Source organism: Coregonus clupeaformis, unplaced genomic scaffold, assembly GCF_020615455.1.
Source record: "Coregonus clupeaformis isolate EN_2021a unplaced genomic scaffold, ASM2061545v1 scaf0035, whole genome shotgun sequence".
Lineage (NCBI taxonomy): Eukaryota > Metazoa > Chordata > Actinopteri > Salmoniformes > Salmonidae > Coregonus > Coregonus clupeaformis.
The window spans coordinates 813,914-1,102,271 of record NW_025533490.1 but is presented as its reverse complement, the minus strand read 5'-3'; the positions used below and the strand labels follow the sequence as shown (position 1 = coordinate 1,102,271).

The 288,358-nt window shown below is 44.1% G+C and overlaps 5 protein-coding genes and 1 long non-coding RNA gene across 10 annotated transcripts; 3 read left to right on the top strand and 3 right to left on the bottom strand.

Annotated features, from left to right (window-relative positions):
- Positions 1-24,963: 24,963 nt before the first annotated feature.
- On the top strand, positions 24,964-40,716 carry LOC121567138 (P2X purinoceptor 5). Its single transcript, XM_045212647.1, is given in 14 exon segments — positions 24,964-24,980; positions 25,223-25,394; positions 25,652-25,802; positions 30,694-30,765; positions 30,901-30,976; positions 31,082-31,178; positions 32,048-32,064; positions 38,328-38,391; positions 38,571-38,712; positions 38,908-39,038; positions 39,144-39,237; positions 39,345-39,410; positions 39,760-39,845; positions 39,959-40,716. Coding segments are annotated over 13 exon segments (1,254 nt in total). The 5' UTR covers positions 24,964-24,980; positions 25,223-25,245; the 3' UTR covers positions 40,068-40,716.
- Positions 40,717-46,182: 5,466 nt separating this feature from the next.
- LOC121567139 lies at positions 46,183-48,495 on the top strand. The gene is made up of 3 exons (XR_006001054.1): positions 46,183-46,596; positions 47,934-48,046; positions 48,244-48,495. It is a non-coding gene; the product is annotated as an uncharacterized LOC121567139 (long non-coding RNA).
- Positions 48,496-53,846: 5,351 nt separating this feature from the next.
- Positions 53,847-57,314, bottom strand: LOC121557568 (protein FAM222B-like). Its single transcript, XM_041871158.1, has 3 exons — positions 57,299-57,314; positions 57,031-57,055; positions 53,847-55,988 (listed from the first exon to the last, which is right to left on the bottom strand). Exons 1-3 carry the CDS (start codon positions 57,312-57,314, stop codon positions 54,071-54,073), a joined length of 1,959 nt encoding a protein of 652 aa, XP_041727092.1. The 3' UTR covers positions 53,847-54,070.
- Positions 57,315-61,174: 3,860 nt separating this feature from the next.
- On the bottom strand, positions 61,175-82,607 carry LOC121567140 (flotillin-2). Its single transcript, XM_041877079.2, has 12 exons — positions 82,511-82,607; positions 81,970-82,100; positions 71,878-71,959; positions 70,488-70,578; positions 69,941-70,064; positions 68,168-68,286; positions 67,599-67,712; positions 67,123-67,242; positions 66,288-66,502; positions 65,720-65,903; positions 61,665-61,814; positions 61,175-61,348 (listed from the first exon to the last, which is right to left on the bottom strand). Exons 2-12 carry the CDS (start codon positions 82,016-82,018, stop codon positions 61,310-61,312), a joined length of 1,287 nt encoding a protein of 428 aa, XP_041733013.1. The 5' UTR covers positions 82,019-82,100; positions 82,511-82,607; the 3' UTR covers positions 61,175-61,309.
- A 16,891-nt stretch (positions 82,608-99,498) lies between these two features.
- LOC121565991 (polypeptide N-acetylgalactosaminyltransferase 17) lies at positions 99,499-117,677 on the top strand. Of its 4 annotated transcripts, none has more exons than XM_041876279.2 (12): positions 99,499-100,179; positions 100,549-100,769; positions 102,655-102,838; positions 107,421-107,587; positions 109,417-109,624; positions 111,775-111,972; positions 112,179-112,296; positions 112,654-112,839; positions 114,846-114,983; positions 115,128-115,223; positions 116,510-116,671; positions 117,254-117,677. In XM_041876279.2, exons 2-12 carry the CDS (start codon positions 100,598-100,600, stop codon positions 117,386-117,388), a joined length of 1,764 nt encoding a protein of 587 aa, XP_041732213.1. In that variant the 5' UTR covers positions 99,499-100,179; positions 100,549-100,597; the 3' UTR covers positions 117,389-117,677. The 4 variants fall into 4 exon arrangements, with proteins under 4 accessions (XP_041732213.1, XP_041732207.1, XP_041732211.1 ...); XM_041876273.2 differs by having other exon boundaries at positions 100,360-100,769; XM_041876277.2 differs by having other exon boundaries at positions 99,499-100,769; positions 109,450-109,624.
- A 467-nt stretch (positions 117,678-118,144) lies between these two features.
- On the bottom strand, positions 118,145-239,219 carry LOC121566020 (calcium-binding protein 8). Of its 2 annotated transcripts, none has more exons than XM_041876281.2 (6): positions 238,542-239,219; positions 226,215-226,339; positions 218,548-218,691; positions 209,424-209,536; positions 123,883-124,039; positions 118,145-121,169 (listed from the first exon to the last, which is right to left on the bottom strand). In XM_041876281.2, the coding sequence occupies exons 2-6, from the start codon at positions 226,330-226,332 to the stop codon at positions 121,042-121,044; spliced, it is 660 nt and encodes a 219-aa protein (XP_041732215.1). In that variant the 5' UTR covers positions 226,333-226,339; positions 238,542-239,219; the 3' UTR covers positions 118,145-121,041. The 2 variants fall into 2 exon arrangements, with proteins under 2 accessions (XP_041732215.1, XP_041732214.1); XM_041876280.2 differs by lacking the exon at positions 238,542-239,219 and adding an exon at positions 237,049-237,483.
- Positions 239,220-288,358: the final 49,139 nt, after the last annotated feature.

Sequence of the window (288,358 nt, the reverse complement as noted above, 5' to 3'; positions counted from 1 at the left end):
CGGTCCTCACGATTCTATGCCATGACATCATAACAATCCACTCTTTTTTTTCCTCTTCTGTGGTAAGTGACATGACTTAACCCCCAACAATTCACATATAACTTCAATATTTCCAATCAGTAGTACATATATATCTCTGACCAGATCCTAAACTATGCTAGATAACTGAGAATTCACCCCCTTCCACCTTTTATACCTGAATCCAACCTGATTCTCCATATATTTAATCAACAAAGGTATAAATTCTCAGTTATCTATCTTATGCGATATCAAACCTCTCAAACCTCTATAAACTCAGTCTGAGTAAAAGATAAGCACATAATTAACTACTATATATTCATGCTAATAATCTATGTAGTCAAAACCTTATTTTTCTATACAATGAAAAATCCCACATTTTAAAATGACCTTTTTCTATACATCATTTTCAAATATATCCATTTCTTAGACATGCTACCAAGAAAACATTCATCAAAATAAATTGTAACCATCATGACATCATCCCCACAAATACAAAGATCCATGACACTTTGTAAGTTACATGGATATTACAATCTGTACACATTAATATAAAATAACAAAAACGTCCATCTTCATCATCCATGCGCCTTCAGTTGAACCCCAAGCTTTTCACTGGTCACAAGGGCGCTATCTGATCTACTGAGATAGTCATCTGTCCACATGTCGAACCTGTAAGCCTTAAATTCAATTTTATACATTTCCAACCTAACATTCCCATTCCTCAATCAACATTATCAATGGACTCTAAACTGTAATAACATATAGATGAATAATTTATCCTTACTCTCCTTGCATTTATATTGACTGATACATCTCTATTCATACTCATAATACCTTCCTATATGTCTCTAATATTTCCCATAGCTTTATTTAAATTACCAATACCTTCTTAATCTTACTGTCCAACATATATCCCCCTTATAATCACATATATTCCCTCTTTATCTACTATAATAGCATCCAATACTATGTGATTATCACTTGCATATTCTAATGAATAACATCTCAGACCCAATTGCTGAAAAACCCATGATTGTTAAAAGATACAATGTTCAACTCCGACTTTGTTCTCCTACTATTCCTGAGATAGATACACATTATAACACTCTATTTTCACTCCCTGTTAAATCTTTACATCCCTAAACTATTCATGCTTTAATAATTCAACCAAATTCAGATCATATGAAATGATCATAACCCCATAATAACAACTAATTAAGTACTTGCCTATCAACATAGATATTTATCACTCTAAACATCCATATCAATATCACCCAATACTTCAAATGTATATAATAACTAATATGCTAATACATTAACCCAATTAATCAACATATGCATGATTTCATTCACAATCCTCACCTTAACTTCCATGTTTAAAACAGTATGATTCAACAATGTCTACTCAAAATAAATCATATAAATGTATCCTAAGACATTACCATAATGTATCACTTTTAACCCATAATATCTATATAAAACATTTCTCAATTGAACAATCAATATCCTTCATTTTGAAAATAATTATACTAATACATACTAATGATTTAATTAAATCACCCATTAATCTTATAAATTATAACCAACCAAATGGCTTAACTCAACCAAATTTAAAATGACAATCCTTATTGATTCACTTTATCCTGATCAATGAAAATTAAAACCCTCAACTTTAGCACCCATTACAACTGTCCGAATGTACACTTATATTATCATACATTATAAACATCCATAATTCAATTATGACTTTCCTCATCCTGAAAATAAATACAGATCATTATCTCAAATCATTCTTAATACTATTAATTTAGCAGTGTAGACACCTAATACCCAAATTATCAAATGTAGATGAACCCATTTTCTCTCGGCACTTAAATCTTCTTGCGTATCTTCATTACGTTCTTCAGACATCTTCATATTTCAAAATGACTTGCCCATAACAATGTCACAACTACAATGTTTCATTCGAGTCACAACCAACTCCACAACCTCATTGTCTTTTCCTTTTGCCAACCATTATGCCCACATCATTAAAATGTTGCATTTGAACATATCTTTCTCCATTCTCACTCAATGGTGGACTCCTTTCCCACTTCTTCGGTATAAAAACATGAGAAAATCCTTTGATATCTTCGATTGGTTGTTGTACACCAGTTGCATCTATAAGTGGTATTTTACAAAAACGTCTTCAGCGCCTCTGATATTCATCTTCAGCCGGTTCATAGTTTGTTCGTTTTATTTATTTAAGTTCACACTATGCTAGGCCAAATTATCCCTACTATGCATCAAGACAGCATCTGTATTTATCTCACTAGAAGACAAAACATAACAGTTTAATTGATTTCATTTCTAAACCAATAAATCCATATAAACTCTTGAATCTCTTGAAATTCTTGGAGGTCTATAGCTCTGTGCCTCCACTGAGGTAATCAGCCATAACCCACAGCTCATGAGTATCATTCCTCTGACATCGTCTTCCATCACCTGATAATTGTCATCAACAGTATCCTCATCTCTAGATCGTCAGTTTCCTCGTAGCCATCTGTTGCAGTGGTTGACATGATACCTGTCCAATCTCCCCTCTATCTATACCTCCGTTGGTGTAGACTGTGTGACGATGCATGAACCTTCTTCCTTCACTAGTTCTATGATCATACATAGTCCTTCTCCATTTATCACCATCTCTCTGTGGAGTGTGTCCTTCCATCAGCGTACCAATGGTCCCTGCTGCAAAAACACACAGACAAAACAAAACAATTCCCAGCCGAAGCGGTACCATCTTCCTCCTCTGCGTTAGAAAAGTCCTACAATGGTACATATAGATCTAGTAATCTGTCTCTCTTACTTGCCCCTCCGGGGCGGCAGGTGGCTCAGTGGTTAAGAGCGTTGTGCCAGTAACCGAAAGGTCGCTGGTTCTAATCCCCGAGCCGACTAGGTGAAAAATCTGTCGATGTGCCCTTGAGCAAGGCACTTAACCCTAATTGCTCCTGTAAGTCGCTCTGGATAAGAGCGTCTGCTAAATGACTAAAAATGTAAAAAAATGTAAATCCATCAAGGTAGCCATCAACACCTATTACTAACCTTCCCACTTGGGTTTTTCCATCTCTGACTTCATTAATCCTTTACCACCACATAGTCTCCAAGTCGCAGAAAATGTCCAAATTCTCCTGGTAGGTCTGGCAGACAAGCCTTCACCTTTTTGAAAGAAAGTCTGCATAACATTGTTAGTTGAAACACAGCATGCTACTTCATCCTTTCTTATTATCAGTCCTGATAAGCCTTTTAGATTAGGAAGTGCACATTCTTGCAACTTGTTGCAGTCCACTCATGTCATAGAAAGGCCTCCTCTAAATACTACCTTATACTACAAATACATTTTCCCCTAAAACATTTAATCTAACCCATAACACATTACTTACTACTGCTCATATTCTTAATATAATTTGCATATTTATCAATAATTCTCATTCGAATAGTACTTTCCCCCATTGGACACGAGTCACAACTTGATACATGCTTTCAAAAACAAAACACCAACATTGTTTATTAAACCCTAATGAAATTAAAATGACAACCTTTATAATACCTTAACTTACTTCTATCCCGTAAAGTAATCCAAGATTAGTACACTTAACTAGCAACAGGTATCCCTCATTCAGGATATCCTGCCATCAACTAAGATTATAGTCACAGCTCATCTTAAAACAACACTCCTCCATTATCAGAATATAGCAGATGTAGGTAACTATCCTTTCTACGTAGGCTACAAGTAACACCAAACCAAATACTTTGTATTATCCGCTCAAGCATCAGTTGAATTACACTCATAAATACAGATTTTAGTCAGTACCATGGAACCGATGCCTTTTGAAAAGACAATAAGTCCCACAAATAGTCCAACTACAATGGTTTGTAGTCTTAACCTCTGGTACATAATAATGACACAATTACAAGAAAATAGCCTTAAAAAAGTATTTCAAGTGATTCTTTGCAAATCTCTCATGTACTCAAAATGAATAAATTAGTAGTCAACGAGTCAAATCCACATTCATTGATTTGGAAATAGATCTGGCGATTTTAATAAAACTGATTATGTTTCCCTTGCGACATAATGAAATTCCTTTATTACATCGTATTCGCTCCATAATGAGTTTTATTTTGATGGAAACCCTAAATTGGCTTTGTACAATATTATAACTTACGTCTTTAACCACTTTACTCACGGTCAGTTTATTCCGTAAATCTTATCTCGATCACATTATCCAACTACGGTACAAACTTAGAAAACCCCTATTAATTACTTTTCCACCCACGATGTACGTCTACGTTTGGGTGAGCAAGTTAATATATAATTATTATTCAAATTATTATTTTATGAAATCTCTAATAATCACCTACCCATACGTAAAATGGATCATATTTTCACATTTGTCACAAACTCCATATAGACCGTTAGAAACTTCTAGGTACTCACATCAAAGAATACTTTAGTTAGTTTAACAATCCTCACTCAACCCAAATCAGCCTCTCATTCATTCTCCCAGCGGAACCAAACAAATACTGTAATTTCCAAGGACACTGCCATTCCTGTCCCAGAAAACACAGACTTTCCACTACTCTCTAAAATAACATCAAGCTCTATTTACCACTCCTTGATATTCTATGACCTTATTATGTCATATATCGTAACTTCTTATCCAAACTTATATCAAATGATTATACCCATTTTTAGAACTTATTTTGCACCCTTCAGATTCAAATTACCTTCTGCTCTTTGCTCATAAGATAGCCAATTTTGTCCCATTCAATTACTTAATATTACATTACTTTTACAAAATACTTATTCTAACCATGGATTTCCCTGTAATAATTTCGTCACTTCCTGTCTATCTCTTCAAGTTAAATGAAGCTCCGATTTACTCTTAATGGTGACTTAAAAAAAAATATATATATATATATATATACCGGTCTACTAAGCTGGCCCTTCATTACTGTTATTAGTACATGCAATTATTAATAATTAAATACTTATATTAAAATCTCCATCCTGATATGTATTAAAATGTAGTTTTTTGGTGCTATGATTCAATATGTTACATTTCGTCGGCCCCCTCTCCTGCCCGTTTTGAGTATTTCACCATCTATTTCATTTTATGATGTCCTCCCACATCAAATCAAATCTGATCAAATTTTATTGGTCACATGCGCCGAATACAACAGGTGCAGACATTACAGTGAAATGCTTACTTACAGCCCTTAACCAACAGTGCATTTATTTTTAACAAAAAAATAAAAAATAAAACAACTACAAAAAAAGTGTTGAGAAAAAAAAGAGCAGAAGTAAAATAAAGTGACAGTAGGGAGGCTATATATACAGGGGGGTACCGTTGCAGAGTCAATGTGCGGGGGCACCGGCTAGTTGAGGTAGTTGAGGTAATATGTACATGTGGGTAGAGTTAAAGTGACTATGCATAAATAATTAACAGAGTAGCAGCAGCGTAAAAAGGATGGGGTGGGGGGGCAGTGCAAATAGTCCGGGTAGCCATGATTAGCTGTTCAGGAGTCTTATGGCTTGGGGGTAGAAGCTGTTGAGAAGTCTTTTGGACCTAGACTTGGCACTCCGGTACCGCTTGCCGAGCGGTAGCAGAGAGAACAGTCTATGACTAGGGTGGCTGGAGTCTTTGACAATTTTGAGGGCCTTCCTCTGACACCGCCTGGTATAGAGGTCCTGGATGGCAGGAAGCTTGGCCCCAGTGATGTACTGGGCCGTACGCACTACCCTCTGTAGTGCCTTGCGGTCGGAGGCCAAGCAGTTGCCATACCAGGCGGTGATGCAACCAGTCAGGATGCTCTCGATGGTGCAGCTGTAGAATTTTTTGAGGATCTGAGGACCCATGCCAAATCTTTTCAGTCTCCTGAGGGGGAATAGGCTTTGTCGTGCCCTCTTCACGACTGTCTATGTGTGTTTGGACCATGATAGTTCGTTGGTGATGTGGACACCAAGGAACTTGAAGCTCTCAACCTGTTCCACTACAGCCCCGTCGATGAGAATGGGGGCGTGCTCAGTCCTCTTTTTTTTCCTGTAGTCCACAATCATCTCCTTTGTCTTGGTCACATTGAGGGAGAGGTTGTTGTCCTGGCACCACACGGCCAGGTCTCTGACCTCCTCCCTATAGGCTGTCTCATCGTTGTCGGTGATCAGGCCTACCACTGTTGTGTCATCGGCAAACTTAATGATGGTGTTGGAGTCATGCCTGGCCATGCAGTCATGGGTGAACAGAGAGTACAGGAGGGGACTGAGCACGCACCCCTGAGGGGCCCCCGTGTTGAGGATCAGTGTGGCAGATGTGTTGTTACCTACCCTTACCACCTGGGGGCGGCCCGTCAGGAAGTCAAAGGATCCAGTTGCAGAGGGAGGTGTTTAGTCCCAGGATCCTTAGCTTAGTGATGAGCTTAGAGGGCACTATGGTGTTGAATGCTGAGCTGTAGTCAATGAATAGCATTCTCACGTAGGTGTTCCTCTTGTCCAGGTGGGAAAGGGCAGTGTGGAGTACAATAGAGATTGCATCATCTGTGGATCTGTTGGGGCGGTATGCAAATTGGAGTGGGTCTAGGGTTTCTGGGATAATGCTGTTGATGTGAGCCATGACCAGCCTTTCAAAGCACTTCATGGCTACAGACGTCAGTGCTACGGGTCGGTAGTCATTTAGGCAGGTTATCTTAGAGTCCTTGGGCACAGGGACTATGGTGGTCTGCTTGAAACATGTTGGTATTACAGACTCAGTCAGGGACATGTTGAAAATGTCAGTGAAGACACTTGCCAGTTGGTCAGCACATGCTCGGAGTACACGTCCTGGTAATCCGTCTGGCCCTGCGGCCTTGTGAATGTTGACCTGCTTAAAAGTCTTACTCACATCGGCTACGGAGAGCGTGATCACATAGTCATCCGGAACAGCTGGTGCTCTCATGCATGCTTCAGTGTTGCTTGCCTCGAAGCGAGCATAGAAGTGGTTTAGCTCGTCTGGTAGGCTTGTGTCACTGGGCAGCTCGCGGCTGTGCTTCCCTTTGTAGTCTGTAATAGTTTTCAAGCCCTGCCACATCCGACGAGCGTCAGAGCCAGTGTAGTACAATTCAATCTTAGTCCTGTATTGACTCTTTGCCTGTTTGATGGTTCGTCGGAGGTCATAGCGGGATTTCTTATAAGCGTCCGGGTTAGAGTCCCGTTCCTTGAAAGCGGCAGCTCTACCCTTTAGCTCAGTGCGGATGTTTCCTGTAATCCATGGCTTCTGGTTGGGGTATGTACGTACGGTCACTGTGGGGACGACATCATCGATGCACTTATTGATGAAGCCAGTGACTGATGTGGTGTACTCCTCAATGCTGTCTGAAGAATCCCGGAACATGTTCCAGTCTGTGCTAGCAAAACAGTCCTGTAGCTTAGCATCTGCGTCATCTGACCACTTTTTTATTAACCGAAGTCACTGGTGCTTCCTGCTTTAGTTTTTGCTTATAAGCAGGAATCAGGAGGATAGAGTTATGGTCAGATTTGCCAAATGGAGGGCGAGGGAGAGCTTTGTATGCGTCTCTGTGTGTGGAGTAAAGGTGGTCTAGAGTTTTTTTCCTCTGGTTGCACATTTAACATACTGGTAGAAATTAGGTAGAACGGATTTAAGTTTCCCTGCATTAAAGTCCCCGGCCACTAGGAGCGCTGCATCTGGATGAGCGTTTTCCTGTTGATTTATGGCCTTGTACAACTCATTCAGTGCAATCTTAATGCCAGCATTGGTTTGTGGTGGTAAATAGACAGCTATGAAAAATATAGATGAAAACTCTCTTGGTAAATAGTGTGGTCTACAGCTTATAATAAGATACTCTACCTCAGGCGAGCAAAACCTTGAGACTTCCTTAGTATTTGATTTTGTGCACCAGCTGTTGTTTACAAATATACACAGACCGCCACCCCTTGTCTTACCGGAGTCAGCCGTTCTATCCTGCCGATGTAGCGTATAGCCCGCTAGCTGTATGAAATCCATGTCGTCGTTCAGCCACGACTCGGTGAAACATAAGATATTACAGTTTTTAATGTCCCGTTGGTAGGATAACCGTAATCTTAAGTCATCCAATTTATTTTCAAATGATTGAACGTTGGCTAATAGGATTGATGGAAGAGGCAGTTTACTCGCTCGCCGTCGGATCCTTACAAGGTACCCCGATCTACGTCCACGATATCTCCGTCTCTTCCTCACGCGAATGACGGGGATTTGGGCCTTGTCGGGTGTCTGTATGATATCCTTCGCGGCCGCCTCGTTGAAGAAAAAATATTTGTCCAATACGTCCGTAACCTATTTCTCTCTTTACCGATTTACTCCTATGATGATACAACACATCAGAGCTTCATCTATTTTACTCCTATGATGATACAACACATCAGAGCATTATAACTCCCATGATGGTCCAACACATCAGAGCTTCACAACAACACATCATAAATCCATAACCTATTTCTCTTTCTTTACAATGAATTATCATTAAAGGTGTACTACGCCTAATCTCTCTTTATAATGAATAACATCATTAAAGGTGCACTGCGCCTAATCTCTCTCTACTCTGTTGCTTTTACTCCTTACTTCGAACACACCCTATTTTGAATCATAGCACCATGTCATTGTCTAATTTGATATTCCTCCTTACATCCCTTTACATAATTCAAGACCACTCATCGTCCCCCTTTAAAAATATTGAATTTTAAAGGTCCGTTACAGCTAAGCCTTACCACAGATAAGCAGAATTTGACATAATCCAAAAAATGAAAGTCTGCTTACCTGTTAGTCTGGCTGTGAACTGCATCCTGTTCGTTTAGACGCCAATCTGTTATGATGAGTTTCTGGTATTGAGAAGTTCAAGATGCAAGAATTTACTTAGACATTCTGTGGAGATTTTATACCAAGTATTTATTGGATCACGAGCTCGTGGGTTCATCTAACAAATGGACATAGCTCTGCCCTTTGTCCATTGAGTTGAACTGCCCACACACACAAATCTCACAGCTTTTATACTCTTGGTTATCCTTCCTTTCACATACATCTGGCAACCATCATAGGCACTCCCTTTCTCTGTTGTTATTACCCTTTGCCCCAAGTCATTATATCCTGTCCATCAATCATACTACCCTAAATATCAGTAATCTCCTTTGACATAAGGAATGTAGACTCCATGGCCCCAAACCAATTATCTCGTAACTCTACCTCGGTCCTCACGATTCTATGCCCTGACATCATAACATGAATGTCTACCTTTTTTAAATTTAAGTTGTAGATCAAATGGAAAGAAACATCACCAGCAATGGCAACAATCACAACAACAACAACAACAACAACAATTACAACCAAAACAACAACAACAACAGTGATGAGGATGATGAGAAGGATGGTGGGGCTACATTTATGACAAATACAGGGAAGTTACTGTATGTGCGTGGTGTTATTTTTTTTATGTACAATTTTGCTGTTTTGTTTCTAGATCCTGGGACTGAGATTGCAATTGTACTTGACGGATCTGGTAGTATTGAAAAGGCTGACTTTGAATGGGCAAAAAAATGTATCTCAACTGTGATGAAAAATGTTTGGGAAAAATGTTTCAATGCAAGTATTGATCAACATTAATGTACACTTCAACAAAATATTTGGCCATACAACTGTGCTTTCTCTAGTATTGGCTTAAAAAAATAAAATATGATCATATTTTATTGTGATAACAAAATAAATATGTTTTTTATTTTTATAGTGTGATTTTGCTATTGTTCAGTATGGATCGAAAATCAGAACTGAACTGTCACTGAATGAGAAAGACTGGCCAACAGCTTTAGAAATGGTCAATAACATTAAACAGATCGAAAACGTATGTAAGTACCATACTATAGGCCCATATTTTTACATCATTTAGATAGAAAATATCATTACATTGTTGAGATTTGTTTAAATTTGTATTTTCAGTGAAAACGTTTTTGTTCCTGAGAATGGGTCCAAAGAGGACTCCAAGAAAATCATGATAGTGGTGTCAGATGGAGCAATATCCCATTGGGATAAGACACATTTGTCAAAAGCAATGAACTTGCTTGAAACAAAAAATATCACCAGATTTGCTATTGGGGTGAGTGTTGTCTTTTGTGAACATTTTATTCATCTTCCTGACTAAAGTAACAGGTTTAATTGATTCAATTAAAAAGTTAACTTATATTCTGGTATATCAAGACATAGATTTTCTCTGTACATTTATGAATCACAGGTTGGTAATGAAACCAAAATAGACGAAATGAAGATGATTAGCGCCAGTGAGAGTAACCTGTTCTTGGTTGGTGACTATAAAGCCTTGGAGGGCATCCTCTCCCAGCTAGAGACCAGTATCATCAAAGGAATCGAAGGTAACACTAAAAGGCTGTAATCGTCAGTGTAACCTTTACATTGTGTCCCATTATCGTCATATACTGTATGTGTGCAATTTAATGTAGGAGGTCGAGGGTAGCGTAACACTGACAGGTTGTAAGGTGCATTTTACATCCTACCCCATTAGAAATCTTATTTCTGAATCACTTTATAACAATATGTTTGTGTCACTCTGATTTATAAACCAGGAATCAAGCAGGGGGATGGCTTTCAATTTCAACTCGCCGAGGCTGGATTCAGCAATCACATTGCACTTGATGTAAGTTGTTTGTTTTTCAACTTTGTTTTTTACACACTGGTTTTCTAGTTGGTCTGCAGTCTGGGGTGCCATGATCCAACTTGTAATCTTCCTATTAGCTGGAGACCGTGACCATATCTGAGGTGCAGTTTGAGGATCATAATAGTATCTCTATCCACTTGCCTCAGATTTGTCTCTATTCTTTTATTGGCTTCTGGCTAGTAACATCCATTCCCTCCTCTTCCTGGGGGTCCCTACTGTTTGGTGCTGTGGGGGCCAATGACTGGAGTGGAGGAGTGATCTTAAAACACCCCAAGGAGAATAAGGTTACCTTCTTAAAATGGGTCATCCTCAGAGCCAAGGTTCTCCTACTTAGGTAAACTATGGGACATGTAATCTCGGTTATCCAGAAGTTAAATTCTCGCAGTGTTTAATCTGTTTCAAGAGAGATTATGGGACATGCAGTTTCACACACAGACAACGTTTTCGATGGTTTTTGTTTTGTATTGCTCATCCTCATCACGACGCCATAACTGAAGGTCAGAGCTGCCAACTCTCACGCATTGGCCATGAGACACACGCATTTGCCCCTCTTCTCATGGCACACCTCTTATATCTCACGCATAGAAAAGTACTGCTTTTATTTTTCTAATTAGTCAATTATATAGTCAGCGTGTTAAGTTTTTAACTGTGCTCCAAATCGTTTAGAAATCGGAGCATCTGCGCCTGTAATTTAACATCACGAGCAGAACCTCTATCATTGTCCTGTCTTGCCACAGCACTGTGAACCGCCGCACATTGAAGCATATGATTGGTCTAGTTATGTAAGGGATCAGGGGGATTGGATGAATGTTTTAAAGAAAGGTTAGAGTGGAGCTGAATGGAGAGAGAGGACATTCTCCGCTGAGTTTATAAAACTGTAAAATGTGCAGCACGGTAGCGCTGTTTTATGTATAATGTTGTCAACAAAATTAGGTTGCTGTTACTCCCGTCCCTATTGCAGACTTAATCCCCACTTGCATTAGTCCCCTTGTTTGGTGATTGGCCTTTAGGCTGTGACAATGAAAAGGCAGCAGACCAACCTACAGTATGTTTTAGCAGGGAAGTTTGGTAGGGTGACATGATTTGCAGCTATGAAAATCACTTTGACAAACAGATTTTGAACCCAAAAGTGTAAGTTTGATTCTACACTAAAAAGAAAAGGTTCCTGGAGTATCCTTTAGGGGTTCTTCAAATTGGAACTGTGGGGGATCCCCTATAAATTCTTCAAAGAACCCTTTAAAATGTTTGAACTACCCCCCCCTCCCCTATTATTATGTACACTCTAAAAATGTATGTACATCCCTAATTATTTTGTGTACATAATAATTTGGTTAGAGTATTGGGGCAGATTTATGTAATCTTGTCTTCAAGAGATTTTATTATCTATTTACTTTATTTAGTCTGATCAGTGGAACAATTCTCATTCTTAACAATGGGCTAAAATATAGGGTAATTACTGTGCTTGTCAGCAAGAACACTACTGATATTCCCCACACTTATTTTATTATTCCACTTCTTCCCAATTTTGCCAGTGTAATCACATATTTGAAATCTGATATGCCTACTTGTGTCTTTTGAAATTGTGTTATATGAGGCTATGTATTTTTGCAGCCATTCATGGACAGTTTTGAATAAGCATTGGATATTGAATGCTCCAGGAATCAAATATAATTTATGACATTTTAGTATTGTGCACATGCTAGGCAGAAATGGTAGGGGGACTCTCAACTCATAATAGCATACTTTTTTGTCTACGTAAGATGATGGCAAGGATGTTCAACTAGTAGGCATAAACTACTTGAATATTGATATTCATTAGATTTTTCTGGAAGGTTGCGTGATTTTGCGAAATTAGCCCAATTTTAAAGAAAGAGTTCACCCAAATGACAAAATACAAAATGTTTGTGTCCTTACCTTGAAAGCAGTCTATGGACAAGGAGACTGCAATCTATGATTTAGTTACCCACTGCCATCAACCATTAATATTAAAATGTCCTGTGCAGAGCCTTGGTGTAGTGGTAACACTCCCCAGCACCTTAAATGACATTTTGGGAAAAAAGGCAAACTCAGCTCCATCATTCATTGAATCAGATGGCCCATTCATCACATTTACATTACATTTATGTAATTTAGCAGACGCTCTTATCCAGAGCGACTTACAAATTGGTGCATTCACCTTATAGCCAGTGGGATAACCACTTTACAATATTTTTTCTTTTTATTTTTTTTCTTTGGGGTGGGGTAAGGGGGGGTAGAAGGATTACTTTATCCTATCCCAGGTATTCCTTAAAGAGGTGGGGTTTCAAATGTCTCCGGAAGGTGGTGAGTGACTCCGCTGTCCTGGCGTCGTGAGGGAGCTTGTTCCACCATTGGGGTGCCAGAGCAGCGAACAGTTTTGACTGGGCTGAGCAGGAACTGTGCTTCTGCAGAGGTAGGGGGGCCAGCAGGCCAGAGGTGGATGAACGCAATGCCCTCGTTTGGGTGTAGGGACTGATCAGAGCCTGAAGGTACGGAGGTGCCGTTCCCCTCACAGCTCCGTAGGCAAGCACCATGGTCTTGTAGCAGATGTGAGCTTCAACTGGAAGCCAGTGGAGTGTGCGGAGGAGCGGGGTGACGTGAGAGAACTTGGGAACTTAATATTTTTTTCATTGGCAAACTTAGGCATGACATGCCAGCAACAATTGCTGACACTACACATCCAAGTATATCTGACCAAATTATGAAAGACAAGCATTGTAATTTTGAATTCCGTAAAGTGAGTGTGGAAGAGGTGAAATAATTATTGTTGTCTATTAACAATGACAAGCCAACGGGTCTGACAACTTGGATGGAAAAGTACTGAGGATAATAGCGGTTGATATTGCCACTCCTATTTGCCATATTTTCAATTTAAGCCTACTAGAATGTCTGTGCCCCAAGGCTTGGAGAGAAGCAAAAGTCATTCCGCTACCTAAGAATAGTAAAGCCACCTTTACTGGCTGAAATAGATGACCAATTAGCCTGTTACCAACCCTCAGTAAACTATTGGAAAAAATTGTGTTTGACCAGATACAATGCTATTTTACAGTAAACAAATTGACAACAAACTTTCAGCATGCTTATAGAGAAGGACATTCAACAAGCACAGCACTTACACAAATTACTGATGATTGGCTGAGAGAAATTGATAAAAAGATTGTGGGGGCTGTTTTGTTAGACTTCAGTGTGGCTTTTGACATTATCGATCATAGTCTGCTGCTGGAAAAACGTATGTGTTATGGCTTTACACCCCTTGCTATAATGTGGATAAAGAGTTACTTGTCTAACAGAACACAGAGGGTGTTCTTTAATGGAAGCCTCTCAAACTTAATCCAGGTAGAATCAGGAATTCCCCAGGGCAGCTGTTTAGGCCCCTTACTTTTTTCCATCTTTACTAACGATATGCCATTGGCTTTGAGTAAAGCCAGTATGTCTATGTATGTGGATGACTCAACACTATACACGTCAGCTGCTGCAGCAACTGAAATAACTGCAACACTTAACAAAGAGTTGCAGTTAGTTTCAGAATGGGTGGCAAGGAATAAGTTAGTCCTAAATATTTCCAAAACTAAAAGCATTGTATTTGGGTCAAATCATTCAATAAACCCTAAACCTCAACTACATCTCATAATGAATAATGTGGAAATTGAGCAAGTTGAGGTGACTAAACTGCTTGGAGTAACCCTGGATTGTAAACTGTCTTGGTCAAAACATATTGATACAACAGTAGCTAAGATGGGGAGAAATATGTCCATAATTAAGCACTGCTCTGCCTTCTTAACAACACTATCAACAAGGCAGGTCCTACAGGCCCTAGTTTTGTTGCACATAGACTACTGTTCAGTAGTGTGGTCAGCTGCCACAAGGAGGGACTTGGGAAAATTGCAGTTGGCTCAGAACATGGCAGCACGGCTGGCCCTTAAAAGTACACGGAGAGCTAACATTAATGACATGCATGTTAGTCTCTCCTGGCTTAGAGTGGAAGAGAGATTGACTTCATCACTGCTTGTTTTTTTAAGAGGTGTTGACAAGCTGAATGTACCGAGCTGTCTGTTTGGAATGCTTGGACACCCATGCATACCCCACGAAACATGCCACCAGAGGTCTCTTCACAGTCCCCAAGTCCAGATCAGACTACGGGAAACGCACAGTACTACATAGAGCCATGACTACATGGAACTCTATTCCACATCATGTAACTCAGTCAAGCAGTAAAATCAGATTTAAAAAACAGATAAAACTCCACTTTATGGAACAGCGCGGACTGTGAAGAGACACACAGGCACACACACAGCATTCACAAATACATGCTAACACACGCACTCTACACACACACATCTTAATATTGTTATTTTGCTGTATTATTGATTTTGTATTGTAAATATGTTATGGTAGAGTAGTGTGTAATAATATGTTGTGTTATGTATTATTCTATTTTATGTCAATTGTGATTGGACCCCAGGAAAAGTAGCTGCTGCCTTGGCAGCCGCTAATGGGGATCCGTAATAAATACAAATACAATACAATACCTGTCGCATACAACTTTCCACCTGAGAACAGGAATCAGTCCCTGCTTCCAACCTTTCCACTGTTTCTAGCAATTGCCTATCTCCCTATCTCATTTCATTACTGTCTGAATATAGTGTCAAACCACCTAAAATATATTAGAATATTTTAAATGTAATCCCCCCAAGATTTCAATGTAACAAAGTCGTCGAATTTTGAGTGTTCATTTAATGTTCAAAGCATCCTGAATACACCTGACCTGTGGTTTATATATTTTAATTTTCTACCATGGTCATAGGCCTAAGCCATGTCAAAATTCATAGAATTGCAGGAAATTATCTTTAAAACCGTCGGGGGGGGGGAGGTTCAAGTCTTCAATGCAACTTCACACAAATTGCAGGAAATACTACCGGGTGACCAGGTAGGTCTATGTGTATAACCAATATATTGTGATATCCATCTAAGAAATAAACTTGGACAGGTACTGTATCCATCTTTGGTTCCACTGATAGAGTACAGAACCTGATGCTTACTGCCATCTTGTGGAGGTTACAAATAATATCCCAAATCTCCACTCTGCAGGGGCTCTTATTTTGGATCTGTGCTGTGTGCTCTGGACTTTAACGGGGACACTAAGACAGACTATCTGCTTGTAGGAGTACCGTACTTCCACCAGAGAGGAGAGGAGGGCAGAGTGATCATCTTCAAGCTAAACCAGATCAGTAGAGATGCACTCATAAAATTGCATTTCAGTACTCATAACTGTACTTTTCTGATGGTTGTGAGGGTTCTGTCCCAGGGTAAGTTTGATAAGGTGTCATGGGAGTGGCAGGGGCTGGACAGCTACGTATTTGCCAGATTTGGTTCGGCCATCTCTTCTTTTGGGGACCTGGATGGGAACGGATACAACGACGTGGCAGTTGGAGCTCCTCTGGAGGAAGATGAGATATGTGGCTGTTCTGGAAGCATCTATATCTATAACGGAATCCAAGAAGGACTTGCTGACATAGAGCCTCTTGCAATTATCCTAATGCCTGTAGTGAAAGGACTTTATACAGAACCCAAATATAACATCACACATAGTGTTTTCATGAATTAACATGCGGTTATTGATTATGACAAGTGTTCATGACTTGTTCTTACTTCTAGAGAATTAAAGCTGCAGAATTTGAGATGAAACTCCGCCCCTTTGGCCAGTCTGTGAGTGCCTTCTCTGACAAAAAAAGGTGCTGACAGGAAGAGACAGCTTTACATCAGTGTCGGGAGCCAAGGCACTGTCACTGTCCTGAAGTGAGTATAGACAGCAGGAATGTATGTACAGGAAGCCCTGTACTGTATATGTCCACCACATATGTGTTTACTGTTCCATTTAGTAGAATGCTCTTAGAAAAAAAGGTGCTACCTAGAACCTGCAAAGGGTTCCTCGGCTGTCCCTGTATGAATCGCTTTACGGTTCTAGGTAGCAGCTTGTTTAAAGAGTGTATGCACTGTCCATTTACTGAATAATCTCAAAACTCTGAATTTCTACCAGAACAATACCTGTCATCGTGTTTAAACCCAAGCTGACCATGAAGCCCAACACCATCCCCACATCCGCGCAGACAAACACAAAAACCAAGATGGAGCAGGTCACCCTGGCCATCTGCTTCCAAACACAAAAGGGGGGAGTATTTCTGTCTGTAATAAAACCCTTTTGTGGGGAAAAACTCATTCTGATTGGCTGGGCCTGGCTCCCCAGTGGGTCGGCCTGGCTCCCAAGTGGGTGGACCTATGCCCTCCCAGGCCCACCCATGGCTGCACCCCTGCCCAGTCATGTGAAATCCATAGATTAGGGCCTAATGCATTTTTCAATTGATTGGTTTCCTTATATGAACTGTAACTCAGCAAAATCTTTGAAATTGTTGCATGTTGCGTTTATATATTTGTTCAGTATACAAACACTTATTTTTAACAAGGTGGAAATACTTAGTCATTGATTTCATACCCAAACAGATTATTTATTGTCCTTTTTATCCTGTCATTTGCAAGGATATGGTCATAATCGGATCGAGACAGAACTTGATGATTGACTTCAATCTGACCAACATTGGGGATAGTGCCTACATGACAACACTTGTTCTGGCATACCCCAACATGCTTCTTTTTAACAAGTTCACAATGGTAATTTATCCTGAGTGAAACAAAAATATATTTGTTGAGTCCTGAGAACAAGATATGAGGTTGGAAATATTAGGTCAGCTTTGTTGCATTGACTGACAAAGGAGTCAGCAACTGACTGACTATTGTTCTGTTCATCATTCACAGAAAATGGAAAGGTCTGTTTGTGAGAACAAAGTTAAAGAGAATATTTCTTATTTGAAGTGTCGTCTCTTACATCCAGTCTCCAAGAAAAATACCCAGGTACAGATACCCACCATGACTTAAATAATACAGCCTAGTGGCATTACTCAAGCCAAATGTCTCCCATCAAAATTGAAATGTCCTTTTTCTCAGACCTGTCAACATGTTTCTTTTTTGTTTTGATACCTGATATTACGTCTTTTATACAGGATTAGTTCATGTTTGAAATATTGTGAGCTGCATAGTATTTGGAGGATGAGGACATTCCATATATTTATTTCTGTCACTGGTGGGTGCCAGAAGGTATGCGTGCCAAGATAGCTGGGGGGCCACTGGTGCTAATCTTAGGAGGAGTACGTGATGGAATATCCTGACTAGGGTGCAACACGATACCATATAGGGTGATCATATTCTGGTGAGGAGTGACACTCAATAATGGTTGACAACTGTTGGATGGAATTAGCTCGGAAAGCATTATATAAACTAAGAGATTTCCTTTGTTCAGTGAGTTCAGATAGCAATGGGCCACCCACGTGCCGTTTGCTATGTGAACCCGGTACTGCAATATTAAATACTTTGAATCAACTCTCCATGTAAGTGTTTAAGTATCTTCTTGCGTACTTAATTACTTGATGCCAGAGAAACTCATCATTACAATACCCTAGGTCAATTTCTCCATCTCCTGGCAGCTTGTGAACAATAAATCAGAGATGCTGAGATCACAGCAAACCTAACATGGTTTGATTCCATACTTCTTAAAAGATCTTCGGTTGAGTAAAAATGTATCATTTTACTATTTTATTTTAATGAAGTTGTCAAAATGTATCCTTCCTATCGTTGTTTTTAGTGAGAATGATGGCACCCAGGTTTTGGATTTTAAGACGTACCACTTTGGAATAAATAATGCTTTAAAGGTCCAACTGACTGGGTAAATTAAGACTGAAATATAGTAAGAGAGGGATGATTTCAAGGCAGAGAATATCTTTGTAGAGCCTACTTAATGCTGTTTTCAATTCCATTCAATCCAATTCAATCCAACTTTATTTTCTGCTACCTTATTGTTTACAGGGAGGTTTGCATCTTTCTACAAATCTTTTCTTCCTTTCAGCTTCACGGTGAGAACAAACACAACGCAACTATATACGTTAAAGTTACTATAACAGTACAGGCGCATCACACCAAAATGACAATCAAGAGTACTACACCTAAGGTATGTTAAAAACATCCAAACATTTCTATTTTTGTAATATTTGGTACCCAGTGTTCGGTCCCTGACATAATAATTTGGTTTGGATTACAGGAGAGATGTGTGGTCCCTGCAAATGCAGAAGTAAAAGTGAGTTCCATCCTTTCTCATTACACCTATAATATGAAATTATTCATGAAATCAACATATTATATAACATATTTGTCTTAATATTTCAGCAAAAATTACATTTAAGAAATATATTAGCCAAAGAAATGTATACTATATATACAAATGTATGTGGACACCCCTTCACATTCAGCTATTTTAGCCACACCTGTTTCTGACAGGTGCTTAAAATCGAGCACACAGCCATGCAATCTCCATAGACAAACATTGGCAGTAAAATGGCCTTAATGAAGAGCTCAGTGACTTTCAATGTGGCACTGTCATAGGATGCCACCTTTCCAACAAGTCAGTTCATCACATTTCTGCCCTGCTAGAGCTGCCTCGGTCAACTGTAAGTGCTGTTATTGTGAAGTGGAAACATCTAGAACAACAAAGGCTCAGCCACAAAGTGGTAGGCCACACAAGCTCACAGAACGAGACCTCCGAGTGCCGAAGTGCGTAGCGCGTAAAAATAGTTTGTCCTCGGTTGCAACGCTCACTACCGAGTTCCAAACTGCCTCTGGAAGCAACGTCAGCACAACAACTGTTCGTCAGGAGCTTCATGAAATGAGTTTCCATGGCTGAGCAGTCGCACACAAGCCTAAGATCACCATGAGCAATGCCAAGCGTCGGCTGGAGTGATGTAAAAATCTACGCCATTGGACTCTGGAGCAGTGGAAACGCATTCTCTGGAGTGATGAATCACGCTTCACCATCTGGTAGTCCGACGGATTAATCTGGATTTGGCGGATGCCAGGAGAACGCTACCTGCCCCAATGCATAGTGCCAACTGTAAAGTTTGGTGGAAGACGAATAACGGTCTGGGGCTGTTTTCATGGTTCGGGCTAGGCCTCTTAGTTCCAGTGAAGGGAAATCTTAATGCTACAGCATACAATGACATTCTAGACGATTCTGTGCTTCCAACTTTGTGGCAACAGTTTGTGGAAGGTCCTTTCCTATTTCAGCATGACAATTCCCCCGTGCACAAAACGAGGTCCATACAGAAATGGTTTGTCGAGATCGGTGTGGAAGAACTTGACTGGCCTGCTCAGAACCCTGACCTCAACCCCATCCAACACCTTTGGGTTGAATTCGAACGCCGACTGCGAGCCAGGCCTAATCGCCCAACATCAGTGCCTGACCTCCCTAATGCTCGTGGCTGAATGGAAGCAAGTCCCCGCAGCAATGTTCCAACATCTAGTGGAAAGCCTTCCCAGAAGAGTGGAGGCTGTTAGAGCAGCAAAGGGGGGACCAACTCCATATTAATGCCCATGATTCTGGAATGAGATGTTCGACAAGCAGGTGTCCACATACTTTTGGTAATGTATTGTATATCTACAATGGTTAAATGTAATTATTTTGACATAATGAGAGCATGTTGCCTTTTGAGTAGTAAATATGTGTTATTCCTCTAGGCCTTCGGAGAGTATCTCATTCAGTGTGCAGTCATAGATGTACAGGAAATCACAGTTGAGGCTGAAGCTTCAATCAGAGAAGTTCAGGTTGGTAGATACACTTTTATTGACTTCCTCTGTAATATAGAAGTGAAGATCCTTGCCCATTTTATGATTTTTATGTCCCAAAATGCTTTGTTGTGACCATCCATCATCAATCATTACAGGGTAAATCTGAGAAGATTACAGCTAAAGCCACTCGTGGATTTGATGAAGACAGATTCGAAGCACTGGAATTGAGATGGATGGAATTGGTGGGTTAAACGTTCAATAATAGAGATGTCCGATTTAAATAATAGAATAGATAGTTCCAAAAATTATATTTATTCATTTACCTACATTATTGGAAAAGTTTAACTATCTTGCTCTGTCTGCTCTGTTTGTGGTTCTGCTTCTTAGGTGGAGGTGATGATAATCAAATTGTCAGTGGAGAAATCATTGCCCGCCATCATCGGAGGCGCCATTGGAGGCTTTCTTTTCCTAGCCATAATCATTGTCATACTCGTTAAGGTAATAATGAGTGTTTTGGATATTTTTGTACATCAAACACATTCGCAACTACTTTACCTGGGCTTGATTGAGCTTGCATGTGGCAATGGAACCAATAGAATAGTCGTAGAAGTGCCAACCCTGCCAATCTGGCACTCAAGACAGGCTAAATCAAACACAATAAATATTTGAAAGATTTCAAGTTCTGACTGCAATGTGTGTACAGTACATTAATTTGGTTAAAGTATCAAGGCATCACTGTTCTAATTTTTCCTTTTTGAATTTGCAGTGTGGCTTTTTCAAACAATTCCATCAAGAGGATAACACCTCTTAGTTGCTGAGTGATGCTCTGTCACTGGTAAGATTAGTGCTAAATGCTAAATTAGCCTTTTGAAAGCTGGAGCCTTGTGTAATTTGGGGGGATTTTACCATAAATTAACATTTCAACTGCAAGCTGGATCTGCATGGTGTTCCACTGAACTTTAGCCATAGCAGCCAAAATGCCCTTAAGGAATTAGCATTTTTGACTGATTTAATGAGAACTTTGAAATATGAAAAAGCTATGTGATCCAAGAGATGCTTTGTTTTTAGTATTTTTTTCAATATTCTTTTGTATTTTTTTTTTGTATTGTACATTTCTACATATTCAAGATAATTGACTTATAGATTACTGTGATGACTGTGTTTAAAAATATTTTATATTGTAAGGTTTCATAAAATATTACTCATTTAAAATATAGCACACTTTTTAAATTTTAAGAAAAAATAAGAAACCTGCACGCTGCTCTTGCTAGTATCACTGCTGTAAAATCACAATGAGGACATCGACCTGGTTTTCATAAATAATTGGGTATAGTGCAAGAAAAAACGTCAGAGTAATCTGAAGTGGTGGCATTAATTAATGTTCACATTTACAACAAAAAATGCATGGGCATTTCATCATTAAGACCTTTTGGGGATAATGTCTGGAGTATTATTTATATCATCTCCCCTGTCTGATATCTTGACTTTCTCTATGCCACAAAATCTAAAGGTAGAAATGTCATGTTTTTGGTCATTATAATGTATTGCAACTGGATAATCCCTGTCGTTTCTCCTGATTGAACTTTTATGTTCACTAATTCTCTGTTTGAGAGAACGAGATGTTTTACCTACATGCCCACATGGACATTTAATCATATAGATAACATGGGTGGTAGAGCACGTAATAATGTCATTGATTTGGAACCGTTTTCCTGTATGTGGGTGGCAGAAATATTCACACTTCATCATATTGTTGCACTTAGCGCAATTTCTGCATACCATTCGGAAGAGAGCCTGGCTCATTTTATTTTGTGGATGGCAGTTGGCATGGACCAATTTGTCGCGTAAATTGCGATCTCTCTCCTATATACAATAAGTGGTGGTTTCTTACATTAAACTGGCATAGCTGGGTCCGATTATAAAACATGCCAGTGTTTCTTGACAGCATCTCCCACTTTGCGCAAATTCATAGTGTATGTGATAGTGAACATTGCAGTGTTCGTTAGCTCTAGTGGGTCTTTTTTTGTAGGAGTTCATCTCGTGTTTTCCCTAATGCCAAATTAGGAGCTTCATCCACACATTGTGGAGAGTAGCCTCTTCTTAGAAACCTATTGCGCATCTCCGCTGCTTTTTCTAGATAGTCCTCTGTGGAGTGGCATATACGGCGCAGTCTAAACAAATAGCTTCTTGGATGTCCTCTTTTTAATAATAATAATATGCCATTTAGCAGACGCTTTTATCCAAAGCGACTTACAGTCATGCGTGCATACATTTTTTTTGTGTATGGGTGGTCCCGGGGATCGAACCGACTACCTTAGCGTTACAAGCGCCGTGCTCTACCAGCTGAGCTACAGAGTTCAGGGTGGAAGCTGTCCCCCTGTAATATAGTATTTATGTTCGTTTCTTTTCTGTACAGAGTTGTAAACAGGGTTCAATTTGATTTCTCAATCCACATATCGAGGTAATGAACACGTTTAATGTCACATTCAATACTGAATTTGAGATTGGGGTCAATGTCATTGTGTAACGCAATAAAGTCTGACAGCTCTCCTCCCGTTCCTCCCCATATGCAAAATAATTCGTCAATATATCGATACCACTTCAGGATTTTATTCAAAAATTGATTTTTATTTTCATTGTTAACAAAACGTTCTTAAAAATGACCCACATAAAGGTTAGCATAGCTTGGAGCGAATGTGGAGCCCATCGATATTCCATTCGTTTGGAGGTAGTATTCATCATTAAACCTGAAATAGTTATACGTCAAAACATATTCAGCCAGCTCTAGAATAAAGTTTGACGGTGGGTATTTGTTAGTGTCTCGGTCTCTCAAATAGTGAATTAGTGAACATAAAAGTTAAATCAGGAGAAACGACAGGGATTATTCAGTCGCAGTACATTTTAATGACCAAAAACATGACATTTTTACCTTTAGATTTTGTGGCATAGAGAAAGTCAAGATATCAGACAGGGGAGGTGATATAAATAATACTCTGAGCAAAAGAGAATGTTTTTGGATTTTCACCCTCCAGACATTATTCCCAAAAGGTTTTAATGATGAAATGCACATGCATGTTATGTTGTAAATGTAAACATTAATTAATGCCACCACTTCAGATAACTCTGACGTTTTTTCTTGCACTGTACCCAATGATTTATGAAAACTTACTTGATAGGTCGATGTCCTCATTGTGGTTTTACAGACTTGTTTTATGTACACACTTTATTAGAATACTTATGAAATGCACATTGTTATATTTGGAACACTTGCTTATTTCCACTCGACTCCAACCCCATTCGATCCATTGAACGGATGTGTGTGGAGCAATGTCTATATAAGGGGCAAATTATAAACACTCACAAAAGCGATGACGACGGCCTTGAGGCCAATACGTAATATCTTAATAAAGAGACACGATACTAGCAAAAGCAGTGTGCGGGTTTCTTCTTTTTTCTAATCTTATTCAACTGTTACCATGCACCTGCAACAAAGATAGCTCAGATGTGCAAGTGTCTTTTGAATTTTGTATTATTAGAACTTTGAAATATGACAAAGCCACGTGATTCATGAGCCACTTTGTTTAGAATTGGTTAATTATTTTGTTACTTATTGTATATTTCTACATATGGAGATAATTGACTTACGCTGTAAGGTTTACTATAAAATATTACTCATATGTCTACTGTACATTTATGTTGACATAGGTGTGAATTGCCTCAGCGTTTTTATTTTAAAATGTTTGCTCCAAAGATCTAAATACAGATTCAATTTTTTAAAATAATCTGGAAAGTGAAACATGATTTTCCTCTTATAAATCTCAACATGCTTTGTAAAAATGTTAAATAAAGTCTGATCTGCTGCTAAAGTGTATTTTTTCTTTTGAGACTGATAAGTGAGAACATAGAGGGTGGTTAGTTAGAGCAAGCCTTTTCTTCAATATATTCAAAACGGAAATAACCTACCGGACATGAGACCTGTGACCTTGTGGTGAAGTGAAGTGAAGTGAAATACTTACTTCAAACTTTTGACACCTTGCAAACTGTTGGTTGACAGCTTTGACATATTTGCCTCAGATTGAAAACCACACATAGGCCTACTGTTCTGACACATATTTCCCCTCCATGTCATCCTAAAACCAACAACAAAAGCATCCATGCATTTCAGAACGTTGGTCTCATGCAAAAGCGGAAATCATTTACATTCCAGTGTGTACTGGTGTTTTGTACAGAACATCATAGGCTGTGGAAAAATGTTGCAACAACTTGCACCTGTGAACCTCTACATCATGTGACTTCTTCTAAGTCTGCCACGCATTTCTTGTAAATCACGCTGCTCTACAACTGGTTGTCAACGGAATGCTTTTTTTTTGTTTCTATGTGCACAAGCTGTCTCTTCAGAAGATTTAAAAGCCATGCCCCTTGAAACTCATTTGCTGAATTGATATATGACCTAAGGAAATGATGTCATCATTACGTTGTTTTTAATATAAAAGCTGATGGGTAGAGACAAGATTTGAATTTGATTCCAGATTTCAATAATCTCATAGACCAGGGTAAGAAACTAAACTATGATCTCATTTTATGATATTTTTTTTACGTGAGTTTTAATGTATATTTGGAATATAATGAGTGTTACACTAGCCCACTGAAATTACGCTGAAATCAACATCAAAACATTTCCCAAAGTAGTTTATTTTGCTCTGGTCATTTTGGCCCCCATGTAGAAGTGCTGAACTGTGATGGCTTCTGTGGGTTCAAGGGTTGCAGTGGCTGTATAACCGACTGTTGTCTTCAGATTTACAGTATCACCGCCGGGGAATGGCTTCCAATAGCTGGAAAAGCAACGTTATTTTGAATGTTCTTTCCTTCCTTGACTACAAGACAGGAAAATTCATCATTGCAGAAAGCAAGAGAGTCGGCACTTTGTACAGAGTTATACAATTATCCATCATTGGATACCTTGTTGGGTAAGGGACTCAACAAATTAATTTTAACATTTTCAAGATGTATGCCCTTATAACGATCTAAGGGCATATGAAATGTTATTAATACAATACAATCTAGTACAGATATTTGTTAGTTCACAAACTTAACATGCAAAAATATATTCCAATCGATATTTTAAACCCCTATCAGACAGTAACCTCCACATTTTCTAAGCTGAAGCAGATATTTTTTTAAAATCCCAATTGAGATAGCTATATTGTCCTCCTGGTCTACACAGGTATGTATTCCTGAGCAAGAAGTCCTACCAGGCCAAAGAGGAATCTATCCAGAGTGCTGTGATTACCAAACTGAAGGGAGTGGCAGTCACCAACACCTCAGAGTCCGGACGGATGGTTTGGGGGCCTGTGGACTATGTCATTCCACCCCAGGTCAGACTAACCAATATAATATCTATGCGTCAATATCCTGTATGTGGAGGTGGGAGAGAGGAGATAGAGGTGGAGGTGTATATGCATTAAGTAGATTTGTTGGTGCTGTCATCTTCAGGACAGGAATACCGGCTTACTTAACGGAGGAATAAACACACATGTTCATCGTTGGTGTTTCAACCAGAACGCGGGAAAATGCCCTTTCTTTATTTTCGCACATGCGCAGTTGTACATCTCTCATAGGGCATAACTGTACCAGTGTAAGAACACAATTTATAACATATTAGTCTATATGTTAACACCCCCACTTGCTCTTATACTGTACAAGTCGTATTCAACCTAACTATCAACACATTTAGCTTACAGTTATACATCTCACAAATGTCAGTTTACATTCCAAACATATAACCCAAGAATATTTCATTTTTGAACTTCGTTACAGGTTTAGTCAAAACATCTGCAACCATGTCTGCCGTTGGACAATATTCAATACTTATTTTGCCATCACTGAGTGCAGATCGAATGAAATGATATCTGATGTCAACATGTTTACATCTCTGACGACATACTGGGTTCTTTGACAGAGCAATTGCACCTTGGTTATCTTCAAAGATTGTTACTGGTGCATATTGGCACTCACTATCCATCTGGCCCAATAACTGTACAAGGTACAAACTTTCTTGTGTAGTAGCAGCCAGTGCCATGTACTCTGCTTCACATGTAGATAAAGCTACTGTTGGCTGCTTCTTAGACCTCCATGAAATAACAGGTCCACATTTAGTTAAACTAAAACAATACCCTGTTATGCTTCGTCTGTCACTTTGATCTGCTGCCCAATCAGCATCACTATATGCTACGAGGTTGAGTTTTTCCACCCCCCTTTTTGTAACACAACTCCTGATTCATTGTCCCCTTCAAGTACCTCAACACATGTTTAGCTGTTATCCAGTGTTGCTCTTTTGGTTCTGATAGGTATTGTGACAGCTTGCTGACAATCCAGCTGATATCTGGTCTTGTACATGTCATAACATATATCAAGCTGCCTATCACTTCACGATACCTTTTTGAATCAATAGGTTCACCATCACCATCAAAGTTTGTTTTTTGTTCACATGGTGTTGACCTTGTTTTACAGTCTGACATACCAAACCTTTCCAGTATCTTGGTTATGTACCTTGTTTGGCTCATCTTTATTTTCCCTTCACTTTGTGTAAAATCAATGCCTAGGAAATGTCTAAGCCTCCCAAGATCTTTCATCTTAAATGTTTCACTTAACATTTCTTTTACACTTGTGAGTGAGTCACTATCACTAGCAGCGATAATTAGATCATCGACCCAAATTATCAAAATTATCCTTTCTGTTGCAGTTTGTTTGTTGTAAACACAGTGATCAGCTGGGTTCTGTGTAAAACCATTTTCACTAAGGTGATCATGCAACATTTTGTTCCAGTTCCTTCCTGACTGTTTCAGGCCGTACAGTGACTTGTTCAGTTTGCAGACTAGTTGCTCACCTGTATCTGACCTGACTTCAAAACCCTCTGGTTGCTCCATGTACACTTCACAGTCAATAGGAGCATGTAGATATGCTGTTTTGACATCCATCTGATGTAACTCTAAGTCATACTGAGCTGCTAGCTGCATCAAACAACGTACTGATGTCATATTTGCAGTTGGAGAAAAAGTCTCCTTATAGTCTATTCCTGCCACTTGACTATATCCCTTTGCAACATATCTTGCCTTGTATGTCTCAGTCTCATCTGAATTGTTTTTGACCGCATAGACCCACCTGCCCCCCACTGCATTTTTACCCTCTGGCAGTGTGGTCAATGTGAATGTATCATTTTCCCTAAGGGAATCCATCTCCTCCTTCATAGCAGTAGCCCAAATCTCTGATTTTGGTGAAATCATTGCTTCTTTGAAGGTTTGTGGTGCATTGCACATTACTCTGTAGCAGAAGTCAACACTAGGTGGTATCTGGTCATCACACTTCACTTTACACTCATAGTCTTTTAAGTACTGAGGCTTCATCCTCTCTCTGTCTGGATAGCGTGGACTCTGACTATCTGAAGTCTCGATTTGCACATCTTGTGTCTCTTCGGAATTTTGATCTGCCATCTTGGCTTTTGGCATGGGGGATTGAAATCTCTCCCCATGAAGATCATCACTCATTTCCAAATCTGTCTGAGTTTGGCGTTCGACTACACCTTTTGTAACGAACTTGACTAATCTGTTTTTAAGAACTTTTCCAGTGTCTGGGTAGTAGACTAGGTATGCTGGACTATTTTTATCATACCCGACAAAAATACCCTTTTCACATCTTGAGTCCAACTTTTTCTTGTTCTGTCTGTATGCATAGCAAACAGATCCAAATTCTTTCATCTTTGAAAGATCAGGCTTTCTCCCAGTAAACATGTAGTGTGGAGTCTGTCCTACACGCTTATTGTAACACCTATTGCGAATTACTGCAGCAGTCATTACAGCATATGTCCACAATTTCTTTGGTAGGTTGCTCTCAAGTAGCATGCATCTTGCCATTTCAAACAGTGTTCTCCAATTTCTCTCAGCGGTCCCATTTTGATGGGGTGAGTAAGGGGCTGAAGTTTCATGTCTTATGGCATTCTTACTGAGCAGTGACTGGAACTCTGGCTGTGTACTCTGTGCCATTATCTGACCTGACACACTTTATTTTCCCATAAGGGGCCACATCAGCAATAAACTTCTCAGTAGCTTTTACAGTATCACTTTTTGCTTTTAGGAAATACACAAAAACTGCCCCTGAATAATCATCCGTAAATGCTAGAGTATATCTGAACCCATCTTTCGCCTCTGGCTCAATAGGGCCAGCCAAATCAGTGTGCACAAGCTCAAGAGCTGCTTTTGCCTTTTCATCAGGCTCTCTGTTTCTGCTCTGAACAAATTTTCCCTGTGTGCAGATTTCACAGTTGGGGGTAGATTTGTCAATCTTACCTGTGATTTTCATTCCCTCTGTCACATTTTCTAACTTTGACACATCCTCAAAATTACAGTGGCCAAGAATTTTGTGCCATGTGTGAATATCATAGCACCCATGACATCCATCATCATTTTCATCACTTACAGTGTTAAGATAGTAAAGTCTATCGTACTCCTCGATGTCAAAAGTGGTACCGTTCTTGTGGATGAGCTTGTTACACCCCTGTCGAAAGTTGACTGAAGCTCCGTTGGCTGTCGCTGCTTTAACAGAGAAAATGTCCTGTGGAAACGAAGGCACGTACAGCGCCTTCGTCAGCGTTGTTTTCACCCGACGACCCGTGTTGTCTCTCAGGTAAACCTCCGCTGCACCTCTCCTCTCCGCGACACCATTCGTTCTTGTTCCGTCAGCCAGCTCCACGGAATGTTTTTCCGGTTTGAAAGTCTCGTCAAACTCCTTAAACTTCCCGATGTCCGTGACTATATGTGACGTTGCTCCCGTATCAACCATCAGCCCTTTATGTTTCAGTCCACGAACCTGACAGTCACTTATTTTGAATGCAAATGTGTGGCCTTCAGCATCTGTTGCTTGTTTCACATTGTCTCTTCTTTTTCGTCTGCAATTTGCGTCAGTATGAGTGGAGCGCTTGCAAAAACTACACCACTGTCTCCGTTCTCTGTGCTCTCCAGTAACGGTACATTCCCGGGCCTTGTGCTCTTTCTGGCCACAGTTGAAGCAGGTTATCTCGGTCCCTTTATCTCTTCCTCTTGGCCAGCTAACTTTAATGTTACTTGCCTTCATCACGTTGTCGTCAGTGGAAATGGCGCTAAACTTCTCGGTGCTTTCATAGCTCCTCAACTTGGTTTTGAACTTGCCATAAGTTGTCGGCTCGTCACTCTGCGTTATGTGGATGGCAAACGGCTTAAATGATTCGGGCAAACCTTTCAGAATCATTGCAATCAACAGCCCGTCACTTAAAGTCTCTTCAGCATTCCTCAGTGCTGTAATAGCCGTCTCAGCACGAATGATATAATCCGTAACACTTTCGTCACTGGCTTTCTGAAGAGAAGTTAGCTCAGTGTAGAGGCTAATCACACGTGGCTTCCCTTTACCTGCATAATGTTCCCTCAATATCTTCAACGCTTTTCTCCCATCATCTGCTGCTTCTCTCATTATCAGGGAAAGACTTTTATCATCCAAAACCTGTATCAATTCGGCGTAGGCTTCTTCATTTTTCTCTCCGTCTTCTTCATCTTCATCCACGCTCAATATGGTGGCCTTTAGCCCTAGCAAACGCAAGTGTCCCAAAAACTTCGTCTCCCATAACTCGTAGTTTTTTTCATCTCCGTCGAAACATAATCTATTCCATCGGCTTCCATGTTCCCTCCTGGGCCCATAACCTGTTGGTGCTGTCATCTTCAGGACAGGAATACCGGCTTACTTAACGGAGGAATAAACACACGTTCATCGTTGGTGTTTCAACCAGAACGCGGGAAAATGCCCTTTCTTTATTTTCGCACATGCGCAGTTGTACATCTCTCATAGGGCATAACTGTACCAGTGTAAGAACACAATTTATAACATATTAGTCTATATGTTAACAAGATTGATGAACAGATAAGTCAATACATTGCATTCAAGGCCAGAAAGTTGGTGATAAAGCTGCAATGGGTAAATTGATGAAAGACTCGGACAGACAGACAGACAGGCAGGCAGTCTTTCACCAATTTACCTATTGCAGCTTTATCACCATCTTTTTTGCCTTGAATGCAATGTATTGATTAATGCATCAAAGCCTTGACGCATATCTTTTCGCATTAAATACAATGTATTGACTTATGTGTCGCGTCTCGGGACCATATTCTTCTGCAAATGTGTGCCACACTGACGCTTATCAGTTGATACCAGGCTGGTTTAACACCCCTTTATTTTTTCCTATAGGGGGAAGCAGTTTTTTTCATTGTTACCAATTTTATAGAGACACCAAACCAGAAGTTGGGCAACTGTGCTGAGGTAAGGAAATTCCCTTTCATTGCTTTGTGTTGTCACCTTTAATCACCCTTTAAAAAAGGCAATATACTCTGTATTTGATCCGTATTTGGTCTGTATTTGTTAAACCATACCAGTTTGTGTGGTATTGTTTCACAGAGCCCAGGTGTGCTGGATGGCTTCTGTAAGATAGATGAAGACTGTGCAGAGGGAGAGTCGGTGAAAGCTGGCCATGGTAGCAATCTTTGAAGACTCAAATTGAATTGAAACAAATTGAAACAAGAAATTATATATTCTGCCTCATTTACTCTTCACAAACATAAAATATAATTTTCTGTAGGAGTTAGGACAGGCCGCTGCTTGAGAGACAATGGGAAATCCAGTGGTACATGTGAGATATATAGCTGGTGCCCCGTTGAGAGTTGCCACAAACCACAGTAAGTATGTCATGATTGACAAAATCGAATGAAAATGTTTTGCATTCTACCAGGAAATGGCTTGCTCTCACTCATTTTCATGAGCGTATTTTGTGTGATTTCACTTACGTTTTGTTGTGTCACTGAGTGGATTCATAGGAGCATTGCCGATAATCACTGGAGTGTAACAAAGGGAGAAAACCGGAGCAACTCGAGTCTGATTGGCACCCCCCCTCGAGAGAATGCAAGTAAAGTAATTTAAATGTATTCCCATTGGTTCACAGCAGATTGAAGCCTGTAGTTAAAGCCTTGCAGAAGCAGCATGGAGGCAGAAAAATCGAAAAGCATTAACAGAGACACAACCAACAATTTCATACCTGTGTTGAAGTCCCAAGACCAACTCATAGAAGATAACAAAGCAAAAGCAATACTATTCAGAAACCACCTACAAAATGTCCACTCTTGCCCCAATAACCCTCTCTTTGATCAAGAATGGAAAAACATTGTCGATAGAGAAATACAGAAAACAATATTTACCTCACACTTACCTCTCTCTCTCAACACCAGTAGACTAGTAGGCTTGATCCTAGGCCCCAAGCCCTTCACAATTTACATCAACAACATAGCTCAGGCAGTAGGATGCTCTCTCATCCATTTATATGCAGATTATACAGTCTTATACTCAGCTGGCCCCTCCCCGGATTTTGTGTTAAACGCTCTACAACAAAGCTTTCTTAGTGTAAAGTTAACAGCCGTACAGAAAGATTCACGTGAAGGCGAAATTACAGAGGAGGAACTTCTGGATGCAATTAAAGACTTTAAGTCCGGGAAAACTCCAGGCTGGATGGCATAACAGTTGAGATATACCAAACCTTTTTTTGTTTACTCAGAGGACCGTTATTAGCATGTTTTAACCACTTCTATGTACAGTTGAAGTCGGAAGTTTACATCCACCTTAGCCAAATATATTTAAACTCAGATTTTCACAATTCCTGACATTTAATCATAGTAAAAATTCCCTGTTTTAGGTCAGTTAGGATCACCACTTTATTTTAAGAATGTGAAATGTCAGAATAATAGTAGAGAGAATGATTTATTTCAGCTTTGATTTATTTCATTACATTCCCAGTTGGTCAGAAGTTTACATACACTCAATTAGTATTTGTTAGCATTGTCTTTAAATTGTTTAACTTGGGTCAAACGTTTCAGGTAGCCTTCCACAAGCTTCCCACAATAAGTTGGGTGAATTGTGGCCCATTCCTCCCGACAGAGCTGGTGTAACTGGGTCAGGTTTGTAGACCTCCTTGCTCGCACATGCTTTTTCAGTTCTGCCCACACATTTTCTATAGGATTAAGGTCAGGGCTTTGTGATGGCCACTCCAATACCTTGAGTTTGTTGTCCTTAAGCCATTTTGCCACAACTTTGGAGGTATGCTTGGGGTCATTGTCCATTTGGAAGACCCATTTGCGAACAAGCTTTAACTTCCTGACTGATGTCTTGAGATGTTGCTTCAATATATCCACATAATTTTCCTTCCTCATGATGCCATCTATTTTGTGAAGTGCACCAGTCCCTCCTGCAACAAAGCACACCCACAGCATGATGCTGGCACCCCCGTGCTTCACGGTTGGGATGGTGTTCTTCGGCTGGCAAGTTACCTCCTTTTTCCTCCAAACATAACAATGGACATTATGGCCAAACAGTTCTATTTTTGTTTAATCAGACCAGAGGACTTTTCTCCAAAAAGTACGATCTCTGTCCCCATGTGCAGTTGCAAACCGTAGTCTGGCTTTTTTAAGGCGGTTTTGAAGCAGTGGCTTCTTCCTTGCTGATTGGCCTTTCAGGTTATGTCGATATAGGACTCGTTTTACTGTGGATATAGATACTTTTGTACCTATTTCCTCCAGCATCTTCACAAGGTCCTTTGCTGTTGTTCTGGGATTGATTTGCACTTTTCGCACCAAAGTACATTCATCTCTAGGAGACAGAACGCGTCTCCTTCCTGAGCGGTATGACAGCTACATAGTCCCATGGTGTTTATAGTTGCGTACTATTGTTTGTACAGATGAACGTGGTACCTTCAGGCATTTGGAAATTACTCCCAAGGATGAACCAGACTTGTGGAGGTCTACAATTTTTCTTCTGAGATCTTGGCTGATTTCTTTTGATTTTACCATGATGTCAAGCAAAGAGGCACTGAGTTTGATGGTAGGCCTTGAAATACATCCCCAGGTACACCTCCAATTAACTCAAATAATGTCAATTAGCCTATCAGAAGCTTCTAAAGCCATGACATCCATTTCTGGAATTTTCCAAGCTGTTTAAAGGCACAGCCAACTTAGTGTATGTAAACTTCTGACCCACTGGAATTGTGATACAGTGAATTATAAGTGGAAAAAAAATAATAATAACAAAAATAATAATAATAATAATCTGTCTGTAAACAATTGTTGGAAAAATTACTTGTGTCATGCACAAAGTAGATGTCCTAACTGACTTGCCAAAACTATACAGTGAGGGAAAAAAGTATTTGATCCCCTGCTGATTTTGTACGTTTGCCCACTGAAAAAGACATGTTCAGTCTATAATTTTAATGGTAGGTTTATTTGAACAGTGAGAGACAGAATAACAACAACAAAAAAACAGAAAAACGCATGTCAAAAATGTTATACATTGATTTGCATTTTAATGAGGGAATTAAGTATTTGACCCCCTCTCAATCAGAAAGATTTCTGGCTCCCAGTTGTCTTTTATACAGGTAACGAGCTGAGATTAGGAGCACACTCTTAAAGGGAGTGCTCCTAATCTCAGTTTGTTACCTGTATAAAAGACACCTGTCCACAGAAGCAATCAATCAATCAGATTCCAAACTCTCCACCATGGCCAAGACCAAAGAGCTCTCCAAGGATGTCAGGGAAAAGATTGTAGACCTACACAAGGCTGGAATGGGCTACAAGACCATCGCCAAGCAGCTTGGTTAGAAGGTGACAACAGTTGGTGCGATTATTCACAAATGGAAGAAACACAAAAGAACTGTCAATCTCCCTCGGCCTGGGGCTCCATGCAAGATCTCACCTGGTGGAGTTGCAATGATCATGAGAACGGTGAGGAATCAGCCCAGAACTACACGGGAGGATCTTGTCAATGATCTCAAGGAAGCTGGGACCATAGTCACCAAGAAAACAATTGGTAACACACTACGCTGTGAAGGACTGAAATCCTGCAGCGCCCGCAAGGTCCCCCTGCTCAAGAAAGCACATACACATGCCCGTCTGAAGTTTGCCAATGAACATCTGAATGATTCAGAGGAGAACTGGGTGAAAGTGTTGTGGTCAGATGAGACCAAAATCGAGCTCTTTGGCATCAACTCAACTCGCCGTGTTTGGAGGAGGAGGAATGCTGCCTATGACCCCAAGAACACCATCCCCACCATCAAACATGGAGGTGGAAACATTATGCTTTGGGGGTGTTTTTCTGCTAAGGGGACAGGACAACTTCACTGCATCAAAGGGACGATGGACGGGGCCATGTACCGTCAAATCTTGGGTGAGAACCTCCTTCCCTCAGCCAGGGCATTGAAATGGGTCGTGGATGTGTATTCCACAATGACAATGACCCAAAACACATGGCCAAGGCAACAAAGGAGTGGCTCAAGAAGAAGCACAATAAGGTCCTGGAGTGGCCTAGCCAGTCTCCAGACCTTAATCCCATAGAAAATATGTGGGGAGAGCTGAAGGTTTGAGTTGCCAAACGTCAGCCTCAAAACCTTAATGACTTGGAGAAGATCTGCAAAGAGGAGTGGGACAAAATCCCTCCTGAGATGTGTGCAAACCTGGTGGCCAACTACAAGAGACATCTGACCTCTGTGATTGCCAACAATGGTTTTGCCACCAAGTAATTTCCCGAGTGGCGCAGTGGTCTAAGGCACTGCATCGCAGTGCTAGCTGTGCCACTAGAGATCCTGGTTCCAATCCAGGCTCTGTCGTAGCTGGCCGCGACCGGGAGACCCATGGGGCGGTGCACAATTGGCCCAGGGTAGGGGAGGGAATGGCCGGCAGGGATGTAGCTCAGTTGGTAGAGCATGGCGTTTGCAACGCCAAGGTTGTGGGTTCGATTCCCACGGGGGGCCAGTATGAAAAATAAAAAATAATGTATGCACTCACTAATTGTAAGTCACTCTGGATAAGAGCGTCTGCTAAATGACGTAAATGTATTAAGTCATGTTTTACAGAGGGGTCAAATACTTATTTCCCTCATTAAAATGCAATTGAATTTATAAAAAAATTTACATGCATTTTTCCAGATTTTTTTGTTGTTATTCTGTCTCTCAGTGTTAAAATAAACCTACCATTAAAATTATAGGCTGATCATGTCTTTGTCAGTGGGCAAACGTACAAAATCAGCAGGGGATCAAATACTTTTTTCCCTCACTGTAGTTTGTTAACAAGAAATGTGTGGAGTGGTTGGAAAACGAGTTTTAATGACTCCAACCTAAGTGTTTGTAAACTTCTGAGTATATCCACATCACCATCAGACCATTTTATTGGTCAACTACATGGTAATGTAAAAATTGTATTTATTAGTGATCCAATATGTAATATAGTCCATTTATCATAATTTGGTTGTAATCCAGAGAGGTTAGAATATGTATCTAGATCCTATATGAGGCTGTGGATTTTCAAGTTATGGATTTAAAATAAAACATGAATCATCAGTGTACAATGACACCTTTGTTTTTAAGCCCTGGATTTCTAATCACTTGATATTATTATTGGATCTGATTTTAATAGCTAACATTTCGATGGCCATAATAAATAGGTATGCCGATAGTGGACAACCTTGTTTCACTCCTCTTGACAGTTTAAAACTTTCTGAGAAATAGCCATTATGTACTATTTTACACCTAGGGTTACTCTACATGATTTTAAACCATTTTATAAGAGATTCTCCAAAATTGAAATGCTCCAGGCATTTATATATAAACTCCAGTCGTACTCTATCAATTGCCTTTTCAAAGTCTGCTATGAATAGCATGCCTGGTTTCCCAGGTTTTTCATAGTGTTCTATTGTTTCCAGTACTTGCCTTATATTATCTCCAATGTATCGTCCATGTAAAAAACCTGTGTGATTAGAATGAATAATGTCCTACAATACCTTTTTAATTCTATGCGCTATACATTTTTCTAGAATTTTTGCATCACATCACTGAAGTGTAAGGGGCCTCCAATTTTTTAAATGGACTGGATCTTTATATTTCCCACTTGTATCCTGTTTCAGGAACATTGAAATCAGACCTTCCTCTTGAGTGTCTGATAATCTACCATTTACATAGGAGTGGTTAAAACATGCTAATAACGGTCCTCTGAGTATATCAAAAAAGGTTTGGTAAACCTCAACTGGTATGCCATCCAACCCTGGAGTTTTCCCGGACTTAAAGTCTTTATTTGCATCCAGAAGTTCCTCCTCTGTAATTTCACCTTCACATGAGTATTTCTGTATGGCTGTTAATTTTACATTATCAATAGAAAAAAAATCCCTACAATTAGCTTCAGTTAGAGGAGATGGAGGCGACTGAAATGAAAACATATGCTTAAAGTACTTTGCTTCGTTCCTTCAAAATAACATTTGGTGAATCATGGGTGATCCGTCATTTGTAACCAGTTCCAGTAAATTATTTTTGGTAGCATTTCTATGTTGAAGATTAAAAAATAATTTGGTGCATTTTCCCCCATATTCCATCCAGTTTGCTTTATTTTTATAATATATTTCTCAATTTATTTTTGTTTTCCTCTAATTTATTCTGAGCCTCTATGTTCGTTTTTATTGCTATCTATCTGTTTTTCTTTATTTTTACTATTTTCTACATTGTATAATCATAGTGAAGACATCAAAACTATGAAATAACACACATGGAATCATGTAGTAACCATAAAAGTGTTAAACAAATCATAAAATATTTTTTATTTGAGATTCTTCAAATAGCCACCCTTTGCCTTGATGACAGCTTTGCACACTCTTGGCATTCTCTCAACAATCTTCATGAGCTATACACCTGGAATGCATTTCAATCAACAGGTGTGCCTTCTTAAAAGTTCATTTGTGGAATTTCTTTCCTTCTTAATGCGTTTGAGCCAATGAGTTGTGTTGTGACAAGGTAGGGGGGATAGACAGAAGATAGCCCAATTTGGTAGAAGACCAAGTCCATATTATGGCAAGAACAGCTCAAATAAGCAAAGAGAAACGACAGTCCATCGTTACTTTAAGACATGAAGGTCAGTCAACCTGTAAAATTTCAAGAACTTTTAAAGTTTCTTCAAGTGCAGTTGCAAAAACCATCAAGCGCTATGATGAAACTGGCTCTCATGAGGACCGCCACAGGAATGGAAGACCCAGAGTTACCTCTGCTGCAGAGGATAAGTTATTTAGAGTTACCAGCCTCAGAAATTGCAGCGCAAATTAATGCTTCACAGAACTCAAGTAACAGACACATCTCAACATCAACTGTTCAGAGGAGACTGTGTGAATCAGGCCTTCATGGTCGAATTGCTGCAAAGAAACCACTACTAAAGGACACCAATAAGAAGATGAGACTTGCTTGGGCCAAGAAACACGAGCAATGGACATTAGATCGGTGGAAATGTGGCCTAGCCAGTCTCCAGATCTCAACCCCATAGAAAATCTTTGGAGGGAGTTGAAAGTCTGTGTTGCCCAGCGACAGCCCCAAAACATCACTGCTCTAGAGGAGATCTGCATGGAGGAATGGGCCAAAATACCAGCAACAGTGTGTGAAAACCTTGTGAAGACTTACAGAAAACGTTTGACCTGTGTCATTGCCAACAAAGGGTATATAACAAAGTATTGAGAAATGTTTGTTATTGACCAAATACTTATTTTCCACCATAATTTGCAAATAAATTCATTAAAAATCCTACAATGTGATTTTCAGGATTTTTTTTTCTCATTTTGTTTGTCATAGTTGACGTGTACCTATGATGAAAATTACAGGCCTCTCTCATCTTTTTAAGTGGGAGAACATGCACAATTGGTGGCTGACTAAATACTTTTTTCCCCACTGTACATACACACACATGAGCATGTGTATGCAGTAGTAATCTTCCTTCCCTTTCATTCCTTCAGGGATGGACATGAACGCATGTCTATGTTAAGAGAAGCTGAAAACTTCACCATCTACATAAAAAATTTCATCCGATTTCCCAAATTCAGTTTCTCAAAGTAAGTTATCTATGTTAAAACCACATACAAAATAGACAGATGGTTTTCTTCCAGAGCTTCCTTTAAATGTTTAAGTGTATAAACTAGAGCTGGAGTCTTTTAAATCGGTTAATATGAAGTATTTCAGAGAGTGTTTGCTGTCTGCATTTTGATATAAAAACATTTAACCCAATTATCAGGGCCAACATTCAGGACACAGATGACAAATTCCATCTGAAGAAATGTCACTACGATGAGCTCCTTGAACCCTACTGCCCCATATTTCGTCTGGGAGACATTGTTAACCAAACTGGACACAGCTTTCAGGACATGGCTTTGAAGGTCAGTTTTCACAATCGGAAAGTGTATTTGTTGTTGTTATTGATGTCGATGTTCATGAGGTTGATTTTTTCAATTACATTAAGCAGTTAAATGCACACTCTGTAAGATGTGCATACCATCAAAGAGCAAGCCACCAACAAAATACATAAATAATGTAAATAATAGAGCATTTTGCTATCAATACTCTCTCTCCAGGGTGGTTCAATTGGAATTCTGATTGGGTGGAATTGTGATCTTGACAGAGATCACTCAGAATGTCAGCCACGGTACACCTTTACTCGCATTGACGTTAATGGGTCCAGCGAGTCCTCAGGATTCAACTTCAGGTGACGCGCGCTCACACACACACACACACACACAAGAAGTTAACACATAATACTTAATTTGAACTCATACTTTAATCTTCCACATTTTTGGTACTCTCATAACAGACATGCTCGCCGTTACAAAAGTGATTCTGGACAAATCTACCGAACACAATTCAAAGTGTATGGCATACGCATCAACATCATAGTGCATGGAATGGTATGAGAAATATGTCTAATTCTATGGCTTTTCAGGATGAATGCATCTATTTTGTTTCCTGATGTTTTGATTCCCTTATTGTTACTTTCTTCTATTTTCTACTACAGGCTGGAAAGTTCTGTATCATCCCCACTGTTATCAATATAGGCTCAGGACTAGCTTGTATTGGTGGTGTAAGTATTATTCATCAGACCTGTACATACCTGTACAGTCAAAACAACACTTTCAGACCAACTTGTTTCTTTGAAAAGATGACATTTCGTATAGACTATACTTATGAATACAACAGAGGAGGCTGGTGGGAGGAGCTGTAGGAGGACAGGCTCATTGGAATGGCTGTAATGGAATAAATGGAATGGTATCTGTTCCATTCATTCCATTACAGCCATTCCAATGAGTCCGTCCTCCTATAGCTCCTCCCACCAGCCTCCTCTTCAATACAGGTATATAGTATATTCTGTATATTTTATTATATAAGATTATATTATATTAAATATGTTCATGGACCTCATTTTGTTGCAGGGGGCCTGGTTCTGTGACTGGATTCTTCTCTACCTGATGAAAAAGAGGGAGTTCTATAAGCACTGGAAGTTTGAAAGCGTGAAGAAGTATGGCATTTACAATAAATATTTGTCTGAGGTACAAATATTTTTTCCTGGTAACGGAGATTAAGATACTCTTGTTATAAAATGTAATGTTCTTTCGCCCTCTCCCCTTACAGGAAAGACAGCAACTCCCCTAACATCACAGAACACCATAACAGTCCTACAGAGGATACAAAACAAACCCCAGAAGAGCAGCAGCTCACTGACCTATCAACTGAGTTTTAACACCATGGCAGCAGGGTTTTCAACTGAGTTTTAACACCATGGCAGCAGCTCACTGACCTATCACCAGAGGTTTAATCATGGCAGCCGGTCACTGACCTATCACCAGTGGTTTAATCATGACAGAAGCTCACTTAGCCGTACCTAAAGAAGCCGGCGTAAAAGAAACACCTGAGCGGGATGCCACACATTCTGGTCATGAGGAGAGAGAGAAAAGCTGTCAGAGAGGTTCTCATCTGCACTGTTCAACCAATCCACACTCTTTGGATCTAGGTAGAACCCTTTTGGGTTCCATGTAGAACAAAAAAGGGTTCTAAAATGGTTCCCTTTTAGGTTTTAGATTGCACCTTTTTTTCTAAGAGTGCAGTAAATGTGGAGGAGGAATAAAAATAAAGTGTCGCCTTGTTAATATTCCGGATGAAAAGAAATTCAGAGAGCAAGCAAGCACGTGCCGTAGCTAGCTGCTAACCAGATATTAGCTAGCGTTATCTAGCGATAATGGAATCTCCGACAAAGTTGACACCAACAAAATTGATATGTGGTCTCTGTCGACTTTGTGGCAAGAACTTAATCTCAAGGAAAGACAGGCACTATAGTCTATAGGCATCTGCTATACAGTGGGGGAAAAAAGTATTTAGTCAGCCACCAATTGTGCAAGTTCTCCCACTTCAAAAAGATGAGAGAGGCCTGTAATTTTCATCATAGGTACACGTCAACTATGACAGACAAAATGAGAAAAAAAATCCAGAAAATCACATTGTAGGATTTTTTATGAATTTATTTGCAAATTATGGTGGAAAATAAGTATTTGGTCAATAACAAAAGTTTCTCAATACTTTGTTATATACCCTTTGTTGGCAATGACACAGGTCAAACATTTTCTGTTTATTCTTCACAAGGTTTTCACACACTGTTGCTGGTATTTTGGCACATTCCTCCATGCAGATCTCCTCTAGAGCAGTGATGTTTTGGGGCTGTCGCTGGGCAACACGGACATTCAACTCCCTCCAAAGATTTTCTATGGGGTTGAGATCTGGAGACTGGCTAGGCCACTCCAGGACCTTGAAATGCTTCTTACGAAGCCACTCCTTCGTTGCCCGGGCGGTGTGTTTGGGATCATTGTCATGCTGAAAGACCCAGCCACGTTTCATCTTCAATGCCCTTGCTGATGGAAGGAGGTTTCACTCAAAATCTCACGATACATGGCCCCATTCATTCTTTCCTTTACACGGATCAGTCGTCCTGGTCCCTTTGCAGAAAAAACAGCCCCAAAGCATGATGTTTCCACCCCCATGATTCACAGTAGGTATGGTGTTCTTTGGATGCAACTCAGCATTCTTTGTCCTCCAAACACGACGAGTTAAGTTTTTACCAAAAAGTTATATTTTGATTTCATCTGACCATATGACATTCTCCCAATCCTCTTCTGGATCATCCAAATGCACTCTAGCAAACATCAGACGGGCCTGGACATGTATTGGCTTAAGCAGGGGGACACGTCTTGTACTGCAGGATTTGAGTCCCTGGTGGCGTAGTGTGTTACTGATGGTAGGCTTTGTTACTTTGGTCCCAGCTCTCTGCAGGTCATTCACTAGGTCCCCCTGTGTGGTTCTGGGATTTTTGCTCACCGTTCTTGTGATCATTTTGACCCCACGGGGTGAGATCTTGCGTGGAGCCCCAGATCGAGGGAGATTATCAGTGGTCTTGTATGTCTTCCATTTCCTAATAATTGCTCCCACAGTTGATTTCTTCAAACCAAGCTGCTTACCTATTGCAGATTCAGTCTTCCCAGCCTGGTGCAGGTCTACAATTTTGTTTCTGGTGTCCTTTGACAGCTCTTTGGTCTTGGCCATAGTGGAGTTTGGAGTGTGACTGTTTGAGGTTGTGGACAGGTGTCTTTTATACTGATAACAAGTTCAAACAGGTGCCATTAATACAGGTAACGAGTGGAGGACAGAGGAGCCTCTTAAAGAAGAAGTTACAGGTTTGTGAGAGCCAGAAATCGTGCTTGTTTGTAGGTGACCAAATACTTATTTTCCACCATAATTTGCAAATAAATTCATTAAAAATCCTACAATGTGATTTTCTGGATTTTTTTTCGCTCAATTTGTCTGTCATAGTTGACGTGTACCTATGATGAAAATTACAGGCCTCTCTCATCTTTTTAAGTGGAAGAACTTGCACAATTGGTGGCTGACTAAATACTTTTTTTCCCCACTGTATGTTTCACCGGGGACTGTAAATAGCGAGGCGCATGTCCAAAAGCGGGCTCTCTTCCGTTTCCCCTGAAAACTGGATGTTTCCGGGTTCCTTCAACCCCGCTGAGAGTGCTGATAGCCTTGGTGCCAGTCTGTTTCTGCTCTCTTGCCAACTCCTTATGGAATTAAACTCGACCTCATGCGAGACAGCATATAGGGTTCCTCTGTGGAACTATTCTTATGCTATTCACTGCTGGATAGTTTGTTTTATCACTTTTGTTTTAACATTGTTTGTTTGTTTTATCACTGTATTTAGCATACATAGTTTGCTATTTTTAGTAATTACTGTTAACCTCTATTATAATCTACAGTACGTTGATTGAATGTTTTACTTTTGTCGTACTTTCAAGTTACAACTTTAGTGTTCATGACCATGTATGATTTCATTTCAAAATTGTTCACTTATTGTTTGAATATTTCATAATTTTTTACTTATAAAAGTATTTGTTTCATTTCAGCACATGTAATACTCTTAAATGTTTCTTAATTGATCATTGTGGGTTTGCATTGTGGGACTAATGACAAAGACCACATTCACTGCCATTGGCAGGCATACAGGTCTACATGGCACAGCAAAAAGTGAAGAGACCTATCTTTTCCACCAGACTAAAGGTTACCGTTACAGACCGCAAAGAAAATGTTGTTGTGAATCGGGCAAATGTATGGTTCTGGGGACAGATCAGTTGGTCATACCAGAGTTGGTTAGGGCAATAGAAGGGTTTAGTAGGGTAACTATGGCAACACATACATACAAAGGTACAGTATAGAACACCATAAAGTATCATTTGCTAATTAACTTGACAGTTTTGCCATGCATGCTTACTCTATCTATCTAGAATCAAGACTAGACAAGAAATGAGTGAATGAGCAAACTGGTATTTTATACTGTCTTGTCTGGTCACTGATCACTTGTGAGTTAACACCTTATGACATACTTTCTGGGTGAGTTCAAATCTCAGTTATCATTGTTTTAGCTGAATTAGTGAAAGAAGATGGCATACCAATATACTACATATGAAGATAGTGTTAGATTAAGATATTCAAGTAACATGTCAGGTATCAATATTAAACAATTTAAATTAGGATAGGATGAACTTTAATGTCCCCGAGGGGGAAATTGTATTTGGCACACAGTACTGCTTTATACAAAATAGACACTGTACATTACACACTCAAAATAATACATAATATACAAATGAAATGCTCCGGGTATCATTCTGTACTAATGACCTAAGCTTTTTCTTTTCATCATGAAAAGTATGAAAACAAATAGACATCATAGACATTCTAGAACAACAACAAAGCCACCCCTCTTGTCTAGTGAGTGAGTGGGAGGAGCAGGACAGACAACATCTTCCTTCCATTCAGTATGGCCCTCCCCTTTGCTTTATCTAACTCCAAGCCTAACAACAGTGTGCCACACCCAAAGGATTGGACCCCAATGGACACCCCAAATGAACTGGACCAACCACTTATCAGCGAGACAAGTCCTGATAAGAAGTCTATCACGTAAATTGATGCGCCCTCTTGAATAGAGGTGCTACATTTTGGTACTAATTTCTTACAGACTCACGCACAAGAGCAATGTGACAATGTTGTGATAAAGTCAGTGGAAGTTAGGCGCTTAAATGGCAGGTAATCCAAAAAGAAGACAAAAAGGTTGCCAGTTGGATACAAAAACACACTGTAAAAAATATTGGGCTAGTTCCACTTATAACATGTGGCAATTATTTGCATCATCTTTTTGAGTATTTCCAACATGATGTATTTTTACGTATAATATACTTAATATATTACTGTTTGTGAAACACTACAAGTTAAGTCCAGCATAAAAATGGCTAAGATCCAACTTAATTTTATCAAATCCAGAACTATTATTGTACATTAGATCTACTTAATCTTCCTGTTTAGTTACTTAAATTGATCAGGTCTTAGTGTTAAACATGGCTTTATGTACAGTATCTATCAAAAGCTTGGACACACCTACTCATTCCAGGGTTTTTCTTTATTTTTACTATTTTCTACATTGTAGAATAATAGTGAAGACATCAGAACTATAAAAGAACACATATGGAATCGTGTAACCAAAAAAGTGTCAATCAAAATATATTTTATATTTGAGATTCTTCAAATAGCCACCCTTTGCCTTGATGACAGCTTTGCACACTCTCTGCTTTCTTTGCGTTTGAGCCAATCAGTTGTGTTGTTACAAGGTAGAGGGGGTATACAGAAGATAGACCTATTTGGTAAAAGACCAAGTCCATATTAGTGCAAGAAAAGCTCAAATAAGCAAAGAGAAAAGACAATCCATCATTACTTTAAGACATGAAGGTCAGTCAATACGGAACATTTCAAGAACTTTGAAAGTTTCTTCATGTGCAGTCGCAAAAGCCATCAAGCGCTATGATGAAACTGGATCTCATGAGGACCGCCACAGGAATGGAAGACCCAGAGTTACCTCTGCTGCAGAGGATAAGTTCATTAGAGTTACCAGCCTCAGAAATTGCAGCCCAAATAAATGCTTCACAGAGTTCAAGTAACAGACACATCTCAACATCAACTGTTCAGAGGAGACTGTGTGAATCAGGCCTTCATGGTCGAATTGCTGCAAAGAAACCATTACTAAAGGACACCAATAAGAAGATGAGACTTGCTTGGGCCAAGAAACAGGAGCAATGGACATTAGACCAGTGGAAATGTGTCCTTTGGACTGAGATTTTTGGTCCCAACCGCCGTGTCTTTGTGAGACGCGGTGTGGGTGGACGGATGATCTCCGCATGTGTATTTCCCACTGTAAAGCATGGAGGAGGAGGTGTTATGGTGTGGTGGTGCTTTGATGGTGACACTGTCTGTGATTTATTTAGAATTCAAGGCATACTTAACCAGCATGGCTACTACAGCATTCTGTAGCGATACGCCATCCCATCTGGTTTGGGCTTAGTGGGACTATCATGTTTTTGAACAGGACAATGACCCAACACACCTCCAGGCTGTGTAAGGGCTATTTTACCAAGGAGAGTGATGGAGTGCTGCATCAGATGACCTAGCCTCCACAATCCCCTGACCTCAACCCAATTGAGATGGTTTGGGATGAGTCGGACCGCAGAGTGAAGAAAAAGCAGCCAACAAGTGCTCAGCATATGTGTGAACTCCTTCAAGACTGTTGGAAAAGCATTCCAGGTGAAGCTGGTTGAGAGAATGCCAAGAGTGTGCAAAGCGATCATCAAGGCAAAGGGTGGCTATTTGAAAAATCGCAAATATAAAATATATTTTTATTTGTTTAATACGTTTTTGGTTACTACATGATTCCATATGTGGTATTTCATAGTGTTGATGTCTTCACTATTATTCTACAATGTAAAATCAATTGACATGCTTGTCCACTTTAGCAGGAATTGTTGCGCGCAGTGTTCATTCCACAAGCACTAACTGGAGGTAAAGCTGCAAGCATTGTAGCTTGATGTATTTGACTCTGTCAAGAGTGGCACGCAGGAGCTAACTAATGATGAAAATGGGTGGTCTCATCATTGAACATGAATTTGCCAGATTGTTTTGATATCAGTTCATCATGATCCATTGCACCTCATAGCATAACAAACTGTTTCATACTACAGGTAAACAAACCCACTGACGAGTCAGTCGGAAAGTGATTCTAAAAAGAAAAAGGCTGACAATAATGAGTTTATAAGAGGACATTACATTTATGTGTTTTGTAGTGTCTAAAGGTCTATTGATTTTGCTGAGATTTGCAAATGGTGTAATAGATTAACTTTACTCTGCTTTGCTGAAGCATTTGGAAAAGCATTGCTACATAGGCTTCTTGGAATAGAGGACATTTGGAGATATGTGGAGGCCAGGGATTGGTTTATCTAAAACCACCCATCTTATGTTACATAGGATAAATACCATGTTTGAACAAAGGACGGGGAGAAACAACATATTAACAGATTGGGCCGTTGTTCTCCAGATATCTGCAGATGTCTGTAAATTGATACTGTGATCTTTGATACAATAAACCTTTATAATCAAAGTACAGCGTCAGCGGAATTCTTATCATCACAGCATAATTAGCATAGTTTTCTCGACACCACAGTTTGTGTGTAAGCATGTGACTTGCTTAGAAGTCTGGATTGGGTGTGTGTGTGTCCACAGAGTGCCTGTATTATCCTGGACCTGGAGAGGTACCTGCCCATGTGTCTGAAAGAGAAACTGAGCTCAGGAGAGGTGCAGACGATGGGACCGTCGGCTGGAGATGAAAGTCACATGTTTTTCAGGTAAACCATCTTGGGCTGGTTTCTTGGCCAGAATTTAAGCCTAGTCCTGGACTAAAAAGCAATTTCAATGGAGATTCTTCATTAAGCATGATTTTTACTCTAAGACATAATCTTTGTCCGGGAAACCGGTCCCTTGAGTACCTTCCTATAGTAGGACAAAGGATAGCCTCGTGAGAATACGGCATCTGGTTATGTATGTGAGATTATACAACGGGTGGGTCTAATCCTGAATGCTGATTGGGTAAAACCGCATTCCAGCCGGTGTCTATTCCACAAGTTACGACAGGCTAAATCTATGACGTTAAAATGCCTATTTACTCTGTTCCATCTGACTGCGCAATTCACTGTCTCACCAGCCCAGCAATTTATGAACTTGATCTCCACTATAAAAAGCATCGACATTATCTCAATTTCTTTTAGACTAACATTTAGTTTTCAACAGGGGAGATTTGTATAAAGCTTGCTGTCCGTCTCTCCAACATTTGCAACATTGTTTCAATATTCAAATTAGATCTCCATCTGTCTCATAGTAATGAATATGTCGGGAGTCGGGACGAGAGACAGGCAGGCATCATTTTTATGGATATATACAAAGAAATGTAAATTGAAAAAGGTCAAACGAAACGAAGTGCAGCTAGTTTGCAGTCTTTCCAGCTTCAGTTTGAAGTGATTGTGTTAGCTGTGTGGTTGGCTAGCTCCTATGAACAACAGTGACCTGACGAGTGAGTACATTTTCTACGCCAGGCGAAATCATGCCTCATTTGCTCATTGTTATGGATGTATCCAAATAAATGTATCTAGAAAACAGCATCAACAAATGCAAATGCAGCTACTTTACTGTTATTCTGGCTGCATTTTTTGACGTGACTAAGTTAGCCATAGTTGGCTAGTTAGCGAGCAAGAGATAAGAACGTTGCCAGCCAGTATGGCAATGGAACATTTAGAACGAACGACTGGGTCGCGTCCATAGATACAGAACAAAAAGACTGAACGACTGAACTGATAGAACGAACGACCAGCCGGCTTGGGTAGCAACCCTAGATTTGTGGAAGGATGAAATAGTATGAATAAATTAATCAAAATAAAAGTTAATGAAAATATGTCAATCGTTATTTGAATATGTTGGTTACCCGTTGTATAAAAGTGATAATGCCCTCGAAGCTGGTGTTTGGAGGACTTCATCTCAGGCCTAACAACACCCGTGCCAATATATCCTCCAAACACCGGCTTCTCTGGCATTATCACCTAATTAGGCAATGGCTACAGTTGTGCTATTGTTGCTGGTGTGACCTTTACATTTTTTGTGTGTTATAACAAGTATTTTTATACATTTTTAGAGTTGAACAAGTACATTGGGAAAAATGGCACACAGACCTGGGTATTGTCAAGGAGGATCCTGGTAACATAATCAGACCACGCCCTCATGTGCCATCAGACCACACCCTCACAGGTATAGTGACAAACAGATCTGTGGAGCTAACACTATATTTGTATTGGCCTTTCATTATATATTCAATACATTAATATACATATAGAGAGGTGGCGTCTTGAGCAATCTAGAAACCCAGTATGCTACAGAATGTGCCAGTATGAGGCAACAATGATTAGCAGAACCCTATTCACTCATGCTGACATTTGTATTTGTAGGGAGATGGCGAGCTGGTCCTATCCTGAAAAGGTTTCGCTTGTCCACTCGCCGCAGCTCCAAATCCATGAGCTCTGAAGTCATCCTACCTAACCTCACACCCTAGACGGTGTTCTCTGACGTGTGTGCATTGGTGTCTGTCAAATCTTAGTTAGCACACCAACCATATACGACTCATGGATATTATTTCTAGACTGTCAACAAATTGAATTTGTTGATCGGGACAAGTCTCTGAATGTCCTTGAGTGGCCCAGCCAGAGCCCGGACTTGAACCCGATCGAACATCTCTGGAGAGACCTGGAAATAGCTGTGCAGCAATGCTCCCCATCCAACCTGACAGAGCTTGAGAGGATCTGCAGAGAAGAATGGGAGAAACTCCCCAAATACAGGTGTGCCAAGCTTGTAGCGTCATACCCAAGAAGACTCAAGGCTGTAATCACTGCCAAAGGTTCTTCAACAATGTACTGAGTAAAAAGTCTGAATAGTTATGTAAATGTTTTCAGTTTTTTATAAATTAGCAGACATTTCTAAAAACCTGTTTTTGCTTTGTCATTATGGGGTATTGTGTGTAGATTGATGAGGGAAAAAAACGATTTAATCAATTTTAGAATAAGGCTGTAACCTAACAAAATGTGGAAAAAGTCAAGGGGTCTGAATAATTTCCGAAGGCACTGTACATGCAGATACATGTGTAGAATTACTATTAGAATTGTTTTTATATACTTTTAAAATTCCCTGTTTCATACACATCTCCTCAAGCCTTGCTGTTACAAATAAAATAAACGGGAAATAAAAGGTATCGGTTTTGCAAACGTAAACTTTATTTTGGTTAGGGGGGAATGTTTGTGCAAAGCATAGTTCATGAAGGATTGGCAAACTGGAATAACACAATTCTACAAAGTAGAGAAACGTGAGCTCCCCCAACCACTGCCATTCATGTCATATTTCCACTTACGTGGAGCAAAAACATTCTCTCACAATCACAATTAATACATCACAGTCCCACATGCTGTCTAGAGGGCAGCAGACCACTTTTTCGTCACCACCTTAAAATAGCATGAGTCTTTAAAATTAATACAAACCAACATGGCTAAAGAATGTTAGCGTCCATTTCGGATAGGGTGCCATTTCGGAAACAGCCTGTATCTAGGCTTTGGGCCATGGTGGTTATGATTGAGAGGACTTGGTGACTATGGTCAGTGATTCAACAGCAACCGTTCAGACTCCCAACAGTGTCTGGAATCATTGTGGTACGTAAGCGCAGACTTCTGTCCAGTATCAGTAGTTAGTTAGAAGCTTGGTCCCCCCAACAATGGATAGAAGTGCACCACTGTGTAGTGTACACACGTGTGTGCGCAAGTATCTAGGCTATGCTTCACACCCTTTCTCTCGCACACACGCACTCATAAACACACATTATATTATATATGAAGTGCCCCCGCTGGGCTTAATATGGAAAGTAACTGTAAACCTGACTTTCTCGGGCAGTAATATGGCGGTACAACATTATAGAACAGGTAAATCGGGTCAAATGAAACAACAGGTACATTGCTTGGTTTACTGCAGCAACAGTTGGTCCATTTCCACTACAAAGATTTACCATCTCACATTTCAAAAATCCATGACAACACAGTATAAATAGGAACCTTTATTCCAATAGTACAACCCATACATCATTACTATACACACACACACACACACACAAACTATTGTGTGTTCAGACTGGAATTCAATAGCAGCTTCAAGGGCCAGGCACATCAGGAACACAACAGTAGTATGAGCCAAACAACAGAATCTAGCTACTGCCCTCTTAAGTCGCTCTGGATAAGAGCGTCTGCTAAATAACTAAAATGGAAATGTAATTGAAGAAAGCTCAAACCTAACATTAAAAGGTGCTACTCATAGAATTTCTCCCCTATGTGGAAGCTAGGTGAATTGCAACAGCACTGGGCTGCACTCAAAACAAAATCTACCATCTCCCCCAGCATACCATTTCCCTATAACATGGAGACTCACGCTTGAGCATTTTACTTTCGGTTTTGGTCCACCAGCTTCAAACAGCTGTAAAAACGTTATATTTTTTGTTATTAAAAATATATTTCATAGCGATTTAGATGGTGCAATGATTCCCTACACTATTCGGTGCTTGTTTTCTCACAAACTGAAATTGAGCGAACCGTGTAGAATTTTAGCAACCAGGACACAAGAGCAATTTTTACATTGGCCGCTTGACCCGATTTCCACACAGCCAAAGTCAAAACAGCTTTCCCATTTCGACAACAGATGCTGCTCCGGCGGGAGAAATCAATAGGTGAATATCACAGCTAATCACAACACTGGCGGGCGGGTAAGTAATACTGTGAAACACTATCATTCCACTAGTACTGCAGATATATTATGGCCATTTTCTGAAATGACAATGCAAAAATTCTTTACAAATCCTATGTGTAGCACCTTTAAGGCTACATAACCCATATAAATAAAATGACTTCTATGACAACCTTTCCATCTCTTACTAAATGCAGCTAGTTGTGAGACGTCAGTTTGTATTGTTTTGTGTCTGATGATATGCGTTACCTATGGCACCTATGAGGAAAAACCTATGGCTTCAGGATGCAGTAATCAAATAAATAAATTAGCTAAGAACTAAATTAGCGTAGGGTATTTGTCACGTAGAAACAACTAAAGAAACGTAGTCTGAAGACCATAGTTACAGCCCAGTGCCACACACACCTATAAAACTCTGCTAAATACTAATCATACTTATCCTTAAAGGAGGATTTTTACTTAGCAATTTAACAGTGGCCTTAAATGAAAACATATGCAGAAACAATTGCTAGTATCATAACTATTTTCGATATAGGATCCTACACCATGCACTGTTTGAGGAAATCCGGCATGGTGTAGAAAGTCATACAACATTTATGGTATAGAGGGTAACTAATAACATTTAAGGCTTTTTTTCAAGAGTTATCAGGGAGGAGGAATGAGGGGGCATCACAAGAGTAAGCCGTTACCCAAGTTAAACTGAGGAGGAAAAACACAGCATGCTAGACCCATAGAAATATAATTACTTAGAAGTAATTATATTTCTATGGTTAGATCCATCTACTAGCATGAGGTGGTAACCTGCATTTAAAATAACTGGACTGAACCTCAGTTCTCCTTTCTAGGTAGTACAGAGACAATACACAGGGTTAGGCTAGCAAGTGAAGGAAGAGGGGTATCCTACGAAGCAAGCTAGATCTACTCAGTTTTCTAAAGTGAACCAGCTTCCGTTAGCGTCACATTCCAGCTCAGGCTTTATCTGTACTACGACGGTGGATATTGCTCGTCCACCTGCCGCTATCTCTAGCAGGCTTGTAACTGCACGTGCATGTCGCACATGGCTAGTTGAATGCAACCTTTTCGTTAAGACTCAGTTGACCAAAGTTACCTCGCTAACTTTTCAAACCTCTTCGTAGGATACCCCTCAGCTTACCACAACCCCCACAGACAGGCAAAGATCCACAAGGAATCGATTCACTTGTTTACAGTAGTATAGTGGTGAAACAAATAAAGAAAGAACATTTTTACCCTCTGGTATGTTCGGTTGTACTTGCAAGTGATCAATTTGGTCTTTGCACACAAAGACAATTTCTTTCAAGATCAGGGGATTGATCCTACCGGGTTCACATTATTCAAAGACAATTAATGTTTTCCCCAAAGTGATGTTTTGTTCCATTTGTAAATGTTTAGCATAACATTTTGATTCTCCAATCCTCATACTGAAAACATCACTGGTCAAATTCAAGTAGAGACAATTAAATTAAAGTAACAGAACAAAGTAGGGTTAAACTAAAACAATTAAAAAGCGACTTCAAAAGTACTCCATCTTAAGGTCTTACCACACACACACACACACACACACACACACACAAGAGGACAGGACACAATGGCTGTAGCATTACCTTACTGTATATGGGGAGAGATTGAAGTAAGAATATACTCAGACATTAACCTGATTCATATTAGCATACAAAGATACCCCTTCAGCAAATCAACAGTCTCATTGGGTGCATTAACAAGCATGTATCCTCCATCATGTCTATGTAATTTTTATAGATGCATAATTGTAAATGTAAACATAGGACAGGAAAGAAGACCACATTTTTCAGCTGCTGCATTGGCAGCTTTAAGGCCACTAATGTTGTAAAAGGGAGTGGTTGGTTGCATGACAACCTGGGCATAACTATGGTGCTTATTATGTGGACAGGAAGTAGCCCTACTAGGTTCTCTACCTAGCACTAGATAACAATAGTGTATGCCAGAAAATACTACAAGCAGCAGATGTCCATGTTGTGGTATGAGAAAGTATTCCTCATCATTGGAATAACCCTTAATCTGACACTAAGGATTAACAGATACAGAAGGGAAAAAAAGTATTTAGTCAGCCACCAATTGTGCAAGTTCTCCCACTTAAAAAGATGAGAGAGGCCTGTAATTTTCATCATAGGTACACGTCAACTATGACAGACAAAATTAGATTTTTTCCCCCAGAAAATCACATTGTAGAATTTTTAATGAATTTATTTGCAAATTATGGTGGAAAATAAGTATTTGGTCAATAACTATTTAAGTCGCTCTGGATAAGAGCGTCTGCTAAATGACGTAAATGTAAATTTAAAATAACAAAAGTTTCTCAATACTTTGTTATATACCCTTTGTTGGCAATGACACAGGTCAAACGTTTTCTGTAAGTCTTCACAAGGTTTTCACACACTGTTGCTGGTATTTTGGCCCATTCCTCCATGCAGATCTCCTCTAGAGCAGTGATGTTTTGGGGCTGTCGCTGGGCAACATGGACTTTCAACTCCCTCCAAAGATGTTCTATGGGGTTGAGATCTGGAGACTGGCTAGGCCACTCCAGGACCTTGAAATGCTTCTTACGAAGCCATTCCTTCGCTGCTCGGGCGGTGTGTTTGGGATCATTGTCATGCTGAAAGACCCAGCCACGTTTCATCTTCAATGCCCTTGCTGATGGAAGGAGGTTTTCACTCAAAATCTCACGATACATGGCCGCATTCATTCTTTCCTTTACACGGATCAGTCGTCCTGGTCCCTTTGCAGAAAAACAGCCCCAAAGCATGATGTTTCCACCCCCATGCTTCACAGTAGGTATGGTGTTCTTTGGATGCAACTCAGCATTCTTTGTCCTCCAAACACGACGAGTTGAGTTTTTACTAGTTTTTTCTGGTGTCCTTTGACAGCTCTTTGGTCTTGGCCATAGTGGAGTTTGGAGTGTGACTGTTTGAGGTTGTGGACAGGTGTCTTTTACACTGATAACAAGTTCAAACATGTGCCATTAATACAGGTGACGAGTGGAGGACAGAGGAGCCTCTTAAAGAAGAAGTTACAGGTCTGTGAGAGCCAGAAATCTTGCTTGTTTGTAGGTGACCAAATACTTATTTTCCACCATAATTTGCAAATAAATTCATAAAAAATCCTACAATGTGATTTTCTGGAATTTTTTCTCTCAATTTGTCTGTCATAGTTGACGTGTACCTATGATGAAAATTACAGGCCTCTCATCTTTTTAAGTGGGAGAACTCGCACAATTGGTGGCTGACTAAATACTTTTTTTCCCCACTGTACCTTTTTAAGGGCTGAGGACCTACTTTTAAAACACAGATAAGTCAGCGATTGAACATTGAGAGCAGGAGCAACCGACTAGGGAGAACATTCAATTGATCACTTGCAAGATCTCTACAACATGTGGACACCTGATTGTAACATTGAATCATTCACCAACCATAACACACAACTGGTGAGGTGAAGACTGCTATATATCTATCTATAGCCTGGGTGGTGAGCGTGGATATTTCTACCGTTGCCTAGCTCTGGGCCCTGGGCTGGAGCTCTACCCATGGGGGGCCTGTGCATCTTCCCCATGGCTTCTGGGTTCTGCTGGAACGCCTGGAACTCCCCAGCCAGGTAATCAGACACGTTCTGCTGCATCAACTTGGTCTGACCCGGACCTGGGACCCCGGGTCTGGCTCCTGGTCGGTACTGTGATCCTGGTGTGCTGCAGTCTATGGAGGCCCCTGATGGACCCCCCTGGAAGGCCATTGGCAAATCCTGAGGGCCTAGACCGTCACTTTTGGCTGCTTGTAGGATGCTGCCCCATGGACCCTGCAAGTAGCGCCCGTTGGTGTAGCTGTGCATGGTGCCACCCGGTAGGCCGGTTACGGAGGGCATGGGGGATGTCTTGTCTGATGCGTGTTTAAGGGCCCAGAGGAGGCCAGGCCCAGAGGGGGCTTCTCTCCTGGGGTTCTTGCAGGGGTTGGTTCCCTCAGGCAGGTGCTGCATGTGAGCCAGCTGGTGCTGGTTCCAGGAGTGCTGCTGTTGGAATTGATGCTGTTGGAGTTGCTGCTGTAACTGATGCTGTTGTTGTTGCTGGTGAACCTGTTGTAACTGCTGTAATTGCTGCTGCTGTAACTGCTGCTTCATGTCAGTGTGGAAAGTAGGTGGCATCCTGTTCATGACGGCCATGTTGGGCTGTAGGCCAACAGCAGGGCCTTGGGACCCTCCAGGGGCCTTCTCTGTGGGGCCCAGCAGGCAGGAGGGAAGGAGGCCCAGGTTGTGGGGTGTGTTGACCCTGGAGCTGTCATTGATGAGGTGGTTACGGCTGATGGGGCTGTGGTTGGCGATCTGGCCCTCGCACACCGAGGTGGCGCCCATTCCGGCCCGAGCCTGGCAGAACTGGTTTATCTGTATGTCGGCATCTGGCACCTTCCTGCGGCCGTAGGGGGGGCCTGGCTGGGGCTGCAGGGCATTGGAAGCAGAGGAAGGGCCAGGGCCGGCACCGGAGGCCTGGGGGAGTGTCTGAGATGCGGGGAGGCCCTGGGAATGTTGCAGACTGGGTGGCTGGGCCTGGGCCACATCAGGCAGGTGTCGGAGGCCCTGGGGGAGAGGTTGTGACAGGGGCAGGCTCTGGGGGTGCTGCAGACTAGGTGGATGCTGGGCCTGGGCTACATCAGGCAGGTGCCGGAGACCTTGAGCCTGAGCCACAGCCTGCTGTAGTAAAGCTTGTTGGTGAGAAAGAGTCTGGTGCTGCAGCGTCTGAGGATGAGGAAGATGCTGCTGTTGTTGCTGCTGCTGCAAGGTTTGTGGCCGAGACTGATTTAGCTGCTGCTGCTGTTGTAAAGTCTGCGTGTGAGGCAAACTCTGCTGCCGCTGGATATTCTGCGGTTGCGCCATATTCTGCTGTTGCTGCTGTACAGTTTGCAACTTGGACAAGCTTTGTTGCCGCTGTAAAGTTTGAGGGTGGGCCATATTCTGTTGCTGTAAAGTTTGAGGGTGAGGTTGAGGCATATTCTGTGGCTGTGAAGTCATGGAGTGAGCCATGTTGTGCTGCTGCTGCTGTAGAGCATGCTGTGGATGTGGGAGGCCCGGTTTCTGGGCCAATGCCTGGGGATGGGTTTGAGACATGCTCTGGATGTGGGGGACAGGCTGGGGGAGGTTTAAAGTGCTCTGAGCGACGTACGGCCCAATGTGGAGGTTCATGGCTGCTTTGGGAAGCAGACGGGCTCGGCTGCCGTCCGTGTCTTTGAGGACGCCTTTGCTGGTCGAAGTGCGGAGGACGGCCAGGAGGCCCGCTCTGGTGCTGCTGACCTGAGACGGGTAGGGGCTGTGGCGCTGGCTGGAGCTGGACGTGTCCAACCCGTTCACCGTGCGGCGGATGTGCTTCCTCTGAGGTACTTTGACACTGTTGGGGAAGATCTTTATGGTCAGAGGCTTGTTGGCAACTTTCTTAGCAAAGGCATCTAATTCTGCTGGGGTTGGATAGTTTGCAGATCTCATCTTCTGTGAAGTGTCCCCTAGGATGGGAACAAGGACACTCACTACTAAGTTGCTCTAGATAAGAGCGTCTGCTAAATTACTAAAATGTAAATACTTCACAATACTAAGAGATGCAGAACAGCTTTGTGTTAAGTATGTAATGGTGCTTTGATGTAACCCAGAACCCGTTTCAGTTCTGGAACAAAGCTAAATGTGTCAGACTCCAGAAGTCCAAATGACTCAAGCATGCTAGGTCTTACACTGTAGCTGGTTAGTGTGTCCAGTTGACCAGTTCTTGAAAATGATGGAGCTACTAGTTACAATAAATATACTCAGACAGTCTGATATCAATAACAGTCATTTAACGTGGCTCTGGCCTGGGTAGGGCTTCTCTGATCTAGAATGCCAGGACATTAATCTAACTAGTTATGGACAAAGATAATTCTTAAATACTAACTAGTTGGTGTCATCGTTGAGCAGCATTGTAGTCAATAGACCACTTAAAATGTAAATTAGCTACTGACAATTTTAGCGTGCCAAAAAGTATATATTTTTTATAACATACTGTATAACACTGGCATTGTAGTTCGAATCAGTAACGTTACTTAGGCTACTGTCACACGAGAAGGAAACTAGCTAAGTTAGTCGGTTAATAAAGAAGCAAGCCATGTAGTTAGCGATGATGAATGCTAACAAGCTAGTGTTAAATACCTCGCATCATAGCACCACAATGCATTGAACTCTTCTTTGTGCTGCTAGCGATCAGCTAGGCTGACTAGCTAACGTTCGCCAGCTATCATAACCGGCATCTGATAACTAACGTTACTGAAGTAAACATATTGCAAATGGAAACGCTGAAAACACATAATACGCACAATACTTTCTCCCAGCGAAATCAAGAGAAAGGCATTTGCGAAAACATCATTTTAGCGTGATGATCGAACATCGATATTATTGTGTTAGCTCACCGATGCTTTTTCTGCTGCTTGCTTTCTGCAACAGAAACTTTGAGAACGCATGCGCAGTAGGCACTCAGTTCTAGGACCTTTATTCCGCATATTTTAGGTGTGCACACCCAATGCCTGACTAACGTTCCTTGGCGATAACTATGAGAGATGGAAGTGCTGAGATTCTTCCTGCAAGATGTTTTAAAAACGATTTATGATAAGGATTGATTTAATGAATGAGTGACAGGCCTTGGCTCGAGTTAAAGTATTGCATTCTAGCAAGACTTACTGGTTTTACATGCCATGAATGTTGCAGCTAGCTTTGATCATCCTGTCCACCCCAGACCATATATCAATATCTATGCTGTACACCCACCGTGTTGTCTATTGAATTATAAAATTGCCATTAGAAAAAGAGCACAACTATCTGTTGTCATTTTATTAGTGACAGATGAAGACAAATATGGTAATATTATATAATGTTACAGATGGATAACATTCACAAATAATATGTAGGATCACTTGTGTCCTGTTGAGAAAAAAACAAACATCTGCATTAACACAACTGGTGGCATGAGCGCATGCACTGTGCATGATTATCTCTATATTTGACACATAACAGTAAAGTGATGATTATTTTCACACAAAAATGACAAAACACATTTCCGAAGGACCTCTGTATCAAACATACTGTATCTTTAGTGGTTTGTCTATACATTGTATGCTTAGCCAGAACAATGCATTTGGTCGTGAAGCCACAACGTAACTACAAAATCTAAATTAGAGCTGCTACACAACAAACATTTTCACAGTATTAGCAAAATTACTTAGCTTACAATGAAGTGGAGTCAAATCAATGAGGGCAGCAAAAAATACACAACAGTTTAACAGTCCTTCATAGTAGTCGTTTTCATTTTACTTATTACAAAGAACATTACGATATGTCTGGGAGGTGGAAAGGACGATTAAACATTTTTCCAATTCAAACATTATTTGAGTCCTGATATTCTTTACAAAAAAGCACTGAGCAAATTATAATCTGTCCACTTACATGATAGCTGGACTTTTCCCATCTTGGTTTGCCATTTCCCATGATCTTATGTTGAATAGTGCAAGTCACAAAATTAGTGATGATGGCATCCACATATATATGAAAAATTAACAAGAAGATTTGCCATTTCCCTATCCTTGTACAAAGGGCTACTCTCCACCTTGGTTAAGATTACAACGTAAATAGTGATACTAAACAACAAGCAGAAAGTTAGTATTCTACCTCTACTATGACTAACCACAATAAAACAAAAAGCCAATATAATCCGATTGTAAATATCCGTCTTGGAATGAGCTCAACAAACAGATCATAAATATGGAGGTAATGTGGAATGACAATAGTGTAGTGTAATAGCACATATACCCATTTTCACAATTATATATCATTAAAAGCTAGATAAATTACTAAATACATTGAACAGCATTGTCTGAACAGGAGTGATATCTTTCTCTGACACAAGTGTATGATATACAGAGTTATCTTTAGCAAAGATTACATTGTGGACAGAACCTGAAGGGCTGTCTTACATGGCTTAGAATTGACTTATATTACTATATAAAACTACAATCATAAAAAAAAGTGTCTGTCAATGTTATAATCAAGTCATACTAATCAAATGAAACATGACATTAAGAAAACAGAATGAACAAAATCACTTCTTAAACATATCCCAGCTCATATTTATTTAAAATATTAATTCCTGTATAATAAAAATTATAAGGTGCAATGACTAGTGTTTGGCTATGAGTTACGACATTTTACTTCTTCTTGGACTCAAAAACCCTTCAATATTTCACATACTAAACTTTCTCCAGGACAAATTACCCTGCATCATAGCATCCCACAAAGTTCATAATCTCTCCCTCAAACTTACTTTAAGCCAATTCAGAAAGATGCATCGTAGCCAAAGAAATAAAGGTCTGACAATCAGGTTTCTGTGATTAGTAAAAAAGGCCATTATTGTTGCTATAAATGAAAGTATGTTTGGAATAATATACTAAACATAATGTTTACAACATAAAACTAAATGAAAACACATGATTTCTTGTTGAGTAGAAGCGTAAATAAATTTGAGGATAGTAGGCAGTGAGCACCTTGTTTCATGTAGCACTTGATACAACTTGTCACCTGATTGTGAAAACCTATAACTCATCATAAAGGACACAAATGAAATCAGTTAAATAAAAGGTTATATACATTAGAGCACAGGACCTTCCATAACCTATACAATAGTCACATGATAGCAAGAATAGATCATTACTGAGTAATCATTAAGTGTATAATAGGCAAGGTAGAGGTGAGTACAACTTTGGAAGAAAATCACTGAGGTTGCTCTTCTTGACAGCTAACTGTTCACTGACATTAAATGGTAAGGTAGACTAGAGAGGTATATGAGTAAAACAAAAAAAGGCTCAGTTCATGCTAAATAATAACAATGCATCCCATGTGATCTACTTATTATAAAAAGCTTCCATGATTCAAAAAGTAGTGAACTCAAAGATACATAGAGTATATAAAGGAGCAGCAGTACATGCAGATATTCTGGTCCTGTAGAAATTAAGGCACCAGAGGTTTAAAAAAATCCACTTGTTCATATAAAAAAGAAAATATACAGTACCAGTCAAAAGTCTGGACACACCTATTCATTCGTGTTTTTCTTTATTTTTTACTATTTTATACATTGTAGAATAATAGTGAAGACATCAAAACTATGAAATAACACATATGGAATCATGTAGTAACCCAAAAAGTGTTAAACAAATAAACATATATTTTATATTTGAGATTCTTCAAATAACCACCCTTTGCCTTGATGACAGCTTTGCACACTCTTTGCATTCTCTCAACGAGCTTCACCTGGAATGTTTTTCCAACAGTCTTGAAGGAGTTCCCACATCTGCTGAGCATTTGTTGAATGCTTTTCCTTCACTCTGCCGTCCGACTCATCCCAAACCATCTCAATTGGGTTGAGGTCGGGGGATTGTGGAGGCCAGGTCATCTGATGCAGCACTCCATCTCTCTCTTTCTTGGTAAAATAGCACTTACACAGCCTGGAGGTGTGTTGGGTCATTGTCCTGTTGAAAAACAAATGATAGTCCCACTAAGCCCAAACCAGATGGGATGGTGTATCGCTGCAGAATGCTGTGGTAGCCATGCTGGCTAAGTGTGCCTTGAATTCTAAATAAATCAGAGTGTCACCAGCAAAGCACCCCCACACCATAACACCTCCTCCTCCATGCTTTATGGTGGGAACTACACATGCGGAGATCATCCGTTCACCTACACCGCGTCTCACAAAGACACGGAGGTTGGAACTAAAAATCTCCAATTTGGACTCAAGACCAAAAGGACAAATTTCCACCGGTCTAATGTCCATTGCTCGTGTTTCTTGCCCCAAGCAAGTCTCTTCTTCTAATTGGTGTCCATTAGTAGTGGTTTCTTTGCAGCAATTCAACCATGAAGGCCTGATTCACACAGTCTCCTCTGAACAGTTGATGTTGAGATGTGTATTTTACTTGAACTCTGTGAAGCAGTTATTTGGGCTGCAATTTCTGAGGCTGGTAACTCTAATGAACTTATCCTCTGCAGCAGAGGTAACTCTGGGTCTTCCATTCTTGTGGCAGTCCTCATGAGAGCCAGTTTCATTATAGCGCTTGATGTTTTTTGCGACTGCACGTTTTTGACATTTTCCGGATTGACTGACCTTCACGTCTTAAAGTAATGATGGACTGTCGTTTCTCTTTGCTTATTTGAGCTTTTCTTGCCATAATATGGACTTGGTCTTTTACCAAATAGGTATATCTTCTGTATACCCCCCCTCCCTTGTCCCAATACAACTGATTGGCTCAAAACCATTAAGAAGTTAACTTTTAAGAAGGCACACCTGTTAATTGAAATGCATTCCAGGTGACTACTTCATGAAGCTGGTTGAGAGAATGCCACTAGTGTGCAAAGCTGTCATCAAGGCAAAGGGTGGCTATTTGAAGAATCTCAAACATAAAATGTATTTTGATTTGTTTAACACTTTTTTGGTTACTACATGATTCCATGTGTTATTTCATAGTTTTGAACTCTTCACTATTATTATACAATGTAAAAAATAGTAAAAATAAAGAAAAACCCTTGAATGAGTAGGTGTGTCCAAACTTTTGACTGGTAGTGTAAATATAATAATAATTTCAAGTGTATTGAAGGCAGTCTATGAGAGTGCATAAAACAGATATCGGAAGTAGAAGGGAGAGATTGTTTTCAGGCCTGAGCATAGGTCATCTTCTGCAGTAGTGGGATCTGTTGAATAGGAAACAAAAACAATTCAATTTAAGCTAGAAAGAGATATTGTATGCTAAGGTTTCATTTCACTATTTCTGAAAAATGTCATGTAGGTTGTTAAATTCCAGCAGCACCAATAGGATTCTATGCAACATATTGGCTAATTCATAGAATTAGAATTACTAGAACAGACATTACCACTCTACTCAAGTCAACGTTCCATGATGGGTGGCCCATCTGGCAGCAATATTGAGTGTAATTCCATTTCTATGGACACACTAATCTATGTTTTACCTACCATACCATTTTCACCAAAGACCATGCCCCTAATTACCTTTGATAGGTCAATTCCAGTGAGGGCGTTGACGGACACAGGAAGTTCAGCCAGGAGGCGATTCACTTCCCCAGTCACACGGTTACCCTCCCCGCTCAGTATGACTATCTCATTGGTCCTGGCCAGCGGCGCCGCCACCTTGGCTGCAATCTAGGAAGACACGGGCACATTGAGATGTTTTTTAAAAAATTGTGCTCACATCACAAGACACGTTTATGGTATATGATGTCATATTACATCAACTGATGTAAACCTCCGGTTGAACAAATCATCTGACTTGTGAGTCACTTTAAGATGGTGTAATCTGCCACTTGTACATGTACAGTGAGGGAAAAAAGTATTTGATCCCCTGCTGATTTTGTACGTTTGCCCACTGACAAAGACATGATCAGTCTATAATTTTAATGGTAGGTTTATTTGAACAGTGAGAGACAGAATAACAACAAAAAAATCCAGAAAAACACATGTCAAAAACATTATAAATTGATTTGCATTTTAATTAGGGAAATAAGTATTTGACCCCTCTGCAAAACATGACTTAGTACTTGGTGGCAAAACCCTTGTTGGCAATCACAGAGGTCAGACGTTTCTTGTAGTTGGCCACAAGGTTTGCACACATCTCAGGAGGGATTTTGTTCTACTCCTCTTTGCAGATCTTCTCCAAGTCATTAAGGTTTCGAGGCTGACGTTTGGCAACTCGAACATGCAGCTCCCTCCACAGCTTTTCTATGGGATTAAGGTCTGGAGACTGGCTAGGCCACTCCAGGACCTTAATGTGCTTCTTCTTGAGCCACTCCTTTGTTGCCTTGGCCGTGTGTTTTGGGTCATTGTCATGCTGGAATACCCATCCACGACCCATTTTCAATGCCCTGGCTGAGGGAAGGAGGTTCTCACCCAAGATTTGACGGTACATGGCCCTGTCCATCGTCCCTTTGATGCGGTGAAGTTCTCATGTCCCCTTAGCAGAAAAACACCCCCAAAGCATAATGTTTCCACCTCCATGTTTGACGGTGGGGATGGTGTTCTTGGGGTCATAGGCAGCATTCCTCCTCCTCCAAACACGGCGAGTTGAGTTGATGCCAAAGAGCTCGATTTTGGTCTCATCTGACCACAACACTTTCACCCAGTTCTCCTCTGAATCATTCAGATGTTCATTGGCAAACTTCAGACGGCCCTGTATATGTGCTTTCTTGAGCAGGGGGACCTTGCGGGCGCTGCAGGATTTCAGTCCTTCACGGCGTAGTGTGTTACCAATTGTTACCAATTTGTAAGTCGCTCTGGATAAAAGTGTCTGCTAAATGATGTAAATGTACATGTTTTCTTGGTGACTATGGTCCCAGCTGCCTTGAGATCATTGACAAGATCCTCCCGTGATGTTCTGGGCTGATTCCTCACCGTTCTCATGATCATTCCCAGGCCGAGGGAGATTGACAGTTATTTTGCGTTTCTTCCATTTGCGAATAATCGCACCAACTGTTGTCACCTTCTCACCAAGCTGCTTGGCGATGGTCTTGTAGCCCAATCCAGCCTTGTGTAGGTCTACGATCTTGTCACTTACATCCTTGGAGAACTCTTTGGTCTTGGCCATGGTGGAGAGTTTGGAATCTGATTGATTGATTGCTTCTGTGGACAGGTGTCTTTCATACAGGTAACAAGCTGAGATTAGGAGCACTCCCTTTAAGAGTGTGCTCCTAACCTCAGCTCGTTACCTGTATAAAAGACACCTGGGAGCCAGAAATCTTTCTGATTGAGAGGGCGTCAAATACTTATTTCCCTCATTAAAATGCAAATCAATTTATAACATGTATTTTTCTGGATTTTTTTGTTGTTATTCTGTCTCTCACTGTTCAAATAAACCTACCATTAAAATTATAGACTGATCATTTCTTTGTCAGTGGGCAAACGTACAAAATCAGCAGGGGATCAAATACTTTTTTCCCTCACTGTAGGCTACCAACTCTAACACTGGCTGACAAAGATACTGTAGATAACTAGTGGTGTGTTATGACTGATACTACTGTACTTTGTCCAGTCAAAAAGAAAGAAACAAATGAATGTCAAACACTGGCTTGTCATTATTACTGTGACTAGATTAACTGTTTATTACTATCAATGTGACTAGGTTTATCTGGGGGCATGTTAATGAGTGTGTCAACCAGTGTTGGTTCGAGACCACCTAAAGCGAGACTGACAAGACTGAGTCAAGACTGAGACCGGGAGACCGAGACCAGAAAAATGTGAGTCCAATTCAAGACCATGATTGTAATTTTGTCAAATCACCACCATAAGAGTTCAAACTGTCCAGTATTTCCGTGTTCATATTTCAGAACAACATATGGATTCTTTAGACATTCAGAATAGTGAAAAAATGCATGCTAGGGGAAAATAGAGCCACTCTAGAAATGATTACTAACCCAAACACAGTGGGGAACAATGGGCCTCTGGCACACTCAGACGAGAGTGCTCTGAAATCGGAGTAGATAGCCAGAGTGAATTTCCCAACGCAAGAGATATGCTAACTGGATAACAGTCGTTCAAGTTTTTGCTAGCTAACCAAATTACACCTGCATCTCTAGCAGTGTATAGCCACCAAAAAACGATGAGGGGAAAAAGTCAGTCACTCCCACTCCTCCAATGGCATGACATCCTCCTTGCAGCTAGCTAACTAACATTAGGCTCTGTGTTTTTAGCTTGCTACATAGATATGCTAGCCTATTTGCCACATTATGACTGACTTGTGATCATTGCCCTTGCTAGTTTGATTATATTTACATTCCCAGCCTTAGTTACACTCGTCTGTTGTTGTCCAGAATATTGAGTCATTGAAACTGAAACAGTGCATCCCGAATGGAGGCAGCAAACAATGTACCAGGCCAACTGTGATTTACAACCTGAGAACAATATTTTTTGGACTACCAAGACATGTATTGGTGAATTATATTAAATCATGCACTGAACTTCATCCATCTATTATGCCAACAATGCCTTAGTGTACGTCATGGAATGTTGAGTAGAATATAACCTTTTGGACTAATATTATGATTGTCTGTTTCATATCTGCAAAGTAGTTAAAACACTGTCAGTTCTGCTTTAAACTTTAGGTCACTGGTTACTTTGTGTGCTAAATGTGAAATGTTTTTTGCAATGGGAAGTAATAGTTGTACATTTCGATTGGGAAATGCTTAATGGTTGTTTTTGTATTCTTATGATTGGGACCTGCTGGCTTGTGTCTGAGTTTATGGACTGCTTATGCTTTAACATCATGCTGTGTGTGACTGCTGTCTTTCCATCGGCCCTATGCAGTGGTGTATTGGTGCCTGGAGAAGTGGGTATACTCTAATTTTGCCAAGAAGTTCGCAACCGGCCCGCCCAGCGAAGGAAAGGCACCCTGTGTGAAAAATCCTATGTTTTCCTATGTTTTTTCCTATAGATTATTCAGATGTTCACTCTCAAAATCAAACTTTTTTTTTTATAGAAAAAGGACAAAAATGTGATGGTCTAAGTCCACAACAATGCTTAAACCACATTAAGCTGATTGGGTGGGCCTGTCAGGGCCTGTCTCCCCAGTTGGTGGGCCTCTGTCCACCCAGGCCCATACATGTCTACGCCCCTGATGCAAACAGTGCACGATGACAATGCGCATCACAAATAGCCTACTAACCAACACTTCGGACTAAACTTTTGGCCAGGCGAAGCGGTTTTATGTGCTGACTGAATGGAAGCTGATAATTATGAGTTTTTACTCTGCTGGTCTCGGGAAGTCCTCATTGTCCAAGACCGAGTCAAGACCGAGTACAAATCTATCTGACACTGAGACAAGACCGAGACACTCAATATATGGTCTTGAGACCGGTCTCGAGTACTACAACACTGGTGTCTACAGTAAATCTACACATTACTACCTCAATATGAACACATCTGTATGAAGGGCTCGTCAATGCAGTAGTGATTTAATTTTATCAAATCTAAACAATTCAAACACACGTGTGGATACACTGCATTTAAAAACTATAAACACAATATGACTTATGTGACTTAATTCCATAGTGTGTTACCTTTGGCAGGGCCTCCAGGACCAGAGCAGTCTTGGCTGCCTCTCCATACTGCTGGTAGGCCTCAGCCTTCAGCCTCATCTTCTCAGCCTCAGCCTTCCCTATAGCCTCTATCGAGCCGGCCTCTGCCTCGCCTATCCTCCGGATCTTCTCTGCCTCCGCCTGGGCCGTCAGAACCTTCTTCATCCTGAAAGACAAAACACACTCGTATCAGAACAAATGGCAAACAAGATTGATTTCCGAAAGAAACAAGAAGTATCCGCTCATTTCCAAAAGAAACAAACAACAATTTTTATGTAATTAATATGCTATTATTGTGTAATTACCATTTTACCTGATCACTTCTTAGTAAATACCGGGTCATTTCTGCACTTTTATATGAAGTGCTACCAATCTACATTTGTTGAAGCATTCCAGACTCATAAGAAAATGTTTTTGTGATAAAAGACAATGCACAAAAGTTGAGTGGAATCACTTGTGAACAACATAGTTTGTATGTTACAGCTAGGTAAGCATATAATGGGAAATGGACTGTGGATATGTTCTGTTATGATATAAAAGGTGTCACTACTTCTGTCCCTCAGCCAGCTGCTGCATCTTGTATGCCTCTGCCTCGGCAGGCCTCTTCACCATGGCGATGAGCTCCTTCTCTGTGCGGACAATCTCCTTCTCCTCAATGGTGATCTGTTTCTTCCTTTGAACCACCTCAATCTCTATCTCCTCCAGCCTGATCTTCTGCTGTTCTTTAGCTGCCTGCAGCTCATAGGCCAGTTGGGCTTCCGCTTTCTGGAGACAGAGAGAGAGAGACATGACCATGACGTCCATGTTGAAGCACACAGACAGAGAGACAGGATCATGACTTGGCCGTCTACTGTATGTTGATAGAGGAGTTTTAATGTTAAGGTTGGCTGGAGGGAGCGTTTGGATGATAGGGGCTATATTCAATGTTCATTCTGGGCTCTCTGATCACATAAGATGTCCCATTTACATTTAAGTCATTTAGCAGACGCTCTTATCCAGAGCGACTTACAGTTAGTGAGTGCATACATTCATTTTTTATTTTTTTATACTGGCCCCCGTGGGAATCGAACCCACAACCCTGGCGTTGCAAACGCCATGCTCTACCAACTGAGCTACATCCCTGCCAGCCATTCCCTCCCCTACCCTGGATGACACTGGGCCAATTGTGCGCCGCCACATGGGTCTCCCGGTCGCGGCCGGCTACGACAGAGTCTGGATGCAGTGCCTCAGACCACTGCGCCACTCGGGAGGTTACTAAATTACTAACGACTAATGATAATTTAGACACCGATGGACCAAAAACACCATAGAATAATTTTGTAGACTGGAATTTCTACCGCACATTTAACTGGCATTCAAGAGTGGAGTATGGAGTTCATGCAGACCTTGGTGTTGACTTCTTGGTTGAAAGCAGCCTTCTGCAGTTCAAGTTCTCGTTTGGAGTCGGCCATCTTGGTGTCCGCCAGGAACTTGACATCCATCATCTCCTTCTTGCACTCCGCTTCCTGGCGAGAGAGAGAAAGACAACGAGAGAGAGATAGACAGAGACAGGGAGAGAAAGAGAGAGATAGACAGAGAGAGACAGAGAGAGACAGATGGATTGAGAGAGATAGAGAGAGGGTACATGAGAGAGAGAAGAGCGTACGAGAGAGAGAGAGAGAGAGAGAGAGAGAGAAAGGGACAGAGATTATAACGTACATGAGAGAGAGGGTGAAAGGATGAGGAGAGAGGAAAAGGGGAAATTCCTAAAATTAGCTTACAAACCTCTAAAATGAAACGTACGTACATTAATACAGACAAACAGAGCCCCAGAAATAATTGCCCCTCTGGAATTAATAAAGTTTATTGAATTGAATCTTACTCTTATCCCAGCATCCCTTTCTGCCTCTGCCACACCGATGTCTGCATCCCTCTGGACTGCTGCTGTCTGAGTCTTCCCCAGGGAGCTCAGGTAGTCCAGTTTATCATAGACATCCTACAACACACACACACAAAAAGTAGCTAAGATTACCATACATAACCTGAGACACAGGGAACAAAAACATCAATAAATGTCTAACATCAACATGTGATAACATCTAATTGATTGTAGCACTTGCAGTGAAGAGCTGATAATTAAAAGTGGATCTCATTGACAGGGACTGTGACAGTCTAGGCTAATTCACAATTATTAGAACTACTACCAATCCACATTAATCAATCTTAATCAACAACGGTGAAGACTAGTTAAGTGGAGTCGCCTCCCAATCAACAGGTTTACACATCATCCGTTAAATTCCATAGGAAAACAAATGGCAATACACATGATGCAGAAGACAAAATGCAGAGGACAAAAAAATATATTAAAATGCCACAGGATAACAAACACAGCAAAGGCAAAAAACAACAACATTTACCCTCCACACTTCATGGCACTCCCAACAAACTCACCTTGATAGTGAAGCTGAGGATCTCGATGCCCATCCTGCCCACATCGGGAGCTGCCACCTCCCTCACCAGCTGGGCAAACTTGTCCCTGTCCTGGTAGATTTGCTCCACTGTCAGTGTGCCTGTAGAGAGGGGAGAGCAGCAGAGCCTGTCAGTCTCTCTACAACACTGGATATAGACCTACTTCACTTACTGACTTTACTTTATTAAGGCTATCCCACATGGTAGTCAAATAATCACTGAAATTCATGGGTATTTACAAAGAAAAAATGCATTGTTAAAAACACATAGATCTATAAAGTCGTCATCATCATCTAGTAAAACATGATAAAAGCTCATAATACAGAACATATAACGTTTACTTTTCAATAGTGCAGTCTGTATATTCTTGGATTTCATGTTTGTTGTTTTAGAAGTTACCCTTTCACACATTCAGGATTTCATTACATTGACTGTCATTTCTACATTTTTCTAAATAATTTTAATTTAGACATGCTATATTTAGTACAAAGCTTGAACAGACTGTTTGAAAAACTACCCATCAGCAAAAAGCATGTGTGTGTGTGAGACGCTTAAGTGATAATGCCAGAGAAGCCGGTGTTTGGAGGATATATTCATCGAGGGCCAGCAAACCGTGCCAATATATCCTCCAAACACCGGCTTCCAACATATTCAAATAATGATTGACATATTTTTATTAAAAACCTTATTTTGATGAATTTATTCATACTATTTCATCCTTCCGCAAGATATAGTCCGACACATATCTAAGGTTGCTACCCAAGCCGGCTGGTCGTTTGTTCTATCAGTTCAGCTGCCAGAGCTGCGACCCAGTTGTTAAGCCTTTTTGTTCTGTATCTATGGACGCGACCCAGTCGTTCGTTCGAAATGTTCCATTGCCATACTGGCTGGCAACATTCTTATCCCTTGCTTGCTAGCTAGCCAACTATGGCTCACTTACAGTCACGTCAAACAGTGCAGCCAGAATAACAGTAAGGTAGCTGCAGTTGCGTTTAAGCTGTTTTCTAGTGACATTTCTTTGGATACATCCATAACAATGAGCTAATGATGTTCGATTTCGCCTGGCATAGAAAATGTGCTCTTTCGTCAGGACACTGTTGTTCAGAGGAGCTAGCCAACAACACATAACAAAATCACTTCAAATTGAAGCTGGAAAGAGCAAACTAGCTGCATTTCTTTTTCGTTTTACCTGTTTTCTATTGACATTTCTTTGTATACCTCTATATTAATAAAAATGATGGCAGCTGATTCATGATTTCCACTGGCTGAGAAAAGCTGCCTGCCTTTCTCGTCCTGACACGTGCATTACTATGGGACAGCTGGAGATCGAATTTCAATATTGAAACAATGTTGCAAATGTCGGAGAGACAGACGGCAAGGTTTATACAAATCTCTGCTGTTGAAAGAATATACTAGTCTAAAAGAAATTGGAGATAATATCTAGATGCTTTTTATAGTAGAGATCAAGTTTATAAATTGCCTGGCTGGGCTGATGAGACAGTGGATTGCACAGTGAGATGGAACAGAGTAAATTTCAACGTCATAGCTTTAGCTGGTGGTAACTTGTGGAATAGACACCGGCTGGAATGGGTTTTAACCAATCAGCATCCAGGATTAGACCCACCCGCTGTATAATGAGGTTTAGCCACTGATTTACATCAGCTAACAGAGAACAAAGCTGAGAACAGCCAACTGAAATCAACAGATGACCATAATAGACTAATATAATTTTCACTTCGGAGACATTCTCCTCACCTAGAATTGAGCGTAAATGTCCTTCCAAGGTTTGCAAAACCACTCCTTTGATTTCGGGGACTGATTTGCCCAAAAACTGCTCGCAAGCAATTGCCAAAAGATCATGATCTGTCATCACTTTGATCTGGAGAAGAGATGAAGGAGAGGGTTAGAAACACAGAGTGTGGCCTGGTTGCATACGCACATACGAATCACTGTGCTTTAACTTGATCTATGGCTTTAAGTCAGTTTACACAAGGAGTTGGTCCTTGGTTTACATGAATGTATTTTGCATACTCAGAACAGAATCTGTCCTGTGACACAGAAAGAGCTTACAGTACATGGAGTAGCTACAGCAGCAGTTGTAAACTGGTCTGCCACAATGAGATATTAAATCAATAACAGTTAAAGTTATAAATAGTTAAGACATATTTTCCAATTCAATGGTGTCCGTTTCATACTTTCGCACTGTTTTCACTGACAACGCATTTTGTAAGACAAACGATGGAGGTATGTCATGGTGGTGACTAGTCTCTTTCCAGCAGGTTATTTTATATTTTATTTTTACCTGTGCCACCCCAGTGACAGTGATGGCGACCCCCTCTGCAGTCTCAACATCCTCACACTTGGGTTGGAGTGTCATAATCTCCAGTGTAATCCTATATGAGGAAAAAAAGTATATTAGATAATGCAGACCTTAAAGGGGCAACCTGCAGTTGAAACAATAACAACATGTTCTCTTCCCACTGTTTCAGTAAAAAGCTAAGGGATGGGGCTGTAGAAATGCAACCACTCAAATTCATAGAGCTATGGATGCAAGGACTGACCATCCATGATATCAAGATGATAGTTTTAACCATGTTGAGGCTATACAGTGTTTGTGTACATTCACTTTGTTTACAAACATTGGAGTAAAACAAGCTTATATTTGGGGTTCTGATGGGGTACGACTGTTGAACTAAGCTCATGAGGCATTTATAAGTGATATTCTACAAGAATCAATGGGTATATATAATTTATGTATAAGTCCAAAAATGGATGTAGCAACTGCAGATTGTCCCTTTAACAGGCAAAGGAGAAAAAAGCTCTGATATGATATAATATGATATGATGATATGCCATTTAGCAGACGCTTTTATCCAAAGCGACTTACAGTCATGTGTGCATAAATTTTTACGTATGGAAGGTCCCGGGGATCGAACCCACTACCCTGGCGTTACAAGCGCCATGCTCTACCACTTGAGCTCCAGAGGACCACTCTGCATCAATACCTCTATTGCCACACACTTCCTTGACACACGGCCCAAACGACTAGTGACTAGTTAATGGCTATTGAGCAAAGCTGCCAAATATAACCTGAAGAAATCCTAAACAAAACATTGCATGCTTTCATGTAAACCCAGGGGATAATGCCTTACAGTCAGTTAATAAACAGAGGACAGCACCTAACCTACTGTGAAAAAGGGTAAGAATTGTGCCAAGTGACACACGGGAAAGAAGGCAGAAGAGTGAATGTGTACTGTAGTTTAAGAAGGTGGGGCAATGTGTCCCTTGCCATGTTTCCATTTGAAACATCCAGAACTCATTAACACAATGTAGGTCAGTCAGGAAAGTGTGGCACAGAATAAAATAATAGTATTTCACGCACGCACCTCCTGGCTGATTGTCAGGCCGCAGATGATTGGTGTGTTTAGCGAATTATAGGCTATCATTGTGGAAATCTAAGATGTTGGAGAACCTGTTGGAGCTGTGTCCATAAATAATTGTCGGTTTCTAAACATTTGCCAGCCCTTTTACCTAATTTAGTATTTGTATGGAAACGTGTGGGATTATTTATCCATTGAAGAAATAAAACAAGCCTCATCCAGACCATTTGCAAAACAACCCATAATTGCTGATAGACTGATAGATTAAGACAATTCTATAGCATGCCATGACATCATCATCAATGGTCTCACCTTTGAACGTCAGTGATGAGCCACCAGGCCCAGGCCCAGCCCCCCACCATGTAGGTCTTCTCATCTGAGCCACAACAGGCACCTGAGAAATGAAACAGACAAGGCGTGAGTCAGGGGCACAAGATTTCAATTGGGGAAAGACTCCATCATTCACCAGCATTCATTATTGATGCTCAGTTGACACCCTTGTCTGAAACCTTCTTAGTTGTTACCACAGTTTCTTTGTCTTGCTGCCATGCACTAGTTAGGTTTCTACAGGGCCAAATGTAAAACATGTAGGTATAGGCTACTCATAGAGGGTAGCCTACATGATTACATAGCCTTGTTTATAATTCCCCTGCAAGCTCAGAAATCCCTTGGCCTTGCACTTGGTAGCTAAGTGAGGATCCTAGTACAGTGTACATGGCTAGGGATGTAGTAACTAAACCAATCGAAACATGGAAGTGTCGGTATTATTTAGCTTAGGGCTGACCCCAATTAGTCGACTGGTCGATTGTTTGGTCGTTAGGCTGTTGGTCGACCGAGATTGTTTTAGTTGAGCAGTAACACACACACACAGTGCTATGAAAAAGTATTTGCCCCCTTTCTAATTTTCTCTACTTTTGCATATTTGTGATACTGAATGTTATCAGATCTTCAACCAAAACCTAATATTAGATAAAGGGAACATTAGTGAACAAATAACACAACAATTACATATTTATTTCATAAACAAAGTTGCGCAACACCCAATTCCCCTGTGTGAAAAAGTAATTGCCCCCTTACACTCAATAACTGGTTGTGCCACCTTTAGCTGCAATGACTCCAACCAAATGCTTCCTGTAGTTGTTGATCAGTCTCTCACGTCACTGTGGAGGAATTTTGGCCCACTCTTCTATGCAGAAATGCTTTAACTCAGTGACGTGTGGGTCTGGACTTTGACTAGGCCATTCCAAAACTTCCAATTTGTTGCTTTTTAGCAATTTTCATGTAGACTTGATTGTGTGTTTTGGATCATTGTCTTGCTGCATGACCCAGCGGTGCTTCAGCTTCAGCTCACAGACGGATGGTCTGACATTCTCCTGTATAATTCTCTGATACAGAGCAGAATTCATGGTTCCTTCTATTAAGGCAAGTCGTCCAGGTCCTGAGGCAGCAAAGCATCCCCAAACCATCACACCACCACCACCACCATGCTTGACCTTTGGTATGATGTTCTTACTGTGGAATGCAGTGTTTGGTTTTCGCAAGGCATAATGGGACCCATCTCGTCCAAAAAGTTGACTCAAGTTTGCCAAAAAGCACCTGGATGATCATCAAGACTCCTGGAAGAACGTTCTATGGACAGATGATTCAAAAGTATAACTTTTTGGACGACATGGTTCCAGTAATGCCTGGCGAAAACCAAACACTGCATTCCACAGTAAGAACATCATACCAAAGGTCAAGCATGGTGGTGGTGGTGTGATGGTTTGGGGATGCTTTGCTGCCTCAGGACCTGGACGACTTGCCTTAATAGAAGGAACCATGAATTCTGCTCTGTATCAGAGAATTATACAGGAGAATGTCAGACCATCCGTCTGTGAGCAGAAGCTGAAGCGCAGCTGGGTCATGCAGCAAGAAAATGATCCAAAACACACAATCAATTCTACATGAAAATTGCTAAAAAGCAACAAATTGGAAGTTTTGGAATGGCCTAGTCAAAGTCCAGACCTAATGCCTATTGAGATGTTGTGGCAGGACTTGAAACGAGCAGATCATGCTTGAAAACCCACACGTCACTGAGTTAAAGCAGGTCTGCATGGAAGAGCGGGCCAAAATTCCACCACAGCGACGTGAGAGACTGATCAACAACTACAGGAAGCATTTGGTTGGAGTCATTGCAGCTAAAGGTGGCACAACCAGTTATTGAGTGTAAGGGGGCAATTACTTTTTCACACAGGGGAATTGGGTGTTGCGTAACTTTGTTTATGGAATAAATGAAATAAATATGTAATTGTTGTTTTATTTGTTCACTTATGTTCCCTTTATCTAATATTAGGCTTTGGTTGAAGATCTGATAACATTCAGTATCACAAATATGCAAAAGTAGAGAAAATTAGAAAGGAGGCAAATACTTTTTCATAGCACTGTATATACAGTTGAAGTCGGAAGTTTACATACATGTTCTTCGGCTTGCAAGCTATCCCTTTTTTCCACCAAACATAACGATGGTCATTATGGCCAAACAGTTCTATTTTTGTTTCATCAGACCAGTGGACATTTCTCCCAAAAATAAGATCTTTGTCCCCATGTGCAGTTGCAAACCGTAGTCTGGCTTTTTTATGGCGGTTTTGGAGCAGTGTCATCTTCCTTGCTGAGCGGCCTTTCAGGTTACATCAATATAGAACTTGTTTTACTGTGGATATAGATACTTTTGTACCTTGGAAAATTCCAGAAAATGATGTCATGGCTTTAGAAGCTTCTGATAGGCTAATTGACATCATTTGAGTCAATTGGCGGTGTACCTGTGGATGTATTTCAAGGCCTACCTTCAAACTCAGTGCCTCTTTGCTTGACATCATGGGAAAATCAAAAGAAATCAGCCAAGACCTCAGAAGAAAAATTATAGACCACCACAAGTCTGGTTTATCCTTGGGAGCAATTTCCAAACGCCTGAAGGTACCATGTTCATCTGTACAAACAATAGTATGCAAGTATAAACACCATGGGACCACACAGCCGTCATACCGCTTAGGAAGGAGACGTGTTCTGTCTCCTAGAGATTAACGTACTTTGGTCATAAAAGTGCAAATCAATCCCAGAACAACAGCAAAGGACCTTGTGAAAATGCTGGAGGAAACAGGTACAAAAGTATCTATAGCCACAGTAAAACAAGTCCTACATCGACATAACCTGAAAGGCCGCTCAGCAAGGAAGAAGCCACTGCTTCAAAACCACCATAAAAAAGCAAGACTACAGTTTGCAACTGCACATGGGGACAAAGATCGTACTTTTTGGAGAAATGTCCTCTGGTCTGATGAAACAAAAATAGAACTGTTTGGCCATAATGACCATCGTTATGTTTGGAGGAAAAAGGTGGAGGCTTGCAAGGCGAAGAACACCATCCCAACCGTGAAGCACGGGGGTGGCAGCATCATGCTGTGGGGGTGCTTTGCTGCAGGAGGGACTGGTGCACTTCACAAAATAGATGGCATCGTGAGGAAGGAAAATTATGTGGATATATTGAAGCAACATGTCAAGACATCAGTAAGGAAGTTAAAGCTTGGTCGCAAATGGGTCTTCCAAATGGACAAGGACCCCAAGCATACTTCCAAAGTTGGCATTCTCTCAACCAGCTTAATGAGGTAGTCACCTGGAATGCATTGCAATTAACAGGTGTGCCTTCTTAAAAGTTAATTTGTGGAATTTATTTTCTTCTTAATGCGTTTGAGCCAATCAGTTGTGTTGTGACAAGGTAGAGGGGGTATACAGAAGATAGACCTATTTGGTAAAAGACCATGTCCATATTATGGCAACAACAGCTCAAATAAGCAAAGAGAAACGACAGTCCATCATTACTTTAAGACATGAAGGTCAGTCAATTCGGAACATTTCAAGAACTTTGAAAGTTTCTTCAAGTGCAGTCGCAAAAGCCATCAAGCACTATGATGAAACTGGCTCTCATGAGGACCGCCACAGGAATGGAAGACCCAGAGTTACCTCTGCTGCAGAGGATAAGTTCATTAGAGTTACCAGCCTCAGAAATTGCAGCCCAAATAAATGCTTCACAGAGTTCAAGTCACAGACACATATCAACATCAACTGTTCAGAGGGGACTGTGTGAATCAGGCCTTCATGGTCAAACTGCTGCAAAGAAACCACTACTAAAGGTCTCCAATAATAAGAAGAGACCTGCTTGGGCCAAGAAACACAAGCAATGGACATTAGACCGGTGGAAATGTGTCCTTTGCTCTAGAGTCCAAATTTGAGATTTTTGGTTCCAACCTCCGTGTCTTTGTGAGACGCAATGTGGGTGAACGGATGATCTCCGCATGTGTAGTTCCCACCATAAAGCATGGAGTAGGAGGTGTTATGGTTTGGGGGTGCTTTGCTGGTGACACTCTCTGTGATTTATTTAGAATTCAAGGCACACTTAACCAGCATGGCTACCACAGCATTCTGCAGCGATACGCCATCCCATCTGGTTTGGGCTTAATTGGGAATATCATTTGTTTTTCAACAGGACAATGACCCAACACACCTCCAGGCTGTGTAAGGGCTATTTTACCAAGAAGGAGAGTGATGGAGTGCTGCATCAGATGACCTGGCCTCCACAATCCCCCGACCTCAACCCAATTGAGATGGTTTGGGATGAGTCAGACAGCAGATTGAAGGAAAAGCAGCCAACAAGTGCTCAGCATATGTGGGAACTCCTTCAAGACTGTTGGAAAAGCATTTCAGGTGAAGCTGGTTGAGAGAACGCCAAGAGTGTGAAAAGCGGTCATCAAGGCAAAGGGTGGGTATTTGAAGAATCTCAATTATAAAATGTATTTGGATTTGTTTAACACTTTTTTGGTTATTACATGATTCCATGTGTGTTATTTCATAGTTTTGATGTCTTTACTATTATTCTACAATGTAGAAAATAGCAAAAATAAAGAAAAACCCTTGAATTAGTAGGTGTGTCCAAACATTTGACTGGTACTGTGTATATAAATATATATATATATATACACACAGTGGGGAGAACAAGTATTTGATACACTGCCAATTTTGCAGGTTTTCCTACTTACAAAGCATGTAGAGGTCTGTCATTTTTATCATAGGTACACTTCAACTGTGAGAGACGGAATCTAAAACAAAAATCCAGAAAATCACATTGTATGATTTTTAAGTAATTAATTTGCATTTTATTGCATGACATAAGTATTTGATACATCAGAAAAGCAGAAATTAATATTTGGTACAGAAACTCTTGTTTGCAATTACAGAGTTCATACGTTTCCTGTAGGTCTTGACCAGGTTTGCACACACTGCAGCAGGGATTTTGGCCCACTCTTCCACACAGACCTTCTCCAGATCCTTCAGGTTTCGGGGCTGTCGCTGGGCAATACGGACTTTCAGCTCCCTCCAAAGATGTTCTATTGGGTTCAGGTCTGGAGACTGGCTAGGCCACTCCAGGACCTTGAGATGCTTCTTACGGAGCCACTCCTTAGGTTGCCCTGGCTGTGTGTTTCGGGTCATTGTCATGCTGGAAGACACAGCCACGACCCATCTTCAATGCTCTTACTGAGGGAAGGAGGTTGTTGGCCAAGATCTCGCGATACATGGCCCCATCCATCCTCCCCTCAATACGGTGCAGTCGTCCTGTTCCCTTTGCAGAAAAGCATCCCCAAAGAATGATGTTTCCACCTCCATGCTTCACGGTTGGGATGGTGTGCTTGGGGTTGTACTCATCCTTCTTCTTCCTCCAAACACGGCGAGTGGAGTTTAGACCAACAAGCTCTATTTTTGTCTCGTCAGACCACATGACCTTCTCCCATTCCTCCTCTGGATCATCCAGATGGTCATTCGCAAACTTCAGACGGGCCTGGACATGCGCTGGCTTGAGCAGGGGGACCTTGTGTGCGCTGCAGGATTTTAATCCATGACGGCGTAGTGTGTTACTAATGGTTTTCTTTGAGACTGTGGTCCCAGCTCTCTTCAGGTCATTGACCAGGTCCTGCCGTGTAGTTCTGGGCTGATCACTCACCTTCCTCATGCCCCACGAGGTGAGATCTTGCATGGAGCCCCAGACTGAGGGTGATTGACCGTTATCTTGAACTTCTTCCATTTTCTAATAATTGCGCCAACAGTTATTGCCTTCTCACCAAGCTGCTTGCCTATTGTCCTGTAGCCCATCCCAGCCTTGTGCAGGTCTACAATTTTATTCCTGATGTCCTTACACAGCTCTCTGGTCTTGGCCATTGTGGAGAGGTTGGAGTCTGTTTGATTGAGTGTGTGGACAGGTGTATTTTATACAGGTAACGAGTTCAAACAGGTGCAGTTAATACAGGTAATGAGTGGAGAACAGGAGGGCTTCTTAAAGAAAAATTAACAGGTCTGTGAGAGCCGGAATTCGTACTGGTTGGTAGGTGATCAAATACTTATGTCATGCAATAAAATGCAAATGAATTTTCTGGATTTTTGTTTTAGATTCAGTCTCTCACAGTTGAAGTGTACCTATGATAAAAATGACAGACCTCTACATGCTTTGTAAGTAGGAAAACCTGCAACATCGGCAGTGTATCAAATACTTGTTCTCCCCACTGTATATACACTGCTCAAAAAAATAAAGGGAACACTTAAACAACACAATGTAACTCCAAGTCAATCACATTTCTGTGAAATCAAACTGTCCACTTAGGAAGCAACACTGATTGACAATACATTTCACATGCTGTTGTGCAAATGGAATAGACAACAGGTGGAAATTATAGGCAATTAGCAAGACACCCCCAATAAAGGACTGGTGGTGACCACAGACCACTTCTCAGTTCCTATGCTTCCTGGCTGATGTTTTGGTCACTTTTGAATGCTGGCGGTGCTTTCACTCTAGTGGTAGCATGAGACGGAGTCTACAACCCACACAAGTGGCTCAGGTAGTGCAGCTCATCCAGGATGGCACATCAATGCGAGCTGTGGCAAGAAGGTTTGCTGTGTCTGTCAGCGTAGTGTCCAGAGCATGGAGGCGCTACCAGGAGACAGGCCAGTACATCAGGAGACGTGGAGGAGGCCGTAGGAGGGCAACAACCCAGTAGCAGGACTGCTACCTCCGCCTTTGTGCAAGGAGGAGCAGGAGGAGCACTGCCAGAGCCCTGCAAATTGACCTCCAGCAGGCCACAAATGTGCATGTGTCTGCTGAAACGGTCAGAAACAGACTCCATGAGGGTGGTATGAGGGCCCGACGTCCACAGGTGGGGGTTGTGCTTACAGCCCAACACCGTGCAGGACGTTTGGCATTTGCCAGAGAACACCAAGATTGGCAAATTCGCCACTGGCGCCCTGTGCTCTTCACAGATGAAAGCAGGTTCACACTGAGCACAGTGACAGACGTGACAGAGTCTGGAGACGCCGTGGAGAACGTTCTGCTGCCTGCAACATCCTCCAGCATGACCGGTTTGGCGGTGGGTCAGTCATGGTGTGGGGTGGCATTTCTTTGGGGGGCCGCACAGCCCTCCATGTGCTCGCCAGAGGTAGCCTGACTGCCATTAGGTACCGAGATGAGATCCTCAGACCCATTGTGAGACCATATGCTGGTGCGGTTGGCCCTGGGTTCCTCCTAATGCAAGACAATGCTAGACCTCATGTGGCTGGAGTGTATCAGCAGTTCCTGCAAGAGGAAGGCATTGATGCTATGGACTGGCCCGCCCGTTCCCCAGACCTGAATCCAATTGAGCACATCTGGGACATCATGTCTCGCTCCATCCACCAACGCCACGTTGCACCACAGACTGTCCAGGAGTTGGCGGATGCTTTAGTCCAGGTCGGGGAGGAGATCCCTCAGGAGACCATCCGCCACCTCATCAGGAGCATGCCCAGGCGTTGTAGGGAGGTCATACAGGCACGTGGAGGCCACACACACTACTGAGCCTCATTTTGACTTGTTTTAAGGACATCACATCAAAGTTGAATCAGCCTGTAGTGTGGTTTTCCACTTTAATTTTGAGGGTGACTCCAAATCCAGACCTCTATGGGTTGATACATTTGATTTCCATTGATAATTTTTGGGTGATTTTGTTGTCAGCACATTCAACTATGTAAAGAAAAAAGTATTTAATAAGATTATTTCATTCATTCAGATCTAGGATGTGTTATTTTAGTGTTCCCTTTATTTTTTTGAGCAGTATATATATATATATATATATGCGACCATCTCAGTGAACTAATCTATTACGGAAAAAGCCAATTAATGCTTGATCCGAAAATGTGGTCCGAGGCTCAAAATGGAGGGTCTGACGCAATTGCGGAGCGTCCAGAGGCCAAATCGAGCTCTGTACAGATGCGCCTCCCAAATTTTGTAACAATGCGGAGGGCTCTGTATAGCTCCGCATTGACATGATTGGTGGGGGCGGTACATCCTGTATAAACACAAACTCACTTCCTTGACAACAGCTCTGCACTGCTCCGTGAAGTGAAAGAAGTATGAATGCCCTGACTTCTGCTGAGGCCATATCACCGTAAATGATGCATGGCCAATGCAGACGTTGAATTGACCATGCACCCAGATGCACAATGCACTTCTCTCTCCAGAATACGCTCTCTCCCACCAATTTGTGCACATTCATTGTTTCATATCTTCATTGTGTGAATTGTTTGCATTTGATTGTTAGTATATATCAATTCCCCATTACATATATCATCAGTAGTACATTTACCGTTCATTCCTATAATTTCTAATCTACAATGTTTGTTACTTTGGTCACGGTAAATATTTTAATGCATTCAATATTATTATTCCAGTCATCCCGTTCTCATTGTCTGAGTGGACACATTGTTTGCAGAGTGCACAACCTACGCTACATTCGTGAGAAACAAGTTTTGGTTTATTTTATTCCATTTACGAGTTTTGTCAATATAGTCATTGTTTTTTGTTTGGAGCGCTCCTGTCAATGTTGAGTAAGGACGCGCACGCATAGAAGTAGGCCTATAGGCTACCTGAAAAATCTTACCAGCTCTCTCCCGTTTCGATAATCACTCAGCGTGAAAGCGAAAAATGTCATGCTCTGATCCAGTGGAAACGTCATAAAATAGGCCTACCTGATTACTTCTTATCAGTGCTTGACTTGGACTTAAATAGGTTCCGGTACTCATTTTGGGTGCTGGTACTGTTTATATTTAGGTGCAGGAGCTCCACAATACTTTTGAGCTAATATGCTTTAAGAGGAACAGGAGCTCAATCTTTATACACTATGAGGTTGGAATAATACTGTGAAATTGAGAAAATTATGATAATGCCTTCTTAGTTGAGCTGTTTTAAAAGACTGCTTGAAATTTCTGCCAGTTTTGGTGGGATGGCGTTTTGACCTGCCTGGTGGCTAATCCTTATTGTAGCGAGTTTCACATAGGTGGGTCCGACCACCATTATAAATTAGGGGAATTTTAGATGATGACACCTAGCTAGATAGTTAACTATAGCTACTGAAACAGATTGTCGTTTTGCTATGTTTTAGGCGAAGAACATTGTTCGCATCCATCAACTAGCTTTTTTTATGACCAGCACTTTCCAGAGCTTAGGGAACGGCAGGTGCGAGAGACAACTTTACCAGCATCATAGCATACGTATCGATGAGTCGTTGTGACATATGAAATACGAGTGATCGTGTAATCAATGTGTAATAACTACGTAACAAATGTATGAACGTGTTAAATTGTTATGTGGTCCTGATTGGTCAACAAGCTTATTTGACACGTCAAATAGTGTTATTTGACGTGTATCTTTTTTGACACGCAAAGACCCAAACGGCGTTCCATATCTGGCGGCCTTCTTTGGTTACACAAAGCAGGTGTTCGGAGCATGCTAGCTAATTTAGTACAGGTGGTCCCTCTGTCTTCCATAAACATAAACACGTGCTGTAACATGGAGATATGGCTGTGTGGGAACACTAACCCTATAAAAAGTTGTGTATCAATTTAACATTTTGTTTTTTGAAAATGGTTTCTCAGATATGAAAGATAAGGTCCTTATGCTTCCAAAATCATACCGCAAGCAATGCGTGTTAATGTTCAGACTGAGCGTTACTCTTAACAAAACTCCCCATACAGAAAAAAAAAAAACTTGCAGATAACAAAACTCTCCCACAGAAGACGCCTTCGTCCAATGACAACGTTAACGTAATAGAACTGAGAGACATGATCAAGGGCTAGTAACAACCTAGCTAACGTTAGTGAAGCGATATGATTTGTTATGTTGTTTATCCATCGAGAAAAACCAATGCAATGACCGTTTAATTAACTAGATAGCTATACATTAACTGAAAACCGTTGGTAAACGAATAGGTTAACAAAATAACCATATATTAACAATTAAGCTTGTTGGCTAGCAAGCTAGCTACTTTAGCTTCCTAGCTAGCATGCACGGGGGATACCTACCAGAGACAACCACGGCTTCATTTGGTCCAACTGTAAGGCAGCTACCCATCTTCTTCCGGTGATATATCCTCACAAATATGCGTGAAACCCTTATGTATTGTAATATTCTTTGGTTATGTGGTTAAATCGCTCTGAAATCGATTAAAAACAGTAAACATTCACAGCGTCTCTGCCACCTTCCTATTAGCATTAAATATCCTGCAAGCCCCCGCCCCAAATCAAGATGGTGTCGTAGCCTATCTAGTAGCTCCCTTCCTTCCCATGTAGTGTATACTAGTAGTAGCTTCTAAACTGTACTGTCTTTGTTAGTAGCCAATGGTAGTAGCGAGCATCTACTGTCTATTATCTGACTGACGTTTCTCCCTGCCTGTCTGTATCGTCGGTGCACGCTTATGGAGCCAGATACCTGCCGAAAGGTTGAAAGCACGTATCGTTAGGATCGTAAGAAAATACATACATAAATTGTTAGGATCATAAGAAAAGAGATGCGTGAAAGATGCAACGTAAATGTTAAAATAGATCTGTTCATTTCTTACTTTACCTCACCCTTTACTCGGTTACATATCTTTTTTATGCATACAAACTTTTGTCAGTAATGTGGCATCTGCAAAGGATATGAACCGAACGTAGCTAGTCGAAGTTAGTTAGTCAATCAAGCAACTCTTGCCCAGACGTTAGAGTTGCTATGCAGCTTCCGGTTTCATTTCCAAAATAAAAGTCTAGAGCTTGTTTTAGAACTGCATTCAATAACGACTTTATACCAGTAGATGACGTAGTATATTATTATTAATTTATTTTAGCAGACGCTCTTATCCAGAGCAACTTACAGTTAGTGAGTGCATACATTATTTTTTTTATTTTTCACACTGGCCCCCTGTGGGAATCAAACCCACAACCCTGGCGTTGCAAACGCCATGCTCTACCAACTGAGCTACATCCCTTCCGGCCATTCCCTCCCCTCCCCTGGATGACACTGGGCCAATTGTGCACTGCCCCCTGGGTCTCCCGTTAGCGGCCGGCTACAACAGAGCCTGGATTCAAACCAATATCTCTAGTGGCACAGCTAGCACTGCAATGCAGTGCCTTAAACCACTGCGCCACTCGGGAGGCTTGGGCCTTCAGCAAATTAACTTGTGTGAGAATGAGAAAGACACAGAAGAGCCTTGTCTAGAATAACCGCCTGAGCTGCAAAATAGAAAGTAAATATGATTTAGGCCAGGCCTATTTCGCTATCTAAATATGCCATGCTGTTGTGTTATTTAATGGCCATATAATTGCATAATGAATTGTGGTGATGAATCACACTTTTTCCAGTATTTGGGAGCCTTTATATTAGGCATTTTGACTGTTGTATTAGTGAATTCCACTCTGAATGTAGGCTTGTATTAGCCATTTGCGGTGCACAACCCCATCACGCAGAGGCTATATCCATATCAATAAATGAGACAAAACAAAATATTGATTAAGTCTTGGCTATAACCTGTCCTGAGCAAAATAGCCAAGGGGTCCCAAATGGACAAGACTATCTATAGCCTATTCGTATTGCCAGATCTGTTTTCCCTATCAGCCACTGCACATGCTTCTTCAACTATTTTGTTAAACATTTATTTAGAGGCTATGTTTAGAGGCCTGTGAGCTAGGGCCTCATTTTAAGGGGAGCCCTATAATAAAAACAGTTATAAAACATAAATAAAGTTCTAAAATTATTCCACAAGACACCAGTACCCAAAATGATAGCCTAAATTGCAATGCCTACAAGTTGAAGGCCTGTTTTTTTGTTGCCTAAATTAAACATTGAATTATTAAAGTGATAGGCTAAAGAACTTTGGAGAATTTAGATAATTTTGAATACACATGGATTTCAATAAACAAATGCATAAGACTGTTCTATTCTCTTTGATTTAATTTAATTCCTATTGCAACTCAGACAAATGACTGAATGGATGACATACTGACCGAACTGAATGAAGGATGAATTAAATGTTCGCATCATGCATGCTCTGCACTTTATTTGGCTAGTAGGCAAATAGGCCTACATTAAGGTATAATGACTCTATGACTGCATGCCTCCAGAAGGGCATCTTTTGAGGCTGAGGGGTGCTTTTCCGAAGACGCATGGTGCTGTGGTGCTGCATGGAGATCACAAGCTCTTCAACTGGGCAGCAGTGTCGCGATGGAGGGAATAGCCTATACGGACACTACCTAAGACCACTGCAACAGAGTTATTGTAAAGAGTGGGAATAAGCTTATGCCAGACTTAGCCTACGTTTAACCTCTCCCTTGTTCATTTCAGAGTCGATATGTTCATGACCCTATTCATATAAATCATGTCAAATTATTTAAAATTCATATTAAACCCTCCTACAGAATATGCTTTGGCAAGATTTTGAGTGATGAAAGAAATATTTTCAGTGGCAAAGACTCCAGTGGTCATACATAATATGCCATTTACCAGACGCTTTTATCCAAAGCGACTTACAGTCATGCGTGCATACATTCTTACGTGTGGGTGGTCCCGGGGATCGAACCCACTACCCTAGCGTTACAAGCGCCATGCTCTACCAATTGAGCTACAGAGGACCACTACATAATTCATAGATTCACTAAACATCTATTATTATTCTAGGTTTCATTATTCCTGGTATATACTACTGGTTAGCACTTTGTGACATCTGCTGATGTAAAAAGGGCTTTATAAATACATTTGTGTGATTGATTATGATTGCAGACAGAGCCCAGAGAATGGGATGGTGCAATATTGAATTAGTCATATTTTGATAAGGTTCCCAGTTCCGAGTTCCCAGTTCCCAGTTGTTTTGAACGTGTCAATAGAACAAGGCAGCAGTAAACATGTCATCCCTCACAAATGATGCAGGGCCCCCCTTCGGCCAATCAGTGTATCAAAATGGTGTCTGAGATATTACGTGTGACTAACGTATGTACAGTTGATTACTAATTTTGTAAATGCCGGATCTCTATGGCAAGACGCATCATTCACCCAAGTTTAGTCAAAATCGGGCCAGTGGTGTCTTAGATATCATGTGGGTTAGTTAGGGATCCCTAATAAATAAAAAATATCCCTGATATCTGTGCCAAATTCCATCACTCTGAGTCAAACAGATCAAGAGATATAAACATGTGCCCATTATAGCGCCACCGTGAGGTCGATATGAATGTTCTTGCATATGTTGAGTCTTGACAGTGTTTGCAACATGTGTACCAAATTTTGTTACAATACGAATATCCTTGACTGATTTATATGCATTTATGTGCCAGACCACGCCCACGTGAATGTTTATTGGTCAATGTTTTAGGTACTAGTGTTGAAAGACCTTTGTCCATAGATGCCATCTATCAAGTTTCATGCAGATCGGTCATTTGGTTCCAGAAGAGTAGCGTTGTAAGTGTTTTTCACAAAATTCTAAATGGTGAAAAATCCATCATGGCAGACCTTATGGGTTACTGAGGCAAATTTGTTCCTTGTAAGGAGAGGGACCTATGTACAGAATTTCGTGATTTTTGGTCAAACGGGGTGAGGGGCGTGACCTTTCAAAGTTTGCATTTTCAATCTCTTGTTATAGCGCTACCATCTGGCCAATCGGTGTAATTGAATACGCTTAATAAAAAAAATATATATATATATACAGTGCATTCGGAAAGTATTCAGACCCCTTGACTTTTTCCACATTTTGTTACGTTACAGCCTTATTCTAAAATTGATTAAATAGTTTTTTCCCCTCATCAATCTACACACAATACCCCATAATGACAAAGCAAAAACAGGTTTTTAGAAAGTTTTGCAAATGTATAAAAAATTAAAAAACATAAATATTACATTTACATAATGTGACAGCAATTACAGCCTCGAGTCTTCTTGGGTATGACGCTACAAGCTCAGTTGGTAGAGCATGGCGCTTGCAACGCCAGGGTTGTGGGTTCGTTTCCCACGGGGGGCCAGTATAAAAAATTTATGCACTCACTAACTGTAAGTCGCTCTGGATAAGAGCTTCTGCTAAAATGACTAAAAATGTTTTTTAAATGTATTTGGGGAGTTTCTCCCATTCTTCTCTGCAGATCCTCTCAAGCTCTGTCAGGTTGGATGGGGAGCGTTGCTTTACAGCTATTTTCATGAAGGATCTCTCTGTACTTTGCTCCGTTCATCTTTGCCTCGATCCTGACTAGTCTCCCAGTCCCTGCCGCTGAAAAACATCCCCACAGCATGATGCTGCCACCACCATGCTTCACCGTAGGGATGGTGCAAGGTTTCCTCCAGATGTGACGCTTGGCATTCAGGCCACAGAGTTCAATCTTGGTTTCATCAGACCAGAGAATCTTGTTTCTCATGGTCTGAGAGTCTTTAGGTGCCTTTTGTCAAACTCCAAGCAGGCTGTCATGTGCCTTTTACTGAGGAGGGGCTTCCGTCTGGCCACTCTACCATAAAAGCCTGATTGGTGGAGTGCTGCAGAGATGGGAGAACCTTCCAGAAGGACAACCATCTCCTCAGAGGAACTCTAGAGCTCTGTCAGAGTGACCATCAGGTTCTTGGTCACCTCCCTGACCAAGGCCCTTCTCCCCCGATTGCGCAGTTTGGCCGGGCGGCCAGCTCTAGGAAGAGTCTTGGTGGTTCCAAACTTTTTCCATTTAATAATGATGGAGGCCACTGTGTTCTTGGGGACCTTCAATGCTGCAGAAATGTTTTGTTACCCTTCCCCAGATCTGTGCCTCGACACAATCCTAGTCTCTGAGCTCTACGGACAATTCCTTCGACCTCATGGCTTGGGTTTTGCTCCGACATGCACTGTCAACTGTGGGACATTATATAGACAGGTGTGTGCCTTTCCAAATCATGTCCAGTCAATAGAATTTACCACAGGTGGACTCCAATCAAGTTGAAGAAACATCTCAAGGATGATCGATGGAAACAGGATGCACCTGAGCTCAATTTCGAGTCTCATAGCAAAGGGTCTGAATACTTATGTAACCTGTTTTCACTTTGTAATTATGGGGTATTGTGTTTAGATTGCTGGAAAAAAAAATCAATTTTAGAATAAGGCTGTAACGTAACAAAATGTGGAAAAAGTCAAGGGGTCTGAATACTTTCCGAATGCACTGTATCTGAGTTGTGCCTGTTGTTCAAACGCGTATCTGCCCTCTCATTGGCTAGAATGGTCCCACCTGATCTTGCCTCCTCCCGACTGCCTTCTAGTCTGAGTACCAGTCCCTTTAGCTAACATTACACTCCTTGCCACTCCTTGTCATTGCCAAAGAGTGTTTGGCACATGACATGGAGAACAGGGAGTGGATTAGCTAAAGAGACTGGTACCCAGGCTAACTGCCTTCCATTTTGAAGACATTTATTTTCATTGTTAGAGCGGCCTTTGTAAATTATTTTACATTCTGCAATAAATAGTTCACCCAACTAAAGTCTGGAAAGGCAATTCTATGTGGACGCGTCATGAACTGCTCTCAACCGGTGCCAGTGACCTTTATATCGGGAATCAGCAGTACCATATAATAGACATTTTCAAACACATCCTGCTCTGATAATGGGGCTTTTGGGTGCCTAGTAGTATTAATGTATAATGTCAGCTCTAGGCCTAGTGAAGTTGAGCTGAGTCTGCTGAGTGCCATACCATATCATATTGTTTGTGTGCCACCCTGTGGTCAAAATCTATAACAGCTCTTTATTGACAGTGTTTCATGGAATAAATACTGTGCCACATAGTTTTTCATAGACAGGTGTAGGCAATCATCATTATCATCAGCATCATCATCATTCTAGCACCTAATGGATAATTACAATGAGCTCATCTTATACTTTCTGGTAGTAGTAGTAGTGTGCTATTTCAATACCCCTTTCACACTTCTAAACCGAGCAGACCCGAGCCAAGCTGTACTGGGATGGCCTAGAAACGCATTCACTATCGTAGACTATTGTCGCCAACTGTAGGCTACTTTGCTGGCTCTGATATCTCCTTTTCTCACTGGTGCCATGCATATTCTGATCCACCCAATCCACTGGCTGGCAGATTAACTATTGAGGGGGATTAGGTGGGGAAAATGACAAGCATTTAGACTTAATTAGTCAGGATATTTCACATTATTTTCACACTATCGTAGACTGCTGTTGCCAACTGTAGTCTACTTTGCTGGCTCTGATATCTCCGTTTGGACCTGTGCTGAAAAGGAGATATCAGAGCCAGCAAAGTAGCCTACAGTTGGCAACAGCAGTCTACGATAGTGTGAAAATAATGTAAAATATTCTGGCTAATTAAGTCTAAATGCTTGTCATTTTCCCCACCTAATCCCCCTCAATAGTTAATCTGCCAGCCAGTGGAGTGGGTGGATCAGAATATGCATGGCACCAGCGACAGCCTGCCTGTCTGCTCCACATTAATCACAAACTTATCCTCTCCCTTTGAACATATGTCCTCCAGGCGAGGCATTAAAAGAATCCGAGTGCTCTTGCGAGAGGAGAGAAGAAGCAGAACCTGATCTGGCTTTTTTCTCCTGTTTGTTAAAGCCCACAACCCTGCGTCTGCGACTCATCTAATGTACGGCGTTGGCAGTTGGTTTGGTTGCCTTGCCTGCCTTCTCTCACAGAGACAGAGAGAGGAGCAGGAGTTCTCGGATAAAGATTCACCGTAATTACTTGAACTCCACCACAACTGAGAGAAAAAGAGAGAGAGAGGGAGAGATGGCAGCCAATGTTGCATTAACGACCAGTTGTGCAGTGGCAGCAATTATCAAGTGCAACACTGCAATTATGGGCCTGTCTGCCATCATCAGGATTACACAGGCACTTGTATTTCCAGGAGGGAGGGAGAATGGCGTCTGTCGCTGTGGAAAATAACCTTTTAGAGATGTCAATATTTATTTATTTGCAGTACACAGTCTGAGAGCTGTGGGATTGATTCATGGGATTTGCGTTGTAAATCGGCTCATTTAGAGACACTGAAATAGTTGTGTTGATGCAACTTCTAACTCTTGTTCCCACTGTTTGAATGTCCTAGCTTGTAATACAAACTGAAATGTTCACACACACACACACATTCTAAAACACCTGACACACATAATACAGTTACCACCCGTACAACCACAGTAAATGTCCAGTCTGTTGTCCTCAATGCTGCAGTTTATAATCCACTCACAGACTAATGCATCTAGTAAAATAGTACCCCAACATGGCCCATAGATATCTTTCCTCTCTAATACTCAGGCTACTCCAGACTGCTGCATGGGAACAGACTTCTAAGAGCATCATTGGCTCTCATTACCTTGAAGCCTTCAGGCATGGCAGTAACTAGGGCAGGCTAAATGAGTGAAGAAAGTACATCTGTAGCCCCACACACACACAGGCCCAACAGAACCCCCTGCTGTTTCCTCCATTTGTCTTTGAAAGTCAATCTAAACAAGATCTCTGCCCGCTGAACCATTAAAATGCATAGAATATCATATGAAAGGACACAGGAATTAGTGGGCCACTGCCACTATACAGTCTTAGAAAAAGGGTTCCAAAAGGGCTCTTCGGCTGTCCTCATAGGATAACCTTTTTTGGTTCCAGGTACAACCGTTTTTGGTTCCAGGTAGGACTCTTTTGGATTCCATGTAGAACCCTCTGTGTAAAGGTTTCTACATAGAAGTCAAAAGGGTTCTACCTGGAACCAAAAGGGTTTTTACCTGGAACCTAAAAGGGTTCTTCAAAGGGTTCTCCTATGGGGACAGCCAAAGAGCCCTTTTAGGTTCTAGATAGCACATTTTCTTCTAAGTGTATGTCTATGTGATGGTTTGTGTACAGCATGTGACTATACTGACATCAGGTGGAGTTGACATCTTGCAGAGTTTCAACCTAGCCAGCCAATGGGAGCATGGGAGCAGAGTGGTGCACACACACACTCCAGGCCCTGACAGCACTTGAATGGGGAAGTGGGTGACTTAGCATCTGCTCAGAGTGACAGTGACAGGATGGGGACATGACTGGCTGACCCACAACTTAAAAGGAGATGCTGTGCTGCATTAAGCTGCAGACCGGTGTGTGTGTGCGCGTGTCCATGTGTGCGTGTTTGCGTGTGTATTTTGGTGGGAGAATGAGATCCTACAGTAATGACCCTCTTTCCAAAATCATTCAATTTAATTACCTGAATCTGTAGTATAGGTCTTCTTTGAACTCTGTAAGGAATTAATTAACCATGACTGGGAGGCATAAGAAGCAGGCTGAGTATTGACTGCTTCTCTGGACTGCCAAACAAAACTACAGTGTTTCTGGCTCTGAGCTCCACAGAGAAGCACTGAGGTCCTCCGAAGGCCCATTCACTGTCTGTACGTACAACACACCCACCCAGATCACTGGGGAAAAGATTTAGCTCAATCCAACGTGAAGGTCAATTTGTCTCTATATCCGCCAAAGCCAACCAAACCTCACTGAATTGTGTGTTTGGATCAGTGCTTAGAGACATACCCTCCCATGGGACTGATACATTTATCACTGCATAAATGAGCAGGCAATTGGTAAGAGATGGAACTGGACTTTTGGATTAGACCTCTACCGTAGAATACACAGATACCCTTCCAATTCCAATTAAGGTTATGGTTGACCAAAATGCCACTATGTGTTTCCAGTGTATGTTTAACATGGAGAAAGAGTTGCGACATTTGTTCTTATGCAGTGACTCCAAATCCAACCCATTCACTCACTGAGATCCACCCAGAGACAGTATGGCATCATACACTGAACATTCTGCGGATTGGGGAGAATAGAGTATGTCGAGGACCAACTCTACAATACTGCAGTGTTATCACTAGTGTGCCAGACTTGTAGACTTGGGTGATGATGAGTCAACAAAGTTTCTGATTTCTACACTAATTATTGGATAATCTCATGCAATTCCTCCCAGCCATGGAGCTAGCCTCCCTCCAGCCTCCTCCTCACACTTCTGATTATCTCCAAGACTTTGTACTTTACTTTCACTGCAGTTCCCTGAGCGCTTGTGTGTGTGTGTGTGTGTGTGTGTGTGTGTAATCCACTTTCACTGCGTTTCAGTTCCCTGCCCAATAATGGCTCTTCCTGTTTTATAATTTAGAAGCTTGTTGTTCAGGCAGGTCACCCATGATACAAGTCAGTATTCGATGTCCAGCCATGTCCGAGGATTTTTGGGAGATGATGTGGAAACTGCCACTAGGGGCAACAGTGAGAGCTGTTACCTTCAAGTAGGTTTCAGTTTTGCTAGGGAGTTGTGGATTTTTGTTTGAAGTCTATCCCAAACCTTAACCCTTACCTTAACCATTCAGAGTTAATGCCTAACCTTAAGAATTCGGAGTTAATGCCTAAACTTAACCCTAACCTTAAATATTTGTAGTTAATACCTAAACTTAACCTTAAACACCACGAAATGTGAAGTTTAGAACAACTTCGACATTTGAAGTTTGAGCAAAATGGTAGAACGTCTAATTCTGACGTGAGACTGTGAGAGTTTGTAGCGTTGTTTGGCTTTTGGGCGTTGGTGATAGCAAAATCATCCTGTTCTCATGTCCTGTCTGTGAGATCATTGTGTATTGTATACATGGTCAGATTTGTTTGCATTTAAACTAAAGTAAACCAGTTGGCATTTTATACCCTTGACAAAGGCTTCAGGCTGAAAAGTGGCTACTAATGCATGGAGTGATAATAAAATAATATTTAATGTGTAAATATGTACATGTATACCTATACGTTTAGACATATTTACTTTACACAACCCTCTGTGTGTCTTTATACAACATTGACTCTGTTTGGATTTTGCATCAAGAACCTTTTAGTGGATGTTCTATAATGGTCAACAAATCTGTCATCAGAGGATACGTAGTGCCTTTAGATCTCTAACAACCGACAAAACGTTATCTCTTGCTGAAAGATGAGGTAGAATAGATTATCAAGGGGCTTTGATTCATCAAGCACAAAGATAACCTCAGCCTGAACTGTAATGACCAGCAAAGGGCCTGAAGTCAGGAAGAGCACAGATAAAATAGATTGTATCCAGAGGATAAGAGAATAACAAGTCATTGTGATCTTTAAACCCACTTGAATTAAAGTAGGCATACTGTAGTTGTAACAGAATATCGGTCCATTCTTGTAGTATTATTAAAATTCAACAAACTGCTCAAAACCAGCCTCAGGAGGCATATGATGATGTCATTGCTCAAAATGACATTCAGCCTTACTTCCTTCTGACTTTTTAATGTCAGACAATAAATAATTCTCCAGTATCTTGGGTTGACAGGGTGTGACGAGTGCTTGAGATTATGTTACATCAACCCACTCAGTAAATATCCAGTAGTCTCTCTCATTCTCCTGTTCTCCCTCAATCTATGCTGCCCCTTTCTTTCTGTTGCGTTCTTCTGTGTGCTTCAGGATCTCTTCTCTCTCTCTCTCTCTCAGACCCTTCTCTCTGCACCTCCTCTCTTATCTCTCTCTGCCCTTTTTACATTTCTATCCTCTCTTTCTTTCCATTCTCCTGTCACTGTCCCTCAGACTCTCTTCCCCCTCCCTCTCTCTCCCTCCCACATCTCCCCCAGTCTCTCTCCCTCCTGCTCTACCCCCCCTCCCTTTTCTCTCTCTCCTATAACCGGTCTATCTCTCTCCCCCCTCCTTCTCTCTCCCTTTCTCCCTCTCGCTCACTCTTCTCTGAGCGCCTGCGTAGATCAGAGATGGCATGTCTCTCAGTTAGCTGCTCAGTTACCAGATTCCTTGATTCCTCCCAGCTATCTGGGTGACCTATTTCTGCTCATACTCATGGATTTGAATGCTGTGATATTAAGTAAAGCATATTTCAACAGTAGCTCAACCATCCACAGTCTAGAGGGGGAGTATAGCTCCCACACTATCTTTGAAGTCTTGTTCCTCAGTCAAGTTGATGTCTTTTTATGGAGTGGCTGCGGATCCGACTTTTCTTGACCCCTCTTCCCGACAGCTATAGGTCCCGAAGCTTCTGCTCATGCAGGATTCTCTACTTTATGCATAGTCTTTGCTCTACTCATAGAGAACATGCTACTCTGGCGAAGGGTGCTTGTTTAATAAAGTTAGATCAAAGCTGAATCAATGTCTGCAAAAACACAATGATAGTATTCTACATAACAGAACTGAATATAATAGCATAGTATAAGACAAAAAACACCACCTAATTCCTTATGAGATTTTAGGATTGTGTGAATGGTCACATCTTTCTCTCATGTGGCCAGAATTCAACAGTAAGTGCCACTAGGCTATGTGCTTTGATTGAAACTAAACACAGGTAGGCTATGCTACAGTTTGTTAACACCATCTGCACAAAAATTCATTCACTGTTTATAATTCAAAATAGAGGTCTGCGCGGAACTGATTTCTTCATACTGCTCCCGCCTGCTCCCTGGCGCTCCAGCTGGCTATTTGGCAGACTCCCACCTGCTCCCGCAAGAACTGGTCCCGAACCAAACCGCAGTCCCCCAAATGTTGGTGTCCAGGGATGAGCCTGGAGAGGGGAATGAAGTGAGCCATTTTGGAAAATCTGTCAATAATGGTGAGGATGACTGAGTTACCGTTAGATGGGGGAAGGCCAGTGACGAAGTCCAGAGCTATGTGTGACCAGGAGCGACTGGGTATGGGAAGAGGGCGGAGCAGACCGGAAGTGGGTTTAGTGGAGGTTTAGCTCCGGGCACAAACGGAACAGGCTGAGACAAACTCCCGGACATCTCTCTCCATGGTGGGCAACCAAAAGCGCTGACACAGGACGGCGAGGGTCCAACTCATACCAGGGTGACAGGTGAGATGGGTAGAATGGCCCCACTGAAGAACATCAGAACGAACACATATCTGGGACAAACGGAGCATTACTAGCACCGTTACCCGGATCAGGCTGGTTCTGCTGAGCCTGGCGGATACGGGACTCAATCTCCCAGGTGACGGCGGCAAAGATGCAGGTGGATGGCACAATGGCTTCTGGCTCTGTACCCGTGTTGTTGGTGGTGAACTGGCAAGAGAGGGCTTCAGGCTTGGTATTCTTCGAACCAGGGCGATAAGTGAGTGTGAAATTGAATCTACCGAAGAACAAGGCCCACCTGGCTTGCCGGAAGTTCAGACGTTTGGCGGTCTGGATGTAGGACAGGTTTTTATGGTCAGTCCACACAATGAAGGGGGTTACAGAGCCCTCCAGCCAGTGAAGACATTCCTCCAGAGCCAGCTTAACTGCCAGGAGTTCCCGGTTTCCGATGTCAAAATTCCTCTCTGCATGTGAGAGCTTACGGGAAAAGAATGCACATGGGTGGACCTTCTGAACAGAGGGGGAGCGTTGAGACAGAACAGCACCTACCCCGGTGTCAGAGGCGTCCACCTCCACGATGGACTGGTTCTGGGTCGGGCTGAGTAAGGACCGGAGCGGAGGTGAAGCAACGCTTGAGTTCCAGGAATGCTGCCTCTGCCTCTGAGTCCAGTGGAACGGAGTGGAGGTGAGAGTGGTGAGAGGTGCTGCCAGACGGCTGTAGTTGCGGATGAAACATTTGTAAAAATTAGCAAACCCCAGGGAACGCTGTTTCTGCTTCAGGTTGGAGGGCGCAGGCCACTCTGTGACTGCCATGACCTTGGCGGGGTCCATACGTAACTGTCCCTGTGCAATAATATAACCCAGGAAAGACACTGTGGCAGCATTGAACTCACATTTTCAGCTTTAACATAAAGCTTATTCTCCAACAGCCGTTGAAGAACTTGGCGAACATGTTGCTGGTGAGCCTCAGGGTCCTTGGAAAAAAATAATGAAAGAAAAATCAGGATGTCATCTAAATAGACAAAAACGAAGCGTCCAATCCCATCCCTCAGCACATCATTGGCTAGGTTCTGGAAAACAGCAGGGGCGTTAGTAAGACCAAAAGGCATGACCAAATACTCAAAGTGACCAAGTGGTGTGTTGAATGCAGTCTTCCACTCGTCCCCCTCTCTTATGCGGACAAGGTGGTAGGCATTCCGGAGGTCGAGTTTGGTAAACACCGTGGCACCATAGAGGGGGACAAAAGCAGAGCTGATGAGTGGCAAGGGGTACTTGTTCTTAACAGTGATATTATTCAGACCACGGAAGTCTATGCACGGCCTCAGTGACCCATCCTTCTTCTTAACAAAGAAAAACCCAGCACCCACCAGGGAGGAAGATGGCTTGATAAGTCCTGCAGCCAGAGAATCCTGGATGTACCTCTCCATTGCCTCTTGCTCGGGACGAGAGAGGTTAAACAACCGGCTACTGGGGAGAGGAGCTCCAGGCTGGAGGTCAATGGTGCAGTCGTACGACCGATGAGGCGGAAGCGACAGGGCGTGGTGCTTGCTGAACACAGGAGCTAGATCGTGATACTCGGGAGGAACTGATGACAGGTCCGGAGGTTCTGGAATGAACTGGGACACAGACAAGGCAGGGGGAAGGGCAGAATGTAAACAATTAGAGTGACAAAATGAACTCCAAGTGGTTACCTTTCTGGCGGTCCAGTCAATCTGTGGGTTGTGTAGCTTTAACCATGGATGTCCAAGAACCAGGGGAGAGTAAGGACAGTCTATTATGTGGAAACTGATCTTTTCCTGGTGATTTCCAGAGAGACACAGGATGAGAGGGATGGTTCTCTCACAGACACGGGTGAGAAGCTGTCCATTGAGAGCGTTGGCATCGAGGGGTGAATCGAGTGGGACAGTGTCCAGACCCAACTGGGTAACGACACCTCAGTCCAGGAAGCTCCCGAATCGATGAGAGCAGACAGAGGAAACGCCCCCACTACTGCCGAGCCCCCTCTTTTGTTGGACGCACGGAACAAGTGGAGATAAAGTGACCAACCTGGCCACGGTATAGGCAGGTCCTAGCGCCAATTCGTTGTTGCCTCTCCTCTGGAGAGAGACGGGCCCGGCCGAGCTGCATGGGTTCAGGATCTGGACGAGCCTGGGGATGGGATGCAGTCGGAGAAGGAGGACAAGGCACTGAAGCCGATGTTATGGGACATGCAACCCTACCTACCCTCTCCCTCTGACGCTCACAGAGACGGTTGTCGATGCGGATAGCGAGAGAGATGAGTTCATCAAGTCCATCAGGCTCATCCCTGGACACCAACTCGTCCTTGAGGGTCTCAGCGAGTGCATTCCGGAATTCTCCCTGAAGGGCCTCCTCATACCAGCCACTCAGCGGTGAGGGTGCGGAACTCACATGCCATCTCAGCAACACTATGGGGGCCTTGACGGAGGGACAGGAGTCGTTTAGCGGCAACCTTACCGCAGACCGGGTGGTCGAAGACTTTCTTCATCTCCTCCGTGAATCTCTCCTACACCGCCGTGGCCCAGGAAAGCGCTGCTCCACGGAGGCAGCCAATCAGAAAGGAAATCTTGGCCCGTTCGCTATCATAAGAGTAGGGCTGTTGCTCAAAATACTAGTGAACATTGTACCAAAAAGGCTCTGCAAGCTCCGAGGTTGCCATCGTAATGTTCTGGAGTCGGAACAAACGGCTCCCGGAGCGGGGAAGAATGACTTGGAACTGGTTGTGAGCTCTGGGCGAGGGGTCGGCCCTGTAGGTCAGACAGGCTCTGTGAACATTTCTTGATTTGCTCCAGAAGGGTCTTCAGGGCTTGGTCATGTTGCTTGAGCAGGGCGCCTTGGCCAACGAGGGTTTGGTGGAGAGTAGCAGAGTCTGCTGGGTTCATCTCTTTGGCCAGATCGTACTGTTACGCGGAGTGGAACAGGGGAACCCAAGAGCAGACTCAGATGAGGAGACTGGGATGAAGTAACCAAGGTATTTATTGAAACACATGGGGAAGATGGAGTGCAGGTCAGGAGAAACTGCTAGAAACCAGGTGCGGTGGCTGAGGCTGGAGAGAGGGGGGTTGAGACAGGGTGAGCAGGTCCGGAGGGGAACCCAAGGGAGTAGTAGAGTGGGGAATCCAGGACAGAGTAGCAGGATGACGAGATGTGGAATTGGAGATGGGGACCAAAGTCGGAGCGGGAAGAACTGTAGCGGAGAGGAAAACAGCATCAGGCAAGGAAAACAGGCACAACAGGATAACAGGCTCTGAATAGTAACAAACGGCTAGAACCGTAGACTGACTGAGCAGAGATTACGATCTGGCAGTGTGGAAGTGGCAGGACTGAGTATTTGTAGAGGTCTTGATTATGGAATAGGTTGCAGCTGGTGGGGATCTGCTCTGACTCCAGCACACCTGTCTCCGCCCACACAATCACACACACACAGAGAGAGAGAGAGAGAGGGAGAGGGAGAGGGAGAGGGAGAGGGAGAGGGAGAGAGTACTGGGGGAGTGGCGGCCGGTCAAGGAGACACAGGATGAGCAGTAGAGGGCGTTGCATGAGCAGATGTGACAATTGTAGGCATATGTGACGCAGCTCGCTTGGCAGCCATGGTCACAGCAATTTTGCGCCTTATAGGCAATGTCAAAATGTGCAAAAATAACCTAAGAAATAGCTTAAATTACCAGAGATTTTCACGTGGCCTATTATATTAAGCTAATGTAACAGTATTGCTGGGCTATATTAGCCAATAAGCTAGGCATAGTTTGAAGAGAGCAGAGTTGGAGCGAGAGCGGACACTTGCACTTTCTATCTTGAGCTACGTTTTGCGTATAGCCTACCTTTTTAGGAGTGTGTCACGATCGTTTACAGACGGGACGGACCAAGGCACAGCGTGATATGCATACATGTTTATTAACGAATAAACACAACGACAAAACAATAAACAAACGATACGTGAAGTCCAATGATTATTGTAGGCTACTGGGCGGCAGGTAGCTTAGTGGTTAAGAGCGTTGTGCCAGTAACCGAAAGGTCACTGGTTCTAATCCCCGAGCCGACTAGGTGAAAAAATCTGTCGATGTGCCCCTTGAGCAAGGCACTTAACCCTAATTGCTCCTGTAAGTCGCTCTGGATAAGAGCGTCTGCTAAATGACCAATTATTTATTATTATTTATTTTCTTTATTCCTGTCTGTGCGATGAACTGAGAACCCAGCTGGCTGTATGGACAGTATATCCCAAGAGAGCCATGATTCCGTGAAACAGAGTATGTTACAGTCCCTGATGTCTATCTGGAAGAAGATCCTCGCCCTGAGCTCGTCTACTTTATTGTCCAGAGATTGAACATTAGCGAGTAATATACTCCGAAGCAGTGGATGGTGTGCCCGCCTCCTGAGTCGGACTAGAAGTTCACTCCGAATACCGCTTCTCCACCGGCGGCGTCTTGGAGCAGCCTCTGGGATAAGTTAAATTGCCCTTGGGCGTACGAACAAAGGATCCAATTTGGGAAAGTCGTATTCCTGGTCGTAATGCTGGTGAGTTACCGCTCTGATATCCAAAAGTTATTTCCAGCTGTATGGAATAACACAAAAAAACATTCTGGGCAAATAATGTAAGAAATAACAACAACAACAAAAAATACTGCAAAGTTGCTTAGGAGCTAGAAGCAGAGCTGCCATGTCTGTCGGCACCATCTTGCCATTTCAACTATAGCCTAATCATATTTAAGTTAATTTCTTTGGAAAGATAACTGCCACGTGATTCTTCGCCTATGCATAGGCTATAGCCTATAGAAAAGGAGAGGTAGGTTAGAACTTGAAGCAGTGAATGCTGAGAGTGTGTGAATAATGTGACAAAGATGTGTTTTTAATACAATAGGTAGACTAATGCATACAAAGCAGAAAGACGACTGTTTCCAAATAATCTGCGGAAGAACAAAAAAATGTATCCCAAAATGGTCTGTCTGACAGCCCGCTCCCATCTGCAGAATGAAAAATGCCAACCATGCCGCAATGATCTCTGTCGGCCGCAGACTGCAGCCCTAATTCAAAACAACACTGTAGGCTACTTCGAAACATATAACTCAAGAAGATCTAAATGCGTCCCCATTAAACTGAGATAAAATGGTTGGTATGCAGGTTGGATGCTGCATGGACCTTTCACCTGTAAAACTTAAAGAATTATCATTCACGATTGAGAGTGGAAATGTGAATTGAGGTTCTCTACAAGTAGAGCAGAGACTGTGTTGTAAAGTTGACAATCCTACACATGCACAGAAGCTTCGGGAACTTTAGCTGTTGAGAAAAGGGGTCCAGGCTAGAGGGGTCCAGAAAAGTCAGATCTGCAGCCTCTGCTGTCTTTTTAAGCATGCAATAATTACATTTAAATAGCAGAATAAAAACGATGTCAGTATTCTGAAAAGCTTTATAATTGTAAAATAGGTAGGCCTATGTCTTCATTGAAAGTCTTTGGAAGATAGAAGTGGGGGAAATTATGTTCATTATATCACAGTTTTATGTTATTTCAAACACATTATTTCACTTGGGATATAGGCTTACAGTAGCCTACAATAATCATGGGAGGAAAGTTTCAGACAAAATATGATTTGAATGCACTATAATTGCAGGTCATTGGTGTGAGTCAACTCAACCCACCCACCCGCATCAACGAACTGCTTTATTCACTGCTACACTCACCAGGCACGCTCAAAACGAATCTCTTCCTAGGAATTCCATTCCGTGTTTTCCTGTGCGCCATTATTAAGCGCTATCTAGCGCATAGGAAGAATTATGCTAAATTAAATAACAGGACATAATAACAAAACGACGAGAATAAGGGTACAGGGGAAAAACGTTTAGCATTATTTATGAATAGTCAGAATGTGAGAAGACACCTCGGCTGGAATTATTTCAGCTGCATTTCTGTGCTGCATTTGAGGTGTCTTCCATTGGCGATACTGCGTCTGCGGACCTTTATATTTTAGGCTGGCTGGCTGTGTAGCAGTCTATTCGTGCAATGCACCGCTCAAAACATCTCACAATTATTTGTCCTACACATGGAGGATCAAAGCTGCACAGAGAATGCTTAAACATGGGATAGGCCTATGCGTTTTATGTGGTCAGTATTTATCTGCTATGATTTTAAAGACCGCGGTCAGAGACAGACAGCGGCTCAATACGCAGTACTCCTCAATCGCGTCATAGCCCACTTCTGCTGGATGCAAAGAAAGACAGACTTGAGATAGCCTTCTGACTCTTTAAATATTTCAGACTATGGACTCTTCAAAACTGAAAATATGCTAGTCTCTTTGTCTAACATCTTCTATGCATGATCTTCTAACAATACATTTTAAACAGAGAAGTCACGGATGAGAGCCCATGACCAGGCTCCAAAATTACTCTGCACGAGGACGCAGCCTAAAAATTGCTCCAATGCGAAATGGTAGGTGGTTAAAGCTTATTAGTGAAATGTTGTAATTAGTCTACGTTATGTTAAAATATGAGCAATCGAAATCTGAAATAGAGCCTATGTTTCAGTTTTGTTTCTCTGTCCAGCAGATAGTAGCCTAGCCTATCAATGCGCACACTGAGTTCATAGCAATTATCTACTGTTGATTTGCAGCACCAGCTTCTCCAGGTGGAATGTCGCCTAATGTATATATATTTAAAAAATGCCTTCATCAACACAAATCTACATTGAACCTTATTGCGCATCGCAACGAGGAGGACTCTTGAATTTGTCCTGAATCATTCCAAAAACACTGCTATTTGGATCCCGGACATCAACAACTTTAATGGCTTTTGTGTTCAGAAGATGGAGAGTGTTATTGGTGTTGAACGTGATTGCGGTTGCGGGGTTCATGACACTTTGGACCAAGTGCACCCACACCCGAGTGACAAAAACCATCGGTCAGGACGATGTGAAAAGACAATCACGCTCTAACGGCACGGCTCAAGGTTTGAGCATCAGTCATGAAGTATTACTAAAGAGACTCGGGTCATTGGAGGACGTGGTCTACAGACAGCTTAATGGTAGGCTATGACTCTAGCACTCTAGCCTACCCACTTAAAAACAATGACTATGGCTCATTGGTTACTTTTTATTTGCTGTCACTCAAAATCTACCATGATTGCTGTTATTTACATAGGCTGAGGCTTAGGATCCATCCCAAATGGCACTCTATAATTAGTGTACTACTACTTTTGACCAGGGCCCACGGGGTAGTGCACTATATAGGGGATAGGGTGCCATTTGGGACATAGAGTGAGGGAAAAAAGTATTTGATCCCCTGCTGATTTTGTACGTTTGCCCACTGACAAAGAAATTATCAGTCTATAATTTTAATGGTAGATTTATTTGAACAGTGAGAGACAGAATAACAAACAAAAAATGCAGAAAAACGCATGTCAAAAAAGTTAGGAATTGATTTGCATTTTAATGAGGGAAATAAGTATTTGACCCCTCTGCAAAACATGACTTAGTACTTGGTGGCAAAACCCTTGTTAGCAATCACAGAGGTCAGACGTTTATTGTAGTTGGCCACCAGGTTTGCACACATCTCAAGAGGGATTTTGTCCCACTCCTCTTTGCAGATCTTCTCCAAGTCATTAAGGTTTCGAGGCTGACATTTGGCAACTCGAACCTTCAGCTTCCTCCACAGATTTTCTATGGGATTAAGGTCTGGAGACTGGCTAGGCCACTCCAGGACCTTAATGTGCTTCTTCTTGAGCCATTGTCATGTTGGAATACCCATCCACGACCCATTTTCAATGCCCTGGCTGAGGGAAGGAGGTTCTCACCCAAGATTTGACGGTACATGGCCCCGTCCATCGTCCCTTTGATGCGGTGAAGTTGTCCTGTCCCCTTAGCAGAAAAACACCCACAAAGCATAATGTTTCCACCTCCATGTTTGACGGTGGAGATGGTGTTCTTGGGGTCATAGGCAGCATTCCTTCTCCTCCAAACACAGCGAGTTGTGTTGAGGCCAAAGAGCTCGATTTTGGTCTCATCTGACCACAACACTTTCACCCAGTTCTCCTCTGAATCATTCAGATGTTCATTGGCAAACTTCAGACGGGCATGTATATATGCTTTCTTGAGCAGGGGGATCTTGCGGGCGCTGCAGGATTTCAGTCCTTCATGGCGTAGTGTGTTACCAATTGTTTTCTTGGAGACTATGGTCCCAGCTGCCTTGAGATCATTGACAAGATCCTCCCGTGTAGTTATGGGCTGATTCCTCACCGCTCTCATGATCATTGCAACTCCACAAGGTGAGATCTTGCATGGAGCCCCAGGCCGAGGGAGATTGACAGGTCTTTTGTGTTTTTTCCATTTGCGAATAATCACACCAACTGTTGTCACCTTCTCACCAAACTGCTTGGCGATGGTCTTGTAGCCCATTCCAGCCTTGTGTAGGTCTACAATCTTGTCCCTGACAACCTTGGAGAGCTCTTTGGTCTTGGCCATGGTGGAGAGTTTGGAATCTGATTGATTGATTGCTTCTGTGTACAGGTGTCTTTTATACAGGTAACAAACTGAGATTAGGAGCACTCCCTTTAAGAGTGTGCTCCTAATCTCAGCTCGTTACCTGTATAAAATACACCTGGAAGCCAGACATCTTTCTGATTGAGAGGGGGTCAAATACTTATTTCCCTCATTAAAATGCAAATCAATTTATAACATTTTTGACATGCGTTTTTCTGGATTTTTTTGTTGTTATTCTGTCTCTCACTGTTCAAATATACCTACCATTAAAATTATAGACTGATAATTTCTTTGTCAGTGGGCAAACGTACAAAATCAGCAGGGGATCAAATACTTTTTTCCCTCACTGTAGGTTTAGTATACAGCTACCTCCTTTGTTAAAAGTAAATGTGTTATAGCATAGTTACCTTTTCTTGACTGTGTGAACTCCAGGTCTGTCCAAGTCCCTGGGGCTGATCGAGGGTTTCGGGGGGCGAGGTAAAGGGGGTCTCCCCGCCACCCTAGCCCCAAAAGAAGAGGCCGACGCCAAAGTACTGAGGGAGAAGTATGGATACAATGCTTACCTCAGCCAAAAGATATCACTGGATCGGTCCATACCAGACTACCGGCCCAGCAAGTAAGTTTTAGGCACCCTATAGTGCACTCTTTTTGGCCCGTAATGGCATTCTATTCCTTATAAAGTGCAGCATTACTTTTGACCAGGGCCACTCTTACTGTAGCTCAGATGACGACCATTTTTCAGGACAATAGACCCGCTACAATTTTCATGTGCTTTTATCTTTTTCCAAAGACCAATCCAGGCTTTGACATAGGATTGTGTCAAAACATCACGTTTGGGTTTGTAAGCTGCAAGTTGCAAGCATTAGTCTGTGTGTGTGTGTGTGGGTGCACTTTGTATTAGTTGATACCCATATCAGGATCTCAGCCAAATCTTGGGTTCATGCTCTAATCAGAAGTCATAAACATGGTAGTGTATACTTTGCGTTGTTAGTTGTTTCGCTGCTACTGGGTTGTTGCCATGGTCGGAGAGACTAATGATTAAAGCTATGACAGCAGATGTTATTGTTTTGGGCACCACTTAGCTTTGTGGTTAAAAATACAATATTCTTAAAACCATCTAGTAATATCTCTGTAGCCTAATCCCGCTTTCTTTGTTGTTCTTTTTTTAGTGTTATTTATTGATGAAGTTGCAGTCTAATGCGGCAATTGACACGTGCACGCACGCTAGATGCACACACACACACACACACACACACACACACACACACACACACACACACACACACACACACACACACACACACACAGTCTTGTACAACTAACCTTGTGGGGACACACAATTCAGTCCCATTCAAAATCCTATTAACCCTAAACCTAACCCTTACCCTTACCCTAACCCTAAACGTATCCCAATAATCTAACCTTAACCCTAACCCTAAACCTAACCCTAGCTCCTAACCCAAACCCTAAAACTAACCCTAGCTCCTAACCCTAACCGTTAACGTAATTCTAACACTAATTCTAACCTTAACCCTAAACCCCCTAGAAATAGCATTTGACCTCGTGGGGACCAACAAAATGTCCCCAGTTGGTCAAATTTTTGTTCGTTTACTATTCTTGTTTGGACTTCTGGTCCCCACAAGAATAGTTAAACACGTCCACACACACACACACCCATACACACACACACACACACACACACACACACATACACACACACAGTGGTGGAAAAAGTACCCAATTGTCATACTTGAGTAAAAGTAAAGATACCTTAATAGAAAATTACTCAAGTAAAAGTGAAAGTCACCCAGTAAAATACTACTTGAGTAAAAGTCTAAAAGTATTGGGTTTTAAATATACTTAAGTGTCAAAAGTAAATATAATTTCTAAAATATACCTAAGTATCAAAAGTAAACATAAAAGTATAAATAATTTCAAATTTCTTATATTAGGCAAACCAGATGGCACCATTTTATTTTTGATTTTTGATTTACAGTGCCTTGCAAAAGTATTCATCCCCCTTGGCATTTTTCCTATTTTGTTGCTGTCACGCCCTGACCTTAGAGATCACCTGTATTCTCTGTTTGGTTAGGTCAGGGTGTGATTTGGATAGAATCTAGTTTATTCTATTTCTATGTTGGCCGGGTGTGGTTCCCAATCAGAGGCAGCTGTCGATCGTTGTCTCTGATTGGGGATCATACTTAGGCAGCCATTTTGCCTACCTTTAGTTGTGGGATCTTGTTTTTGATTCGGTTTCTGTTTAGGCTTGTTGCTGTTAGCGTTTAGAACTTCACGTTCAGTTGCTTTTGTTATTTTGTCAAGTGTTTATTTAAATAATTAAACATGTACGCATACCACGCTGCACCTTGGTCCGATCCTTTATACAACGAACGTGACAGTTGCATTACAACTTGTAATTTAAATAGATTTTTATTTGGATTTCATGTAATGGACATACACAAAATAGTCCAAATTGGTCAAGTGAAATTAAAATAATAACTTGTTAAAATAAATTATACAAAATAAATAACAGAAAAGTGGTGCGTGCATATGTATTCATCCCCTTTGCTATGAAGCCCCTAAATAAGATCTGGTGCAACCAATTACCTTCAGAAGTCACATAATTAGTTAGATTGCACACAGGTGGACTTTATTTAAGTGTCACATGATCTCAGTATATATACACCCGTTCTGAAAGGCCCCAGAGTCTGCAACACCACTAAGCAAGGGGCACCACCAAGCAAGCGGCACCATGAAGACCAAGGAGCTCTCCAAACAGTTAAGGGACAAAGTTGTGGAGAAGTACAGATCAGGGTTGGTTTATAAAAAAATATCCGAAACTTTGAACATCCCACGGAGCACCATTAAATCCATTATTAAAAAATGGAAAGAATATGGCACCACAACAAATCTGTCAAGAGAGGGCCGCCCACCAAAACTCACGCACCAGGCAAGGAGGACATTAATCAGAGAGACAACAAAGAGGCCAAAGATAACCCTGAAGGAGCTGCAGAGCTCCACAGCGGAGATTGGAGTATCTGTCCATAGGACCACTTTAAGCTGTACACTCCACAGAGCTGGGCTTTACGGAAGAGTGGCCAGAAAAAAGCCATTGCTTAAAGAAAAAAAGAAGCAAACACGTTTGGTGTTCGCCAAAAGGCACGTGGGAGACTCCCCAAACATATGGAAGAAGGTACTCTGGTCAGATGAGACTAAAATTGATATTTTTGGCCATCAAGAAAAACGCTATGTCTGGCGCAAACCCAACACCTCTCATCACCCCGAGAACACCATCCCCACAATGAAGCATGGTGGTGGCAGCATCATGCTGTGGGGATGTTTTTCATCAGCAGGGACTGGGAAACTGGTCAGAATTGAAAGAATTATGGATGGCGCTAAATACAAGGAAATTCTTGAGGGAAACCTGTTTCAGTCTTCCAGAGATTTGAGACTGGGATGGAGCTTCACCTTCCAGCAGGACAATGACCCTAAGTATACTGCTAAAGCAACACTCGAGTGGTTTAAGGGGAAACATTTAAATGTCTTGGAATGGCCTAGTCAAAGCCCAAACCTCAATCCAATTGAGAATCTGTGGTATGACTTAAAGATTGCTGTACACCAGCGGAACCCATCCAACTTGAAGGAGCTGGAGCAGTTTTGCCTTGAAGAATGGGCAAAAATCCCAGTGGCTAGATGTGCCAAGCTTATAAAGACATACCCCAAGAGACTTGCAGCTGTAATTGCTGCAAAAGGTGTCTCTACAAAGTATTGACTTTGGGGGGGTGAATAGTTATGCACGCTCATGTTTTCTGTTTTTTTGTCTTATTTCTTGTTTGTTTCAACAACAAAACATTTTTGTGCATCTTCAAAGTGATAGGCATGTTGTACAAACCCCCAACAAATCCAGATTGTAAGGCAACAGAATAGGAAAAATGCCAAGGGGGGTTAGAAATGAAGCATTTCTGTTTAGTGAGTCCGCTAGATCAGAGGCAGTAGGGATGACCAGGGATGTTCTCTTGATAACTGTGTGAATTGGACCCTTGTCCTGTACTGCTAAGCATTCAAAATGTAACGAGTACTTTTGAGTGTCACGGAAAATGTTTGAAGTAAAAGGTACATTATTTTCTTTAGGAATGTAGTGAAGTAAAAGTAAAAGTGATCAAAAATATAAATAGTACAATACAGATACACAAAAGAACTACTTAAGTAGTATTTAAAATTATTTTTACTTAAGTACTTTACACCACTGCACACACACGCGCGCACACACACACACACACACACACACACACACACACATTATGCTTGTGCGTGTACACCACCCATCAGCACACAGAAAATGTTTGATTGAGTTGACTAAAATCACCCAATCCTTTCCTTACTTACCGGGATGTACTGTATCACAATTCTTCGGGTGTATCTCAGTCGAAAGTGACTGCTGACTGGCTCACGCTTGTTGACTTGCTCTCACCTGTCCATTTCTTTAAAACCAGTGCAGATGAGGGAAAGGCGATAAGGGGAAGGATAGATACCTATACACAGTCAAAGAGTAAAAACTCCAAAACAAAAGCCTCTTTGAACTATTAGGACATAGCCAGCCACAGATTCCTCACTTCCTCTCATTAAGGCTGGCTCTCGTTATAACAAAAGCTACAATAAAAATAGGCCTCTTATCTCCGTCTCCCACAGTGCACTTACTGTGAGCCTAGGGAGAGGGGGTGTGTGCATGCGTGTTTTGAAAAATGTGATTGTGGGGAACAGAAAGAGGCACATGGTTCTCATTTTCATTTGCAAACAAAAATGTGTGAGCTCATCAACAGGGATCATAATGTACAGAAGAGACTTGGAGAAGAAGCATCTTGCGTGGTGTTAATAAACTTGGAAACCTACATTAGAATGTTGGGTAGTACTTTATATGAGCCCTCCGCCATAAGGGTGGGCTACATTATATTATATGCATATTATTATATAGGGCTACTTAATACATTAGCTTTATATAGGAGGGTTCAAGTACCATGTTACTGAACATTGAATGATGGACTCACCGTTTGCGTTTAATTATAATATACAAGGATGTATTAGTGTTTGATGTCATTAGTGATGATAGCTAATGATGTGTGTGAATGTCTCTCTCTCTGTGTGTGTGTGTGTGTGTGTCTGCATATGTCTTTGTACGTGAGTGTGTGTGTGGTCTCCAGGTGTAAAAAGGCCAGCTTCCCCAGGGAACTTCCAAACATCTCCCTTATCTTTATCTTTGTCAACGAGGCGTTGTCAGTAATCCTCCGCTCAGTCCACTCAGCTGTCAATCACACACCGGCTCACCTCCTCAAAGAGATCATCTTGGTGGACGACTACAGCGATGACGGTGAGGAGAAATACACATGCACACACACACACACACTGCCACACACGCCGACACATAGACACACACACACACTCACACTCATATCTGGAAGTGCATTTTGGTGAAGAAATGGTATGAGAACACACACACACATCCAATATACATTGATGCATATTCATATGATATTTAATTGAATTATATTCTATTCTATGCTTTATAAAGACATCCTTGTCCAACATGCTGTTTTGCTGCACGGACAGGACAGTCAGATCAAGGCAAGACAAAATCCATCCAAGGAGAGGGACAGGAAGGGAGGAGAGGGAGAGTTGTGAAGAGATTAAGCAGTGGGCAGAGAGAGGTGGTTAGAGAGAGGAAGACAGAGACAATGAAAGGTGCATATAGAAATGAAGGGAGAGATGTGGGTAGAAGGAGAGAGTGAAAGGGTGGAAGTGAGTTTAGTAGAGGTGAGGGGCAGAGAGGGAAAGAGAACAAGGAGAGAGAGGCGGTTCAATTTCCCCTATGTTCCTGGCACGGCAGGACGGCAGAGGGCAGCAATCCATCATGGAGGGGGAAAAATAAGCTATTGCAGTGGTTGAGGTGGAGATGCATGCAAACAAATAACACACACCCTCTAACTCTTCTCCTGTCAGCCACACATGCACTGCACATCCGCCAGCACATTTAGAAGGGTGCAATTCGGGCAATTCCTGCATTTGGGCATTCCTGCATCTGCAGGAACCCCTTTTTATACTTCTATTTGTAAGTGTTTAAGGCGGGGGTGACACTGTGTGCTAGCTAACTAGCAAGATAGCACGCAGTGTCACTAACTCACAAGCTAGCTAGTTAGCTAGCATGCGGTCCCCCCCATCCTCCCACCTTCTGTGCTAGCGGTAGGCGGGGGGAGACTCCGGTAGACAGTGTCCTTGGCCCCCGCCTGTCAGGCACGGTTTTCTCAGCAGGCGGGAGGCTGGGCCGACACCGTGTGCTAGCTAACTAACAAGCTAGCTCACGGTGTCGCTCACAAGTTAGCTAGTTAGCTAGCGCATGGTGTCGTCCCAGCCTCCTGCCTGTTGTGGGAGGCAGGGGCGACCGGTAGGACCCCCGGGTGTCAGGCACTGTTTTCCCGCAGTTCTGTTAATGACAGTGAGGGCATGTGTTCGGCAGGCGGTATCGTAGGACACTGTCTACCGGTGTCGCTCCTGCTAACTAGCAAGGAGGACTCCGGGAGGCGTGGGTGAAAACTCAGATAATACTTTTATTTCCCTTTTGACCCATATTCAAAAGTGTCACAAGCATGAAGATGTCGTGCTGGTTCATGCAGGATCCAATGGGCTGCAGTTGCACACTATTGAGCACATCCGCCAGTGTGTGTTTGTGTGAGGGAAGTGGGGGTTTTGAGAGCATGTCCAGGGGGACAAAGCTGATCAGTTGAGCGAGAGATCAAAGGTAGAGCAGAAGCCATAGCTCAGGAAGCACCCAACTCCCCCTGGTGTTGTTGTGAGACTGTTAGAAAGCACTGGAGCGCATGAAAATAGATTCATCTTCTCTCTCTCTCTCTCTCTCTCTCTCTCTCTCTCTCTCTCTCTCTCTCTCTCTCTCTCTCTCTCTCTCTCTCTCTCTCTCTCTCTCTCTCTGTCTGTGTCTGTGTCTGTGTCTGTGTCTGTGTCTGTGTCTGTGTGTGTGTGTCTGTGTGTGTATGTCTCTGTGTATGCGTGTGTGCATGTGTGTGTGTGCGTACATGCATGCTGGTGTGTGTGTGTGTGCTCACATGCACTTGAGTGTTTTTCTGAAAGTGTTTGTGGGTGTGCCTCTGTGTGTGTCTGCATGCATATGTTTGTCTGTGTGTGTAGTTTTGCTTAGTTGTATTTGGTTGTGTGTCCTAGAGCAACTGAAAGGGCCGTTGGAGGATTATGTAAACAAGCGTTACCCAGGCCTGGTGAAAGTTGTGAGGAACCAGAAGCGTGAGGGACTGATCCGTGCCCGCATTGAGGGCTGGAAGGCAGCCAGTGGCGAGGTGACAGGCTTCTTCGATGCCCACGTTGAGTTCACACCCTCCTGGTGAGTGTATGTGTGGGTTTCAAGTTGAACTTTGAGTTGTTGGGATCGATGGTTTAACAAACTTTGACTTAAAGGGGGGATCAGAAGGAATACTTGAATTCAGCAGTTGGTCAAGCAGCAGTGTGAGATTTTCCAGCTGAAGGAATTTCATACTACTACTAACCATCTAGCCATCTAGCATACTGTATTGCATGACCATATTTGTAATGATAATCTAAAGAAGTGAATTGCCATAAGCTTTTATCAACTGACAGTATTAAAAGTAGGCCTAGTATTCAAGTACAGTCATGGTTGGTATGTTCCTTATGTACAGTGGCTTGCGAAAGTATTCACCCCCCTTGGCATTTTTCCTATTTTGTTGCCTTACAACCTGGAATTAAAATTGATTTTTTGGGGGTTTGTATCATTTGATTTACACAACATGCCTACCACTTTGAAGATGCAAAATATTTTTTCTTGTGAAACAAACAAGAAATAAGACAAAAAAAACAGAAAAAACTTGAGCGTGCATAACTATTCACCCCCCCAACGTCAATACTTTGTAGAGCCACCTTTTGCAGCAAGTACAGCTGCAAGTCTCTTGGGGTATGTCTCTATAAGCTTGGCACATCTAGCCACCGGGATTTTTGAAGGCAAAACTGTTCCAGCTCCTTCAAGTTGGATGGGTTCCGCTGGTGTACAGCAATCTTTAAGTCATACCACAGATTCTCAATTGGATTGAGGTCTGGGCTTTGACTAGACCATTCCAAGACATTTAAATGTTTCCCCTTAAACCACTCAAGTGTTGCTTTAGCAGTATGCTTAGGGTCATTGTCCTGCTGGAAGGTGAACCTCCGTCCCAGTCTCAAATCTCTGGAAGACAGAAACAGGATTCCCTCAAGAATGTCCCTGTATTTAGTGCCATCCATCATTCCTTCAATTCTGACCAGTTTCCCAGTCCCTGCCGATGAAAAACATCACCACAGCATGATGCTGCCACCACCATGCTCCACTGTAGGGATGGTGTTCTCAGGGTGATGAGAGGTGTTGGGTTTGCGCCAGACATAGCGTTTTCCTTGATGGCCAAAAAGCTCAATTTTAGTCTTATCTGACCAGAGCACCTTCTTCCATATGTTTGGGGAGTCTCCCACATGGCTTTTGGTGAACACCAAACGTGTTTGCTTCTTTTTTTCTTTAAGCAATGGCTTTTTTCTGGCCACTCTTCCGTAAAGCCCAGCTCTGTGGAGTGTACGGCTTAAAGTGGTCCTATGGACAGATACTCCAATCTCCGCTGTGGAGCTTTGCAGCTCCTTCAGGGTTATCTTTGGTCTCTTTGTTGCCTCTCTGATTAATGCCCTCCTTGCCTGGTGCGTGAGTTTTGGTGGGCGGCCCTCTCTTGGCAGGTTTGTTGTGGTGCCATATTCTTTCAATTTTTTTATAATGGATTTAATGGTGCTCCGTGGGATGTTCAAAGTTTCTGATATTGTTTTATAACCCAACCCTGATCTGTACTTCTCCTTGGTCTTCATGGTGCCGCTTGCTTGGTGGTGCCCCTTGCTTAGTGGTGTTGCAGACTCTGGGGCCTTTCAGAAAAGGTATATATATACTGAGATCATGTGACAGATCATGTGACACTTAGATTGCACACAGGTGGACTTTATTTAACTAATTATGTGACTTCTGAAGGTAATTGGTTGCACCAGATCTTACTTAGGGGCTTCATAGCAAAGTGGTTGAATACATATGCATGCACCACTTTTCCGTTATTCATTTTTTAGAATTCTTTGAAACAAGTTATTTTTTTCATTTCACCAATTTGGACTATTTTGTGTATGTCCATTACATGAAATCCAAATAAAAATCCATTTAAATTACAGGTTGTAATGCAACAAAATAGGAAAAAACGCCAAGGGGGATGAATACTTTTGCAAGGCACTGTATACACTAGAGTTGACCAGGGCCCACGGATACACAGAAGAACTACCCACTACACAGGGAACTGCTTCTCCCTATGGAGTTGTAACCCTTTGAGCCGACTCAAAAAGAATAACTTATAAATCCAACTCAGAAGAACTAGGGGGACTGACTTGGAGGCGTAGGGAGGAAGAGAGAGAAGGAGAGAGGAGATCTTAAGAAACCTCCGGCCCCATCTGTCTGTCTCTCTATGTCAGGGCTGAGCCGGTTCTGACCAGAATCAAAGAGGACCACAAGAGGATCATCCTGCCCTCCATCGACAACATCAAGCACGAGACGTTTGAGCTGGAGCGCTACGAGAACTCTGGCCATGGCTACAACTGGGAGCTGTGGTGCATGTACATCAACCCCCCCAAACAGTGGTGGGATGACGGGGACACCTCTGCACCCATTAGGTAGGCTACACACAAACAGGCACGCATATGCACACACGCACAGGCACGCGTACACACACACACGGGCACGCATACGCACACACACGGGCACACACACACACGGGCACACACCTGCACGCGCACACACACAACTAAATAAACACTTGAATTTAGAGAACCCCATCGCCAAAATAAGAAAAACAGAATCCCCCTCTTTCCCCCCTCAGAACTCCTGCAATGATTGGTTGCTCCTTTGTGGTGAACCGGGACTACTTTGGGCACCTGGGGCTCCTGGACTCTGGCATGGATGTCTACGGAGGAGAGAACATCGAACTGGGGATCAAGGTTTGTGTGGCACCCATTCTTCTGTGAAGGCTGAGCATAATTGGGCCCTGGTCACAAGTAGTGCACTATAAAGGGAATAGGGTACCATTTGGGACGCAGTAACTGTATGTTAGGGTGGTGAGAGGCAGGGTGACTAGTGTGTGAATAGTGTATTCTGTATCCTGTATTTGATGTGTGTCTTGTCGTATTTCAGCAAGTACGTAATTGTGGTTCTATGAGTAGAACTAAGCATTGGGTTATGTTTGTTTGTGTGTTTGTCTACTTGCCTTCTTAATTATTTGTGTTAATCCTGCAGAACATTTGTTGTGTGTGAAGGTATATGTTCTGTTCTCATACTATTTCTCCACCAACTACCAGGTGTGGCTGTGTGGGGGCAGTATGGAGGTGCTGCCCTGCTCCAGAGTGGCTCACATCGCCAGGATGAAGAAGCCCTACCACAGCAACATAGCCTCCAGCACGCGGCGTAATGCCCTGCGTGTGGCCGAGGTCTGGATGGACCAGTTTAAGTCCCATGTCTACCTGGCCTGGAACATCCCAATGGAAGTGAGTTGCTCCAACATACTGATTTAAAAAACATACTGTTTTTTTTGGCATATGAAAATGTATGTTCAGATTGAGCTCCAGGTCAGGGAGTTCCCGCTATACACTGATCTATGATCAGTTTTGCGTACATATGTTCAGATAAAACGCCTATTCCCCTACCTAGATTTTCACTAGTCTATTTCAGTTTATCTATTCATTATCCTAACTACATTATACAGTATATGTACACCATACATTTAATTGCTAATGTTATATATTTGTAATTGTGTATGCGTCTCAAATGGCACCCCATTCCCCATATAGTGCACTATACAGTGGGGAAAAAAAGTATTTAGTCAGCCACCAATTGTGCAAGTTCTCCCACTTAAAAAGATGAGAGAGGCCTGTAATTTTCATCATAGGTACACGTCAACTATGACAGACAAAATGAGAAAAGAAAATCCAGAAAATCACATTGTAGGATTTTTAATGAATTTATTAGCAAATTATGGTGGAAAATAAGTATTTGGTCAATAACAAAAGTTTCTCAATACTTTGTTATATACCCTTTGTTGGCAATGACACAGGTCAAACGTTTTCTGTAAGTCTTCACAAGGTTTTCACACACTGTTGCTGGTATTTTGGCCCATTCCTCCATGCAGATCTCCTCTAGAGCAGTGATGTTTTGGGGCTGTCGCTGGGCAACACAGACTTTCAACTCCCTCCAAAGATTTTCTATGGGGTTGAGATCTGGAGACTGGCTAGGCCACTCCAGGACCTTGAAATGCTTCTTACGAAGCCACTCCTTCGTTGCCCGGGCGGTGTGTTTGGGATCATTGTCATGCTGAAAGACCCAGCCACGTTTCATCTTCAATGCCCTTGCTGATGGAAGGAGGTTTTCACTAAAAATCTCACGATACATGGCCCCATTCATTCTTTCCTTTACACGGATCAGTCGTCCTGGTCCCTTTGCAGAAAAAACAGCCCCAAAGCATGATGTTTCCACCCCCATGCTTCACAGTAGGTATGGTGTTCTTTGGATGCAACTCAGCATTCTTTGTCCTCCAAACACGACGAGTTGAGTTTTTACCAAAAAGTTCTATTTTGGTTTCATCTGACCATATGACATTCTCCCAATCCTCTTCTGGATCATCCAAATGCACTCTAGCAAACTTCAGACGGGCCTGGACATATACTGGCTTAAGCAGGGGGACACGTCTGGCACTGCAGGATTTGAGTCCCTGGCGGCGTAGTGTGTTACTGATGGTAGGCTTTGTTACTTTGGTCCCAGCTCTCTGCAGGTCATTCACTAGGTCCCCCCGTGTGGTTCTGGGATTTTTGCTCACCGTTCTTGTGATCATTTTGACCCCACGGGGTGAGATCTTGCATGGAGCCCCCAGATCGAGGGAGATTATCAGTGGTCTTGTATGTCTTCCATTTCCTAATAATTGCTCCCACAGTTGATTTCTTCAAACCAAGCTGCTTACCTATTGCAGATTCAGTCTTCCCAGCCTGGTGCAGGTCTACAATTTTGTTTCTGGTGTCCTTTGACAGCTCTTTGGTCTTGGCCATAGTGGAGTTTGGAGTGTGACTGTTTGAGGTTGTGGACAGGTGTCTTTTATACTGATAACAAGTTCAAACAGGTGCCATTAATACAGGTAACGAGTGGAGGACAGAGGAGCCTCTTAAAGAAGAAGTTACAGGTCTGTGAGAGCCAGAAATCTTGCTTGTTTGTAGGTGACCAAATACTTATACTAATGTGATTTTCTGGAATTTCTTTTCTCATTTTGTCTGTCATAGTTGACGTGTACCTATGATAAAAATTATAACTTGCACAATTGCTGGCTGACTAAATACTTTTTTCCCCCACTGTATTTGACCAGAGCCTTATGGGGTTAGCCTCGTGAGCCACCCGGAATTCTGTGCAGCTAACCATTATTGTAAGGTCGTGAGAATAGGATGGCTCGCGAGGCTACTTTGGGGTGCCATTTGGGACACAATCTGTAATCAACCACTCCCTGTTCCAGAACCATGGGATAGACTATGGGGACATCTCTCAGAGGGTTGCATTGAGGAAGTCTCTGCAATGTAAGAACTTTGAGTGGTACCTGGACAACGTCTATCCAGAGATGAGGAGGTACAACAACACTCTCTTTTACGGGGAGGTGAGTCTGACTGGCGACAGGGCCTACACACAAAGTTTTACTAAACACTCATCAAATATGCTTTTAGCAGCCAAGTAGCTTTTTCCCCTCATAAAAAGTTTCCCACCCGTTCTCTCTTTACTCTCTCTCTCTCTCTCCCTGTAGATTCATAGTAGCAAAGCGACCCATCTGTGTATGGACCAGGGAGAGAAGGTGAACCACACGGCCACCCTGCACCCATGTCACGGAATGGGACCTCAGGTAACCTATTATACATTTACATTTTAGTCATTTAGCAGACGCTCTTATCCAGAGCGACTTACAGGAGCAATTAGGGTTAAGTGCCTTGCTTAAGGGCACATCGACAGATTTTTCACCTAGTCGGCTCGGGGATTAGAACCAGCGACCTTTCGGTTACTGGCACAACGCTCTTACCCACTAAGCTACCTGCCGCCCTAGACATACTAGGTATATGTCCCAAAAGTAGTGCACTATAGGAAATAGGGTGCTATTTGGGACACATTCTAGGTTCACCAGAGAGGTACTGTGCCTGCAAGCTGTGAGAGCAAAATCTGCAGGGAAATGTTTTTATACCAGAATGTGTTTTTATTCCAAATTAAATGTACATTTACATTACATTTACGTCATTTAGCAGACGCTCTTATCCAGAGTGACTTACAAATTGGTGCATTCACCTTATGATAGCCAGTGGGACAACCACTTTACAATTTTTATTTTTTTATTTTACACATTTTTTTATTCTTAATTTTTCGAGTATATTTAGAATTTTCATTTGTATTATATATATAATTTTTGTATTTTTAAAAATATTTTTCATTAAATTGTTTATTTATTTGTACCTTTTTCTTTAGTAATTTTTTTGTACCTTTTCTATCTTTTATTATAAAAAAAATTGTTTGTGTATTTTGTATTTTTGTATATTTTTGTATTTTAATTTTTTTATGTGGTTCATACACAAACATGGACAAAACGTCAGCAAAACTACCAGAATGTAGCCCTTTGCCCCTGTGACATACAAATGTAGCAGATATCATGACTGGTTTTACAGTCAAAACAAAATGTCTCAAAATCATATTATGTTAATGCTTTTGAGTTTTTTTAAAAGATCCACTTTGAATGAGAGCGGATGTGATATCATATCACAAATCATTTCAAAGAATAGAAACAGAAACAACTTGCTCTCCAGGAAACGTAATACAACAGACTTCACTGTCAAAAAAGAATGTGTTAGCATTCTTGGGAAATACAAATATTTGATCACTTTTTATCATTTAGCCATGTACTACTGTAACCTATCTCTGTGTGTTCCTCCCAGTTGAGGAGGACACACCTAGTTGTTGTTGATAGCCCTTTACCATCCACCGCTTACTTCATTTTGTCTCCCTGTGTCTCTCTCCTACCATTTGGAACACCAAAGAGGGCCAGTTCTTCCTGGGTGCTCTGGCCAGTACAGGGGAGAACACATATAGTTGTTGTTGATAGCCCTTGAACAGCCATTCACAGTAGAGTATCCCTGTCCCTTCCAGTTGGGTCGGTACACCAAGGAGGGCCAGTTTTTCCTGGGTGCTCTGGGCAGTACAGGGGAGGAAACACGCTGTCTGATGGACGACCAGGTCTCCAATTTCCCTCAGCTCCTCAACTGTGACAAAGTCTCCAACACCAGGCTGACCACATGGCACTTCTCTCAGGTCAGACTCATTTTTACATCGTTTTTAATTTTTAACAATGGCTCATTCTTTCAATTTAAGTTGCTCTTATACCGTGTTACTTGCTTACTTATTTATTTACTTACTCCTCTTCGTTCCCTGTAGAGCATAGGGCCGCAACAAGCCCCTGCCATGCCATACCTATGTAGGCTAACCCTGTGTAGTAACACTGTAATAACACCACATTGTAAGGTTCTATGTAGGCTAACCCTGTGTAGTAACACTGTAATAACACCACATTGTAAGGTTCTGTGTAGGGTAATCCTGTGTAGTAACACTGTAATATAACCACATTGTAAGGACCTGTGAAGCGGAAATAAAAAATGATAGAAGCTGCCTGGAGGTGACTGTTGCCGACAGTGATCAGGGCCCGTATTCATAAAGCATCTCAGGGTAGGAGTGCTGATCTAGGATCAGATCCCCCTTGTCCATTCATTATAATGTAAAAGGCTAAACTGATCCAAGATCAGCACTTTTAGTCTGAGACTCTTTATGAATACTATGAGGACACATGAAGGTAGTAGCCTACTCAATTGAGAACATTCGATTTCATCTGTCCTTCAGAACGAGTCGATCATCAACAGAGCCACGGGCCGCTGTCTGGAGGTGATACATGCTAACGTTTACTTCGGACACTTGCTGGTGCTTCAGACCTGCTCCGGACAGAGGTGGAACATCAAAAACACAATGAAGCAGTAGCCACAGCATGATGCAGAATTCTTCTTTGACCAAGATAGTGTTATTGTACTGAATTGTATCAGATGTCATACTGTATTATTAAAACAAAAAAACATTTGTGGATGCAAATAACTATTACACCATATGGGGTGAATAAGTTGATACCATATTAACACATCATGCAGCCTTTATTGCAACAGATTTATTCAACTTCAATGATGGGATTTCTTGAAAGGGTTTTAGCACTTCCTTTTCACCAACCCATTAAGATCATAACAAATTGAAAATAAACAAATATGAAAACCCCTAAGCGAATTAAGACTCTAAACAGTTTTTTGACTGATTCAGGATTCAGCACAACTATCTCTGACATGCCGTGCTTTGTACTCATTAGTTAGTCCTCTACTTACTTGTCTTTCATTTTGAGTGAAAAACTGTGAAGGAGGGCATCCCAAAACATTTTTTTAGAGCGATTTCAAAGGACTGTCAGCTGGCTAACCCAGCTGGCTAGCATCAGCGGAGGGTACTTCTAGCAGAGCCATGAGAATGCGGCATGTGTATGAATAGAACAATCACATTCACTATGCGGTGTGTCTGTGAGGGAGTAAAGGAGGAGGCAGCCATTAAAAACATGAGATGCTTTGTAAAAATGGGCCCTGATCTATAACTTACAACCAGGCTTACAGCAAAGAAATGTACTGGCTTATACATCCATCTTGTGGTCTTCTCCTACACAACACTAGTCCTATCTGATGAAAGACAATGAGAAAAACAATCTTTACCAAAAAGGAGATGTTTTATTGCATAAATGCTTTCCATTTACTTTTGTACAGATTTTAATATTTACAGAGACAATATTCAGGCTATTCTTAATATTACAACTTAAATCTGGACTAAAAAGCACTTTCAATTGAGATTTTCCATTGATCTTGCTTTTTAGTCCAGCACAAGGCTTAATCTGTGTCCGGGAAACTGCCCCTACATGTTTTAATGGTGTGCATGCACAGTTTACATGTGTACGTGTATGTACTGTATATATATGTATTTTATGTACAGTGTCCATACAGCACATATATGTGCAATTCAACCACCATGCTACTGAAGTGAGACTGTGTTAGTTTTCCAGCCTAATTCACCATCAGTTTTAATGATCAAGACATGCACTGATTCTGTGAGGGTAGGTACAGCTCCACCCCCTGTAACTGTATAGTATACCCAGGCCAGAGCCTTTTATGTGGGCTAACATGTATTTATTTATTCATAAACATAAGGCTCTGACTATACCCTGGTATTACAGTGTATCGTGGGATTAGGGTGGGCTGTGTCCCAAATGACACACTATTCCCTCTATAGTGCACTACTTTGACCAGAGCCCCATGGGCCCTGGTCAATAGTAGTGCACTACATATGTATTAGGGTGCCATTAATGAAGCAGACAAGGGTGATGGCACAAAACAGCTAAATAAGGAACAAACTCCACTTTGACAGAGTACATTAGATAATGAATGAGGTGAGAATTTGCCACCTATTAGGCTTAAATTGGTGGTCTCAACAATATTAAATCCAGTGTAGCCTACTGTATTTGCAAGATGATATTGCACACAAATCAGTGCTTTTACTTTGACATCATAAAACAAATATGAAAACTTAACAGAGGAGCCATCCATCCAAACATTATGTTAAAATTAATGGGGACGTTCATTGATCATACTTTAATGCAAGCCTCTTCAAGGTGATTAGAAAGGAGATTTTCTGCCATGGGCAAGACATAGAATTCCAATAAATAGACTACTATGTATGTTCCACAAACAGTGCAGTTAATCGAACCAACAATTATTTAGGTAGAACATTCATCATTTCATAAAACCTTCTATACAGATAAGATAGATAAGAATCATAATATTATATTCCAACATTTCATGTTCTGATGATTAGACATCTGAATACAAGGGATGGATTATTTGCCCTGGACTAGAGCTAGGAGAGCACATGAATTGTGTTGCAAAGAATATCAGAATTCTGGAGCCAAGCTCTAGATGGGGCTCTTTTACCAGTCTGTGATTCTTCTCTCCGTTCTGCTCATTGGGATAGATGGAAATTATTATACAGTGCAAAAGGCAGGGTGAAGGAACCCAACAACATACACAAATGATGGACTGTTCCTACCAAAAATTCACATTTGTAACAGAAAACAACAACCATTTAGTGTTCTTCAATCAGTACATCTCTATTGAGTTCTATGGCTTTGGCCAGAGGGTGAGGGGAACATAGAGAGAGAGAGAGCTGTGTCTCTGTCTGTCTACCTGCCTGTGTATTGTGATGTGGAAGGCAGCAGCTTCTGGTTTCACAGTGCTCTCTCCTTCCCTCCACCTCTAAATCTGCTAAAGCAGACTGTACCAACAATCATGCACATACAGAGTAGAACACCGTCACCCAATACACTTAGACAACAACAACATGGGTTACATACATATTTACATATCAACGTTGACTTGATCGCATGCAGTACTGTAGGTGTTACAAGCAGTCCTCAGCAAAACTGAAGGTGGTTTAAATATTACCATGAGAGTCAATACAATACAGGAGTTCAGACCTACCTACCTCAAGAGGAATTAGATCATAGGTACAGTACAGCCCATACTTTTCACAGCTATGGTCTTTCAAACACTGTTCTGTTTAGCACTGGCAATGTACACAGAGAAAGTAACAGTGACACATTTTTCCATTTTACATATAGGGAAATATTGGGCACAGGAATACCCACTGATTTCACTCCTGAACTCTGGATGAAAGCTTCTAGAACAGCTTAAACACCAGCCCTACAGCAGATGGCACCATCATGCCTGAAGCATCCCAAGCCTTACTAAATGCTCCAGTGGTGAGCTGGGTTCCACCTCCCCTCAGGAAACTAGAATAACAGGCCAATTATTTCAGTGTGTGTTTGTTTGTTTGTTTGTTTGTGTGTGTGTGTATGTGTGTGTGTATATGTGTGTGTGTGTGTGTGTGTGTGTGTGTGTGTGTGTGTGTGTGTGTGTGTGTGTGTGTGTGTGTGTGTGTGTGTGCGTAGCCAGACTGCAGCGGTGCGCCCCGTAGCTCATCAAGCTCTCTGCAGTGCAGGAGGCACAGCTCCAATCTCTCTCACACAGATACAATTGAGGGTATGTCTCAATCCACAAGGATGCTGCCTTATACAGATACACTGAGGGCCTGTCTCAATCCACCATGATTCTGCCTTCTGAGGCAAGAAGTTAAAATTGTCTTCTAAAATACCTTCATATGAAGACTGGGTAGGGAAGAGAAGAGAAGAGAAGAGAAGAAGAGTACTGAACTCCTGTACTTGTGTTTTTATTGCATTAGGGAACAGTGACAGCAGAGTAAGCAAAAGTCAGCCCTTGAATGTCCCTGCCAGAGTAAAGGAGTTATGAGGGGTCTCGCTGGACTCCTCATGCTGGCTTCTCAGTGTCGTTGGACATCGGACTGTCATCCACTCAGAAAAATCATACAAATCTGGTGGTTTATCAGTCAGTGTTTTTCGTTTTTATGTCACCATCAGTGAGGCATTGTTGAAGTTTTTTTTTCTTTTTTTCTAAAGAAACAGGAAATTACCTCACCCACTGTCATCATGCACATGCAGGTTTGTTTTTCCCGCTCACAGTGGGTGTGGCCGGGTGTGGCTACTCCAGGCCGTTCCGCAGCATCTGATTGGCCGCGATGAGCATGACGCTGATGATGAAGGCCATGGCGAAGGCGCAGATCAGACTCTTCCTCACGCACGTCTGCCGGTTCTTATTTTTAGAATGGACTAATAGAAGAGAGAAAGGGGGGAAGGGAGAAAGAGAGAAAGGGGGGAAGGGAGAAAGAGAGAAAGGGGGGGAGGGAGAAAGAGAGAAAGGGGGGAAGGGAGAAAGAGAGAAAGGGGGGAGGGAGAAAGAGAGAAAGGGGGGAAGGGAGAAAGAGAGAAAGGGGGGAAGGGAGAAAGAGAGAAAGCAAGAGAAAGTAAGAAAGAGAAAGACGCATAGGTTTATTACCAAATCCATTTCAAGCTGGCACATCACATTTCTGCCATTCTCTGTTGTAAGAAAAGGAGAAAGAGAAAGCCAAGTCATTTTCAGCAGTGTTGATGGGGAGAAATGACTATTGAACAAACTGCACCATGCTTTCTTCTCAATCATATAGTTGGACCTGATTTAGTTGGGAGACATTAGTTATTTGTGTCGGAAAGTGAGTAAGTGAATGAGGGAGGGATGGAAGAAAGGAAAGGAGGGAGTGAGTGGCAAGGAGAGTGTGACTCTGGCAGAGAGAAAGCAGAGGTGAGATCAATCCTATGCTTCAGCTGAGGCACTGCTCTCTGTCACATGATGTGTTTGTGTCCGCAGCACAGTGGGACCTGGGATGAAAATATAACTGACACAAATATACAGTACATCTGGACAGATATGCACACACACACACACGCACACGCACACGCACACACACACACACACACACACACACACACACACACACACACACACACACACACACACACACACACACACACACACACACAGCTTGAAAGCCAACTTCAGGCCATGATATCCTTATCCGTTTCAGTCTACCTCCGGCATGGAATGGTAAGTCAGCAAGTCTCCCTCCACCTGGCCAGTCAGTGATCTGGAAACAGCGGAGTTGGTTTACTGACACAAAAGTCAACTTTAACAGTTTTTTGCCATAAAATGCATAATCAAAATGAGCTAAAATGTATAGATTTGTCATATCTGTATCATGAAGCATTTTACTATAACACAATCATTGTGCCCTACAGTGACATCAAGTATTTATTTCTATAGGTCAGAACACATTCAAGTGTTCGTCAATAGCGGGTACTGTTCATTTAGACCTTGGGGCCTGATATTCTCTTCCCCTATGAGATTTAGCCCGTAGTGGTGCTAACTGTAACTCCCAGTCACAAACCCAGTTGAAACATCCCATCCGCACAGAGGACACATTGTAATCTCTCAGTCTCACCCTCCGGTTATAATACTCTGATAAAGCACCTTACTATCCATGTTCAGCCCTGCTGTCTGTTGCCACTCTTACAGCAGTAAATATTTTGGCTCTAACCTGAAAGGATACAGAACCAACAGCTTACTGGGGAAGGTGTGAGTAGTTGTACTCAAAGGATCTCAGGGGAAATGCAAATTATTTTGTTTTGGTACTATTCACCTGAACGCTGGTCTCCTGCTCCTGACATTCAACTGTTGTATCATCTTCACTACAGACATAATAGGGTCGTTCCAACAATTCGGTGCCTTTTGAGAAGTGTAACTTGGTCAAAGAATACTTTTGATTTCACCTAATTTTAACATTCTGTCAAAAAGAGGACATGTTCAACTTCATAAAAAAATTTTTTTTTCCCATCTCAAGAGGTTAAATAAAAAACTGTAACCGTAAACAGGGTTGACCGTAACAGGTTGACGATTTCATCTTAAATCAGCCATAAATCCCCTCGTGAATGGGAGAATGCAACAGTTAGTGGTAATTGAATGCAAGCTGCACCAAAACAATTAAATGACTAAAACATTTATGGGTAACAGGGTTGACGTGTTATACTCAACCAGCTCAGTTTCCCATCACAAAACACCAGAAACTGGCCAAAAAGAGTAGAACCAGCTCACCTGCTTTTACACTATGATTTGACTATTAGATGTTCAATGTTTCTTTTGAAAAAAACGTTTTAAAGGAATAGTTTCACCATATTAAAACAAGAGTGTAGTTCACTTAACAAGGTTGACCTTAAAAATGAAGGGCAGACGTAAACGAATCATTAGCAACAACAAAGCAACAAAAATAACTAGGGCTTTCCAACGATGGTGAAACTTGGAGACATTTTTAGATTAAGTGGTTTGAAATCTTCCTAGAAGTGACACAGGGTTGACGGAGGGACATGTCAAAATGGTGCATTTTGGCACTTTAGCAAGACTTTATTCATATAAAAAATTTGATTTATTGAATTCTCCATGTGGTCTATATTAAAGGGCACTTCAATTAATATAGCAGGCTTTTAAAATTCTATATTGGTGCAACATTTCTACTGGAAATATCAAAGGGACGCAAAAGGCACTCTTTTTGTGGAACGACCAAATAACAAACAAAAAATAAAGATTATTATCAACCTAAACACCCTTCTCTGCTGCTGCGGTATTCATAACTCCCTGATGACATATTTTTGCAGAACCAGGTGATGCCTCATCATAGCCCAGGTGACCATATGACTTCCTACACCATAAACACCTTCAATTAAAAAATCAGCAGGTGGAGTCTTTGACGGTTAGGGATCCTGGTAGGTGGAGTTAGATCCAGCCTGACGGGAGGACGGGCGTGCAGCGCTCTCTGCCCCACCGATGACAGCTAGCAGACTATCTCTCTCTCTCTCTCTCTCTCTCTCTCTCTCTCTCTCTCTCTCTCTCTCTCTCTCTCTCTCTCTCACCCACCCTCCATCTCTCTCCACAGACTACAGAATCTACTCAACTCACTTCCTTCAAAGTCTGCCTGACAGTGTCCCGAGTTCTCGTTGAGGCTCTCCTCCTCGTTGATGATGATGTTCTCTATGTCCTTCATGGTCAGGTGGTCTCTGAAGGCGTGGAACAGGATGTGTTTCAGCTCCTCAAGAGTGATATGCTGCATGTCAAACTGCAGGGGGGAGGAAAAGGGAGGAAAAGAGTAGTGAGGGAAAACTTTTGAAGAGAGGGAAAGTAAACAACAAACTTTCCTTTGCTACATAGACACAGGGGGACTGGAATGTACAGTACCAGTCAAACGTTTGGACACACCTACTCATTCAAGGGTAATTCTTTATTTTTACTATGTTCTACATTGTAAAATAATAGTGAAGACATCAAAGCTATGAAATAACACGTATGGAATCATATATTAACCAAAAAAGTGTTAAACAAATCAAAATATATTTCAAAGTAGCCACCATTTGCCTTGATGACAGCTTTGCACACTCTTGGCATTCTCTCAACCAGCTTTTAACAAGGCACACCTCTTAATTGAGAGAATGCCAAGTGTGCAAAGCTGTCATCAAGGCAAAGGGTGGCTATATTTTGATTTGTTAACACTTTTTTGGTTACTACATGATTCCATATGTGTTATTTCATAGTTTGATATCTTCACTATTATTCTACAATGTAGAAAATAGTAAAAATAAAGAAAAACCCTTGAATGAGTAGGTGTGTCCAAACTTTTGACTGGTACTGTAGGTTCCCAAATCAATTGTACATTTCTTATTATTACTTTTAGATTTTACAAAATGATAATTTTTTGTTGTTGTAAAATATTCATGATTACTCTACATACAGTTGAAGTCGGAAGTTTACATACACTTAGGTTGGAGTCATTAAAACTTGTTTTTCAACCACTCCGCAAATATCTTGTTAACAAACTATAGTTTTGGCAAGTCGGTTAGGACATCTACTTTGTGCATGACACAAGTAACTTTTCAAAAAATTGTTTAAAGACAGATTATTTCACTTATAATTCAGTGTTTCACAAATCCAGTGGGTCAGAAGTTTACATACACTAAGTTGACTGTGCCTTTAAACAGCTTGGAAAATTCCAGAAAATGATATAATTGCTTTAGAAGCTTCTGATAGGTTAATTGACATAATTTTAGTCAATTGGAGGTGTACCTGTGGATGTATTTCAAGGCCTACCTTCAAACTCAGTGCCTCTTTGCTTGACATCATGGGAAAATCAAAATAAATCAGCCAAGACCTCCGAAAAAGAATTTCCAAACGCCTGAAGGTACCACATTCATCTGTACAAACAATAGTACGCAAGTATAAACACCATGTGACCACACAGCCGTCATACCGCTCAGGAAGGAGACGCGTTCTGTCTCCTAGAGATGAACATACTTTGGTGCGAAAAGTGCAAATCAATCCCAGAACAACAGTAAAGGACCTTGTGAAGATGCTGGAGGAAACAGGTACAAAAGTATCTATATCCACAGTAAAACGAGTCCTATATCGACATAACCTGAAAGGCCGCTCAGCAAGGAAGAAGCCTCTGCTCCAAAACCGCCATAAAAAAGCCAGACTACGTTTTGCAACTGCACATGGGGACAAAGATCGTACTTTTTGGAGAAATGTCCTCTGGTCTGATTGGCCATAATGACCATTGTTATGTTTGGAGGAAAAAGGGGGTAGCTTGCAAGCCGGAGAACACCATCCCAACCGTGAAGCACGGGGGTGGCAGCATCATGCTGTGGGGGTGCTTTGCTGCAGGAGGGACTGGTGCACTTCACAAAATAGATGGCATCATGAGGAAGGAAAATTATGTGGATATATTGAAGCAACATCTCAAGACATCATTCAGGAAGTTAAAGCTTGGTCGCAAATGGGTCTTCCAAATGGACAACGACCCCAAGCATACTTCCAAAGTTGTGCAAAAATGGCTTAAGTACAACAAAGTCAAGGTATTAGAGTGGCCAAAACAAAGCCCTGACCTCAATCCTATAGAACATTTGTGGGCAGAACTGAAAAAGCGTGTGCGAGCAAGGAGGCCTACAAACCTGACTCAGTTACACCAGCTCTGTCAGGAGGAATGGGCCAAAATTCACCCAACTTATTGTGGGAAGCTTGTGGAAGGCTACCTGAAACGTTTGACCCAAGTTAAACAATTTAAAGGCAATGCTAACAAATACTAATTGAGTGTATGTAAACTTCTGACCAACTGGGAATGTAATGAAATAAATAAAAGCTGAAAGAAATCATTCTCTCTACTATTATTCTGACATTTCACATTCTTAAAATAAAGTGGTGATCCTAACTGACCTAAGACAGAGGGAATTTTTACTAGGATGAAATGTCAGGAATTGTGAAAAACTGAGTTTAAATGTATTTGGCTAAGGTGTATGTAAACTTCCGTCTTCAACTGTAGGTAACTTTTGTCTGATGGATGCAAATCATGCAACTATTTCTGTACCATACTTCAATACAGGAAATCCAGACTAGTGGCGCTAAAATATGTGTGCTCAAAAGAAAGAAACTCAAATTGATGCTATTTCAAAGTCTGATTGAATAAGGCCCAAGCAATAAGAATACAACGCTTGCATTTTAGCTCCTTGTGTTTTCTAGTTCATTCCGCATTCACTCTAATTTACATTTACATTTTCGTCATTTAGCAGACGCTCTTATCCAGAGCGACTTACAAATTGGTGCATTCACCTTATGATAGCCAGTGGGACAACCACTTTACAATTATTATTATACATTTTTTAGGGTCGGGTAAGGGGGGGTAGAAGGATTACTTTATCCTATCCCAGGTATTCCTTAAAGAGGTGGGGTTTCAAGTGTCTCCGGAAGGTGGTGAGTGACTCCGCTGTCCTGGCATCGTGAGGGAGCTTGTTCCACCATTGGGGTGAGCAGCGAACTGTTTTGACTGGGCTGAGCGGGAACTGTGCTTCCGCAGAGGTAGGGGGGCCAGCAGTCCAGAGGTGGATGAACACAATGCCCTCGTTTGGGTGTAGGGACTGATCAGAGCCTGAAGGTACGGAGGTGCCGTTCCCCTCACAGCTTCGTAGGCAAGCACCATGGTCTTGTAGCAGATGCAAGCTTCAACTGGAAGCCACTGGAGTGTGCGGAGGAGCGGGGTGACGTGAGAGAACTTGGGAAGGTTGAACACAAGACGGGCTGCGGTATTCTGGATGAGTTGTAGGGGTTTAATGGCACAGGCAGGGAGCCCAGCCAACAGCGAGTTGCAGTAATCCAGACGGGAGATGACAAGTGCCTGGATTAGGACCTGTGCCGCTTCCTGTGTAAGGCAGGGTCGTACTCTGCGAATGTTGTAGAGCATGAACCTACAGGATCGGGTCACCGCCTTGATGTTAGCGGAGAACGACAGGGTGTTGTCCAGGGTCACGCCAAGGCTCTTTGCACTCTGGGAGGAGGACACAACGGAGTTGTCAACCGTGATGGCGAGATTATGGAACAGGCAGTCCTTCCCCGGGAGGAAGAGCAGCTCCGTCTTGCCGAGGTTCAGCTTGAGGTGGTGATACGTCATCCACACTGATATGTCTGCCAGACATGCAGAGATGCGATTCGCCACCTGGTTATCAGAAGGGGGAAAGGAGAAGACTAATTGTGTGTCGTCTGCGTAGCAATGATAGGAGAGGCCATGTGAGGATATGACAGAGCAAAGTGACTTGGTGTATAGCGAGAATAGGAGAGGGCCTAGAACTGAGCCCTGGGGGACACCAGTGGTGAGAGCACGTGGTGCGGAGACAGATTCTCGCCACGCCACCTGGTAGGAGCGACCTGTCAAGTAGGACGCAATCCAAGAGTGAGCCGCGCCGGAGATGCCCAACTCGGAGAGGGTGGAGAGGAGGATCTGATGGTTCACAGTATCAAAGGCAGCAGATAGGTCTAGAAGGACGAGAGCAGAGGAGAGAGAGTTAGCTTTAGTAGTGCGGAGAGCCTCCGTGACACAGAGAAGAGCAGTCTCAGTTGAATGACCAGTCTTGAAACCTGACTGGTTTGGATCAAGAAGGTCATTCTGAGAGAGATAGCAAGAGAGTTGGCTAAAGACGGCACGCTCAAGAGTTTTGGAGAGAAAAGAAAGAAGGGATACTGGTCTGTAGTTGTTGACATCGGAGGGATCGAGTGTAGGTTTTTTGAGAAGGGGTGCAACTCTCGCTCTCTTGAAGACGGAAGGGACATAGCCAGCGGTCAAGGATGAGTTGATGAGCGAGGTGAGGTAAGGGAGAAGGTCTCCGGAAATGGTCTGGCGAAGAGAGGAGGGGATAGGGTCAAGCGGGCAGGTTGTTGGGCGGCCGGCCGTCACAAGTCGCAAGATTTCATCTGGAGAGAGAGGGGAGAAAGAAGTCAAAGCATAGGGTAGGGCAGTGTGAGCAGGACCAGCGGTGTCATTTGACTTAACAAATGAGGATCGGATGTCGTCAACCTTCTTTTCAAAATGGTTGATGAAGTCATCCACAGAGAGGGAGGAGGGGGGGAGGGGGAGGAGGATTCAGTAGGGAGGAGAAGGTGGCAAAGAGCTTCCTAGGGTTAGAGGCAGATGCTTGGAGTTTAGAGTGGTAGGAAGTGGCTTTAGCAGCAGAAACAGAGGAAGAAAATGTAGAGAGGAGTGAGTGAAAAGATGCCAGGTCCGCAGGGAGTCTAGTTTTCCTCCATTTCCGCTCGGCTGCCCGGAGCCATGTTCTGTGAGCTCGCAATGAGTCGTCAAGCCACGGAGCAAGAGGGGAGGACCGAGCCAGCCGGGAGGATAGGGGACATAGAGAGTCAAAGGTTGCAGAAAGGGAGGAGAGGAGGGTTGAGGAGGCAGAATCAGGAGATTGGAGGGAGAAGGATTGAGCAGAGGGAAGAGATAGGATGGAAGAGGAGAGAGTAGCGAAAGAGAGAGAGCGAAGGTTGCGACGGCGCATTACCATCTGAGTAGGGGCAGAGTGAGTAGTGTTGGAGGAGAGCGAGAGAGAAAAGGATACAAAGTAGTGGTTGGAGACTTGGAGGGGAGTTGCAGTGAGATTAGTAGAAGAACAGCATCTAGTAAAGATGAGGTCAAGCGTATTGCCTGCCTTGTGAGTAGGGGGGGACGGTGAGAGGGTGAGGTCAAACGAGGAGAGGAGTGGAAAGAAGGTGGCAGAGAGAAATGAGTCAAAGGTAGACGTAGGGAGGTTAAAGTCACCCAGAACTGTGAGGGGTGAGCCATCCTCAGGAAAGGAACTTATCAAGGCGTCAAGCTCATTGATGAACTCTCCAAGGGAACCTGGAGGGCGATAAATGATAAGGATGTTAAGCTTGAATGGGCTAGTGACTGTGACAGCATGGAATTCAAATGAGGAGATAGACAGATGGGTCAGGGGAGAAAGAGAGAATGTCCACTTGGGAGAGATGAGGATTCCTGTGCTACCACCCCGCTGACCAGATGCTCTCGGGTTGTGCGAGAACACATGGTCAGACGAGGAGAGAGCAGTAGAAGTAGCAGTGTTTTCTGTGGTAATCCATGTTTCCGTCAGCGCCAAGAAGTCGAGGGACTGGAGGGTAGCATAGGCTGAGATTAACTCTGCCTTGTTGACCGCAGAACGGCAGTTCCAGAGGCTGCCGTAGACCTGGATCTCCACGTGGGTCATGCGTGCAGGGACCACCAGGTTAGAGTGGCAGCAGCCACGCGGTGTGAGGCATTTGTATAGCCTGTGCGGAGAGGAGAGAACAGGGATAGACAGACACATAGTTGACAGGCTACAGAAAATGGCTACAATAATGCAAAGGAGATCGGAAATGAACTAAACATCTGGGAAAGCGAGAGAGCGGGGCCTCCCTCACTTACGTTTCACTGAAACACCCAAATATAAACTATAATTGTTGTAAACTACAGCGGTTCAATGTTTTCTAGGAATAGACTAACTTAGTTTATTCAGCTAGCTAACTTGGTACAGTATTCTTCCGTGAAAACCGTCCAGGGCACCGAATCCAACTAGCATGCCAGCCTCCAACAACACGGTTTAGCACCAATACTCGGCCACAACAAACCACCAGTGTGTCAACACGCCAAGCAGATCATTCGTGTTCGAGTCTAACGTTGTGTAAAGTTCTGGGTTAGTCCCGACAGCTTGAGTGAGTCCGTCGTCAACTTATTCAGCCAGTTAGTTAGCTAGAATAGTTAGCATACTAGCTAGCCATTGCTTTCTGCCAACGAAAAAAACCCTCCTCCCACGGCACGAACACACAGAGTGAGCCAAGCTAACGTTAACTAGTCACCCATGTCCCGAATTCCCTTGAACGACTCTGGTTACCAGTATGTAAAAACAAAACACAAATGTAGGTTATAACTTACCCCTAGCAGCTACTGTTAGCCAGCCAAGTGCAAAGCTAGCCACTGAATTAACACACTGATTTACCACAAAGGTATTTGGCTGTTTTGCCTTCCAGAGCCAATTCGCCCTTTTAAACAGAACATGTAAGGTTCTACTAATGTAAGGTTCTTCTAATGAAAGTAGCTACTGCAAGTGACTAGAGTTACAGCCTTAAAGTGATTGATCTCACCTTAGGTGTTAATAATGGATGATGCTTTTTAACCATTATCCAAAGTAACAAGAAATAACGTCTCAGAGCCATATGCCAAAAGTTTGGAAGATTCCCAAAGTCCTTGGCAACTTTGGAGGAGTTTTAAAGTTTGATTTGCAGGTATCCCTCCAGTTTCTGCCTCCTTACACTGGCTGTCTGTGGTATTAAGAATTCATTTAAACTTCTCTTGATCACCTACAATCAATCTGAAGGTTCTAATTCAACAACATGTAGAGATCTATCAAACATGATTGAGAATGTATTTGTAGTGAAAGCCAACAGTGCAGATAGAGGCATTGATGCTGCTGACACAAAAGTGAAAGACTAGAATAATTTATCCTTCTTTTCTTTTCTTTTTATTTAACCTTTATTTATCCAGGTAATCTCATTGAAATATCTATTTTTCAAGAGAGACCTGGTCCAACCAAGACAGCAGCAGGGGAGAACAAAGTTTCAGACAAATCTCCGACATAACAACTTACAGGCATAGCCACACCATAAACAAATTATAGCTCAGTTGCTGTAGCTCAGTTGGTAGAGCATGGTGCTTGCAACGCCAGGGTTGTGGGTTTGATTCCCACGAGGGGCCAGCATGAAAATGTGTGCACTACTGTAAGTTGCTCTGGATAAGAGAATCTGCTAAATGACTCAAATGTAAAATAGATGTAGACACACATACATTACAATTACATACAAACATAGATCAAATCAATCATATGTACCACTGCATGAATTCCTATTGACAATCACATTCATGAGTGATTGATTTGTATGAAAATGTATGCACTCACTAACTGTAAGTTGCTCTGGATAAAAGCGTCTGCTAAATGAAAAATACAATTAAAAAAATGAGTCAATCAACCTTTTAAACTCCTCCAAAGAAACAAGATCCTGTAGTTTCAAACTGGTCTGTAGAGAGTTCCAAGACCACGGAGCTGAGTAACTAAAACAGTTTTTTGCCATGGAACTCTTGGGGCACTTTCAAACACAGTTAGTTTGAATGCTTGACTTGCAAAAAAGTTGTCAGTTTAGTTTTTTGGAACTATGTGGGACACATCAAACAGTGATTAAATGCTGGCCACGGATCATACAAACCGCTCTGAGGCAATTGTGCAATCAAGCTCAAGTGGAGAAAAAAAAGACGGGGTGGGGGGGGGGGTTAGAATTGCATATAAGAAAGGTGTTCCTAATGTTGGTATACTCAGTGTACATCACAGAGGACTGAAATGTAACAAAACCAGATTTTGGGCGTTTTGTTTTAAATAATGTTGATTAATAATGAAATTATGATAATTAATAATAATCCACCCATGAGACCACTAGGGGTCGATTTGATCATTTGACTGCAGGAAAGTGGTACCACTTCAACAACAACGATGAATGATTCTCCAAGACAATGATAATATTTCCTGCCTAAGCTTCAGTATCTGTCCTAATATCCACACAATCATACTACTAAGAATTGAATCATTGAGTCTTAGACAGATTCAATGTATTGGGCTTGCAATTCTAAGTGTGTGCTAGTATATAAAGTGATGACATTGCTGAGGTATTAGTAACATATTAGTATGACGAGCATGCGACATAAGGACAACAGCACCTTTGTAAGGGAAGTGGCGCTCTCAAACCTTTAAACCATTTGACAGAAAAAGCGTGACAGTTTCAAATACCCTGTTTCACACTCCCAATCAGGTATGTCACTTAGCCAGTCATGCAGGCAGTGTTCCAATCCACTTCTTCCAAGATACTGCATTTGAAAAACATGAGTTGATTAAGTCCATATTACCATTCATGAGCAGCACCAGTCTGAAGCAGATGGTATAGAAGTGGCACAGAAAGACACTGCTTGTCTCCTTTCCTCCTCTCTCCTATCCCACTGGGCTGATAGACTAATGGTGTGTGTGTCTGTCTGTCTCTGTGTGTGTGTGTGTGTGTGTGTGTGTGTGTATGTATGTATGTGTGTGTCAAAGACTTGTCAAAGACTCCAGCCCCCCAAGTCATAGACTGTTCTCTCTGCTACCGCACCGATGCACCATGTCTGGAACAAACATAAGACTGCTAAATAGTTAAATAGTTAACCAAATAGCTACCCAGACTATCTGCATTGACCCTTTTGCAAAAAAATTTAACTCATCACATATGCTGCTGCTACTGTTTATTATCTATCCTGTTGACTAGTCACTTTATTCCTACTTATATGTACATATCTACCTCAATTACCTCGTATCCCTGCACATCGACTCGGTACTGGTACCCCATGTATATAGCCAAGTTATCGTTACTCATTGTGTATTTATTATTACTTTTATTATTACGTGTTATTAGTTTTCAATTATTCTGTTTTCTTTCTCTCTGTATTGTTGGTAAGGGCCTGTAAGTAAACATTTCACTATTAGTCTACACCTGTTGTTTACGAAGCATGTGACAAATAAAATGTGATTTGATTTGTGTGTGTACATGCGGGCAGATCCACTTGGCTACACTCTGCCACACTAAAAGGAGAGCTCTGTCACTGGCTTTGTTTTGCTAGGACCGGTCCCAGATCTGTTTGTGCTAATGATGACTCTCTCTATCTCTCTCTCTCGCTCTCTCTGGCTCGATAATGACATAAATTACAGCATAAAATCAATAACATTTTGTTATCTCACAGACTCAGGTTAAAGTAATAAATAGTAATTCAATAATGCTTCAAATTTGTATCCTGCGTCATTAAGATTTATTGGACGATTTTCACGGAATAATACTGCACCTAGTTAGCTAGCTGAATAAACTAAGTTAGTCTATTCCTAGAAAACATTGAACCGCTGTAGTTTACAACAATTATAGTTTCTGAGGTGGAAGTTGGGAGAGTTATATTTGGGAGTTGTGGTGAGGGAGGCCCCGCTCTCTCCTTTCCCAGATGTTTAGTTCATTTCATTCCGATCTCCTCTGCATTATTGTAGCCATCTGCTGCAGCCTGTCAACTATGCCTCTGCCTATCCCTGTTCTCTCCTCTCCGCACAGGCTACACAAACGCCTCTCACCGCGTGGCTGCTGCCTCTCTAACCTGGTGGTCCCTGCACGCACCACCCACGTGGAGTTCCAGGTCTACGGCAGCCTCTGGAACTGCCGTTCTGCTGCCAACAAGGCAGAGTTCATCTCAGCCTATGCTACCCTCCAGTCCCTCGACTTCTTGGCGCTGACGGAAACATGGATTACCACTGAAAACACTGCTACTCCTACTGCTCTCTCCTCGTCTGACCATGTGTTCTCGCATACCCCGAGAGCATCTGGTCAGCGGGGTGGTGGCACAGGAATCCTCATCTCTCCCAAGTGGACATTCTCAATTTTTCCCCTGACCCATCTGTCTATCTCCTCATTTGAATTCCATGCTGTCACAGTCACTAGCCCATTTAAGCTTAATATCCTTGTCATCTATCGCCCTCCAGGTTCCCTTGGAGAGTTCATCAATGAGCTTGACGCCTTGATAAGGTCCTTTCCTGAGAATGGCTCACCCCTCACAGTTCTGGGGGATTTCAACCTCCCTACGTCTACATTTGACTCATTTCTCTCTGCCTCCTTCTTTCCACTCCTCTCCTCTTTTGACCTCACCCTCTCACCGTCCCCCCATACTCACAAGGTAGGCAATACGCTTGACCTCATCTTTACTTGATGCTGTTCTTCTACTAATCTCACTGCAACTCCCCTCCATGTCTCCGACCACTACTTTGTATCCTTTTCTCTCTCGCTCTCCTCCAACACTACTCACTCTGCCCCTACTCAGATGGTAATGCGCCGTCGCAACCTTCGCTCTCTCTCTCCCGCTACTCTCTCCTCTTCCATCCTATCATCTCTTCCCTCTGCTCAATCCTTCTCCCTCCAATCTCCTGATTCTGCCTCCTCAACCCTCCTCTCCTCCCTTTCTGCATCCTTTGACTCTCTATGTCCCCTATCCTCCTGGCCGGCTCGGTCCTCCCCTCCAGCTCCATGGCTTGATGACTCATTGCGAGCTCACAGAACAGAGCTCCGGGCAGCTGAGCGGAAATGGAAGAAAACTAGACTCCCTGCGGACCTGGCATCTTTTCATTCCCTCCTCTCTACATTTTCTTCCTCTGTTTCTGCTGCTAAGGCCACTTTCTACCACTCTAAATTCCAAGCATCTGCCTCTAACCCTAGGAAGCTCTTTGCCACATTCTCCTCCCTGCTGAATCCCCCCTCCCTCTCTGTGGATGACTTCGTCAACCATTTTGAAAAGAAGGTTGACGACATCCGATCCTCGTTTGTTAAGTCAAATGACACTGCTGGTCCTGCTCACACTGCCCTACCCTATGCTTTGACTTCTTTCTCCCTCTCTCTCCAGATAAAATCTTACGACTTGTGACGGCAGGCCGCCCAACAACCTGCCCGCTTGACCCTATCCCCTCCTCTCTTCTCCAGACCATCTCCGGTGACCTTCTCCCTTACCTCACCTCGCTGATCAACTCATCCTTGATCGCTGGCTATGTCCCTTCCGTCTTCAAGAGAGCGAGAGTTGCACCCCTTCTCAAAAAACCAGCACTCGATCCCTCTGATGTCAACAACTACAGACCAGTATCCCTTCTTTCTTTTCTCTCCAAAACTATTGAGCGTGCCGTCTTTAGCCAACTCTCTTGCTATCTCTCTCAGAATGACCTTCTTGATCCAAACCAGTCAGGTTTCAAGACTGGTCATTCAACTGAGACTGCTCTTCTCTGTGTCACGGAGGCTCTCCGCACTGCTAAAGCTAACTCTCTCTCCTCTGCACTTGTCCTTCTAGACCTGTCTGCTGCCTTTGATACTGTGAACCATCAGATCCTCCTCTCCACCCTCTCCGAGTTGGGCATCTCCGGCGCGGCTCACTCTTGGATTGCGTCCTAACTGACCGGTCGCTCCTACCAAGTGGCGTGGCGAGAAGCTGTCTCCGCACCACGTGCTCTCACCACTGGTGTCCCCCAGGGCTCAGTTCTAGGCCCTCTCCTATTCTCCCTATACACCAAGTCACTTGGCTCTGTCATATCCTCACATGGCCTCTCCTATCATTGCTACGCAGACGACACACAACTAATCTTCTCCTTTCCCCCTTCTGATAACCAGGTGGCGAATCGCATCTCTGCATGTCTGGCAGACATATCAGTATGGATGACGGATCACCACCTCAAGCTGAACCTTGGCAAGACGGAGCTGCTCTTCCTCCCGGGGAAGGACTGCCTGTTCCATGATCTCGCCATCACGGTTGACAACTCCGTTGTGTCCTCCTCCCAGAGTGCGAAGAGCCTTGGCGTGACCCTGGACAACACCCTGTCGTTCTCCGCTAACATCAAGGCGGTGACCCGATCCTGTAGGTTCATGCTCTACAACATTCGGAGAGTACGACCCTGCCTTACACAGGAAGCGGCACAGGTCCTAATCCAGGCACTTGTCATCTCCCGTCTGGATTACTGCAACTCGCTGTTGGCTGGGCTCCCTGCCTGTGCCATTAAACCCCTACAACTCATCCAGAATGCCGCAGCCCGTCTGGTGTTCAACCTTCCCAAGTTCTCTCACGTCACCCCGCTCCTCCGCACACTCCACTGGCTTCCAGTTGAAGCTCGCATCTGCTACAAGACCATGGTGCTTGCCTACGGAGCTGTGAGGGGAACGGCACCTCCGTACCTTCAGGCTCTGATCAGTCCCTACACCCAAACGAGGGCATTGCGTTCATCCACCTCTGGCCTGCTGGCTCCCTACCTCTGCGGAAGCATAGTTCCCGCTCAGCCCAGTCAAAACTGTTCGCTGCTCTGGCACCCCAATGGTGGAACAAGCTCCCTCACGACGCCAGGACAGCGGAGTCACTCACCACCTTCCGGAGACATTTGAAACCCCACCTCTTTAAGGAATACCTGGGATAGGATAAAGTAATCCTTCTACCCCCCCTTACCCCCAACCCAAAAAATAAAAATAAAAACATTGTAAAGTGGTGATCCCACTGGCTATAAGGTGAATGCACCTATTTGTAAGTCGTTCTGGATAAGAGCGTCTGCTAAATGACGTAAATGTAAATGTATTGGCCCAGCTAATTGAAGTTTCTGGATCTCAGTGTTGTTGCTTTGTTTGCAAAGCTGCTAATTTATGAAAAAGATCTGGCAGATTGAAGTGGTAGTAGAAAGAGATAAATGAGACGCTACATGACAACAGATTGATAATCAAAGATTTGTATGTGTACTGCAAATTAATTGCTCAAGTAGTGAAGGATGACGGTACTAATTCAATTTTTCACTAGTGTTCTTCTGTAATGAATGAAATGGGGTGCCACACTACACACGCCAGCCAAGGCAGGTGAGAATGAATGTCTAGACTCTAGATTACACTTTAGTGCTTTCAACTAGGAATGAAATACTACTGTAACTACTGCTGCAATTTTTATGAGACTCATATACAGTAGGATGAAAAAAACCATAATATTTTATGAAAGTCGTACATTAAAAAAGCCATCTTAAGCAAATTGCTTAATCTGTGTTATTCTGTGAGTTGAGTGGACTTCAAAGAATTTGAGCTAATGTGTTAGTGTGTTTAATCAACAAACTGTGCTCAAAGTCAGTTGAATTTGAACAAGCTTGTTGAGTAAAATTACAAATTCATGTTTATTCAAAATAACAAAAAAAATACATGCCCATCATTATCATATTTCCCAGCATGCTCTCTTGCAGGTTGATTTTTCAGAATTGTTTGTTTCAATACCTGTGTTTTTGCATGTACTTTGATTGGTTGATTAACCTTATGCTACACAAACATAAATAACATACATTTTTCTAAACTAATCCAATCTGTTAGTAGCTGGACTTCCATTGCTGAGATGGCTGTTCCTGTTAATATGATTTAGGTAAGTCTTAATAATGAATCTTCCCTACCCTGGCAATTCTGAATGCAGGATGCCGCCCCAGAATTTTGGGCAACCAATCGCAGCACTCCAATGGATAGCATCTGTCGTCTAGTCCGACACCTCGAACAAGCTCACGTTTGAAATGAATGAAAGCCAGTGAGGGCAATAGGAATAATTGTTAGCTAGCCATTTAATATAACTTGTTTTCTCTAAATGTATTGGATATATTAGGAATATAACTCTCATCTGCTGTCGAAATCAGGAAACAATTTGAGAGCACTTTGTGCATAGTAGCTTTGGTTAGTAGCTTTGACTGCATGCACAGTGCATTCAGAGCCATTCAGTGGCTAGCCACACTACAAACATAATTTTACCAGGTTTCCGTGAAGCAATTGTAATGACAGTCCACCACAACATACCTGAGCATTTCCTGATTAGCAAGGGGTCGTCTGTGTTTAATTTAATTTAGTATTAAAACACAGTTTGAGATCATTTTGAGGGGACTTTGCCAGTGGTTAGAAGGGGGAATTAGGCTTCCCGGGAAAATTTTGCCAAACAGTAACCAGGGGGGGCTTCGTGAAGGGTAAATTGTTGGACATTCTCACTCTGGCTGGATTCCAATTGGAATTACACATAACTTTGCAAGCCAGCATTATGTGACTTGCAGGCTTGATGTGGCCTGTCAACCAGCAGTTTCAGACCACTGTGTTAGGGTGTAACTAGGTCCTCAAAGAAGGGCCTTATGATATATGTAGTGTATTGTCATATAGATTTTCATTTTAAAGATAACATATTCACTTATACACTCACTTGGTGAAGGCTACAGTACTGAAAACCATTGAATACAGCAAACGTCTTTGTCGCTAACAAATAGTAAGGGGTGGTAACTACAATTCACTCAAAAGGCAAGGCACTCTGGGAAATATGCAAATAAGGCAGAATAAATGATCAAGTTGAATTGCATGTCCACTCAACCTAAAATGTAATGTTGAGTGAATATACAATTCAATTTGAGCATGTGTGTTGGTTCAGCTATATGCCCAAATGCTGAGCAAAGTCACAATCCTATTGCAGCTGGTTGCCTAACAATTGAACGTTAAATTAGCATAATTGTTTTACAGTGTAGGATGACAAAATAGGATATTACATTCGCTAGTCGCCTAATAAATCAGTAAGAGTGTAAGGCATGATGACACTCATAGTTTGCACACAGCCACTGTCTGGCTCTAGAGGTCTTCAACTAATCTCAGACAATGATACAATATACTGTAGTATCTGTCCTAATATCCACACAATCATACTACTTCTTAGACAGATACAATGTATTGGGCTTGCAATTCTAAGTGTGTGCTAGTATATAAAGTGATGACATTGCTGATGTGGTGAGTGTGGTGAAAGGAGTCAGGCGCAGGAGGGTAATCACCGAATACAGAGTTTATTCCTTCGTTGACACACAAATGTGCTCCAATAGCGATCAACGAAACAGGCACAGGGGAAACAAACATCCCTGGAAATTACACTGTAACGGAATCCAATAATACATAGGCACAGGGGGAAAATCTACCCTGGCAACACAATGTTATGAGTAGCTCCACCAAGCTACATACTCTCACAATTAACAATCACCCACAAGGACAAGGGGGCAGAGGGAACACTTATACACAGACTAATTAGGGGATTAGAACCAGGTGTGTGTGATTGACAATTGTGATGATGATTGGGGCGGCAGTGGTTGGTACTCCGGTGACGACGAATGCTGAAGCCTGCCCAAACAAGGAGGGGAGGCAGCCTCGGACAAAGTCGTGACAGCTGATGAATTAGTAACATATTAGTATGAGGAGCATGCGACATAAGGACAACAGCACCTTTGTAAGGGAAGTGGCGCTCTCAAACCTTTAAACCATTTGACAGAAAAAGCGTGACAGTTTCAAATACCCTGTTTCACACTCCCAATCAGGTATGTCACTTAGCCAGTCATGCAGGCAGTGTTCCAATCCACCTCTTCCAAGATAATGCATTTGGAAAACATGAGTTGTATTAAGTCCATATTACCATTCATGAGCAGCACCAGTCTGAAGCAGATGTTATAGAAGTGGCACAGAAAGACACTGCTTGTCTCCTTTCCTCCTCTCTCCTATCCCACTGGGCTGATAGACTAATGATGTGTGTGTCTGTCTGTGTGTGTATGTATGTGTGTGTCAAAGACTTGTCAAAGACTCCAGCCCCCCAAGTCATAGACTGTTCTCTCTGCTACCGCACCGATGCACCATGTCTGGAACAAACATAAGACTGCTAAATAGTTAAATAGTTAACCAAATAGCTACCCAGACTATCTGCATTGACCCTTTTTGTCACGGTTTATTAAGCCAGAACCCAGAAGCAGACCAGGACAAGGTGAGTTGAACGAAGGTGAGTATTTATTTAACAGATTCAAAAAACGATGTAGAATAATCCAGGGGACAGAGCGGACGGCGGAGATGAGTTGGTGGAGGTGCAGTGGTAGATCCAAGAATGGCTCGGCAGCCGCCGACAACCAGGCAGGGGTTGGGTGAAGGTTCCGGGAGATTGATGTTCATGGCTAACGATCCGGCAGGGAATGGATGTCAGGTCAGGGCTTAAGAAGGGTGATGATCAGGACCAGGTGTGCAGACCGCTGATGAGATGCAGGTGCGGTTAATTGGGAGATCTCCCGCCTAGCAACGTCGCCCGGCAACCAGGCCGGGAGCGTTCACGAACCCTCAGGAAACTGGAGATTCCGAGCAGAAAAATGGCAACACAGGCAGGAACCGACTCAGGATGCAGGGTTCATGACAGTACCCCCCCTCCGACGAACGCCACCGGGCGGACTACCCGGAGTGCCAGGATGGAGGCGGTAGAAGTCACGAAGGAGGTCAGCATCCAGGATCTGGCGCCGAGGAATCCAACTCCTCTCTTCAGGACCATACCCCTCCCAGTCCACGAGATACTGGAAACCCCGGCCCCGCCGTCTGGAATCCATAATGCGGCGCACCGTGTAGGCAGGACCACCTCCGATCATCCGAGGGGGAGGAGGAGGAGGCGGAGGGGGTAACAGAGGACTGAGGAGAACAGGCTTGAGGCAGGAGACATGAAAGGTGGGATGGACTCTGAGCGTTCTAGGTAACTTGAGTCGAACCGCCACAGGATTGATCACCTTCTCCACCACAAACGGACCAATGAACTTCGGTGACAGTTTCTTAGACTCAGTCCGCAGAGGAAGATCCCGTGTGGCCAACCAGACCCTATCTCCGATGGTATAGGTGGGGCGGGAATCCGGCGACGATTCGCCTGGAGCTGATACCGGTCAGAAACTCTAAGGAGGGCCTTTCTGGCCCGATGCCAGGTCCGGTGGCAACGACGAATGTGGGCCTGAACAGAGGGCACTGAGAGATCCTTCTCCTGAGAAGGAAACAAGGGAGGTTGGTAGCCATACAGGCACTGGAAGGGAGACATCCCAGTGGCAGATGTAGGGAGAGTATTGTGGGCATACTCAACCCAAGGCAACTGAGAGACCCAGGAGGTGGGGTTGGAGGAGACAAGGCAGCGTAGCGTGGATTCCATCTTCTGGTTGGCTCTCTCCGCCTGGCCATTAGATTGGGGGTGAAAACCAGATGTGAGACTGACTGTAGCTCCAATGGCCAAACAGAAAGACTTCCAGACAGCAGAGGTAAACTGAGGGCCACGGTCGGAAACTATGTCACTGGGCAACCCGTGGACCCTGAAAACCTCCCTAACCAGGATCTCGGACGTCTCAGAGGCCGAGGGAAGCTTGGAAATGGGCACAAAGTGGGCGAACTTGCTGAATCTGTCCACGATAGTCAGAGTGACCGTGTTCCCCTCAGAAGAGGGCAACCCAGTGACAAAGTCCAGGGCCAGATGTGACCATGGTCGCCGGGGAATAGGGAGGGGGTGAAGTAGTCCAGAGCTGGGCCGGTTGGCACTCTTATTCTGCGCACAAACTGGACAGGCAGCAACAAACCTCCGAGTATCTTCTCCCATGGCCGGCCACCAAAATCGTCTGCGAAGTAACGCCATCGTCCGGGCCACGCCAGGGTGACAAGCCATCTCGCTGGCGTGGGACCATTGGAGGACAGCAGAACGAACCGACTCAGGCACAAACAAACGACCGGGTGGACCGTTACCGGGACCGGGCTGCGTCCGAAGGGCCGCCATAACCTCCTCCTCAATCCTCCACATAACTGCTCCCACGACACAGTTCCGGGGAAGAATCGTCTCGGTCTTGGCCCCACTCTCCTCCGTCTTGGAGAACATCCGGGACAAGGCGTCCCGCCTTGCCGTTCTTAGACCCAGGTCGGAACGTCAGGGAAAAATTAAAGCGTCCGAAAAACAAAGCCCACCTGGCCTGGCGGGAGTTGAGACGTCTAGCCGATTGCACGTAAGCAAGATTCTTGTGGTCGGTCCAGACAATAAACGGTTGCTCCGCCCCCTCCAACCAGTGGCGCCACTCCTCCAAGGCAAGCTTCACCGCGAGAAGCTCCCGGTTACCCACATCGTAGTTCCTCTCCGCAGACGAAAGACGACGAGAGTAGTAGGCGCAGGGATGGAGTTTCCCGTCAGTGGAGCATCGCTGGGACAGGATGGCACCAACCCCCACATCAGACGCATCCACTTCCACGACGAACTGACGGGCCGTGTCAGGTTGAGAGAGAATCGGTGCGTTGGTGAATCGCCTCTTCAAATCCAGGAACGCTCGGTCCGCCTCAGGGTTCCAACTGAAGGTCCTGGTACTGGAAGTCAGGGCAGTTAAAGGAGCGGCCACACGGCTGTAATCCCGGATGAATGTGCGATAGAAATTCGCAACCCCCAGAAACCTCTGGAGCTGCAATCTCGTACCGGGCTGGGCCCATTCCAGAACCGCCCTAACCTTCTCCTGGTCCATCCTGATCTCTCCCCTGGAGATGATGTACCCGAGGAAGGATGTAGTGTGGGCGTGAAATTCGCACTTCTCGGCCTTCACGAACAGGCGATTCTCCAACAATCGCTGCAGAACCTGCCTGACATGCTGGACGTGGCTGGAAGGTTCCTTCGAGAAGATAAGAATGTCATCCAGGTAAACAAACACAAAGAGACCGATCATATCTCCCAGGACGTCATTCACCATACTCTGGAACACTGCTGGAGCATTGGTCAGTCCAAACGGCATCACCTGATACTCGAAGTGACCCATCGGTGTATTGAAACCCGTCAACCACTCGTCCCCCTCTCTGATCCGGACCAGGTGATACGCATTGCGTAGGTCTAGCTTGGTGAACACAGTAGCACCCTGTAAGGAGTCGAAGGCAGAGCTCATCAAGGGCAGGGGGTACTTGTTCTTGACCGTGATATCATTCAACCCCCGATAATCAATACACAGTCGAAGAGAGCCATCCTTCTTACCCACAAAGAAGAATCCTGCCCCCAGGGGTGATGATGAGGGACGAATGAGACCAGCCGCTAGGGACTCCTTGATGTAGGTCTCCAAAGCATCACGTTCAGGTCGGGAGATGCTTTATAACCGTCCCTTGGGATAGACAGCTCCAGGGAACAGGTTTATGGCACAGTCATATGGTCGGTGGGGAGGGAGTGACAGAGCCCTCTGCTTACTGAACACTTCCCCCAAATCGTGATATGTCTCGGGAACCAGGGACAAATCTGGGGGTCTAGCCTCAATCACCTGACTGGGAACAGAATGGAACAGGCAGTCTTGAGGCAGTTAGCATGACACTCAAGGCTCCAACTAGTTACCTTGCCAGTCACCCAATCGAACGTGGGATTGTGTTCTTTCAGCCAGGGGTATCCAAGGACCAGAGGAACATGGGAAGAAGGCAGAATGAAGAAGGAGATCACCTCAGAATGATTCCCTGACAACAGCATCTTAACCGGTTCAGTCCTCATCGTGATACGTGCCAGACTACTGCCGTTCAGAGTGGTAGCTTCAATGGCTTCCGGTAATCGCTCCTTGGAAAGCCCCAGCTGTTCCACCACTTCGGCATCAATAAAGCTTCCATCAGCACCTGAATCGACGAAAGCGTTAATCGCTAGACTCTGATTCCTGTTCATGAGGGTAGCCGGGAAACGGGGTCTGACAGAGGTATTGAGAGGTTGAAACTGGCTCGCTAAAAGTCCTTCTCTCTCGAACTCGGTTATCCACCCGAATAGACAAGGCTACCAAGCTGTCCAGGTCACTAGGCTCCGGATAGGAGATCAACTCATCCTTGAGCTGCTCCGACAGCCCCTGGTAAAAGGCCGCTTGCAGAGACTCCTCATTCCACCCACTCTCCACAGCCAAAGTCCTGAACTCGATCACGAAGTCGGCAACGCTGCGAGTTCCTTGGCGAAGCGAAAAAAGGCGCCTAGCTGCGTCCATACCTCGGACGGGATGGTCAAATAGCTTCCTCATCTCGGCCGTGAACTCCTGGTATGAGGCCATGCAGGTGTCCTGTTGTTCCCAAACGGCTGAAGCCCACTCCAGAGCTCGACCACGCAGCAACTCAATGACAAAGGCTATCCTAGCCTTGTCTGTGGCATAAGAGTGGGGCTGTAGATCGAACACTAATCCACACTGCATAAGGAAAGAACGGCATCTTCCCAACTCCCCCTCATATTTATCAGGCGTCGGAACCTTGGGCTCACGGAAGGGCACAGCTCCAGAAGCGGCAGGCGAGATGGGTGAAACCGGTCGTGGATTCTCCACCGGCAAACTGAGCTGAGCCTGGATCTTCGTCAGACTGGTAGAAAAGTTCCGAACGGACAAAGCTATATCCTGTAGCGCCGTGCTATGTTGTCCCAACATCTTCTCCTGATGGGTAATGGCATGGCGAACAGAGTCCAGGTCCGCTGGGTTCATTTCTGGCCGGATCGTTCTGTCACGGTTTATTAAGCCAGAACCCAGAAGCAGACCAGGACAAGGTGAGTTGAACGAAGGTGAGTATTTATTTAACAGATTCAAAAAACGATGTAGAATAATCCAGGGGACAGAGCGGACGGCGGAGATGAGTTGGTGGAGGTGCAGTGGTAGATCCAAGAATGGCTCGGCAGCCGCCGACAACCAGGCAGGGGTTGGGTGAAGGTTCCGGGAGATTGATGTTCATGGCTAACGATCCGGCAGGGAATGGATGTCAGGTCAGGGCTTAAGAAGGGTGATGATCAGGACCAGGTGTGCAGACCGCTGATGAGATGCAGGTGCGGTTAATTGGGAGATCTCCCGCCTAGCAATGTCGCCCGGCAACCAGGCCGGGAGCGTTCACGAACCCTCAGGAAACTGGAGATTCCCAGCAGAAAAATGGCAACACAGGCAGGAACCGACTCAGGATGCAGGGTTCATGACACTTTTGCAATTTTTTTTTACTCATCACATATGCTGCTGCTACTGTTTATTATCTATCCTGTTGACTAGTCACTTTATTCCTACTTATATGTAAGTATCTACCTCAATTACCTCATATCCCTGCACAACGACTCGGTACTGGTACCCCATGTATATAGCCAAGTTATCGTTACTCATTGTGTATTTATTATTACTTTTATTATTACGTGTTATTACTTTTCAATTATTCTGTTTTCTTTCTCTCTGTATTGTTGGGAAGGGCCTGTAAGTAAACATTTCACTATTAGTCTACACCTGTTGTTTACGAAGCATGTGACGAATACAATGTGATTTGATTTGTGTGTGTGCATGCGGGCAGATCCACTTGGCTACACTCTGCCACACTAAAAGGAGAGCTCTGTCACTGGCTTTGTTTTGCTAGGACTGGTCCCAGATTTGTTTGTGCTAATGATGACTCTCTCTCTCTCTCTCTCTCTCTCTCTCTCTCTCTCTCTCTCTCTCTCTCTCTCTCTCTCTCTCTCTCTCTCTCTCTCTCTCTCTCTCTCTCTCTCTCTCTCTCTCTCTCTCTCTCTCTCTCTCTCTCTCTCTCTCTCTCTCTCTCTCTCTCTCTCTCTCTCTCTCTCTCTCTCTCTCTCTCTCTCTCTCTCTCTCTCTCTCTCTCTCTCTCTCTCTCCTCAGTGTATTTATACGCTGCCTGGCAGAGTCAGTGACCTTTAGAGGTGAGTGGTTACAAGGAAGGAAGAACCAGAGAGAAAGAGGGATGTGGGTGGGGTTCTATGCAGTGTGGCCAGTGAAAAGATATTGGCACTCTCCGACTGAATCCACTGTCTGGAGCAGAGTGACTGTGTCAGTCACAGTACAGTGGCTTATCGATGTACTCTGACCGCCTTGCACATCAATCCACTTAAAGGCAATTTGTGACACATTAACCTGATTTCTCCTGCTGGTCTGAACACCACAGGTTCAATACAGCCAGACTAGACAGAGTGAAGTTCACCCCGCACCCCCATGTGTACTGCTTCTCCCTTATGCAAGGCACAGGAAGAAGCATCAATGAAGCACCAGCAAATAATGGGGATTATTCTCCCGTTCTTTCACCAAACACAACTATCTTTTCCATATTCTTCCGTCAAAATTTTTGCTTGACCTGTCTCCTCTTTTCCCTCCATGGCAATATTATCTCTAACCTTCAAACTGCAGGTGTTTGAGTGAGAGCAAATCTGGAAGCTGTGCATTTGAATTCCTCAGCCCCTGATTTCTTCTGTTTCTTTATTCTGCACTAAGCCAAGTGACCGAGACCTACTGAACATTTGATATAATGTCATCGTAAGTGAGTCTCCGCAGCTAGAGGTGCTTGGCGAGGCTGCGTGTTTAATTGTCTACTTGCCGGTCCCTGTGTTCTCATATAGCAGCAGTAGCTCTGTCACAGTGACTGTTCTGGTAATCCCTGCATTAACCTGGTGATGGTCTCTGCTGTATATTTCTGCTTGCACACCGACACTGACAGGAATGCAAAGCAGTTACAGCTCAAATATGAGCACTTGAGGAGAGGTGGTTGCCTGAACGCAGTGCATTCTCATCATCACAGGCAGCAGGATAGGGCGGCTTGGGACCCTAAGTAGGCCAACAGAGGTTTGGCAGTTGTTTAGTTGAGAAAATGAACAAACATAGAATCCGTCGACTGTGTAAATGTGTATTGCCAGGAAGGGATGTAAACAAAGGTTGGTGGAAACTTCATATAGTCTTAAATAAGTTTGTCTTACATGTTATAACAAAGTCTGGGCAAGACTCATCATCATAATGGGTTATACCTGTAGGCTTTAAGTAAAGTATTACCAATTACCAAGCCATTAGAAAGGCCTCCAATCCTCAGGGGCCAGACTGTTTCTTATCTAATTTCCAGAACCCATTAAGCAGGGGACACTGCATCACTGTTCCATTATCACCACGGTTACCCAACCATCAGTGTGCCATTAATACCACGGTTACCCAACCAGAACTGGAAATATAGGAACCCTATGAGCTGCTAATTCTCCAAAGGGTTATGACAACACCTGTTACAAAAATAACATTGTTTTACAGCTCAGTAATATGTTAATATGGCTGTCGGAAGGATGTGCTGCCCATCTTCAAGGTTTATTAGTATTTTGGTATTTTATTAGGATTATTAGGATGCTGCCAAGGCAATGGCTACTCTTTCTGGGCTCCAAACAGGAAAAAAACAAACAAATAAAATACATAATATAAATAACACTACATAATACTACATAATCTCCTGTTTCTGCCTCACGCTTCAGAAACAGGAGATGTCTCCTGCCCTATTAGCCGTTCCGGCTCGCACAAGGCCACCCATCTACATAATATAATACATAATACAGTGAAAATTACAATACAACATATATAAAAATGGCTGTCTCTTCACAGTCCCCATTTTGCCGTAAGGCATTCTTTTATCTGGTTTTTTAATCTGGTTTTATTTATAGCTTAATTTACTTGTGGTGGCAGAGAGTTCCATGTAGTCATGGCTCTATTTAATACTGTGCGTTTCCCAGCCTCTGTTCTGGACCTGGGGACTGTGAAGAGACCTCTGGTTGCATGTCTTGTGTTGTACCGATGAGTGTCCAAACTGTGTGCCAACTGCTTGAACAGACAGTTCAGTACCTTCAACACATCAACACCTCGCACAAAGACCAATAGTGATGCAGTCAATCTCTCCTCAACTTTGAGCCAGGAGAGATTGACGTGCATGTTACTGACATTAGTTCTAAGTGCAATACGTGCGGAACTGTTCTAGGTCAATTGCAGTTGGCCCAATCTCATTTTTTGCCGCATATGACCACACAACTGGGCAGTAGTCCAGGTGCGACAAAACTAGGGCCTGTAGGACCTGTCTGGTCGACTGAGATGTCAAGAAAGTATAGCAGCGCCTTATCATGGACAGATCTCTTCCCATTTTAGCAACCATTGAATCTATATGTTTTGATTATGACAGCTTGCTATCTAGGGTTACACCCAACAGTTTAGTCTCCTCAACTTGCTCAATCGCCACATTATTAAATAATAGATCTAGATTAGGTTTAGGGTTGCGAATGCTTTTAGTTTTGGAGATATTTAGCACCAGCCTATTGCTAGTTACCCATTCTAAAACTGACAGGAGCTCTATGTTAAGGGTGCCAGATATTTATTTTACTGTCGTAGCCGACGTGTATACTGTTGAGTCATCAGCGTACATAGACACACAGGCTTTAATCAAGGTCATTGGAAGGTCATTAATAAAAACAGAAAACAATAATTGCCAATAATATTTATATTTTGTGTTCAGCCCACACATTTTCTATAGGACTGAGGTCAGGGCTTTGTGATGGCCACTCCATTACCTTGACTTTGTTGTACTTAAGCCATTTTGGCACAACTTTGGAAGTATGCTTGGGGTCATTGTCCATTTGGAAGACCCATTTGCGACCAAGCTTTAACTTCCTGACTGATGTCTTGAGATGTTGCTTCAATATATCCACATAATTTTCCTTCCTCATGATGCCATCTATTTTGTGAAGTGCACCAGCCCCTCCTGCAGCAAAGCACCCCCACAGCATGATGCCGCCACCCCCGTGCTTCACGGTTGGGATGGTGTTCTTCGGCTTGCAAGCACCCCCTTTTTCCTCCAAACATAACAATGGTCATTATGGCCAAACAGTTATATTTTTGTTTCATCAGACCAGAGGACATTTCTTCAAAAAGTACGATCTTTGTCCCCATGTGCAGTTGCAAACCGTAGTCTGGCTTTTTTATGGCGGTTTTGGAGCAGTGGCTTCTTCCTTGCTGAGCGGCCTTTCAGGATATGTCAATATAGGACTAGTTTTACTGTGGATATAGATACTTTTGTACCTGCTTCCTCCAGCATCTTCACAAGGTCCTTTGCTGTTGTTCTGGGATTAATTTGCACCTTTCGCACCAAGTACGTTCATCTCTAGGAGACAGAACGCGTCTCCTTCCTGAGCAGTATGATGGCTGCGTGGTCCCATGGTGTTTATACTTGCGTACTATTGTTTGTACAGATGAACGTGGTACCTTCAGGCATTTGGAAATTGCTCCCAAGGATGAAACAGACTTGTGGAGGTCTACAATTTATTTTATGAGGTCTTGGCTGATTTCTTTTGATTTTCCCATGATTTCAATCAAAGAGGCACTGAGTTTGAAGGTAGGCAGGTACACCAATTTACTGAAATTATGTCAATTAGCTTGTCAGAAGCTTCTAATGCCATGACATCATTTTCTGGAATTTTCCAAGCTGTTTAAAAACACTGTCAACTTAGTGTATGTAAACGTCTGACCCACTGGAATTGTGATACAGTGAATTATAAGTGAAATAATTTGTCTGGAAACAATTGTTGGAAAAAATACTTGCATCATGCACAAAGTAGATGTCCTAACCGACTTGCCGAAACTATAGTTTGTTAACAAGTAATTTGTGGAGTGGTTGAAAAACGAGTTCTAATGACTCCAACCTAAGTGTATGTAAACTTCCGACTTCAACTGTATACAGTGAGGGAAAAAAGTATTTGATCCCCTGCTGATTTTGTACATTTGCCCACTGATAAAGACATGATCAGTCTATAATTTTAATGGTAGGTTTATTTGGACAGTGAGAGACAGAATAACAACAAAAAAATCCAGAAAAACGCATGTAAAAAATGTTATAAATTGATTTGCATTTTAATGAGGGAAATAAGTATTTGACCCCTCTGCAAAACATGACTTACTACTTTGTGGCAAAACCCTTCTTGGCAATCACAGAGGTCAGACGTTTCTTGTAGTTGGCCACCAGGTTTGCACACATCTCAGGAGGGATTTTGTCCCACTCCTCTTTGCAGATCTTCTCCAAGTCATTAAGGTTTCGAGACTGACGTTTGGCAACTCGAACCTTCAGCTCCCTTCACAGATTTTCTATGGGATTAAGGTCTGGAGACTGGCTAGGCCACTCAAGGACCTTAATGTGCTTCTTCTTGAGCCACTCCTTTGTTGCCTTGGCCGTGTGTTTTAGGTCATTGTCATGCTGGAATACCCATCCACGACCCATTTTCAATGCCCTGGCTGAGGGCAGAAGGTTCTCACCCAAGATTTGACGGTACATGGCGCCGTCCATCGTCCCTTTGATGAGGTGAAGTTGTCCTGTCCCCTTAGCAGAAAAACACCCCCAAAGCATAATGTTTCCACCTACATGTTTGACGGTGGGGATGGTGTTCTTGGGGTCATAGGCAGCATTCCTCCTCCTCCAAACATGGCGAGTTGAGTTGATGCCAAAGAGCCCAATTTTGGTCTCATCTGACCACAACACTTTAACCTAGTTATCCTCTGAATCATTCAGATGTTCATTGGCAAACTTTAGACAGGCCTGTATATGTGCTTTCTTGAGCAGGGGGACCTTGCGGGCGCTGCAGGATTTCAGTCCTTCACGGCGTAGTGTGTTACCAATTGTTTTCTTGGAGACTATGGTCCCAGCTGCCTTGAGATCATTGACAAGATCCTCCCGTGTAGTTCTGGGCTGATTCCTCACCATTCTCATGATCATTGCAACTCCACAAGGTGTGATCTTCCATGGGACCCAGGCCGAGGGAGATTGACAGTTATTTTGTGTTTCTTCCATTTGCGAATAATCGCACCAACTGTAGTCACCTTCTCACCAAGCTGCTTGGCGATGGTCTTGTAGCCCATTCCAGCCTTGTGTAGGTCTACAATCTTGTCCCTGACATCCTTGGAGAGCTCTTTGGTCTTGGCCATGGTGGAGAGTTTGGAATCTGATTGATTGATTGCTTCTGTGGACAGGTGTCTTTTATACAGATAACAAACTGAGATTAGGAGCACTCCCTTTAAGAGTGTGCTCCTAATCTCAGCTCGTTACCTGTATAAAAGACACCTGGGAGCCAGAAATCTTTCTGATTGAGAGGGGGTCAAATACTTATTTCCCTCATGAAAATGCAAATCAATTTATAACATTTTTGACATGTGTTTTCCTGGATTATTTTGTTGTTATTCTGTCTCTCACTGTTCAAATAAACCTAGCATTAAAATTATAGACTGATCATTTCTTTGTCAGCGGGCAAACGTACAAAATCAGCAGGGGATAAAATACTTTTTTCCCTCACTGTATATATATATATCCTTAAAAAATATATATTCCCCTTTATTGTCACGCCCTGACTCAGGGGACGCTTATATGTTGAGTCAGGGTGTGTATATTCCTTGTTGTGTTTGTTTTATGTTGTGGATCTAGGATTCTAGATCTATGTTGGCCGGTGTGGTTCCCAATCAGAGGCAGCTGTCGCTCGTTGTCTCTGATTGGGGACCATACTTAGGCAGCCTATTGGCACTAGTGGGTTGTGGGATCTTGTTCCGTGTGAGGTATATTATTTGTGTACCTTGGACTTCACGTTTCGTTTAATTTGTTGTTTTGTCGTTGTTTATTCGTTTCAAATAAACATGTATGCATATCACGCTGCGCCTTGGTTCGACCAGTCCTTCAACGAGCGTGATAGAAGATCCCACCAGACCTGGACCAAGCAGTGTGCCGAGGAGGAGCAGAAAGGATGGACTTGGCAGGAGATGAGAGAGGATCTGGCAAGAAAGATGGAGGCCCTGATCAGGGTGGAGAGGCAATCCCCCAAAAATGTTTGGGGGGGGCACATGGTGTGGATGACGAGGCAGCAGGAGGCCGCGACAGGGCGGATCTGCTGGTTAGGAGAGGAGGCCACCAGATTACGGGGGCCATTGGTTCAGAGGGAGCAAAAGGAAAGTGTAGAGGCACGGCGAGAGGAGCTGGTTAGGCAGCAGAAGGAGCGGGGGTTAATGAAGAAACCCTGTCCCGCTCCTCGCACCAATCAAGTGGTGCGTGTTGCCAGTCCGGTCCGGCCCGTTCCTGCTCCCCGCACTAAGCCAGTGGTGCGTGTTCCCAGTACGGCCCGGCCCGTTCCTGCCCCTCGCACCAAGCCAGTGGTGCGCATCGCCAGCCCGGCCCGGCCTGTTCCTGTCCCTCGCACCGAGCCAGTGGTGCGCGTTGCCAGCCCGGCCCGGCCTGTTCCTGTCCGTCGCACCAAGCCAGTGGTGCGCGTCGCCAGCCCGGCCCGGCCTGTTCCTGTCCCTCGCACCAAGCCAGTGGTGCGCGTCGCCGGCCCGGCCTGTTCCTGTCCGTCGCACCAAGCCAGTGGTGCGCGTCGCCAGCCCGGTCCGGCCTGTTCCTGTCCCTCGCACCAAGCCAGTGGTGCGCGTCGCCAGCCCGGCCCGGCCTGTTCCTGCCCCTCGCACCAAGCCAGTGGTGTGCGTCGCCAGCCCGGTCCGGCCTGTTCCTGTCCCTCGCACCAAGCCAGTGGTGCGCGTCGCCAGCCCGGCCCGGCCTGTTCCTGCCCCTCGCACCAAGCCAGTGGTGTGCTTCGCCAGCCCGGTCCGGCCTGTTCCTGCTCCTCGCACCAAGCCAGTGGTGCGTGTGTCCAGTCCGGCACGGCCCGTGCCTGTTCCACCGGTGCCTGGTCCGGCACCGGTCAGCTGCTCTACTCCGGAGCCAGAGCAGTCCGCTCCACCGGTGCCCAGTTCAGCTCCGGTCAGCTGCTCCACTCCGGAGCCAGAGCAATCTGCTTCATGGGGTTCTGTCCAGCTCATATGCTTATATGTTGAGTCAGGGTGTGTATATTCCTTGTTGTGTTTGTTTTATGTTGTGGATCTAGGATTCTAGATCTATGTTGGCCGGTGTGGTTCCCAATCAGAGGCAGCTGTCGCTCGTTGTGTCTGATTGGGGACCATACTTAGTAAATCGTTTCTGGAGGATTAAATTGAAATTGCAACCAACTTTCTATGCCTTGTTTTAGAAATAATGATATTTGGGAGATGATTTCCTTTTCAAATAACTGAAAGTGAGATGTTGTAATCTGAATAAAGGGAAAAGGGCCATTCTTGAACATTGGGTTAGACAATCTTACTAATTTGCTAGAGAACCAGTTCGGATTCAAGTATAACTTTTGTATGACTGAAGCTCTAATGATTAAATATTTAATAATTTCTGTCCTCTGAATTCATATTCATTATATAAATAGGCCCATTTCATTTTGTCTGGCTTGCCGTTCCAAATAAAATGGAATCTTTTTTTTTCTTCATATAATTTTAAAAACTGTTCGCTAGGTGTAAGCAAGACCATAAGCAAATAGGTAAACTGGGATAATACTAAAGAGTTAATCAGGGTGATTTTTCCACAAATTGACAGGTCAATAGCAAGATCTCATCTATTTTTGCTAACTTTCTATTTAAATTTATTGGAGTGAGATAATTTATTTAATTTGGGATATGTATTCCGGGTATATCCACATCACCATCAGACCATTTTATTGGTCAACTACATGGTCATGTAAAAATTGTATTTTTTTGTGATCCAATATGTAATATAGTACATTTATCATAATTTGGTTGTAATCCAGAGAGGTTCGAAAATGTATCTAGATCCTTTATGTGGCTGTGGAGGGATTCAAGTTGTGGATTCATCAGCGTACAATGACATATTTGTTTTTAAGCCCTGGATTTCTAATCCCTTGATATTATTGTTGGATCTGATTTGAATAGCTAACATTTCGATGGCCATAATAAATAGATATGCCGATAGTGGAAAACCTTGTTTCACTCCTCTTGAGAGTTTAAAACTTTTGGAGAAATAGCCATTATTTACAATTTTACACCTAGGGTTACTATACATGTTTTTTAACCAATTCTTTAAGAGATTCTCCAAAATTGAAATGCTCCAGGCATTTATATATAAACCCCAGTCGTACTTTATCAAATGCCTGTTCAAAGTCTGCTATGAATAGCAGGCCTGGTTTCCCAGATTTTTCCTAGTGTTCTATTGTTTCCAGTACTTGCCTTATATTACCTCCAATGTATCGTCCATGTAAAAAACCTGTCTGATTAGAATGAATAATGTCAGACAATACCTTTTTAATTCTATGCGCTTTTCACGCCCTGATTCTGCGAACTCTTATTTGTTGAGTCAGGGTGTGTATTTTCTATGTGGTGATTGTCTATGTTGCATATTCTAGGATTTGTATTTCTATGTTGGCCGGTGTGGTTCCCAATCAGAGGCAGCTGTCGCTCGTTGTCTCTGATTGGGGACCATATTGGCACTAGTGTGTTGTGGGATCTTGTTCCGTGAAAGGTATGTTATTTGTGTCTACCTTGGACTTCACGTTTCGTTTCGTGTTTTGTCGTTGTGTTTATGAAGTTTAAATAAACATGTATGCATATCACACTGCGCCTTGGTCTGACCCGTCGATGAACGAACGTGACAGTGCTATACATTTTGCTAGAATTTTTGCATCACAACACTGAAGTGTAAGGGGCCTCCAATTTTTTTTATGGACTGGATCTTTATATTTTCCACTTGTATCCTGTTTCAGTAATAATGAAATCAGACCTACTTCTTGAGTGTCTGATAATCTACCATTTACATAGGAGTGGTTAAATCATGCTACTAACGGTCCTCTGAGTATATCAAAAAAGGTTTGGTATACTTCGACTGGTAAATGAATTGCCAATAATTTAATGTACTCCAGAGCTTTTTACTATCATTCTTTATATAATTTATCTTTGTTCCATAGTATAGTTTCTTATTCTTTCTGTTTAGTTTAGTTATATGATTTCTCAATTTACTGTATGTTTTCCAGTCTGCTGACTTATTTTCTATTCCCTAACAGCTTGCTATGGATGGAGGATGCTGATAGGAAAAGGCCTTGACAGCTTTTAGTCTGTTAACGTTAAAGAAGAGGCCTGATGAGCAATGACTGACTGCACTAGAATAGATGTCATGATGTAACTCCACAAGCCTTACAGTATGTAGCCTAACTATGCAGGTTTCTGATCTATCAAACCAATCTTTTCATCCATTATGCAAGATTATAATCTCAACTGAATTTATTTATCCGCTCCAACCTGTAGAAGACTCATGTTAATTTCCTAGTCCCCTGTAGCTCAGTTGGTATAGCATGGCGCTTGCAACGCCAGGGTTGTGGTTTCGTTTCCCACAGGGGGCCAGTATGAAAATGTATGCTCTGGATAAGAGCGTCTGCTAAATGACTTAAATGTAAAATGTAATTCATTCTGTTCTGACAGCTTGCTATTTCTAGCAATGGGTTTATGTCTGAAACGTTGACATGGTAGTTGCTGTTGTTCAAATAGCAGCTCAGCAACAGTATCGATCTCAGCCTCTTAACAGCATATCCCCCGTAAGACCTGCGCCTTCAGAATATATTTATGTCTTCATTATCACAGCTCACCGACACGTCAATTAACATTAGCTTGCGCTAACAACGACAACGGCGCATGAGAAAGTAAATTGAGACAGCTAGGCCTGAACCAATCATTAGACTACAACAGAGGGAGTTGACTGTGTGTGTGTGTGTCCCTAAAAGTGTTGACAGTGCCTGATTGGGTCATTGGCCAGGTTCCATACAGGGTGTGAGACAGACAATGGGTCCATGATCCAACAAGGGCACAGAGTGTATGATGATAAGCCGATACAACACTGGACACTATTGACGGTCCAGAATAATCTATATTAGGGCAACAACTCTCAACTCCAAAATGTCAGGAAGCCTTGCAGGTCCTAGGGGTGAAGTGAGGTTCCTGTAGTGTTGTAAAGAAAAGCTCATCAGTGTACATGAGACCCAAGTTTGAACCCAGTCAGTTACATCAGGAGGTTTGGAAATGGACAGGAATGACAGATGGCTTGAGGTGACAAGGACAGCAGTCTGTCACATTACAAAGTGCCCAGATGTATTAACCAGGTTGAGCCATCGCAGGCCTCCCCTCTGTGCAGATCTCCCTTTCTCCCTCTCTCTGAATATGTCAAGAAAGTTCACGCCAGTCTAAAATATTATGGCTGAGACTCCTCTGACAGACAATACCTTTATACTGTCCTGTTCCCTCTGAGAAACAAGTGTAATGACTCCAATAACCTACCCAGGGTTATTGATTAGAGGAACCACACGTCTAAAAATACTCATACTCGCATAATCTCAGTGTATGGGTGGTGTGGGACTGGGACTTGCTCTTCCCTAATCCAGTGAGATCATAAACTAACTTTTTTATTTGACTATTTTATTGAACAGCAAATATAAACAGATATGAGCACTGTGACAACCTACCCTGTCCCGAACTAACCCAGCCCAGCCCTTAGCTACATTGATACAGTGTCTCTGTTATCCAGCCTATCTGAGCCTCATAACCTCCAAAGAACTGACACAAGATGAAAGAGATGCATATGGCAAAACCTCACATGAGGCTTTGTCTCTTCCTTCTCTCCTCTCTGCTCTCTCTGGGGCTGGCTGGTTATTGTGCCAGGCCTAAAAACAACCGCCTACACAGGAACAGACTCAATAGGATGCTACATCACCATGTTTGGCTCCCACCCTATTCCCATATCTGAAATTAAAATGATCTCCACTGAAACGTCACATAAAGCACTCTGTTTAAATATGCCTGCTTTGTTGAATAGGACCACATTACCCAGCATTCCCAGTGTGCACTCGGAGCCACAGGATGTATGTTAATTCATAGGGAGACTGCACACATTTAAAAACGATACGCTACTTATCCTTTTATCTATAAAATGTAATTCATGACTAGCAATAAAAATAAAAATAAACTACACATTTATTTGGGGATTCCACCCCTGTAAACATAATTTGCCTGATGACATGTGAGTGGAGAAGGAAACCCACATAAAACAATACTACAGTTTACTAAGGAATAGTACAGTACTTACTATAGAATTCTGTAGTAAACTGTAGTATACTGTAGAATACTATACTACACACTGTTGTATCCCTCGATCGCATGTAGTATTTACTATAGAATGTTGTAGTATACTGTAGAATACTATAGTAAACACTACAGTATTATACACAAAAAAACACTGTAGTAAATACTACAGAAATGACCACAAAAACACTACAGTCTGCAAAAACACTTTTTTTAAACTATAGTAAATACTACAGTATTTAATTTACATATAACCTGCCCATTCCCCTCCCCCATATCCCAATTGTAAGTAAGTGAGAAACCTACATGCCAAGTACAGACCATATATTGTGTTCCTTTACAGGTTATAGAAAAGGGCAGAAGCTCTGAACTCTCCAGTCAGAACCCAGTCCTACCTACAGGTTATAGAACATTTTAGTATTTCTTCAGTAGGTTTCCTAAAAGAGAATGCCCCCCACTTCTATGTCAAACATAATACAACACTTTAGTAAATACTACAGTAATGTCCCCCCAAAACACTACAGTAATTACTATAGTATATACTACTATTTTTTTACTACAGTATTTATACTATAGTAAACTGTAAATACTACAGTATACTACAGTAAATACTACAGTATTCACTGTAATGTTTTTGCGGACTTTAGTGTAGTATTCACTGTAGTGAAGTCCACAAAAACATTACAGTGAATACTGTAGTAAAAAAATAGCAGTATATACTATGTTAATTACTGTAGTGTTTTGCAGACTGTAGTATTTACAGTATTGAAGTCTGCAAAAACATTACAGTAATTACTATAGTATATACTACTCTTTTTTTATACTATAGTAAACTGTAAATACTACAGTATTCACTTTAATGTGTTTGTGGACTTCACTACAGTGAATACTACACTAAAGTCTGCTAAAACACTACAGTAAATACTATAGTATTCCTACCATAGTATACAGTGGCTTGCGAAAGTATTGACACCCCTTGGCATTTTTCCTATTTTGTTGCCTTACAACCTGGAATTAAAATTGATTTTTTGGGGGGTTTGTATCATTTGATTTACACAACATGCCTACCACTTTGAAGATGCAAAATATTTTTTATTGTGAAACAAACAAGAAATAAGACAAAAAAACAGAAGACTTGAGCGTGCACCAGTCTCTTAGGGTATGTCTCTATAAGCTTGGCACATCTAGCCACTGGTATTTTTCCCATTCTTCAAGGCAAAACTGCTCCAGCTCTTCAAGTTGGATGGGTTCCGCTGGTGTACAGCAATCTTTAAGTCATACCACAGATTCTCAATTGGATTGAGGTCTGGGCTTTGACTAGGCCATTCTAAGACATTTCAATGTTTACCCTTAAACCACTCAAGTGTTGCTTTAGCAGTATGCTTAGTATCATTGTCCTGCTGCAAGGTGAACCTCCGTCCCAGTCTCAAATCTCTGGAAGACTGAAACAGGTTTCCCTCAAGAATTTCCCTGTATTTAGCGCCATCCATCATCCCTTCAATTCTGACCAGTTTCCCAGTCCCTGCTGATGAAAAACATCCCCACAGCATGATGCTGCCACCACCATGTTTCACTGTGGGGATGGTGTTCTCGGGGTGATGAGAGGTGTTGGGTTTGCGCCAGACATAGCGTTTTTCTTGATGGCCAAAAAGCTCAATTTTAGATCTGTACTTCTCCACAACTTTGTCTCTGACCTGTTTGGAGAGCTCCTTGGTCTTCATGGTGCCACTTGCTTGGTGGTGCCCCTTGCTTAGTGGTGTTGCAGACTCTGGGGCCTTTCAGAACAGGTGTATATATACTGAGATCATGTGACACTTAGATTGCACACAGGTGGACTTTATTTAACTAATTATGTGACTTCTGAAGTTAATTGGTTGCACCAGATCTTATTTAGGTGCTTCATAGCAAAGGGGGTGAATACATATGCACGCACCACTTTTCCATTATTTATTTTTTGGAATTTTTTGAAACAAGTTATTTTTTTCATTTCACTTCACCAATTTGGACTATTTTGTGTATGTCCATTACATGAAATCCAAATAAAGATCCATTTAAATTACAGGTTGTAATGCAACAAAATAGGAAAAACGCCAAGGGGGATGAATACTTTTGCAGTGCACTGTATGCTATAGTATTCTTTCATGTGGGAAGTCATTTTCATACAAAACTTTTTCTCCAATTTTTTTTCTTCAAACAGAGGCGAGGAGGGGATGGAGGACGGAGGAGAGGAGGTGAGCAAAAACAATTGGGATTCTCCCATAAAGACTTCCTTCTTCTCGCCGGCTCCAGCACTGATGGGACTTTGAGTACAGCTGTGAGTGAAAAGTTGGACCATCTCTCCAAAGAGCAAGCAACGCTAACATGGAGGACTCTCCCTGTCAAAACAATGTGTACTACTGGTGACCTTAAAGCAAATGTTAACACCATAAACCATGATGAAGAATGTCATTTCATTTCAATGCCATATATCTTTTCAAGAGTCTCTATTACAAAACATTTAATGCAATTCCAGTTTTTCAACATTTTTTATTTATTTTTATTTATTTCACCTTTATTTAACCAGGTAAACCAGTTGAGAACAAGTTCTCATTTACAACTGCGACCTGGCCAAGATAAAGCAAAGCAGTGCGCTAAAAACAACAACACAGAGTTACATATGGGGTAAAACAAAACAAAGTCAAAAATACAACAGAAATACATATATATACAGTGTGTGCAAATGTAGCAAGTTATGGAGGTAAGGCAATAAATAGGCTATAGTGCAAAATAATTACAATTAGTATTAACACTGGAATGATAGATGTGCAAGAGATGATGTGCAAATAGAGATACTGGGGTACAAATGAGCAAAATAAATAACAATATAGGGATGAGGTAGTTGGGCGGGCTAATTTCAGATGGGCTGTGTACAGGTGCAGTGATCGGTAAGGTGCTCTGACAACTGATGCTTAAAGTTAGTGAGGGAGATAAGTGTCTCCAGCTTCAGAGATTTTTGCAATTTGTTCCAGTCATTGGCAGCAGAGAACTGGAAGGAATTGCGGCCAAAGGAGGTGTTGGCTTTGGGGATGACCAGTGAGATATACCTGCTGGAGCGCAGACTACGGGTGGGTGTTGCTATGGTGACCAATGAGCTAAGATAAGGTGGGGATTTGCCTAGCAGTGATTTATAGATGGCCTGGAGCCAGTGGGTTTAGCGACGAATATGTAGTGAGGACCAGCCAACAAGAGCGTACAGGTCACAGTGGTGGGTATTATATGGGGCTTTGGAGACAAAACGGATGGCACTGTGATAGACTACATCCAATTTGCTGAGTAGAGTGTTGGAGGCTATTTTGTAAATGACATCGCCGAAGTCAAGGATCGGTAGGATAGTCAGTTTTACGAGGGCATGTTTGGCAGCATGAGTGAAGGAGGCTTTGTTGCGAAATAGGAAACCGATTCTAGATTTAACTTTGGATTGGAGATTCTTAATGTGAGTCTGGAAGGAGAGTTTACAGTCTAACCAGACACCTATATATTTGTAGTTGTCCACATACTCTAGGTCAGACCCGTCGAGAGTAGTGATTCTAGTCGGGTGGGCGGGTGCAAGCAGCGTTCGGTTGAAGAGCATGCATTTAGTTTTACTATTGTTTAAGAGCAGTTGGAGGCTACTGAAGGAGTGTTGTATGGCATTGAAGCTCGTTTGGAGGTTTGTTAACACAGTGTCCAATGAAGGGCCAGATGTATACAAAATGGTGTCGTCTGCATAGAGGTGGATCTGAGAGTCACCAGCAGCAAGAGCGACATCATTGATATACACAGAGAAAAGAGTCGGCCCAAGAATTGAACCCTGTGGCACCCCCATAGACTGCCATAGGTCCAGACAACAGGCCCTCCGATTTGACACATTGAACTCTATCTGAGAAGTAGTTGGTGAACCAGGCGAGGCAGTCATTTGAGAAACCAAGGCTATTTAGTCTGCCAATAAGAATGTGGTGGTTGACAGAGTCGAAAGCCTTGGCCAGGTCAATGAAAACGGCTGCACAGTACTGTCTATTATCGATCGCGGTTATAATATCGTTTAGGACCTTGAGCGTGGCTGAAGTGCACCCATGACCAGCTCGGAAACCGGATTGCATAGCGGAGAAGGTACGGTGGGATTCGAAATGGTCGGTGATCTGTTTGTTGACTTGGCTTTCAAAAACTTTTGAAAGGCAGGGCAGGATGGATATGGGTCTGTAACAGTTTGGATCTAGAGTGTCACCCCCTTTGAAGAGGGGGATGACCGCGGCAGCTTTCCAATCTCTGGGGATCTCAGACGTTACAAAAGAGAGGTTGAACAGGCTAGTAATAGGGGTTGCGACAATTTCGGCGGCTAGTTTTAGAAAGAAAGGGTCCAGATTGTCTAGCCCAGATGATTTGTAGGGGTCCAGATTTTGCAGCTCTTTCAGAACATCAGCTGTCTGGATTTGTGTGAAGGAGAAGCGGGGGGGCATGGGCAAGTTGCAGCGGAGGGTGCAGAGCTGGTGGCCAGGGTAGTGGTAGCCAGGTGGAAAGCATGGCCAGCCGTAGCAAAATGCTTGTTGAAATTCTCGATTATTGTAGATTTATCGGTGGTGATAGTTTTTCCTAGCCTCAGTGCAGTGGGCAGCTGGGAGGAAGTGCTCTTATTTTCCATGGACTTTACAGTGTCCCAAAACTTTTTGGAGTTAGTGCTACAGGATGCAAATTTCTGTTTGAAAAAGTTAGCCTTTGCTTTCCTAACTGCTTGTGTATATTGGTTCCTAACTTCCCTGAAAAGTTGCATATCGCGGGGGCTATTTGATGCTAATGCAGTACGCCACAGGATGTTTTTGTGCTGGTCAAGGGCAGTCAAGTCTGAGGAGAACCAGGGGCTATATCTGTTCTTAGTTCTGTATTTTTTGAATGGGGCATGTTTATTTAAGATTGAGAGGAAATTACTTTTAAAGAACAACCAGGCATCCTCTACTGACGGAATGAGATCTATATCCATCCAGGATACCTGGGCCAGGTCAATTAGGAAGGCCTGCTCGCTGAAGTGTTTTTGGGAGCGTTTGACAGTGATGAGGGGTGGTCGTTTGACCGCGGACCCGTTACGGACGCAGGCAATAAGGCAGTGATCGCTGAGATCCTGGTTGAAGACAGCGGAGGTGTATTTAGAGGGTAAGTTAGTCAGGATGATATCTATGAGGGTACCCATGTTTACGGATTTAGGGTTGTACCTGGTAGGTTCGTTGATAATTTGTGTGAGATTGAGGGCATCTAGTTTAGATTGTAGGATGGCCGGGGTGTTAAGCATATCCCAATTTAGGTCACCAAGCAGTACGAACTCTGAGGATAGATGGGGGCAATCAATTCACATATGGTGTCCAGGGCACAGCTGGGGGCTGAGGGGGTCTGTAGCAAGCGGCAACAGTGAGAGATTTATTTCTGGAAAGGTGGATTTTTAGAAGTAGAAGCTCAAACTGTTTGGGCACAGACCTGGATAGTATGATAGAGCTCTGCAGGCTATCTCTACAGTAGATTGCAACTCCACCCCCTTTGGCAGTTCTATCTAGACGGAAAATGTTATAGTTGGGGATGGAAATTTCAGAATTTTTGGTGGCCTTCCTAAGCCAGGATTCAGACACTGCTAGAACATCAGGGTTGGCGGAGTGTGCTAACGCAGTGAATAACTCAAACTTAGGAAGGAGGCTTCTGATATTTACGTGCAGAAAACCAAGACTTTTACGGTTACAGAAGTCAACAAATGATAGCTCCTGGGGAGTAGGAGTGATACTGGGGGCTGCAGGGCCTGGGTTAGCCTCTACATCACCAGAGGAACAGAGGAGGACTAGAATAAGGATACGACTAAAGGCTTTAAGAACTGGTCTTCTAGTGCGTTGGGTACATAGAATAAAGGGGGCAGTTCTCCGGGCGTTGTAGAAAAGATTCAGGGCATTATGTACAGAAAAGGATATGGAAGGATATGAGTACAGTTCAGGTAACCCTAAGCGTTGGGTAACAATGAAAGAGATAGCGTCACTGGAGCCACCGATTGAGCCGGTCTCGGCGTGTATGGGGGTGGAACAAAGGAACTATTTGAGGCAGTTTGAGAGGGACTAGGGTTCTACAGTGAAATTGTATAATAAGAACTAACCCAAACAGCAATAGGCAAGGCATAATTGACATGGGAGAGAGGCATAAAGCAGTCACAGGTGTTATTAGAGAGAGCTAAAACAACAACTGGAAATAGCGATAACGTTTGGACTAAGGCTAAACAGAATAAACAGGACAGGGTACCGTGTAAAGGAACAGTCCAGCAGGCATCAGCTGTGCAGCTGAGTGATCATAAGGTCCAGTGAACAGCAATATGTGAGTCCGAGAGCAGTTCAAATTGGTGCTTCAGCACAGCTAGCAGGGAGCACAGTTGTAGTTTGCGTGTGCTAGCGGGCCGGGGCTGGCAGATGGATCTTCGTGGTCGTCGCAACGGGAAGCCTGTTGAAACCACATCAGACTATTTCGTCGGCAGACCAGTCGTGTTGGATCGGCGGGGCTCAGTGTCAACACTAGGAGGTCCCGTCCGGTTGACAGAGAGGTAGATAGCCGGGAGATGGGCCTGAGGCTAGCTCAAGGCTAACTGGTGCTTGCTATAGGGCAATGGTAATCAGCCAACAACAGGTTGCAGCTAGCTAGCTGGTTGCGATGATCCGGCGCTAGGGTCCAGTGATTCCGGCAGAAAGTCCAATAAGCTCTGGGTCGATAGCACGCTGGGTCGATAGCACGCTGTGCAGACTGGCCGACGAATTGTCCAGGCTAGAGCTAGAGCTGGCTGGTGGATAGTGTAGGCCACGGACAGTAGTGAAGACGCTAACGGTGACTAATAACAAGTAGCCATTCAGTTGCAGCTACACTATTTTCAGCTTACGGTTCTTGATGAAAGAAATAATAGAATCCTTTCCACGTTGGGTGAGGCGGGTTGCAGGAAAGTATATTTAGTTAAAGAATGAAAAGTAAAAATTGAGAAATAGATACAAAATAGACAAAAAAACAAGAAACGGGATATTTACACTGGGACAATGAATAAAAGCGACCGCACTGCTACGCCATCTTGGAACAAATGTAACATCCATCTTACAGTTATATATTGGATGTGTTTAGTGTGTAAGAACTGATTAAATACCCCAGCAATAAATCCAGAATCTCTGCCATAAAACATGCATAAATAAATGTATGTGACATCCAGATTGATTGACAACCACAGCATTAAGGTTTGGTTCACTTTATATACTATCACACACTTAGAAATGCAAGCCCAATACATTGAATCAGTCTTTGATTCAATGATTTAATTCTAAGTAGTATGATTCAATTGTGGATATTGGGACAGAGACTACAGTATACAGTAATGTCAATAATGTCATTGTCTGACATTAGTTAAAGACCTCCAGAGCCAGACCGTGGCTGTGTGCAAACTATGAGTGTCATCATGCCTTACAGTCGCTCTGATTTATTAGGCAACTAGCGAATATAATATCCTGTTTTGTCATTCTACGACTCTCATAAAATATTCAGTTTTTGTCATCATACAACTCATAAAATATTCTGTTCTTGTCAACCTACGACTCTCATAAAATTACCTGTTTTTGTCATCCTTACGACTCTCACAAAATATTATGTTTATTTCACCCTACGACTCTCACAAAATAACCAGTTTTTTTCATCCTACGACTCTCATATAATACCCTGTTTTTTTGTCATCTTATGACTCTTGTAAAGTATTCTGTTTTCATCATCCTATATGAGACTCATCAAAATTGCCACATGCCACAGTAGTTACAGTAGTATTGATTTCCTATCTGAAAACACTAAAGTGTAATCTAGAGTCTACATTTTATTCTCACCTGCCTTGGCTGGCGTGTGTAGTGTGGCACCCCATTTCATTCATTACAGAAGAACACTAGTGAAAAATGGAATCAGTACCTTCATAGTTCACTACTTGAGCATTTCATCTACAGTACACATACAAATATTTGATTTATCAATCTGTTGTCATGTAGCGTCTCATTTATCTCTTTCTACTACCACTTCAACCTGTTAACTCTGTTAGCAAAGCAACAACACTGAGATCCAGGAGCTTCAATTAGCCAGGCCAATAAATCTTTATGACGCGTGATACAAATGTAAAGCATGATTGGATGACTATTCATTAGATTACCCTGAGTCTGTGAGATAACAAAATGTTATTGATTTTAAGCTGTCGTGAGAGAGAGAGAGAGAGAGAGAGAGAGAGAGAGAGAGAGAGAGAGAGAGAGAGAGAGAGAGAGAGAGAGAGAGAGAGAGAGAGAGAGAGAGAGAGAGAACGCACTGTTGTTTCCTTCTCTCTCTTTGTCAGAAAAAGTTTATTAAAATAAATATCACATCTCAAGCTGAGTGCTTTTGAGTGTGTGATTGTGCTGCTTCTCAGCAGGAGGTGGAAGTTCTAACAAACATTGGAACCTCTGATCTGAGCAATGGGAGAAGGAACAGTATTCAAATACAGTACAATGTTACCACACCATGTTTCCAGTTCTTCAGACGTACTAGTTCTTCCCACAGAAAACTGTGTTCATGTTAACTTTATATATAATAACAACAGAACTAAGTCACATCTAAAGTCAAAAAGTCAACTTTAATGAGGCAATATGTGGGTAAATGTTGAAAGACAATGGCATCTTTTATGGCACATGTTGAGGAGTTTCTTGTGTCTGTCTCAAAGGATCATTAGTTAAATGGCTACTCACTCAGTGTGTCAGACAGTTTCACACACTTACACAGCTACACATCAATTTCTTGCAGAGCTCACACAAAGTGATTATGATTATTCAGCATCTGACTGTGTGAAATTGTCTCTTCCATCAGCAGTAGCTAAAGACTTCCCACACGTTCGCTACCTCATGCTAATATCTTCTTTCATTAATGAATATTACAGTCCGTTCCATTTACATTTACATTTACGTCATTTAGCAGACGCTCTTATCCAGAGCGACTTACAAATAGGTTCCCTATTGCTGTCTGTGTTTCGTATAGTTAACTGTCCATCCGGAGGTTATTGTCTGTACAATGTACTCCTAACAAAGTGCGGGAAAATGACAAGAGGGAATCTAGAATGCCACTGTGCCACAACCAGGGACTGCCATTATGTCTCAAATGTGTGTGTGTTGGTGTGTGTGTTGGTGTGTGTGTGTCTGCCTCTCTTTTCTCAGATGAACTGTAATGATGACAGTTAGCAGGATGTGGAGTGATTAAGACAAATTGAGTCATTTTCACAGCAATAAGAAGCCTGTAATACAGACTCCCGACCTTTAACACTAGCTAGAACCAAGGGATGAGATGAGCACATTACACTACTGTTACTCAAAGTGGATTAGACTCGTTTAAAGGAGGGTGATTATGGGTATGGGGGGTTGTGTGTGTGTGTGTGGAGACGATTAGCTGGCTATGTCGTGGTCCTCTGTAGCTCAATTGGTAGAGCATGGCGCTTGTAACGCCAGGGTAGTGGGTTCGATCCCCGGGACCACCCATACGTAAAAATGTATGCACACATGACTGTAAATCGCTTTGGATAAAAGCGTCTGCTAAATGGCATATTATTATGTGACGCTGTGTCTCTTCCTCCATTCGTATGCAGAGACACGTCGTTTTTCATGGAGGAATATTACAAAGATTTTTCTCTCCTCTCTTTTTTCTCTCTCCTTAGGCAGAGCAGGCGGGCACGTGAGATGACGCCCCCACAGTGCATTAACATCCTCGGCATGGCGCCGGCCTTGAAGACATCAGACACACAGTGGAGGCGCGTGTCATTAACTGTCGCAGTGTGTCAGGCAGCACTGGAGAGAGAGTTAGAGAGAGGGGGGATTGTGGGGACATCAGGGCCCGGATTCACAAATAGGCATTTGTCCCAAATGGCACCCTGTTCTCTGGTCAAAAGTAGTGCACTATAGGGAATATGGTGCCATTAGGGACAAAGGCTTAGTCTTCGAGTAGGAGTGTTGATATACTGTAGGATCTGTTTGGACTGTAGATCAGCACTGCTACTCTGAGATGCTTTTTAAAATATGGGCCCTGGTCTGCTTCCCTGCCCACTCGCTCTCTCTCTTTATATCCAGCATCCTTTATACTCTCTCTCTTTATACCCAGCATCATTTCACAGCTGTATGGTCAGAGATGGTCTAAGGCTGAGATATTGATTTACAAAGTGCTTTGCTCAGACTGTGTTTGACCTCTAGGAAGGGTCACAGTTTACTGTTGTTGGCTAACTAACTTTTTTTGAACTTCAAAATCCTAGCTGTATACCTGCCCCGACCTGTACCTCAGAGACTATCTGCACCTTAGAGACTATTTGCACTGACTCACCACACATCCAACCCATACACACAAGACCACACACACACATTCACACATACACCACCGTTCAAAAGTTTGGGGTCACTTAGAAATGTCCTTGCAAAAAAATTTTTACATTTACATTTTAGTCATTTAGCACACGCTCTTATCCAGAGCGACTTACAGTTAGTGAGTGCATACATTTTTATACTGGCCCCCCATGGGAAACGAACCCACAACCCTGGCGTTGCAAGCGCCATGCTCTACCAACTGAGCTGCAGGGGACCTAAAGAAAGAAAGCAATTTTTTTGTCCATTAAAATAACATCAAATTGATCAGAAATACAGGGTAGACATTGTTAATGTTGTAAATGGCTATTGTAGCTGGAAACGGCAGATTTTTTATGGAATATCTACATAGGCGTACAGAGGCCCATTTTCAGCAACCATCAGTCCTGTGTTCCATTGGCACGTTGTGTTTGCTAATCCAAGTTTATCATTTTAAAAGGCTAATTGATCATTAGAAAACCCTTTTGCAATTATGTTAGCACAGCTGAAAACTGTTGTGCTGATTAAAGAAGCAATAAAACTGGCCTTCTTGAGACTAGTTGAGTATCTGGAGCATCAGCAATTGTGGGTTCGATTACAGGCTCAAAATGGCCAGAAACAAATAACTTTCTTCTGAAACTCGTCAGTCTATTCTTGCTCTGAGAAATGAAGGCTATTCCATGCGAGAAATTGCCAAGAAACTGAAGATCTCGTACAACGCTGTGTACTACTCCCTTCACAGAACAGCGCAAACTGGCTCTAACCAGAATAGAAAGAGGAGTGGGAGGCCCCGGTCCACAACTGAGCAAGAGGACAAATACATTAGAGTGTCTAGTTTGAGAAACAGACCCCTCACAGGTCCTCAACTGGCAGCTTCATTAAATAGTACCCGCAAAACATCAGTCTCAACGTCAACAGTGAAGAGGCGACACCGGGATGCTGACCTTCTAGGCAGAGTTGCAAAGAAAAAGCAATTTCTCAGACTGGCCAATAAAAATAAAAGATTAAGATGGGCAAAAGAACACAGACACTGGACAGAGGAAGATTGGAAAAAAGTGTTATGGACAGACAAATCGAAGTTTGAGGTGTTCGGATCACAAAGAAGAACATTTGTAAGACGCAGACCAAATGAAAAGATGCTGGAGGAGTGCTTGATGCCATCTGTCAAGCATGGTGGAGGGAATGTGATGGTCTGGGGGTGCTTTGGTGGTGGTAAAGTGGGAGATTTGTACAGGGTAAAAGGGATCTTGAAGAAGGAAGGCTATCACTCCATTTTGCAACGCCATGCCGTACCCTGTGGACGGCGCTTGATTAGAGCCAATTTCCTCCTACAACAGGACAATGACCCAAAGCACAACTCCAAACTATGCAATAACTATTTAGGGAAGAAGCAGTCAGCTGGTATTCTGTCTATAATGGAGTGGCCAGCACAGTCACCGGATCTCAACCCTATTGAGCTGTTTTGGGAGCAGCTTGACCGTATGGTACGTAAGAAGTGCCCATCAAGCCAATCCAACTTGTGGGAGGTGCTTCAGGAAGCATGGGGTAAAATCTCTTCAGATTACCTCAACAAATTGACAACTAGAATGCCAAAGGTCTGCAAGGCTGTAATTGCTGCAAATGGAGGATTCTTTGACAAAAGCAAAGTTTGAAGGACGCAATTATTATTTCAATTAAAAAGCATTATTTCTAACCTTGTCAGTGACTACATGTCCTATTCATTTTGCTATATTTCCTATTCAAACTCATTTCATGTATGTTTTCATGGAAAACAAGGACATTTCAAAGTGACTCCACATTTTTGAGAATGACAAGTATTGGTCTTCACAAAGTTTGCTGCTTCAGTGTTTTTCAGATATTTTTGTCAGATGTTACTATGGTATACTGAAGTATAATTACAAGCATTCCATAAGTGTCAAAGGCTTTTATTGAAAATTACATTAAGTTTATGCAAAGAGTCAATATTTGCAGTGTTGACCCTTCTTTTTCAAGACCTCTGCAATCCGCCCTGGCATGCTGTCAATTAACTTCTGGGCCACATCCTGACTGATGGCAGCCCATTCTTGCATAATCAATGCTTGGAGTGTGTCAGAATTTGTGGGTTTTTGTTTGTCCACCCGCCTCTTGAGGATTGACCACAAGTTCTCAATGGGATTAAGGTCTGGGGAGTTTCCTGGCCATGGACCCAAACTTTCGACGTTTTGTTCCCTGAGACACTTAGTTATCACTTTTGCCTTATGGCAAGGTGCTCCATCATGCTGGAAAAGGCATTGTTCATCACCAAACTGTTATGGGATGGTTGGGAGAAGTTGCTCTCAGAGGATGTGTTGGTACCATTCTTTATTCATGGCTGTGTTCTTATGCAAAATTGTCAGTGAGCCCACTCCCTTGGCTGAGAAGCAACCCCACACATTAATGGTCTCAGGATGCTTTACTGTTGGCATGACACAGGACTGATGGTAGCGCTCACCTTGTCTTCTCCGGACAAGCTTTTTTCCGGATGCCCCAAACAATCAGAAAGGAGATTCATCAGAGAAAATGACTTTACCCCAGTCCTCAGCAGTCCAATCCCTGTACCTTTTGCAGAATATCAGTCTGTCCCTGATGTTTTTCCTGGAGAGAAGTGGCTTCCTCGCTGCCCTTCTTGACACCAGGCCATCCTCCAAAAGTCTTCGCCTCACTGTGCGTGCAGATGCACTCACACCTGCCTGCTGCCATTCTTGAGCAAGCTCTGCACTGGTGGTGCCCCGATCCCGCAGCTGAATCAACTTTAGGAGACGGTCCTGGCGCTTGCTGGACTTTCTTGGGCGCCCTGAAGCCTTCTTCACAACAATTGAACCTCTCTCCTTGAAGTTCTTGATGATCCGATAAATGGTTGATTTAGGTACAATCCTACTAGCAGCAATATCATTGCCTGTGAAGCCCTTTTTGTGCAAAGCAATGATGATGGCACGTGTTTCCTTGCAGGTAACCATGGGGCGGCGCACAATTGGCCCAGCGTCGTCCAGGGTATGGGAGGGAATGGCCGGCAGGGATGTAGCTCAGTTGGTAGAGCATGGCGTTTACAACGCCAGGGTTGTGGGTTCAATTCCCACGGGGAGCCAGTATGAATTATTTATTTTTTATAATAATGTATGCACTCACTAACTAACTCTGGATAAGAGCGTCTGCTAAATGACTAAAATGTAAATGTAAAAGTTAACAGAGGAAGAACAATGATTTCAAGCACCACCCTCCTTTTAAAGCTTCCAGTCTGTTATTCTAACTCAATCAGCATGACAGAGTGATCTCCAGCCTTGTCCTCGTCAACACTCTCACCTGTGTTAATGAGAGAATCACTGACATGATGTCAGCTGGTCCTTTCGAGGCAGGGCAGAAATGCAGTGGAAATGTTTTTTGGGGATTAAGTTCATTTTCATGGCAAAGAGGGACTTTGCAATTAATTGCAATTCATCTGATCACTCTTCATAACATTCTGGAGTATATGCAAATTGCCATCATAAAAACTGAGGCAGCAGACTTTGTGAAAATTAATATTTGTGTCATTCTAAAAAACTTTTGACCACGACTGTACACACAGTCAACGCTGCTGTTCTATTATATACAGATCTACTATCTTAATTTGATCACTCTGTCATCGCAGATAATTTTTCTGAGCAGCAGGAAATGAAAATTGTAGCGCATTCAAGGTTTAAAAATGCTTCTATAGTTTGTAATTTCCACTTAACAAATGTCAGACTTGATTTGCCCTATTACATTTTTTATCAAACCTTACAAAAATGTCCTTTAATTATAATCCACATAATAATTCCCATTTCCTGTTTATTTTTTTCCTGCTGTGAGAAGCAGAGTCAAATAAAGATAATGCATCTGTACTATTTATTCAACTGCTCGACCAAGACACTATTGTCACGGTTTCGGCCGAGGCGGCTCCTTCTCCTTGTTCGGGCAGGCTTCGGCGGTCGTCGTCTCCGGAGTACTAGCTGCCACCGTTCGATGTTTCATGTTTGATTGGTTTTGTCTGTTTGTCACACCTGTTTATTGTTTAGTGTTCATTAGGCACCCTATTTAGTTATCTTGTGTTTGGTCAGGTGTTGTGTGTAATTGTTCTACTGTCACGTGTTGTTGTTTGGTCCTCTGTATTGTGCTCTCTTGTTTTCGTGTTTTGTAAGAGAGTCCTGCACGTTGTGCATACTTACTTTGGACAGTCTAGTGTGCGTTTGTTTTCGCCTGTGGCCTGTTGCCGTGTTTGGCGTGTACTACGGACTTCACTAAAGACATTTGGCTTTGAATCTCTGTGTCCTGCGTGTGATTCCACGTTCCACTACACTCCACCTTGACAACTATTCACTGTATATTTGTAAATATATCATACTTGACATAGCACATTCATAATCTATACTGAATATCATATTGCGTACATATCAGTTTATTACTATGCATATTACCTTCATCTAATTACCTGTTATTTTTATTTGACTTTCATTATTATTGATATTGATTATTGTACTGCAATATTTCACTGCACCTTTAATACCTGCTGTAAACTGTGTATGTGACAAAAACAATTTGATTTGATTTAGTGAGTCAGTCAGTCTCTACAGCAACTTCTCAATAGGAAATGAAATACTGTACAGTATTTTCTGAACCAATAGTCTAATTTCAATGACATAATTCTAGCATGAGAGATCTAGATCCAAACCAGTCAGGTTTCAAGACTAGTCATTCAACTGAGACTGCTCTTCTCTGTGTCACGGAGGCTCTCCGCACTGCTAAAGCTAACTCTCTCTCCTCTGCTCTTATCCTTCAAGACCTATCCGCTGCCTTTGATACTGTGAACCATCAGATGCTCCTCTCCACCCTCTCCGAGTTGAGCATCTCCGGCGCTGCTCACTCTTGGATTGCGTCCTACCTGACAGGTCGCTCCTACCAGGTGGCGTGGCAAGAATCTGTCTACGCACCACGTGTTCTCACCACTGGTGTCCCCCAGGGCTCAGTTCTAGGCCCTCTCCTATTCTCTCTATACACCAAGTCACTTGGCTCTGTCATATCCTCACATGGTCTCTCCTATCATTGCTACGCAGACAACACACAATTCTTTTTCTCCTTTCCCCCTTCTGATAACCAGGTGGCGAATCACATCTCTGCATGTCTGGCAGACATATCAGTGTGGATGTCGGATCACCACCTCAAGCTGAACCTTGGCAAGACGGAGCTGCTCTTCCTCCCGGGGAAGGACTGCCCGCTCCATGATCTCGCCAGCACGGTTGACAACTCCATTGTGTCCTCCTCCCAGAGTGCAAAGAACCTTGGCGTGACCCTGGACAACACCCTGTCGTTCTCCGCTAACATCAAAGCGGTGACCCGATCCTGCAGGTTCATGCTCTACAACATTCGCAGAGTACGACCCTACCTTACACAGAGAGCGGCACAGGTCCTAATCCAGGCACTTCTCCCGTCTGGATTACTGCAACTCGCTGTTGGCTGGGCTCCCTGCCTGTGCCATTAAACCCCTACAACTTATCCAGAACGCTGCAGCCCGTCTGGTGTTCAACCTTCCCAAGTTCTCTCATGTCACCCCGCTCCTCCGCACACTCCACTGGCTTCCATTTGAGGCTCGCATCTACTACAAGACCATTGTTCTTGCCTACGGAGCTGTGAGGGGAACGGCACCTCCTTACCTTCAGGCTCTGATCAGACCCTACACCCAAACGAGGGCACTACGTTCATCCACCTCTGGCCTGCTAGCTCCCCTACCTCTACGGAAGCACAGTTCCCGCTCAGCCCAGTCAAAGCTATTCGCTGCTCTGGCACCCCAATGGTGGAATAAGGTCCCCCACGACGCCAGGACAGCGGAGTCACTGACCACCTTCCGGAGACACTTGAAACCCTACCTCTTTAAGGAATACCTGGAATAGTATAAAGTAATCCTTCTACCCCCCCCACCCCCCCATTAAAAAAAGAAGAAGAAAAGTGGTTGTCCCACTGGCTATCATAAGTCGAATGCATCAATTTGTAAGTCGCTCTGGATAAGAGCGTCTGCTAAATGATGTAAATGTAAAGGGTGTTTATTGATGCACAATATCAGAGCATGTTCTATAACTTTATATTCGTCTTAGTTGCCCCGAGCAAATAATTTTATGAGTCTGTCTTTCTTTCCAAAGGTTGTAGGCTACTTTTCCTACCCTTCTGTGAAGAAATAGGACATAAATTAATGTCATATCGAAAAGGACAACTCTGAGCCACTGATGTTTAGGTTTTCAAATTATAGTCCAACTGTCACCAGAGCGAATATGGCAGACATGCAGACTAACAAGAAATAGCTGAGGGCACTTATGGAGTTCTTCTCATAACTGTCACGATCGTCAGGGAGAGAAGTAGACCAATGCGCAGCGTGATGAATGAACATGTTACTTTATTATATTAAAGCACGAACAAAAACAATAAACGACTCGTGAAGTCCACGGTGACAATGACCGAACACGGAACAAGAACCCACAAACACAAAAGGAAAACAGACAGTATAAATATGGCTCCCAATCAGAGACAACCAGCCAACAGCTGACACTCGTTGCCTCTGATTGGGAGTCACTCAGGCCAACATAGAAATACACAACCTAGAACCCCCAACATAGAACACATAGAATGAACACACCCTGGCTCAACATATAGAGTCCCAGAGCCAGGGTGTGACAGTACCCCCCCCTAAAGGCGCGGACTGCGACCGCGCCTCAATAAGAGCAAAACAGGGGAGGGCATACCTCCTCTGCGGCGGTTCTGGCTCCGGCCTTGCCCACCACCCTCCAATAATCCCCCCATAGCGCCCCTGGTCCGGTCTGGCCCCGCTGGCAGGAGCTGACCTGAACGTAGCAGGAACGGCTAGCTTCAGCTCCGTTGTGGAGCAGTTGAGCGGTACCTGATTTGGCACCGATGACCCAGGCACGGGTTGTGCCGGACTGACGACGCGCACCCCTGGCTTGGTGCGTGAGGCCGGAACGGACTGGACCGGGCTGACGATGCGCACCCCTGGCTTGGTGCGTGGAGCAGCAACGGGCCGGACCGGGCTGACGATACGCACCCCTGGCTTGGTGCGTGGAGCCGAGCGGGCCTCACCGGACTGACGACTCGCACCCCCTGGCTTGGTGCGAGTAGCAGGAACGGGCTGGACCAGGCTGACGACTCGCACCCCTGGCTTGGTGCGAGTGGCAGGAACAGGCCGGGCCGGGCTGGCGACGCGCACCGTAGACTTGGTGCGTGGAGCAGGGACAGGCCGGGCTGGGCTGGCGACGCACCCTGTAGGCTTGGTGCGTGGAGCAGGGACAGGCCGGGCTGGGCTGGCGACGCACCCCGTAGGCTTGGTGCGTGGAGCAGGGACAGGCCGGGCTGGGCTGGCGACGCACCCCGTAGGCTTGGTGCGTGGAGCAGGGACAGGCCGGGCTGAGCTGGCGACGCACCCCATAGGCTTGGTGCGTGGAGCAGGGACAGGCCGGGCTGGGCTGGCGACGCACACCGTAGGCTTGGTGCGTGGAGCAGGGACAGGCCGGACTGGGCTGGCGACGCACACCGTAGGCTTGGTGCGTGGAGCAGGGACAGGCCGGACTGGGCTGGCGACGCACACCGTAGGCTTGGTGCGTGGAGCAGGGACAGGCCGAACCGGGCTGTGGAGACGGATAGGAGACCTGGAGTGAAGAGCGGCCACAACCCGTCCCGGCTGAATGCCTACCCTCACACACTCTGTGTGAGGCATCCGCACAGGACGTACAGGGCTGTGTACCCGTACTGGCATAACAGCACGTGACACTGGAGCAGGATATCCGGGACCGCGGAGAGGCATTGGAGACCACGAGCGTTGAGCCGGCACACTCCGTCCTGGCTGCATACCCCCCTTCGCACGACACGTGCGGGGTGCTCGCACAGGACGTACAGGACTATGCCGGACCACTCGTGGCACAGTACGCCGCTCCGCATACCGCGGAACCTGCCCCATCCCATGCTGCCATGCCTGAGTACGGGAAGTTGGTTCCGCTCTCCATCCAGGCTCCGCCAACCTGCCTTCTGGCCCCCCTAACCCGGTGGCCTCCTCTCCAAATCGCCCTGTGGCAGCCTCCTGCTGCCCAGCCGCCCATGCCGTGTGCCCCCCCTAAAATTCTTTTGGGGTTGCCTCTCGTCCGTCCGACGATGGCACTGCTGACGCCGCTGCTCCTCTCTCGCCAGGGCCTTAATCCTAGCCCAAGGTCCCTTGCCCCCGAGCATGTCCTCCCAGGACCACGATTTGCCCACCTGGGCCATCGCCAACCTCTCCATCTCCTTACCCGGCGCTTCCTCCCATGTCCAGTCTGCCTGCTCCTGGACACGCTGCTTGGTCCTTTTATGGTGGGTTCTTCTGTCACGATCGTCAGGGAGAGAAGTAGACCAATGCGCAGCGTGATGAATGAACATGTTACTTTATTATATTAAAGCACGAACAAAAACAATAAACGACTCGTGAAGTCCACGGTGACAATGACCAAACACGGAACAAGAACCCACAAACACAAAAGGAAAACAGACAGTATAAATATGGCTCCCAATCAGAGACAACCAGCCAACAGCTGACACTCGTTGCCTCTGATTGGGAGTCACTCAGGCCAACATAGAAATACACAACCTAGAACCCCCAACATAGAAATAGAACACATAGAATGAACACACCCTGGCTCAACATATAGAGTCCCAGAGCCAGGGTGTGACAATAACAAGGAAATGAGAAGTTAGAAATGCGTATATCATTACTGCTATTCCATTTCCTGTCCATTCATACATCACTATCAGTGCTGCGAGAGAAGCCTGTTAAATAATGTCCCTTATGGTCTATAGCAAATCATAACCCAGAGAAGCAATTATTATTAGTTAATAATTAACTCACCCAGTTAAAACATCCACTGTGTAACTGATGAGGCCAAAAATTTGATTTCTCTCTCTCTCTCTCTCTCTCTCTCTCTCTCTCTCTCTCTCTCTCTCTCTCTCTCTCTCTCTCTCTCTCTCTCTCTCTCTCTCTCTCTCTCTCTCTCTCTCTCTCTCTCTCTCTCGCTCTCTCTCTCTCGCTCTCTCTCGCTCTTCTCTACAGAAAAATTATTATGGTTATGTATTATTCATCAAATTTGATTTGCTTCAGAAAGAGATGCCCTTGAACAAAGGGAAGGAAAATGAAAGATTAACGGAAGTGATTTATGATGAGAGTATTTGTATTAGGCTTCAGACAGAGTGCTGGCTAATGCACAACACATCTTAAACTGTCTGAATATGGCTGGGATCAGAATAATAAAACCTAGCTATAGGCCTAGATTAGATACAGCACAAGATTCTTCTTTTAAGGGAAAACTGTTTGTGTCAAAACATCAGCAAATCTACAAACAATGTATAGCTTCAGAATGTGTTAAAAACCATCATGGATTGTTAGTTCAATTATAGCTCAATGAATTGGAGAGTGGTACATTTCCCCAGCCCCATCCCTCAGCTTTATAGCCATTTGGCTGCAACGCAATTCACAACTGTGGCTGAGGGAAAACAACAAACAACACATTTGTGCGATAGTGAAATCACTTAATCTGAATAGATTATGTGAAAATAACCAGTTGATGAGGTTCTGAGATTAAAATTGATAGAATCATAGGATGAATCATCATAGCCAGAGACAATTAAATCAACAGCTTGATTCTCCTGCTGAGTTCCAGAAAGCTACAAAGAATAATCTCACAACTCCCAGTCAGATAAAAAAGGGGCATTTTGGTACTGGTTTGTGCGTTTCAGAGATTCATATCATACAAGGGAAATAGGAAATGCATTTACGTAGTAAGAGTGTTGAACCTTTCTGACTGTAATAATAAGCACTGTTACAGACTGGTGTGGAAGAAGAAGAAGAAGAAGAAGAAGAAGAAGAAGAAGAAGAAGAAGAAGAAGAAGAAGAAGAAGAAGAAGAAGAAGAAGAAGAAGAAGAAGAAGAAGAAGAAGAAGAAGAAGAAGAAGAAGAAGAAGAAGAAGAAGAAGAAGAAGAAGACAGTATGTGAGGTTGTGTGAATAATTAGAAAGTTTCAACCTCTCAATAATAGTCTCACCCATGCTGTGCTCTGTCAAAGCTTCTCTACGCAGGTCCTAATCAGTCATCTCACCTGGCTGTCAATTATCTCAGCTACAGGAAAAGGTATTGTTATGTTAGGCACAAGCCAAAAAAAGACAAAATATACTTTACTTCACAATATCTGGATGTGCAGGAGTTGATGCAGACAGACATTCTGTTTAACATTCAGCCGGTTAGTAAGAGTACTGCTGCCTGCCCCTCAGCCCATTTAACATTGGACAGATCAGGTAACTTGACCTGTCCCACTGGGAACAGAAAACAATTCAACGTCTATTCCACATTGGTTCAATGTAATTTCATTGAAATTACATGGAAACAACGTTGATTCAACCAGTGTGTGCCAGTAGGGTGCTCCTAATTATTCAAAACAGGTAGGAGTTTCCAGAATAACGTAAAACGAGAAGTGTTTAGGTGACATTGTAGGGTAGGCTAATGTAAACTGAACTGTTTCAGGGGTAATACATGTCATCTTTAAGATTTAAGCATTATGGAAACTTTATGACGCCAAGGTCCATGAGTTCCTGACTAATCAGAGTCTGGCTTGATCTGTATTCAAGGATTATTACCTTTTCAGAACAGCCAAAACTCTGGTGCGAGGGAAAGAGAAACCTTTTACAAGTTGTGTATTCCTCTCAAACAGGCTGACTCTGAATTCATCACAGCAAACATTCTCTATCTGTCTCTCTCTCTGTCTCTCTCTCTGTCTCTCTCTCTCTCTCTCTCTCTCTCAATGCAATTCAATTTCAATTTAAGGGCTTTATTAGCATGGGAAACGTATGTTAACATTGCCAAAGCAAGTGAAGTAGATAGTAAACAAAAGTGAAATAAACAATAAATATTAACAGTAAACATTACACGCAGAAGTTCCAAAAGAATAAAGACATTTCAAATGTCATATTATGTATATACACAGTGTTGTAACAATGTGCAAATAGTTAAAGTACAAATGGGAAAATAAAGAAACATAAATATGGGTTGTATTTACAATGGTGTTTGTTCTTCACTGGTTGCCCTTTTCTTGTGGCAACAGGTCACAAATCTTGCAGCTGTGATGGCACACTGTGGTTTTTCACCCAGTAGATAAGGGAGTTTTATCACAATTGGGTTTGTTTTCGAATTCTTTGTGGATCGCTGTAATCTGAGGGAAATATGTGTCTCTAATATGGTCATACATTTGGCAGGAGGTTAGGAAGTGCAGCTCAGTTTCCACCTCATTTTGTGGGCAGTGTGCACATAGCCTGTCTTCTCTTGAGAGCCAGGTCTGCCTACGGCGGCCTTTCTCAATAGCAAGGCTATGCTCACTGAGTCTGTACATAGTCAAAGCTTTCCTTAAGTTTGGGTCAGTCACAGTGGTCAGGTATTCTGCCACTGTGTACTCTCTGTTTAGGGCCAAATAGCATTCTAGTTTGCTCTGTTTTTTTGTTTGTTCTTTCCAATGTGTCAAGTAATTCTCTTTTTGTTTTCTCATGATTTGGTTGGGTCTAATTGTGTTGTTGTTGTTGTTGTCCTGGGGCTCTGTGGGGTCTGTTTGTGTTTGTGAACAGAGCCCCAGGACCAGCTTACTTAGGGGACTCTTCTCCAAGTTCATCTCTCTGTAGGTGATGGCTTTGTTATGGAAAGTTTGGGAATCACTTCCTTTTAAGTGGTTATAGAATTTAACGGCCCTTTTCTGGATTTTGATAATTAGCGGGTATTGGCCTAATTCTGCTCTGCGTGCATTATTTTGTGTTTTTGTTGTACACAGAGGATATTTTTTGCAGAATTCTGCATGCAGAGTCTCAATTTGGTGTTTGTCCCATTTTGTCCCATCTCTCTCTCTCTCTCTCTCCCCCTTTTTTTAAAGATTTCAATTGACATAAATGCCTGAAGTTACTATTTAAACATTGTTTGTTTAAATATTTCAGGATGTATAACAGTCCAGCAAAATGTCATGCCTAAATAATGAGCAGTGATTTGCAGGTGTTGTTTATTTTGAGAGAGAGAGAGAGAGACTGACTGACTGACTGACTGACTGACTGTGGGCTGTGAGAATAATGCAATGGTAATGTCTCTTACACAGATTCAGTTCACTGAGGCTGTATGATAGCAGCTTTTATATATATATTTTATATATTTATATACAGCTTTTATAAAGCAGCAGCTCATATAAAGGTTTGGCGATGTGTTCAGGTAATATAAAATAAATGAGTAGAATGATAATGTGTCTAGAGTTCATTAAGGTTTCACAGGCTATGAAGCACAGAGAGAAATGCCAGAATTCTTGATAATTAAAAGACTGCATATTGTGTATATGTAGCAGATGGGGATCTGTAAAACTCAACCCTCAGCCTGACATGTCAGGATGTTTGCGAGGCCGAGGTCCCGAGTTCGATTCTCGGTATGAGGTGTATTGGGGGAAGAGGTATAGCTAAGCCAGCACAGTGAAGTCCTTTAAAATGGTCAGCTGAACCGCTGGGGTTGTTGTGGAGTACGTTTGGGGAGTGAATGTCGTAGATGGGGATCTGTGAAACTCATTCCTCAGCATGTATCGCCACTTGCGCTACTGATCTGTGCCCTTTTTCAGTAGCGTGATTGGTCAGGATGCTTCAGAAGGGTGGTCAGGTGTTTTTGCGAGGCAGACGTCCCAAATTCAAGTCTCGATATGAGCTGGATCAGGGCTAAGCAAGCAGCGTGACATCCTTTACATATAATCATTTAAAATATGGATTTAGAAAAGTAACTTGAGGTATAACGATCGTGGACAGATATCTGTGCGTAACCGTAGAATCTGTCGTGAAGGGATGGGATGTGTGGGACAATGAGCAGCGAGTCACTGGTTATTTGGACGTATCAGGATTGGGCGAATGCGGTGCTTAAAGTGCTTTTCTTCGACTGCTTCATGCATGTGCCCACATGGGCTTTGGTTGAGAGTTTCCTTTTGCATGGGTGGAGACATCGCAAACCAGAACTCTCAATTTCTAACAGACCCAGAATTTAATCTGGGTTAACCAAGATTACTTGAGCTACCTTGGTTGTATAATGTGATGAATATGCACACACATACAGTGAGGGAAAAAAGTATTTGATCCCCTGCTGATTTTTGTACGTTTGCCCACTGACAAAGAAATTATCAGTCTATAATGTCACGGATTCTGCCGAGGCTGCTCCTCCTCCTAGTTCGGGCAGGCTTCGGCGTTCGTCGTCCCCGGAGTACTAGCTGCCACCGTTGAATGTTTCTATGTTTGATTGCTTTTGTCTGTCTTTTACACATGTGTCCGTTTGTGTCTGATTACGTGTTCTATAAGTTGCCTGTTTTGTATTGGATAGGTTGTGTGTTGTTTTTCGCCTGTCCGTAGTGCTGCGTGTTTTGTATCTGTTTCGTTGTTTATTGTTTTACGCATAGTTTGCGTATTGCTCGCCTCTGTTTTTCTTGAGGCCGTTTCCTGTATCTTTGCCTTGTGGTTTCACAAGTAAACTTTGCTGGACTAAGCTTCGGTGTCCTGCGCCTGACTCCCACACCACATACACCTCAGCCTTGACAGAACAACACACCACCAGTATGGAGTCAGCAGGAGCAACGGCGGCACCCAAGTCGCTGGAGGATCGGATCAGCGACCAAGACACCATGATCCGGCAACTTGGGGCCGCCATGAACGAGGTGTCCAACACTCTGCGCCGGTTGGTTACGGGAGAGGTGCCCACGCCTTCTCACACCATACCATCACCAACGGCCAGTCCTCCTCTCCCAGCACCGGAACCCAGTGGCATTCGGCTCTCGCTCCCGAGGGCATATGATGGTTCTGCAGCCGGGTGTCAGGGGTTCCTCCTGCAGGTGGAACTCTACCTGGCCACCATACACCCAGCGCCCTCGGGATACGAGAGCGTCTCCGCCCTCATCTCCTGTCTATCCGGCAAGGCGTTGGAGTGGGCCAACGCCGAATGGAGGGGAATAGACGCCGCTACCATCACCTACGCGGAGTTCTCCCGCCGCTTCAGGGCTGTGTTCGATCATCCACCTGAGGGGAAGGCGGCGGGGGAGCGTCTGTTCCACCTCCGACAGGGGAAGAGGAGCGCACAGGAGTTCGCCCTGGAGTTCCGGACTCTAGCGGCGGATGCGGGGTGGAATGAGAGGGCCCTCATCGACCATTACCGGTGTAGCCTACGAGAGGACGTTCGTCGTGAGCTGGCCTGCAGGGACACCAACCTATCCTTCGACCAGTTGGTGGACATCTCCATCCGTCTCGACACCCTGCTGGCTACCCGCGGACGTCCCGAGTGGGGGTCGTCCATTCCACCCTCCAGCACCTCCGAGCCGATTCCCATGGAGCTCGGAGGTGCTGGCGCTAGAGAGAGGAGGAGAGAGAACCCGAGGGGGGCCATCCCTGCACCAACTGTGGCCGTGGAGGACACACTGCGGCCAGGTGCTGGGGAGGGTCTCCTGGGAGAGGGGACAACAGGTCACGCACTGGGGAGTCATTTCAGGTGAGTAGGCGCCCCACTTACCCAGAGCTCTCTGTTGGTCACATGTGTATACCTGTGAGATTTCCACAGGTGGCACCTCATTCCCAGCATAAGGCGCTAGTAGATTCAGGCGCAGCTGGGAATTTTGTTGATCGTGAATTTTGTTATAGGTTAGGAATTCCCCTTCGGCCGGTAGAAGCCCCCTTTCCTGTTCATGCCCTAGACAGCCGGCCGTTGGGGTCGGGGTTGATCAGAGAAGTCACAGCACCACTTAAGATGACGACGCAGGGGGGTCATGAGGAGATCATTCAGTTTTATCTGATTGACTCTCCTGCGTATCCCGTGGTGCTGGGGCTTCCCTGGTTAAGCGCCCATGATCCTACCATTGCATGGCAACAGAGGGCTCTTATGGAGTGGTCTGCCCAGTGTGTAGGGAGATGTCTAGGTGTTTCCTTAGGGGCGACCTCGGTAGAGAGTCCGAACCAAGTGCCCGCAATGCGCATTCCCCCTGAATATGAGGATTTAGCACTTGTGTTCAGCAAAGCGAGGGCAACACAGCTACCACCTCATAGACAGGGGGATTGTGCGATAGATCTCCAAACAGGAGCGGCACTTCCGCGGAGCCGTGTGTATCCCCTGTCTCAAGAGGAGACAGCGGCTATGGAGACTTACATAGCCGAGTCCTTGGCACAGGGATACATACGGTCCTCCACTTCCCCAGTTTCCTTGAGTTTCTTCTTTGTGAAGAAGAAGGACGGGGGTTTGCGCTCGTGTATTGATTACCGTAGTCTCAATCAGATCACGGTTAAGTACAGTTACCCTCTTCCACTGATTGCGACTATGACGGCGTCATTACGCGGAGCGCGGTTCTTCACAAAGTTGGATCTCAGGAGCGCGTACAATCTGGTGCACATTAGGGAGGGGGATGAATGGAAAACAGCATTTAGCACCACCTCGGGTCATTACGAGTATCTCGTCATGCCATACGGGTTAATGAATGCTCCTTCAGTCTTCCAATCCTTTGTTGACGAGATTTTCCGGGACATGCATGGGCAGGGTGTGGTAGTATACATCGACGACATCCTAGTGTACTCTTCTACACGAGCCGAGCATGTAGCCCTGGTGCGCCGAGTGTTGAGGAGACTGTTGGAGCATGACTTGTATGTCAAGGCAGAGAAATGCTTGTTCTTCCAGGAGTCCGTCTCCTTTTTGGGTTATCGGTTGTCCGCGTCTGGTGTGAAGATAGAGGTTGACCGTGTGTCGGCCGTGCGTAATTGGCAAACTCCAACCACTGTAAAAGAGGTGCAGCAGTTTTTGGGTTTTGCTAATTACTACCGGAAGTTTATCCGGGGCTTTGGACAGGTTGCAGCTCCCATTACGTCCCTGCTAAAGGGGGGTCCGGTTCGTTTGCAGTGGTCAGCTGAGGCGGACAGGGCATTTGTCAAACTGAAGAACCTGTTCACCTCGGCTCCGGTGCTGGCGCATCCGGATCCCTCTTTACCATTCCAAGTAGAGGTAGACGCGTCCGAGGCCGGCATTGGGGCAGTCCTGTCGCAACGGTCCGGCACGCCACCTAAGCTCCGCCCCTGTGCGTTCTATTCTAAGAAGCTCAGCTCGGCGGAGCGTAATTATGACGTAGGGGACAGGGAGCTGTTAGCTGTAGTCCAGGCCCTCAAGGTGTGGAGGCATTGGCTTGAGGGGGCTCAACACCCTTTCCTCATTCTGACTGATCACCGTAACCTGGAGTACATCCGGGCAGCTAGGAGATTGAACCCTCGTCAGGCTAGGTGGAACATGTTCCTGACCCGGTTTGTTTTTAAGATCACATACATCCCAGGGTCCCAGAACGGTAAGGCAGACGCCCTGTCCCGGCGGTATGACACAGAGGAGAGGTCCATTGAGCCTACTCCCATACTGCTGGAGTCTTGTCTGGTGGCTCCGGTGGTGTGGGAGGTCGATGCGGAGATCGAGCGGGCACTGCGTACCGACCCTACTCCCCCCGAGTGTCCTGTGGGGCGGATGTACGTTCCGCTCGATGTTCGTGATCGCCTTATTTATTGGGCTCATACATCACCCTCCTCTGGACATCCAGGTATTGGCCGGACAGTGCACTGCCTTAGCGTGAAATACTGGTGGCCAACGTTAGCTAAGGATGTGAGGGTTTATGTCTCCTCCTGCTCGGTGTGCGCCCAGTGTAAGGCGCCTAGACATTTGCCCAGGGGAAAGTTACATCCCCTGCCCGTTCCACAACGACCATGGTCCCACCTCTCGGTGGATTTTGTGACCGACCTACCCCCCTCCCAGGGGAATACCACCATTTTGGTCGTTGTGGATCGGTTTTCCAAGGCCTGTCGTCTCCTCCCAATGCCGGGTCTCCCTACTGCCCTACAGACCGCTGAGGCCCTATTTACCCACGTGTTCCGGCACTATGGGGTCCCCGAGGATATTGTGTCTGACCGAGGTCCCCAGTTCACCTCCAGAGTCTGGGGGCGTTCATGGAACGCTTGGGGGTCTCGGTGAGCCTTACCTCGGGGTACCACCCAGAGAGCAATGGGCAGGTTGAACGAGTCAACCAGGATGTGGGTAGGTTTCTGAGGTCCTATTGCCAGGGCCGGCCGGAGGAGTGGTCTAGGTATATCCCCTGGGCAGAGATGGCCCAGAACTCTCTCCGCCACTCCTCCACCAATTTAACACCTTTCCAGTGTGTTTTAGGATATCAGCCGGTCCTGGCACCATGGCACGAGAGCCAGATCGAGGCCCCTGCGGTGGATGAGTGGATTCGGCGCTCGGCGGAGACGTGGGACGCTGCCCATGTCCATCTGCAGCGGGCCATCCGTCAACAAAAGGCGAGCGCCGATCGCCACCGCAGTGAGGGACCGGTATATGCACCGGGAGATCGAGTCTGGCTCTCGACTCGAAACCTGCCCCCTGCCGGAAGCTGGGTCGGCGGTTTGTGGGGCCCTTTAAAGTCCTGAGAAGATTGAACGAGGTGTGTTACAGGTTACAACTGCCTATTGAGTACAAGAATATTAACCCCTCGTTCCATGTGTCTCTTCTCAGGCCGGTGGTAGCTGGCCCACTCCAAGAAAATGAGATAGGAGAGACCCCTCCGCCCCCTTTGGACATCGAGGGGGCCCCGGCGTACAGGGTCCGGACCATCTTGGACTCGAGCCGCCGGATGAGTGGTCTCCAGTATCTCGTGGAGTGGGAGGGGTACGGTCCGGAGGAACGGTGCTGGGTGCCTAGGAGGGACATCCTAGATCCATCCCTCCTGACTGAGTTCCACCGTGGGCATAACACGCGCCCGGGTCCGCGTCCTCCTGGCCGTCCCCGAGGCCGGGGTCGGCGCACGGCTGGAGCCGCGCGTCAAGGGGGGTACTGTCACGGATTCTGCCGAGGCTGCTCCTCCTCCTAGTTCGGGCAGGCTTCGGCGTTCGTCGTCCCCGGAGTACTAGCTGCCACCGTTGAATGTTTCTATGTTTGATTGCTTTTGTCTGTCTTTTACACATGTGTCCGTTTGTGTCTGATTACGTGTTCTATAAGTTGCCTGTTTTGTATTGGATAGGTTGTGTGTTGTTTTTCGCCTGTCCGTAGTGCTGCGTGTTTTGTATCTGTTTCGTTGTTTATTGTTTTACGCATAGTTTGCGTATTGCTCGCCTCTGTTTTTCTTGAGGCCGTTTCCTGTATCTTTGCCTTGTGGTTTCACAAGTAAACTTTGTTGGACTAAGCTTCGGTGTCCTGCGCCTGACTCCCACACCACATACACCTCAGCCTTGACATATAATTTTAATGGTAGGTTTATTTGAACAGTGAGAGACAGAATAACAACAACAAAATCCAGAAAAACGCATGTCAAAAATGTTATAAATTGATTTGCATTTTAATGAGGGAAATAAGTATTTGACCCCCTCTCAATCAGAAAGATTTTTGGCTCCCATGTGTCTTTGATACAGGTAACGAGCTGAGATTAGGAGCACACTCTTAAAGGGAGTGCTCCTAATCTGAGCTTGTTACCTATATAAAAGACACCTGTCCACAGAAGCAATCAATCAATCAGATTCCAAACTCTCCACCATGGCCAAGACCAAAGAGCTCTCCAAGGATGTCAGGGACAAGATTGTAGACCTACACAAGGCTGGAATGGGCTACAAGACCATCGCCAAGCAGCTTGGTGAGGTGACAACAGTTGGTGAGATTATTTGCAAATGGAAGAAACACAAAAGAACTGTCAATCTCCCTCGGCCTGGGGCTCCATGCAAGATCTCACCTCGTGGAGTTGCAATGATCATGATCAGGATCTTGTCAATGATCTCAAGGCAGCTGGGACCATAGTCACCAAGAAAACAATTGGTAACACACTACGCCGTGAAGGACTGAAATCCTGCAGTGCCCGCAAGGTCCCCCTGCTCAAGAAAGCACATATACAGGCCCGTCTAAAGTTTGCCAATGAACATCTGAATAATTCAGAGGAGAACTGGGTGAAAGTGTTGTGGTCAGATGAGACCAAAATCGAGCTCTTTTGCATCAACTCAACTCGCCGTGTTTGGAGAAGGAGGAATGCTGCCTATGACCCCAAGAACACCATCCCCACCGTCAAACATGGAGGTGGAAACATTATATGCTTTGGAGGTGTTTTTCTGCTAAGGGGACAGGACAACTTCTCCGCATCAAAGGGACGATGGACGGGGCCATGTTCCATCAAATCTTAGGTGAGAACCTCCTTCCCTCAGCCAGGGCATTGAAAATGGGTTGTGGATGGGTATTCTAGCATGACAATGACCCAAAACACACGGCCAAGGCAACAAAGGAGTGGCTCAAGAAGAAACACATTAAGGTCCTGGAGTGGCCTAGCCAGTCTCCAGACCTTAATCCCATAGAAAATCTGTGGAGGGAGCTGAAGGTTTGAGTTGCCAAACATCAGGCTCGAAACCTTAATGACTTGGAGAAGATCTGCAAAGAGGAGTGGGACAAAATCCCTACTGAGATGTGTGCAAACATGGTGGCCAACTACAAGAAACGTCTGACCTCTGTGATTGCCAACAAGAGTTTTGCCACCAAGTACTAAGTCATGTTTTGCAGAGGGGTCAAATATTTATTTCCCTCATTAAAATGCTAATCAATTTATAACATTTTTGACATGTGTTTTTCTGGATTATTTTGTTGTTATTCTGTCTCCCACTGTTCAAATAAACCTACCATTAAAATGATAGACTGATCATGTCTTTGTCAGTGGGCAAACATACAAAATCAGCAGGGGATCAAATACTTTTTTTCCTCACTGTATGATCTAGTCAATGGTTGCTATGGGGTCACGGTTCGGTTCAGTTTCGGTACAGCGGGAAAATGAAATGCCATTCACAATGTTCAGCATTCACAATGTTCCTTGCATTGTCTGTTGTGACCAGATTGTTATGTTGGGCCTCTCAAGTTTCCACTCTGAGGTGGGAATTTATCAGCCGTGAAGTCGTAAATACCAGTTGGATGCATTCATTTGATTTGAACTCGTTGAGAAACGCTGATTGGCTAATGGCCAACAACCTGTATCAATCATAAACTAAAAGTACAACTATTATGCTTGTAAACAAATTATAGAGATAAACAACTTTTTATAAATAATGTTTTGTTGTTGCATTTTAACTGCTGAAAATGCTGTTATAGAGGCCATTTCCTTAGTAGGTGACGTCAGAGGTCATCATGTGGGAGAATTGGGCGCTCAGGATGATAGACGAGTTTCCCTCTAGTAATTACCTGTTTGGGGGCCGTTCAAGTGGATTTTTCCCAGTAGTATGTGGTAAATTCACACTTCCCACTTGGTTACGAATGCATCATGACAGTGCCCCCTTCAGTATCAGATGCCACTTGTGACTTTCATAAAGGGGGCATGTCTGTAGCATGGTACATCTCCCACTCTTGGGTAATGTGATGGGCTGTCACTGTTAAAAGGTCCAATGCAGCTGTTTTTATCTTAATATCAAATAATTTCTGGGTAACAATTAAGCACCTTACTGTGATTGTTTTCAATTAAAATGGTCAAAAAGAAACAAAATAGCTTCTTAGCAAAGAGCACTTTCTCAAGCAAGAATTTTGCTAGGACTGTCTGGGAGTGGTCTGAGTGGGGAGGGGAAAACTGAAAACTAACTTATTGGCAGAGAGGTTTGGAACTCTCTTTCTTATTGATCTATTAACTAATGATCACCAGGGAGGCCAAAACTCCATCCACACCAAAACAAGCGGAAATTTCAGGAGGTCTTTTCAAACAGCCCGTACACTAAAAGGGCATTAGCATCATTTTCACAATTTCACAGTATTATTCCAACCACATAGTGTGGAAATATATATAAAACACAGGAAATCATGTTTTTGACTGCACTGGCCCTTTAAGTAAGCGCAACAAGGTGCATTGGCCAATTCATTGAAAATGTCAGCTTTGGCTTGTTTATACAAAGCCTACCTGTTTGCTGAAATGGGTGCAAGAGGGAAGTTCATAGCGTGGCTCGAACACGTTCAGGAGGTGCTGAAGCCACCTACACTCAACCACCAAGAATGGGCGCATTTCTGCAGCTATAAACTAAAGACTGTAAAAAAGATAAACAAAATAGCCTACCTATTGCTCTTGTAATTTATTTGGCCTGGTCAGAATCAACTGCCAAGGGCTGTTTGAATGCAGAGGGGAGATTATGTTGTGTTGTAGTTTCTTTGTGTTTCTGTCTTGCTCCGGTATACTGGGGTGAAGTCAGCATATTGTAACGAGCCTGTAAGGCCACCGAAACTCGCACGTAGTTTGTTGAGTAGTGTAAACAGTCTAGGACACTGATTTCCCATAAAATAATCACGTTTTTATTTAATTTATTTATTTGGATTCAGAATGCATTGACCGTGTTCAACACAAAAACCCTCTTGCCAAACAGGCCTCCTTATAGTTCTTTGGGGTCTACCCCCCTGACCCATGTGATCTTCTGCTGCAATTGACTCAGGTGCTTGACCCGTCTCAAAGGAGACACATTATCTTGCAGGTGCGTCCGTTTGCGTGGTATGAGTCTCTGTGTCTTCAACTGAGCTTTCAGTCCTGACAGTGTCCAGTTCCCGTTCTGCTGACACATTAACATCCCTTGGAGCCCACAGTCTCACAATGTCCCCCACTCTTCTCCTGAAGGGTAACCTAGGCAACATTGGTTGCATATTCCTCTGAGCACCCTGTTTCATTGAGGGGTAGTATGTCTGACTAGGCACAAATGAGTCAGTGCTCAACTCAGTCTCTTGTCCCGTGCCAGTGACCTCATGCTCTGAAACAACCCCAAAGTAAGGTTTGAGCCTGTTGTAGTGTACCACGGCATGATAAGGTCCATTACACTGTACTACTTCATACAGCACTTCTGACAGTTTCTTTGCAATTTTGAAAGGACCCTTGAATTTCTTTCTCAGTTTCCTCTGGTAGTCTCTAAGCCACACATATTCATTTTCCTCATACCTCTCAGGTGTCACCTTTAGATCAAAGTATTGCTTTTGTTTACCTGTGGCTTTTAGGTGATTTCTCTTTACAGCTTCCCTTACAGTTCTTAAATACGCTTGCACCTTTTGAACATACTGAGAAACATACTGTTGCCCTTCATTTCGTTGTGTTCCCATAACCATATCAACCAGTAAAGTCATTTCAGTACTGAACAGCACCCTGTATGGTGTGAACCCCATGGAAGATTGAACACTACTCCTGTATGCCATCATCACATGTGGGGGTATCTCATCCCAATTTCTTTGATTGTCATCAACAAAAAGTGACAGCATGTTGAGCAGAGTTCTGTTCATTCTTTCCACTAAACCATCTGATTGTGGGTTGTACGGAGTGGTTCTTGTTTTGTTAATTTGTAAAAGATTGCACATCTCTCTAAAAAGAGTAGATTCAACATTTCGCCCCTGGTTGCTATGGATAGAGCGAGGAACGCCTAGCTTCAACACAAATTCCTCTACGAGTTTCCTGGCCACTGTTACTGCTTCCTGATTGGGTATGGCATATGCCTCTGACCACCTAGTAAATAATCTGACACTACCATAATGTATTTGTTACCTCATCCCGTCTATGTAAACGGACCCATTAAGTCTACAGCTATCCTCTCAAAAGGGCGACCTGTGACAGAACTTGTCATGGGCGCTCTGGGGGCTGGACCCTGTCATTTGTATGCAGTGCTGGCCACACAGCCCTTACACCACTGCTTTATGGCTCTCTGCCAGCCTGGTCAATAAAATCGCTCTGATTTTACTGTTGAGTTTTTCAACTCCTAAATGGCCTCCTGTTCTATCATTGTGGATAAAGGTAAGTATCTCATGTATGAGCTCATCTGGTACAACCCCTCTCCAGATGGTGTCATCATTGAGCGTGGCAACATACTGTTAACGTTTTATCCACAACTCTCAGTCCATCGCTGTTGTAATCTACTGGGAAGTCAAAATGTTTCAAACCTGGAGATTGAAACGATGATGGAGGACTCTCCAATTCTGGTTTATCAACCCCACCACTCACCGTTGTAGGGCCTACAGAACTAGTTCCCGGCTGTGCCTTACAAAAGGACAGTTTGAAATGAGCCAATAAGATTCGAATTTTGATTACATCTTGCTGTAGTTGCTTTAACGGAATAGCCTGAAATGTTTTTTCAGTTCAGATTTACAACGCAACGTAGGCATAGCCTATATTATTATATTATTATTGTTATGTTTTGATTTGGGTTCATGGTGTGGACCGAACCGAGGTCCCCATACCAAACGGTTCAGTATAAATATGTGTACTAGTGACGCATGGGTTGACTCATAACCCGCAGTCCTCACGGTTATATCCTTATATCCGTGGAGCGGGTGAATTTAGGGTCATTAATTATTATGTGGATTAAAGGCGGGTGGTTGGCGGGCGGATTGAATAAAACAATACCTTAAAGAATCCATAAATGTACAGTCCTGGTCAAAAGTTTTGAGAATGACACAAGTACTGGTCTTCACAAAGTGTGCTGCTTCAGTGTTTTCAGATACTTTTGTCAGATGTTACTATGGTATACTGAAGTATAATTACAAGCATTCCATAAGTGACAAAGGCTTTTATTGACAATTACATAAAGTTTATGCAAAGAGTCAATATTTGCAGTGTTGACCCTTCTTTTTCAAGACCTCTGCAATCCTGGCATGCTGTCAATTAACTTCTGGGCCACATCCTGACTGATGGCAGCCCATTCTTGCATAATCAATGCTTGGAGTTTGTCGGAATTTGTGGGTTTTTGTTTGTCCACCCGCCTCTTGAGGATTGACCACAAATTCTCAATGGGATTAAGGTCTGGGGAGTTTCCTGGCCATGGACCCAAACTTTCAATGTTTTGTTCCCCGAGCCACTTAGTTATCACTTTTGCCTTATGGCAAGGTGCTCCATCATGCTGGAAAAGGCATTGTTCATCACCAAACTGATCTTGGATGGTTGGGAGAAGTTGCTCTCAGAGGATGTGTTGGTACCATTCTTTATTCATGGCTGTGTTCTTAGGCAAAATTGTCAACGAGCCCACTCCCTTGGCTAAGAAGCAACCCCACACATGAATGGTCTCAGGATACTTTACTGTTGGCATGACACAGGACTGATGGTAGCGCTCACCTTGTCTTCTCCGGACAAGCTTTTTTCCGGATGCCCCAAACAATCGGAAAGGAGATTCATCAGAGAAAATGACTTTACCCCAGTCCTCAGCAGTCCAATCCCTGTACCTTTTGCAGAATATCAGTCTGTCCCTGATGTTTTTCCTGGAGAGAAGTGGCTTCCTCGCTGCCCTTCTTGACACCAGGCCATCCTCCAAAAGTCTTCGCCTCACTGTGCGTGCAGATGCACTCACACCTGCCTGCTGCCATTCCTGAGCAAGCACTGCACTGGTGGTGCCCCGATCCCGCAGCTGAATCAACTTTAGGAGACGGTCCTGGCTCTTGCTGGTCTTTCTTGGGCGCCCTGAAGCATTCTTCACCACAATTGAACCTCTCTCCTTGAAGTTCTTGATGATCCGATAAATGGTTGATTTAGGTGCAATCGTACTAGCAGCAATATCCTTGCCTGTGAAGCCCTTTTTGTGCAAAGCAATGATGACGGCACGTGTTTCCTTGCAGGTAACCATGGTTAACAGAGGAAGAACAATGATATCAAGCACCACCCTCCTTTTAAAGCTTCCAGTCTGTTATTCTAACTCAATCAACATGACAGAGTGATCTCCAGCCTTGTCCTCGTCAACACTCTCACCTGTGTTAACGAAAGAATCACTGACATGTCAGCTGATCCTTTTGTGGCAGGGCTGAAATGCAGTGAAAAGTTTTTTGGGGATTAAGTTCATTTTCATGGCAAAGAGGGACTTTGCAATTAATTGCAATTCATCTGATCACTCTTCATAACATTCTGGAGAATATGCAAATTGCCATCATAAAAACTGAGGCAGCAGACTTTGTGAAAATTTATATTTGTGTCATTCTCAAAACTTTTGACCACGACTGTATCATACTTGTGCAATTTATATCTATAGGCTACATTGAGGTTTTTATGTATTTATTTTAGGCTATCTGGCATTAGTGCTTAAGCCTAAACTTTAGAGCCTAACTGTACACACGCGAAATAGTCTACACTGTCATGCGTCAGTGTGTAACCGTAGGACGGAGTCATGCGCAGGACACAGAACTTAGTCAACGACGTACTTTACTTGTCAAAAGTAAATAAACATATCTTCCATGCAGGGAAGAAAATACCGACTCACATGTCAATGACAACAAAACAACGAACAATCACGCACAACACCATGAGAGAACCAGAGGGTGAAATAGGGAAACAAATTATCGTAATTGGAACCAGGTGTGTGCAATATAGACAAAACAAGTAGATTGGTGGCAGCTAGTACTCCGGTGACGATGAACGCCGAAGCCTGCCCGAGCAAGGAGGAGGAGCAGCCTTGGCTGAATTACCCCCCCCCCCCCCCTCCTTGACGCGCGGCTCCAGCTGTGCGCCGACACCGGCCTCGGGGACGGCCAGGAGGACACGGAGCAGGGCGAGTCGGGTGACGATGGTGGAAATCCCTCAACAGGGAGGGATCGAGGATGTCCCTCCTAGGAACCCAGCACCGTTCCTCCTGACCGTACCCCTCCCACTCCACGAGATACTGCAGGCCCCCCACCCGACACCTCAAATCCAGGATGGAACGGACCGAGTACGCCGGTGCCCCCTCGATGTCCAGTGGGGGCGGAGGGACCTCCCGCACCTCAGACTCCTGGAGCGGACCAGCTACCACCGGCCTGAGGAGAGACATATGGAACGAGGGGTTAATACGGTAATCAGGAGGGAGCTGTAACCTATAATAAACCTCGTTCAATCTCCTCAGGACTTTGAATGGCCCCACAAACCGCCGACCCAGCTTCCGGCAGGGCAGGCGAAGGGGCAGGTTTCGGGTCGAGAGCCAGACTCGGTCCCCCGGTGCATACACCGTGGCCTCACTGTGGTGGCGGTTGGCGCTCGCCTTCTGTCGCCTGATAGCCCGTTGCAGGCGTACATGGGCAGCGTTCCAGGTTTCCTCCGAGCGCCGAAACCATTCATCCACCGCAGGTGCCTCGGTCTGGCTCTGATGCCATGGTGCTAGGACCGGCTGATAACCTAGTACACACTGAAATGGAGACAGGTTAGTGGAGGAGTGGCGGAGGGAGTTTTGGGCCATCTCTGCCCAGGGGATGTAAACCGACCAATCCCCCGGCCGGTGCTGGCAATAGGACCTCAGAAACCTACCCACATCCTGGTTTACTCTCTCCACCTGCCCATTACTCTCAGATGGTCCATGAACGCCCTCCAGACCCTTGATGTGAACTGGGGACTCCGATCAGACACTATATCCTCAGGTACCCCGTAATGCCAGAAGACGTGAGTAAACAGGGCCTCCGCAGTCTGTAGGGCAGTAGGGAGACCGGGCAAAGGAATGAGACGGCAGGACTTAGAAAACCGATCCACAACGACTAAGATCGTGGTATTCCCTTGTGACGGGGGGAGGTCCGTAACGAAATCCACCGATAGGTGTGACCACGACCGTTGTGGAATGGGTAGGGGTTGTAATTTCCCTCTGGACAGGTGTCTAGGTGCCTTGCACTGGGCGCACACCGAGCAGGAGGAAACATAAACCCTCAAATCCTTAGTTAAAGTAGGCCACCAGTACTTCCCACTAAGACAGCGCACTGTCCGACCGATGCCAGGATGACCAGAAGAGGGTGACGTATGAGCCCAATAGATCAATCGATCGCGAACATCAGACGGAACGTACACACGACCCACTGGACACTGGGGGGGAGTGGGCTCTGTGCGTAACGCCCGCTCGATGTCTGCGTCAACCTCCCATACCACCGGTGCCACCAGACAAGAAGCCGGAAGTATGGGAGTGGGCTCCCTGGACCGCTCCTCTGTGTCATACAGCCGGGACAGAGCGTCTGCCTTAGCATTCTGGGAACCTGGTCTGTACGAGAGGGTGAAAACAAAACGTGTGAAAAACATGGCACACCTTGCCTGGCGAGGGTTCAGTCTCCTCGCCGCCCGGATGTACTCCAGATTGCGGTGGTCAGTCCAAATGAGGAAAGGGTGTTTTGCCCCCTCAAGCCAATGTCTCCATGCCTTCAGAGCCTTAACAACAGCTAACTCGTGTAGCGGAGTATATGAGAATAAATCAAATCTATATACACCACTACACCCTGTCCGTGCAGGTCCCTGAAAATCTCATCGGCAAAGGATTGGAAGACTGAGGGAGCATTCATCAACCCATACGGCATGACGAGGTACTCATAGTGGCCAGAGGTGATACTAAATGCCGTCTTCCACTCATCCCCTTCTCGGATACACACCAGGTTGTACGCGCTCCTGAGATCCAATTTGGTGAAGAAGTGCGCCCCGTGCAATGACTCCGTCATACTAGCAATGAGAGGTAGTGGATAACTGTACTTCACCGTTATCTGATTGAGACCTCGATAGTCAATGCACGGGCGTAAACCTCCATCCTTCTTCTTCACAAAAAGAAACTTGAGGAGGCAGGGGAAGTGGAAGGCCGAATGTATCCCTGTCCCAGAGATTCGGAGACATATGTTTCCATAGCCGCCGTCTCTTCCTGTGACAGAGGATACACCTGACTCCGAGGAAGTGCAACGCCCTCCCAGAGATTTATCACACAATTCCCCTGTCAATGGGGTGGTAATTGAGTCGCCTTCCTTTTTCAGAAGGCGAGAGCCAAATTGGCATATTCGGGAGGAATGTGCATAGTGGAGACCTGGTTTGGACTCTCCACCGTAGTTGCATCTACGGAAACACCTACACACCTCCCCGAGCACTGACGGGACCATCCCTTGAGAGCCCTCTGTTGCTACGAAATATTGGGGTTATGAGAGGCTAACCAAGGAAGCCCCAACACCACGGGAAATGCAGGAGAATCGATCAGGAAGAGACTAATTCTCTCCTCATGACCCTCCTGCGTTTTAATCCAGAGTGGAGCTGTGACCTCCCTAATCAGGCCTGACCCTAAAGGGCGACTATCTAAGGCATGTATAGGGAAGGGCACATCAACAGGCACAATAGGGATCCCTAATCTATGTGCAAATAGATGGTCCATAAAATTCCCAGCTGTGCCTGAATCTATGAGCGCCTTATGCTGGGAATCTCAGGAAATTCTACGTGAACACACATGTGCGCAACAGGGAGTTCTGGGTGAGTCGGGTGCCTACTCACCTGGGATGGTCCACCAGTGCCCTGCCTGCTGCCCCGATTCCCTGAGGACCCTTTCCAGCACCGACCAGCAGTGTGTCCTCTGCGGCCACAGTTGGTGCAGGAAACAGCCCCCCTTCCGGTCACCCTTAGATCAGCTCCTCCGAGCTCCATCGGTGTAGGGTCAGAAGTGCTGGGGAATGGACTGGACGGACCCTGATCCGGACGTCCGCGGGTGGCCAACAGGTTATCCCGTCGTATCGATAAATCCACCAGCTGGTCCAGGTTAAGGTTGGTGTCCCTGCAGGCCTGAAGTCCAGTGCGAAGTCCTGTGCGCTCCTCTTCCCCTGTCTGAGGTGGAACAACCATTCCCCCACCAATCTCCCCTCCGGTTGATGATCAAATACCGCCCGGAAACGGCGGGTGAAATCTTCATAGCGCACCGATGCCACGTCTATTCCTCCCCACTCAGCGTTGGCCAACTCGAGCGCTTTCCCCGACAGACAGGAGATGAGGCCGGACACGCTCTCGTATCCCGAGGGAGCTGGGTGGATGGTTGCCAGGTAGAGCTCCACCTGGAGCAGAAACCCCTGGCACCCGGCAGCTGTTCCATCATATGCCCTCGGGAGCGAGAGCCGAATCCCACTGGATCCAGGTGGTGAAGGGGTGGACAGCGGTGTGGGGTGAATAGTAGTGGAAGGAGGTGTAGGAAAAACCCCCCTCTCCCATCGCTCCATAGTCTGTACCACTCGATCCATGGCTGTGCCAAGAGTCTGTAGCATGGTCGAGTGCTGCTGGATGCGTTCCTCCACTGATCCTGGAGGAATGGATGTACCTGCTGACTCCATATTGGTGCGTGATTCTGTCAGGCGTCAGTATGTAGCGGTAGGACGGAGTCATGCGCAGGACACAGAACATAGTCAACAACGTACTTTACTTGTCAAACGTAAATAAACATATCTTCCACGCAGGGAAAATCCTGGCGAAAATGCATAGCACATAGAATAAAAAAGGTTTTACCAGATATTGTTCATCCTGATCAGACAGGTTTTTTACATGGACGATATATTGGAGATAAGATAATATACGACAATTACTTGAAACAATTGAACATTATGAAACATCAAAGATACCACATTTAATAAAGTACGACTAGAATTTATATATAAATGCCTGGACAACTTTAATTTCTGTGAATCTCTTATACAATGGGTTAAAGTTATGTACAGCAACCCCAGGTGTAAAATAGTAAATAATGGTTACTTCTCAGAAAGTATTGAGCTTTAAAGAGGAGTAAAACATGCTGTCCGTTGTCTCCATATCTATATATTATGGCCATCGAAATGCTAGCTATTAAAATTTGATCCAACATGAACATCAAGGGGTTAGTAATCCATGGGTTAAAAACAAAAAAGAGTCAATGTATGCCGATGACTCAAGTTTTTTTATGCCGTGCCTATTTATATAATGAATATAAGTTTGGGGGGCTAGAATTATTAAATATTATAGCATTAAACCTCTCACTCAAAGCTTCACTCATACATAAGTTATACTTAAACTCAAAATGGTTCTCCAGTAGATTATTAACAAAGGCTCATCTTTTTTTTTATTGCCTTTTTGACATTATACAGATTACAACTTCTAATTTCCGACTAATTGAAAATGAAACTTTGTTTAAAGTATTTCCCTTTCTTAAACTGCCATACAAAGCTGGTTTCAATTTAAATGTTATCCTCCTGAAAAGATAGAACAAATATCACAACAAATATTATGGTTAAACTCAAATATACTGATTGATTAAAAAAAACACATTATTAATGGAATAAAAAAAAATAGAATGATATTTATTAACCTCTTAAGGATCGGACCCTAAAATGACATACCCAGATCTAACTGCCTGTAGCTCAAGACCTGAAGCAAGGATATGCATATTGTTGATATCATTTGAAAGGAAACACTTTGAAGTTTGTGGAAATGTGAAATTAATATAGGAAAATATAACACATTAGATCTGGTAAAAGATAATACAAACAAATGCGTTTTCTATTATGTTTTGTTGTTGCATCGTCTTTGAAATGCAAGAGAAAGGCCAGACAGTGGTGTAGGATTCTAGATGTAATGTAGATGTTGTCCACCAGATGGCAGCAGTGTGTGTGCAAAGTTTCCAGACTGATCCAGTGAAGAATTACTTCACTACACAATATTTTGTATCAAGTCTGCCAGGAGTTTTCCCAAATGTGCCGAATTGGTTTTCAAGTACATAACTATAGAGAACATACAAAAATGCTATGGTAATACAACATTTAAGTTTGCACACTCCCAGGAATGTCATAAATGATGGATCATTAGCTTCCCTACAGAAAAGACACTAACCTTCACACATCTAGATGGCCGGGCAGGGTGGGTGTGGAGTCAGAGGTCAAACTGTAGAACCCAGTTCCTACATTTGAATATAAAAATTGATTTTTCAAACAAAACTAAATTTTATCTCTGGGACCCTCAGGATGACAAATCAGAGCAAGATCTTTTTATTTATTTAACTAGGCAAGTCAATTAAGAACAAATTCTTATTTACAATGACAGCCTACCCCGGACGACGCTGAGCCAATTGTGCGGCACCCTATTGAACTCTCAATCAAGGCCGGATTGTGATACAGTCTGGAATCGAACCAGGGTCGGTAGTGACGCCTCTAGCACTGAGATGCAGTGCCTTAGACCGCTGCGCCAGTCCATTATTTACCTTCAGAGGTGAATGTACCAAACCAGTTGCCATGATAAAAGTGTTTTGTTGCTGTGCACTATCCTCAAACAATACCATGGTATTTTTTTTAGCTGTAATAGCTACTGTAAATTGGACACTGCAGTTAGATTAACAGGAATTTAAGCTTTCTGCCCATATGTCAATGTCCCGGAAAGTTGGCTGTTGTTTACAACACCATTCTAGTCACATATCACATATTGAGCAACAACCGTCCAGTATATGGGACACAGATCCCGTAGAGGTTAATGATATTATAAATAGAAACGGTGGAGTTATGTCACATATGCAGCTATTGCAAATATATGTGAATGTCTGCTCAATCCGAAGTTACAACCAACTGATTGCAGCATTACCACAATAATGGAGGAGGCAAGTGGAAGAGGGAGAAGGTAGGGAACTTGTTTGTCTGAAATATACTAAAGATATACATTTGCTGAAAAGGATTGGCATGAATAGAAAAATATACCAGTTTCATTTGAGGACAAACATTTTGACAGCGACACCATACAGGTTGCAAAATAAATGGGTTGAGAATTTCGATGTACCGATTCCATGGCACATGGTATATGAACTGACACAAAAAACAACACTTGATTCAACACTTCGAGTTTTTCCATTTAAATTATTATACAAAATTCTTGCCACCAACAGAATGCTATATACAGTGGGGAGAACAAGTATTTGATACACTGCCGATTGTGCAGGTTTTCCTACTTACAAAGCATGTAGAGGTCTGTAATTTTTATCATAGGTACACTTCAACTGTGAGAGACGGAATCTAAAACAAAAATCCAGAAAATCACATTGTATGATTTTTAAGTAATTAATTTGCATTTTATTGCATGACATAAGTATTTGATACATCAGCAAAGCAGAACTTAATATTTGGTACAGAAACCTTTGTTTGTAATTACAGAGATCATACGTTTCCTGTAGGTCTTGACCAGGTTTGCACACACTGCAGCAGGGATTTTGGCCCACTCCTCCACACAGACCTTCTCCAGATCCTTCAGGTTTCGGGGCTGTCGCTGGGCAATATGGACTTTCAGCTCCCTCCAAAGATTTTCTATTGGGTTCAGGTCTGGAGACTGGCTAGGCCACTCCAGGACTTTGAGATGCTTCTTACGGAGCCACTCCTTAGTTGCCCTGGCTGTGTGTTTTGGGTCGTTGTCATGCTGGAAAACCCAGCCACGACCCATCTTCAATGCTCTTACTGAGGGAAGGAGGTTGTTGGCCAAGATCTCGCGATACATGGCCCCATCCATCCTCCCCTCAATACGGTGCAGTCGTCCTGTCCCCTTTGCAGAAAAGCATCCCCAAAGAATGATGTTTCCACCTCCAAGCTTCACGGTTGGGATGGTGTTCTTGGGGTTGTACTCATCCTTCTTCTTCCTCCAAACACGGCGAGTGGAGTTTAGACCAAAAAGCTCTATTTTTGTCTTATCAGACCACATGACCTTCTCCCATTCCTCCTTTGGAACATCCAGATGGTCATTGGCGAACTTCAGATGGGCCTGGACATGCGCTAGCTTGAGCAGGGGGACCTTACGTGCGCTGCAGGATTTTAATCCAGGACGGTGTAGTGTGTTACTAATGGTTTTCTTTGAGACTGTGGTCCCAGCTCTCTTCAGGTCATTGACCAGGTCCTGCCGTGTAGTTCTGGGCTGATCCCTCACCTTCCTCATTATCATTGATGCCCCACGAGGTGAGATCTTGCATGGAGCCCCAGACCGAGGGTGATTGACCGTCATCTAGAACTTCTTCCATTTTCTAATAATTGCGCTAACAGTTGTTGCCTTCTCACCAAGCTGCTTGCCTATTGTCCTGTAGCCCATCCCAGCCTTGTGCAGGTCTACAATTTTATCCCTGATGTCCTTACACAGCTCTCTGGTCTTGGCCATTGTGGAGAGGTTGGAGTCTGTTTGATTGAGTGTGTGGACAGGTGTCTTTTATACAGGTAACGAGTTCAAACAGGTGCAGTTAATACAGGTAATGAGTGGAGAACAGGAGGGCTTCTTAAAGAAAAACTAACAGGTCTGTGAGAGACGGAATTCTTACTGGTTGGTAGGTGATCAAATACTTATGTCATGCAATAAAATGCAAATTAATTACTTAAGAATCATACAATGTGATTTTCTGGATTTTTGTTTTAGATTCCGTCTCTCACAGTTTAAGTGTACCTATGATAAAAACTACAGACCTCTACATGCTTTGTAAGTAGGAAAACCTGCAAAATCGTCAGTGTATCAAATACTTGTTCTCCCCACTGTATATGGGGCATACAACAATCTCAGCTCTGTAGATTTTGCAGCGAAGAGACAGAATCACTAGATCATTTATTCTGGTATTGCCAGAATAAATGTAGCTTGTTTCTGGTCACAGGTTCAGGAATGGTTAAATGATCACAACATTAACTTAAAATTAACCTTACAAATAGCGGTGTTGGGCGATTTGGAAAGCCATAGTCAATCAATCAATAATATAATAATACTCGAAGGAAAGGTTTTCATTTTTAGCTCACAATCTGTGGGATACCATGCGATTAGAAAGGTTCAAAATTCATGTAAAACATCACAGCACAATAATATATGGCACATATATAAAAAGAGAATGGTCTATTGTGATGGGTGGGATGGGCTGAGAGTGGCTGAAGGGTGGGATTAAGAGCTTATGTTCGGTAATGTATTATGGTTATGTGATTGCTGTATATAAAAGTACCATGTATGTAAAATGTATATGTAAAATGTATGTATATGTAGGAGAAAAGCTATGTGTCCTCCTCCGAAGATGGGTTAATAAAAAAATTATAAAAAATAATACTAATAAATTCGACAGTCACAAGACAGGGACTTCAAATAGGCCTATGGCACGTCAAGGGAACTGTAGCCTACTGTTCAGATGGGTTAAATGGAAACTGAAATCTGAACACTGACTGTAGGTCGATAACCTCTCACATAGCCATAATATTAACTCCTGCAGAATTAAGCACTTCTTGCAGTAGAATGAAAATGATACACCAAATGTAGGCAAAATCTTTACTTGGGAACAGGAGTGGAGAAATATGATTTATTTATTTCAGCATCTTTAAGAGAATGAGAATGTGCAGTTACATACCCTCTGTAGAGGTGCTATTTTTATCAGCATCATAAAAGCTGATAGTGTTTTATTTAGTTATTGTGTTTTCTTCCCGTTCCCTAAACGTCTTCGCTCCGCAAAAGAAGCAGAGGTGACAGAGAGAACTTTACTAATGTCAAATAGATTGAAGCATTCATTCTATTGATTTATGACATTATTCTGGTGAGCAAGAGTTTATTTAGTCTTCTAGTGCAACATATAATGACAGAAGAGAAGCTGCATGTATCTAATCATAGTTGACTAACAAATAGCCTACCAAAATGTCGGAAATTAATCGTTCCGCCATCTCTGGCTGTAGCCTACAGCTTATTTTCTATATTAGCAAGTTAGGGTGGGGTGAGGACCTCAGATTTCCACTTTATCACATATAGTCGTGGTTGCGGATGGGTTATTAGCAATTGTGGGTGGGTGCGGGTGAACAAACAGCTGGCCCGCGCACCACTAACGTGTACTGTTACACCCTTAATTGACACTGTGTGAAATTAAACTTAATTTAGTTCTGTATAAAAACTATAAAAAACAATTTGTCAAAAACAAATAAAAACATTGCCCAACGGTATACAGTGCCTTGCAAAAGTATTCATCCCCCTTGGCGTTTTCCCTATTTTGTTGCATTACAACCTGTAATTTAAATTGATTTTTATTTGGATTTTATGTAATGGACATACACAAAATAGTAAAAATTGGTGAAGTGAAGTGAAAATAATAACTTGTTTAAAAGAATTCTAAAAAATAAATAACGGAAAAGTGGTGCGTGCAAATGTATTCACCCCCTTTGCTATGAAGCCTCTAAATAAGATCTGGTGCAACCAATTACCTTCAGAAGTCACATAATTAGTTAATTAAAGTCCACCTGTGTGCAATCTAAGTGTCACATGATCTGTCACATGATCTCAGTATATATACACCTGTTCTGAAAGGCAAGGGGCACCACCAAGCAAGCGGCAACATGAAGACCAAGGAGCTCTCCAAACAGGTCAGGGACAAAGTTGTGGAGAAGTACAGATCAGGGTTGGGTTATAAAAAAATATCAGAAACTTTGAACATCCCACGGAGCACCATTACATCCATTATTTAAAAAAGAAAAGAATATGGCACCACAACAAAACTGCCAAGAGAGGGCCGCACACCAAAACTCACGGACCAGGCAAGTAGGACATTAATCAGAGAGGTAACAAAGAGACCAAAGATAACCCTGAAGGAGCTGCAAAGCTCCACAGCGGAGATTGGAGTATCTCTCCATAGGACCACTTTAAGCCGTACACTCCACAGAGCTGGGCTTTACGGAAGAGTGGCCAGAAAAAATGCCATTGCTTAAAGAAGAAAAGAAGCAAACACGTTTGGTGTTCGCCAAAAGCCATGTGGGAGACTCCCCAAACATATGAGACTAAAATTGAGCTTTTTGACCATCAAGGAAAACGCTATGTCTGGTGCAAACCCAACACCTCTCATCACCCCGAGAACACCATGTTTTTCATCGGCAGGGACTGGGAAACTGGTCAGAATTGAAGGAATGATGGATGGCGCTAAATACAGGAAAATTCTTGAGGGAAACCTGTTTCAGTCTTCCAGAGACTTGAGACTGGGACGGAGGTTCACCTTCCAGCAGGACAATGACCCTAAGCATACTGCTAAAGCAACACTCGAGTGGTTTAAGTGGAAACACTTAAATGTATTGGAATGGCCTATTCAAAGCACAGACCTCAATCCAATTGAGAATCTGTGGTATGACTTAAAGATTGCTGTACACCAGCGGAACCCATCCAACTTGAAGGAGCTTGAGCAGTTTTGCCTTGAAGAATGGGCAAAAATCCCAGTGGCTAGATGTGCCAAGCTTATAGAGACATACCCCAAGAGACTTGCAGCTGTAATTGCTGCAAAAGGTGGCTCTACAAAGTATTGACTTTGGGGGGGGTGAATAGATATGCACGCTCAACTTTTCTGTATTTTTTGTCTTATGTCTTGATTGTTTCACAAGAAAAAATATTTTGCATCTTCAAAGTGGTAGGCATGTTGTGTAAATCAAATGATACAAACCCCCCAAAAATCAATTTTAATTCCAGGTTGCAAGGCAACAAAATAGGAAAAATGCCAAGGGGGGTGAATACTTTCGCAAGCCACTGTATTTGTTGCTCTTACATAGGCCTATACAGTATAATGAAAATAACATGGGCTTATCGCTTAAATAGGCCTACACTTGTTAAGTAACCCTTGTGGCCGTAGGGAGGGGAATAAGACTGAGGTGTTGATGGAACATGCTGTGACTTTGATGCTTCTAATATTCTCCTCATGTCTGATTCAGAGCTGCTGTTGATCTATCATTAGCCTACCGAGCTCATTGGGGTCTGAGAGATAGAGAAAGAGAGCGAGAGAAAGAGAGCGAGAGAGCGAGAGATATTTACATTTTCGTCAGAGAAAGAGAGCGAGAGCGAGAGAGATAGAGAAAGAGAGCGAGAGCGAGAGCGAGAGACAGAGAGAGAGAGAGCAGAGAGAGAGAGAGAGAGAGAGAGAGAGAGAGAGAGAGAGAGAGAGAGAGAGAGAGAGAGAGAGAGAGAGAGAGAGAGAGGGAGACAGAGAGAGAGAGAGAGAGAGAGAGAGAGAGAGAGAGAGAAAGAGAGAGAGAGACAGACAGAGACAGAGACAGAGAGAGAGAGGCAGAGAGACAGAGAGAGAGAGAGAGAGAGAGAGAGAGAGAGAGAGAGAGAGAGAGAGAGAGAGAGAGTGGTAAAAGTGTTTCTCCTTTCCCCTCCCCTTCTCTGCTCGGGGACTAATTAATATAATCATATGTCAGTAATGGTGAAAGTAGCTAGAGCCTTGCATAAGATGTGGAGGAGTGTGTGTCAATTCTGTCAGGAGGATTTTTAGGAAAACATGTTTTTAGTGTTCTGTTGCGCAAGTCAGCTGTTCATTCACTCGCACCCGCCTGCATTTGCTAATAACCAATCAGCAACTGCCAGACTATAGCCTATGTGATAAAGTGAATATCTGAGGCCTATGTTTCTGCTTATTTTCTACATTTTGGCAGGCTATTTGTTGGTCAATTTGTCTAGAATTAGATAGGCCTACATGCAGCTTCTCTTCTGTCATTATATGTTGTACTTCAAGACTAAATAAACCTTTGCATATTTTATGTGGTTGAAATACTGTAGGGGCAGCGATAGCTTAGCTTGAGGCTGTATGGTAGACGCGTATCACTCACTCTTGTTAAACGACCACGACCACATAAAAAGTAGGCTTAAAGAGTAAAAAACTAAATACTTTATTCCACAAGAAATGCTTAATTCTGCAGGAGTTAATATTAAGGCTATGTGAGAGGTTCTAGACCTACAGTCAGTGCCCAGTTTCAGTTTCCATTTAACCGATCTGAACAGTAGGCTACAGTTCCCTTGATGTTCCATAGACCTATTTGAAGTCCCCTTCTTGTGACTGTCGAATTTGTATAGCGCCTCACAATCCTCGCACATAACATAGCACTGCTATCATCCTCTTTTACCACTTCAACAAATCTTCTCCTAACTTTACTTTTCTGGCCCTCCCTTCTCTTTATTTTCAACTCTCCATTTCGCAGCATTTCTCTTATTGAATTAAACTCTGTGGATCGACCTGAACTTTTCTGCCATTCCCGAAAGCATTTGGCATGTAGGCTTTTTGACGCGCATACAGTTAGGCCCTAAAGCTTAGGTTTACGCACTAATGCCAGAAAGCCTAAAATAATGAGAAAAAAACCCTCAATGTAGCCTATAGATAAAAATTGCACAAGAATGATACATTTATGGATTTTGTAAAGTATTGTTTTCTCTTTATTCAACTCGCCCGCCACCCACCTGCCTTTCATCCACACAATATTTAATGACCCTAAACCCGCCCACGGTGACGGCGGGTTATGAGTCAACCCGGACATCACTATTCTGTTGACCGTCTTTTGTATTCTGCAGTACTAATGAGAAACAGAGTAAAGGGAGTGACACATAAAGCTCTCATAACGCTTGTTTACTTTGGATCCTCACTATCTTTGTGTGCCAGTCAGAGGCAGGGAGAGGAAGAGGGAGAGGAAGAGGAAGAGGAAGAGGGAGAGTAATGCCTTTTATGCTCTCAGGAATACTTAAAAGATGGAGACTCTTACTCAGAGTGTAGAGAATATCAAAGCAATGACACTCAAGCCCCAAACCACATGAAAAGCTGGTGAGGCGTGCTTGTAATTGTGGTATCATTAGAGAAACCCTGTGAAAGCGAGAGACAGATTATTAACATTCCCATCAACACGAACATGAGATGTTTGCCGTTGTTTAATTATATGCACATATTCACCCCAATGGGATAATTAGGTACATTAAGAACTGCTACAAGAGCACAGATGAGTGAGTAGGTAGGTGAGAGCCATGACAGAATGTTAAATAATTTCTTACTGAACAAACCAACCTCCAAATGGGAAGGATGTGAGTGTGACATCACCACCCCAACATTAGTAGATGTAATTGTTTATCTACCAAACAAATCATAAACTTGAATTTAAGGTACATTTTCACTTACTCCATTGACCTCAATGTATGACTATGTTAAAATTCGACTTGAGGAAATTAGTATTCGCTTAGATTGGGTGATACAGTATGTCATAGGGTTTGGTAGTCAACTTCTAAAAAGATAATTGACTGAGTAGCTTTCAGATAACAGATAAACAGGACTCAGAAATGGCACTGGGCGGGGGCCTCCTGAGTGGCACAGTGGTCTAAGGCACTGCATCGCAGTGGTTGAGGCGTCACTACAGACCCGGGTTCGATCCTGGGCTGTGTCGCAGCCTGCTGCGACTGGGAGACCCATGAGGCGGCGCACAATTGGCCAGCGTCGTTCGGGTTAGTGGAGGGTTTGGCTGGCCGGGATGTCCTTGTCCCATCGCGCTGTAGCGACTCCTGTGGCGGGCCGGGTGCATGCACGCTGACACGGTCGCCAGTTGCACGGTGTTTCCTCCGACACATTGGTGCGGCTGGCTTCCAGGTTAAGCGAGCAGTGTGTCAAGAAGCAGTGCGGCTTGGCAGGGTCGTGTTTCGGAGGACATATGGCTCTTGACCTTCGCCTCTCCCGAGTCCGTACGGAAGTTGCAGCGATGGGACAAGACTGTAACTACCAATTGGATATCACGAAAAAGGGGTAAAAAATCTATATAAATACAATTTAAAAAATGGCACTGGGCTTAAGAACTCTTCTGCTGCGGCACCAGTTGCATAACCGCTGAAGACCTCTAAAGTCTGAAGTGTCTAATAAGTTAGCTGCCTTGTGCCATCTTTAGCCTGATTCTTAGAGTGATTGAGCCGAGGAGCCTTGTGCTTGGTAACACAAACACCAGCCTGGTGTCTCTCAGAGAGACTGAGCAGAGGAGCCCTGCGCCTGCTTGGTGACACACATAGCCCCTGATTGAGAAAGATCCTGACGCAACATGCCACAGAGAATAAATACTTAACAGCACCGTCCTCATCCTCCATCCTCCCTTCCGAGGCATCAGAGATTTATGAAACGCCAGCGGAAGCCTTGACAGTCAGGAACATTCATAAGGTTACTCTCCTAGTCTCCGGGCTAATGCTTTCAGTGTCGCAGAATTGTTGTGTGTCTGGCCCGTCATCCTCATTCATGTTTTATGGAACAGGTTGCCTATTCAAATGTATTCAGATTTCACCTCAGATGTGTTCTGCCAAGAGGCACAGTCATAATGCTGTGATGTGAAAGCTTTGCCGGTCTTGTTTGATGATGGCCTTTATATCACTTTGTTACTTTGTTTTTGTTCATCATAGCCTCTGTCTGGTTTTCATTCCATCAATCAATCAAATAAATGTATTTTATAAAGCTCTTTTTACATCAACAAAGTGCTTTACAGGTATAGTAAGTCCCCTGTAGCTCAGTTGGTAGAGCATGGCGTTTGCAACGCCAGGGTTGTGGGTTCGTTTCCCACGGGGGGCCAGTATGAAAAATGTTTATGCACACACTAACTGTAAGTCGCTCTGGATAAAAGCGTCTGCTAAATGACTAAAATGTAAATGTAAATATCCACTGGGCACAAACTGGTTGAATCAACGTTGTTTCCAAGTAATTTCAACAACAACAAAATTAATGTGATTACGTAGAATCAACATGGAAAACTGATTGGATTTTTATAGAAGTCAACATCATAAAGGAATTTCGGGAATGTTTGTATTTTTTTCACCCAACTTTTAACCTAAATCCAACAACATGCTTCAAATGTTTGTTGATTTCATGTTGAATTCACATTAGTTGACAACTCAATCAAATACAAATCAAAACTGGACGTTGAATTGACGTCTGTGTCCGGCAGGTAGAGAGTACTATATTCATTAACGTTAAGTGTTTGTACTCTATTTACTGTAACTGAAACACATCAATGTGGAATGGAAGTTGGGATAGCGCCCATATGGTTGTTGTTTGCATTTACCCTTCTAACCATGACCTTGAGATTGCCAAAAGGCCAGTCTCTTTGGCAATGACAAGGAGTGGCAAGGAGTCTTAACTACAGGACATGCTGGTTCAGCGTTCTTCTCTCTAACTCTCTTCTCTCCACCTACTTAATTGCATGATTCCTCTGAAGAGGAGGCTTTTTAGAGCCTTGTTGCTTCTCTATAATATCTGCTTAGTGGTCTGGTTAGGAAAACACTTGGGTGAAAACACAGTGTTGCAAGTTCAAATCCCAAAGAGTCCCAACAAGCCCCTTAACGTAAATTGCTATGTAGTCTAAGTAGAGGTTAAAAGAGAGAATAATCTTTATATTTTTTTACTTTAATGTCTCTGCATGCAAGTCTAACAATTCAAGTTACTGCAAATAAAATAAAATAAAAAAGTATGTTTTTTGTTATACTTGCATGCAGAGACATTAAAGTAAAAAAATATAAAGATTATTCTGTCAAACTCATTCAGAGAGCAGGGAGCTCAGGTGAATGAATAGTCTGCTCTCAATTCAGAAAGAGACCAACTACTACACACAAAAGGTTTCTGACTCAGAGAGACAAGCTACTGTACGTTCATAAGAACCATGCAAACAGGAAACGGGGAGGAGAACCACTGAGCAACAAAAACAGGTGTCACACACACACGTTTATACAAGTTAACTCAGGAAGCCGGACATCAAAATGTAAAACTGTAGGCTACAATACATCGACCATGAAGAATGAGGAGGGATTATCAGGATGGAATCACGTTAAGATACTATTTTCTGAATAGCAAACAGAGATTTACTGTATATCATCACAAATAAGATTAGACTAGCAAGATTATCAACCAAGCGCCTCTGGATATTAATTTATCAAACAGTGATAAATGTGAGTATGAAAGTGAGGGAACCAATTCCTCCAGAGACACAAGACCAACTCTAGCCCCCCTCTTTGGAGGACAACTGTAGACAATTTTTAGAGGAGTAGCTAGAAATCATCTGAGCAACTCCAATTCCCTGATTTCCCCCCTTTTTTTGTTGTTGAAAGATAACACTTTTCCAGACAACCACCCGCTCTGGTCTCCATCCTCTCTTCTCATATCAGCAAGCCAAGGTCAGAGCAGCTCATCTCAGTCAAACAGGGTTGGCATGGAGACCACAGTGTCTGCACCTGCAGCACCAGAGAGCATGTCCTCACAGTGTAAACCAAGAGCTCCTGCTCCCCATAGACAAACCGGGTCACAGCCATGATAGCATCAGAGAGAGAAACCTGCCAAGTGTGCTCCACAGAGCCAAATGTCCCTCTCTTTCTCTCTCCCTCCTAGAGTGTTGTGCTCTCACTTTCTCTTTCTCTCTCTCCTTTATAGGGGTGCTGGGATTTTCTTGTCAAGTGCACTACTTTCGTCAAAACATTTTTTTTCAAAATATATATATATACTTCCTGCAGCTATGGTTGTTCTCTCTCTCTCCCTGAGTGGGGTTCTCTCTCTCGTAGTCTTTCTCTCCCTTACACTCTCTCACACTTTCATTCATTCGCCTTCACCCCCCACCCTCAAATCTTTTCACCTTGTCACTTCCACTCACTCTGTTACTTCTCTCTCTCACACACACACACACTATACTTTTGTTCCCCTTTATTACACTCTCATGCCATCTTAGTCATCCACTCACTACTCTGACTCCCTCGCTAGCTATCATCCTCTCCCCCCTCCATTATGGTTCAGTGCAGGCACATCTGGCCAAATGGCACATAGGTTATGTCCTGCCAGCATCTTCAAGGCAGGAGGCTCTGCCACCAGACAAGACAACATCTGGCCATCAGGAACTGACACACTACACTCTTGGCTGCCTCTACACCTATCATCATTGTGCAAATCAAGATGAATACATTTATTCGATTTCACTGCAAGCTATTGCACAACTTGGCCATGACTGCAGCTATTGCGGGCCACTGCTTGGTAAAGGAAAGGTGATAGAAGATAGAGGTTAAAAGAGAGAAGTCCTTACCTGCCAGAATATACTGTCTATCGTGCTCCCCAGGAAGCCCTCCCTGGTTTCAGACAACAAGAGCTTGGGTCCCAGGATCGTCATGAACTCATCGAAGTCCACCTGCCCGTCTCCTAAGAAATTCACAAAGAAAGTTTTATTGCAAATCAGTAAGAAGGACAATAACTGTATTTTATACCAAGTCTTCATTTGAGTAGGTATTCTTTCCCTTCAATACCTCTTCTCTCTCCTCCCTCATCTTCCTCATTTCCCTGCAGAAGAGGTTGTGTGCTGCCCATGCAGGGCGACTCAATCTGCCTCTTCACTCCTCCTCTCCTCCCTCTACCCTGACGGGGGTGAACTCCTTAGGGCACGCTGGCACTATCACGTTTGATGCCATCAATTGTCCTTCTCTGTGCCCATGCATATGCAGTGGCATCCTGCCTCATCACTGGGGACAGTCAGGCAGTGCAGCCAGTGTGGTCAGGGCCCCTGAGCTATCGTGATGGATGGATGAATGGATGGATGGACGGATCTGATTTAAACCAAAAACACTTCCTAACAAAAGCAGCTGATGCCAGGCATCATGTTTTACGAGCATAACACCCCTATATAAAGCAAAGGAGCAATTGCAATGCTGAGATCTCCAAAGACCACAAGCTCCTAAGCAATCCACCAAGGGCATTCTGCTGAGCTGGATAACAATCTGATGGATCGCTCTGACAGTGGAACAGATTATCAGATCAACTCAATGAGTCCATCCATATCTTATAGAGATCAGCTGGACTGTTGCAGCTGCTGCTCAGAGAGAAAGAATCAATGGCCATCCGTGAATGTGTCACGTGTCTAATTCACACAGCTGCTAGCTTGACAAAGACACAATAAACACCCTCAAATCCCAATTATCTGGTCATGTACCTGGCTATGGATACCTCCTCCGTTTGATCACCATGATATTTTGTGTTGCGTCTATAGACATGAAAATGAGACGAGATTGAGGCAAATTGCTTTGAACAGAACACAAATTGATGTTTTGAGAACATCTCTCACTGTAATGATAGAGAGGTAATTGTGACGAGGTGTGAATGAAGGAGTCAGGCGCAGGAGGTAAAATACCGAAGTCCAGAGTTTATTCTGTTTACATAAATCAAAGGCCCCAAGCGTCAAACGAAACTATACAAGGGAAAAACATCCACCTTGGCATCAACACAGTGAATAGTAGCTCAACCGAGCTACATGCTCTCACAACAAACAATCACTCACAAAGGGGAACAGATTTGTAGTCTGGACTTCGGCATCAGACACTTATACACATACTAATTAGAGGAATGAGCACCAGGTGTGTGTGATTGACAAGACATGACAAGTGGAGTGATGAGAATGGGATCGGCAGTAGCTAGTACTCCGGTGACGACGAACGCCAAAGCCTGCCCGAACCAGGAGGGGGGCAGCCTCGGCGGAAGTCGTGATAGTACCCCCCCCCCCCGACGCACGGCTCCAGCAGTGCGCCGACCCCTGCCTCGGGGACGGCCAGGAGGACGCGGAGCAGGGCGAGTCAGATGGCGACGGTGGAAATCCCTCAACAGGGAGGGATCGAGGATGTCCCGCCTCCGGACCGTACCCCTCCCACTCCACGAGATACTGAAGGCCCCCCACCCGACGCCTCGAATCCAGGATGGAACGGACCGTGTACGCCAGGGCCCCCTCAATGTCCAGAGGAGGTGGAGGAACCTCCCGTACCTCAGACTCCTGGAGCGGACCAGCTACCACTGGCTTGAGGAGAGACACATGAAACGATGGGTTAATACGGTAATCAGGGGGAGTAACAACCTGTATGTCACCTCGTTTATTCTCCTCAGGACTTTAAACGGCCCCACAAACTGCGGGCTCAGCTTCCGGCAGGGCAGGCGGAGGGGCAGATTCCGGGTCGAGAGCCAGACCCGATCCCCCGGTACGAACACCGGGGCCTCCCTGCGGTGGCGGTCAGCGTTGGCCTTCTGACGACGCACGGTTGGTAACCCAAAACAAATTGGAAGGGTGTTAGGTTAGTGGAGGAGTGGCGGAGAGAGTTCTGAGCATATTCTGCCCATGGCAGGAACACCGACCACTCCCCCGGCCGGTCCTGACAGTAGGTCCGCAGGAACCTACCCACATCTTGATTTACCCTTTCCACCTGCCCATTACTCTCGGGGTGAAATCCAGAGGTCAGGCAGGACTTTGAAAAGCGGTCCACAATGACCAGGATATTGGTGTTACCTTGGGAGGGCGGAAGATCAGTGAGAAAATCAATACTCAGGTGAGACCATGGTCGTTGTGGAACTGGTAAAGGTTGTAGCTTACCTGCTGGGAGGTGCCTAGGTGCCTTACTCTGGGCGCACACTGAGCATGAGGAAACATACACCCTCACGTCCTTAGTCAAGGTAGGCCACCAGTACTTCTCGATCAGGCAAAGCATTGTACAACCGATACCTGGATGACCAGAGGAGGGTGACGTGTGTGCCCAGTAGATCAGACGATCACGGATAAGCGCAGGCACTTACTGCAGCCCAGCTGGACACTGCGGTGGAATTGGATCTGTGCGTAATGCCTGCGCTATATCTGCGTCCATCGCCCATACTACCGGCGCCACAATGCATGAGGACGGGAGTATGGGGGTGTTGTCTCTGGGCCTCTCCTCTGTGTCATACAGTCGAGACAGTGCGTATGCCTTCACGTTCTTCGTACCCGGAATGTATGAGAGTGTGAAATCAAACCGGGTGAAGAAGAGGGCCCACCTGGCCTGGCGAGGATTCAGCCTCCTCGCTGCCTGAATGTACTCCAGGTTACGGTGGTCTGTCCAGACGAGGAAAGGGTGTTTCGCCCCTTCGAGCCAATGTCTCCACACCGACAAAGCTCGGACAACAGCTAGCAGCTCCCGATCACCAACGCCGTAGTTCTGCTCCGCCGAGCTGAGCTTCTTAGAAAATAAGGCACAGGGGCGGAGCTTGGGTGGCGTGCCTGAGCGTTGGGATAAGACAGCTCCTATCCCTACCTCGGACGCATCCACCTCCACTACGAACGCTAGTGGAAGCGCTGCACCTCCTTTAAGCCAAGGAAGCGCTGCACCTCCTTTACCGTGGTTGGAGTCGGCCAATTACGCACGGCTGCAATGCGGTCTCCCTCCATCTTCACACCTGTGGTGGTAATGCGATATCCGAGGAAGGAGATTGACTGCTGGAAAAACTCACACTTCTCTGCCTTGGCATAAAGATCATTTTCCAGCAGTCGGACCAGTACCTGTGCGAACCAGGGACACATGCTCGGCGCGTAGCGGAATACACCAGGATGTCCTCAATGTAGACCACCACACCACGACCAAGCATGTCCCAAAACACAAAGGACTGAAAAACGGATGGAGCATTCATCAAACTGTAGGGCATCACCAGGTATTCATAATGCTGAATGCTGTTTTCCACTCATCCCCTTCCCGAATATGCACCAGGTTGTAGGCACTCCTGAGGTCTAATTTGGTGAAAAAGCAGGCCCCATGCAATCACTGAAGGAATGAGGGGAAGAGGATAACTAAATTGTACCGTCACATTATTCAGTGGTCGATAATCAATGCACGGGCGTAAACCGCCATCTTTCTTCTTCACAAAGAAGAAACTCAAGGAGGCAGGTGAAGTGGAGGGACTTATATACCCTTGGCGCAGGGACAAAGAAGAAACTCAAGGAGGCAGGTGAAGTGGAGGGACTTATATACCCTTGGCGCAGGGACTCGGTGACGTATATTTCCATAGCCTCCGTTTCAGCCTGCGACAGGGGATACACATGACTCCTGGGAGGTACAGCGTCTACCCGAAGGTTTATCGCGCAATCCCCTTCCAGATGAGGTGGTAATTTAGTCGCTTGCGTCTTGAAAACGCGAGCACCAGATCATGGTATTCGGGGGGAATGCGCACGGTGGAGGTACCGTCTGGACTTTCCACCATGGTCGCAACAACGGAAACACCTAGACACCTACCCGGACACTCACGCGACCACCCCGTAAGAACCCTCTGCGGCCATGAGAAATTGGGGTTGTGAAGGGCTAACCACAGTATACCCAAGACTACAGGGTAAGCAGGAGACTCAATAATCATAAAGGTGATCTGCTCAACATGCGTCTCCTGCGTAATCATGGTGACTGGTACCGTAACTTCCTTAACCAACCCGGAACCCTAATGGTCGACTATCAAGTGCTCTGATGGGGAGTGGAATGGTTAGGGGAACCAATGAAATGCCTTGACGGCATGCAAATGCCCTGTCCATAAAATTCCCAGCTGCGCCTGAATCGACTATTGCCTTACACTGGGAACCTACCAAGTAATCAGGAAAGGAGATAGATAAAGTACAGTGCGCCGCAAAGGGCTCTGAACACGTTTGGGTGTTTGTTACCTGGGGTGATGCGTGAGTACCCTGCCTACCGCCTCCAGACCCAAAAAAACGTTGACTGCGACGTGAGGTGGATTGTCCCTTCGTGCCACCCGAGTGGCACTGTCGCTGTCTTCCTGCGCTCTCTCGACCGGCGGCTCCCCCCAGCTCCATCTGCTCGGGGTCAGAGTCATCCGGCGTGGGAACGGGCAGACCCCTACCAGGACGTCCTCTGGCTGCTAGCAGATTGTCCAGCCGGATGGCCATGTCCACCAGTTGGGAGAACGATAGCATGGCATCCCGGCAGGCTAGCTCCCATCGGACATCCTCCCTTAGGTGGCACTGGAAATGTTTGATCAGGGCCCGCTCGTTCCACTCGGACCCCGCTGCCAGCGTCTGGAACTCCAGCGCGTAGTCCTGAGCGGTCCTCGTCCCCTGCCTCAGATGAACCAGTCGTTTGCCCGCCTCGCGACCCTCAGGCGGGTGATCAAAAACGGCCCGAAAGAGGCGAGCAAACTCCCCGTAGTTCTCCAACGCGGTACCTCCCTTGTTCCACACCGCGTTGGCCCACTCCAGGGCTCTCCCACAAAGGCAGGAAACGAGGACGGATACCTTCTCCCGCTCCCGGGGCTCCGGCCTGATGCTGGAGAAATACAACTCCAGTTGGAGTAGGAATCCCTTCAATCGTGCTGCCGTCCCATCAAACGTCGGTGGCCGGGATATCTGGATCCCTCCAGGGTTTGGGGTGTAGGTGGCTGGATCCGGTTGACCAGCTGGTCTCGATAGATTGGATCCTCTCCTCTCCAGGCGTTCTACCACCTGAAGAACCCAATCCATCGCTTCCCCCAAGCTGGCCAACATCGAGGAATGCTCCTGGACCCTTGCCACAACTCCAGGCATGCGGTCTTCTCCTGCTGACTCCATATCAGATCGGGTGAGTGATTCTGTGACGAGGTGTGAATGAAGGAGTCAGGCGCAGGTGGTAAAATACCGAAGTCCAGAGTTTATTCTGTTTACATAAATCAAAGGCCCAAAGCATTAAACGAAACTATACAAGGGAAAACATCCACCTTGGCATCAACACAGTGAATAGTAGATCAACCGAGCTACACGCTCTCACAACAAACCATCACTCACAAAGACAAGGAGAACAGAGGGAACACTTATACACATACTAATTAGGGGAATGAGCACCAGGTGTGTGTGATTGACAAGACATGACAAGTGGAGTGATGAGAATGGGATTGGCAGTAGCGACGAACGCCGAAGCCTGCCCGAACCAGGAGGGGTGCAGCCTCGGCGGAAGTCGTGACAGTAATAGCAACAACAATCCAGCCAACCCTTCTTATCTTGGCCAGTGTTTATCTCCTTCTGAAGGAGTGTCCTCACTCAGTCACAGCAAGTAAAATCAACTGACAATTTCAAAGGCATCGCAGATGAAAATGGTCCTCCAGTCTCCCCATCTACCAAACCAACATGGACTCATACATTGATTGCTGTCACACCTCAGTGTGTACAAGCAATATCTATAACAAATATGACAGATAGGGGCTCCTAGATGTTCTAACTTGTCATAGCAGGAGACGAAAGCGGTATTTCAAGCAAACCTTCAATTTGACAGCAGGTATACTTTAATAGTAGGGGAGGATAAATTGTTTTGCTAATCATTCTTATCTGGAGTGGAGAGGCAATAGGAAGCAGTCCACAACCTTGAGCATTCAGTTATGAGCTTTCTATCTTCCTCTGAGACCAGTCCACTACAGTTTTTCTAGAAATTCTGCCAAACAAAACAAACAAACAACAAACATTTGAGTGGAGAATACAAGCTAAACAAGAGATTAATGAGTGAAAAACGTGATGAATATTTCTCCAATTATCCAGTGTTTTGACACATCTAATGATTCCACAGAAGGTGCCGGCTTCCAATTGAAGAGTTTATTTCCAAAACACTATATCCACCAATTTGTCAAGTTTTTTCATCAGAAATGATTGGTTATGGGTACCTTCACGTGTACCAATGTGTTATTGTTCTCAGATTTTTTAATTCCGAGATTTTAGATGTGTATGAAAATGTGTTTGCAAAACGCTATCCTATTTTCATTATTTAGCTGGAATGGAAAGTTCCTGTATATTTGACTGTGGTTGTCTCACCTAGCTATCTTAAGATTAATGCACTAATACTGTAAGCCATTCTGGATAAGAACATCTGCTAAATTACGAAACGTTTTACATCCAGATCTCATATTACTGTATTGAAAACATTAGCAAAATGTTTTTTATTTTTTATATTGATGTCACAAATGTATAATTTGTACAGTTCTTTATCAAAAATGTAGTTATCTTTTACATTTGACTGTGTAAATCTTAGCAGTACTACTTATTTCTCTGAGAGTTAGGCGGATACATTGCTATGAAAAAGTATTTGCCCCCTTTCTAATTTTCTCTACTTTTGCATATTTGTGATCCTGAATGTTATCAGATCTTCAACGAAAACCTAATATTAGATAAAGGGAACATAAGTGAACAAATAACACAACAATTACATATTTATTTCATAAACAAAGTTATGCAACACCCAATTCCCCTGTGTGAAAAAGTAATTGCCCCCTTACACTCAATAACTGCTTGTGCAACCTTTAGCTCACAGACGGATGGTCTGACATTCTCCTGTAGAATTCTCTGATACAGAGCAGAATTCATGGTTCCTTCTATTAAGGCAAGTCGTCCAGGTCCTGAGGCAGCAATGCATCCCCAAACCATCACACCACCACCACCATGCTTGACCTTTGGTATGATGTTCTTACTGTGGAATGCAGTGTTTGGTTTTCGCCAGGCATTACTGGAACCGTGTCGTCCAAAAAGTTATACTTTTGAATCATCTGTCCATAGAACGTTCTTCCAAGAGTCTTGATGATCATCCAGGTGCTTTTTGGCAAACTTGAGTAAACTTTTTGGACGAGATGGGTCCCATTATGCCTGGCGAAAACCAAACACTGCATTCCACAGTGCAGCTGGGTCATGCAGCAAGACAATGATCCAAAACACACAATCAAGTCTACATGAAAATAGCTAAAAAGCAACAAATTTGATGTTTTGGAATGGCCTAGTCAAAGTCCAGACCTAATCCCAATTGAGATGTTGTGGCAGGACTTGAAACGAGCAGTTCATGCTTGAAAACCCACATGTCACTGAGTTAAAGCAGTTCTGCATGGAAGAGTGGGCCAAAGTTCCTCCACAGCGACGTGAGAGACTGATCAACAACTACAGGAAGCATTTGGTTGGAGTCATTGCAGCTAAAGGTGGCACAACCAGTTATTGAGTGTAAGGGGGCAATTACTTTTTCACACAGGGGAATTGGGTGTTGCATAACTTTGTTTATGAAATAAATGAAATAAATATGTAATTGTTGTGTTATTTGTTCACCAATGTTCCCATTATCTAATATTAGGTTTTGGTTGAAGATCTGATAACATTCAGTATCACAAATATGCAAAAGTAGAGAAAATTAGAAAGGGGGCAAATACTTTTTCATAGCACTGTATGTAGCATTTAGCACAAAAACATGATTATTTGTCTCTCTGAAATGAAACCATCAAGTGATAGATTTTAAACAAATACATGTATGTCATTGAACAACCCCATGCCATGATTAGATAGTGAAAAAACACACCAATCTCTTTGGTAATTTCTTTCAAACAATAAAAGCAAATTTACCAACATTTCTGAAACTGTATAGCGTTTTGGAATGAAACTCTTCAATTAAACCTGAAGCAACAATATGTTCATGCCTACTGCAATTCCAATTACTTCAATATGTCAATTAGAAATATGAATATCCATGCTGTCAGCAGTGTGCAAACCCGGCTTCGGTTCTCTGCTTCTCTCAAAATAGGAGTCTGGTTGATTTCTAATTTCCTTGAGTCAGTAGGTGAGCTGCTGACTGTGAACTACGAGGACAAAGTCAAGGAAAAAACAGATAAACAAAGGTCAGGGGTCAGAGGTTAAAGGTGAGATGGGGTGTTGTGCTACAGTAGCAGATTTCAGCTGATGTAGATCTTCTCTGGTAGGTCACAGCATGGATGGCTTCAGTACAGAAACCACAGGTACCCTGTGTGACCTACTGTAATCGTGTGTGTGCGCGTGTCAGCGTAAATATGTGCAATACGGTTCATTAAGATGAAATGGAGCAAGGGACCACTGCCAACATGTTACACATCGACAGCTTAGAGAGATATTGCTACAGTGGGACTATGGGATATGTTAAGTGCTCCTCCGGTGTGTGTTTGGATAGTAGGATCCTTCATGCTTATTTAAAGTGTAAAGTGGAGGTTGTGATATGAAAGTATGGTGCGAATGAGTGCACATTACTGTGTGCATGTAATGTACTGTATGTACATGTAAATGTGTGTGCATAATGGTGAATGAGCACTCATGTCAATGTATGTGATTATGTAGTCATATGTAGGCCCATGTGTATGAATGTGTAAAAAAGGAAGAGCGGGATCTATTTATGTATATGTGTGTGTCTGATAGTGTGTATATGACCTTTTCCATGTCTTTGTGTGTGCGTGATCATGGTGTGAAAACAGGAGGGAAGGGATCTGATCATGTTTAAATATGTGTGTGTGCGTGTAACAGAGTGGGTCCTGTTCCTGTCTCTCACTGGACTTGAACATGGGACCTTCTGTTACACGTGCAACTGCATGTGTCTGTGTACTGTACATTTGTGAAATGTGTACTGAAGGTGACTCACCATCCATGTCTAGTCTCTGCATGATGATGGCCAGCTCCACCTCACTGGGCATGTATCCCAGCGACCTCATGGCCATGCCCAGCTCCTGCTTGGAGATGAACCCGTTCCCATCCCTGTCCAGCACTCTGAATGCCTCCCGGATCTCTGTCAACACAAACACACACAAGGAGAAGGGAATGGAGGGGAGAGGAGAGGATCCACAATAGTTAGGGATTATTTAGCTATGTGCCTTAGCTCAAGAACAATGCAAATTACATCTGCAATAACCTGCAGGCAACTTTAATGGTGGTGACAAATAAGCTTGCCCTGTGTGTACGGCAAGCCGCTGTACTGTGTCTGTGCTTCTCCTTCCCTTCAGTTTGTAAGATACCCATCAGTATCGAGCCTAAAAGTCAGCAGGCTCCTTTGTGCTTTTATGAATTCATATTTCATTAGTGTGTCTACAGAGAAAAGAGGGCTTATGGCAGTGAGCAGGGCGAGAGAGACAGAGAGAGACAGAGAACAACCCATAAGAGAGCTGGCCACCCCCGCAGAGAAGCCAGCAGAACAACCCACCTCAGATCCTGACCAAAGTCTGGACACCACAGCAGGACAGATAAATGAAGAACCCCAAGCCCAGGGGATACCACCCCCTCTGAGCTCCCCCCTGTCAGCCATCCTGATAGCCCTCCTGACACCCCCCCACACTGAGGACATACACAAGCCACAGATTGTACTCCTTATGGACTCAAACGGGAAATATATACAAGAAAATATACTTTTCCCCAAACACACAGTGTCTAAACTCTGGTGTCCAAACACCCAGCTCACCCTAGACCTTCTGTCTGAGGACCAACTAGGGTCACCCAGCCACATAATAATAAACACAGGCACAAACGACCTGAGAGCACAGCAGGAAATGGTGGCCACAGCACTCAAGGGAGTGATTGAAAAAGCTTCTTCTACTTTCCCCAACGCACAAGTGGTTATCTCCACCCTGCTACCATGAAAATACTTCCACCATGCTACCATACAGTGCCCTCCAGGACACCTACAGCACCCGAAGTCACAGGAAATCCAAAAAGATAATCAAGGACAACTACCACCCGAGCCACTGCCTGTTCACCCCGCTATCATCCAGAAGGCAAGGACAGTACAGGTGCATCAAAGCTGGGACCGAGAGACTGAAAAACAGCTTCCATCTCAAGGCCATCAGACTGTTAAACAGCCACCACTAGCACAGAGAGGCTGCTGCCTACATACAGACTTGAAAATCACTGGCCACTTTAATAAATGGAACACTAGTCACTTTAATAATGCCACTTTAATTATGTTTACATTTCTTGTATTACCCATCTCATATGTATATACTGTATTCTATACTATCTTAATAATGTTTACATATCTTGCATTACCCATCTCATATGTATATACTGTATTCTATACTATCTATTGCATCTTAGCCTATGCCACTCTGATAATGACATTGCTCATCCATATATTTATATATTCTTATTCCATTCCTTTACTTAGATTTGTGTGTATTCATTTTTTTTGTGGAACTGTTAGATATTACTTGCTAGATATTGCTGCACTGTCGGAACTACATTTACATTTTAGTCATTTAGCAGACGCTCTTATCCAGAGCGACTTACAGTTAGTGAGTGCATACATACTTTTTTTCTTTTTCATACTGGCCCCCCGTGGGAATCGAACCCACAACCCTGGCGTTGCAAACGCCATGCTCTACCAACTGAGCTACATCCCTGCCGGCCATTCCCTCCCCTACCCTGGACGACGCTGGGCCAATTGTGCGCCGCCTCTTGGGTCTCCCGGTCGAGGCCGGCTACGACAGAGCACAAGCATTTCGCTACACTCACAATAACATCTGCTAACCATGTGTATGTGACCAATACATTTGATTAGATTATTTTATTTGAATTGACTGTGCCTCAAAACCAAATGTTTACCTGGCCCACCACTCCACCCTTTACGACCAGGTCAACCTATTCAAGGAAGCAGTGCCCACCTTCGCCAAAAGGACATCGCCCTCAAACGCAGCCCCAACACCTCACACAGGAGCAACAGATCAACAGACACCCTGCCCAGACCAGCGAGACACTCTCCCAGACCTGCGTCAACAGCAACCTTGGGAAAATCCTCTGCATTATCATTAACAGCAGACTCGTTCATTTCCTCAGTGAAAACAATGTACTGAGCAAATATCAAATTGGCTTTTTACCAAATTACCGTACGACAGACCACGTATTCACCCTGCACACTCTAATTGACAAACAAACAAACCAAAACAAAGGCAAAGTCTTCTCATGCTTTGTGATTTCAAAAAAGCTTTTGACTCAATTTGGCATGAGGGTCTGATATACAAATTGATGGAAAGTGGTGTTGGGGGAAAAACATACAACATTATAAAATCCATGTACAGAAACAACAAGTGTGCAGTTAAAATGAGAAAAAAACACACACATTTCTTTCCACAGAGCCATGGGGTGAGACAAGGATGCAGCTTAAGCCCCACCCTCTTCAACATATATATCAACGAATCGGCGAGGGCACTAGAACAGTCTGCAGCACCCGGCCTCACCCTACTAGAATCTGAAGTCAAATGTCTACTGTTTGCTGATGATCTGGTGCTTCTGTCCCCAACCAAGGAGGGCCTACAGCAGCACCTAGATATTCTGCACAGATTCTGTCAGACCTGGGCCCTGACAGTAAATCTCTGTAAGACAAAAATAATGGTGATCCAAAAAAGGTCCAGATGCCAGGACCACGAATACAAATTCCATCTAGACAATGTTGCCCTAGAGCACACAGAAAACGATACATACCTCGGCCTAAACATCAGCGCCACAGGTAACGTCCACAAAGCTGTGAATGATCTGAGAGACAAGGCAAGAAGGGCCTTCTATGACATCAAAAGGAACATAAAATTCGACATACCAATCTGGCTAAAAATACTTGAATCAGCTATAGAACCCATTGCCCTTTACAGTTGTGAGGTCTAGGGTCTGCTCACCAACCAAGAATTCACAAAATGGGACAAACACCAAATTGAGACTCTGCATGCAGAGCAGAATTAGGCCGATACCTGCTAATTATCAAAATCCAGAACAGAGCCGTTAAATTCTACAACCACATAAAAGGAAGCGATTCCCAAACCTTCCATAACAAAGCCATCACCTACAGAGAGATGAACCTGGAGAACAGTCCCCTAAGCAAGCTGGTCCTGGGGCTCTGTTCACAAACACAAACAGACCACACAGAGCTCCAGGACAGCAACACAATTAGACTCAACCAAACCATGAGAAAAGAAAAAGATAATTACTTGACACATTGGAAAGAATTAACAAAAAAACAGAGCAAACTAGAATGCTATTTGGCCCTAAACAGAGAGTACACCGTGACAGAATACCTGACCACTGTGACTGACCCAAAATTAAGGAAAACTTTGACTAAGTACAGACTCAGTGTGCATAGCCTTGCTATTGAGAAAGGCCGCCGAAGGCAGACCTGGCTCTCAAGAGAAGACAGGCTATGTGCACACTGCCCACAAAATGAGGTGGAAACTGAGCTGCACTTCCTAACCTCCTGCCAAATATATGACCATATTAGAGACACATATTTCCCTCAGATTACACAGACCCACAAAGAATTCAAAAACAAACCTAGTGTGCCATCACAGCAGCAAGATTTGTGTCCTGTTGCCAAACACCATTGTAAATACAACCCATATTTATGTTAATCGCTTTTGTACTTTAACTATTTGTACATAATATGACATTTGAAATGTCTTTTTTATTTTGGAACTTTTGTGAGTGTAATGTTTACTGTAAATTTTTTGATTGTTTATTTCACTTTTGTTTATTATCTATTTCACTTGCTTTGGCAATGTAAACATATGTTTCCCATGCCAATAAAGCCGTTAAATTGAATTGAATTGAATTGAGAGAGAACTAGAGAGAGAGAGACAGAGATAGAAGGAAAGAGAGAGATGCAGCGAGATTGAAAGAGAGAGAGAGAGAGAGAGAGAGAGGCAGCCACGGGTGTTTTTAAATAGAGGTGGAATGTCAGATCTCTAAAGAACACTATGATTGCATGGTATGCTTCAGCACACTGCTGAACACTGAATAATTTGAGGCTGGGTACTACTGGAATACATAGCTTTAACTCACCAGGACCAGAGAGAGAGAGAGGGAGTCTCCTCACCTCACCCACGACCCAGGCTAACTCAAACATGATTTAAGTCCAAACGTGTCCCAGATATGGGATACAATGTGATACACTTTTTGAGAACACAGGCGCTAACAAGAACATTAATATTACGGGTCCAGTCTTGAAAAGACCATGTCATAAACAGAACATAGTAGTGGTAGAGTTCTTGGCTAAAACCATGAGAAAGAGCAAACAACAGGTTAACTGACACTTATTGTAGTCCAAAGTTAACCCAAGCATTAAGTAAAGTTTCATGCTAGAGGAGACCCGCCCATGCTGCCAATCTTTAGCCTATCATTGGCCAATCACCTGTCAATCATCTGCTGAGAAGCTGTCATTCATCCATAGCCAGTCAGGTGAGTAGGAGTGATTTGGTGCTCTGAGCTGCAAGGAGGACAATGGTGTGTAAATGTAATGATTTTTCTCTATATTTAAATCACCTCGTAAAATGAGAAACAATATTTCGGATCGTTAAAAGCACTCAGATGTTACCGAGGGTTCAGGTTAGTCGTTGTACCAGCCTCTGAACAGTCTTTTGTCATTCCCTGCTTCCCAAAACATCTGGCCCGAGCAAACACACTCAGCCATTATCATTCATAACACAGTACACTCATTTTAGTAAAGAGAACACACACACAAACACACACACAGCACAACACAACAAACAGAGAACAACACAAGCACATCAAAGGTGTATGGATTTATTTTGGTACATTGAAATGAGCGTCTCATGAATAAAACCATCAGGAGGAGCAGAACAGAGCAAAGCAGAGCAGAGCAGAACAGAGCAGAAAAGAGCAGAGCAGAACAGAGCAGTGCAGAGCAGAACAGAGCAGAACAGAGCAGAACAGAGCAGAGCAGAGCAGAACAGAGCAGAGCAGTGAGTGACTCAGGCCTTTGTAAAGTAGGTTCCTGTGTCTGAGGGCTCGGGCCCATTTGAACACCCCAACAACATTCAGACCACGTATCATATATTCAGACAGCTCTCTCCCGCTATTTCTCTATTTCACGCACAACTGCTCCCATATCCATCAGGGCCCTCCTCTGATGTTCTGAAACCAAAGCTTTACAGGGGAGAATGATTTAACATCCTGTATGACAAAGTATTACCAAAGGAACCGGAATACCCAAGGAACATATCAAACTGAGAAAATAATCAGAGTAAAAAAATACTTGAATTTAAAGTCACTTTAACAGCACCCTGCTTTGCAATCTAGGCCGAGTGCATCACCACGCTCATGTTCAAAAACGTTTTACAACGTAAAACTTAAATATTTGTTCTAATTGGACAACTTCAAGTAGTAACTCCTGGTTTGAAAACGTTTTCTCTCTACAGAACACTACTTATCCCTACTTTCCCAGTGTTTATAATGTGTGATATGTGCTATGTGATATGAAGTTAGTGCTGTCGGTGCTGTATGTGTCTATATATTATAATCTCATACACACATATTGCCTGACCTTTCAGACACAGTAGCAGAAGCAGTAGCAGCACAGATCGACCTCGACGGAGGCAAGACTACCTGGTACACAAAGCTCTCTACCCACACAAACATCTATTCTACATGCTGCGGCGCTCAGAGCACTACACACACACACACACACACACACACACACACACACACACACATACATTATTAGCCAATGTTCAATCATTTGAAAATAAATTGGACGAGCTAAGATTACGGTTATCCTACCAACGGGATATTAAAAACGGTAATATCTTATGTTTCACCGAGTCGTGGCTGAACGACGACATGGATAACATACAGCTGGTGGTAAGACAAGGGGTGGCGGTGGGTGTATATTTGTAAACAACAGCTGGTGCATAAAATCTAATTATTTTCTTTAAAAACTACATTGTTGGTTAAGCGCTTGTAAGTAAGCATTTCACTGTAAGGTCTACACCTGTTGTATTCGGCGCATGTGGCAAATACAATTTGATTTGATTTGATGATACATACCAACCACACACAAATCACACAGTCCAGACCACGCTAGTCGAACAAGACACAAAGGGAAACTACATCCCCTCTTCAACAGGCTGAGAGGTTAACAATGTGTAGCTGTACTAAAGCTGACTGATGACAACGTGCTGTATGTGGTGAGTCAGCTAGTTCAACTCAGTACAGTTACACTGTATCACTTTAATGGCCATAGACAAAGACACTTACAGGTAGTTACACCAAATTGCCTCAGTAAATATCCCCATGGTAGAAATGGTGGACATGGTAGAAATGGTAGCTGCCTGCGTATGCTACTATGGATAAACTAACAAGCCAAGGAGATGATTGCTAATCATTACTGTAGTGTGTATATACTATATGATCAATACCTTTATGTCTCTGTTTCTGCTGACAGAGGTACAGTCCATTACATTGATTGACCTTATGAGGACCTCCCAATAAGAGCTATATACATTACCCAATTCATTACATTTACCCAATACATTAACGCCGTCCCAAAACAACTTAACAAATCAAACGAGAGAAAGCCATGCAGTGCCAACTACCAATATTGCTATAGCATAATAACACCACCCTGACTCTGACAGAGTAGGTGGCAATTAGCCTATTATGGTGTACTCTGCATCCAATTTAAGATAGGCACCATAAAGGAAAACTCCACCCAGAAACTATATTTTGGTATTTGTTACATTAGTGAACAACTACACTAGATGCTTTCAGACCACAAATACTGTATTGTTGACATAGTCCCAAAATGTTTTGCTTGTCAGCAATCAAGTTTTCAAGATATCTAACTTTCAGAACACAGAAATCATCACCGTATGATGCATTTTGCACCATATGATGCTGCGTTTTGCATTATATGATGCAAAATGCATCATACGGTGATGATTTCTGTATTTTTAAAGTTACATATCTTGACAACTTGATTGCTGACAAGCAAAATATTTTGGGACTATGTCAACAATACAGTATTTGTGGTCTGAAAGCATCTAGTGTAGTTCATAAATGTTTCGACTGGTCCAAACTCGGTGATTCATGGCTAAGAATTCATTACTACTTATACCATCACTATCTCTAGCCTACGGTTTATCCTGCCCATATCAAACACCTAAACCCCAGCCTTCCTCAAACTCCCTCTATGACCCTCACCAGCCAAATCCACAGTCCCAGCCCTAATCTCTATCCCCTCTCAACCAAACAAACAAACCAACCAAGCCCAACCCTAACCCAACCCAACCCAACCAAGCCCAACCCAACCAAGCCCAACCCTACCCAACCCAACCAAGCTCAACCCAACCCAACCCAACCAAGCCCAACCCAACCAAGCCCAACCCAACCAAGCCCAAACCAACCCAACCCAACCCAACCCAACCCAACCCAACCAAGCCCAACCCAACCCAACCCAACCCAACCAAGCCCAACCCAACCCAACCAAGCCCAACCCAACCTAGACCCAGTAGTACCAGCCCAAGCCCTGAGGAGACTCACCGTCTAGCTCCTCCACAGAGATGCTGGCCAGCTGGTCACTGTCGTTGTCCTCAGACAGAGAGTGATTCAGGTAGTTCCCCTTGTACAGCAGCCCTGCCGTCACATGGTGGAACGGCATCTTGTCCCTGAGTGAGCGAGAAAGGGTTGGGGGATTAGTTTAGGATCAGTGAGATCAGAACATATGAGAGAGAGAGAGAGAGAGAGAGAAATCTAATGTAAAAAATCTAAATGACATGAACATGAGACCCTTACATAATCCTTACATAATGTTACAGTATGTCCATACAGTAATTATGCACATTTGGAATACCTTTCAAATAGAAAGATAAACAACATGCTAAGTCAAAAGTTGACCCTTAATTTAAGACTGATAACTACCTTGAGTTATCTTTTTCCCATGTGATATGATCAAAAAACACAATACAGACAAAACAAGCAGAAAGTGATGATGTCCATATTTTCAGATCCCAAAGTAGTAGTAACACTCTCCCACTTGGTCGCAGGTTCAGGAATGGCTGAAGAATTGCAACATTTACCTGGAGCTAACTCTGCAAATAGCACTGCTGGTTGACTTGAAAAGCCATAGTCAATCGATCAATAATAAAATAATACTCTTAGCAAAAATGTTTCTTTAATTTACAATCTGTAGAAACTATGAGAATAGAAAGGTTCAGAACTTTTGTGAAACATCACAGCACATTTGAAAAATATATGGCAATTAGAAAACTGGATTGTTTTCAGAGATAGATGGGAGGGGTTGAGGGTAGCTGAAAAAACAAGAAACAAAACAGAAAAGATAACTAATGTAAAAGATACTGTGTCTGTAAAATGTATATATACTGAACAAAAATATAAACGCAACATGCGACAACTTCAATGCTTTTACTGAGTTATAGTTCATACAGTGGCTTGCGAAAGTATTCACCCCCCTTGGCATTTTCCCTATTTTGTTGCCTTACAACTTGGAATTAAAATTGATTATTGGGGGGGTTGTATCATTTGATTTACACAACATGCCTACCACTTTGAAGATGCAAAATATTTTTTTTTGTGAAACAAACAAGAAATAAGACAAAAAAACAGAAAACTTGAGTGTGCATAACTATTCACTCCCCCCCACTCTATAAGCGTGGCACATGTAGCCACTAGGATTTCTGCCCATTCTTCAAGGCAAAACTGCTCCTTCAAGTTGGATGGGTTCCGCTGGTATACAGCAATCTTTAAGTCATACCACAGATTCTCAATTGGATTGAGGTCTGGGCTTTGACTAGGCCATTCCAAGACATTTAAATATTTCCCCTTAAACCACTCGAGTGTTGCTTTAGCAGTATGCTTAGGGTCATTGTCCTGCTGGAAGGTGAACCTCCGTCCCAGTCTCAAATCTCTGGAAGACTGAAACAGGTTTCTCTCAAGAATTTTCCTGTATTTAGCGCCATCCATCATTCCTTCAATTCTGACCAGTTCCCCAGTCCCTGCCGATGAAAAACATCCCCACAGCATGATGCTGCTGTGTTCTTCGGGTGATGACAGGTGTTGGGTTTGCGTCAGATATAGCGTTTTCCTTGATGGCCAAAAAGCTCAATTTTAGTCTCATCTGACCAGAGTACCTTCTTCCATATGTTTGGGGAGTCTCCCACATGGCTTTTGGTGAACACAAAGTGTGTTTGCTTATTTTTTTCTTTAAGCAATGGCTTTTTTCTGGCCACTCTTCCGTAAAGCCCAGCTCTGTGGAGTGTACGGCTTAAAGTTGTCCTATGGAGAGATACTCCAATCTCCGCTGTGGAGCTTTGCAGCTCCTTCAGGGTTATCTTTGGTCTCTTCGTTACCTCTCTGATTAATGCCATCCTTGCCTGGTCCATGCGTTTTGGTGGGCGGCCCTCTCTTGACAGGTTTGTTGTGGTGCCATATTCTTTCAATTTTTTAATAATGGATTTAATGGTACTCCGTGGGATGTTCAAAGTTTCTGATATTTCTTTAGAATCCAACCCTGATCTGTACTTCTCCACATCTTTGTCCCTGACCTGTTTGGAGAGCTCCTTGGTCTTCGTGATGCCGCTTGCTTGGTGGTGCACCTTGCTTAGTGGTGTTGCAGACTCTGGGGCCTTTCAGAACAGGTGTATATATACTGAGATCATGTGACACTTAGATTGCACACAGGTGGACTTTATTTAACTAATTTTGTGACTTCTGAAGGTAATTGGTTGCACCAGATCTCATATAGGGGCTTCATAGCAAAGGGGGTGAATACATATACACGCACCACTTTTCCGTTATTTATTTTTTAGAATTGTTTTGAAACAAGTTATTTTTTTCATTTCACTTCACCAATTTGGACTATTTTGTGTATGTCCATTACATGAAATCCAAATAAAAATCAATTTAAATTACAGGTTGTAATGCAACAAAATAGGAAAAACGCCAAGGGGGATGAATACTTTTGCAGGCACTGTATAAAGGAAATCAGTCAATTTAAATAAATTCATTAGGCCCTAATCTATGGATTTCACATGACTGGGCAGGGTGCAGCCACCCACTTGGGAGCCAGGCCCACCCACTGGGGAGTCAGAATGTGTTTTTCCCCACAAAAGGACTTTATTACAGACAGAGTAACTCCTCAGTTTCATCAACTGTCCGGGTGGCTGGTCTCAGACGATCACGCAGGTGAAGAAGCCGCATATGGAGGTCCTGGACTGGCGTGGTTACACGTGGTCTGTGGTTGTGAGGCCAGTTGGACGTACTGCCTAATTATCTAAAAGGATGTTGGAGGCGGCTTATGGTAGAGAAATTAACATTAAATTATCTTGCAACAGCTCTGGTGGACATTCTTGCAGTCACCATGCCAATTGCACGCTCCCTCAAAACTTGAGACATCTGTGGCATTGTGTTGTGTGACAAAACTGCACATTTTAGAGTGGCCTTTTATTGTCCCCAGCACAAGGTGCACCTGTGTAATGATCATGCTGATCATAATGATCATGCTGTTTAGCTTCTTGATATTTCACATCTGTCAGGTGGATGGATTATCTTGGCAAAAGAGAAATGCTCACTAACAGGGATGTAAACAAATGTATGCACAACATTTGAGAGAAATAAGCTTTTTGTGCGTATGGAACATTTCTGGAATCTTTTATTTCAGCTCATGAAACAATTTACATGTTGTGTTTATATTTTTGTTCAGTATGTATAAACTGGAAGTAGAAGCCTAAGTATTGTTGTCCATTAGTTTACTCCAATTAGGGGAGGGGTGGTAGGGTTTGGGGAAAATAATAAAGATGAACATTTATTTTATAATAAAATACAGTATATATTTAAAATAATATATACTTACAAAAATATATATATATGGGGGATTGGAAATGGTGCAGACAATTACATTGATCGAAGCCACAATCTATCTGCAATATTAAAGCTGATCTACCCCCCCATAAAAAAATGTAATAATAAATAATCTCTCCCACTGTGATGCCAGTATAACAAAGTAGAAGCCCAGGGGTATCACATAATATAAATTAAAAACTGTCACGCCCTGGCTCTGTGGACTCTTATATGTTGAGCCAGGGTGTGGATTTTCTATGTTTTGTTTTCTATGTTTTTGTTTCTAGATCGTGTTGATCTATGTTGGCCAGGGTGGTTCCCAATCAGAGGCAGCTGTATCTCGTTGTCTCTGATTGGGGACCATACTTAGGCAGCCTTTTGGCATGTTAGGTTGTGGGATCTTGTTCCGTAAGGTTTTGTGTATAACCTAGGACTTCACGTATCGTTTCGTTTGTTGTTTTGGTTCGTGTTAAGTACTGAATAAAGAATGTACGCTTATCACGCTGCGCCTTGGTCCGCTTCATCAGTCAGCGATCGTGACAGAAGATCCCACCACCAGAGGACCAAGCAGCGTGCCCAGGAGGAGAAGAGGGCGATGGCTCAGGTGGGCGAATGGTGGTCATGGGAGGACATATTCGCGGGCAGAGGGCCATGGGCAAATGTAAATGCCCAGGCAGGAGAGGAGAAACGGCGCCAACCGTGCCGACGACGGACACGCGAGAGGCAACCCCAATACATTTTTTTGGGGGACACACGGCGTGGACGACGGGGCTGCTGGAGGCAGCTACAGGGCGAATCGGCGGACTAGGAGAGGAGGCCACCATGTTACGGGGGCTATTGGTCACGAGGGAGAAGGAGAGTGTAGAGGCACGGCGAGAGGAACTGGTTAGGCAGCAGAGGGAGCGGAGGTTTAGAAGGAAACCCAGTCCCGCTCCTCGCACCAAGCAAGTGGTGTGTGTCACCAGTCCGGTCCGGCCCGTTCCTGATTGCCGCACAAGGCCAGTGGTGTGTGTTCCCAGTACGGTCCGGCCCGTTCCTGCTCCCCGCACTAAGCCTGTGGTGCGCGTCGCCAGCCCGGTCCGGCCTGTTCCTGTCCCTCGCACCAAGCCTGTGGTGCGCGTCGCCGGCCCGGTCCGGCCTGTTCCTGTCCCTCGCACCAAGCCTGTGGTGCGCGTCGCCGGCCCGGTCCGGCCTGTTCCTGTCCCTCGCACCAAGCCTGTGGTGCGCGTCGCCGGCCCGGTCCGGCCTGCTCCTGTCCCTCGCACCAAGCCAGTGGTGCGCGTCGCCAGCCCGGTCCGGCCTGCTCCTGTCCCTCGCACCAAGCCAGTGGTGCGCGTCGCCAGCCCGGTCCGGCCTGTTCCTCGCACCAAGCCAGTGGTGCGCGTCGCCAGCCCGGTCCGGCCTGTTCCTGTCCCTCGCACCAAGCCTGTGGTGCGCGTCGCCAGCCCGGTCCGGCCTGTTCCTGTCCCTCGCACCAAGCCAGTGGTGCGCGTCGCCAGCCCGGTCCGGCCCGTTCCTGCTCCCCGCACCAAGCCAGTGGTGCGCGTCGTCAGCCCGGTCCGGCCCGTTCCTGCTCCCCGCACCAAGCCAGTGGTGCGCGTCGTCAGTCCGGCACGGTCCGTGCCTGTTCCACCGGTGCCTGGTCCGGCACCGGTCAGCTGCTCCACTCCGGAGCCAGAGCAATCCGCTCTACCGGTGTTCAGTCCAGCTCCGGCCAGCGGGGCCAGACCAGACCAGGGGCGCAACGGGGGGGTAGAGAGAGAGTGGTGGTCACGCCCGGAGCCGGATCCGCCTCCGAGGCGGAATGCCCACCCGGCCCCTACCCTGTTGTGTTGGTGTGGCGCGGTCGCAGTCCGCGCCTTTGGGGGGGGGGGGGTACTGTCACGCGCTGGCTCTGGGGACTCTTATATGTTGAGCCAGGGTGTGGATTTTCTATGTTTTGTTTTCTATGTTTTTGTTTCTAGATCGTGTTGATCTATGTTGGCCAGGGTGGTTCCCAAACAGAAGCAGCTGTATCTCGTTGTCTCTGATTGGGGCCAATACTTAGGCAGCCTTTTGGCATGTTAGGTTGTGGGATCTTGTTCCGTAAGGTTTTGTGTATAACCTAGGACTTCACGTATCGTTTCGTTTGTTGTTTTGGTTCGTGTTAAGTACTGAATAAAGAATGCACGCTTATCACGCTGCGCCTTGGTCCGCTTCATCAGTCAGCGATCGTGACAAAAACAGAGAGAGAGAGAGAGAGAGAGAGCAGGGAATTGGCTTCTGTTTTGATTAGACACTGAGAGGAGGATGGGGGGAATGCCTCTTGAAACTGAATGAGGAGTTGAAAGAGAAAGAAAAAACAATCCACTCTACCACTCAGAAACATGTAGCTTCCTCCGGGGGTGAATCTCATAGGCCAAAGGGTAAGGTGGGGTACACTTTCTCAGCTGAACACTCTCCGAACCACCACTCTCAATTGAGGGACATTTGTCATGGTTTGGCTTGCAACCACTCTCCAACTGAGCAATGTGTGACATGCTCTGTCTGGTTTCCAGCTTGCGAGCCATCCACCACACTTAAACATATAGCTACCGCCTACATCTATACCTTGCTTCCCTTAACCACACAGTCACCTCTGGGTTAATGCATTTTCTCTACGTACTGGGTTCAGCCATGTATGACCGTACAAGCAGTGTTGTTGCACTCAGTGGATCGAACAAGGCCCTATAATTGCAATAGCTACGTTCGTCATACCAACACCTTAATGGAACACACATCCCTCCTCAGAATGTAAGGTTGAGGTAAGGATCTGGAACTCAAAGCTTAGACTGATAAATCTAGTCCCGATCCATTTCTATATCACTTACAGTAGGTATGTGTTATTGATCTCTTCCTCTGTTAAAAATGTTGACAACAACAAAAACACACTGGGAGCGACTCGTAAAACTTCACAGCCACTTACATGTACCACCAACTTTTGGGGAACCAATTTGAGGATTCAGAGATGCATGCATCACACTGTGGTAAGAAGACATATGAAACTCAACAGATGAGTCTCTTCATTCAGAGTAAATAGTGATTAAGACTCTTCTTGTTTGTCAGCGAACACGAAAGTGAGTGTACCATTGAGTGTACCAAGATATCGCTTTTTGTGAGCTTTCAAGGTTGGCTTTCTTTGTTTCTTAATTAATCCATCAAAGAATAAACAACATTCTTCTGTCACTGCTAATACAATCATTAGTCTTGTCTATTTTCCTGTAATTCTATAACTAGGCTAACTTATCTGTCTTGTGGCAATATTTCTCTAAGAATGTAACATACTACTGCACTCTCATCTATGAAATAATGCTGCACCCCATATAAACAGTATTGATAAACTGATTGACATTTTTAACAAGTTATCGTCGGGGTATTCAGGGCCACATTGTGTGCTAGTTTACATTTCTCTTGGGTACTTAATATCAATCAATGGCATTCCCTTGTGCAAAGAAATACAATTAGCTCACTTCAGTGTTTATTTATATTGTATCTCTATGGTCCTACTGTACATTAGGATTTGTCTCACGTTTCTGACACTTTAAGAGCTACTTTGTGTAACAACCTTATGTAACCCAGAGCTTTGCAGCAGATATGGAGTAGAACACAGAGCAGGGTGAGGATAACCGGAGAGGTCCTTCCTACTTTGGGGGTCTCCTCCAGACCCAGGGGTAGGTTAGTGATTCTCTTCCCACAGCCCCTGTATCTCTGCAGATGGGGCATCGTGAGTCTGGCAAGTGAGAGTATAGGTTAGTAAACCTATGACCATGGATAACTGGAGCTACATGTAACTGAAACAAGATGTGTGTAGAAGTCCAGAGAGACAGCACAGAGTTGGACCAACTATACCATCCGCTACTGTACTGTATGCATAGTTCAAACAGCAGAACAGTGTTGGACAAACATCAGCAAGAGACAGAGTACACAAACACGCACACACGCACGCAGGCACACAAACACAGAGTTGGCTCCAGACACTGCAGTAGACCGACCAGAAGTGGCAACAAATCCCACTCTAGAAAAGTACTTATTTTCTTTTCATTATTTAGTGATTCAAATGCATAATGTTACCCCCCCCCATTAGTCAAAATATAGGCGTACAATAAAGAAAGCAGAGGTGGTCTGGATTTCACTCTAAGATTTACAGCCTAATAAACCAGGCAGTAGAAATGCCTCATATTGAGATATAATCATTAGATCGAGCATCAATATTTCAGTGTTGTAGGCTAGACTCTCAGTATGCAAACTTTTGCCTCTAACACTGGAAGCAAGGCTGTATATTCTCTATGGCAGTTGTCTTTTTTACAGAGGTCTTCAAAAGATCTCACCTTTAATTTGCATTAGTAATAGACCGTAAAACAGAGACAATCTGTAATGTATACCAATACATCATAGCCCAAACAGAGCACTAAATTGGGAGGGAAATCAGGACAGTGTACAGCACTATCTGTAGTCAACAGTCCATAGCGACAATTCCTTTTACAGTAGCAAAAACAAGACCTAACTGTAATGGTTCTGTGAGACTGAACACAATGTACTGTACGTTGGGGCGGCAGGTAGCTTAGTGGTTAAGAGCATTGTGCCAGTAACCTAAAGGTCGCTGGTTCTAATCCCCGAGCCGACTAGGTGAAAAATCTGTCGATGTGCCCTTGAGCAAGGCACTTAACCCTAATCGCTCCTGTAAGTCGCTCTGGATAAGAGCGTCTGCTAAATGACTAATTATTAATTATTACATAACGACTTGTCATATACCCATCACTAATAGCAAACTCATTACTAATGGTGTGCTTTAAAACCAACCTGAGAGAGAGAAGCTACATTCCTCCTGCTTGGAATATTATGCATCAGGGCCCACTGCATCACTAGACCACAAATTATACTGTCTATTACGGCTTGCCCTCAGGGAGTGGGTCAGAAGGCTATGCAGATGTCCTGGGGGAGAGAGGGGGAGGCAAGGTATGACCATTAGCCTGCCACCTACAGGGGGACCTAACCTCAGTCCTATGGGAGCGCTGGAAGGCATGACTAATCAACCTGTGTCTCACTTAGGATTGTGCCTGTGTCCAGAGGCTAGGCATGACACCAATGCTTTGAGGCATATAGAGGGGAGCAAGGCATGACGAATCAACCTGCTGCTTAAAGACCAAAGCTGTGTGTCCAGACTCCAGAGGGTAGGCATGACTGAGCACGCCCCCCATTCTCATCGACAGGGCTGTAGTGGAACAGGTTGAGAGCTTCAAGTTCCTTGGTGTCCACATCACCAACAAACTATCATGGTCCAAACACACCAAGACAGTCGTGAAGAGGGCACGACAAAGCCTATTCCCCCTCAGGAGACTGAAAAGATTTGGCATGGGTCCTCAGATCCTCAAAAAGTAATACAGCTGCACCATCGACAGCATCCTGACTGGTTGCATCACCGCCTGGTATGGCAACTGCTCTGCCTCCGACCGCAAGGCACTACAGAGGGTAGTGCGTATGGCCCAGTACATCACTGGGGCCAAGCTTCCTGCCATCCAGGACCTCTATACCAGGCGGTGTCAGAGGAAGGCCCTCAAAATTGTCAAAGACTCCAGCCACCCTAGTCATAGACTGTTCTCTCTGCTACCACACGGCAAGCGGTACCGGAGCGCCAAGTCTAGGTCCAAAAGGCTTCTCAACAGCTTCTACCCCCAAGCCATAAGACTCCTGAACAGCTAATCATGGCTACCCGGACTATTTGCACCCCCACCCCATCTTTTTACGCTGCTGCTACTCTGTTAATTATTTATGCATAGTCACTTTAAGTCTACCCACATGTACATATTACCTCAACTACCTCAACTAGCCGGTGCCCCCGCACATTGACTCTGCACCGGTACCCCCCTGTATATAGCCTCCCTACTGTTATTTTATTTTACTTCTGCTCTTTTTTCTCAACACTTTTTTGTTGTTGTTTTATTTTACTTTTTTATTAAGAAATAAATGCATTGTTGGTTAAGGGCTGTAAGTAAGCATTTCACGGTAATGTCTACACCTGTTGTATTCGGCGCATGTGGCAAATAAAATGTGATTTGATTTGATTTGATGACTAATCATACTGCAGCCTGACTGCAGGCAGCAGCAGTGTTATGCATTAGCCTTCTCTGTGACGTCCGGGGAGACGTGATGGCCATTCCTCACTTCCAACGTCACAGCACGCACACACACAAAGTACATTTTATGATGGAGTTAGACAACGTAACGTATGGTGTTGAGATACTCTGAATTGGATCAGACCAACAAAAAATTATCATAGGGTCACACTAAACAAAATTCACACCAAACTTATGGAAGATGCAATTCATGTGCAAAATCTTACAAACTTAAGTTGAATCTCACATATACTTTAAGTTACAGTGCAGCAGCAGGTACACAGCACAATGCAAAACAGCCAACAGCCAAGGTCGTAACTGTTATATAGTTAGCTGGTGCTGAATATTCATCCTGTAGTTTATATTCATAGTTCCTTCTGCTCCAGAGAGGGCAAAAGACAAACCCTCATCACACTGCTTTAAAACATCTCTAGTTATGAAAATCCTTCACCGATGTGTACAGTATACATAGCCAAAAAAAGGAATGATGATGATGTTGATCGATCCTACACACACAGTAAGCAATGATACTGTAGAAATAGAAATGAAGGTTGAGGATTGACACTGGCCAATGTTGCCATGGCTGACAGTTGATATCAGATCATAACCTGTCCATGCTTATTGACAACACAATTTACTCCCTCAGCAGTCTCTATTGAAGAGTTGTGTCAACACATCACTAAACCCAGAGCCTACATAATGCCTCATTCACCATGACTAGTCTGGTGTAAATAAATACAGTATACAGTATTAAGCCTTTAGCCACCTACTGAAGGTAAGGTGCAGCGGAGTGACAACAGTAGTACCTCTGCTGCGTTTCCTCCAGCAGAGGAGTCTAAATGGCACAATGACATGATACATTTCCTCATGATAAATTAAAATGGCCAATTTGGGTGCGACCAATTAGCTCAAAGATCAAATTATTTTCCGGAATGCTTATTTTTATTTACAGAACCGATTTCAAAACAATCTGAGATGGTGGGTGTCATGGCTTGCTGAAATGACATTGAATGACTCCTTTGAGTCATCATCTGAAATGAGCTATACGGTTTTAATCTGAACTTTAAAAACCTTTCAATACAGCCATTAAATACTAGCCGCACAAGGACAGACTATGATTGAAGACAACTGATGTTAAAGTATACCACCAATATTGATTACAACTATGTTATTACATAGTCAAGTGACAAAGGAAAGATACCTAAATAAATAGTCGGCAACTTTAGTATACTGTGTGAAAAGACAGCCAGTCAATTCCTAGTCCCACACAGGAAGGGAAGTAATACTTCCTAACTGCCAGCCCAGTCTACTACACAGGTTAAACGTGTATATGAGCAGACGGTTGTTGGAGATCCCAGTTTCCCAGTCCCTGCTGTTCTGTTGCTTACCCATACTGATCCCCATACTCTGTGGTGGGGTACAGATGCAGCGCAACAGGCTCCTTCACCGGGCTCTCCATCAGGTCTCTGGGGGTAGGGGTTCCTGAGCCCGGTAACTCTCCCTCTCCTTCTACCTCAGGTACAGGCTCCTCTGTCCGACTCAGAGGCTCCTGCTCCGTCACCTCCTCCATCGGACGGCTCTGCAGGCAGAGACTCCTTGTCCTAAACACAGCAGCAGCAGCAGGCTGCCTGTCCCCAGACAACTGAGCCCGACTGCTGCCTCCCGAATTTGGCAGCAGCATCAGTATCCGGAAATCCGTTGTTAATATTTGAGCCATGGAAGTGGTTCCCTCACTCACTCACTCACTCACTCACTCACTCACTCACTCACTTTACTGACTCTCTCTCCCATTCTCTCTCTCACTCACTCATTCACTCAAACATTCCTCCACATGGGGAAACAAGGTTGAAGACTCATTAGTGAGTCCCAATGACTGCCACTGCCTTTCGTCTGCGGCTGCGCTGGCGCTCACACCTACCAGAGTGTATTCACAGCACGTCGCCGCATCCTGCGCGACAACAGAAGGTCGCAAAAGGCTACCTGGTGCGCGACATGCTTAAAAATACGTGACATGCAACGATAAGCAAGCATAAAAAGCGGTGACACAGGCTCAGAGGAGCTCCCATAGCGCCTCACAGCCCCCGCAGGAGGGACAATCGGCTCGCTGAGGCAAGGTGTTCTAACGAAATGTGTGAAAACAGAAATTCACACCTCCAGTACATCACAGCTCTCCAGAAGAACTTCCGGTAAATTGTTAACAACACACTCATCATCAGGATGATAGAGGGTCAGTGTTGACATGGAATTATCTGATAATCATAATGCATTGGGATCAATTATCAGTCTCCATCAGTCACTGAAATGTCATGGCATTTTGCTTGGTCTTTTCTTATTTACACTGAAATGTGCAGTGTCTTGTGATCAAAATTGAAAATAACTCGCCAATTCATGCCATGGTAGGCCTGCCCTACAATATCGAAATTATGATACAGTGATGTGATTAGCCTACAGCTTTTCTCTTCACAATGTCAAAATAAATGTTTTATTTATCGATTTTCGAATATAGCCTATTCTCTATCATAATAACACCAATAGAGACATGTAATTATGATGGTCTGATGAAGACTTTGCTATAAATTAAGCCTACTCTGAAATAAAGCCAGAGGATGAATTCGATTCCATTTGAAAGATATAGCCCAAATTTAAGCGATTTGAAAATTCTAACATTATACTGAAACTGTCACTCCATCCAACATTATATTCACTCCATCGAAGAATGGCCAATCATACTAGACAGAGGAACGTAGGCTATTAAATAACAACAAGTGTATAACAACCACCTTGTCTAAGGCAGTCGAAAATAGGCTATTTCCAATGGGGTACCGAGAAGTTCAAATGTTACTGAATATGATTAAAATGTTATCTTGAATTCCAGACTTACCTTTTAGGAGAGCAGTGGGTTGTCTTTGAAAGCGATTAATCAAATCCGTAGTCGACAGGATCCCCGAGTTAGACGCACTTGGATCCAGTTTAAATACCTCGCCTGAATGCTCATAAATGTTGGTCGTTTTTTATCGTTGAAATAAAATAATCAATTTTAGCTACAATGTGGAACAATTTCTCCACCACAACAAAATGATGCGTTGGTTGGTCGTCTTTCTATTGACAAATCCATGTGTAGCCTACTGGGCACAGTCACTGCCCCAGTTCCAGCCGGCGCAATTGAACAGTTGCACTTTTGGACCAAGTCCCATCAAATCTAACAGCCTCTATCAGTCCACACCATACCCATTTGCTACATTGATATTAGTTGCTCACTGCTTATAAAAGTAACCCAAGCCGTTTGTTTCGTGTAACTGTCCTATAGCTGGCAGATGTATTGGTGCCGAACGCCTGGAGAGATTGATGCTTTCAAGGCGACGCTCCTACACAATCAATGTCTCAGGAGTTCGGTGTTTGACGGTTGTTTGCCCCGCTGATCCACGTTTTGATGTAAATTCTAGGTTTTTCTACGGAAAAACAGTTCCCATCCTTGTGAAAATGGTTGTCATAATTTCTTCTTCCACAGGCTGTTGTTAACCAATGTGCCGCCCGCGCTCAACAAGGAGAGACTGACCAGGCGAGAGTCATTACTCAACTGGGTTAGGACAGCCTAGTATCTGTTAGGTCTGCGCGCCTTATTAAAAAGTGGGCTCATTTGCATCCCAATCTGCATCCCAATTTGGAAATGTAGGAAGCTCCAAAAGAAATGACAACAATGATGAAATGTTTTATCTTATACAATTAGGGAACTTTAATATCAATAAAACAAAATAAAAATTGACATGCATAGCCTTTGCCCTTTTGATGTTGAAATGGCTAATATAGCCTATCAATTGTCATTGTCACGGTTTCGGCCGAGGCTGCTCCTCCTCCTTGTTCGGGCAGGTTTCGGCGGTCGTCGTCCCCGGAGTACTAGCTGCCACCGATCTATGTTTCATGTTCGTTTGGTTTTGTCTTGATGTTGTACACCTGTGTCTAGTTAGTCCTCATTAGTGTCCTATTTAGTTCTCGTTGTGTGTGTATGGTGTTGTGTGTGATTGCTCTTCTGTTTGGTGTTCTGAGCTACGTATCTTCCCTCCATTGTTTGGAGAGGTTTTCGCACATGTTAGTGCGCCTTTTGTTTGACGCCTGTGTGCGCCTTTATTTCGCCTCCGGGCTTATTGTTCTCGTGTACTACGTGAATAATTCACTAAAGTCTTTTGGACTTAGCTTCTGCGTCCTGCGCTTGATTCCTGCACCACACCCACCTTCAGCACCCCTGACAGAATCACACACCTTTATGAATGGAATCAGCAGGAGCAACAGTCACGCCTGAGTCGCTGGAGGAGCATGTCCGCGGCCAGGATGACCAGATCAGACAACTGGGGACCGCTCTACAGGACGTCATCAACACCCTGCACCGATGGGAGTCCAGAGGGGTACCCACACCTCCACCTACCCTGCCACCCCCATCGGCCGGTCCACCAGTCCCAGGTCCGGAACCCAGTGGGATTCGGCTCTCGCTCCCGAGGGCGTATGACGGAACAGCTGCCGGGTGTCAGGGGTTCCTCCTGCAGGTGGAGCTCTACCTGGCCACTGTACACCCGGTGCCCTCGGGACACGAGACCGTTTCCGCCCTCATCTCCTGTCTCACGGGCAAGGCGTTGGAATGGGCCAACGCCGAGTGGAGGAGGATGGACGCCACCACCATCTCCTACGCCAAGTTCTCCCGTCGCTTCAAGGCCGTGTTCGACCATCCACCTGAGGGCAAAGCGGCGGGGGAGCGTCTATTCCACCTGAGGCAGGGGAGGAGGAGCGCACAGGCGTTCGCGCTGGAGTTCCGGACTCTAGCGGCAGACGCAGGGTGGAATGAACGGGCCCTCATCGACCATTTTCGATGTAGCCTACGGGAGGACGTTCAACGTGAGTTGGCCTGCAGGGACACCAATTTCACCTTCGACCAGTTGGTCGATATGTCCATCCGTCTGGACACCCTGCTGGACACCCGTGGACGTCCCGAGTGGGGTCCGTCCATTCCACCCTCCGGCACCTCCAAGCCGAGCCCTATGGAGCTCGGGGTGCTGGCGCTAGAGAAAGGAGGAGGAGGAGCCCGAGGGGGCCTGTCCCCTGCACCAAGTGCGGTCGTGGAGGGCACACTGCGGCCAGGTGCTGGGGAGGGTTCCCCGAGGGAGGAGACAACAGGCCACGCACTGGGGAGCCTTCCCAGGTGAGTAGACGCCCCACTTACCCAGAGCTCTCTGTTGCGCACTTTTGTATACCTGTTTGTTTTCCACAGGTTGCACCTCATTCCCAGCATAAGGCGCTAGTAGATTCAGGCACAGCTGGGAATTTTGTTGATCGGAAGTTTTGTTTAGATTTAGGGATCCCTCTCCTGCCTGTTGACAAGCCTTTTCCCGTTCATGCTTTAGATAGCCGCCCGTTGGGGTCGGGGTTGATTAGGGAAGTCACAGCGCCACTTAGGATGTGTGCGCAGGGGGGTCATGAAGAGACTATACAGTTGTATCTGATCGACTCTCCTGCGTACCCGGTGGTGCTGGGAATTCCCTGGTTAAGCACCCATAACCCTGCTATTTCGTGGCAACAGAGGGCTCTCAATGGGTGGTCTGCTCAGTGTGAGGGGCGATGTCTGGGTGTTTCCGTAGGGGCGACTTCGGTGGAAAGTCCAAACCAAGTGCCTGCACTGCACATTCCGCCTGAATATGGGGATCTAGCTCTCGTGTTTAGTAAAGCTAGGGCGACGCAGTTGCCTCCTCATAGACAGGGGGATTGTGCGATTGATCTCCAGGCAGGAGCAGCGCTCCCACGGAGCCACGTGTATCCTTTGTCTCAAGAGGAGAGAAAAGCTATGGAAACTTACATAGCCGAATCTTTGAGACAGGGTTACATACGGCCCTCCACTTCTCCCGCCTCCTCGAGCTTCTTTTTTGTGAAGAAAAAAGATGGAGGGTTGCGCCCGTGCATCGATTACCGTGGTCTCAATCAGATTACTGTGAAATACAGTTATCCACTCCCTCTGATTGCGACCATGACGGAGTCATTGCATGGAGCGCGGTTTTTCACAAAACTGGATCTCAGGAGCGCGTATAACTTGGTGCGCATTAGGGAGGGCGACGAATGGAAAACAGCGTTTAGTACCACGTCAGGTCATTTCGAGTATCTTGTCATGCCATATGGGTTGATGAATGCTCCATCAGTCTTCCAATCCTTCGTAGATGACATTTTCCGGGATATGCAGGGGCAAGGGGTGGTCGTGTACATTGATGACATTCTAGTGTACTCGTCTACCCGAGCCGAGCATATAGCCCTGGTGCGTCGTGTATTGAGGATGCTGTTGGAGCACGACCTATATGTCAAGGCAGAGAAATGTCTGTTTTTCCAGGAGTCGGTCTCCTTTTTGGGTTATCGGTTGTCCGCGTCAGGGGTGAGAATGGAGGTGGATCGTGTGTCAGCTGTGCGTAATTGGCAAACCCAACCACTGTCAAAGAGGTGCAGCAGTTCTTGGGCTTTGCGAATTACTACCGGAGGTTTATCCGGGGTTTTGGACAGGTGGCAGCTCCCATCTCGTCCCTTCTGAAAGGGGGTCCGGTGCGCCTGCAGTGGTCAGCTGATGCAGACAGGGCCTTTAGGAGACTGAAGGACCTGTTTACGTCGGCTCCGGTGCTGGCGCATCCGGATCCCGCATTACCCTTTCAGGTCGAGGTGGACGCGTCTGAGGCCGGTATAGGGGCCGTACTCTCTCAACGGTCCGGCACGCCACCTAAACTCCGCCCCTGTGCTTTTTACTCTAAAAAGCTCAGCCCGGCGGAGCGAAATTATGACGTCGGGGACAGGGAGCTGTTAGCTGTAGTTCAGGCCCTTAAGGTGTGGAGGCATTGGCTTGAGGGGGCTCAACACCCTTTCCTCATTTTGACTGACCATCGGAACCTGGAGTACATCCGGGCAGCGAGGAGACTGAACCCTCGCCAGGCTCGATGGAGTATGTTTCTCGCCAGGTTCGTATTTAAAATCACGTACATCCCTGGGTCCCAGAATGGTAAGGCAGATGCGCTGTCCCGGCGGTATGACACGGAGGAGAGGTCCGTTGAGCCTACTCCCATACTACCGGAGTCTTGCCTTGTGGCACCGGTGGTGTGGGAGGTCGATGCTGAAATCGAGCGAGCGTTGCGTACCGACCCCAGCCCTCCACAGTGTCCTGAGGGTCGGAAGTACGTTCCGCTCGAGATTCGGGATCGACTCATTTACTGGGCTCACACGTCACCCTCCTCTGGACATCCGGGTATTGGCCGGACAGTGCATTGTCTTAGCACTAAATACTGGTGGCCCACGTTAGCCAGGGATGTGAGGGTTTATGTCTCCTCCTGCTCGGTGTGCTCCCAGTGTAAGGCGCCCAGACACCTGCCCAGGGGTAAGTTACAACCCCTGCCCGTTCCACAACGACCATGGTCCCACCTCTCGGTGGATTTTGTGACAGACCTTCCCCTCTCTCAGGGGAATACCACCATCCTGGTCGTTGTGGACCGGTTCTCTAAGGCCTGTCGTCTTCTCCCTATGTCGGGTCTTCCTACTGCCCTACAAACCGCAGAGGCACTATTTACCCACGTCTTCCGGCATTACGGGGTACCCGAGGATATAGTGTCTGATCGAGGCCCCCAGTTTACCTCCCGAGTATGGAGAGCGTTCATGGAGCGTTTGGGGGTCTCGGTGAGCCTTACCTCAGGGTACCACCTGGAGAGTAACGGGCAGGTAGAACGAGTCAACCAGGATGTGGGTAGGTTTCTGAGGTCGTATTGCCAGGACCGGCCTGAGGAGTGGGCTCGGTACATTCCCTGGGCCGAGATGGCCCAGAACTCTCTCCGCCACTCCTCTACCAACCTAACCCCCTTCCAATGTGTGTTAGGTTACCAGCCGGTTCTGGCACCTTGGCAGCAGAGCCAGATCGAGGCCCCTGCGGTGGATGATTGGATGAGGCGCTCGGAGGAGACGTGGAACGCTGCACACGTCCACCTGCAGCGGGCCATCCGTCGTCACAAGGCGAGCGCCGATCTCCACCGCAGTGAGGGGCCGGTGTACGCACCCGGAGATCGAGTCTGGCTCTCTACCAGAAACCTACCCCTCCGCCTGCCCTGCCGGAAGCTGGGTCGGCGGTTTGTGGGGCCTTTTAAAGTCCTGAGAAGATTGAACGAGGTGTGTTATAGGTTACTACTGCCTGTTGAATATGAGAATATTAACCCCTCGTTCCATGTGTCTCTTCTCAGGCCGTTTGTAGCTGGTCCACTCCAGGAAGGTGAGATAGGAGAGACTCCTCCGCCCCCACTGGACATCGAGGGGGCTCCGGCGTACACCGTTCGGTCCATCTTGGACTCAAGACGCCGGATGGGGGGTCTCCAGTATCTCGTGGAGTGGGAGGGGTACGGCCCGGAGGAGCGGTGCTGGGTGCCGCGGAGGGACATCCTAGACCCATCTCTCCTGTCGGAGTTCCACCGGGACCATCCCGCGCGCCCTGCTCCGCGCCCTCCTGGTCGTCCCCGGGGTCGGCGCACGGCTGGAGCCGCGCGTCAAGGGGGGGGTACTGTCACGGTTTCGGCCGAGGCCGCTCCTCCTCCTTGTTTCGGCGGTCGTCGTCCCCGGAGTACTAGCTGCCACCGATCTATGTTTCATGTTCGTTTGGTTTTGTCTTGATGTTGTACACCTGTGTCTAGTTAGTCCTCATTAGTGTCCTATTTAGTTCTCGTTGTGTGTGTGATTGCTCTTCTGTTTGGTGTTCTGAGCTACGTATCTTCCCTCCATTGTTTGGAGAGGTTTTCGCACATGTTAGTGCACCTTTTGTTTGACGCCTGTGTGCGCCTTTATTTCGCCTCCGGGCTTATTGTTCTCGTGTACTACGTGAATAATTCACTAAAGTCTTTTGGACTTAGCTTCTGCGTCCTGCGCTTGATTCCTGCACCACACCCACCTTCAGCACCCCTGACAGTCATCCATATACATTTGAGTAAATTTAGATGATATGGTGATTGGTCACCTAAATCCAGCTCATTCATGTTCTCCAGTACTTCATTTTATCTTCCTTTTGGGTGTTCTAGACTTTCAGGCTATTCATTTTCAGAAGATTAAACGCACTGTATAATTATCATTCCAGAGACTCCTGTTGCAACATTATAGCCTGCATGAATAGAGAGAGATTGCTATAGATTTCACAGCCAACAGAATCATTTTCATCTTCCCCATTAAACTGAACAAATATCTCCAGAAATTCTCTTGGAAGGCACTCCTCCCAGGTTAAGAAGGGAAGACTGGGAACAAAAATTGGCCTTGGCATTTCTAACACACCGGACCATTCTTTTCCGTTTGGCCCCCACACTGCCCATTCTTTCCTCGAGACTCCTACACAGGCCATAAATGTATCAGCCCATCTGGCATTTCCAGTCCGACCCATCCAGTTAACACCACATTCCCTATGGCTCTGAGTGATCCCACTATCATTAAGTTGGTTTCTATTAATATTTAACACAAATATATCCCAGGGATTTGTATAGCTTCATAATAAAGATTACATTACATTTGCGGCTAAATCCCATGTGTCTGGATTGGGAGAGAATGTGCTTATGCCATAATATTTAAAGTCAGTTTTGATTTGAAACTTGTGAGGCCTGTAGTATAGAGGCAGCCAGCTTGAAGTTTGACATACTTATCACATTTTTCATTTCATGGTAACTTAGATGATTAAATTAGTTTTCAAATCCACACTCATTAGTTTCATGAACAACTATACTTACAGTCTTTCATCACTGTAGGTGTTAGAGACAGTGTGGATCCAGGGCAATGTATCCATTGGTACTATCAGAGAGCAAGAGGCAGAGGCCCAACTTGGCGGAAAATCTGTCTCCCTCCAGCAGGTGGCATTTTTTCGTTGTTTCACCCACCTAGCAAGGAGTTTTTGTATGTAGGTTGAATTTGGTCAACAAAAACATGAATGGCTTATTTGCTACGTGATGTTTATTTGATCTAATATAAGTTTTGTAATGCTTAAGTTGTTAGGAGTGTACAGATATAAGTAGGACACGTGACATCCCGGCAACTTTGAGAAAAAACACTTTATATCGGAGTTGTCTCGAGATAGCTATGCATATTCATGTCATGAGGCTAGTAGCATAGCATCTCTCTCCATTGAATACAGGCGGTTGACGTCAACAACCCTCATCAAATATTCCAAAAAGGATTTCAATAATAAGATGTATCCACCAATCCAAAGAAAGGATAGGCGGGAGCTAGAATGCCGCTGTGCCGCTTTGTGGACAACGACTCCCATTGTTAGGGCGGAGAGACATGTATCTTGTCAGTATATCCATAATCTTTAGTACCATAGAGCACAAGTAAGGCCTCAACTTAAATGTCAACCGCTTTTTTTACTGTCATACTGCAATTACCTACTTCAGTTCCTGCCTGCTATATGTCCAAGCACATGGACGGATGGAGGGTGATGGAGAGACACTGGCACATACTCACCATAATGCAACAAGTCTGTGGGTCGTTCCACCTCAAAAAGCACAAGAAAGAGGATTTTGACACCCACTGAAGTTGAAGTTGTTAGGTTTTTGTCCCATCCAACATCCTGATATTACCAGGTTCGGACCACTAGATGGTTCAATGTTAAAGGGTTAGTTAATCCAAATTACAAAAGGACATATTGGTTTTCCCAATCCATGAGTTAGTTTTGTTGGGCACCATTTCAAATGCTAACTTTTTAGCATTTGTGTCACAAATTCTATGCAAGTCAATGGTACATATATTAGCATTTTCACACTTCATGTCCAAATCATCTTAAAGTATCTAAAAATGGATTGTGTAACTCAATGATGTTACTCATAGATTAGTTGTATATGAAGCGCAAAAATGCTAATATAGGTACCATTGACTTGCATTGGATTTGTGCTACAAATGCAGAACAGTTTGCATTTGAAACAGTGGACAGGTAAACTAAACCCAAGCATGGGTTGCTGTCATACCTGGTCCATAGACTGCTTACAGGGTAAGAAAACCAATATGTAATTTTGTAATTTGGGTGATTCTTTCAAAAAGAGCGACCTAATAGCAGGAACAGCACCATTTACGGATGGGACATAAACCCAACAACTTCAATGACTAATTTCTCTGAACAGGGGAAAAAAACATAACAAAATTCACTGAAAATACATTACATGAAGAAACAATGCTTCACACAGTGTCAAGTTGGCTGGATGTTCTTTGGGTGGTGGACCATTCTTGATACACACGGGAAACTGTTGAGCTTCAAAAACACAGTTCTTGACACACTCAAAATGGTGTGCCTGGCACTTACTACCATACCCTGTTCAAAGGCACTTAAATATTTTGTCTTGCCCATTTACCCCCTGAATGGCACACATACACAATCCATGTCTCAATTGTCTCAAGGCTTAAACATCTTTATTTAACCTGGCTCCTCCCTGTCATCTACACTGATTTAAGTGGATTTAACAGGTGACATCAGTAAGAGATAATAGCTTTCACCTGGATTCACCTGGTCAGTCTGTCATGGAAAGAGAAGGGTGGGATTGGCGTGGGTGTGGGGTGGTCCATGGGTGGCTTTTTGACAATTTCTTTGGATCCTCATGTATTACTCATTGTTAGAAAAAAGTTTGGTCTAAATCGAATGTTAGGTACTATAATTATTTAATTTTATATGAATCCTATAAATTAAAATGGCCAATTTGGGTGCAATCAATTAGCTTAATTTCTCTGCGATTAAATTATATTTCAACAAAATAATGTTTCCGGAATGCTTATGTTATCTGTTTCTATCTACAGAAACAATTTTTCAGAACAATCTGAGATGGTGGGTGTCATGGCTTGCTGAAATGATATGGAACAACCCCTGTGAGAGTAAGATAACTGAAGAGCAAAAAGACATAGGGAAAACAACTACAAGCAAAAACACAAATCCATTCAGTAGCTAAAAGCAGGACCGGATTACCGAACGAACACTCTGGGCATGTGCCCTAGGGTCCCGACCTCCAGGGGGCCACCAACAACAACCCCTGGAGGTTGGGCCCCCCCCCAGATAGCATATGAACACGTCAGTTGTGGGCCCCCTGGAAGTCGTGGCCTCCCCATATATCATATTATGAACACGTTGGTCGAGACCCTCCCAGATAGCAAATGAACACGTCATAAGCCGTGGCAAAATGTGTAGAATTGCAGGAAATTAGCTTTAAATCAGCAAATATTTCTCTCAGCCTCATGGCAAAATGTGGCAAAATGTGTAAAATACCAGAGAGAATTGTGCATTCTATCTTTCTATCTGGTCGCTGTGTTGTCTGTGCTGTGGGAATATTTCCAGTAAGCGACTGAACCACTTGATAGCTCATTATTCAAGCAAATTAAGCATACAGCAAAAGCTAATTAAGTATGCTGTTCAAGTATAGTGGAGATTTTGTTGCTTTTCAAGATTTTTTTAATTCACTCCTCATTATAACCTATTTCTCTCTCTCTCTCTCTCTCTCTCTCTCTCTCTCTCTCTCTCTCTCTCTCTCTCTCTCTCTCTCTCTCTCTCTCTCTCTCTCTCTCTCTCTCTCTCTCTCTCTCTCTCTCTCTCTCTCTCTCTCTCTCTCTCTCTCTCTCTCTCTCTCTCTCTCTCTCTCTCTCTCTCTCTCTCTCTCTCTCTCTCTCTCTCTCTCTCTCTCTCTCACACACACACACACACACAAACACCCCCTAATGAAAATCCCACACACTTCTCTCACCTTCCGTTAGCGCTCAGCTCAATCTCTCCACCAGCTGACTCAGAAGGCTCATCTCATGTGAGCTGAGTGTGTGTGTGTGTGCATTATAATAAAATCATTTGGTGGGTATTTATATTTATATTTGTGTGTATTATACGCATGTGTGAATTGGAAATAGAGTGTATGTTCTTTTTTGCATATCCCAACTCACCCTGAGACATTATCATGTCAAGGAGGCAGGAGCTGTGGATTAGTTGACATGAAATATCAAATCCCTCCCAAAACACCTGACAACAGCTGAGGAGATGTGTTGGCATCTCTAAACCATCTCTGGAACAACATAGGATCTTCCTGCCAATCCAACGGCACCATGAGACATTGGCCATTGGACATGGTGCCAGGCAGGCTGCATCATTAGGTTTGATGCCAACACTGTTGAAATGGATAGTTCGGCCAATCATCGAGAGCCTAGGTTACCTGCGAAGATATTTCAATTGGGTTTAGTCATAGCATCAAGGCACAGAGTAAATGTATGGATTCTGTCCCGAGGAATCCTCCATACAGTAGGAGTTAAGAAAATGGTCCCCTTTAGGATTTATATTATTGTGGTGCAGCTGTGAAGGTTGACTATAAACCGAGTTGACATGCTACGGTTGTTTTTAAAGTGAGGGAACATCCCCTGTAGGTGTTTAGTGCATTACCACTCCCACTCTAATCAACCTGTGTCTGGGCGTTTAGAGATAGGCCTCCTGTCCCTCAAAAGCTCCCAAAACCCCAGGGATTTCCAACACACATTCATCAACATTTATGCAATGCTGCATACGCTGATTTAACAGCCTACCTCAATTTTCGCTCTATGGAAGAAAAATATTCAGAAATTATTATAATATTATATTTTGAGTTTATTCCAGGTTAATGTAGGCGTTATTTGGAGCTTGTGTGTGCTGCACTGTGCTGCACTGTTTATATTTGCAGGATTACTGTATTGAGGGTACAGCATCAAAATATGAGGCGCTGTTCAATATAACCACGGCTAGATAGGGCTGATGGTTCTGATAGCTACCTAATAGCTAAGATGGAGAGCACATAAATTGATTATTTTACTTTCATAGCGGCAACATTTTTACACTCATGGTTACACAGTTACTTCCTCAAATATCCACCATACCTAAAGTTACTGAAGTGTCTAAAAATACCTGCATTTCTGAGATTTGTGTTAGTTTCAGTGTATATCCTAGTTCTTAGAGGAGCTGAGATTCGACAACAGCCAGCCAGTCGCAGCACTATGACTAGGAAAATGATTTCCATTAGCTGGGCAGAGGGAGGTAACTGAGTGGAATATGTAAAAGTTGCCCTATTTCCACCACCAGGGGACAGACAGACAGGACCTACTTAATATGGGACAGTGCTTACTATGACAGCCCAGTGACCATGGCTTTTGCACAGCTAGAGATGCTTCTGAAATGAGGGTTTGGGGTAAGGAGAAGGCAAAGTGGCATACAACGCAACCCCTTGTCACGATTCTCTAAAGCAGAACCCAGAAGCAGACCAGGACAAGGTGAGTAGAACGAAGGTGAGTATTTATTTCCAGACTCAAATGTGGAAGCAGAATAATCCAGGAGACGGAGCGGGCAGCGGAGGTGAGTTGGTGGGAGTGAATAGGCAGAGCCAATGGTGTCACAGAAGCCACCGACGACCAGGCAGGGGTGGGGTGAATGTTCCGGGAGAATGACTGTAGACAGAGTAAACGGAGGTGAGTACACGGCAAGCAAAAAGTACAGAACAACAAAACTAACTCTAGTAAACTTGAGGCTGATACGCTGACACAACATACTGTTCATGGCTAACGATCCGGCAGGGAATGGATGTCAGGTCAGAGCTTATGAAGTGGAGAGGTGATGATCAGGACCAGGTGTGCAGATAGCTGATGAGATGCAGGTGCGGGTAATAGAGAGATCTCCCGCCTAGCTTCATCACCTGGCAACCAGACAGGGTGCGTTCAGGAACCTCAGGAAACAGACTCCAGAACAGAAAACAGGCAACACAGGCAGAAACAGACTCAGGAAGCGGGATTCATGACACCCCTACCAACACCTAATTATGAAACCCAGAAACACGCTGAGGGAGCTGTCAGAGTGTTCTGTATTCACTGAATGTTTTTCCTTCACAATAATTTGACTCCGAAATGAACAAAGTGATTGTAAAAAAACATGTCAAAACATTTGTCAAAAAGAAAGATGAAACCATTTCAACAGAGTCTCAACAGATCAAAGGAGACGTGATGTTGACAATTGACACACTTTGTTAGAGCAGTATTGTCATGAGAATTTTGTTATCTCAATGGTTGAAGTCAAACACTTCTTAAATCTTTGAATAATTCCCAAAAGGTTGTAAATCTCTTAGTTTAAATAAATTAAACAAAGACCCAATTCTGCTCATGGTCAGCATATTTATTCATGAGAGCGCTCTGCAACAAAGTGGTCGTACAATATTTTTATACGCACACGTCAGAGGAAAAATCCCACCCCGCTGTAGGCGGGCTGTATTTTTCCACTGTACACATCTTGTAAGTTCACACCTGGGTCTAGCTCATGTAATTTTCCTCTGCTCTCCTGACCATCAGGTCACACACACACACACACACACACACACACACACACACACACACACACACACACACACACGTTCTTATCATAGTCTACTCCTTGCTCGGGCAGGCTGCATTCTTCAGTTATCGCGTCCTCACAATTATATTTTACATTTACGTCATTTATAAGATGCTCTTATCCAGAGCGACTTACAAATTGGTGCATTCACCTTATACTCAGTGGGATAACCACTTTACAATATGTTTATTTTTATTTATTAATTTTTTTGGGGTGTGGGGTAAGGGGGGGTAGAACAATTACTTTATCCTATCCCAGGTATTCCTTAAAGAGGTGGGGTTTCAAGTGTCTCCGAAGGTGGTGAGTGACTCCGCTGTCCTGGCATCGTGAGGGAGCTTGTTTCACCATTGGGGTGCCAGAGCAGCGAACAGTTTTGACTGGGCTGGGTAGGGGGGCCAGCAGGCCAGAGGTGGATGAACGCAATGCCCTCGTTTGGGTGTAGGGACTGATCAGAGTCTGAAGGTACAGAGGTGCTGTTCCCCTCACAGCTCCATAAGCAAGCACCATGGTCTTGTAGCAGATGCGAGCTTCAACTGGAAGCCAGTGGAGTGTGCGGAGGAGCGGGGTGACATGAGAGAACTTGGGAAGGTTGAACACCAGACGGGCTGCGGCATTCTGGATGAGTTGTAGGGGCTTAATGGCACAGGCAGGGAGCCCAGCCAACAGCGAGTTGCAGTAATCCAGACGGGAGATGACAAGTGCCTGGATTAGGACCTGTGCCGCTTCCTGTGTAAGGCAGGGTCGTACTCTCCGAATGTTGTAGAGCATGAACCTACAGGATCGGGTCACCGCCTTGATGTTAGCGGAGAACGACAGGGTGTTTTGCAGGGTCACGCCAAGGCTCTTCGCACTCTGGGCGGAGGACACAACGGAGTTGTCAACCGTGATGGCGAGATCATGGAACGGGCAGTCCTTCCCCGGGAGGAAGAGCAGCTCCGTCTTGCCGAGGTTCAGCTTGAGGTGGTGATCCGTCATCCACACTGATATGTCTGCCAGACATGCAGAGATGCGATTTGCCACCTGGTTATCAGAAGGGGGAAAGGAGAAGATTAGTTGTGTGTCGTCTGTGTAGCAATGATAGGAGAGGCCATGTGAGGATATGACAGAGCCAAGTGACTTGGTGTATAGTGAGAATAGGAGAGGGCCTAGAACTGAGCCCTGGGGGACACCAGTGATGAGAGCACATGGTGCGGAGACAGATTCTCGCCACGCCACTTGGTAGGAGCGACCGGTCAGGTAGGACGCAATCCAAGAGTGAGCCGCGCCGGAGATGCCCAGCTCGGAGAGGGTGGAGAGGAGGATCTGATGGTTCACAGTATCAAAGGCAGCAGACAGGTCTAGAAGGACAAGAGCAGAGGAGAGAGAGTTAGCTTTAGCAGTGCGGAGAGCCTCCGTGACACAGAGAAGAGCAGTCTCAGTTGAATGACCAGTCTTGAAACCTGACTGGTTTGGATCAAGAAGGTAATTCTGAGAGAGATAGCAAGAGAGTTGGCTAAAGACGGCACGCTCAAGAGTTTGGAGAGAAAAGAAAGAAGGGATACTGGTCTGTAGTTGTTGACATCAGAGGGATCGAGTGTTGGTTTTTTGAGAAGGGGTGCAACTCTCGCTCTCTTGAAGACGGAAGGGACATAGCCAGCAGTCAAGGATGAGTTGATGAGCGAGGTGAGGTAAGGGAGAAGGTCACTGGAGATGGTCTGGAGAAGAGAGGAGGGGATAGGGTCAAGCGGGCAGGTTTTTGGGCGGCCGGCCGTCACAAGTCGCAAGATTTTATCTGGAGAGAGAAGGGATAAAGAAGTCAAAGCATAGGGTAGGGCAGTGTGAGCAGGACCAGCAGTGTCATTTGACTTAACAAACGAGGATCGGATGTCGTCAACCTTCTTTTCAAAATGGTTGACGAAGTCATCCACAGAGAGGGAGGGGGGGGGAGAGATTCAGCAGGGAGGAGAACGTGGCAAAAGCTTCCTAGGGTTAGAGGCAGATGCTTGGAATTTAGAGTGGTAGAAAGTGGCTTTAGCAGCAGAAACAGATGAAGAAAATGTAGAGAGGAGGGAGTGAAAAGATGCCAGGTCCGTAGGGAGTCTAGTTTTCCTCCATTTCCGCTCGGCTGCCCAGAGCCCTCTTCTGTGAGCTCGCAATGAGTCATCAAGCCACGGAGCAAGAGGGGAGGAATGAGCCGGCCGGGAGGATAGGGGACATAGAGAGTCAAAGGATGCAGAAAGGGAGGAGAGGAGGGTTGAGGAGGCAGAATCAGGAGATTGGAGGGAGAAGGATTGAGCAGAGGGAAGAGATGATAGGATGGAAGAGGAGAGACTAGTAGGAGAGAGAGAGCGAAGGTTGCGACGGCGCATTACCATCTGAGTAGGGGCAGAGTGAATAGTGTTGGAGGAGAGCGAGAGAGAAAAGGATACAAAGTAGTGGTCGGAGACATGGAGGGGTGTTGCAGTGAGATTAGTAGAAGAACAGCATCAAGTAAAGATGAGGTCAAGCGTATTGCCTGCCTTGTGAGTAGGGGGGGACGGTGAGAGCGTGAGGTCAAAAGAGGAGAGGAGTGGAGAGAAGGAGGCAGAGAGAAATTAGTCAAAGGTAGATGTAGGGAGGTTGAAGTCACCAGAACTGTGAGGGGTGAGCCATCCTCAGGAAAGGAACTTATCATGGCGTCAAGCTCATTGATGAACTCTCTAAGGGAACCTGGAGGGCGATAAATGACAAGGATGTTAAGCTTGAATGGGCTAGTGACTGTGACAGCATGGAATTCAAATGAGGAGATAGACAGATGGGTCAGGGGAAAAAGAGAGAATGTCCACTTGGGAGAGATGAGGATTCCTGTGCCACCACCCTGCTGACCAGATGCTCTTGGGGTATGCGAGAATACATGGTCAGACGAGGAGAGAGCAGTAGGAGTACCAGTGTTTTCAGTGGTAATCCATGTTTCCGTCAGCGCCAAGAAGTCGAGGGACTGGAGGGTAGCATAGGCTGAGATTAACTCTGCCTTGTTGGCAGCAGAACGGCAGTTCCAGAGGCTGCCTGAGACCTGGAACTCCACGTGGGTGGTGCGTGCAGGGACCACCAGGTTAGAGAGGCAGCAGCCATGCTGTGTGAGGCGTTTGTATAGCCTGTGCGGAGAGGAGAGAACAAGGATAGACAGAGGCATAGTTGATAGGCTACAGAAAATGGCTACAATAATGCAAAGGAGATCGGAATGAAATGAACTAAACATCTGGGAAAGGAGATGGCGGGGCCTCCGTCACTTACGTTTCACTGAAACACCCAAATATAAAACTCTCCCAACTTCCACCTCAGAAACTATACTTGTTGTAAACTACAGCAGTTCAATGTTTTCTAGGAATATACTAACTTAGTTTATTCAGCTAGCTAACTTGGTACAGTATTCTTCCGTGAAAATCGTCCAGGGCACCTAGTCATATGACGCCACAGCCAACTAGCATGTCGGACTCCAACAACACGGTTTAGCACCAATACTCGGCCACAACAAACCACCAGTGTGTCAACAAGCCAAGCAGATCATTCGTGTCCGTGTCTAACGTTGTGGGTTAGTCACGACAGCTTGAGCGAGTCCGTCGTCAACTTATTCAGCCAGTTAGTTAGCTAGAATGGTTAGCTAGAATAGTTAGCATACTAGCTAGCCATTGCTTTCAGACAAAGAAGAAACCCCTCCTCCCACGGCACGAACACACAGAGAGAGCCAAGCTAACGTTAACTAGTCACCCATGTCCCGAATTCCATTGAACGACTCTGGCTACCAGTATGTAAAAACAAAACACAAATGTAGGTTATAACTTACCCCTAGCAGCTACTGATAGCTAGCCAAGTGCAAAGCTAGCCACTGAATTGAATCAGCCAGTTCGCGTCTGTTCGCTAGGTCGTTACAGCCATTGTTTAGTATGTGGTGTCGAGAAACCGATGCTAGTTATGCTGTGAAAACAAGGAAATCCGCTGACACTGTACTTTGATTATAAAGGTTTATTTATATCAAAGGATTCCAGCGTCAATTTACAGATATCTGCCGATATCTGGAGAATAACCGTCTCCAATCTGTAATATGTTATTCTCCCCGTCCTTTGTTTTAACCCATAGCATATATCCCATGTAACCTGATATGGGTGTTTTCCCCTACAGACCAATCCCAGGACTCCACCTAACAGACTTCCTCGGCTTTAGGGTGCCCCTATAGAACTACTCTCCAGATGCTCCCCTTAAGCTTAGTCAACATCCTCTAAAACCATTTGCAACCATTAGCAAAGTCATAAATTCCTTAGATACCACAAGTAGCTATCCAGGTAGCAACAAGCTAGCTAAATTTCAAGCACAGTAGCCACTTACTACCTAACGTTAACGCTTCAGACAATGAGGTTAGAAAAACAGCTGAATGGTAGGCATTATTGGCATTATTGTATGTAATTATTGTAGGCAGCTAGCTGGTATAATTACAGGCACTCTCAGGCGTGAAACAACTATCCACAGTTGCTAATAGTTACCAGTAGCCACCCGCTAGCTAGTCCAGGTAGTGGGTTAGCTAGCTAGCTTCGTGCTTCACCGGGCTCAGCCGAATACAATACTAACCTACAATAATTACATACAACAACTCACGACAACTACCTACAATACCTAACTACAATCTAAATTCATAGTTTAAGCTTTACTCGACAAAGCCCAAACTATGTATATAAACCATATAAGCCAAGCTTACCTCCCGCCAGAGAGAGACACAACCTCACCTGACGACCTCACCCGTATATATATATATATCCTGAAAGCCTTTTCACTCCCCTTTCCCTGTGTGTTTTGGGAACCAGTCTCCTGTTATTTGGTTTCAATCATTTTGCACTTCTGCTTGTCTAATTACATGACACAAATACTCTGTTGCTGGGATATAAACACATTTGATTAACTCTCTAAGCTCTAGTCTACTAATTAGTCATACATTATTAGTATAACTGAGGGTGTGACATTTTAGTCATATCTTACTCACACATTTCTTTATCAATCCACCCTTTGACTAAATTTCACACACACATTTAAAATACATTCTTATAAAATGAAACATACAACAAGGCATACAACTTGTTTTGCATTTTAAATGAATCACTAGTTCAAAACAAACTATAAAAATACAATTTGTCTTGCATTGCTACCAAATTTTACTTCCAACCATAACTCACTCTCCTTGTTAGGATTTTCACTATAACTTTCATTGAAAAGATAGTATACTAAAATTGTCTCATTTCATACAGGTTCATCAGGATTTAAATCTTCTGCATACTCCACTAGAGCGGGAGGATATAGGTCGTCGTTCCATCGGTCTGAGTAGGGGATGGGCCCATAGCTGGGTTACTATATTCTCCAACGCCTTGCTCACCAACCCTCTGACACAGGGAATAAGACAACATCCACAAAGAACAAGCATACCCATATAAAATGTTTGGTAAATGGAAAACTATTGTTGCAACTATTCTGGGTGCAGCTATAGCTTATAGCTGCACCCAGAATAGTTGCAACAATAGTTTTCCATTTACCAAAAATTTTATCAAACCATCCAGTCATTGATGTATTCACCCCCGAGCTCTCAGCCCATTCTTCACTTAATGCCGTGAGACCGGCCAGTGCTCTAGTTACTGTACCCTCTGGGCTGTATTGTTGGGGATAAACGTACAACAATGACCTCCCACCATCTTGCAAACTCCCGCCCTTCTCTGCTAAAAGCATATCGAGAGCCAACCTATTCTGCCAGGTCATGAGTGAGGTGGTGGATAGTTGGTCTGAGATTCCCTTTCCTACATCCCTTGTCTAATTAACAAACCTTTGTTGATTGTAATAGATGTAATTAATCCAGTGAACATTTTTATTAATTGTAACCCACCAGAAAAACGTTGTTGTAAACCCTTCTCCAATTTGATCTGCGAATCGCATTACTTTGGTGTCTATAACATTGATAATCTCCGGGGGTCATGGTGAATTGGGGTGGCTTAACATTCTCTTTTTTAAGAGCGGATATTTTAATAGCAGAACAATTAGGTGAGGTTTGGTTTGGTCCCACATCTATCACACAAGAGAACATGGTCTGAGGCATAGGTGCAGTTAAAAGGATTGGCCTACCTGTTGAACAGGCATAACAATTAGTTTGACCCAACGCCCTAGCTGTGTAGTTCATCCACTTTACCCAGAAGTTCTCTTTTGAAATTCCTTCTACTTCCCCTTGGTTCATTTCCTGCATGAGGAAATCTTCTACCCTTGGTGGTTTAGTGCTATTTAGGATTTCTTCTGAGGGCCTTCCAAAGGGTGTTAGACTAGTTTTTGATACCTCTCATGATAACATTGGATCTACCTGCTGTTCTGTCTCAGGGGTGGAAGATTCATTTCTCTCCTGAAAAATTAGCCTCACACATGTGTCTTCCCCGACATCATCAACACAGACTCAATAGTTCCTTGCTATGTCATCTTGCATAATTGACTTTACCGTTATCACCAGTTCCGTTTTACATTCATCATGGGTTTGTTTAATTCCCCATCGGTGTGCTGCATCCATCCCATTCTCATAGTATGTTCCCCAGGTATGTTTAAACACCTTTGCCCAAGGACATGAGCGTTCCCCAGTGCAAATGTATTTACCATACCTTCTAGGACCCATCTTTCTTGTACATGCCCCCTTCTTACCAAAGCCCCCAAAACCTCCTATCTCTTCATGGGAGAAGTCAAATGGTATCTTGAATCCCCCATCTTGTCCTAAACTGACTTTAACTATAAAATAATCATTCCCCTAATAGTCTTTCTTGGTTTCAGTATTTCTACGAGATCGAATCAGTCCCTTGGTATTGTTTTGTTCATAATTTCCCTGTTCAGGTTGACCTGGATTAATCCATAATATAGTTAACACGATGATGCAGCTCAGAGTCCCCCAAAATCCCCAAAACTGCCATCCCAATCCTGTCCCTGACCCACCTGCCTGGTATTTCCCCATACCCACACCTCTATAAACACCCCACAGTGATGAAAGGTCGGGGTAGGGTTTCTTCGTTAACAGAGTTTACCCCCGTACCCTAGTGGTGTAGTTCTTCTCTTTAACTCTGTGTGTGTTCAACAGTGTTGGTATGTGGGCCTACCTTTTTGCAGTGGGTAACGTGGCAGTTAACAATAGGACTTGGTATGGTCCCTCCCAGCGTGACTGCTTTCAATCCTTTTCCCTCAACGATTGGATCCACACCCCGTCTCCAGGATGTATACTATGAGGCACCTTCTCCTTTAATTATCCTGTAGGACACAAATTCTTAGACATACGGGTATGGTTAATGAACAATTTTCTCATGTGTTCTGCTAGTGTATTCTTTAGTTCTATGTCTGCCTGTTCTAGTCTACCTAACTCGGGCATTCTATATGGTCTCCCAAATAACTTCTTCAAAAGGAGGATAACCCAATTTATCTGGTGTTATCCTAATCATTTACATTACATTTAAGTCATTTAGCAGACGCTCTTATCCAGAGCGACTTACAGTTAGTGAATACATATCAATTTTTTTTTATACTGGCCCCCCGTGGGAATCGAACCCACAACCCTGGCGTTGCAAACGCCATGCTCTATCAACGGAGCTACATCCCTGCCGGCCATTCCCTCCCCTACCCTGGACGACGCTGGGCCAATTGTGCGCCGCCCATGAGTCTCCCGGTCGCGGCCGGCTGCGACAGAGCCTGGATTCGAACCATCATCATTAATACTATCGGTAGACATTGTACCCAATTTCCTCCCTTCACTTCGTGATAACTCTATGAAATAAATTTCCAATTGCTGGACTGGATATTTTGCCAGGGGGATATTCCCCCTGGGGTGCTCTCTGTCTATCTTGGTGATTATTCTGTGCATAGATGACACATCTGGAACCCAAGTTATTTTAATTTTTTTGTAATTCGTAATACCATAGGCCACGAAGTGTTTCCTAACCTGCTCTACCATCCCCCCTATTGACACATTGCTTTACCCATGTGTCAATTTTTCTACATATCAAAACAGTGACTTTAATACATTTAATAATTTATCCTTATGCCAGACATTATCTCGTAGGATTGCCCCTTTCTTTACAGTATGAAAATGTATGCACTCACCAACTGTAAGTCGCTCCGGATAAGAGCGTCTGCCAAATGGCCAAAATGCAAAATGTAATCAAGAACATAGGAAATATCTGTTTCCCCGTATATTGTTCCTGTCACCCTTCTTAATGTCATATTTCACTCATTTGCCAATATAATCCCTTACAGTGAGGGAAAAAAGTATTTGATCCCCTGCTGATTTTGTACATTTGCCCACTGACAAAGAAATGATCAGTCTATAATTTTAATGGTAGGTTTATTTGAACAGTGAGAGACAGAATAACAACAAAAAAATCCAGAAAAACACATGTCAAAAATGTTATAAATTGATTTGCATTTTAATGAGGGAAATAAGTATTTGACCCCCTCTCAATCAGAAAGATTTCTGGCTCCCAGGTGTATTTTATACAGGTAACGAGCTGAGATTAGGAGCACACTCTTAAAGGGAGTGCTCCTAATCTCAGTTTGTTACCTGTATAAAAGACACCTGTCCACAGAAGCAATCAATCAATCAGATTCCTAACTCTCCACCATGGCCAAGACCAAAGAGCTCTCCAAGGATGTCAGGGACAAAATTGTAGACCTACACAAGGCTGGAATGGGTTACAAGACCATCGCCAAGCAGCTTGTTGAAAAGGTGACAACAGTTGGTGCGATTATTCACAAATGGAAGAAACACAAAATAACTGTCAATCTCCCTCGGCCTGGGGCTCCATGCAAGATCTCACCTTGTGGAGTTGCAATGATCATGAGAATGGTGAGGAATCAGCCCAGAACTACACGGGAGGATCTTGTCTATGATCTCAAGGCAGCTGGGACCATAGTCACCAAGAAAACAATTGGTAACACACTACGCCGTGAAGGACTGAAATCCTGCAGCGCCCGCAAGGTCCCCCTGCTCAAGAAAGCACATATACAGGCCCGTCTGAAGCTTGCCAATGAACATCTGAATGATTCAGAGGAGAACTGGGTGAAAGTGTTGTGGTCAGATGAGACCAAAATCGAGCTCTTTTGCATCAACTCAACTCGCCGTGTTTGGAGGAGGAGGAATGCTGCCTATGACCCCAAGAACACCATCCCCACCGTCAAACATGGAGGTGGAAACATTATGCTTTGGGGGTGTTTTTCTGCTAAGGGGACAGGACAACTTCACCGCATCAAAGGGACAATGGACGGCGCCATGTACCGTGAAATCTTGGGTGAGAACCTCCTTCCCTCAGCCAGGGCATTGAAAATGGGTCATGGATGGGTATTCCAGCATGACAATGACCCAAAACACACAGCCAAGGCAACAAAGGAGTGGCTCAAGAAGAAGCACATTAGGGTCCTGGAGTGGCCTAGCCAGTCTCCAGACCTTAATCCCATAGAAAATCTGTGGAGGGAGCTGAAGGTTTGAGTTGCCAAATGTCAGGCTTGAAACATTAATGACTTGGAGAAGATATCTGCAAAGAGGAGTGGAACAAAATCCCTCCTGAGATGTGTGAAAACCTGGTGGCCAACTACAAGAAACGTCTGACCTCTGTGATTGCCAACAAGGTTTTTGCCACCAAGTCCTACGTCATGTTTTGCAGAGGGGTCAAATACTTATTTCCCTCATTAAAATGCAAATCAATTTATAACATTTTTGACATGCGTTTTTCTGGATTTTTGTTGTTGTTATTCTGTCTCTCACTGTTCAAATAAACCTACCATTAAAATTATAGACTGATCATTTCTTTGTCAGTGGGCAAACGTACAAAATCAGCAGGGGATCAAATACTTTTTTCCCTCACTGTACTTCGTATAAGTAAGCAGTGATATTTTATTCCAGGCATCTATTAAATTTTTTTTGATACGTTGTCTCCTACTGTCTCTTAACATATACTGTAGGGGATTTCCCTCAATCCTGGGAAATAAAGGAAAAAATCTTCCCCTCAGAACACATCGGATAACTCCACGTTTCATTAAATTCACTAAACCTATAAATAACAAACCCATAACCACTTTTCAGTAATCTACTGATTTAAACCTGTTGCATTAATTTATAAAAATATAAACCTATTGTTTAATAAATCCAGAACCTACGAAAAACATTTACTACGCCATCAGCCTAATAGTAAAAATGATCTCCCATTGTTCAACGTGAACTGTCTGCATAACTCACTGTTGTTTAAACAAACTATTCAGACATCCGCTTCACATTAACCTCTGCTTCGTTTACTAAATCCTGGCATTAGTCAATTCTATCCAAACACCACCAAAAACGAATATGGTAGGTTTGGTAGGTTTATTTGAACAGTGTGAGACAGAATAACAACAAAAAATCAAGAAAACCGCATTTCAGAAATGTTATAAATTGATTTGCATTTTAATGAGGGAAATAAGTATTTGACCCCCTCTCAATCAGAAAGATTTCTGGCTCCCAGGTGTCTTTTATACAGGTAACGAGCTGAGATTAGGAGCACACTCTTAAAGGGAGTGCTCCTAATATCAGCTTGTTACCTCTATAAAAGACACCTGTCCACAGAAGCAATCAATCAATCAGATTCCAAACTCTCCACCATGGCCAAGACCAAAGAGCTCTCCAAGGATGTCAGGGACAAGATTGCAGACCTACACAAGGCTGGAATGGGCTACAAGACCATCGCCAAACAGCTTGGTGAGAAGGTGACAACAGTTGGTGTGATTATTCGCAAATGGAAGAAACACAAAATAACTGTCAATCTCCCTCTGCCTGGGGCTCCATGCAAGATCTCACCTCGTGGAGTTGCAATGATCATGAGAACGGTGAGGAATCAGCCCAGAACTACACAGGAGGATCTTGTCAATGATCTCAAGGCAGTTGGGACCATAGTTACCAAGAAAACAATTGGTAACACACTACGCCGTGAAGGACTGAAATCCTTCAGCGCCCGCAAGGTCCCCCTGCTCAAGAAAGCACATGTATAGGGCCGTCTGAAGTTTGCCAATGAACATCTGAATGATTCAGAGGAGAAATGCGTGAAAGTGTTGTGGTCAGATGAGACCAAAATCGAGCTCTTTGGCATCAACTCAACTTGCGGTGTTTGGAGGAGGAGGAATGCTGCCTATGACCCCAAGAACACCATCCCCACCGTCAAACATGGAAGTGGAAACATGCTTTGGGGGTGTTTTTCTGCTAAGGGGACAGGACAACTTCACCGCATCAAAGGGACGATGGACGGGGCCATGTACTGTCAACTCTTGGGTGAGAACCTCCTTCCCTCAGCCAGGGCATTGAAAATGGGTCGTGGATGGGTATTCCAGCGTGACAATGACCCAAAACACACGGCCAAGGCAACAAAGGAGTGACTCAAGAAGAAGCACATTAAGGTCCTGGAGTGGCCTAGCCAGTCTCCAGACCTTAATCCCATAGAAAATCTGTGGTGGGAGCTGAAGGTTCGAGTTGCCAAACATCAGCCTCGAAACCTTAATGACTTGGAGAAGATATGCAAAGAGGAGTGGGACAAAATCCCTCCTGAGATGTGTGCAAACCTGGTGGCCAACTACAAGAAACATCTGACCTCTGTGATTGCCAACAAGGGTTTTGCCACCAAGTACTAAGTCATGTTTTGCAGAGGGGTCAAATACTTATTTCCCTCATTAAAATGCAAATCAATTTATAAAAATGTGCGTTTTTCTGGATTTTGTTGTTGTTATTCTGTCTCTCACTGTTCAAATAAACCTACCATTAAAATTATAGACTGATCATGTCTTTGTCAGTGGGCAAACGTACAAAATCAGCAGGGGATCAAATACTTTTTTCCCTCACTGTAACTAGAAAGCATGAATTTAATACCATTCTTGCTTAAACAATGCAATTCAACATTTCTCATCACCCAATTTCTATTACTTGTTTCACACAGGAAATCCTCTACAATCTCTACCCTCATCTAAATGTACCACGGGAATTGAATTGGCTCTCCAATTCAATTTCCAACGATACCTATCCGTGGATGTGCTGTGCTGATTTCCATTCTCAATGTTGACCCAATCAGTGATCCTCTTACCCTTGGATACCCACTGGCCCATGTCTTTCCAGTCCTCTGCTGGCTCCTTTGCTAGGGACACATGTGGATTCCATTTCTCTCTTAACAGTCTCTGACTTTGGGGCCCTAGTTCCACTTCCACTGCTGCGTGGGTGTTGTCATAGTGAAACCATTTTAGTGCTACAGTTCTTTCTGTGGTTTTAAATAGTGCTTCCTCATAGATTGAATCTGGACCTGGGTGTTGGTTATACCAGAGAGTAGAGTGTAGGTCATCGGGGGACATTTTAGTGGGGCCTGGTACCACATCATCAGCAAGTTCCATTAAGGTTCGGGGAATATTAGTTATTCCCCCCCTTAACAAGTCTTGACTATACCAATAACATGGTTCCCCTTCCCCACAGACCACCATATTGTCTCTGACTATGTGTGCTTTCATTCCCCTCTCAGTGGAAATGACGGCCACATTCAATTTAGTCATTACATCACGTCCTAGTAAATTTACCAGACACAGCTTAGATATCAGGGCGGGTATGGTTGCCTCTCCTCCTGATTGGTCATGTTTTAGGGTTATTGGGGCTGATATCCTTTCAATAAATTGATGACCAGAGGCAGATCGCACTATGATTTTCTCCCCATCAATCCTCACTCCCTCTGGTTTGTCTGCTGAACAGATTGCTGTCCTGCAGGCCCCTGTATTGTCAGGAGGTGATGTGTACGCGGCGAGTGAAGTCAGACGCAGGACACAGAGAATCAGGTTGACTACTTTACTGAAAGTTACGCACAAAACAAACGTCTCCAACACTGGAGGGAAAAACACCATATGCATAATCAGGAGAAGTAGCTAGGCCGAACATCAACTAGACATACAACAATAACACACAAAACCCAAACGTGAAACAAGGGAAATTATAGGCTAAACAATCAAAACTCATAGGCAACAGGTGTACTAATCTAGACAAAACAAGACAAACACCGAAAACATCGATCGGCAGTAGCTAGTACTCCAGGGACGACGAACGCCGAAGCCTGCCCGAGCAAGGAGGAGGAGCAGCCTCGGCAGAATCCGTGACAGTACCCCCCCGGCCTCGGGGACGGCCAGGAGGACGCGGAGCAGGGCGAGTGGGATGACTCCGGTGGAACTCCGTCAAGAGGGAGGGATCTAAGATGTCCCTCCTAGGCACCCAGCACCGTTCCTCCGGACCGTACCCCTCCCACTCCACGAGATACTGCAGACCCCCCATCCGACGTCTCGAATCCACGATGGACCGGACTGAGTACGCCGGAGCCCCCTCGATGTCCAGTGGGGGCGGAGGAGCCTCTCGTATCTCATTCTCCTGGAGTGGACCAGCTACCACCGGCCTGAGGAGAGACACATGGAACGAGGGGTTAATGCGATAATCATTGGGCAGTTGTAACCTGTAACATACCTCATTCAACCTCCTCAGGACTTTAAATGGCCCCACAAACCGCCGACCCAGCTTCCGGCAGGGCAGGCGAAGGGGTAGGTTTCGAGTCGAGAGCCAGACTCGATCTCCAGGTGCATACACTGGACCCTCACTGCGGTGGCAATCAGTGCTCGCCTTATGCCTACGGATAGCCCACTGCAGATGGACATGCGCAGCATTCCATGTTTCCTCCGAGCGCCGAAACCATTCATCCACCGCAGGAGCCTCGATCTGGCTCTGATGCCAGGGTGCCAGAACCGGCTGATACCCCAACATACACTGAAAAGGAGTCAAATTAGTGGAGGAGTGGCGAAGTGAGTTCTGGGCAATCTCTGCCCAGGGGATATACCCCGACCACTCCTCCTGCCGGTCCTGGCAATAGGACCTCAGAAACCTACCCACATCCTGGTTGACTCTCTCCACCTGCCCATTACTCTCAGGGTGGAAACCCAAGGTAAGGCTAACCGAGACCCCCAAGCGTTCCATAAACGCCCTCCAGACTCTAGAGGTGAACTGGGGACCCCGATCAGACACTATATCCTCAGGGACCCCGTAGTGCCGGAAGACGTGTGTAAACAGGGCCTCAGCAGTTTGTAGGGCAGTAGGGAGACCCGGCATTGGAATGAGACGGCAGGCCTTAGAAAACCGATCCACAACGACCAAAATAGTGGTATTCCCCTGGGAGGGGGGAAGGTCCGTGACAAAGTCCACCGATAGGTGAGACCACGGCCGTTGTGGAACTGGTAGGGGTTGTAACTTCCCCTTGGGCAGGTGTCTAGGTGCCTTACACTGAGCGCACACCGAGCAGGAGGAGACAAAAACCCTCACGTCCTTTGCCAATGTTGGCCACCAGTACTTCTCACTAAGGCAGTGCACTGTCCGGCCAATACCAGGATGACCAGAGGAGGGTGACGTGTGAGCCCAATAAATTAGTCGATCACGGATCTCGAGCGGCACGTACTTCCGCCCCTCCGGACACTCTGGAGGAGTAGGGTCGGTACGTAACGCCCGCTCGATCTCCGCATCGACATCCCACACCACCGGTGCCACCAGACAAGACTCCGGAAGTATGGGAGTGGGCTCAATGGACCTCTCCTCTGTGTCATATCGCCGGGACAGGGCGTCTGCCTTAACGTTCTGTGACCCTGGTATATACGTGAGCTTAAAGACAAACCGGGCCAGAAACATGGCCCACCTAGCCTGACGAGGGTTCAGTCTCCTAGCTGCCCGGATGTACTCCAGGTTATGATGGTCAGTCAGAATGAGAACAGGGTGTTGAGCCCCCTCAAGCCAATGCCTCCACACCTTTAGGGCTTGAACCACAGCTAGCAGCTCCCTGTCCCCCACGTCATAATTACGTTCCGCCGGGCTGAGCTTCTTAGAGTAAAAGGCACAGGGACGGAGTTTAGGAGGCGTGCCCGAGCGTTGAGACAGTACAGCCCCAATTCCCGCCTCTGACGCGTCCACCTCCACTTGGAACGCCAAAGATGGGTCCGGATGTGCCAGCACCGGAACCGAGGTGAACAGGTCCTTCAGATGTCTAAACGCCCTGTCCGCCTCAGCCGACCACTGCAACGCACCGGGCCCCCTTTAGCAGGGAGGTGATGGGAGCTGCTACCTGTCCAAAACCCCGGATAAACCTCCGGTAGTAATTGGCAAAACCCAAAAACCGCTGCACCTCCTTAACCGTGGTGGGAGTCTGCCAATTACGCACGGCTGAAACGCGGTCAATCTCCATCTCCACCCCTGACGCGGACAACCGATGTCCCAGGAAGGAGATGGACTCCTGGAAAAACAGGCATTTCTCCGCCTTCACATACAAGTCATGCTCCAACAGCCTACCCAACACCCGACGCACCAGGGCCACATGCTCGGCTCGTGTAGCAGAGTATATTAGAATGTCGTCAATATACACCACTACACCCTGCCCATGCAAATCCCGGAAAATCTCGTCCACAAATGATTGGAAGACTGAAGGAGCATTCATTAACCCGTATGGCATGACGAGATACTCATAGTGACCCGAGGTGGTACTAAATGCTGTTTTCCATTCATCTCCTTCCCTAATGCGCACCAGGTTGTAAGCGCTCCTGAGATCCAATTTTGTGAAGAATCGCGCTCCGTGTAATGACTCCGTCATACTCGCAATCAGTGGAAGAGGGTAACTGTACTTAACCGTGATCTGATTGAGACTACGGTAATCAATACACGAGCGCAAACCCCCGTCCTTCTTCTTCACAAAAAAGAAACTCGAGGACGCAGGAGAAGTGGAGGGCCGTATGTATCCCTGTCCCAGAGATTCGGCTATGTATGTCTCCATAGCCGCCGTCTCCTCTTGAGACAGAGGATACACATGACTACGCGGAAGTGCAGCGCCTGCCTGGAGGTCTATCGCACAATCCCCCTGTCTATGAGGTGGTAATTGAGTCGCCCTCTTCTTACTGAAGACGAGTGCCAAATCATTATACTCAGGAGGAATGTGCAGTGCGGGCACTTGGTTCGGACTTTCCACCGTTGTCGCCCCTACGGAAACACCTATACACCGCCCGACACACTGATCAGACTACTCCCTGAGAGCCCTCTGTTGCCACGAAATGTTGGGGTCATGAGATATTAACCAAGGAAACCCCAACACCACGGGAAACGCAGGAGAGTCGATCAGATACAACTGTATAATTTCCTCATGACCCCCCTGCGTCTTCATCTTAAGTGGCGCCGTGACCTCCTTAATCAATCCTGACCCCAAAGGACGGCTGTCTAGGGCATGGATAGGGAAAGGCACATCTACTGGTATGAGGAGAATCCCTAACTTATAACAGAAATTACGATCAATAAAATTCCCAGCTGCGCCTGAATCGACTAGCGCCTTATGCTGGGAATGAGATGAAACCTGGGGAAACTCAACTTGGATACACAAGTGGACAACAGAGAGCTCTGGGTGAGTTGGGCGCTTACTCACCTGGAATGACTCATCAGTGCGTGACCTGCTGCCTCGATCCCTAGGAGACCCTCCCCAGCACCGAACCGCAGTGTGTCCTCTACGGCCACAGTTGGTGCAGTGGACGGCCTCTCTCCGGGTCTCTCTCCTCCTCTCTCTAGCACCAGCACCCCCGAGCTCCATAGGGCTCGGCTCGGAGGTACTGGGGGATGGAATGGACGTCCGCGGGTAGCCAGCAGGGTATCCAGACGGATCGACATGTCCACCAACTGATCGAAGCTCAAGTTGGTGTCCCTGCAGGCCAACTCTCGGCGAACGTCCTCCCGTAGGCTGCACCAATAGTGGTCGATGAGGGCCCTCTCATTCCATCCCGCATTGGCCGCCAGAGTCCGGAAATCCAGTGCGAACTCTTGCGCGCTCCTCTTCCCCTGTCTGAGGTGGAACAGACGCTCCCTCGCCGCTTTCCCCTCTGGGGGATGATCGAAAACCGCCCTGAAGCGGCGGGAGAACTCTGCATAACTGACGGTGGCGGCGTGTATTCCCCTCCATTCGGCATTGGCCCACTCCAATGCCTTGCCGGACAGACAGGAGATGAGGGCGGAAACGCTCTCGTATCCCGAGGGCGCCGGGTGAATGGTTGCCAGGTAGAGTTCGACTTGAAGCAGGAAACCCTGACACCCGGCTGCGGTGCCATCATAAGCCCTCGGGAGCGAGAGCCGAATCCCACTGGACTCCGAAGATGGAACGATGGGTCTGGCCGATGGTGGTGGTATTGTAGGAGGAGGTGTGGGTAAACCTCCTCTTTCCCATCGGCTCAAAGTGTCCATTACATCCTGCATGGCGGTGCAGAGTCTTCGGATCATGGCGTCTTGGCTGCTGACGCGCTCCTCCAATGACTCTGTCAGTACCGCTGATCCTGCTGACTCCATGGTGGTGTGTTTTTCTGTCAGGAGGTGATGTGTACGCGGCGAGTGAAGTCAGATGCAGGACACAGAGAATCAGGTTGACTACTTTACTGAAAGTTATGCACAAAACAAAAAAAAAAAAAAAAACTCTCCCCGGTTTCCCTTCTTGCCCTCTCCTTTATGTTTGCAGCAGAAAAAGTTATGGCCTGTCTTGCTACAGTATTTACACGGGGCCTCACATTCTTTGGCGAAGTGCCCTCCCTTGTTACAGTTAAAGCACCTATTCCCCCCGCTGTAGCCTTCACTTTTTCCTGCGTTTCTACCTTTACCCGCTATCTCCCCCAGAGTGGCCATCAGGTACTCTGCTCCTTTCTGCTCTTTCTTGGCTCTGTCTTGTTTGTTATTCTGCTCATGGATTGCATGTCTCTTAACCTCAGCTAGTGTTGTTGCTCCCCACCCTATCAAGGTATTTTTAATGGTTCTGCTTATCTTTGGTCTCATTCCACTGAGGAACGCTATCTTTAGTTGCTGATGGTAGGGCGTTTCACTCCCCTGTCTCTGGTCTGGCTCGGGTATGCCACTGTTTGCGTTGAACACATCCTTAAGCCTCTCTAAATATTGGCTAACAGTCTCACTATCCTCTTGTTTACACTCATGTACTTTAGAGAAGTCTACATGACGATGGCAATGTTCCCTGAGGCTATTACACAATTCAGTTATTTTCCCAACATACTCTCCATGATCGGCCCATGGCAAAAGTGCCCTCTGGGCATCCCCTGAAACCCACTGCCCTCTAACGGCAGCCCAATCCTTTCTTGGGGTGGGTCATTCCTTCTACCGCTCAGGCCACGTCCCTCTGTGTCCATGGCCTGTATACATCTAAGGTTGCTGGGGCCCCTTCATTCCCTGCCAATAGATTAGGTAAGGCTATCATTGGGTACTGGCCCCCTCCTACTCTCTCATCTCCTGACTCATACTGACTCCCTCCTGAGCTCAGCTCCTAACTGGACTTTTGTTGTGGGGTTCAAGTCTCCTCAGGGACCTGGGTCTTCCACCCTTCGGTCCCTTGACCCCCCTATTGTACCCTAGTACTCTAGTTACTTTCTTAGCCTTCTCTTTCTGGCTTTCTGCTTCTTAATCAAAGACTCAATTCTGCTCAAGGTCAGCATACTTATTCATGAGAGCGCTCTGCAACAAAATGGTCGTACAATATTTTTATACGCATATGTCAGAGGAAAAATCCCACCCCGCTGTAGGCGGGCTGTATTTTTCCACTGTACACATCTTGTAAGTGCACACCTGGGTCTAGCTCATGTGATTTTCCTCTGCTCTCCTGACCATCAGGTCACACACACACACAGATCACATGCACACAGATAGCACTACTGGGTGATCTGAAAAGTCATAGTCAATCGATCAATAATATAATAATACTTTTAGCAAAAATGTTTATTTTCAATTTACAATCTGTAGAAACAATGAGAATAGAAGGCTTCAGAACTTTTGTAAAACATCACAGTATATAGATTATAGGTTGAGCGCTTTTGTGAAAGAACACAGTTAGAAAGATATGGCATATAGAAGCAAACCAGATGGACATCATGAAAATGATCAGAGAGGTTGAGGGTAGAGGAAGTTCTTGAGTAAAAACAAACAAAATATAATTATTGTAAAATTGACTGTGTCCATAAAATGTATGTAGTATGTATAAGCTGGAAGTAGAGGCCTAAGCATTGTTGTTCACTAGTTTACTCCAATTAGGGAAGGGGTGGTAGGGTTGGTAAGGGAAAAGCCCTATTTTTTGGACATGTAGGAAAGTAATAAAGGGAAATATATATTTTTTAAAGGATATGTATATATATGTCTGTATATGTATTTATATGTATGTATGTGTATATGTATGTGTATGTATGAATATGTATATATATATATATTTACGAGAAGAAAAAAAACATAGGGGATTGGAAGTGATGCAGACAATTACATTGATGGAAGTTACAATCTCTCTGCAATATTAAAGCTGATCTACCCCCTAAGCAAAAAAACACACAACCCCCCCCCAAAAAAAACATAGTAGTACATCCAACAATACATTCAAGTTGGTCCACAAGGGTGGAAAGAATGCTGTGTTCTGTACAGCTCACACAGTTTCTATTAGTGATGACAATGAAAACCCCTCACAGGCTGATTGGCACAGCAGCACCAGAGTTGATGTAGGGAACCAATCCTTGGCCAGATAGATACAGCAGCGAAAATGGACAACAAACAGGTGCTGTTGAATAATGACTTGTGCTCCTGTGTGTGTGTGTGTGTGTGTCTTAACCATTCTGATCATTAAAAGTACATAAAACATGTACAGTGAGGGAAAAAATTATTTGATCCCCTGCTGATTTTGTACGTTTGCCCACTGACGAAGAAATTATCAGTCTATAATTTTAATGGTAGGTTTATTTGAACAGTGAGAGACAGAATAACAACAAAAAAATCCAGAAAAACTCCCTCCACAGATTTTCTATGGGATTAAGGTCTGGAGACTGGCTAGGCAACTCCAGGACCTTAATGTGCTTCTTCTTGAGCCACTTCTTTGTTGCCTTGGCCATGTGTTTTGGGTCATTGTCATGCTGGAATACCCATCCACAACCCATTTGACGGTACATGGCGCCGTCCATCGTCCCTTTGATGCGGTGAAGTTGTCCTGTCCCCTTAGCAGAAAAACACCCCCAAAGCATAATGTTTCCACCTCCATGTTTGACGGTGGGGATGGTTGTCACGATCGTCTTGAAAAGAAGTAGACCAATGCGCAGCGTGTTGAGCGAACATGATTGACTTTATTACCGTCAGTGATAATAAGCACACTAAACAAAACAATAAACGACTCGTGAAGTCCACGGTGACAAATACCGACAAGGAACAAAAACCCACAAACACAAAGTGAAACACAGACAGTTAAATATGGCTCCCAATCAGAGACAACCAGCACACAGCTGACACTCGTTGCCTCTGATTGGGAGTCACTCAGTCAAACATAGAAAATGACGAACTAGAAACACCCAACATAGAAACAGAACACATAGAATGAACACACCCTGGCTCAACATATAGAGTCCCAGAGCCAGGGTGTGACAATGGTGTTCTTGGGGTCATAGGCAGCATTCCTCCTCCTCCAAACACGGCAAGTTGAGTTGATGCCAAAGAGCTCGATTTTGGTCTTATCTGACCACAACACTTTCACCCAGTTCTCCTCTGAATCATTCAGATGTTCATTGGCAAACTTCAGATGGGCCTGTATATGTGCTTTCTTGAGCAGGGGGACCTTGCAGGCGCTGCAGGATTTCAGTCCTTCACGGCGTAGTGTGTTACCAATTGTTTTCTTGGTGACTATGGTCCCAGCTGCCTTGAGATCATTGACAAGATCCTCCCGTGTAGTTCTGGGCTGATTCCTCACCGTTCTCATGATCATTGCAACTCCACGAGGTGAGATCTTGCATGGAGCCCCAGGCCGAGGGAGATTGACAGTTATTTTGTGTTTCTTCCATTTGCGAATAATCGCACCAAATGTTGTCACCTTCTTACCAAGCTGCTTGGCGATGGTCTTGTAGCCCATTCCAGCCTTGTGTAGGTCTATAATCTTGTCCCTGACATCCTTGGAGAGCTCTTGGTCTTGGCCATGGTGGAGAGTTTGGAATCTGATTGATTGATTGCTTCTGTGGACAGGTGTCTTTTATACAGGTAACAAGATGAGATTAGGAGCACTCCCTTTAAGAGTGTGCTCCTAATCTCAGCTCGTTCCCTGTATAAAAGACACCTGCGAGCCAGAAATCTTTCAGATTGAGAGAGGGTCAAATACATATTTCCCTCATTAAAATGCAAATCAATTTATAACATTTTTGACATTTACATTTTACATTTACATTTTAGTCATTTAGCAGACGCTCTTATCCAGAGTGACTTACAGTTAGTGAGTGCATACATTATATTTTTCATACTGGCCCCCCGTGGGAATCGAACCCACAACCCTGGCGTTGCAAACGCCATGCTCTACCAACTGAGCTACATCCCTGCCGGCCATTCCCTCCCCTACCCTGGACGACGCTGGGCCAATTGTGCGCCGCCCCACGGGTCTCCCGGTCATGGCCGGCTACGACAGACATGCGTTTTTCAGGATTTTTTTGTTGTTATTCTGTATCTCACTGTTCAAATAAACCTACCATTAAAATTATAGACTGATCATTTCTTTGTCAGTGGGCAAACGTACAAAATCAGCAGGGGATCAAATACTTTTTTCCCCCTCACTGTACTTTCTTCTCCCTGCCGTCTCGTGCATTCCCTAATAGCTGCTGTGGGAGCTTTGCATCAACATATTAACAATATGCTGTATCTTTGTTAAAGCAGGAGGCAACGCAGGCCAGTCTTATTGCACTGATGATGTCTTGTTAGTGGCCTCAGGAACCGGAATAGAATCCATTTACATTTTAGTCATTTAGCAGACACTCTTATCCAGTTTCTTCTCTATTTCCTCACCTTCATTTTTATTCTCTTTCAGGAATGTTAACATTTTATTGTAAAGATATACTATATGTGAATATGCCAGCTTACCAGGTGCCACAGGTGTCCCCTGACCATGTCTAAGGGGGACAAGGAATTCTGTGACATGTCATTCATATAAAAACAATTCTCATAACCCCTCAGTAGAGCCCACATATGCATTCAAATCCATTCATGGCAGAGCATAGTTCAACCTTCTCTGAGTGAGTGAGAGGTCATGAAGTGTGTCTGAGACTAGAGGCAGGTAAGCATTTAACGTGAAGAACACACAGTTCCCACCTTCACTTCCCCATCACCCACTGTGTCTTACTAGACACTCACATGCATACCAATTCTGCAACCTTGAGTAACTTGTAATTGTGATGCTTCTAATGCAATAGTAGCTCAGTGTGAAAACGCACCGCACCTGATTCTGTGGTTCTACGGCTGAGAGCCTATTTTCTTAGACCGCTGTGACCTGGACACTGACAGGTCTGTTGGTTCTGGACTCTGAGAACACTGTGACTTGGACACTGACAGGTCTGTTGGTTCTGGAATCTGAGAATCTGTGACCTGGACACTGACACGTCTGTTGGTTCTGGAAGCTGAGAACACTGTGACCTGAACACTGACAGGTCTGTTGGTTCTGGAAGCTGAGAACACTGTGACCTGAACACTGACAGGTCTGTTGGTTCTGGAAGCTGAGAACACTGTGACCTGAACACTGACAGGTCTGTTGGTTTTGGAACCTGAGAACAGCATGGAGATGCAAAGCTGGCACCCAAACCCACCTCTTGCTGTGGCACCAGAAACTCACCTCTCACTGTTACATCAGAAACCCACCTCTCACTGTAGCATCAGAAATCCACCTCTCACTGTAGCATCAGAAACCCACCTCTCACTGTAGCATCAGAAATCCACCTCTCACTGTAGCATCAGAAACCCACCTCTCGCTGTGGCACTAGAAACCGACCTCTCACTGTGGCATCAGAAATCCACCTCTCACTGTAGCATCAGAAACCCACCTCTCACTGTAGCATCAGAAACCCACCTCTCACTGTAGCATCAGAAACCCACCTCTCGCTGTGGCACTAGAAACCGACCTCTCACTGTGGCATCAGAAATCCACCTCTCACTGTGGCATCAGAAACCCACCTCTCACTGTGGCATCAGAAACCCACCTCTCACTGTGGCATCAGAAACCGACCTCTCACTGTGACATCAGAAACCGACCTCTCACTGTAGCATCAGAAATCCACCTCTCACTGTGGCATCAGAAACCGACCTCTCACTGTGGCATCAGAAACCGACCTCTCACTGTGGCATCAGAAACCCACCTCTCACTGTGGCATCAGAAACCCACCTCTCACTGTGGCATCAGAAACCCACCTCTCACTGTAGCATCAGAAACCCACCTCTCACTGTGACATCAGAAACCCACCTCTCACTGTGGCATCAGAAATCCACCTCTCACTGTGGCATCAGAAACCCACCTCTCACTGTGACATCAGAAACCCACCTCTCACTGTGGCATCAGAAACCCACCTCTCACTGTAGCATCAGAAACCCACCTCTCACTGTGGCATCAGAAACCCACCTCTCACTGTAGCATCAGAAAGAAGCTCTTTACTTCTATGTTGGTGTGATGTGTCTTAATCAGTGCTGTGATTCAGCCCAGAAAGCTGCTGGCTCCTTGCCTGAGAACATGCCTGTGGGAAAAATAATACTTTCATTCCAGCCATTACAATTAGCCCATCCTCCTATCACCCTCCTCTGATGTGTAGTAATTGCTGCAAACAGATTGTCCTTTGGGGACTATAAACATTTACAGAACACACACATGCAACCATCATGCTTTAAAAGACAGAACATGGCGCATCCCTGCACTGGTTCACACTCCTACATGTGACTGACAGAAACCAAGAACACACAATTATCTGTGCTAATGAGTATGGCACCCCGGATTCCTCTGCTTACTATTGAGATGGATTATATATTTATCAGTGATTTATATGGCACTTCATTGTGATTCACTGCAAGTCATTAGTCTGTTGAGTTCATTATGCTGTTAAAATGCAAATCCCCTGTTCAGAAAAACATTGATATGCCAGAGACGAAGACGTTTGGCAACTCGTTCAAACGGCGGTCATTTGGTTAATTGACTCATTTTACATTTTAGTCATTTAGCAGACGCTCTTATCCAGAGCGACATACAGTTAAGTGAGTGCATAAATTTTTCATACTGGCCCCCCGTGGGAATCGACCCCACAACCCTGGCGTTGCAAGCGCCATGCTCTACCAACTGAGCTACATGACTCCTCTCAGTTAACAAGAGGATTAGCATTAAGGCTAATCAAGGTCATCCCCTGGGTGTGTGCCATGCCACCATGTGAAGCCTGTGATCCCAGTCAACACACTACACCGCTCGCTGAACGCTCAGGGTCAAAACTGAGAAAATGATGACTACAGCCTGCCAGATGCTTAGTGACAACAATGGATGAGCAGAGTCGAAGAACTAAGCTCTCAATATATGTCTCGAAGTATCTCAAAGTATGTATGTTGTAAGCAACAATCCCTTGTAACAACTGTCCCTTGTAAACAAGGTATTTTGACACCAATGGGACTTCCTGGATAAATAAAGGTTAAATAATAACAGCTAAAAGAACCATTACAGGCACGGCTAAGGCCCGATTGTGGGTTGTCGACAATGCAGCTTTTAAAGCAACGTTCCCGGGTATGTGGAGATCGCATTCACAATAAAACGTTGCAGATGTCGGCTCAATAGGAAAATGCCTTCAAAACTGTATTTTCAACAACCTGCGATCAGATTGAATCCCGTCCTAAATTTTGTTGATCTCACCAGGCACTAATATCATTAGTTACCTGCTGCCAAATAATGAATGTTCCCAGATGGCAGCTCTGATTGGAAAATGCAGCAGAGTGTAGCGCAAGGTGGACAGTGTGATCCTAAATCATTTTGCAGTATCACCCGTGGTCATCATTAGAGCATCAGATTATCATTTGAGTGTTAGATTTTGTGATTTTTCAGCTTTGGGTTCAGAAAGAAAATTTATAAAAGATTGACTGACTGAAAGTGTCCCCAACTCCACTACTCCCACACACAGACACCAAGTGGTACCACATTCTGTTAGGGTCTCCATTGGTGTTAGTGTTCTAATGCGTTTTGGGCTGTTGCTGTCATTTCCAGCAATTTCCTCTTTGGCAGAGGGCAGCTTTCAATTTGGCTGCCGTTCCCCTCAAATCTGTTTGCTTGACTGAGAAACCAGAGTTCTTCCCCTCTGATGCTAATTCATACACACACACACACACACACAATCAGACACACACGCTCAGACACAAGCACACACTATCAGACACACACACACAACCACACACACACACACACACACTTGTATGTATATTGTGCACACACACACTCATGCACAAGCATGAACTCCCACAAGCTCTTCTATTCAAAGACAATAATAGTGTTATTTGCAATGAGAGGGTAAAAAATAGGAATTGCTATGCAGCCCCTATTGCCAAAGTAAAGGCCTTAATGTATCCCCTTAACAAATGTAATTGACACAAGCATCAAAGACCTGGCTTCAGAACGCGTGCACACACAGGCATTAGACAGTGTCGTCAACACAGGCCCAATAGAGGGGTGCAGAATGGGGTGTGCCTCAGAGCTCTGGTACTGTCTCAACACCCCTCTCCTCTCCCAATGTGTCTGCCCAAAAACAGGACACACACACACACACACTAGTAGTAGTCCCTCCATCTCAGGCTGAGTATGCACTTGTGTGCATCAATGGCAGCCTGAAAATTAATGAGGATGCCACCTTGCCAAACACAGTGAAAAATGTAAAACATACACCATTCTTCAACATACTCCCCCCTCATTTGAATGAAAAATTGGTTTTACAGTAACTATGAATCTACTGAGCAACAAAATCAACCCATGGGTATAAGACATTAACTGGTCCCTATATTTTGAATGCCAAAAACACCTTATTCATAAAAGTTTATGGCTTTATAGGGAGCCAGCATTATCACTACAAATTTAGATCTCCACTTCAAACTCCAAACTCTCCTTAATCGTCCCCCAAATGGGAACTGGGCTACAAAATGGTTTGAACAAACCCAAGCACATTTACTTTCCATCTGTCCTTATGAAGTCCTGGCCAAGCAACCATTCTGATCGTCCCCCATATGCTTTGTGTAGTTGGATAATAAAGGAAGGAAAGGGTTGGGTCTGGATAGAACTCTGTGATGTTCTGTTCTGAGGGTACAGAACATTCTGAGGACGGGTTCTGATTCTGAAGCCAGGGCAGGAATGGATGTGACAACGTTGGCATCACCAGGCTCATTCTGCCACCCTCCTGTCCTATCCAGTCTTATCCAATCCTGTCCCTCTCTATGCCCGGCTGGCTGAAGTCACAGAGACACACAATGTCCACACTAGCATTCTACCTAGAATAAAGCAATGAATTCGGCATGTATTCAAAGTTGTATACTTGTGTGGATATTGGAGTGTAGCCTAGCTAGCATAAGGATATACTTGATTACAATAACTTTTTCAGGACCAAACCTGTGCCTGCCTAGAGTGGACCATATGTTTTCTCAAAGTTGGGTGGGTTTCCAAATCACACTGTTGTTGTTGACTAAATGAAATATAAACCGTGGCACAGCAGGTTTTCTAAAGGCAGTGTGTGAGATGGTGCCAGTTTAAAGCTAAATCTGTCTTTAAAATGTATGGTAAACAAACTACACAACTCAGAGGAGAGTGGGACTGCATTTTAGTCAGAGATAAAAACATGATTAATGTGTGTGTGTATACCATAACTCACACAAACATTAACTAACTGAGGATTCTGGTCTCTCTCTAGTCATACCCTCTCCTTGAACTCTAGGGGCTAACTTTAGATGGAATCTACAAATTGCTTCTTAAGATTTAAGGATGGTGAGGAAGCTGGCTATAGGCTCCACATTACTATGGAGACAACTTAAATGAATGAACACATACACACGCCGCACACAAACACAATGTTATCTGTTGTTAAAGGCCTGAGTAATCTTTACCAAATAAAATATACAAACAGATATCAACACATTTAGGATTTCTTCATAAACCATGATAGTGGTAGTACATAATAATAATAACAATAATTATTATGTTTCTTATTATGATTATTATTATTATTCTTAGTTTCAACAAATTGTTCCATACGCTAAATAGCAATGCGTTGCTAAAGTGAGATCAGGATGACACATCACATACATCACTTAGAGAAATGAAGTGAACCAACCACAACACCATTCCAATCTCACCTGGGTTGATGCACGCCTCTGGTAATCTGAATAGAAGTGACCATCAACCCTAGCCCACCCTCTCCATCTCGCGAAAATACGCACACCCAGGCACACGCTAACCAACATGCACACACACACACACACACACATACACAGACTAACAAACATGCTCACATGCATGTGCACACACAAAACAATCAAAGAAATCACCTGTCTTAATACACAATTTCTTAGATATTTTCAACTTAACTGCAGTACGCCACTGTTTGTGGGTGGTTGCTCAAAAGCCTACAGTAATTAGTAATGGCTGGATTCAGAACAGTTTTGTCTGGCTGATAAACGGTGAACAATTAAAAAGGATGTTTCTATCCTGTGGAGGACATTGTGTCTAAGACAAAGCCTCCACATCTCTCTACTCCACGGCTCACGCCTCCTCTAACACACATACACACACACACACACACCTTCTCTTTAGAGAAATTATTTTTCTCCGCTCCACTTCAGGGCATTGGTTAACAGTAGCAGTAGTATCACTCTTCCTTGAGGAGGACTAATATAATGGACACACAGTGGCCGGTGCACCTGTAAGGCTTACAGTAACACATCCACTCTAATGGTTTAATTTATCCGGGGGGCCTGAGGGGGCTAACACCTCCACCAGCACATACACTGTAAATACACACAGCTGACAGATTCCATCACTCAGGAGCATATTACTACAGTACCCATTACACATGCATGCACCCGGGTGCACACAAGCACAAGCATGCAGAAACACACACACGCCTGGACTAGTGTTCCATGTGACTCACTGAGTTAAGTACAGTATGGATTGATAGAACCAGATTACTTTGTGGTAATGTGTATTCAATCTGTCCCATTCCCATTCCCTACAGAAGAATCTGTTCTGACATTTCTTGATTTTAGTTTTGATTATTTGTGTACTTTTACTGCAGTTAGGAGCTAGTAACATAAGCATTTCACTGCACCCGCTATAACATCTGCTAAACTGTGTACGCGACCAATAAACTTTGATTTGAATCAGAAGTTTACATGCTAAATTTAATTGACTGCAATTTCAGCAACCCGAATCGTTGAATCTCAAATCAGACTGTGAACATTTGAAATTACAGCTGGCGAGTCTGGGGACCTTCTCCCCTGCAGACCGAAGCCCTGTTTTGACCGGCTCTGTTGGACCAGCATGTAATGCCACAGGGACCTGCAGACTGAAGGCACTCAGCCATCCCTAACATGTAAGCATCTGTTCCCCTGAGGCCGAAGCCATTACAGTTTAGCCTCTAACCTACACTCTCTCTATAAGCAACACTTCCTCTCTCCCTAGAGGCCTGGCTAACCTGCACCTATCATTTGTCTTGCTACACACAATACAGGAGAACTAGCCTCAGGAAAGGTATGGTGGGTGTGGTATTGTAGAGAGAGGGGTGTGTGAAAAAGATCTGTGAATAAAGAGTGAGAGCAGATTATCATTGTTCACGGCATGCCCAGAGTGAGAGGAGGGATTGATCGCTTTTCTGTCACTCCGTATGACATGTCTGTCTCTTGTCAGTCTGAGTGAAGTCAGCAACCCTCTAAACCTCTGAGAAACACTGAAGGAACTGAGGTGAAGCATGACTACGTTCCATAATTCCTCCTGTAGGTAGATGATCACTCAAACATCTATCACCTGGGATCTGGAGACATACCTATAGGCTGCGGAACGAGTTGAAAAGGCAGTCAAATCCGAGTTCAAAACGCAACCACAGTCTGCCAAAGATTTAGCATTCTGTCATTTCCTATTGTTGCCTGACCCCTATACCAACACACTCACTCATTTGACATTTTAGTCATTTAGCAGACACTCTTATCCAGAGCGACTTAAAGTTAGTGAATGCATACATGTTTATTTTTATTTGTTTCATACTGGCCCCCCGTGGGAAACGAACCCACATCCCTGCCGGCCAAACCCCTCCCCTACCTTGGACAACGCTGGACCAATTGTGCGCCGCCCATGGGTCTCCCGGTCACGACAGAGCCTGGACTCAAACCAGGATCTCTAGTGGCACAGCTAGCAGTGTCTTAGACCACTGCGCCACTCGGGAGTCACTCCATCCACAGTTACACTCCCTCCCACCTACTTCACTGACCTATAAACACAAACTATAAACCCCTTTACAGCCAATCCCCTGAGGGCTTACAAGAGCGTTAAAATGTCAGATTCCAATTCTGGAGCCTATAAAAAGATGGAGATGAATATAAAATGTGGGTTTAGAGGCTGTGCTGACAATGCTCTGCCTGCCAACACACGGAATATGTCCTTCCTATACCTGTGGATGTTTCCTGGTAAAAGGGAGAAAGGACAGGTCATTCTCAGGTCATATACAAATGTATTGCAATGAAATACAAACATACCCGCTGTTATGTACCCGATATGACAGTCATTCCAGTAACATGAAGGAAACACAAGATAGTGGAATAAAAAAAATCAACAATGAACAATACATCAGAAACAAACAACCCAAAAAAACATTGTGTACAATTTTTTATTTTTTACTCTCGAATAACATTTGGATATGCAGTAATCTCACCTAAGAGGTGTGGTACTGGTGTACTGGGGTACTCATGGAGTAGTGCACTTCAGTGGATTGAGGCTAGGAAGGACCAATGCAGAACACAAGAGGAGCAGGCAGGCCTGATTGCGAATGCATGCACTGGCCTTCGCTACAGACTTGAGACATGGAAAGGTAGGAGTCAAGGCTAGAGGTTAATGCTGGACTTGAGACCAGGGAAGGTAGGAGTAAGGGCTAGAGGTTAATGATGGACTTGAGGCCAGGGAAGCTAGGAGTAAGGGCTAGAGGTTAATGCTGGACTTGAGCCCAGGAAAGGTAGGAGTAAGGGCATGAGGTTAATGCTGGACTTGAGGCCAGGGAAGGTAGGAGTAAGGACTAGAGGTTAATGCTGGAATTGAGGCCAGGGAAGGTAGGAGTAAGGGCTAGAGATTAATGCTGGATTTGAGCCAGGGAAGGTAGGAGCAAGGGCAAGAGGTTAATGCTGGACTTGAGGTCAGGGAAGGTAGGAGTAAGGGCTAGAGGTTAATGCTGGACTTGAGGCCAGGGAAGGTAAAAGTAAGGGCTAGAGGTTAATGCTGGACTTGAGGCCAGGGAAGGTAAAAGTAAGGGCTAGAGGTTAATGCTGGACTTGAGGCCAGGGAAGCTATTAGTAAGGGCTAGAGGTTAATGCTGGACTTGTGGCCAGGGAAGGTAAGAGTAAGGGATAGGGGTTAATGCTGAAATTGAGGACCAGGGAAGGTAGGAGTAAGGGCTAGGGGTTAATGCTGGACTTGAAGCCAGGGAAGGTCAAAGTAAGGGCTAGAGGTTAATGCTGGACTTGAGGCCAGGGAAGGTAGGAGTAAGGGCTAGAGGTTAATGCTGGACTTGAGACATGGAAAGGTAGGAGTAAGGGCTAGAGGTTAATGCTGGACTTGAGGCCAGGGAAGGTAGGAGTAAGACCTAGAGGTTAATGCTGGACTTGAGGCCAGGGTAGCTATTAGTATGGGCTAGAGGTTAATGCTGGACTTGAGGCCAGGGAAGGTAGGAGTAAGGGCTAGAGGTTAATGATGGACTTGAGGCCAGGGAAGCTAGGAGTAAGGGCTAGAGGTTAATGCTGGACTTGAGCCAAGGAAAGGTAGGAGTAAGGACTAGAGGTTAATGCTGGAATTGAGGCCAGGGAAGGTAGGAGTAAGGGCTAGAGATGAATGCTGGATTTGAGCCAGGGAAGATAGGAGGAAGGGCTAGGGGCTAATGCTGGACTTGAGGTCAGGGAAGGTAGGAGCAAGGGCTAGAGGTTAATGCTGGACTTGAGGCCAGGGAAGGTAGGACTAAGGGCTAGAGGTTAATGCTGGACTTGAGGCCAGGGAAGGTAGAAGTAAGGGCTAGAGGTTAATGCTGGACTTGAGGCCAGGGAAGGTAGGAGTAAGGGCTAGAGGTTAATAATGGACTTGAGATCAGGGAAGGTAGGGAGTAAGGGCTAGAGATTAATGCTGGACTTGAGGCCACGGAAGGTAGGAGCAAGGGCTAGGGGTTAATGCTGGATTTGAGCCAGGGAAGGTAGGAGCAAGGGCTAGGGGTTAATGCTGGACTTGAGGTCAGGGAAGGTAGGAGTAAGGGCTAGAGGTTAATGCTAGACTTGAGGCCAGGGAAGGTAGGACTAAGGGCTAGAGGTTAATGCTGGACTTGAGGCCAGGGAAGGTAGGAGTAAGGGCTAGAGGTTAATGATGGACTTGAGGCCAGGGAAGCTAGGAGTAAGGGCTAGAGGTTAATGCTGGACTTGAGCCAAGGAAAGGTAGGAGTAAGGACTAGAGGTTAATGCTGGAATTGAGACCAGGGAAGGTAGGAGTAAGGGCTAGAGATGAATGCTGGATTTGAGCCAGGGAAAATAGGAGGAAGGGCTAGGGGCTAATGCTGGACTTGAGGTCAGGGAAGGTAGGAGCAAGGGCTAGAGGTTAATGCTGTACTTGAGGCCAGGGAAGGTAGGACTAAGGGCTAGAGGTTAATGCTGGACTTGAGGCCAGGGAAGGTAGAAGTAAGGGCTAGAGGTTAATGCTGGACTTGAGGCCAGGGAAGGTAGGAGTAAGGGCTAGAGGTTAATAATGGACTTGAGATCAGGGAAGGTAGGAGTAAGGGCTAGAGATTAATGCTGGACTTGAGGCCAGGGAAGGTAGGAGCAAGGGCTAGGGGTTAATGCTGGATTTGAGCCAGGGAAGGTAGGAGCAAGGGCTAGGGGTTAATGCTGGACTTGAGGTCAGGGAAGGTAGGAGTAAGGGCTAGAGGTTAATGCTAGACTTGAGGCCAGGGAAGGTAGGACTAAGGGCTAGAGGTTAATGCTGGACTTGAGGCCAGGGAAGGTAGGAGTAAGGGCTAGAGGTTAATGCTGGACTTGAGATCAGGGAAGGTAGGAGTAAGGGCTAGAGGTTAATGCTGGATTTGAGGCCAGCGAAGGTAGGAGTAAGGGCTAGAGGTTAATGCTGGATTTGAGGCCAGCGAAGGTAGGAGTAAGGGCTAGAGGTTAATGCTGGACTTGAGATCAGGGAAGGTAGGAGTAAGGGCTAGAGGTTAATGCTGGACTTGAGGCCAGGGAAGGTAGGAGTAAGGGCTAGAGGTTAATGCTGGACTTGAGGCCAGGGAAGGTAGGAGTAAGGGCTAGAGGTTAATGCTGGACTTGAGGCCAGGGAAGCTAGGAGTAAGGGCTAGAGGTTAATGCTGGACTTGAGGCCAGGGAAGGTAGGAGTAAGGGCTAAAGGTTAATGCTGAACTAGAGGCCAAGGAAGGTAGGAGTAAGGGCATGAGGTTAATAATAGATTTGAGGCCAGGGAAGGTAGGAGTAAGGGCTAGAGGTTAATGATGGACTTGAGGCCAGGGAAGCTAGGAGTAAGGGCTAGAGGTTAATGCTGGACTTGAGCCAAGGAAAGGTAGGAGTAAGGACTAGAGGTTAATGCTGGAATTGAGACCAGGGAAGGTAGGAGTAAGGGCTAGAGATGAATGCTGGATTTGAGCCAGGGAAAATAGGAGGAAGGGCTAGGGGCTAATGCTGGACTTGAGGTCAGGGAAGGTAGGAGCAAGGGCTAGAGGTTAATGCTGGACTTGAGGCCAGGGAAGGTAGGATTAAGGGCTAGAGGTTAATGCTGGACTTGAGGCCAGGGAAGGTAGAAGTAAGGGCTAGAGGTTAATGCTGGACTTGAGGCCAGGGAAGGTAGGAGTAAGGGCTAGAGGTTAATAATGGACTTGAGATCAGGGAAGGTAGGAGTAAGGGCTAGAGATTAATGCTGGACTTGAGGCCACGGAAGGTAGGAGCAAGGGCTAGGGGTTAATGCTGGATTTGAGCCAGGGAAGGTAGGAGCAAGGGCTAGGGTTAATGCTGGACTTGAGGTCAGGGAAGGTAGGAGTAAGGGCTAGAGGTTAATGCTAGACTTGAGGCCAGGGAAGGTAGGACTAAGGGCTAGAGGTTAATGCTGGACTTGAGGCCAGGGAAGGTAGGAGTAAGGGCTAGAGGTTAATGCTAGACTTGAGGCCAGGGAAGGTAGGACTAAGGGCTAGAGGTTAATGCTGGACTTGAGGCCAGGGAAGGTAGGAGTAAGGGCTAGAGGTTAATGCTGGACTTGAGATCAGGGAAGGTAGGAGTAAGGGCTAGAGGTTAATGCTGGATTTGAGGCCAGTGAAGGTAGGAGTAAGGGCTAGAGGTTAATGCTGGATTTGAGGCCAGTGAAGGTAGGAGTAAGGGCTAGAGGTTAATGCTGGACTTGAGATCAGGGAAGGTAGGAGTAAGGGCTAGAGGTTAATGCTGGACTTGAGGCCAGGGAAGGTAGGAGTAAGGGCTAGAGGTTAATGCTGGACTTGAGGCCAGGGAAGGTAGGAGTAAGGGCTAGAGGTTAATGCTGGACTTGAGGCCAGGGAAGGTAGGAGTAAGGGCATGAGGTTAATAATAGATTTGAGGCCAGGGAAGGTAGGAGTAAGGGCTAGAGTTTAATGCTGTCCTTGAGGCCAGGGAAGGTAGGAGTAAGGGCTAGAGTTTATTGCTGGACTTGAGGCCAGGGAAGATACAAGTAAGGGCTAGGGGTTAATGCTGGACTTGAGACTAGGGAAGGTAGGAGCAAGTGGTAGGGGTTAATGCTGGACTTGAGACCAGGGAAGGTAGGAGTAAGGGCTAGAGGTTAATGCTGGACTTGAGGCCAGGGAAGCTATTTGTAAGGGCTAGAGGTTAATGCTGGACTTGAGGCCAGGGAAGGTAGGAGTAAGGGAAAGGGGTTAATGCTGAAATTGAGGACCAGGGAAGGTAGGAGTAAGGGCTAGGGGTTAATGCTGGACTTGAGGCCAGGGAAGGTAGGAGTAAGGGCTAGAGGTTAATGCTGGACTTGAGGCCAGGGAAGGTAGGAGTAAGGGCTAGAGGTTAATGCTGGACTTGAGGCCAGGGAAGGTAGGAGTAAGGGCTAGAGCTTAATGCTGGACTTGAGGCCAGGGAAGGTGGGAGTAAGGGCTAAAGGTTAATGCTGGACTTGAGGCCAGGGAAGGTAGGAGTAAGGCCTAGAGGTTAATGCTGAACTTGAGGCCAGGGAAGGTAGGGGAGTAAAGGGCTTGAGGTTAATGATAGACTTGAGGCCAGGGAAGGTAGGAGTAAGGGCTAGAGTTTAATGCTGTCCTTGAGGCCAGGGAAGGTAGGAGTAAGGGATAGAGGTTAATGCTGGACTTGAGGCCAGGAAGATAGGAGTAAGGGCTAGAGGTTAATGCTGGACTTGAGGCCAGGGAAGGTAGGAGTAAGGGCTAGAGGTTAATGCTGGACTTGAGATCAGGGAAGGTAGGAGTAAGGGCTAGAGGTTAATGCTGGACTTGAGGCCAGGGAAGGTAGGAGTAAGGGCTAGAGGTTAATGCTGGACTTGAGGCCAGGGAAGGTAGGAGTAAGGGCTAGAGGTTAATGCTGGACTTGAGGCCAGGGAAGGTAGGAGTAAGGGCTAGAGGTTAATGCTGGACTTGACATCAGGGAAGGTAGGAGTAAGGGCTAGAGGTTAATGCTGGACTTGAGGCCAGGGAAGGTAGGAGTAAGGGTCAGGGGTTAATGCTTGACTTGAGCCAAGGAAAGGTAGGAGTAAGGACTAGAGGTTAATGCTGGATTTGAGCCAGGGAAGGTAGGAGTAAGGGCTAGTGGTTAATGCTGGACTTGAGTCCAGGGAAGGTAGGAGTAAGGGCTAGAGGTTAATGCTGGACTTGAGGCCAGGGAAGGTAGGAGTAAGGGCATGAGGTTAATAATAGATTTGAGTCCAGGGAAGGTAGGAGTAAGGGCTAGAGTTTAATGCTGTCCTTGAGGGCAGGGAAGGTAGGAGTAAGGGCTAGAGTTTAATGATGGACTTGAGGCCAGGGAAGATACGAGTAAGGGCTAGGGGTTAATGCTGGACTTGAGACTAGGGAAGGTAGGAGCAAGTGGTAGGGTTTAATGCTGGACTTGAGACCAGGGAAGGTAGGAGTAAGGGCTAAAGGTTAATGTTGGACATGAGGCCAGAGAAGGTAGGAGTAAGGGCTAGAGGTTAATGCTGGACTTGAGACCAGGGAAGGTAGGAGTAAGGGCTAGAGGTTAATGCTGGACTTGAGGCCAGGGAAGGTAGGAGTAAGGGCTAGAGTTTAATGTTGGACTTAAGGCAAAGGAAGCTAGGAGTAAGGGCTAGAGGTTAATGCTGGAATTGATGACCAGGGAAGGTAGGAGTAAGGGCTAGTGGTTAATGCTGGACTTGAGGCCAGGGAAGGTAAAAGTAAGGGCTAGAGGTTAATGCTGGACTTGAGGCCAGGGAAGGTAGGAGTAAGGGCTAGAGGTTAATGCTGGACTTGAGGCCAGGGAAGGTAGGAGTAATGCCTAGAGGTTCATGCTGGACTTGAGGCCAGGGAAGGTGAAAGTAAGGGCTAGAGGTTAATGCTGGACTTGAGGCCAGGGAAGCTATTAGTAAGGACTAGAGGTTAATGCTGGACTTGAGGCCAGGGAAGGTAGGAGTAAGGGAAAGAGGTTAATGATGAAATTGAGGACCAGGGAAGGTAGGAGTAAGGGCTAGGGGTTAATGCTACACTTGAGACTAGGGAAGGTAGGAGCAAGTGGTAGGGGTTAATGCTGGACTTGAGACCAGGGAAGGTAGGAGTAAGGGCTAGAGGTTAATGCTGGAATTGAGGCCAGGAAAGGTAGGAGTATTGGCTAGAGGTAAATGCTGGACTTGAGACCAGGGAATGTAGGAGCAAGGGCTAGGGGTTAATGCTGGACTTTAGGCCAGGGAAGGTAAAAGTAAGGGCTAGAGGTTAATGCTGGACTTGAGGCCAGGGAAGGTAGGAGTAAGGGCTAGAGGTTAATGATGGACTTGAGACATGGAAAGGTAGGAGTAAGGGCTAGATGCTGGATTTGAGGCCAGGGAAGCTAGGAGTAAGGACTAGAGGTTAATGCTGGACTTGAGGCCAGGGAAGGTAGGAGTAAGGGCTAGAGGTTAATGCTACACTTGAGACTAGGGAAGGTAGGAGCAAGTGGTAGGGGTTAATGCTGGACTTGAGACCAGGGAAGGTAGGAGTAAGGGAAAGAGGTTAATGATGAAATTGAGGACCAGGGAAGGTAGGAGTAAGGGCTAGGGGTTAATGCTGGTCTTGAGGCCAGGGAAGTTAGGAGTAAGGGCTAGAGGTTAATGCTGGACTTGAGGCCAGGGAAGGTAGGAGTAAGGGCTAGAGGTTAATGCTGGACTTGAGGCCATGGAAGGTAGGAGTAAGGGCTAGAGGTTAATGATGGACTTGAGACATGGAAAGGTAGGAGTAAGGTCTAGAGGTTAATGCTGGACTTGAGGCCAGGGAAGGTAGGAGTAAGGGCTAGAGGTTAATGCTGGACTTGAGGCCAGGGAAGGTAGGAGTAAGGACTAGAGGTTAATGCTGGACTTGAGGCCAGGGAAGGTGAAAGTAAGGGCTAGAGGTTATTGCTGGATTTGAGGCCAGGGAAGGTAAAAGTAAGGGCTAGAGGTTAATGTTGGACTTGAGGCCAGGGAAGGTAGGAGTAATGCCTAGAGGTTAATGCTGGACTTGAGGCCAGGGAAGGTAGGAGTAAGGGCTAGATCTTAATGCTGGACTTGAGGCCAGGGAAGCTATTAGTAAGGGCTAGAGGTTAATGCTGGACTTGAGGCCAGGGAAGGTGAAAGTAAGGGCTAGAGGTTATTGCTGGACTTGAGGCCAGGGAAGGTAAAAGTAAGGGCTAGAGGTTAATGTTGGACTTGAGGCCAGGGAAGGTAGGAGTAATGCCTAGAGGTTAATGCTGGACTTGAGGCCAGGGAAGGTAGGAGTAAGGGCTAGGGGTTAATGCTCAAACTGAGGACCAGGGAAGGTAGGAGTAAGGGCTAGAGGTTAATGCTGGACTTGAGGCCAGGGAAGGTAGAGTAAGGGCATGAGGTTAATGCTGGACTTGAGGCCAGGGAAGGTAGGAGTAAGGGCTAGAGGTTAATGATGGACTTGAGGCCAGGGAAGCTAGGAGTAAGGGCTAGAGGTTAATGCTGGACTTGAGCCAAGATAAGGTAGGAGTAAGGACTAGAGGTTAATGCTGGAATTGA

What these genes read in the sequence shown, in the direction of transcription:
- LOC121557568 (XM_041871158.1), bottom strand. An exon ending in AAGCAGCAGAAAAAGCATCG is followed by an intron (nt 55,989 to 57,030) that starts GTGAGCTAACAC and finishes CTTCCCCAACAG; the next exon opens with TGTCAAAGTACCTCAGAGGA.
- LOC121567140 (XM_041877079.2), bottom strand. Translation starts at nt 82,018, where the DNA reads ATGGGTAGCTGCCTTACAGTTGGACCAAATGAAGCCGTGGTTGTCTCT. An exon ending in AAAGGGATGCTGGGATAAGA is followed by an intron (nt 67,243 to 67,598) that starts GTAAGATTCAAT and finishes CTCTCTCGCCAG; the next exon opens with GAAGCGGAGTGCAAGAAGGA. An exon ending in ACCAAGAAGTCAACACCAAG is followed by an intron (nt 66,503 to 67,122) that starts GTCTGCATGAAC and finishes CTCTGTCTCCAG; the next exon opens with AAAGCGGAAGCCCAACTGGC.
- LOC121565991 (XM_041876273.2), top strand. Translation starts at nt 100,532, where the DNA reads ATGGCTTTTGTGTTCAGAAGATGGAGAGTGTTATTGGTGTTGAACGTG. An exon ending in GGTCTACAGACAGCTTAATG is followed by an intron (nt 100,770 to 102,654) that starts GTAGGCTATGAC and finishes TGTGAACTCCAG; the next exon opens with GTCTGTCCAAGTCCCTGGGG. An exon ending in GTTGAGTTCACACCCTCCTG is followed by an intron (nt 109,625 to 111,774) that starts GTGAGTGTATGT and finishes TCTCTATGTCAG; the next exon opens with GGCTGAGCCGGTTCTGACCA.
- LOC121566020 (XM_041876280.2), bottom strand. Translation starts at nt 237,377, where the DNA reads ATGGCTCAAATATTAACAACGGATTTCCGGATACTGATGCTGCTGCCA. An exon ending in CTCTGTGGAGGAGCTAGACG is followed by an intron (nt 218,692 to 226,214) that starts GTGAGTCTCCTC and finishes TTGTGTTGACAG; the next exon opens with AGATCCGGGAGGCATTCAGA. An exon ending in TCAGGCAGACTTTGAAGGAA is followed by an intron (nt 121,170 to 123,882) that starts GTGAGTTGAGTA and finishes CTCTTCTATTAG; the next exon opens with TCCATTCTAAAAATAAGAAC.